The following is a 288,358-nucleotide window of genomic DNA, read 5'->3' on the forward strand; positions in this document are numbered from 1 at the left end:
GACAAAAAGGTGTGAGCCCTTGCTGCACCAACTTCAAAGAACCCACACTAATTTCAAAGGGACTCGTATAAATCTCTGGTCACAGGCTGAGCCCAGGGGAACAGATGGCTGTGGGGGATGAAGCAGCCATCCCATTTGCTGACAGAAACACTCCTCATTACGATAAAAGACTATATTCATTTTAGGCATTTTGCGCAGCCATTAGACTGAGGATTGATCTCAATTTGATTCCATTGTTCATGCAATTTCCAGGCGGTTTTGGTGATATTAATTGCATTTACTTGGGATTCTGGGAACGGTAGTGGCCAGTTAGACTAGGTTTCTGGCTGATCTGGACATGTGACAAATGTAAAAGTGGATGAAAAGATTGAGAATGAAATTTGGAATATGCTTGATGACTTACATATTCATAACTGTTGTACATTTTAGGAAAATGACAAAAATGTGGCACATGGCCATGCTACATCGTACAGAGTTGCTGATCAGTTTATCCAATTCCCCATGATCAACTAAAACCAAATATATATTTCATATGGCCTTGGCTAGTACAATTATGAAGTTATGATACATAACTAGTTTTTGCCAAAAAGTTGTAATGAGAACAAAGCATGGTAATAAAGGAGAAAAGACAGATGTTACTCCAAAATCCCTAAACCAATCCTAACAGGGGGTGGAGAGAAAGAGTGAAACGGGCCAATCCTGGTGGCAGGGATTATTGAAGGGTACTTGCCCCTAGATTGTAATATTAGTGATATCATTTATACTATATAAGGGAGACTGTACTAGGACTCAGGACACACACAAAGAAACCGGGAAAGACAGAAAAAGGAGAACTGAGAGAAGGCTGCTGAAAATTACCATCTTTGAGAGTGCAGTGACCAGACCCTTGCCCTTTATTTCCAGAGAGTCCTAAGATCCAGCTGGCTTTCCTGAATCTTAAACAAAGGCTTGCTATGTAAGTAGCAAAAATCCAGCCCTAAAATTGCATAAGCCCTTCATTTTCGTAGCAGTGCATCCAATATTCCCTATTGAAAACCAAAATTGCCTTTGTAGTTCAGTCATCTCCCATATAAGAATCTCTTGTTTGACTGTGTATGTTAGCATATCTCCTTTGAAAAAACCCTCATTTGACTGTGTAAATCCTTAGTATTTTTGTAAGTAAAATAAATGAATTCCCACATTGAATTTCACGGATCGGGATTGTTTAAATTCGAAACCAACCATCCATGTGTAGTGTTTTTATATAATGGTTACAGTCATTAAAGTGTTGCCTCAAAATAATTATTCCCATTGTGAGCTGAAACACGAATTTGTCCCTGTGTCTAAATTATGCCCTGCTAAGTGAATTTTCATTTGCCAGTGTAATTCCTGTTTGCATTTGTCCTATTAAACCCAAACCGTGTTCCGATTGTGAGTAATCCCTGGGCCCAAAGCCTATCTGTTAGTTGCCCCTATCATTTTCACTAAAAAAAACGTTTTCCTATGTGCCTTTCTGATTGTTGAAAGCGTGTGTGTCATTTTCAAGCCCCAGTAAAATTAAGGTGATTCTGCTTTTCTAAAAACTTCTTTTCATCCTTTAAAAAGTATTTTTCCTAGAGTATTTCCCTTCCTCTGTCAGATTCTAAGCGTGGATTTCGAATTGCATTTCCTTCATTTTTCAATGCTCAGAGCTTGCCTGTCACTACACAGCCCCAGCAAATTTAGTGTGATTTGCCTTTTCGTGTATCTAAAACATTCTTTTAACCTATGAAAACTCATTTTTCATAGTTTATATCTCTTCCTCTACTGTACCTTGCTCACTGATTTTGAATTGCATTCCTTTTATTTTATTTTTAATTTCTTTCTCATGTGCTGCCTGTGTTCAAATCGAATTTCCTAAGTGTGCTAGCTAGTAGCTAGTCTGTTTTGAAGCCCAGTTTGTCCTCTAATGTAAGCAGCCTGAAGTCCCCTTGTGTGCTGTCTCATAGCAGTAGTATTGAATCATTGAAAACCCATTATTCCATTGTTGCAGGGAGTAGTGCTTAACTGTTGGTGCTATCACGTTGTGGTAAATTGTTCTTTTTCTGTTCTGTCATTAAAAAACAGGAATTAACGGTGATAATATATCTTAACCTGGTTGTTTTGTAGAGATTATTGCATTGTGTGGTGCCACAACTTTGGTGGCTGCTTAACCTGATGCTACCCAACTTAAACAGTTCCGCTCACTACTACAAAATAGCTGCCACTATAACTGCGCTTTCACCATAATGCACTTATTCTGTATTTTTTTACGAACAGGATATATTTTGATTTAAATTGTTTAAAAAGATAGTTAAATCATGATTCGAATTATGATTACAATCAATTATATTTTATGATTGCAATCCATTGTATTTAAATCAAATCCACCCCGTAGAGGGTTTTGAATAAATGCTTCAAAAATGACTGCTGCTCTGTTCTGCACACCCTTAAATTAAAGCACTGCCCCAGTATCAAATATTCCCTGTAAGGATTTTACCCAGTTAACATTTTGCGATAACACTGCAAAACGTTTTAAGAACACAGGTAAAGTGCCATTGAATCAAAGTACCGATCCAACAGACATTTTGTAAGCAGTTTGTCAATAAGAGCACCAGTAATGACACTACCTTCTGAAAGACAAGTATTGATAAGGTGAATCATGTCTGCATGTATACCATGAAGCGTATGTGAAATGGGGTTCTTCAATTTGCAGATATGGGACGCGAGCAATAGAAGGACAGCTCCCACAACCTCTGCCGGGAAAGGAGATTCATACAAATGTCAATATAGACACAAAGTCAGGAAAAATCTGATCCCTTTAAATGTGATGACGTAAATAATCCACTTTAAAAACCTCTGAATAAATATGAGCACTTGTAGAATTGGGTCTTGAATGAGTGGCAGAAGGTAAACAGCACGTTTCATAGCGGTCGAAGTGGGCAGGAGCTGTTGGGAGCGGTGCTCCTCTTCTTTTTTAAATTAAGTTTGACTTTTCCTATGCTTTTATTTTAAAAAGAAACAGTTCCGGAATGGTTTCATTTTAAAATAAAAGTTTAGGAAGAAGTTAAAAGTTGCACTTAAGTGCACTGCACTGAACGTTCCCTTAAATAAAAGGAGTGTTTGTTTGCGGGGTTATATTACACATGGGAGGGGGCGTCGTGATGGGGTTTGTGGGGTAAGGAAGGGGGCCAGCATGGAACATAGTTCCACTACTTCTTTAAATATACTTCGATTTAGTTTCACCAATGTATCCAGAATAAACTATCAATTTCTTACCTTCAAGTGGCACAATTAACGTTTTTAAACTCCACTGAAGTGCACTATTCCTAGTTTTAAAGACACTGCTCCTGCCTGCACTCTTCTCATCGTCAATGACTTCATCGTAGATGCCTCCTCTTCTTGTGATGTTGAATCTATATGTGATGATCATTTAGCGTGATCATCACTTTGCGATTTAGATGCTGAATCTTCACTGTTCTTTCTTAAATATAATGTTACAGTAGTAGATATCTCTGCCACAAATGGCAGTGCCATGCATCAAAATATATAACATCATGTAATGCCATTCTTCTGTAATGCAGTGTAAACGCACTGTAGAGTCTAATATATAATAGCAGAGCCTTCAACTGCAATCAGTTGCTCTAGGGATAGTTATTCACATATGTACATGCTGCTTGCACCACTTTTTAGAGCGGCACATGGTTGTGACATAGCATATTACACATCACCCTACATCCAACATGTAAATTATTATTTTTTTAATTTTAATAATTTTTATTATTTTGATTAAGATATGATAACATATGTGTTTGCAGGTTACAGATATTTAGAAGAACTACATAATACAAATGAACATAGAAGAACCATAATAACAAGTGAAGAAGTTAATGAAGCATAGAATATTAATAAACCATGTGTATGATTTTGCAAAGTTCACAAAGCTTATGTTATTGAAACAATAGCAAAAAAATGGAACATAAGTTATTTTATCAAATCTGCAATGAGAATAAATTGAGGAGAGTTGGAAACTGAATGCTGGGGAAACATACTGGTAGACAGACAACTAACAAACACGAAACAAAAGGGAGGAGAGTATGGGGGAAGATGGGTATAAAGTTATATTTGTTCAAACTATTTATGCAGTAATAATAAATATTATATTGCAAACATATGGATGCGATTATCCACTCATAACAAATGAATTCAAAATAGGTAAGTAGATTCAGGTACCATGAGCAGTAACATTGAAATAGTGAAGGTGTCGGATGAAAAGGGACCATTTAGCATTGAATTTAGGGATTATATTCAACTCTTTAGCCATACATAGTTCCATTTTATGTAAATTACAAACAGAGTTCCACCATCCTTTGGTGGAGAGAGATCGAGAATCTTTCCAATTGGCTGCTATGTATTTCAAGGCTGTGCAGATCAATAAATCATAACGTTTGGCTGAGTCGGGGAGATATTAGTAGTTAAGGGAATGCTTCCTAGGAAAATATTTAAAAAGGACAGCTGAATATTAACAGAGAAAAGGCACTTAATAATGCTCCAAATGTTTTTCCAAAATCTGCAACTGAATGAACATTCAAAGAACATATGCATATATGAAGCAGGAGTTATACCACATGTCCAACATTTAGCATCATAGTTTGAATTAGCCTTTGCAAGTTTGGCAGGGGTCATGAATGCTCTGTGAATGAAGAAGAGATAGGGCCTCATTACGACCCTGGCGGAAAGTGACTGACCGGACCGCAAAAGCGTAAATAGCGTTTCCGCCATTGCACGAAGGAGCAAAGTGCGGCTAATTACGACCCATCGGGCACGAGCATTACGCCATGGCGGAATCCGAAAGGCTGCGATGGCGGAAATGACCCCAAAACGGCCCTTACCGCCGCCGTACGCTGCACCAGGTGCAATACCGCCACCCATCTTAGCGGTCACCGTAATGAGCGGTCACCGTAACGAGCGGGCACCGCAAATTACGGGCACCGTAAATATACGGAAACGGAAGTAAAAGCATGTGGCCGGAACGGGAAACAGCACGCCGCACAACTATAAAATCCGAATCCCAACACAACCATTAAAAATCCGACCCTGACACACATCCCAACCCGTTAGCAACCCCAGTTAAAAAAATAAATATGGGAAAGGTAGCCAAGAAAGCGTGTGATCGCAAGCGGCAGGTACACTTCTCCCGAGAGGAACTGACCGTGCTCACCGAGACCCTCCAGGAAAATGCCGCCGTCGTCTTCTCCAGTCAAATGACCAGGACGGCCCTTGCCAACAAGAAGGCCATATGGGCCCTGGTGGCACAGCGCGTAAGTGCGGTGGGGACAACACCCCGCACGCCACAGCAATGTCGCAAGCGGTGGGACGACCTGCGGATCCGCGTACGCAGCATACTTTCGCCGAACAGGAACATCGCCACAGCTACCGGGGGGGGTTCAGAGTCGCCCATCAAGTTGACCCCCTGGGAGGATATCTGCGCCTCCACCATAGGAATGGAGAGCATAGAGGGAGTCGGAGGGATGGAGAAAGGAGTGCCGACATCCGGAGAATCAGGTAGGTTGGCCAAGAGAAACAATGCGAAATCCACAAAACACGAACATGTGCAGTACCATGTGACCCCATAGTGCAATACATACTTTGCCCTGACAGCGCCCTCTAAAAGTCAGAATGAATAAACAAATCAATCAAGATGCCATAAACAACCCCTACATGTGCAGCATGCACCCCCTAACTGCAGGCAGCCAAATGAATGCATCCTCAATCCACACGAAAATGAGACCACCTCCAAGGCCCAGTCCCAAATCAGCCTCATGTACCACCCCAATGCATTTGATACGTTGCCATTCCAAATCCGACAGACCCATAACTAACGCTCGCCCCTCTTTACTCCACCACAGGGTCCGATACCAACGACGAGCTGCAGGACACCCCTACCAGCACGCCTGCAAAGAGGGCCAGGACCAACGTCCCAAGAGCCTCCACCTCAGGTGCAAGGATCAAGACACGGCAGCAGCAGGAATCAAGTGGCAGCACACTGGAGGGGACTGCAACAGGCACCCCAGCAGCCAGCAAGTCCACAACCCCAGCACCACAGGTCCCCCCAAAGAACGCATCTGATGGCACTGCCTCTGGTGGTAGCAGCACCATAGGTGACACAGCTGTCATGCCAGCATGCTCCGACACGGAAAACAGTGCTGGCGACGTAGGTACCATCCATGACCTTTCCCAATCCCCCTGCATGTTCCATCCCCTACACCATGACGAAACCACGCAGGGGCACCCTGAAGACGACGACTGGCCAACCCCCACAAGTCCTGTGCCAAGGCAACATGTGTTGAGCAGCCCCCCTGTCACACCACCGCAAATGTCCATGGCCCAGCAGAGGCAACAGTCCCTCGACCTGCTGATCGAGCAACAGCAGGAAGTGTCCACGCTACTCAAGGACCATGCAAATGAATGCGGGGGTTCCAGGGCAGCCATGGAAACATCCACCGAGACACTCAGGGCACAAATAGAGAAAAGTAGTGAGAGCCTGAGAGCACAAATGGAGAAAAGCACCGAGAGCCTGAGAGCACAAATGGAGAAAAGCACTGAGAGCCTGAGAGCACAAATGGAGAAAAGCACCGAGAGCCTGAGGGGGGAACTGCATGCGACGTCCAAAGACGTTTGTGCTGAACTTGCTGCTGTGCGCCGTGTGCTCTCGGAGCTCTCACAAACCCTCAGAGACATGCATGGACGCGAGCAGGCAGAGACATCATCCGTGGCAAGTTCCGTCCAGGGCAGCCCCCAACGCAGATCTGGCAGGAACCTGCGCTCCACGGGCAGGGGTGCCCCTGATACCCGTAGAGGGGGCTTGCAATAGCGTCCAACCACGGACAGCATGCATATTTGGACACTGGTGTTGGGGGGGGAGGTAGTAGGGTGGAGGGGGTGTGTTGGGCTTCACTGGGTGGCGGGTCCATAGGGTGTATAAATCAAATCACATTAACAATACAGCACCTCATTATCATCCAATGACATGTGTGGACATTGATATTTGCGTACGAGGCCTTCATAGGCGTACAGTCCACAATGTGCCTGTACTACACACACACAGTGCCACAGGTCCCCTTTCCGTGTAATAGGCACCATGCGTGGTTGCTAGAAGCATGCATCTATGATGCTCTGTCGGATTGCACGTGCATCCTGTGCCTCATGGACTCCTTGAGGTGCCTCCACATCCCCACCCTCATCATCATCATCATCTTCAGGTGCATGCAGTACAGCGTCAGGGGGCATGGGCACATTCCTACGTATGCACATGTTGTGCAGCATGACACATGCCATGACCATCTTAGAAACCTTCTCATGGCTGTACATGAGGGCCCCGCCAGACCTGCTGAGGCTGCGGAAACGAGCCTTCAGTAGGCCGAATGCCTGTTCAATGACCACACGGGTACGTGAGTGGGCATGGTTGTAGTCCTCCTCATGCTCGTTCTGTGGGTTCCGGATTGGTGTAAGGAGCCATCTCTTCAGTGGATACCCGGCATCACCTGTATGAGACGAATAAAGGGTGTCAGTGGAATGATAGTGCTAAGTAGCCCCCCCCCCTCCTGCAAGGTCATTGACGCATCAAATGGGCCACGATGTCATGCATGGAATGAGACTCACCGAGTAGCCAGGATCTGTGCCCTGCGTGTCGCTCCATGTAGCGTGGTATTCTTGTGTTCCTCAGGACCATAGAATCATGGGTAGATCCTGGAAATCTGGCACAACAATGCGTAAATATCTTGTTGGAGTCACACACCATTTGCACATTGATTGAATGAAATTGTTTCCGGTTGCGGTACTGGACCTCCATGGCATGTGGGACAACCAATTCAACATGGGTGCAGTCGATGGCACCAATGCAACCCGGGATGCCGCCAAGTGCATGGAATCCCACTTTTGCGTTGGTAATCTCCTGGTACGTGCGTGGTAGTGTGATGTGGTCGTCGGCGTGCTTCAGGAGGGCATCGTGCACTTGGAAGAGTGTCCGTGAGAACAGTGGCTGTGAAATGCCATGCAACTGTCCCACTGTGTGCTGGTAGGTGCCTGTGGCCAGGAAGTGGAGTGCAGACACCACCTTCAGTAGGGGTGGGATGGCGGTTGGGCTATCTATCATGCTCACGAGGTCAGCATGTGTCATGTCCACAATGGCGATTATGGTGTCCCGGTCCAAACGGTAGAGGGTGTGGATCTGCTCAGCAGTGAGGTTGAACGGATCGGCTCGGAGGCGTGGGATTGCGGGCCGTCTGCGTGGTGGTAGTGGCAGTGCTTGTGGGCCTTGCTGACCCTGCCTTGCCCTCCTCCTCCTCCTTCTCCTCCGTCTCCCCTGTGCGCCCGGTTGTTGTACCTGTTGTTGTTCGTCGTCTTCTTGTAGTTGTAGCACTTGCAGTGCTATCTGGTCCCCCAGGCCCAACATCGCTAGTCCTGCCGGTAGCATTTTGGAGTGGGAGTGGTTGTGGGAGGGGTTTGGGTCTGCTATATATGTGCTGTCGGCCTGTATGGCCTCCACCTGTGCTGATTGAATGAATCTGTGGCAGATGCAATCCCTTCTGGCCGAGCACGTCCCGCACGTAAGGCTGCATTTGGCCGCATGGCATCTTGGGATTGGAATCATGTATCAAATCCCGATGGCAGTGTGATGTACTTTGACTGATTTTCATGCTATGCTCCCATTGTTACACATGCTATGATTGCAGCCGCTTACATACCTGTGAAGAGTCAGTGGTATGTAGGGCTCGATCGATGGCCGACCCTCATGCAGCACAGTAACGTACTTCACCGACGGGCGTGGCGTCCCATTTGTGATTGCAGCCAGTTAGCATTATGACACACAGCCGCACTACATTGATGTAATTGTGAATGCAAGCGTTCACAGAAGCCTTTTCGACGTAATGTTGCAAGTGAGGAATTCGAAGGCCAGCATTTTTGGTTTTGAAGTAGCGGCGAGGATACGCCCACAGGTCTGGCTGGAAATGTAACGTTCTATTGTAGAATGTCCTTGGGACATGGCCCATAACGAGCAAGCAATGAATGATATGAATTGAATGGGATGCGCAATAGCGTAGTGGACGATAAGGCAGGACGTTCCCAAATCCATCTTGCTTCACAACACTACAGATCCGGCCAGGAGCACAGTGGTTTTTGCAGACTGCATTACGCACAGACGCGATGGAAGTTTCACATATTATGTGAGTGAATATTCATGCGTTTTCATTGCGGGATGAGGGAATGATGAATGGATGCATGGACAGATGATTCCGTTTAGGGTCTGCCATGTACATGGGTTTTTTGAATCACTCCCCTTCCCCTGCGCTATGTGATGCAAGGCTGCCATAGTGGGACTTACGTCTATCTGCCCTTGTCGGATCCTCCCTGTCTCGACGCGCCTTCATACACTTGTGTCTAGGCACGTTACTAATCCCATGTCATGGGTTCTATCTTGACGGACGCATGCACAGTAACCGACGTTGCCAATGGTGTATTTACCTCGATTGATTTCGTTATGAATCGATACTGATTTAGGGGTGTGTATATTCCTTTGGAGTGGGCTAGCATGCATATGGGTGTGGATTTGGTGTGTTGAATGAAGATTGTAATGCATCATGAGTCCCGTAATGCAATCGGTTAATTTGTGTTTCTTTTGGGTGACAGGTATCTCCTGCCCTATTGCAGATGCCATCTCTACGCCACTCCTCCAGATGGTTTTTACTCTCGACTCCTGCAGCTTCGGGTGAATCAGTGGAGCACCATTTCGATCTTATGGGACGATCGCCAATGGGCCACATGCCCTTACGCTGTACTGGTGGCTAGGTGCAACATTTCGGCCTTTCAGCTCGACTAGTGCCTGCCTCATGGGACGGACCTGCGGTTCTTGCCGCTTCCATGTTGCCTTTTGGAACGTTGATGTAGGCCCTGTGTGCCATGATGGTACAGGGCGTCACACAAGTGGAAGCTGGTCAATTATTGCAGATGCAGCCCTCGGTGATGATGGTTGTTTTGGTGTTATTTTGCAAATTGCTGTGGGGCCTTTGTCATTTGGATGTGCATTTAAATTGTATTCCGATATTTGTCGTGTTGCGTTGTTCTTTGCAGGTGATGTGGCGATTTTCGATTTGTGGCGGTATGTATTGCGAGATGATCTGCATTGTGTTCCGCCTTCTGAGTTGAGTTGTGTGGTACAGTACTGGCCGCGTTTGCCTACGTAGCACAGTATGGTCACGGATAGGGGCTGCCATTGTGACTGTTTACATGATGTGCTGTTCAGGGGCGGGGGATTGGCTTTTGGCCGACTGGTGCCTGTCAGCCAGGTCGATTGGTGGAATGATGGGATGTTCAGAATGTGGCTGGTCACAGGTGACTGTGTTTGCGTGCGTTTGTTGGAGGGGGACTGGGGTCATGTCCATTGGAATAGCTTCTGTATTGATGCCATCTGTGCCCTGCAGCTCCCATCGGCCCCTCTTGGGATGAGCCTGGCTGCTCAGTCACTCTGCCAACTTGTGTGGTACATGCTTCTGCTGATGGTTGGTTTGTTTACTGGCAAGAGTACAGGGCTGGTGCAATCCCCCTCAGGATGCTGTTTTGGATGTTGCCTTGCGCTGGTGGCAAGCGATGGGGGACTACTGTTGTTTTGTGTCATGTGTTCTTGATTTTCATTTTGATGTATTGTACCTTCACATGCCTGTGCTGCATCAGTACGGCTATGGTGACATGCCGTACATGGATGCCCACTCACGGGGCGCTTTGAGCCCCTGCATGCTTTTCTACGTTGGCATGCATGGGTGAATTGTAGATTTCACTGGTTGCATAGTGTGAGTACATTGCGCCTGCCAGGAGTTGTGCAATGTGGCCAGGGAGTGGAGTACAGGCACTCAGTGGGCCATTTACGGTTGGTTCACGATGCCGTATTTCTCGCCATGGCGGAATGGTACTTTACGACGTGCTTGATGGCGTTCAGTACATGTCCGCTAGGGTCAGAATTCGCGTACCGTTGCGCCATGGCGGTGATTCCGGTTTTGCAAGGCGCGCGTGCGCGTACTTGGTGCAGTTAGCGTTGCCGTTCACTGCGGTGTCGCTAATGGCATCGTACTTTACGGTGACGGGTCATAATCGCAACGAGCGGTGTTCGATGGCGGTATTGCATTTCCGCCATCATTTTTCCATTTCCGCCAGGGTCGTAATGAGGCCCATAATGTTGTGTTATGTTTGCGGAAACAGATATATTTTTGATTTTAGCAAACATACGGCACCATATACGATCATCAAATCTGTAACCCAAGTCCTCTTCCCACTTCAAACAAATAGTGCATACATCAAAAGTTGAGGTGGTGAGCATACTATACAATTTTGAAGCCCTAACATCATTGCACATGGTGAGCTGTAGCAGTCTGAAGGGATCTGGAGAAAGGATCTCATTAGAATATTGATTAAGTGCATCTAAACAGGAGTTAATAAATGTATTATAGTATGGAAGGGCCGCTTTGGGTATGGCAAATTTGGATATCATTAGCTGAATGGTGAGGATTGACTGATCATCTGTGATGTGTTGGATGAATCTGACACCTTTTTTAATCCAAGATTTACGATTTAAGGTCCTACTATTAATAACAATATTCTTGTTGTGGCAGATTAGAGGGGAGAGACACTTGTTGGGGTTTTGAAATGATGGAAGAGAAAGGCTTGTAGAGCTGAAATAGATGCCTTAATGGGATCTAGAACCTTCATAGATGTATGTTTAAATATGTAAATGAGGTATTTGACATTATAAGGGGAGACTGAGTGTTTTTCTAAAGTACACCATGTGGGAATATCATACATTTCGGGATCTGAAAACCAGAGGCATGATTGTTTTAGTAGAAAAGAAGAATGGTACAGCTTGAAGTCGGGGAATTTAACACCAGCTTTCATATGGAGCTTAGAGCTTGGTTAAAGCAATTCTTTTACTCTTTCCTTCTCCCCATAAAAATGTTAGTAAAATAGAGTATATAGATTTGAAAAAGGAAAGAGATAATGGAACTGATAGAAGCTGTAAATAGTATAGTACTTTAGGGACAGCATCATTTTAATATCCGCTGTGGGTTATATCACCCTTGCTCTTTTAAAGTAACCCACGAAGGCCGCACAGCTGTGTTTGATGATCCTACTGATCTTAGATCCTTTATTCAATCCATTAAAGGCGATGGCATGGACACATCGTCTCCGGCAAGTACCTCAACCTCATCCGTAACCGGCAAATATGACCTTGTAACATGTACTGATACTTGTTTTCCCTTGGTTTTCTTCTTGTCTCATATTCTCCTTACTTCATACGATTCACTTAATGCAATCTATATCCAATCACTCTAACAAATTGGGGCGGGCGCCCTTGTAGCGTCCTTCTTCCACTGTTGTCGCTCTTTTTCCCTTTTAGCGATCCAGTAGGTGTTATCTGTTCTCATTTCATTCTCTCCCGTTCATTTTCCTATGTCCTGTTTGATCTCAAAAGCAACTCTTACCCTTCTGTATGTACTTTTTCAGTTTATGATCAAACTCCCTTCCCCTATCCCCTATGTGTTATCCTTCTATATCACTCTATGGGTATATATGGTTTAAGTAACATAACTGTTAACCTGACATTGATATGGTACTACTGCTATTTAATGCATGCCTATCACTTTACATATGATTAAATGATATTCAAGTGTATTACATGGAACATTAAAGGATGTAAGAATCCCATCAAGAGATGTAAAATCCTATCTTACCTAAATAAACTTAAGCCATCGGTAGCGTGTTTACAGGTAACTCACCTGTCAAACAAAGGAACAATGAAGCTCAAATCCCTTTGGGTTAAAGAGGTTATTTCCAGTCCAGCATTATCCAACAAGAATGGTGTAGCCATTTTGATTAGTAAAAAACTACACTTTAAAATTCTAGATCAAGAAGCTGACATAAATGGAAGATGGGTTTGGGTAAAATTACTAATTGATTCAACACAAGTCTCAATTTTAAACATCTATGGCCCCATCTTACCAGATCCCGCATTCTGGACCTCAATCAAACATATCATACTTAAAAAAATAACTTTACCAACTTAATTATGTGTGGAGATGTGAACCAAGTCCTCGACCCATTTTTAGATCGAAAATCCAGGTGTTCATTTAAAACCCATAAGTCCTTTACGAATTGTATAGCCGAAACTGGACTAATTGATACCTGGAGACTTTCCCATCCCACACAAATAGATTATACCTTCCATTCACCACCACACAATACCTTATCACGTCTGGATTATATCTTTGCAATAAAAAGCCTTTCTGGATCCATTGTTGACTCTAAAATCTCCAATGTTATTATATCTGATCATGCTCCGGTATATACATCCTTTTGTTTATCTGATATTAATAAGACTGCTAGCCGATGGAAACTTAACACGTACATTTTAGTTACCTGTTTTGGGGCTGATTATAAGTTTAGGGTCAAATGTGTTTTTTTTTTTTTGCTTAATACAACTAATACTAAATCTGCTAAAAAAGGATGTTACTAGTCATCTCTATAGAAAAAGTAGAATTTGCCTGCAGTCGTAAAAGAAATGTAATGTACCATTTAACATGACATGTTAGCTATGTTAAAATGGAGTGTAAAGCTATGGTTTACCATGTAATGAATATAAAAATCCAGGTATTGTAAACTCCTGTCTAGCATGTACATGCAGAGGAACCAGCTGCAATCAGTTGCTCTAGGGATAGCTATGTGCGTATATTCGCGCTGCGCGCTCCTCCTTCTGGTCAGCGTCCCCATACTAGTTGTCTAAGACACATGCAAAATACTTTTATAATTTTTCTGACGTAGCAAATCACACAGCACCCCGCATTCAATGTTTAAAGCTGATAAAATTTAATATTTCAATATTAGTTATCTCTACCAAAAAGTCTAATTTTCCCGCAGTCATATACTATTATGTAATGTCCGGTTCTTGCAATGCAATGTAATCTTATTATGTATATTCACTCTACAGTCTGCTGAACTCCTCCACTACAATCTGCACAAGATCACACAACATAGCAAAACATATTTTTTGCTTTTTGATTTGATTTGATTTGCAGACACAGCCACTATGTAGTACCTCCGAGGCAAGGGCAAGGATAGAGACGAAAAAACTAAAACGTGCACAGGCCTCGGGTGCATTTAGGTCTGTAAGTGCACGGGCAAAGGAGAAAAGGACAGAGCATGGTAGGTGCTTCAGAAATCTATAAATTACAAAAGTCCATGCACAGGAGTAATGGGGTGTATACAACAAAGTTCTAGGGCCACTGAATTGAAAAGTGGCAGACAGTCTCGTGAATTAGGCAAGCATTGGAAAGGATTTTTGAAGAGGACATTTTGAGGACGATTTTCTTCTAGTGTAAGGCCCTGATTCACAGAGCGTTTTCCAATGGGGTTTTGCCATTGTAAAACGCTTCTGTGAATTAGGCCCTAAGTATTGTGGCAGGCCATATCGGAAATCTGCTTCCATAGAGTCGAGAGCTCTCCTACCCAATTTCTCCTTTTATGGTTTCGGGTTTATGAATGAAATAAAGTGCTTTGAAGCCGACATGAGCACCAACAGGGAGCTTGTGTAGGGGGATAAAGGCAGGAATGAAGTGGCTTTCTGGGTTTTCGGGGAGTCCTGCAAGCATGCTGTTAATGTGCTCCTTCGGGATAGCATTATCACAGTTATAAAGCGTACGCTTTGCGTGAAGTTTATAAACGGTAGAATGCTCATTAGTGCATGCAAACATACATGTAATTTTCTCGCGAGGTCCTGGGCATCTGGAGAGAAGGACAGAAGGCTATCAAGGGCCCCATGAGGGTTGCTTTACTGCACGGCAAAGAGTTGGTGGGTGGGCCAAGGAAGGTGCCCAGGCGAAATTTTTAGCCGTTTTGTAGCAACAACTTGACAACAGGGTCACTTTAATATGTATATTCAATGGCTCTTGCAAAGAGCTAAAGGTTTCTCTCCGCAGACCTAAAAAGGCTACTATTGTTGTCTAGCACAGTCACGATAACGTCCACGCTACTTTTTGAAGGATACTCTAAGAACAGTTATGTTATGCTATAAGAACTTAATAAAGCACACGTACACCATTGGCATCATGGCGCCAAGGCATAAGGAGGTTTTAAACGAGAGCAGAGTTAAAATAGAAGAGTTTTTAGTTTCCATCGAAAACAGAAGTGACCAGTGGTGCTCCGCAGAGCGGGAGGGAGGTTGTTCCAGGCGTTAGCGGCCACAATGGAGAAAGCACAACCCCCTAGTCGAGTCGCCTAAATCGTGAGACTGCTATAAAACGAGCTGACTGGGAACGTAGGGACCGGGTAGGAGAATAGTGCACAAATCTAGCCTGCAAATACTCTTCTCCAATACCGTAGAAGGCCCGATGAACCATGCATAAGGATTTAAACACAATACGAGCCTCCACCGGGAGCCAGTGAAGCTGCCTCAGCAGAGGCGCCATGTGAGTGCCAAAAGGGGGGCGGAGGATGGCTCTTGCTGCTGCATTTTGGAGAAGTTGTAACCACTTGGTTAAGTATAGGGGCTGCCCTAAATTAAGCGAGTTACAATAATCCAGGACGCACAATACTAGAGCGGCCACCACTGGGGCTTGGAGAACTGCAGGAATAAAAGGAATAACCTTCCTCAGGACCCAGAGGTTAAAATGGCCAGTCTTGCAGACTGCCGCCACCTGCTCATACATGGTCAAGGAGGCATTAAGTCTTACCCCCAGATTTCTGATTGATAACACGGGCCGAGTGAGAGGGCCAGGAGAAGGGGGCCAAAAATCGGCCGTCCAGAAGCAATGAGGGGAGATGGTCCCAACAACCAACACCTCTGTTTTGCTGGCATTAAGCTTAAGCTAGTTGGATGTCATCCAGCTCCCCAGTTCCCCAAGACACTTCCTCAAGTCGGGCTGCAGTCTCAGACTGAGTCAGGTCCAGACGGACCAGGATCTGGGTATCATCCGCATAAGAGTAATAGCGAAACCTGTGAGTTTGAAGGAGAAGCAGAAGGAGTCTAATGTAGACATTAAACAGAATAGGAGAGAGTGCCGATACCTGAGGGACCCCACAAGAGAGAGAGAGACAGGTGCAGAACGGAAAGGGGGAAGAGAGACAGACTGCGACCAGTCGGCAAGAAAGGCCGTAAACCAAGCGAGAACTTGGCCGGACAGAGTAGCGGCGGACAAGTGGGAGACCGGGGTGGAGTGATCGACAGCCACCGACAGATCTAACAGCAGGACAGCTCCGACTCCACCCTGATCTGCCAATCGCACCAGGTCATCAAGCCCATAATTAAGGACCGATTCTGTACCTCTTCCTGGCCGGAAACCTGATTGGAAGGTATCAAAGTACTGAGTAGACTCTAGAAAGTTGGACAATAAGGGAGAGCCCAGCGCTTCCAGTACTTTCATCAGAAAAGGCAGGAGAGAGATGGGCCGTTAGTTGGCTAACACCTCAGGGTCTGAAGAGGGTTTTTTCAATGGAGGAATGACTAGGGCATGCTTTAGGGAAGATGGGATAATACCAGTGGCAAAGGAGCGATTGACCGAAGAGGTGATATGAGCAATCAACTTGCCTGAGGATTCCTTCAAAAGGGCTAGTGGAATGGCACCGGCCAGGGAAGCTGACTTAAGGCGCTGAATAGCTGTCAAAATATCAGCGTCAGAGAAAAGGGGAAAAGTGGACCGGGAGCCCAAAGGAGGAGGGGGCTCAATGTGTACCCTTTCACTGGATAGTAGCTCGGCCTCGACTTGTATGTTATCTCTAATAGTAGAGATTTTTTCCACAAAAAAAGACGAAAGGGAGTTACATAGATTCTATGAAGGCGGTACCTGGGGGCAACCTGTCTCTGGGGTAGAGAGCGACTGGACCAGGTCAAATAGGGCCTTTGGTTTATTCAAGGCTATTTCCACCGTGTAGCTAAAGTATGCTTGATGATATCTGTATTTTAGGAGGACAAGAGCATTACGAAAGGTGATTTTGGCTTCAGCAGAATAAGAGATAAGCCATTTCCTTTCTGCCTGTCTACGCTGTAATTTGGTGGATCTGAGCTCCTTCAGGAACCAGGGTTCCGAATGATGGCTTCTTTGTTTGCAATTTGATATTGTAAATTCAGGAGCTCATTCTAAGGGGTTTGGGGGGGCAAGCTTCTCCTCCCTGTTCCTACACCCCGAAGCTCTCGGTCGATGCACCACGCTGTTCACACCTGTACCCTGCAGAACGTCAGCTGAGAAGTGGGTCCCTTTAAAGGGGCGACCAAGTTCAAGCAAAACCATTGACGTCTCATGCCCCCATTGCTGCAGTATGAGCGATGGTGGTGGCGCGCTGAGGTTTGTGACATCATTCACTAGCTCGGCAAATCCTTTAGGCAGCGGCGCTGCAGAATGATTCAACTTCTTTCCAAGGCTCTGTGCAGGAAATGCTTCTGTTCATCCACCTCTGGCCCGGAAGTGCTCCTTCCGGTGGCTTAAGGAGTTTACATTTCCAAACAATGCAGAGTTTATTTTTAACTGCTAGACACTTTGGGCGGATGTGTGTAGTGCTGCCTACTGCGTGCCTGTGCAAATGACAAGCAAACGAGAGAAAAGTAGCGACCCCAGGATTGTGATCCAGAGGGGGTTCACAAATTCCTTCTCTCACAACCGACTTTAGTCTTGAATCGGGTGATATCGGACTTGTCCCTGACTGTACTTCCTATTAGTTTGAGCTATTGAGTGGTGCGTGCGCCACCTACAAGCTGAAACTAATGCATTAGTGTGGAGAGGGATAAATGGCGCATAACAGGGGGAAACACTGCTTGTAGGTGTTGTTTAGTTATTTGCCTACACATGTACTGCCCATGGCCATACTAACCCATATGGCCATTCCCACCCAGTGCTTGCCCATCCCCCCGCCCAAAACACCTCCACATGGGAACTCTTTTACCACGCTTTAATCAAGCCTTACCATAACACTTTGCACTCGAAATGCCTGCCAGTGTTTTTTCAAAGCAGTCTTCTGGGAGTTAATGACTTAATTGGTGTTGTAAACCCACTACTGGTGTAGTAAAACATTTAATCAGATCTGCCTTCAGCCACTAGATTTCTAAGCACTATGGTCCTGATTCATGGAAAAGGGCGCATTGTTCCTGTAAATCCTGAGCAGCGAAAACCACTATGCGCGGCATGTTGCGCAGAAGAAAATCAGTGTGCTCTGCGTATTCATGGAAATATCCACACAGAACTAACCAATGCGCAGGCAGCAAAAGGAGCGTCCACGACACGCCCACACATAACTCCTTACCAGCCATGGAGAGGGGTCATTGTGTACATCCCTGATGTGAAATCAATGCACCCCAACAAGACTGCCTGCGACCCCCCCATAACCAAGCCAGCACCACGGCGGGGGTTTGTGGGATTCCTCGAAACACTTAGGGCCTGATTCATGGAAGTGTTTTATAATGGCGCAATCCCATAGGAAAACGTTCCATGAATCGGGCCCTTAACATAAAAGTCAACATTTGCCAGTAAATATGTGTGTGAACCCTCGCAAAACACTCCTGCACCCCGATATGCTGCTTACGCATCCTACTAAATCTGATCGGAACCCCAATTGGGTGCACGCTCGCCAAAATCTGACTTGCGATCTTACCATTGCGCTGGGAATCCCATGCGCAAGTGCCCGTGCACCTGCCTTGGGGTGGCAGAGAGTATGAGGGCTTTGCATGACCTTTTCCTTGCCGAAAGGTTGCGCGGTTGGGTCCATGAATATGCGTCATTCCGTGCAAATGTGGGCATGAGATGGACTGCCTGCGGGCCATGCGTTGAACCGCCCTCATTTTCACAAGTTCTTCCCCATTTTCTGAATTCCACCCCTTCCCAGCCCTCTGCGCAAGCCACACCCACGGCCTGAGTGGGGTCTCATGCATGGGTGTAATTTTAGGGGGTCACAGGGGTGTTTGTCCCCCCCAACTTTCATGGCACACCATTTTGTCCCCATTCATTTGACTGGGGCACCTTTTCTTCAGATGTCATGTCCCCCCCAACTTTTTAAGAAAAGTTACTCCACTGGTCTCATGAAAGGCACTCGCCACTTGCATAGACGTGCCGGGCCAACGCAAAATCCACGCAAATCCAGGAAAAGTCCTGCACAGTCTATTCCATGAATCGAGAAACAGGGATTTTTGTGCAATAATAATATGCAAAAATAATTCCATGAAATGGCCTTGATGTGTGTCCTTCACTGATGTCCTGTTAAAAACACGCATTGGCAAAGCCAACAGTTATGGCTTGTATATAACTATTTGGCAAGTGTCTTTCCCATGCCTACACAAAAGCCAAAACTGTTGACATTGCCAACGCTTGTTTTATGAGGAGGTAGTCAAAGATGTCCATAAGGGGTTTCCTAATGAAGCGCCTGCTACCCTTGGCAATGCTTCGCTACTCCTGGTCGCAGAGAAACTGTTAGTGGCAGTTAGAAATATGACTTTAGAAGCTTTGACATTCTGAAAAACATGGATAACATTCAGCAAGTTGTTTTGTTTTAGAATATGGTGCATGCATGGTTTGAAATGCTAAAATTCTCCAGAATAGGCTGTGTTCCAGATCTTCTGTGTTCCAGATCTTCTGTGTGACTAGCGATGGAACACATCTTCTTCTCAAACACTTTGACGGAGGAGGAAGAGCATTTATAAATGGGATACGGCTTGATATGCCAGGGATGCAGGCATGATATGCCAGGGGCATACTTAGCAGAAGCATTGCAGGCCAACCCGGCTGCCATTCTATGCCAGTACAGCCTCATGTGGATGGCTACTGGCATCTTTTGCCAGAGGTAGACAGGTCCTATGCCTAGGTGCTGCCATCATATGGCAAGTTCATCTCACCGCCACCTCCTACCCGGCAAAGATGCCACAAAGTTAACATTTATCACATACCTCATATCTTACCAAACATAACATAACGTTTTTAGATAGCAATTCATGACTGAATTCTGATGCTTCTAAGCGTAGCAATAAAAGAGGTTAATAGTAGCCAAACTTAGTAATATACAGTTTGTCGATCTTAGAAGTATGACAGTCTAAGATTCCACCCTTTGACTGCAGGTCACGCAAATAAAAACTCTGCAATGAGTGCTTAACCCATCATGCTATCAGATCTACCGTTATGTCCTCAGAACCCCTTCTTGAATGCAGAATAGTTCTCTTTTTAAACTTTTAGAATGGGTATTGAAATTTGTGATTATGTGCTCTTTAAAATACATTTTTCTTTCTGCAATAGGTGAATGTTTCAGCTGACGTGCTTTCTTACCTGCTGCTGCAGGAAGCATCTCTTTCCTGAGAGCACTGTCCCAGGTACAGAATATAGAATGTGTGTTGAATATGTTTTAATATTAGAACATATTTTCCTTGGGCAGTATGTGCATATAGTAATAATAAAATATATATATATATATATATATATATATATATATATATATATATATATATATATATATATATATATATGTTTATGTGTATGTTTATTGAATTTATATAGCGCTTTAAGCCAAAGCGCTTAACAATATAACAACAGGTACAAAAGTGATGGAAGCATATTTACAAACATGAACAGGTCATTAGAACAATAAGTAGAACTATTTACAAGGGGAGGAGAGGGTGGGGTGAGGGTAGAGGAGGGGGTAGGGGAAGGGAGTCATATATATCAGATTTATCAATGCCAGACATCCTAAGCTTCACCATGTCATGAGTGAGTAGTTCATTTGGTCCTTGTTGTCTTCTTTACACTCTGGCACGCATTATTTTAAATCTAAAACAATGAACTGACCGTCTCGCAGTTATCAATAGTCAGGGGAGCCAGGGCGCTAAGCGAGAAAGGGGTCCATTACCTAAGTGTTAATTAAGGCAGATGCGCTCAATAACGCCCACTGCGCATGTCTGCTGTGTCCTGTTTATTCGGACTTGGGAAAGAAATACCTTTTGGCCAAAATTGAAAAGTTGGGGAGTGAGGCGGGCGCGTGCAGCTTTTGATCACATTGTATTGATTCCGGAACTATAGTCTGCACAGTGGGCCTCATTAGGACCCTAGTGGCCACGTAATGAACGGTGCCGGTAAGGGACCGGCACCGTTCATTACGGGCACCCTAATATGAGGGCTGCTGCTGGTCCTGGTAAGGAACGCCTCGTCAGACCAGGCTTCCTTAGCGGGACCCGCTAGCAGTCCAGGATGCTAACAATGGGCCCGCCATTAACGGTCCCGTTGTTAGCATCCTCCCCATTCCTATTGAGCCCTATGGGGGCTCAAATGGGAATGGGGATGTACCGGGTCCCACGAAAGGGATTTACCGGGACCTCCAAGGTCAGAATGGCCCAGTAAGTCCCCTTTTGCAGGACCACGACCTGGTACCCGGTACGGGGGTATCCATGCCTCTTTTAGCGACATGGCTACCGCCATACTCGTAATGAGGCCCAGTGTCTTTATCCTTACATTCAACAGGCTTTATTATGACGAAGTGCACGGTTACAACTGAATTGCCCCTAATATCATATTATATTTCATCATGTATGCCTTGCACTTTTGTAGCCGTGTATTTGAGGATATGTCATTTTTGTTTGCCTGATGTATTTGCTATTGCTTTGTATTTTTATCTTTTATGTAAATTGTTCATCTTCGAACTCAAGAATCCATATGATCTAACTGTGTGCGACGCATAGTTTTCGTGCGGTGCTGTTTCATTTAGGTGCCAATGTGTTAGAATGCCCAGGCGCTTGTTGCCGCTGCTTTCTGGCCCCCTCTTTCTTTCTGTGGTTAAGATATTTGCAGAAAGTGTATGCTTTCTAAGAAGTACAAATAGGAGATGATGGAAATAAAATTGGCAAAAAAAGAGAAAGGTATGCTCCAAAAAAGAAACAATACAAAATAAATGACTATATATTTTCAAAGTAATGGTAGGCAATGAGGAGATAATAGAAGTTAGGTAAAGCATAAACATAGTTTTATCTTATTGTTAATTTATAATGTGCTTAATACCAGCAAGTGGAGTCTAAGCGCAGGATCGGGATTTGAACCTGTGTTGTGTTGTCTTGCTTCCAAGGCACACGCATTGTCCCTAAGCTATCCTTCCCCCAATAGATAGAAGTATTATTAAACAATGACAATTATGTTAATCTGAAATGAATGATTTACAGGAATTTTCACTATTGTATTTTTGAATTGCAAATTTAGCTATAATTTTGGGGGTATTAGCGACGGGTTGGGTGTGACGGTGAACCCTCCGGTACTGTGAAGCTGACCATAAAGCAGTCCCCTTGTGGCGTAAACTTGTCAGTAGGTCTCGATCGATATTCCACGAAGCTGGGGGGCTGACCAGAAGACAATGCACAGCCCCAAGATTTAGCGCCGATCCGCAATACAAGGCGCGGACATCAAGCAGGTGTTAAAACCTCCATGGCGCTAAGGGACCTCGGAATCAGGCGGTAAGGGTCGGCGCTGTTTACGCCGCCTTAAACCCCTTACCGCCTGGGTCCTAATGATGCCCAGTGTATGGCTTTCATGGATAAACGTAAACCAAGTTGACTTGAGGCATTCCTAATCTCATGTAACATATCAGTTTTTGTACTGTTTCATCTAATAGGTGTGGAGAGATGTCTTGTCCAGCCAATTACCACCCCATTTCTATCACCCCGTTCCTTGGGAAACTCTTGGAGAAGCTGGTCTTCCTCCAACTGACCCAGCACAACAAACTTTTTTCGTTTCCTTTCACGACCATCAATATGGATTCATAGCATCCAGAATCATGGAAACTGCTCTTCTGAACACCTGGAGGAACTGCTCGCATCTCTTGACTTCAACTCTCCAGCTGTTCTCATTCTACTTGATCTCTCTTCTGCATTTGACACAGTCTGCCACTCCATCCTCATAACACTGTTCCACAATATCCTAGAAATCTCAGAGCGGGCACTGGACTGACTGACCTCCTTCCTCAATGACCGTCCGTCTCACGTTATTCTGTGCCCTTTCTCCTCCCCACATCTATCTCCACCTGCAACATCCCCCAGGGCTTCAACCTTTCTCCTTGGTTCTTTAACACCTATCTTGCTCCGCTTGCATATCTCATTTCCACCTTCTCCCCTAACTTCCAGAGCCTATGGAGGATAGCTCAGGGGCAACGTGCTTGCCTTGGAAGCAAGACGACATGAAGCAACACAGGTTTGAGCCCCGGGTCCGCGCTTAGAAACCTGTGGGTATTAAGCACATTAAAAAATAACATACCATATAATATCATCCAGATGACACACAACTCTTCTTCAAACTTCCCTCTGATCCTCTCCTTACTTGCTTCATCTTTCCTGACTGCCTATCGGCCATCTAGTTCTGGTGTGCCTCCAATGATCTCTACCACTGAAATCCTTCCTAGTGGGACACCTGCCCCGTCTTTCTTCCCCTCACTCTGGCCATCTTCGATCACTCCCCCCCTTCATCTGAAGCCAGAAACCTTGGAGGCATCGGTGACTTCACTTTCCTTCCTCCCTCACATCCAGGACCACTTTCAACTCCACCTCCTCAAAGGAATCCTTCCTTTACTCACTTTCCCCCTGAAGCTCACTGTCTCTGGAGCTCTGGTTCTCTCTAGGCTGGACTACTGCAAGAGCCTCTTCCTTAATCTACCCTCTACTTTTCTACGACTCCTCCAGCTAATCCAGAATAGATCTGCAAGACTTATCCTTGTCCTCAAGCCCAGGGAATGCATCTCCCCAACCCTAGAATCTCTCTACTGGCTCCTTGTTGCTGTAAGGGTCACATTCAAATCTCTCTGCATCATCCATAAGGCTTTCTGTGGTGGGAGACCGTGCTATCTACAACTGCCTCTCACCAAATACTCTACTTCCAGATCTGTACGTTCCTCCAGCATCAACTCTCTGTGTGTCAAGCGCTTCGCTAAACAGCGAGCTGGTGGCTGATCTTTTTCCTCGGCAAGCATCCTCCTATGCAACAGCCTCCCCTTTCCTCCTCGTCTTGGGCCGGATCTCCTCACATTCCAGAAGGTCATCAAGGCCTTCCTTTTCACCTCCTCCTTCCCCTCCTCCCTCCTCTGCTAAACCCCGCGGTTGTTGAGACTGGTGACCAGGGCCCTTATGTGTCCTCCGGGGTCCTGGCTTCCTACACCCAAAACACTTGTATTGGCACCCACTGGCCTATGCAACCACATGCCTGCACTTATTTATTGGCAGTTGACCACTCTCACCAAATCACTCAACAGCTGCCTACTCCCTAGCACTTCCCTCTGTGGTTCTCCTAGCACTTACCCCTACTCCTCCATCCATTCTCTCTCTCTCTGCACTTGCACGCTATGAATGCTCACAGGGCCTAGTAGGTTCACCTCTATCTCTCAATGTTAAATTTACTTTTCATTCCCATGTTCCATCCCTGTTGCCCTAGGGGTGCTTTGAAACACAATTTACTTGATGTATAAGCACCTTACAAATGCACAATAAATAAATTAAATATAAAATGCTGCAACTTGGGCAATTCCTCTACTTGAAAATGGCATCCTTACTGAATATCTTTGACAACACTCCTATGATCCCTCAACATTAATTATGTCGCGCTATGACTGATGGGAGCTGTAGTCCAAAATATCTGGAGATCCAAAGTTTGCAGACACTTGATCTAGAAATTTGAAATCTGTCATTTGAACCTTATTCTTAGTGTTAAATAAATGGAAGAAGGTGCTCAGTGCAAGGCATCAATTGAGCACAATAAGGATCGCTACTTTCAGACACATGTGGCTGCATTCAGGCAATTTATCAGAGACATGCCCTGGCACAGAGGTAAAAACCATCGGAGTTGGCTGAAAAGAGTCCAAAAGACGAATTCAAAGTTGTCTCATCTTAGTCCTCTTTAGGCCTTCTACCTAGTGTAACAGGTAGATCGGGGACCTGAAATATGTTTCGGACTACATATCCCATCAGCCCTGGCCTGCATAGCCAACGGATCATTACATTAGTTACCGGTGTACATGTCTCGTTTGAAGTATTTTGTTTGGTACACCAGTCTTAGCCTAATCAGGATGCCCTGTGTTTAAGTAACTGTTTTGTGCAATAGGGACCTTTGAGAATGATGTCGGCTTCTGCTGCTCTTACTAATGTCTTCCAGCCTTCAGTACTAATATGCAAAATGGTTGGATGTTCTTCTTCGGTCCAGGCAGCCCAATGCTGGAATACCCTACAAATAGATTTACCCCTCGTTGTGGACCATTTGGAAATCAGGCAGCGACCAAACACTTGCCTCTTTGCACACTAACTTCCCAACCTCTTGTTGGCATTTAGCTTTCTCATTCAGCGCCAAGATGCCTAATCAAGGCGATACATGCGCTATGCGAGTACTTTTACCATATCCGACTACTTTATGTTTAGGCGTCCACTAGAAGATGGGAAAATCCGATTTATTTTAAGTCTAATTAAGGACAGTTTCCAAGAACACCTGTTTGATACTAAAGCAGGTTCTATTCTCCTAGGACCACGTTACCACTTTGTTAAGAAGCTTAACGGGACACGAATTCCGCGATTAACAGGACACAACCCAACCACTAGCATGCCACATTTAAGGTGGGGTAGAATTGCTATTCAAACCAACACAGACTTATAAAGAAATAAAATTAATAATAAGAAATGACCTGGGTGTGGGTGACCAACTACTCCTCATCAAAGAATGTGCTGCACAATTGTTATACTGGTGGAGGATTGTAAAACCGATTCAAGGAGATAAATGCATTTAAGTTTGATTGATTGTGCATGTATAACAACCAATAATCACCATTGAAAGACCAAAATTGATGCGGAATCAAGGATCCCAGTCATATAGTCATTATTACGGCTGGTTTTTATTTGTTTTCTCTTTTTTCTCATGTGTGTTGTTACTTTGTCTTGTTCTTTATCCTCTTCCCTGCACTCATTACTCGATTCACCTTATAAATGCTCAACTACATTTGATTTAAAAATCGAAAATGATGCCATTAATGGGTTTGATGATTATTGGTACATGTCATTTTTTCAAAATGTTATTTACATTTTATTTTAACCCTACATCAAATGGCATGGTTATGATGACAAATTAGGCTCTCAAAAAATGTTTTTTTGATAAATTAATGCAAACATGTAATTTGATTAAGCGCAGTTGTAAAGCCTTGAAAATGACCAACGGTCGAAACACGTGTCAGCTATTCACAACCATGTTATGAGCAGCTATTGAGAAAATACTACTAATAAACATCTTAGAGTGTTACAAGAATAAGAGTTTGTGTAAGTGATTAAATTAAGATATGCACCTTACCCAGAAAGCAATCCAATTTCAGTTTAACTTTAAGAGGCTGGGGGCTAGTCTCTGCTTCCAAGAGTTTGCAGCTATCTTACAGCTAAGAACTACACACTTGAATAATCAATTCCCAAGCGCGTCAATTACCCAGTCAGCCCCCAACATTCTCTTTACGATGCTGAATATAGATGGCATTAGACATCTTACCCAAGCATAATACTTCTGCTGATCCCTTCAGTATCCAGCAGTGACCTTTGCTGTGAGCAAATGCTTATGCAGAGCACTGCTCCGTAGAAGCAGACAGCTACAGTAGTGATGGGTAGGATTAGGTTGAATAGGTTTAGGTTGTAAATGTGAAGACCTTTTTTATACATGTGGCACTTAATATTTTATAAATGCATATTTTTAAGCAGAGCTCAAATTATTATCCATAACTGTCTTATTAGTAAATCTTTATGATTAGGATATTGGCAAAACAGCTGTTTGGGGTACTGGTAGGTTGATATGCAACTAATTGTATGCACTTGAACTATTAAATTGGTTGAACTCATGTTTGCAATTGCTAGAATTGCTCACAGGTCTGTATATGTTTAAGTGCTGTTTGCAAGACAATTGTCCAAGAAAGGCTTTTAGAATTTGAAAAGGAGAAATGGAGAAAAAAGGGGACAATGGAGCAAGATGGGGTATTTTTTGGGGGGGTTTCCCTGCAAACTGAATAAACTGTGGGGAAATGCCCAGGCAGGAATGTACTTAAGGAGGAGACCACAGGTCCTGATACTAATCCAGGATTCCCTGCGGCCCTCCATATGTTTTGGCCAGTGACTCCCAGGACCCCTCACCCTTGACTATGATGGCTAGGTCTGATGTGAGTTGTAGCGCGAAACATCTGGAGGGCGGCACGTTGCCTACCATTGCACGATTTTATTATGGACCATGTCATTGGCTATTGTCAGCCTTGACGCTCTCCATCATTGAGCTCTCCCCGGAAGATTAAGGGCCCCATCATCGTGGCAGCATTGCTAGATCGCAAAACCAAGGGCCACTTTATGGATCTTGCTTTTGCTCACAAACAAGTGGTGCATTTTTATTGTCCTCACACATTCCCTCCTTACACATTCTAGGCTTTTGGTTGTAGCCCCTGAGCTTCTTTGCTCTAGCTCCCTTAGCCCCCCTCTGCCTTAACAGCGTCTCTGGAATAATTGGTCTTTGCACTACATGCCTGCTTCTTGTGGAATTGGGCACATTATGCACAGGAAAGTCTCACTATTAATGCACTTTCTAGGATACGAAGGGCAGAGGATTTACGGAACATTACCCGTCATTCCCGAAGACGATCCCATTATAGGGTGCTTAACGGACTTTGAGATAGCCGTGCAAAAATTAGACGTTCACTTCAACCATAAAACCAGCACCATACTCGAAAGATATGATTTTTCCCTGCAAACTGAGACAACTGCAGCGTTGGCTGGCACAGTACAGTATGTTTGCATGAATTTCACCACACGCGGGCCTCAGGTGTACACCACGCCAAACCGACACCTATGAGGCGAGATGTACAAAAGTAAGTCTTGCGGCCATTCTTGATCCATCCTTAGCGCGGAAACGCAGAATGAGGTGCCTGGTGGACTCAAAGCGAGTGTCAACACTCTGTGTTCAGGACATTTTTGAAAAAGCATCTGATAGTGTGGACAATTTTCATCTTTACTTTTTCACAGGTACGCCAGGCTTACTAAGTGGCTAAGAGGCCACATGTTGTGGTGAAAGGGGCACTCCATTGGAGCTTTTAAAATAACGAATCAAAGGTGGCAGAAAGCACCGGTAGCAGGAGGAGGCCAGGCCCTCCTTTACCGGTGACCTTTGGATTATGTTGTAAAACCTGGAAGGCGATTTCTGAACCTTGATCTGTGCCCTGTAGGCCTTTCCAACGAACGGCTGCGATACATTTAGGGTCCAAGTACAAGCACGTGGTTGAAGATTCCGCCGTGTGGTGGGTAATCTGTATTATAAGCAGGCAAGAGTATGAATCCTTTCTTCCCGAATCTGAGCACATTTTGTGATCCTGGACAAATCACCACATCCCATTAACTCAGTCCACTTACGCCCAAGTGATATGAGCTCTGTAAAAAAACCTGGAGATTTGTGTACCCTTCAGTAGTCAGAGCAGGCACTTCCAAGAATGAAGAAATGGAGACCGTGAGACTGCACGGAATTGTATTTCGTACTTCTGGGAAGGTAGCCAAGGGTGTGTGTGTGACCTTCGTACCCGAAAACATGGCCTATCCACGTCGAGCGTGGCTGGTCACGCCGCCTCCATCCTCTAGAGGGCCTGCACATCAACATACAGAGCGTTCGTCTCGCCTCCTCCCACAGTGCATCTCTATGGTCTCAATTTTACAAACTTCGTCTGTGCACTTCCCTCGGCCGGTAAAAAGCTCGCAGTTCCTGGAAGGAAGCGGCTGCAAAAAACGCAGCCTAGAGAAGGAACTTGAGACCAACATATTGGCCGGGCCAGCATCAGAAGTACACACTTGGTGAAGTTTGCGAAACTTGTTCAGTTAGTCGCAGAGCCTGAGGGGTGTCGCGAGACGGTAAGTTATAGGCAAGACATGTCTGCTCTGCTTTTCTTTCTTTAAAAAGAAAAAAATGATAACTTAATTGTGCTTGCTGAAACTGTCTTGCAGTCTTGTTGTGCTGTAAATACCAGGTGTTACTATTACATAACTCAGCGATACAATTGTTACCAACCACTGAATGAAAAGGTTGAGTGGGCACTCCGGTGAGTGAAACCCTTGTCCGCGGGTTGCGCCCAGATTTCTGCCGCAGGCACATTAACCCGCCAGACTATCACAACGCCACTCAGGCACATGCATGCAAATATTTGGGAGCGGCCAGGAGAGACATTTTACGGCTCTAAAGACATTAAGTAATGTGGACCCACAAAAGGCTTTCACGAGACAGAGAAAAATCTCTGGAACACGACTTTTGGCTTAAAAAGAGGGTCTTTCCTAATGAGGGAGAGTTTACAAGCATAAGCAGTATTGAAGGTTACAATGTGTGCCTTTGGATGGATGGATTTGCATCCCCCGGGCTATTTGGGGCTGTTGTTATGAAAAACTCAGTATATTGAAGGTATGCTGTCCTTTATGTGGGAAACGTATTGACCAAGCAACGGGCATTGTAGTAATGTAATCTTTTAGATAGAAATTGGGGTGATCAGTGTCCCTGTAGAGAGGGGAGACCTATTTGGTAGGGAGAGGGCTCAGAGAAAAGAATTATTTGGTTTACCCCATTCATTCAACGTCAAAAAGTTGACAACTTTCTAAAGGAAAAGTTTCCATTTAAAGCTGTTGCCCAGAATAGATTTCTGTTCAGAAAAAACGAGGGAACCTGCTCTTTTTAATGGCCAAATTTGGTCCTTTAACTGTAGACTGCTGCTGATTAAGCGCACAAAGGCTTGGGTCATTGATGGCAAAGAGAGGTTATCATTGTTGTGGGCCATTTATTTAGCTCACATCACAAAATGCTGTGCCTCATGGAGCTTTAATGTTAGCCGCTATTAGTAAACAATTCCATGGCACTCATTTCAATAACCGCTGAAGGATAAATACCTGCGGTGAACCTGTGACTTACAAATTAAACCTTGACTGCTGCAGCAGCTGCACTATCCCAATGAGCTATCTTACTTGGGAGCACCAAATACAAAAAGCCGCTAGTAATTGTAATTGTTTATTTATAACGCACTCAATACCCAGAGGTTTCTAAGTGCGGACCCGGGGATTGAATCTGTGTTGCTTCGTGTCGTCTTGCGTCCGCGGCGAGCACGTTGCCCCTGAGCTATCCTCCTGAGACTAGTATCTTCAATGTGCAATTACACATGTATCCTAAAACGTTACCCAAATAAAACATATACTACACTATTACTCACAGCATCTCGTGTGAAAAAACACAGCAAGTTAAAGTAATGTCAAAAAGCTACCTTTCGATTTTGCCAAAGGGTACTTTTTTGGTCCAGCAGGCCTTCCCTCAAGTCTGAGGCAGAGTGATCGAAAACGCCGCCTAGGCTGTGAGGTCTGTCATTGGTCGACTATGGATGGCCATGGTAATGGATCTTGGACCGCACACTCTTGCCACTTGCGTGGTCTCTTGGCGCTCTAGTGGAGCTGCAATGGGGGGCTGTTAGTGGGTTCAAGAGGAAGAAAAGCAAGAGAGCTTTGATGCGCTGTTGGCAGCTTCAGTTCCGAGAAACCGGTCACTGAGCGTAGGTGCGTTTTTGGTTGGTAGCCATAATGTGGTGTTGAGCTTGATGGTGTATGGTATGGTTTCGTGTTGGGTGTTGTGAAGTGCGTGCGGTTGGTGGTGCGGTAGAGGTGAGGTTGTGTTTAGTTCAGAGTTTGAGGGTATGCAGAGTGGTGAGTTCTTAGCACGGTTAGTTAGGAGCAACATATTTCCTACCCCCAGCCATCCATCTAAGTGTGGTACGTTTCCTACCCCAACAATCCATCTAAGTGTGGCACGTTTCTTACCTCCAACAATCCATCTAAATCTGGTTCGTTTCCTACCCCAACAATCCATCTGTGTGGTACATTTCTTACCCACAACAATCCATCTAAGTGTGGTAGGTTTCTTACCTCCAACAATCCATCTAAGTGTGGCACGTTTCTTACCTCCAACAATCCATCTAAATCTGGTTCGTTTCCTACCCCAACAATCCATCTAAGTGTGGTACATTTCTTAAACACAACAATCCATCTAAGTGCAATACATTTCCTACCCCCAACACCCCATCTAAGTGTGGTAAGTTTCCTATCCCCAACAATCCAAGCGTGGTACGTTTCCTACCCCAACAATCCATCCAAGCGTGGTACGTTTCCTACCCCAACAATCCATCTAGTTGTGGTACATTTCCTACCCCAACAATCCATCTAAGTGTGGTACATTTCCTACCTCCAACAATCCATCTAAGAGTGGTACGTTTCCTACCCCAACAAACCATCTAAGTGTGGTACGTTTCCTACCTCCAACAATCCATCTAAGTGTGGTACGTTTCCTATCCCCAACAACACATCTAAGTTTGGTGCATTTCGTACCCACAATACTCCATCTAAGTGCAATACATTTCCTACCCATTAAAATCCATACAATTCAAAACAATGCCATTCGCGACGCCATGAACCTCGCAAAACCGGACCATGTATCAGCCCGGAAAGATCTGCACCCTGGGTACCGGTACAAAAACAAAGTAACTTCAAAAGTCTCTCCATCACACACAGTTGCCTCTCAAATTCTGCTCCCTCCTACCTCTGACAGAGAATGACCAAAACTACCTCCACCAGACGTAAAAGATCCATCCACATCCACTGTCTCACCACACTACGCTCCAAATGCACAAGAGCAGGGGGCTCCAGTTTCCCATCTGCCACTGCCCTTCATTGGAACTCTCAGCCATTACACCTGCGTGCGGAAACATCCTACTGGCCATTCAGGAGGCATCTAAGCCATTACATTTCAATTGACTCTCTTTCTTCCTCCCCTTCACCCCCTTTTTTGCCTACTCCCCTCATCTACCTTTCTGTTGACTGGGTTCTGTAACCAGCGCCTTAATGCCCATGGGTTTTGTGTGCTTTATAAATGCAAAAAAAAAAAACTAAATTCCATCCAAGTGTGATACATTGCCTACCCCCAACAATCCATCCCAGTGTATTGTAGTAGCAGTCATTTATATAGCGCCTTTTCCCATTTGTATGGCTGGCCTCAAAGCACTTTGTGGTAGGAATGGTGGGAAAGTTTTAAGAGGAGGCTTGAGATGCATGTGTGCATTTGGCCAAGATGAGGACTTAGGAGGGCAGGTTAGGCTCCAGTAAGCCGCCCAAGAGGTCAGATACGTGGGCGGGTGCTGAGGGAGGTCACGAGCGCTAGTGTTGGAGACTCAATATGTACCCAGCAAGACCGAAATGTGTCATAGGTTGTCGCTGTATTCTAATGGCAGAGGTGTTGAATCAAGTCTGGTGTTTTAGTGAGAAGCGGTTATGTGACTAGCTAGACCGAATTTGTCATAGTTGCAGCTGCTTTCTAGAGTGTGTGGATGGATAGCCGTGCGTGGATGGATAGCCATGCCTGCAGCAGATGTCTACCGAAGTGGTGTGTTTATTGTTCCCTTAAGCTCAGATGGAGCTTATCTTTGATGTTGCTGTGTCATCCGATCTTCTGTGAGGAAGAAAACGCCAGCTACCTTCGTAGACTTTTCAAGGCTACCCCTAAGTCTACCAAGTGCAATAGATTGGTTGTCCTAGAAAATCTTCTAGGTGGGTCAGACATGATACCATTGAAACTGGGCTAATGGGATTCACTGAGCGCAAAAGACAGGTTACCTTTATAGTCTTACTACCTACCTTACACGTTCTACAAACGCTGACCAAAGCAGTCTAATGAATGCAATAGCAAGGATACCTGCATGTACCCACTGTGCGTTACAATGGCTAACCTACTTAAGCCGTTATAATTGCAATACGGGGTTACCAACATATATATTCGAACCTCATTGGAAGGCTAAACATTGTAGGCGTAAAAGTACTAAGTGTACCACATGTGTTGACCTGCAGGTGCTTTCTTCTATTTGCAATGCCAGGCCACCCGCATATCTAGATACCAGGCCAGGGTTGTCCTTACAGGTATTGTAAGCGGACTAATATCAAACTGTCGGGTACAGTACCAAGGCCCTGGAGAAGTGGCAAGCTATCCTGATGGATCTTTAAGCACAGAAGGGGCAATCCTAATACATCTTCTTGGTGCAATTAACAGTCTGTCCTCAAAGGGCCTTAGGCGCGTTGGGCTCGTTTACCCTATGATCTTCAGAGTGATGGGGTCAGGACATCATCCTAAACATCTACGTGAATGGACAGACCAACTAAAGAGTGCAACACCATTCCTATCCCCCCTGAAAATTCTGCTAGGTGCAACATCCTTCCCACCCCAACAATCCATCCAAGTTCACTCATTTCCTACCCCCAAAATCCAAGTGCAACCCATTTCTTTCCCCCAAATTCCATTGAAGTGCAATTAATTTCCTAGCCCCAAAAGCAATCTAGTTGCAACACCCTTCCCAACCCCAGTAATGCATCTAAGTGTAACACATTTCCTTCGTCCAAAATCCAACTAAGTGCAACTCCTTTCCTACAACACAAACTCCATCTAAGTGCAACTCATTTCCTACCCCCAAAACACATCTAAGTGCACACCAAAAACCATCTAAGTGCAACTCATTTCCTGCCCCCAAAAAACCATCTAAGTGCAACACATTTCCTACCCACAAAATCCACCTAAGTGCAATTAATTTCCTACTCCCAAAGTCCATCTAATTGCAATACACAGATAACTCCCAACACATTTTACTGACTGTCTTATAGACTGCAATGAAAGATACTCCCGATTCAACTTTGGCAGAGTAGTGAAACCCAGTTACTCGAATAGGCTAGATGCCAGTAGCGATCAGATTTTAGGTAATAAGAGTGGTGGGGTTTTACTGGAGTACAGTCATGGCTGTACTCCCTGCCCACAACGCCCTTGGTCAAGCATGGTAGGTGATTGTCAACTATGGTTTGGCGATGGTTGAGTAAAGTTGGCACTGATAAGCCATGGTTGGCAATGGTTGACCCTGCTTGGCAATGGTCAACCATGGCTGGTGATGGCCGATCATGTTTTGGCGGTTGACTATGGTTGGCGATGAACCACCATGGTTGTCAATAGTTGACCGTGCTTGCAAAGGGCAACTATAGTTTGTGATGACTGACTATAGTTTGACAATCGACTAAGGTTTGGACATAGTCGTCCATGTCCTGAGGTGAAGATGGCCGGCCATGGTAGGCCATGCTTGACCATAAACTCCAGTTCCAAAACCAAGAATACCAGATGCATGGACATGAAAGATTTACTAACTGATACACAAAGCAGTGCAGTCAAGGATCCATGTGTTGTTCCAATAGGCCAACCCGCTACACTACAGACCCATAGCATGAATTTTATCTGACATATAGGTTACGCTGAAGTGCCAACTTTGTGAGCTAAAATGCAACTATCTACCGCCCCCAGGAGACGTGTGACTTAGTCCCCAGTAGAAGGGTGACTGTGTCCCCAGGAGACGTGTGACTGTGTCCCCGGGAGACGTGTGACTGTGTCCCCAGGAGATGTGTGACTGTGTCCCCAGTAGAAGTGTGACTGTGTCCCCAGGAGACGTGTGACTGTGTCCCCGGGAGACGTGTGAATGTGTCCCCGGGAGACGTGTGACTGTGTCCCCGGGAGAAGTGTGACTGTGTCCCCAGGAGACGTGTGACTGTGTCCCCGGGAGACGTGTGACTGTGTCCCCGGGAGACGTGTGGCTGTGTCCCCAGGAGACGTGTGACTGTGTCCCCGGGAGACGTGTGACTGTGTCCCCAGGAGACGTGTGACTGTGTCCCCGGGAGAAGTGTGACTGTGTCCCCAGGAGACGTGTGACTGTGTCTACAGGAGACGTGTGACTGTGTCCCCGGGAGACGTGTGACTGTGTCTACAGGAGACGTGTGACTGTGTCCCCGGGAGACGTGTGAATGTGTCCCCGGGAGACGTGTGACTGTGTCCCCGGGAGACGTGTGACTGTGTCCCCGGGAGAAGTGTGACTGTGTCCCCAGGAGACGTGTGACTGTGTCCCCGGGAGACGTGTGACTGTGTCCCCAGGAGACGTGTGACTGTGTCTACAGGAGACGTGTGACTGTGTCCCCGGGAGAAGTGTGACTGTGTCCCCAGGAGAAGTGTGACTGTGTCCCCGGGAGACGTGTGACTGTGTCCCCGGGAGACGTGTGACTGTGTCTACAGGAGACGTGTGACTGTGTCCCCGGGAGACGTGTGACTGTGTCCCCAGGAGACGTGTGACTGTATTTCAAATCATCCTTTGCCATTACCAACCCACTTAAGACTCTTTATTTTTCCAAATCAGGTGAAATCTGTTCTTTTTAACTTGCATTTTTTTTCCCTGTCTGGTGCTTGTAATCCCACCTCAGTAAAGGACTGTGAAAAACGGCAAGGCCCACCAAAAAGACCAGGAGTGGCGGAACATCCCAAATCGGACATGGGACAACTTGAGGGCTCTGCTCCCAGCCCCTCACCCCCCCCCCCACCCCCCTCCACTGCCGTCACATTCTAATCCATGCCCCTGCAGGTTCCCCCCTCGTACCCATGCCCTGTAAGGGGGTGATGTATTTGCCAGGCTTCTACAGTTCAGCAAGAAGCTAAAGACCATCCTGTTCACGGAAGGGCTCCTCCCCAACACCTAGGTCCACTCCCCCCTCACTCCCCACCCTACCTGAGACTGGGAGATCTGCTCCCCTCTGTTTGCTTATAGATCACTTGTTGACAAATGGCCCATTCTCCTCCTCCCCCTTTGCCCCCTTGTTTCTCTGCTTCCCTCGCCATGGTCTCCCCCCTGTGACTGTGCAGCCTCTGTTGCGGTCTGCGAGCAACAAATGGCCCAAAACTAGTCACATTTCTCCAAAAGTCTACACATTCGCTATGTAGCCTTTCTTGTACAATGTTATTCACAAGTGGAAATGTGCATCGTTCTGCCCTCCTCGTGTGTGAGGCGGCCCACCCGAGTTTCTAACAGCAAGCATACAGATCCTAGAAAACTCTTCGCAACAGGCGCGTAACCCGCTGAGCTGTCTCGCATCCAGAGATGAAACATTGGCACGACAGCAGCTGCTCGTCGAGTAGCAACATGCGGTTCTTGGGGGCAGAGGGGCAGGCGGGAGGCACAGCTGAAATAAGACCTTGTTGCAAAAGCTCGGCCATGAGCTCGCTTGAAAAAGCTGCGGATGTCGTTTTAAAAATCGGCAACATTTTTTTTAACTTTCTTGCTAAGTTCCCCCCCCCCCCAAAATGCCTTGTAATTTAAATTAACACTCGAACGACGAAAATAAGGGTAAATGGTGTCATTGTTACAAGCAGAAGGGCACTAATAAAACCAGATAAGGGACCGGGACGAGGCAGCGGTTCTTATGAGAAATAATAAGTGTGAAGAGAAAAGAAAACGAAACTAAAGCATTTCCTGCATGTTCCTGAAAGCGAATATTAAGTGTGGTCTAGTAGCCGAGTTGTTGACCATGAATTTATAATTAGTTGGTTCTAATCCCGGTTTCCCCTCATTGTGTGATCTTGGGCTCATATATTATGTTCCCCATAGTCTTGCACCATACTAATATTCTCAAGTGGTAAATAAGAACCTGGGCACAGAGACCCAGCTTTGGGCAGGTCGCTATGCCGCTGATACTCGTCTGTAGAAATTATATATCATAATGTTATCTAGCTCTTCATATCGGACCCCTGCTGCTTCTGAGAGGTGCTGTGACTATTACATGCGTACATGGAAATCGGAGCCACGCGCCGGTAGTCCACATACCTTGATATGCGACCTCCCGGCTACTGTCGCTAGATCTCATTGTGTTATCCTGGGCAAATCATCTTGCCTACTTTTCCTCCAGAAATTGAGAGGGATTATCGCAGGAATTGAGCGGAACATAAAGAGCCGGGCTTCTATAATGGCCAGAGAAGTGTGTATCTCGTTTTCTCCCTCAGCCCGCGACCCCGTGACCCCATTTAAAAATCTGGCAGGCAGGGTTTCTGCGAGCTGAGCTCGCTATCTGCAAGAGTCAGGGTTTAATGGTCAACTCTCTGCATATCACCAGTGTGACATTGTTATCGAATGTGGTATTTGAATGTTAAGATAATGATTTAAAAAAAAAAACACAAGTCTTATCCAGTAACTTCTAGGAAACAAAACATCCAGTTTTTCATTGACAACAGCCACGTTCCTGAGATACAGTTACAAAATGGAAGAATCAATGTTACTCTGGCTGTGATGATCCTGTGTACTGTGCATTAGGAACAAGCATTGGCAATGCCCACAGTTTGGGCTTGTCTGTTGGCATGGGAAAGGCACTTGTCAGTCACTGCAGTAGTGTTATTAACTGCCAATAGATGGTAGCAGGTGCACAATGGCACGAGTTCCTGGGCACTTAATAGCAGTGCCTGAAAAATGCCTAATACGTATACACAAGCTAAAACTGTTGGCTTTGCCAATGCCTGGTTTTAACAGGAATTCGGTGAAGAACATGTATAGCACTTATAAATCGAGTGGCTGCAGGCAGATCTGTTTAAGACATTTGTATTACTCCAGTAGCTCGTTTGTAACTCCAATTAAGTCATTAACTATCGAAGACTGTTGAGAAAAAAAAGCACTGGCAGGCATTTCAAGTGCAAAGTTTGATTGTAATGTTTGATTAAAGCGTGCTCAAAGAGTTCCCATGAGGAGGTGCTTTGGGCGGGGAGGAGCTGGAACTGGGTAGTAATGGCCATGGGGATTTCCATTGCCTTGGGCAGTCAATGGGTAGGCAAATAACCAAACACCTACAAGCTGTTACCCTCCTCATATGCCATTTCTCCCTATCCCTACTCTAATGCAATAGTTTCAGCTTTATAGGTGTTGCAAGCGACATCTAAAAGCCTAAACTAAAAAATTCACATTTGCATGAGGCTGCACACCGCCCCCACCCTTCACATGCACCAAAGGAGGCGTGATTTGTATTTTCTTAATGATAAACACACCCTTTTTTACTTCAAACACTCATATCTGAAGTTCAACCCATCACACCCGGGAGGATAGCTCAGCGGCAACGTGCGCGCCTTGGAAGCAAGAGGCCACGAAGCAACACAGGTTTGATCCCTGGGTCCGTGCTTAGAAACCTCTGGGTGTTTAAGCGGGTTATAAATACACAACTAAGACAAAAAAAAACAATTACGCAACTAAAAAACAAACAATTCCTGTAACAGCGCCTCGATGCCCACGGGCTGTGTGTGTGCTTTAAAAATGCAAAATAAATAAAGAAATTCCAGTTCCCGGCTTTGAAGAATCTTGGACTACACTCCCATGATCCCTCACCATTGACAGTGCTAGATAGGGCTGATGGGAGTAGTTTGAAATACCCAGAAACCCAAAAGCTGCAGACCTTGGTCTACGTGCTGAGAGGCTGGTGTTATTCACAGCCTTTTCTTGGAATCCCTGAAGCTATAAAATAAAAGTGTCTGGTCTTCTATCAGAGTTGGATTTCTATAGTGTCGGCTTGTATCCTCATTCCAGGGTGAAAACGGGTGAGAGGGCGATGAACTGATAAATCACCTTCAATATCAGCACAATGCCCCCTCTCCCCCTTGCACTGTACTAATGGGGTGCAGGGTCCCGAAATATAAGTAAAGAATTCTACATCCTATCATGTTCTTCTGTTCCTCTCTCCTCCTTGTACCGAACATTGATCAGCCATGTTCACTGTATGTTTACATGCTTGTCCTCAGCGGATTATAATGATTGTTTTTCATTTAATTAGATTCTTTGATACCACAGGGACTGGCATGTCTTTTCCGGGACTCACATTATGGGTGTTTTGCGATGTTTAACTCCTTGCTTGATTTGATGCTGTTTGCAGCCTTAAAAAAAGACATACCATTCGGTCGAAACACGTGTCGGCTGTCTTCGTTATATATTACCCAGCACTTGCAGGCTCACCCTTTATTTATGCGCTTTAAATCACCGTCCAATGGGATTACACATTAAAATAACATATTCTATCGACCTTGTTCCCCAGGGTAATGGTTGCTTCTTTCTAGGGCACATGGTAAGGGCCACCTGGCAGCAGTAGATGTGCAGTGGCTATGCAGTTTACTTGCTCAGATTAAAATGACAATCCCGAACGCCTTGATAGGCCGCATTGTGTGATTCCGGGTAAATAATAATTTTCACTTACATACCCCTCGGGTATCTAAGCACTTCTTATTATTACCCACGGTGTGTGGTGCTTATTTATCGACTTTGGAAGGACGAAAGGCTGAATTGAAGGTTGTATACGAATTGTTCGTTTTACAACTGTTCGAATGACAATTGACCTTTTCACTATTGACCGAATTGTGAAGGTCAATTGTACCATATATGTGGGGGGAAACCCCCCACCCAATGCCAACCCCCCCCAACACCCCTATATATAAATATATATATATATATATATATATATATATATATATATATATATATACACACATATATATTTATATATATTACCAAACCGAGATATATATATATGCTGAAGTGTTATTTGCACATAAATCCAAATTCTTTATTTTTTGCATTTTTGCTCAAATTCCAACTATCGCCCACATGCATTTCGTCCAAGTATTATTCGAGCCTGCTGTATGTTATATGCGATTACAGTATTTAACGGTCGGATATTATACATATAGCAAAACGCATCCAGGCTCGAGCAGGTCAAAAATATATGCGCCTATTTGCACTCTATAAAGGCTACTACAGCCACTGATTATTATTAGGCAGCCAGGAGCTATATTTGACTACTTCTTCCTTTTTTGCCATGTCAACGTATTATGGACACACAAAGGAACGTTTTAAATCATGTCAATACTGTCGAACTTGAAAAACAAATGGTTGCTTTGTGTAATTGCTGTATTTTAAGTGGCATTATATATTGTTTTTTCCCTTTCGACACGTATCTTCAAATTACGAATGTAATCCATGTCGTAAATGTTAGAGGAAGATATCTGTATTCTCTTATGAGTAATAATATACCATCGAATCGTTCCAAGATGGCTGCCTTGCAAAACACGTTGAATGAGTGGCTTCTAGCAGGTACACACTCTCTATGTGTAATAAGAGAGTTGTTTGGTGATAAATTGCAGTCCATCATCTGTGTTGTCTGTAAACCTACGTGATCAAGCGGTCTGTGCACCGCGAAACGTGTCGTTCTTTTCTTGGTTCCCTTTCCTGATGCATTTATACTAATAAAGAAAACGTGCTGCCAGGAATGCTGAGGTGTTTTCTCCACTTACTTGCCGCAAGGACATTGTTCTCCTGTTGTAGCTGCTCTCTGGAGTTCATTCCACTCGCTGCCTTTACTCTGAAAAGCATTCATTTTATATATATATATATATATATATATATATATATATATATATATTCAGTCAATTGTGAAATGGTCAATTGTGACCCTTTAAATTTGGTCAAATGTTCATTCGAACAATTGTAAACAAACAATTTGGTAATACCGAATTGAACCCGGCCGAGATTCAAACCTGCGTCCTCAGGCTCTGTACAGATGTCAAAGCAGGCGCTCAACTCGCAGTGCTATGTGACCGGCTATCTCTTCTGTTTTCTTGTACCTCATCTCGTTTGTTTTTGCTGCTAAAATTTAAAGTGCTTAGAAATTGATAAATGGCAATTTCTTGCAGTACAGTCATTTTATTTTTTGAAAAGTATGGATTTCGTGAGTGACGCAACGCAGGCATCATCGTTCGCTTCCCCGCCTGAGCGAGGGCATTTGCACAAGGACATCCTCCCCAGTGGTGAACCATGTTCACAGCAGCAACCCGTGTGGTTTTCTTAGCCCCGAAATGTTCCTGGGGTGGTGGTTAAGCCATGACATAAAGGCCTGGCATGTTGCAGCGGGGAGAGGGGTGTCATTTAGGGGTTGAAACTGATATCCCTGTAATCTGCCTGTTACTTGTATGCCAGCCTTTCTCCCCACTTGTGGGAATTTAGAAGTTATTTTATTATTTTTTACACTTTTGTAGGATTTTTTGCATCCATTTTCGGCAAAGTGATCAGGGCTGGGAATTTGTGCAGTCGCGTCCTTTAATGTCATCAAGGTCGAGGGCATTTAATGTTGATATTTTTAACCATCTTGTATGCCAGGGGACTGAAACTTGTAGTTCTCCAGATATTTTGGACTACAACTCCCATGATCCCTCACCATTATCTATGATGACTAAAGGTGGTGGGAGCTGTAGCCTAAAGTATTAGGAGACCGAAATGATGCAGACTCCTGTTGTATTCACTATGAGGCCTTATAAAACAGCCATAAAATAAGACGTATTCTCCATGCCAATAGTGTAGGCTTTTGTGTAGGCATGGGAAAGGCACTTGCCAGGCCTGCCAGTGTGTTATTGACTGAGCATTGATAGGAGCAGGTCCAAAATCGTGCGAGTACCTGGGCATCTAACATCAGTGCTGGCAAATGCCTAATACATATACGCAAGCCAAAACTGTTGACTTTGCCAATGCTTGTTTTTACAGGACTTCACTGAAAGACATGCAGAGCACTCATAAATCGAGAGGCTGAAGGCAGACCTGGTTAAGACAGTAGCGAATTTAAAGTTCCAATTAAGTCATTAACTCTCAGAAGACTGCTTTGAAAAACACTGACAGGCACTTTGAGTGCAACGTTTGATGGTAATGCTTGATTAAAGCGAGCTCAGAGTTTCCATAAGGAGATGTTTTGGGTAGGAACTGTGTGGGAATGGCCATAAGGATTAGCAAATGGGTGGACAAATAAGCAAAGGATACTTACAAGCTGTGTGTCCCTCCTCATATGCCATTTCTCCATAATGCAACAGTTTTGGCTTATAGGAGGCACAGCGCCACCAAATGGCCCAAGCTAAAAATACTTATTGGATGTAATCAGCATGTCAAAGAGTGCGTGAAGTCATCTCCTGCACCTGTAGGATTTTGGCAACATGACTAAAGAGTGGGCAATCATATTGCTTTGGAGGGTATTCCATGAGATCCAGAGACCTACTCCTATATGTTCATCAGCAAATTCCTCCACCTCGCCCATTGGTAAGGGTTTGTCATCCGGCGCCCAGGGTCACACAGTGATGACATCAGTCCTCGTCTTCAGGTGCACGTTAATTAGCTGTTGGATGCATATAAAAGTCTTTCTTGGGCTGCTGTGTTACGCCCCAATTGTTTATGGAGGAGATGTTTAATGGCAACTCATTGGTAACGTAAGGTTGTCCTGCAAAGCATCACTTCTGCCATTTTGGTAGCCTCTTGGCACTACGGTAAGAAACATTAACAGGGGACTTGTTTTCCAAGAACAGGAAAAGACTGTCCTGCAAATTGCTCATCACGGCAGAAAGGGTAGGATAATAATGTCCTAGTTTGGAGACACCCCAGAACTTGCCACTAGGTGTTCTGCCCATGTATGTGCCATGCCCTTTGCACATTAGATGCAGAGTGCACCTTGTAATGTTATTAGGATGGGCACCTTGTAGTGCGGCACTTTGCATGGTCTCCAGGCGCTCTGGCAGACTTGGTGAGTTTGGTGAGTTGGGAGGAGAGGGGAAGGCAAGGTTTTAGTGCTGCACTTTGCATGGTCTCCAGGCACTCTGGCACTGGGTGAGTTTGGTGAGTTGGGAGGAGAGGGGAAGGCAAGGTTGTAGTGCTGCACTTTGCATGGTCTTCAGGCCGCTCTGGCACTGGGTGAGTTTGGTGAGTTGGGAGGAGAGGGGAAGGCAAGGTTGTAGTGCTGCACTTTGCATGGTGTCCAGGCGGTCTGGCAGACTGGGTGGGTTTGGTGAGTTGGGAGGAGAGGGGAAGGCAAAGTTGTAGTGCTGCACTTTGCATGGCCTCCAGGTGGTCTGGCAAACTGGGTGGGTTTGGTGAGTTGGGAAGAGAGGGGAAGGCAAGGTTATAGTGCTGCACTTTGCATGGTCTCCAGGCGGTCTGGCACTGGGTGAGTTTGGTGAGTTGGGAGGAGAGGCGAAGGCAAGGTTGTAGTGCTGCACTTTGCATGGTCTCCAGGCGCTCTGGCAGACTTGGTGAGTTTGGTGAGTTGGGAGGAGAGGGGAAGGCAAGGTTTTAGTGCTGCACTTTGCATGGTCTCCAGGTGCTCTGGCAGACTTGGTGAGTTTGGTGAGTTGGGAGGAGAGGGGAAGGCAAGGTTTTAGTGCTGCACTTTGCATGGTCTCCAGGCGGTCTGGCACTGGGTGAGTTTGGTGAGTTGGGAGGAGAGGGGAAGGCAAGGTTGTAGTGCTGCACTTTGCATGGTCTCCAGGCTCTCTGGCACTGGGTGAGTTGGGAGGAGAGGGGGAGGCAAGGTTGTAGTGCTGCACTTTGCATGGTCTCCAGGTTGTCTGGCAGACTGGGTGGGGTTGGTGAGTTGGGAGGATAGGGGAAGGCAAGGTTGTAGTGCTGCACTTTGCATGGTCTCCAGGTGGTCTGGCACTGGGTGAGTTTGGTGAGTTGGGAGGAGAGGGGAAGGCAAGGTTGTAGTGCTGCACTTTGCATGGTCTCCAGGTGGTCTGGCAGACTGGGTGGGGTTGGTGAATTGGGAGGAGAGGGGAAGGCAAGGTTGTAGTGCTGCACTTTGCATGGCCTCCAGGTGGTCTGGCAGACTGGGTGAGTTGGGAGGAGAGGGGAAGGCAAGGTTGTAGTGCTGCACTTTGCATGGTCTCCAGGTGGTCTGGCACTGGGTGAGTTTGGTGAGTTGGGAGGAGAGGCGAAGGCAAGGTTGTAGTGCTGCACTTTGCATGGTCTCCAGGCGGTCTGGCACTGGGTGAGTTTGGTGAGTTGGGAGGAGAGGGGAAGGCAAGGTGGTAGTGCTGCACTTTGCATGGTCTCCAGGCGGTCTGGCAGACTGGGTGAGTTTGGTGAGTTGGGAGGAGAGGCGAAGGCAAGGTTGTAGTGCTGCACTTTGCATGGTCTCCAGGCGGTCTGGCACTGGGTGAGTTTGGTGAGTTGGGAGGAGAGGCCAAGGCAAGGTTGTAGTGCTGCACTTTGCATGGTCTCCAGGCGGTCTGGCACTGGGTGAGTTTGGTGAGTTGGGAGGAGAGGCGAAGGCAAGGTTGTAGTGCTGCACTTTGCATGGCCTCCAGGTGGTCTGGCAAACTGGGTGGGTTTGGTGAGATGGGAGGAGAGGGGAAGGCAAGGTTATAGTGCTGCACTTTGCATGGTCTCCAGGCGGTCTGGCACTGGGTGAGTGTGGTGAGTTGGGAGGAGAGGGGAAGGCAAGGTTTTAGTGCTGCACTTTGCATGGTCTCCAGGTGCTCTGGCAGACTTGGTGAGTTTGGTGAGTTGGGAGGAGAGGGGAAGGCAAGGTTTTAGTGCTGCACTTTGCATGGTCTCCAGGCGGTCTGGCACTGGGTGAGTTTGGTGAGTTGGGAGGAGAGGGGAAGGCAAGGTTGTAGTGCTGCACTTTGCATGGTCTCCAGGCACTCTGGCACTGGGTGAGTTTGGTGAGTTGGGAGGAGAGGGGAAGGCAAGGTTGTAGTGCTGCACTTTGCATGGTGTCCAGGCGGTCTGGCAGACTGGGTGGGTTTGGTGAGTTGGGAGGAGAGGGGAAGGCAAAGTTGTAGTGCTGCACTTTGCATGGCCTCCAGGTGGTCTGGCAAACTGGGTGGGTTTGGTGAGTTGGGAGGAGAGGGGAAGGCAAGGTTATAGTGCTGCACTTTGCATGGTCTCCAGGCGGTCTGGCACTGGGTGAGTTTGGTGAGTTGGGAGGAGAGGCGAAGGCAAGGTTGTAGTGCTGCACTTTGCATGGTCTCCAGGCGGTCTGGCAGACTTGGTGAGTTTGGTGAGTTGGGAGGAGAGGGGAGGGGAAGGCAAGGTTTTAGTGCTGCACTTTGCATGGTCTCCAGGTGCTCTGGCAGACTTGGTGAGTTTGGTGAGTTGGGAGGAGAGGGGAAGGCAAGATTTTAGTGCTGCACTTTGCATGGTCTCCAGGCGGTCTGGCACTGGGTGAGTTTGGTGAGTTGGGAGGAGAGGGGAAGGCAAGGTTGTAGTGCTGCACTTTGCATGGTCTCCAGGCGCTCTGGCACTGGGTGAGTTGGGAGGAGAGGGGGAGGCAATGTTGTAGTGCTGCACTTTGCATGGTCTCCAGGTGGTCTGGCAGACTGTGTGGGGTTGGTGAGTTGGGAGGATAGGGGAAGGCAAGGTTGTAGTGCTGCACTTTGCATGGTCTCCAAGCGTTCTGGCACTGGGTGAGTTTGGTGAGTTGGGAGGAGAGGTGAAGGCAAGGTTGTAGTGCTGCACTTTGCATGGTCTCCAGGCGCTCTGGCAGACTTGGTGAGTTTGGTGAGTTGGGAGGAGAGGGGAAAGCAAGGTTTTAGTGCTACACTTTGCATGGTCTCCAGGTGGTCTGGCACTGGGTGAGTTTGGTGAGTTGGGAGGATAGGGGAAGGCAAGGTTGTAGTGCTGCACTTTGCATGGTCTCCAGGTGGTCTGGCAGACTGGGTGGGGTTGGTGAATTGGGAGGAGAGGGGAAGGCAAGGTTGTAGTGCTGCACTTTGCATGGCCTCCAGGTGGTCTGGCAGACTGGGTGAGTTGGGAGGAGAGGGGAAGGCAAGGTTGTAGTGCTGCACTTTGCATGGTCTCCAGGTGGTCTGGCACTGGGTGAGTTTGGTGAGTTGGGAGGACAGGCGAAGGCAAGGTTGTAGTGCTGCACTTTGCATGGTCTCCAGGCGGTCTGGCACTGGGTGAGTTTGGTGAGTTGGGAGGAGAGGGGAAGGCAAGGTGGTAGTGCTGCACTTTGCATGGTCTCCAAGCGGTCTGGCAGACTGGGTGAGTTTGGTGAGTTGGGAGGAGAGGCCAAGACAAGGTTGTAGTGCTGCACTTTGCATGGTCTCCAGGCGGTCTGGCACTGGGTGAGTTTGGTGAGTTGGGAGGAGAGGCGAAGGCAAGGTTGTAGTGCCGCACTTTGCATGGTCTCCAGGCGGTCTGGCACTGGGTGAGTTTGGTGAGTTGGGAGGAGAGGGGAAGGCAAGGTTGTAGTGCTGCACTTTGCATGGTCTCCAGGCGCTCTGGCACTGGGTGAGTTGGGAGGAGAGGGGGAGGCAAGGTTGTAGTGCTGCACTTTGCATGGTCTCCAGGTGGTCTGGCACTGGGTGAGTTTGGTGAGTTGGGAGGAGAGGTGAAGGCAAGGTTGTAGTGCTGCACTTTGCATGGTCTCCAGGCGTTCTGGCACTGGGTGAGTTTGGTGAGTTGGGAGGAGAGGTGAAGGCAAGGTTGTAGTGCTGCACTTTGCATGGTCTCCAGGCGCTCTGGCAGACTTGGTGAGTTTGGTGAGTTGGGAGGAGAGGGGAAGGCAAGGTTTTAGTGCTGCACTTTGCATGGTCTCCAGGTGGTCTGGCACTGGGTGAGTTTGGTGAGTTGGGAGGAGAGGGGAAGGCAAGGTTGTAGTGCTGCACTTTGCATGGTCTCCAGGTGGTCTGGCAGACTGGGTGGGGTTGGTGAATTGGGAGGAGAGGGGAAGGCAAGGTTGTAGTGCTGCACTTTGCATGGCCTCCAGGTGGTCTGGCAGACTGGGTGAGTTGGGAGGAGAGGGGAAGGCAAGGTTGTAGTGCTGCACTTTGCATGGTCTCCAGGTGGTCTGGCACTGGGTGAGTTTGGTGAGTTGGGAGGACAGGCGAAGGCAAGGTTGTAGTGCTGCACTTTGCATGGTCTCCAGGCGGTCTGGCACTGGGTGAGTTTGGTGAGTTGGGAGGAGAGGGGAAGGCAAGGTGGTAGTGCTGCACTTTGCATGGTCTCCAAGCGGTCTGGCAGACTGGGTGAGTTTGGTGAGTTGGGAGGAGAGGCGAAGGCAAGGTTGTAGTGCTGCACTTTGCATGGTCTCCAGGCGGTCTGGCACTGGGTGAGTTTGGTGAGTTGGGAGGAGAGGCAAAGGCAAGGTTTTAGTGCTGCACTTTGCATCGTCTCCAGGCGGTCTGGCAGACTGGGTGAGTTTGGTGAGTTGGGAGGAGAGGTGAAGGCAAGGTTGTAGTGCTGCACTTTGCATGGTCTCCAGGCGCTCTGGCAGACTTGGTGAGTTTGGTGAGTTGGGAGGAGAGGGGAAGGCAAGGTTTTAGTGCTGCACTTTGCATGGTCTCCAGGTGGTCTGGCACTGGGTGAGTTTGGTGTGTTGGGAGGAGAGGGGAAGGCAAGGTTGTAGTGCTGCACTTTGCATGGTCTCCAGGTGGTCTGGCAGACTGGGTGGGGTTGGTGAATTGGGAGGAGAGGGGAAGGCAAGGTTGTAGTGCTGCACTTTGCATGGCCTCCAGGTGGTCTGGCAGACTGGGTGAGTTGGGAGGAGAGGGGAAGGCAAGGTTGTAGTGCTGCACTTTGCATGGTCTCCAGGTGGTCTGGCACTGGGTGAGTTTGGTGAGTTGGGAGGACAGGCGAAGGCAAGGTTGTAGTGCTGCACTTTGCATGGTCTCCAGGCGGTCTGGCACTGGGTGAGTTTGGTGAGTTGGGAGGAGAGGGGAAGGCAAGGTGGTAGTGCTGCACTTTGCATGGTCTCCAAGCGGTCTGGCAGACTGGGTGAGTTTGGTGAGTTGGGAGGAGAGGCGAAGGCAAGGTTGTAGTGCTGCACTTTGCATGGTCTCCAGGCGGTCTGGCACTGGGTGAGTTTGGTGAGTTGGGAGGAGAGGCAAAGGCAAGGTTTTAGTGCTGCACTTTGCATCGTCTCCAGGCGGTCTGGCAGACTGGGTGAGTTTGGTGAGTTTGGAGGAGAAGGGAAGGCAAGGTTGTAGTGCTGCACTTTGCATGGTCTCCAGGCGGTCTTGCACTGGGTGAGTTTGGTGAGTTGGAAGGAGAGGGGAAGGCAAGGTTGTAGTGCTGCATTTTGCATGGTCTCCAGGTGCTCTGGCAGACTGGGTGAGTTTGGTGAGTTGGGAGAAGAGGCGAAGGCAAGGTTGTAGTGCTGCACTTTGCATGGTCTCCAGGCGGTCTGGCAGACTGGGTGAGTTTGGTGAGTTTGGAGGAGAGGCGAAGGCAAGGTTGTAGTGCGGCACTTTGCATGGTCTCCAGGCGCTCTGGCACCGGGTGAGTTTGGTGAGTTGGGAGGAGAGGGGAAGACAAGGTTGTAGTGCTGCATTTTGCATGGTCTCCAGGCGGTCTGGCAGACTGGGTGAGTTTGGTGAGTTGGGAGGAGAGGGGAAGGCAAGGTTGTAGTGCTGCACTTTGCATGGTCTCCAGGCGGTCTGGCACTGGGTGAGTTTGGTGACTAGGGAGGAGAGGGGAAGGCAAGGTTGTAGTGCTGCACTTTGCATGGTCTCCAGGCGGTCTGGCACTGGGTGAGTTTGGTGAGTTGTGAGGAGAGGGGAAGGCATGGTTGTAGTGCTGCACTTTGCATGGTCTCCAGGCAGTCTGGCACTGGGTGGGTTTGGTGAGTTGGGAGGAGAGGGGTAGGCAAGGTTGTAGTGCTGCACTTTGCATGGTCTCCAGGCAGTCTGGCACTGGGTGGGTTTGGTGAGTTGGGAGGAGAGGGGAAGGCAAGGTTGTAGTACTGCACTTTGCATGGTCTCCAGGCGCTTTTGGCACTGGGTGAGTTTGGTAAGTTGGGAGGAGAGGGGAAGGCACGGTTGTAGTGCTGCACTTTGCATGGTCTCCAGGCGCTCTGGCACGGGGTGAGTTTGGTGAGTTGGGAGGAGAGGGGAAGGCAAGGGTTAGTGCTGCACTTTGCATGGTCTCCAGGCGCTCTGGCACTGGGTGAGTTTGGTGCTTTGGGAGGAGAGGGGAAGGAAAGGTTGTAGTGCTGCACTTTGCATGGTCTCCAGGCGGTCTGGCAGACTGGGTGGGTTTGATGAGTTGGGAGGAGAGGGGAAGGCAAGGTTGTAGTGCTGCACTTTGCATGGTCTCCAGGCGGTCTGGCACTGGGTGAGTTTGGTGAGTTGGGAGGAGAGGGGATGGCAAGCTTGTGGTGCTGCACTTTGCATGGTCTCCAGGCGCTCTGGCAGACTGGGTGAGTTTGGTGAGTTGAGAGCAGAGGGGAAGGCAAGGTTGTAGAGCTGCACTTTGCATGGTCTCCAGGCGGTCTGGCAGACTGGGTGGATTTGGTGAGTTTGGAGGAGAGGGGAAGGCAAGGTTGTAGTGCTGCACTTTGCATGGTCTACAGGCGGTCTGGCACTGGGTGAGTTTGGTGAGTTGGGAGGAGAGGGGAAGGCAAGCTTGTAGTGCTGCACTTCGCATGGTCTCCAGGCGGTCTGGCACTGGGTGAGTTTGGTGAGTTGGGAGGAGAGGGGAAGGCAAGGATGTAGTGCTGCACTTTGCATGGTCTCCAGGCGGTCTGGCAGACTGGCTGAGTTTGGTGAGTTTGGAGGAGAGGGGAAGGCAAGGTTGTAATGCTGCACTTTGCATGGTCTCAAGGCGGTCTGGCACTGGGTGAGTTTGGTGAGTTGGAAGGAGAGGGGAAGGCAAGGTTGTAGTGCTGCATTTTGCATGGTCTCCAGGTGCTCTGGCAAACTGGGTGAGTTTGGTGAGTTGGGAGGAGAGGCGAAGGCAAGGTTGTAGTGCTGCACTTTGCATGGTCTCCAGGCGGTCTGGCAGACTGGGTGAGTTTGGTGAGTTTGGAGGAGAGGCGAAGGCAAGGTTGTAGTGCGGCACTTTGCATGGTCTCCAGGTGCTCTGGCACCGGGTGAGTTTGGTGAGTTGGGAGGAGAGGGGAAGGCGAGGTTGTAGTGCTGCATTTTGCATGGTCTCCAGGCGGTCTGGCAGACTGGGTGAGTTTGGTGAGTTGGGAGGAGAGGGGAAGGCAAGGTTGTAGTGCTGTACTTTGCATGGTCTCCAGGCGGTCTGGCACTGGGTGAGTTTGGTGACTTGGGAGGAGAGGGGAAGGCAAGGTTGTAGTGCTGCACTTTGCATGGTCTCCAGGCGGTCTGGCACTGGGTGAGTTTGGTGAGTTGGGAGGAGAGGGGAAGGCAAGGTTGTAGTGCTGCACTTTGCATGGTCTCCAGGCGGTCTGGCAGAATGGGTGAGTTTGGTGAGTTTGGAGGAGAGGGGAAGGCAAGGTTTTAGTGCTGCACTTTGCATGGTCTCCAGGCGGTCTGGCCCTGGGTGAGTTTGGTGAGTTGGGAGGAGAGGGGAAGGCAAGGTTGTAGTGCTGCACTTTGCATGGTCTACAGGCGGTCTGGCACTGGGTGAGTTTGGTGAGTTGGGAGGAGAGGGGAAGGCAAGGTTGTAGTGCTGCACTTTGCATGGTCTTCAGGCGGTCTGGCACTGGGTGAGTTTTGTGAGTTGGGAGGAGAGGGGAAGGCAAGGTTGTAGTGCTGCACTTTGCATGGTCTCCAGGCACTCTGGCACTGGATGAGTTTGGTGAGTTGGGAGGAGAGGTGAAGGCAAGGTTTTAGTGCTGCACTTTGCATGGTCTCCAGGCGGTCTGGCAGACTGGGTGAGTTTGGTGAGTTTGGAGGAGAGGGGAAGGCAAGGTTGTAGTGCTGCACTTTGCATGGTCTCCAGGCAGTCTGGCAGACTGGGTGAGTTTGTTGAGTTTGGAGGAGAGGGGAAGGCAAGGTTGTAGTGCTGCACTTTGCATGGTCTCCAGGCGGTCTGGCAGACTGGGTGAGTTGGGAGGAGAGGGGAAGGCACGGTTGTAGTGTTGCACTTTGCATGGTCTCCATGCTCTCTGGCACTGGGTGAGTTTGGTGAGTTGGGAGGAGAGTGGAAGGCAAGGTTGTACTGCTGCACTTTGCATGGTCTCCAGGCGGTCTGGCGGACTGGGTGGGTTTGGTGAGTTGGGAGGAGAGCCGAAGGCAAGGTTGTAGTGCTTTTGTGTTGAGGTTGTAGATCGGAAGCACCTTGAGCTCTGTGAGTATGCAAGTTTTTTTTACCAGTGACGTGGAGGAGGCATTGGGGAGCTTTGCATCCAGAGGGGTGGCCTCATGCTTATAGCGTGGGTGCGAATGAAGACTCAGGTTCTGACAAAGAGAGAGAGAATAAGTGGGTCTTGACCGAGAGAGGAGACTCCATCCCAGACAGAGAGCGAGCAAGAGTAAGGCAGAGAAAGTGAAGAACCAGCCCCTGACAGGGAAGAGCTGGGCCTTGATGGAGTGGGAGAGACTCTACAGACCCCGGGAGCGTGGGGGTAGTCTAGCCCTGAGAAGAACAGAGAGAATAAACATGGGCAGAGAGGGGAGAGGGAAGCAGAGATAAACAAAGCGAAGCAGCCAGGCCTGGCAGAGGGAGAAATGATCTGAGCCCCCCCCTGGCAGCCCCCTGGCAGGAGGGAGAGAGAGAATGCGATAATCAGTGCCACACTGAAAGAAGAGAGTGATCGTGAGGACATGAAAGTGAGACCATGAGCAAATGCCCCCCACCCCCGCACCTTCCTGTGAAAATATTCATTCTTTTCTACAAAGAAAACCTCAGTGAGTTAATTTCATGCTCCTCCACTCTTGGAATCTCATTGCAATATGTAGGACAGTGGTAGAGTTCACTCCGCCTTTCATCCTAAATTGGTTGCTACTGCTTTATGAAAGTGTCTCTAGGGCACACACCTAGCCACGCAAGGTGGCTGTAGCAGTGATTTCAAATGGGTTTACAAATAGCAGAAAAATGAGGGGAACTCGGGGGGAAACTGAAAAATAAGACGAATGTTTCCCATCCCGGGGCACAGCAGGGGGAGCCAGGTTACATGGTTTCTAGTTTTGCCCTGGCTGTGCTGAGGTCGCAGTGAGTTCCCGTCTCGCGCTTCCGGTTCCACTTGCAAACGATGTCTCGCCTTTGAAGGAAGAGGGTGGGCCAAGGAATATTTCTCCTCAGTGTTCCGTGGTGGGAGGTGGGCTCAAGTGGGCAAGCAGTTCGCCTTTGGAAGCTCCTGGCAAAGCACAGATGATGGAGAGAATGTAACCCTGGTTCTGGGCTCGCGGGCTTCTTTGGGAAACAGCCAGCTGCCTTTGTGTGGGTTATTGATCTCTGGGTGCACACAAAGCATGGCTTGAGGATCTGTCCTGAGGGACCCAGGCAGGAATACACTCCAGCGAGAATATCCAGGGGGCGTTGGCACCAGTCTGCCCAAGGAGGATATCGCTTCATCGCTTTAAATGAGAAACCCAGCCATCCATTTTGCCAGCGGCACACCAAGGCGTGGTGTAAGCTCAGCTTTTTGATTCTGACCATTCACGTGGTTCATGGAAACGGGAGTGTGGCCTGCGTGCATGTGGATGAAACTGTTAACAGCTGCTCTATGGGCGGCTGGTGCTTCCATGTATATGTTGTGTGCTATTTGTCTAGCACCTACTGACATGGTCATGGCTTCGAAGCGCTGCAGTGGCTGAATGCACTTCAGAAGACCGTAGTCTGTGCAAACTTGTAAATAAATGGAGCAATGCGTGCAGGCAGTAACGGGAATTCGGTGGATAAGAGAGAGGACTGGGTTGAAACATGTTAAACCATACAGTGCATATTGCACAGGCGCAGGGAAGACTGCTATGACTAGGTGACAGCTGGACCGAATCTTTCCTGGGACTCCTGTATCCTATGAGTTGCAGTGCAAGAGGGGGCATGGCTATTATACATAGTCTATCAAGCCCTAGGGCAACTGTCTACAGTTGAGGTCCCTGCTATACTTTACATGCTGAACACACGCACAATGACTAACATGCAGCCACACGTGAATTGCATGCTCCATTGTCAGACAAGACACTAATTCAATCGGCGCATTTCCTCTTGCCTGTACTATTTCGACATTGCAGTGAAAGTATATAATATTGCATTCAAACATGGCAGTGGTCATACACAGTCATAGAGAAAAGACCCGACCACTATGTCGAACAAAGCGCGTGAGCAGATAGATCCAAGTGGGCGCCCACAGCGGCCCCCTGAAAAACCAGACAATGGCAGCTAGTACTAAAGAGAGTGTTCATTTTATTTGATAAGAAGCTGGGGGTGGTAGCAGAACACCTCAAAGGAAGTAGGGTTTCTTGGTAGGCAGTTTCCAGCACACCAGATAACCAGAAGACGGAAGCTGCAAGCTCAGCACACCTGTCATGACTCTTTTAATCCCTCCCACTCTTGTCAACATAACAATGTCTACTGTACATACATGAATATATAAGCATATGTCAGCAAGAGGGTATGCAGTGAGCAGAGAAGGATTCTATTCCAGAAGGCAGCTTGGTGGAACAGGGAATGTTAGGATTTGAAAGGGATGGGTTGGAGGAGGTGGGGAGGCGAGGGGCTGAGAGCTGGGGCTGCTGCTAACGTTTTATTCTGAATAAATAAATATACATCTAAGTGTGTGGAGTGCCGCTTAATACCAGCATTGATCCTCACTGTGGAATACCGTGTGTTTAACAATGTGGCACTTTTGTAAATTAAGAGTTTTAAAAAAAGTCCAATTTACTTTGTATGGAAGCGTCAACAACGATACATTAGCACTGCCCACTGGGAGTGAGTGGCAACTGCTTTCCCTGGAGCGGCAGTCAGTTGTGATACTCCTGCGCACTCCCAAAGGGTGTAACACAAAAGAGCGCCAAGGACCATGCAGGTGGTAACAGTGCGTGTTATAAGACTCTTTAACATACAACAGAATATATAATCAGTGTGCTCCTCGAGCAGTGTGTGGGGGAGGGTCATGGCACAGCTCGGTAGCACCACCGGCACACAGCGAGGTCACCAAACTTCTCAGTACCACCGCCGGGACACTGCTGTTTCCTCAGGAGTAGGGAATGCATAAAATATACCTGCCACCGGAAGTGGCAGAGAAAGGCTGCCTAGAGGCCTGAGGCGGGCATGGAAAACTGTGTGTCCATGCAGCCTTTTGGCATTTATTCTATCCGCAGTCATCCCCATTTATGACAATATGAGGAATGATTATTTCGAAAAAAACATATTCACGAAGGACCTTTATCAATTGAAAATGAGATTGATTGTTATGAAAATCTCGTAATGAAGAATGTATTGATGGAGAGACAAAGATCATGTTTTTGTCCAGGTAATAATTCAGGCAAGTGTCATATATGGGGAAAAAACATAGAAGAGGTTATCATGCCATGTTCCATCTAGAGAAGGGCTCCTGCTACCTTTTCTTGTATTTTTGGAAGGAAGTTGGGGTTGGTCACCCTAAGTTACCTGGAGGAACCCAGACATGGGCTTCCTGCTCACTGTGCTCAGAGAGGCACAGATCCACCTCACTGATGAGGCCCAACAAGGCTCAAACACGTGTCTGGGGTGCCTGTTGGAACTCTTGTTCAAAGGATGTTTGCCTGGCATTTCGGTGCTGGACTGCCCTTGTGGGTGGGACAAAGACTGATATGCAAAAGGATATTCCTCCTTTGTGAAAAGTACAGTGAGCAAAAAGCGATGGCTGCAGACTCTCAAAGTGGGAAAAAAACACAGAACAGGTTATCATGCCTTGTTCATTCTAGAGAGGGGCGCCTGCCGCCTTTTCTTGTTTAATATACGCCTACCCTCATTTCTTTAGAGCATCTCAGCCTTTTTTTTTTAAAGTGTGAAACTCTATTTATTTATATACAGGAGGAAGAATTCTCTTTTGATCACAAAAGAAGGTGCAATAGATAAAAAATTAGATTTGATAGGAAGCAGTGAGATTTTTCCAATGGGGTGAGTTTGAGGGACATTCTGACCAGGCGGTGGAGGGGCATCAATGGAACAGTTACCGGGGACAATACATAAGTGGACATACATAGATTAAGGACAACCCACATCAGACAATTGAAAGTGCAGGTTAGGAGGTACGGGCAGCTGTGCCTGAGATGTGACCATAATGAGTGAAGTGCTAGAGTGGAGGCAGAGCAATGTTTCTGTGATGGCCCTTGGGGCTCACTTAATGGTTGCACTTAAAGACTGGTCACCCTCCACCAAACATGCACAATTCTGAAGTTGGCACGCATGCAAAAGTTACAGACTACTATGCTGACACAAATGCAAGTTATCTCAAATCTAAAGAATTGCCTATACAATTGAAAACTGCAACTAAGAAATCCCTAATTTACGCCACGCTTCCCATTTAACTAATCTGTGTGATGCTGGGAACATCAGTCTGAATGGGTTCCGGCTGTCGAATTGGGATCACCCGGAAGTGTTCCTGTTCAGTGTGCACTGCGTAAAATGCCTGACACTGCATGGTGTGAGAGACCACAGTCTGGGCTCCATATATAACTATAATTCCCGTCAGCCCTATTCAGCATTGTCAAAGGTGAGGAATCATGGGAGTCGTAGTCCAAAACATCGGGAGAGCCGCAGGTTGCAGACCCCTTGTCTGATCATTTATACAATGTACACCACACAGTCAATAACCCCTTAGTTTTTTCATTGCTGAGGGAATCACTGTCACTTGTGAGCGCCAGTTCTCTCTTAACACAAAACTGAAATACACAATGCACTAGAATGTCCGGTCGGTGATGGGGCTTGCCTGGGGCATGACCACTAACTGCAGGGGGACTCTATCAACACAGGTTCATTTACTCTACACCTTCCATAGCCTTAGACCTGTCCCCAATGGGCCTCAGTCTGCTAGCTATGTGTGCGTGGTGTGTAGGGGCGGAGGGGGGGTACACTGGACTTGGTCATGGAGGAGGATTTCCACCTGCCACACACTGAGACAGCTTTTCTGCTCTCTCTGCCACCATTCAGAACATGTGAGTGACTTTGTTGTTCCTGCCCTGGCCTAAAAGAAGGCCGGGAAAAGCTATTCTAGGGCTTAAACCAGTGGTCTTCAAACTTTGTTATGCTGCACTCCCCTCCCCCTTGAGTAAAGAAATTGCTTCTGCCCCACACACAAGCCATAAATTATTCTATTTTCTATTAAATTATTATATTAAATGCTTATTCCCCCCCCCCCCCCCAACCTCCTGGGCTTCCTTGGGGCCACAGTTTGAAGACCACTGGTTTAAACCCACTATTTGCACTATTTGCACTATTTGCACTCCCCTACTCCACTTCTAGAGAGAAGGACATGGAACCCTTTGCGAGCGCACCGCAGATCCAAATCCTAACCTTCAATGTACACACAGGTCTGTGCAGCAGGTGCATTAAGCAAGTGCTGCACATTACATTTAAAATATGTAATCCATGGGATGATCTAATTAAGGATAGGATCAGGGACGTCATTTCACCAAAATGCCTGGGGTAGCAGAAGTGACATCAGCGGAAGTGATTCTGTTTGGCCCCGCCCCAAGTGACATCACAGGAAGTGATGCCATTTAACCCTGACCGCACACGACATCACAGGAAGTGGCATCATAAAGTATTGTCCCTCAGTAAAGTAAGAAAAATATGGTTACGATATCACTGTAATGTGACAAACATTTCGTACAAGAATGGCTCACCATATGTAGCAGTGTGTCAAGGCCCATGTTACCACAGGAAGTGCATGAACCCTATTCCCCTCTTTATGTGGATCCGACCTGTTATTCCAACATGACTACAAAGCAAAATCACATTCTGGGGGGCCAAGGGCTGCGGTGGGGCCGGCTTAACCAGGGTCCAGACTAGCGCTTCACGGGGAGATGCCGAGCCGCTAGAAGTAGCCACCCAGAGGCCAGAGTCTACAGCGCTTCAACGCTCAGGCAAGCTGCCGGGTATTAATCGGGAGGGTTGGCCTGTATGTAGCTCTGATGGCTGAAGCCTGAGCCTGTGGGACATGTGAAAGCTGTACAGTGTCTCTGCTGGCGACTGTCTAAACTATGAAGGCAGTGTGCCCTTTGGAGTAGATCTGCTGCCTAAGGATCAAGCCTTCGAGATATGTGCGGCATAGCTGTGTGGAACCTGTAGGATAGTGCAGCTGTCTAATGCCACTCACTGTACTGCACTACTGGTTTAAGATGCCAGCCCCAACTCTGGCACCCACACACTGTACAGCACTCTGCTGCCCTCAAGTTACGCCTGCACTTTAAACATACAATAAAAATGTCACATCCCCTGAGATCTGTGTCACAGGAAGGATAGCTCTGCGGAACGAACCGGAGCTGGTGAGATATGTGTAGGCTGTGGGATGCCTCGGCTGTCCAAGGTCTTAATCTATGAGATCAATGTGACCTGTGGAATCGATCTACGGCTTCAGGACTGACACTTTGAGATCTGTGTGCGAGGGCTCTGCCACCGAAGGCTTGATCCTGCGAAATACGTAGCCTAGTGCAGCTGTCAACCGCACATGGCATGTTCAATGCAAGAAGCGTGCATTACTTTAATGTTGTAGCCCCGAAATGCCCTGATCCAGAACCCAAAACCAGCAATGCTGCTTAGGCCTAAATCACTTGTACAGGCGCCTGAATGCAGGAGGGAGCGGCAGCTGCCAAAACATTACAGTGACACATTCCCAGAACAAGTTGGTGGTAGGAAGAAACCACAGAGTGTCCTGACTCGGAGCCATCTTTTGAGCCAAGTGTAAAGCCTATAAAATGGCGGTGATTGTGTAAGTGGCTCCTCTGTCTCATAACCAATTTGACTATGGTCCATCGCTGCTTTCCAGCTGCACATTTTAGAGGATTAATGCTTCAATGAGTTATTTTTTCTCTGGTTCTAAATCTAACTATAAAACTAGAAGTCATGTAAATCTCGCCTTCGGATAGAGCATTTCTATCCCCAGCATTAACACCAATTTCTTGAACAAAAGTCCTTTTAGGAATGCAGCTCACAAATCATGGTGGAAAAAATAGCCTGCCCCTGCACCCTCACAAAGATGTCACCGACCAATGGCAATCAAGAGTGCTCCTAACAAAAGCAACAGATCAGCACCAGCGTGTCACTTTCACGTACAAGCCAGCAAACTAGGTTGAGTTTACGTTGTTTAGATGTTTAGAAAACACGTTTACATGTTGCCTACAAAAATGAACAGTACATCTGCACAAAACTGGGCTGATTACCACAGCTTCTCTGCAGAGCTTGTACACCTTACCCGCGATATGATAGGTTGTTTATAACACGCTTAATACCCAGAGGTTTCTAAGCGCGGACCGGGGATCGAACCTGTGGTGCTCTGTGTCATCTCGCTTCCAAGGCGAGCACATTGCGCCTGAGCTGTTCTCTCTAACGTGCATACACACCACACTGGTAGGTGGGCTTCCAGATACATCTTACCTATTTTTCATGCCCAATGCCCATCCCTCTAGCTGTGACCCTGCTCCTGGGCCGTTATGCCTCTGAGAACTTCACTCAGGGCAGCTCGCTGCCCCTCTGATAGCATGAAATCAGGAACAACTGCCAGGAGAAAACAAAAGGCGCAGGGAGGCAGGATACAAGACGGGGACACTGCCTGATTTCAGCCACAAACATCTGTTCGAAAGGCCGATTGCTGAGCGCGGCTGAAAGGGGAGGGGCTTGTAAAAGAAATGTGCCCATGAGTCCAGTCCTGTCTGAAAAGTTCCAAATAAAACAGTAGCAGGGAAGCAATATGGCTGTCGTTGATAAATCTCTTCCGAGGACACCAACAGAGGCGTTGCTCGGGGGGGGGGGGCGGCTTAAGGGGGCTATAGCCCCTGGTCTTTCAGTTGTAGCCCCGGATAGAATCTCAGGAGCTACAACCTAAAGGCTGGCTATCCCCCAGTCCTGACAGTTCCGACATTAGCATAGCCCTGGTTCTTTTCCAGACCTAGCAACACCCCTGGACACCAGCTTGGTATCATGAATTTCAACAATGTTTTTTTCCCGCAAATTAACTTTAATGTGAACTTGAGAAAACAGAGGCGCATTCTTCAGCTCTGTTTCCTGTCAAGAATTTGAATATATTTACTTACTCAGAAAAAAATACTTATGGAGTCCATTTTTTTAGCATGGCTGCCGTTCATCCTCCTATTCGTAGGAACGCATTTGTGCCGACTGTTGCTTGGGGCAGCTTTAAGAATGTAAACAGCCGCGGTGATAGCCATTTTTTTTTTTAATGCGCCAGCTGTGACTTGTGTTATTTATTTTCACTATAATAATCATGGCTCTAAAAGTCAGAGCGGGCTGAAGCAAAGTTCTACTGACTAGAGACGGCACTGCATGAGGATGTCACGCGTCACAAGAATAACCTGAAATAGCGAAGTACCCCCCCCCCCATATGATGTGTGTGCTCACCCTCCGGCTGCAGCAGGAGCTTATACTCTGCTGCTGCCCCTCCCCCACACGCAATAATGCGCTGTAGTGCTTTGAGGCCGTCTCCTCCATCCTTACTCCCAACTTTGTTAGCAACCCTCCGATTGGTGCCCTCACAATGTGGAGGTCGGTAATGAATGTAAGAAGGCTCCTAGCACTTTAAGATCGGTCTTGGAGATTATTTATGAACGTTTCTTTTTTTTTTTTTAGACTAGTTTATTCAATTGACTATTTGTATTTGTATTTATTGTGTTTTATATAGCGCCTTTTTTCAAAGCGCTTTACATAGGACAGTCAACCATATAATGAATCAGAATGCAAATCAGCGTTCATAAACAGTAACATTCAAACTGTGTTCATCAATAGAAACACTCAATCTTACAATGTATCTTAGAATCTATCTTACAAACACATTGTAGGATACCTTTCAACTGAAACATGCTATCCATAAGTAGGACAATACATTGAAAACCAGCGATAATTCTCCCCCCCCCGCCCCCTGAAACGCAATCATAAACCTAGAAGTTAAATGAAGGAATGAGGACATGAGGATGGAGAAAAAGAGAAAGGAAAAAACAAGCAAACCACGCGTACTCCCCTCATCACCCTGAAAGGGAAACTTTCAAATACATTGTTAAATAGACATTTCATGCTATGAACAATACTTATAGACGTTTCATTGGGCAACAAAAAGAGCTTTTATGAATGTAACATGGTATTTGGCATACATATTCGCTATCAATTCAGTACATGTTCTGCCAGTTTCTTAGCTGCATGTTTGAGTGTAGGTTTCCCTAGGTTTGGGACATGCGGGGCCTCATTACAAGTGAGGCAGTAAGGGGTTAACGGCGCCGGTAAAGGTGCTGGCGCCGTTAACTCCGTACCGCCTCATTACGAGGTCCCCCCTCGCGGGACCCGCTCTGGACGTCTGGTCAGGCCAGACGTCCTTTGCGGGTCCCGCGAGGGGACCAGCATGGTAACAACGGGCCCGTCATTAACGGGCCCGTTGTTAGCATGCTCCCCACTCCCAGTGAGCCCTATGGGGGCTCAATGGGAATGGGGATGGACCGGGTCCGGGTTCCCTGAATGGGGAAATACCTGGCCCTCCAAAGTCGAAATGGCTCGATACTTCCCCATTCAGGGACCGTTAAGGGCATGGCTACCTCCAAACTCGTAATGATGCCCACGGTCTCCTAATTCATGTGAACCTTTTCACTTGTTCACAAAATCAGACAATGAAACTTTCATACCTTTTCATCTTCCTCCCAGAGTTGGGCTACGTAGCCTTGCCGTTCCTCCTTCAGGAGATACGAGCCGGGGTTTAACTTGTGTCTGTGGTTTTGCACAGGGGTGTCGCATATTCAACTTTAAAGATTACATTGGCCATATTACTGTGTTAAGTGTTAATGATTGTCAATCTTCTGAAAAAGATCAAAATGGGACACGTGCCGTGCAAACATTGTACGTGGTTGAGTCGAGCTTCGGAAAACATCAAAATGGGACGCGTGCCTTGCACCATTGTACGTGGTTGAGACTAACGCAGCTCTTGGTGTTAGCGCTAAGGAATTGCTGAAACAAAGGAGTTGGGCATATGAACGGAGCGGCTCCATTATGTCTTCTGGCACTTCAATAGTGTAGCTAGGGGATACGTGCTTGTCTTGGAAGCAAGACGACGCAGACCAACACACAGGTTCGAATCCCACGTCTGCGCTTGGAAACCTTTTCAGGTATTAAGCTGTTATAAAAAACGAATTATAATAATAATTCAGTGTGTGAGCCTTTCTACGTTCACTGGGCCCACGGGCTGGACCAATCGGGTACCTACAGTACAAGCTCTGGCTCATCCACATACAGTTCACTTAAGAGCAAATACAATGTTCAAATGAAAAGTTCCATCGAATCTATTGTTTACAAAACAGCCTAATAAAGTGATGACTAGTTCTGATCACTACCGAAGTGCACACATTATCTACCCGCTTTGTCTTGCGAGGAAAGCTCAGCGGCAACGTGCTCGCCTTGGAAGCAAGATGACACGCAGCACCACTGGTTCGATCCCCGGGTCCGCGCTTAGAAACCTCTGGGTATTAAGAGCGTTATAAATAACCTATCATATCATATCAAACACGCTTTTGATGACTAACCAACAGGCCTCCCTCTACAGCAAAGACAGACCTGGCACAAAAGCCCAGGATAAAGAATTGCTAGCATGAAATAGTACAGATGACAGGCAGGACACAGCAGGACGTTGTATGAGGAATGATGGTAGCACAGGGTTAAGATGGGGCTTTAGCCCTGTGGCATCCACTTCCTGGCTAAGAAGGAGGTCGTAAGCATCACAGATGATGGCAATGTTGTGCACTCCTGCTGTGCTTTAAACATCTTCCAGGAGTGTCACAATCATTCTTTCTATACATTCGTTCCCAGGGATTTTGCGCAGCAACCGCTTAGTGGTGTGAATGCAATGGGGGCGGAGGGGCAGTTGGGGAGGGAGGAATACACATGGATGTGGAGTGTCTATTGGACGCATCTTAGCTACACGATCAGAAAGGTGCGGGGGCGAGACTTATTTGCATCAATATATTGCATTCTGTGTACCTGCGTTCACTATAGATGTCTGGAAGCATCTTCTGAGTGTGTATAAGAGTGATAGAAGTGTACTGAAGAAAGTAGGGGCTCTGTGGTCTCGGCAGGAGAGGCTAGACGGAAGCATAGTGCAACATGTGATAAGGTGTCGCGGCCGGGGCATTGCAGTAATGTGACTAGAAACTAAGGTTCCTATTACAACTTCACACTTGCACAGGGACGTGAACGGACAAATCCTCCACATAGAATGGCGAATATTGGCATAAAAAGTATTGAAATGGTAAACAGAAAGAAATAAAAGTAGTGGAACACCGCTCCCGACCGTGCCCGCTCACTTCGCTCAGTGTGCATAAGGCACCTGAAGTCAGGGGAAGGCAGTATTTATACAGGACCAGGGTGGGGCTCGGATTTCAGAGAGGGCTGCAACCAAGGAAGCCCTCAACGTGGCGTTATTAAACCCAGAAAGTCGCGAGCCTAGCCAGGCAGGCCTGTGCTCGGTAAGCATCTAAAGTCCAAGGAAGCGATTGGCAGACTTCCAGGTGCTTACGGCAAGGATAAGCACGCCTGTTTCCAATGCTTGCATCCTTTTTTAATCCTGTTTTATTATATCGACCGTCGTGCTTTTGTCATATCGCAGAACACCATCGGTGCCCAGGCTTATGGAAAGTAGGCAGCAGGCACCAGAGAACACAAACACACTAAACACAGCCAACAGTTTCAGCTTGTTTCGCCGCAGATTGCTGCCTATCCTTCCAAGGATAGGCAGCAATTATCGGCACCAGTCGCATTCGCAAACCACCAACGCAGGTGAGGTTGGTAACGGTGCGACTCCGGTCCCGGAGCCAGATGCGCCGTAGTGCCTTCTGCAGTCTAGTTGGAACACAAGAACACACACACACACACACACACACACACCACACACCACACACCACACACTCTCTCTCTCTCTCTCTCTCTCTCTCTCTCTCTGTCTCTCTCTCTCTGTCTCTCTCTCTCTCTCTCTCTCTCTCTCTCCCCCTCCCCAACGGCCAACCTGCACTATGTGTCATGCATCTGCAAGATCTGGTGCAAACCTATTGCTAGCATTAGACACACACAAACTCATGGGGCTGCATTCCACCACAATCAGGCGGGCTACACAACCCAGAAGGAGCACACGGGCCGTTCAAAATTCCATCTGGATGGAGGCATTTTACTTTAATGGTTGAAAACGAGCGTCAACATCTTGTTTTGGTCCTGAAACTATTTTAAAACCATAAACCTATCACTTGCTGGGATTTGTATATGATTTCAGATCGCATTAAACTCTTAAGCCCAATGCGTTGCAACATACTCTTGCGCACAGTGCCGCATGCCCAGGCAAAACCTGGGTAAGGCCGGGGGAGCTTCTTCCACGGCCCAGGCTTTGAGTGACTTGCCCTCAACAGTCGTCATCCCCTGGTCCCCTCACAGTCAGGACCTCTGAAGAGCGAAGGGAGGGTCCCAGGGGGGGGGCCTGGGACCGGCAAAGTTGCTATGAGGAGAGCTGGCTGAAACAAAATGGAGCCCAGCAGCGTGCGTGCCTCGGCGTGGAAATGAATGAGCCACGCCCCCGGACAATTTCCAGGCTTCTTATTGGTGGATAGACCCTGAGGTCGCAGGCAGTATTGGCTCAGGGGTTGCAAACGATCTAAAAGGGGTCGCTCTGGCGACCCCTGGTGACTCCTAAATGACATCCAAGGATAGGAGGTAAAAATAAGATTGGTGCATTCAAAATGTAATTCTGGAGTGGAAAGAGGAGTAAAATCAATATTGCGAAGGATGCAGGGCTCTCATCTAATCATCACTTGGTATATCATTGCTCTACGCAGCCTTCCATGCCACCGTTGTGTAGCCATCACATAAAGGGACCAGCAATATATATGCAAATGAGCCTTCGTCCTGTCACTAAACAGTGCTGTTAAGTCTGATCTCCTATGCCGCGTTCCCTCTGCATGGAAACGCAAGCAACCCCACGCTGGTTTGTAACCGTGTGGTCTGGTAGTTGACGCCAGGCTGGCCACTCTGAAAAAGACTGACTTGCCTATGATGGAGTGGAAGGCTGCCCAGAGCAATGGCACTCATTTTTTTTGATTGAAAGCATCTCTTCTATCCATTTGTGGCGTAAGTGTGTCTCCCTAGGTGAGCAAGTACATAGTCAGAGCTGGGGACTTGCTCTCGATGCCTAGGGAGTCAAGCAGCACCGCATCGATTACATCCAACCCGGCTGACCTGAAAAGGTCAAGTCTAGGATGATGACAAAGGACCTCTTCCAGCACTTCCTGTCGAATGTACATGCCTGCCTGGATCAGCGAGAACACACATCCTCTGCCCGCAGTCCCAGCCGCCCGAGGCCTTCCCCAGGTGGCGCCATTTTTTGGTTTGTTTGTTAATGTGGGGAGGCAACAGGGACCCTCTCTTACAGTCAACCTGAAAAGAGAAGCAGAATATCACGGTGGCCTGAGGCCTTCTATTACAGTCCAGGCACTTGCATGCCTGCAACTCACTTCCTCATTTTTAGAATCGAAAGCAAGGCCTTTCAGGTGGAGACTAGCCTTTGTCACATGCACACGCACGCTACTGTGCGGCTGCTCTTGACTTGAACGTGATTTTTCGAGCAATATGCCACACCCTGGAGAGGAAGATAACACGTTTTCCCAATGAGCGGGCAAGTACACACACGCACTTCTCTTTATCCACCCAGAAGGAGAATTTAGGAAAAGAAGAAACAAAAAACGTCTTTCAGAAGCGAGGCTTTCAAAATAAAATTCAGATTGAAAGAGTTTGAGGAGAAATCTGTGACATTTAGGGCCTCATTACGAGTATGGAGGTAGCCCTGGTGCTATTAGCGCCATGGCTACCCCCATACCGCATACCGGGTCCGGGTTCCTTGTATGATGAATTACCGGGTCATTCCGACCTTGGAGGACCCGGTAATTCCTCATTCAAAATACCCATCCCCATTCCCATTCGACCCCCCCATAGATCTCAATGGGAATGGGGAGGGAGCTAATAACGGGCCCGTTAATAACGGGCCCGTAATTAGCTCCCTGGTCCTTTAGTGGCTCCCACTAAGGGCGCCTGGTAAAACCAGCCGCCCTTAGCAGGACCCGCTAAAGGACCTCGTAATGCGGCGGTAAGGGGTTAACAGCACCGGCATCGGTACCGGCGCCGTTAACCCCTTACCGCCGACCTCGTAATGAGGCCCTTAGTGAACTTAAACTTTATTTGAGTTATTTATTGATTTGTAAAGTTGAAAGAAAATGGAAGGAGCAATACAGGATAGTTTTGGATCAGGAAGCAACACGGAGCGGACGAGTGCCCGGTCCCTATCTGACCTCCATGCGGCCAGGTGGGAGTCAAAGATGGAGTCGCGATGGGCTCCCGGATAGGGACCAGAAATGATTTTGGGATCTACGCACAGAACCTGCCCCTTTCTGGAGGTGTACCACTAGCAGGCTATAGGGAGCCGACCATAAACACCAAATGGTGCCCAAAGCCATCTTTTTAGAGTCCTTTCTCCAATAGTAATATCTCTTTCTTATACAACAAGATTTTGGCAGGTGCTGCAGCTGTCAGTACTGTGACCCTTGAATTGTTTACCCGGTGTAACAAGGGTTTGTCGTTTTTGCGACTCGAGGTTTCAATACATCATGCAGGCCCTCTTTCGATGTTTGTGGTCTCTGCTGAAAACAAATCCACGCCCTATTGGCGGAGAGCTACTTGTTACTGCACGGTTAGAGGACAATACCTTATTTGGGCCGTAACACAAACTGTTGCAACGCTGTAATGTAGTCCAGGAGGTTTTCTACCCTGGCCCATCTGCTATGGGGCTAGTTACCCACCCACTATTTGCTTTCCATGGGACTATTCTGTCATAATCAGTCCCAATGCCCAACCAAACATAACGAAAGGGCCATTCCAGAATCCTGATTATAGGTGATTGTGTGTAATGGGGCGATGGATAGAGCGTATTCGAGTTGCTTCTTTTCACTATATTGCCTCTTTAGGGGATATCGGACACGGGCGAGTTAAACCTTCCCTGACCTTCTGGAGGGAAGCCTGGAAGGATGGAGAAAATGCTGGATGGATGCATGGATGGATGTATGGATAAATAGATGATGGATGGATGGATGGATGGATGGATGGATTGATGGATGGATGGATAAATGATTAATAAATAAATAGATGCATAGATGCATAGATGCATAGATGCATGGATGGATGGATGGATGGATGGATGGATGGATGGATGAGTGCTGGATAGATACATGATGAATAAATATATGGATGTATAGATACTGGACGGATGGACGGACGGATGGACAGATGGATGAATAGATGTATACATGATGAATACATAAATGGATGTATTGATGTTATGTTATGATAAAGGTACTTATATAGCACACCGTCACCAACGGAATTGGGCCCCAGGCGCTCTGGCGGATCTGTAAACTGGAAGAACGGATAGGGTTAGTCTGGAGGAGTGGAGCAGGAGAGTGGGAGAAGTGATGTGCTGTTGGCAGCTTCGGCTCGGTGTACACCAAGTGCTGGGCTTTGGTGCTAGTATCGGATCGGGCGAAGGCCTCGAGTGCTGTAGGTGATCTTTATGTGTTGTTGATGCAGTGTGGTAAAGTGTGTGCGGATTGCTGGGAGCTAGATGGTTGTGTGGCTTTGTGTGGTTTAAGTATGCAGAAGATTGAGGGTTGGGTTAGTAGGGCCTGTGTCCTGAGTCAGGTATTTTCTGATTCCGTTAGAGTTGTATCCCTGTCAGTTTGGTTGATGCCGGTTCCTCATGGGCCGGCTCGCTTTGTTGGTGCTGCGCTGACCCTGCTGCATCATAGTGAGTATTGTTTGGATTGATAGGTGCGTCTGAACCTTCCTTCAGGTGTGTGACTGGGTTGGTAATATCTCTATTCTCTTGTTATCTGGTGTGACATTGGTCAGTTGGGGTTTTGAATGGTTGAGGGTAGGAGTAGTGTTGATGTGGCTTTCTAGTGCTCCCGTCTTGGTGAGCCTGTGTATTCAGTCATTTGTTTCCTCCTGTCATGAATGTCTTTCCGTTGGTTCATTGGTTTCTGTGGGGTGGACATCCTTGGGGATGTTGTTAGTTGTAGTTTTTGTGTGATGGGGCATTGTGCTTCCTGCTGTGTGCTAGGTGGACAGTGTGTAATGATGAAACATTCTGTTTCTCACCCACTGGATTGGGGCTTGTGGTGAAGTCCTTCCTTTCCCTCTCTGTCTGTTGTCCTTAGGTCTGTTGGGAATGGCTATAGTTTAAGGTCATAGTCCTCTTGATATTTCATCCTAGTGTTTCTGTCTTTGTCTTGCTATGTATATGGTCTTTGGTCGTATTGTGGCTGTCTCCCGTTTAGTCGTTTAGTATGTTGTGGGATATTTTCCTGAGGCTTTTTCCCTATTGATTGCTTGGTGTGGATCCGGGTCTCTCTCTACGTTCATAGATGTTTTGGTTGTGTGCCTGCCCCTGTGGCTGGTCTTAGTTACAACGTGAAGAGCCAGGTGTTGAGTAGTTTCCTAAATAGTAGGTGGTTTCTTGTGTTACGTATGTACTTTGGAAGGTTGTTCCAGGTTTTCGAGAGAAGGAGGATCCTCCAAGTTTTCTTTTGTTTTAGGGTTTCGGTCCCAGGCGGATGTCAATGCTTGATCTGAACATTCTTGTTGGTTGATGTAGACGCAGTTTGTCTCTCAGGAACTCAGTGCCTTCGTTGTGTACCGCTCTGTGCATGATGCACATTGTTTTGAATTTTATTTGTTGTTTTATCGGTAGCCAATGTTGTGTTTTCAGCGCCGGTGTGGTGTGTTCTCCTTGGGGATTAGTTTTGAATGCGTTGTAGTTTTTTAAATAATCGTTCCGGCATGCCTAAGTAAAGGCTGTTGGCGTAGTCTACTCGGGACATAACTAGGGCGATGATGGTGGTTGTTTTGATGGCGAACGATAGGAATGGTAGGATCCTCTTTGCTGCTCGCAGGAGGAAGAAGCTTTTCTTGAGAAGGGCATTTACTTGTGGCTCTAACGTGAGATTATTGTCTATCAGGACCCCCAGTTTTTTTACAATCGGCGAGGGTGCTGGGGTTGTCCCGAGTTCCCATGGCCAAGGGATGAAATGGTTTACTCCTCCATTTTTTGTGACGATCATGATTTCTGTTTTGTCTGGGTTGATTTTGAGGCAGTTGGAGTTCATCCAGAGGAATACATCCCGGAGGCAGTTTTCTAGCGTCGAGTTTATTAACGGGTTTGTCTTGTATTTTAAAGATTATTTGTGTATCCTTCAGCATAGTTGTAGCAGGTGAGGATGTGGCTTTTGATGATTCTGATAAGTAGATACAGGTAGATGTTGAATAGTAGCGGGTAGAAGGAGGATCCTGTGGTACTCCACAGGTCGAAACTCTCGGGCTAGATTTGAAGGATTTCATCCATACGGTTTCCGTTCTGTTTTTTAGGAAAGATTTGATCCATAGTAAGGCGGTGTCTGTTATTCCCAGTTGTTCTAATCTTGTTAATAGGGTGATGTGGTTAACTGTGTCGAATGCTGATGATAGGTCTAGGAGTATCAAGGCAGTGCTGTTGTCGAAGTCTGCGTTCATTTTTAGATCGTCCCATATTGAGAGTAGAGCTGGTTCCGTTCCTCTCATTGGTCTGAAGCCAACTTGTGCTTGGTCTAGTAGGCCGTGCTCTTCTATGAATTCTTGGGTCGTTTTGTATATGTATGTTTTGAGCTGTTTGGCTGTGTACGGGATGTTGGAGATTGGTCTGTAGTTGGAGAGGTCCTCTACGTTTCCCGCCATATCTTTGAGTAGTGGCCTGATGTATGCAGTTTTGAAGACTTGTGGCACTTTCCCAGTTGCGATGGAAAGGTTGGGGACATTTCTGTGATATTCCAGGGGCGTTCCTTGTTTAAGAATCAATTTGTATATATCTGGTGGGAAGGGGTCTTCGGGAGACCCTGAGTTATTGCTTTCATTCACCAGTTTAACGAATGTCTCAACTGATATTTCTGGAAAGCCTCATAGTTGGTTTGGATGTTCCTCCTGGGTGTAGGTGGGGATTGTGGTGAGATCAGGCAGTCTGCTTTGTATGGTTTGTTGGATGCTGGTGATTTTGTTTTTGAAGTGGTCAGCAAGGTCATTGCATAGTTTCGTGGGTGGAGTTAGTGTGTTGTTAGATCCCGGAGGGTTTTTGATTTCGTTTATGATTTTGAAGAGTTCTTTTTGGGTGTTTGGTGCTTCGAAGATTTGGTTGTCATAGTGTTTCCTCTTTGCTTTTTGTATTTCTTTTTTGTTTGCGCGGTTGTGTTGTAGGAATTTCTGTTTTTTTGCATCATCGTTTTGTTTTCTCCAATCAAGTTCTAGTCTTCGGTTTTTCCTTTTCATGGTGCTAAGTAGTGGGGTGAACCATTTTGCCATTGCCCGTTTATGAGAATGAGTGAAGGGTTTTTCTTTGGCGTTGTTGTCTATAGTAGTTATAATCCAGGAATGCAGCAGGGCTACTTTTTTGTCCAGGTCATCTTCTTCCATGAATGTTTGGTGTGGTTTGCTAAGCTACAGGAGTTCAATTAAGTTGGAGTTTTTGATGGCTCTCCAATTTCTTTTCATGGTGTTCAGTGTTTTGGCCGGTTGACTGTTTGTTTGTTGGGGTGGTCATTTTGATTACGAAGGGGATGACGAGATGGTCGCTCCAGGGTATTTGAATTGGGGGTGCCGTGGTGAGGAGTAGTTTGTTTGCGAAGATTGCGTCAAGTGTGTGCCCTGCCGAGTGGGTAGCTTCTTTGACTAGTTGTTGCAGATGCATTGCTGCTGGTTGGCTGGTTAGCGATTTTTGTATGGTCATGGTTTCTTCTTCAAACCAGATGTTGAAATCTCTGAGGACTATCAGGTGATTGTGTTTGATGGCTAGGACGGTGATTGCTAATGGATGGGTGTATGGATGAATATATGATGAATGGATGGATACATGATGAATAAATATATGGATGGATAGATGCTTAATGGATGTACGGATAGATGGATAGATGGATAGATGGATAGATGGATGGATGGATGGATGCATGGGTGGATGCATGGGTATATATAGATGTATAGATGCCTACTGGATGTATAGATAGATAGATGGACGGACAGATGTATGGATGGATGGATGGATGGATGGATGAATAGATGATGGATATATGCATGATGAATACATAAATGATGTATAGATGCATAATGGATGGATGGATGCCAGATGTATGGATGAATAGATGATAAATGGATGGATACATGATGAATAACTAAATGGGTGTATAGATGGATGGATGGATGGATGGATGGATGGATGGATGGACAGATGGATGGATGGATGGATGGATGATTGGATAGACAGATGTATGGATAAATAGATGATGGATGGATAAATGATGAATACATAAATGGATGTATAGATGCATAATGGATGGATGGATGTATGTATGGATAGATGATGAATGGATGGATACACAATGAATACATAAATGGATGTATAGATGCATAATGGACGGCTGGATGAGTAGATGAATAGATGAATAGATGGATGGATGGATGAATATAATTGATGGATACATGATGAATAAATACATTGATGGATGGATGGATGGATGGATGGATGGACAGATGTATGGATACATAGATGATGGATGGATACATTATTAATAAATAAATGGTTGCATAGATGCATAATGGATGTGTGGATGTATGGATGAATAGATGATGGATGCATGATCAATACATAAATGGATGTATAGATGCATAATAGATGGATGGATTGATCCCTTTGTGGCTTAGAATTTCCTGTATGGGCTGGCGCATAAGTTGCCTCCTCATCCTCAGGTTTGCACAGTTATTGAAGGGCAGTGGGTTAGTACAATTATTATTCACCGTCCTTTTAGGGGGTCATTCCTGGAACTTGCGAGGGAAGTAGTTCCACTTCTTCTGGTGCTAATCTCGACTCACTTTGCCTCTCTTGGTAGCTTTTCTGGCAGACGGTCGGTCATACGATGTGTTTGTGTTTTCTGGGCATCGTGTTGTTTAGGCCGTGCCTTAACATTTGGTGAAGAATACGTTTAGGATTGTGAACTAGGGAAAGGGCCAGCATTCTTCGGATCCATGAGACGTCATTGGGAGCCCCCCCACCTCTAGCCCAGCTTGCTGCAGCCGTTTGTTGGCACGCCAGTCCATCGAAATTGCTTCTTGTGGACATTTCACCTCTAGCCACCTTGTCAAAGTGTGGGGACTACATTTCTTTTTTTGTAGTTGTATTCCTCCTGTCTTTATTGCAAATTGAGGGGAAATAGTGTTTGCCCCCAAACTCTAACGATCCTGAATGTTGACTGTTCTGGCTGGGGCTGATGGGAGCTGTAATCCAAAACATCTTTATTGCCGTAGGTTGCACACCAGCATGCTAAGGGTTCTGGTAAGGATTGACATTTAGAGTGTTCTGATGCCCCCTACAGCCATGCGCAGGTGCTGCACACAATGCCGTCTATCAAGTCTTCGCCCAGCAAGGCCATTACCTATGCAATGTGGGCTGGGTTTAACCACTGGCCATTGGCCCTTTGAGTCTTCCCAGTGATTCCCCATAAGAATATATGAAGGATCAGGCCTTAACCTACTGTTGCTTCTATGTGATTATTTCGAAAACCTTTTCAGAGAATGTTTTTTAACTAAACTTTTATAATGAAAAAACACCTTTTAATTTTTTGATTTTGGGTGGTCCGCCCCCCAAACCTGCCGGTTCCTTATGCTTCTAACCCCACCTTAAACCCCTGAAGATGTCTGTGAGGAATCTGGCTCGGTTCACTGTTTTACAACATACCACATGAATGTTTGGCCTTGAGATGATGATCTCATAGGCAGTGGCCCTTTGGGTGGTGAGTGTGGACTTTGCTCAAGTATGGCAAACAGAGAGTGTTCAATAAACAATGTTACTGAGCATCCCATCACAACTGTGGAGCTTTTTTCAATCGCGAAGGCACCTGCAGCAAGAGCCTGTTCGCACGCGAATTGGTCTTTCATCACTGAATCGAGGGTACCGCTGTAGTAGGCCAGTGGTTTATGGCCCAATGATGTTTTTTGTGTCAATACCACGGTCATCAGTGTTCCATTTGAATGTGAGCACAAGAAAAATCCTCGTTCATAATCAGGTGTGGCGAGGACGGGTGGGGTACATATCAGTTCCTTTAATGTCATGAAAGCAGTATGAATTTCAGGGGTCCATGTTATGGCTGTGTTTTCTTTCTGTGCTTCCTTTAAAGCTTGCACTAGGGGTCGTGTGTATGTGGCATATTCTAGGATCCATGCCCTAAAATAATTACATATGCCATGGAACATTTGCATATCCTTCACTGTGTGGACTCTGGCGGTTGCTCGTACTGTCACTGCTCTTTCGAGAATTGTTCTCTTACCATCTTTGGATATTAATTGGCCCAGATATAACCCTTCTGTTAAACACTATTGGAGTTTGTTCTTATCTACCTTGTACCCTTTGTGGGCCAGTAACGTTAGGAAGGTGACTGAGTCTTTCCTGCATATCTCCTCCCCTTCACTGCACACTAGGAGGCCATCAACGTATTGAATGATGGTGCTTTGAACAGCAATATTGCTGAGATCTTCATGCAATATTCTTTTGAAAATGCTTGGGCTTTCACAGTATCCCTGGGGCAATCAGAAATGCTCGTATCTTTTCCCCCCCTAAGGTAAAGGCTGTCAGGTATTGAGAGACTGGATCGGGGGGCACTGAGAAAAAGGCATTTTTCGGGTCCACCACTGTAAAGTACGTGGCCTGCTTTGGGACGCTACACAAAATGGACACAGGTTTCGGGACAATAGGGAACTCCTTTTGGACAATATCGTTAAGTGGGCGGAGGTCCTGCACCATCCTCCATGATCCCCCTTCGCTTTCTTAATCGGATAAATTGTGGTATTGCATGGGTAATTCAAAGGTACAGTGATGCCCTGTTGTAATAGTGCATATATAGTGTCTTTTATGCCCTCCTCTGCTTCTTTTGATAGGGGGGTACTGTCTTACTCTGGGCAACACTGCTCCTGGTTTGATCTTTATTTTTATTGGGGTCACTTCCTTCAGTAACCCTACATCATGGGGGTTCGTAGTCCATAAATTGGGTGGCACTAATTGTAAGTCTTTGTCACAGAAAGACGGCGGTGCACTGACAATGGCCATGAGGGGGCTTGTCACTCGTCCGATTTGTACCATTATGTCACAAGGCATACATACTTCCAATATTATTTCGCCATCAGTGTCACTGTCAGTGAACAGCTCGTCATCAGTTAATTTGTGCAATGCTATGTTTGGGCCAATACTCAACACTGCCCTCCACTCACAGCCATGCATGTCCAGTCCAATTGCCACAATACGTTTTGAAGAAACTTGAACCGTCTGCAGATCAAGAGACAAACTATCTCGGGGTCGCTTCTGGGTGAAAAACAGTCAGAGGGCACTCTCCAATCCTTGCATGTAATGTCTGGCACCATACTTGCTAGCACCTGTGTGCCATAAACAAACACGCCTGCATTGGTTGGTACCCCCCGGACAGCCGTCTCGTTTGCTATTGTTTGTATTGGAAGCATCGCTCGCATGGAGCACATACCCGGGGTGGAACACACTACCCCTCGGTCCGTGAATGCAACGGTCATGTTGAGTCTGCTTAGTAAGTCTCGTCCCGGTAAATTCACAGTTGAGTCCTCATGATACAGTAGGGGTACTCGTACTGTCCTTCCTCCTATTTTGACGTCTAGCTCTTCTGTGTAAGGAACCATTATTACAGCCCTAGAAAACGCTTGCCTCTCGAGATTCTTCCCAGATAACGGAAAATCACCTTCACATAAGCATGATTTCTCCACCCCTGAGTCCACCATAGAGATGAACTGTTTGTTTCACATCTCTGCCCCCACCTGTGGCTCCTCGTCTGGACATTAGGTAGTGGATAGGACAAGACACGCAAGGGCTCTCTGTGGGCTGTCCTAATCTGGGTGTGTGTTCGTTCCTGGGTAAGAAAAAACATTTTCACTTAACACACACGTTCCTTGATAAGGTGCTGGAGCACCGTTAGCTGTGGTGGCGAATGGGTTTGCATGTGTGTGTGCAATGCGATTTTGCTGTGTTGGACGGGTTTGTGCAGTATACCCCGGTGTGGGTCTATTGTTGTGCTGCCCATCGTGTGTGAAGCGGCCCATGGGGAGTCCATACGGGCTACCAGGGTGGGGGTGCCCATACTGCTGTTCGCTGCTGCACCTCTGAGTATTTTGGTAATTAGCTACATGTCGGATATGACATAGCCTGGCAAAGTGTCCCCATCTCCCAAACGACCAACATGGTCCAGGTCCATCCACACCCCTTGTTCCTTTCCCTCTATAGGCATATCCACCCCCTCCTCCTCACGGTCCTCGAAACCTACCTCTTCCTCTTGCCGGACTTCCCTACCACTGAGGTCCCGTGTACCGTTCCTCTCCACCCCATTGCTCCTGACCGTTGTCTACCGATGTAGCTGCCATCCTAGCCTGTAGCACAAGCGGCTTCTCCCCTTCTTCTCCCTGCTGTTCCGCGGGGGCCTGTTCTGGTCTCACACAGTGCAGTGAGCTAATCTGTTCTGGGACGGCAGTAAAGGTTGCAACAATGAATAGCTGAACTTCTGTGAGAACAGGGTTTAAGCGAATATGGCAGGAGGCGGTGGGGTGGGGGCTTGGGCTGTTGGTCTGAAGCGTGGGGCAGAGGGAGAGACAGGCTTTTAGAGATCATTTTTAGGCCTAGTAGAAGATGGCGCTTGGTAGATTACCTAAAATTGAGTCTTTCCATGCTAATACGGTTTTAGTTACATGCTTTCCGTGTTAGTAATTAGTAGGTAGTCGTTTGGGACCGGTTGGGACTTGGGCAGGTGTTGAACACAGTCTGAAGACAGATATATATATATATAACACCATATAACCTAATCTGGGCCTAAGTCTCCTCCCCGCCATCCTGTACAGCTGTACCCCTCCTCTGTGTCCTCTGTATCCTGCCCCCGCTTTTATCAGTTCTGTTGTATACCTCTGTAAAGTACTCCGTTGCTGCTTTAAGATAGGTCCGCGCTCAATAAATACCAGTAGGGTGTGCAACCTTTGCCTTTTTTAGATTTTCGATCTACAATCCGCCCTAGCCAGAATACTCGATATCCAGGGATATGGGAGTCGCAGTCCAACACATCTGTATTCCGCAGGTTGCAGATGCCTTTCCAATAGAGTTCAAGTGCCAGAAGATGACAGAGGCTGTTATGTTTGACACAAGGCCTAGTAAGATCGTTTGTCTCTTCCTCTCTCAGTACCCTCCCTTGTCTTGACTTGTCGCGCCGCGAAACACATCTGTACAGGCGCGTTATAAATGACGTATCATATATCATATCAAGCAGTACTCCGCATATCCTATACTGTAAGAAGACTGCACTCAGAGGTTACATCTGCATGGCAAGTTATGTGTAGAGCTTGGCATCTGCTGGCTTCAGCATCACTATACTTTGGGGCATTCATGAAGGACTAGTGACTGCGATTGCACAGTCTCAGTGAGGAAGGATTGACAAGCAGGGCAATGGGGTGATGTGCAGGCTATGTAAGAGTCCCCTTCCGCATGACAGTCCACACTCTTAGCTAACTCCATCCAAATATGTGTACATTGTCCCTGCTTTTTGTTGTCACTGCTGCGGTATGTGAAACGGGAAGTAGTTGCTGTTGGCGAGAGTGGGAACGCACAAACACACACACAGGCAGGATGAATGTTCTCCCAAACATGAACCCATCCTCATTGAGTCAGGCTGGTGTGGTGGAAGAGTTTCACTTGTGCAATTAGGAGTACAGGTAACTAACCAGTCATTCCTTGTGTTGAGGAATTCGACCCATTTGTTGTGCATCAGAGGGACTCCCGGCATTGTCTAGCTTGTAATTGGTTATTTATAACGCGCTTAATACCCAGAGGTTTCTAAGCGCAGACCCAGGGATCGAACCTGTGTTGCTCCGCATCGTCTTGCTTCCAAGCCAAGCACGTTGGCCCTGATCTATCCTCCCAACACTTGGGCACATTGAACGCTCAATACCTCTGATGTCAAAGTCAAGATGTTTCTGATGTATGTGATTCGTCTGCTATAACTGGGCATCGCTGGCACAAAATACATTTTAAAATGGTGAGTGACCAGTTCTCAATTGGCATGGGGTGATAAAAAGGAGCAAGGTGGGAGTAGGGATAGCTTGGAGCAGGGGTCAGCAAAGTAAGGGTCTCCAATTGTTTTGGAGTACGACTCCGATGGGGCCTCATGGTTGACTTTTCTGGCTAGGACTGATGGGAGTTGTAGTCCAAAACCTCTGGGAGTCCAAAGATTGCAGACCCCTAGTTGTTATGATCTCAGCACAGGAAGTTTGGTCTGTGTTGGGAAGCGCTGGGCAAGCACAGGATTGTTCAATACAGATTTAATAAAGGGTTTTATAAAGCTCAACATGCACACCTCTTTAGGCATTGAAAAAAAGATTTGAAGAGCATCTCCTTGGTATCGGACATCAACCTGTAAGCTCGTGTTGCCACTTGTGAAAGAGGAGCTCGTAAGTACATAGCGCACTGCAACCGTAACCTCCACATGAGATGTAAACTATAACTTTGTGTCAATTACATATGACCGATTGCTGGGTGGTGAGCCTGGTTGGGCGGGTTTTTGGGGATGGTGGGTGGGTCTTTTGTTCAGTGATCGAAGTGAGCGGGAACGGTCGGGAGCCGTGTTTCACTATTATTTTTTTCTGTTTACCATTCCTCTAATTTTTATACCAATATTCGCCATTCTATGTGGAGGATTTGTCCGTTCACGTCCCTGTGCAAGTGTGAAGTTGTAATAGGAGCCTTAGTTACTAGTCACTTAGACTATTGCAATGCCCCGGCCGCGACGCCTTGTCACATGCTGCACTATGCTTCCACCTACCCTCTGCCCTGCCGAGAGCACAGTTCCACTACTTTTTTAGGTACACTTCTACCACTGCTTTTGGTTGTAGCCCCCGGAAGGAAGCTCATGTGCTACAACCAAAAGGCTAGCTAGCCCCGAGTCCTTAGCGTAGCCCCAGATCCTTTCCAGACCTAGGAACACCCCTGATTTAAATCTAGGCATCATTTATATGTCATGCTCTTTTGCTAGTTCCGGACGATGTTTCGTTCTAGCCCGCACCACCACCAGGTCCTTTGAAAACTACCCACCAACTCAAAAGTGTTTGCAACGCACCTGCGTATTACTCTGGGTTTCTGTTCAAAACGCTGTCTCCTCAACAAATACAAACACAAATTAAGATGATCAGTAAATTCCACGTGCAGGAGTCAGGAGGAAGATGTTGAGGGCCCATGCTGTGACCAAACAGCCGCCCTTATTGGGCTGGTGCTTGGGCTCTCTGGGGTAAGCTCTTCTGCTCAGGTAGACAATGAGGCGACAAGTGTTGCTCTCTCAGCTACATGGCAAACCACCACCTGAGGACCCACGTATGTATCTGTAAGCAAATGTGGGGACACTGGGGTCCAGACTGGTTTGGTCGGGAGCTTTGGAGAGGCTTGTTTTGGGCCGTGTGCCAGTGACTGGGTTGCGCTACTTTTTCTGGTGGGCCATCAGCAGAGGTGGCACAACCGTGGTCCTTTGCAATGGTGGAAGCTATCCACAGTGACCTGCTGTCCTGCAGAGCTGCAGACTTCTCTGTTAGTGATCATCCAAGGCCTGGCTGCAATATCGTGCACCCAACAATGAGGTTCGGGGATTGGAAATTGCTTGGCTCCTAACTTGGCTGCTAAGCAGGAGAAGAGGCCATGCTTATAGCATGTCTTTGGCTGCACCCACCTTTCCTTTAGTTTTGGCTCTGACTGGCGTGGACAGCTGTGTGAAAGGGCTGCCAGCGGGGGTCAGAGCCTATGATTAAGAAACAGGCGACACGTTGGGTGCAGCAAAATGTATGATACCGGTCTGTCCGCCTCTCCTTTTTGTTTCTTAATCAGAGGCATATACACTGTCAAGCAGACCTTTCACCCAGCAGAGATCTGTGGTGAAAGGGCTACGTGTGGAAGTCAGTGCCCTGATTAAGAAACCAAAGGAGAAGGAGGTGCACTACCATCATAGCTTTTGGTACACCTGCCTCTCCTTTTTTTTCTTAATCAGAAGCACCAACTCCTGTAGGTATCCCATTGCCCTTTTGGCCCTGTTGAGTGAAAGGGCTGCTTGAGGGGGTTGGTACCTCGACAGCTAGTTGAGGAGCCCAGCAGAGCCCCAGCTCAGGAGCACTTTTTGGAGACTGCCCGGCCCACTTAAAGCCCTGGGTACTCCCACCCCCACACTATGAGAAATCTGTCACTGGCTGGACATGTACATTTTGTTTGTGCCCTTTCGCCTCCCTAACCCACCATTGTCGGCGAACAGGTGAGTGTTGAGCCCCTCACGAATAGTTCCAACTCTTTTGGCCTCAGAGAGAGGTAGAATGCCTGGGATGGATCGTCCTCTTGTCGGTGACCGGTTTGGTTTTTGGAAAGAGGAAGCGAAAGCACAAGGCGTGCTATAGAAACCCGACAGATCCGTGACTCAAAGGCATAAGGACAACTCGAAACCGAGGATAGATAACACGGCCCATACAGCAGGATCTTGTTTGCAGGTAGCCGGGCAGAGTTCCCGCCAATTGCGAGTCACTACCTGCATCTTGCTGAGTCATCAAGCTCAAAGCTCTCCAGGGGGGGAACCGAGACAGACGGTGCTCGGAATAAACCAGTCTTGGTGGGGAGGTTGATATCATAGAGTCGATATTCCCAAGTGGTCAATATATTCAGCATGACTTTGAAAAAAGGTGGGAAAACATAGCTCTACCCCCCCATGCTTTGTTATGTCTGCTGCGTGTGCCCCTTTGCCCATCGTCTCATCTCTCATGTGCTCTCCCCTCATGCTTGCCAACATTTGAGAACATTCAAGAAGGCTCTTTTTCAGAAGGAAAGACACATTTTATTTTCTCATTGACTTTCATTGAGGCGAAGGACTTCACAGTAGATTAACAAAATAAAAAAAAGTTGAAAAGTATGTACATTTCTAGCAAAAAAACAAGAGAAGATCCTTTTTCCTGATCCAGGGGAGGTGGCATTGTCACGTGCAGCCTCTTTATCCTTCAGAGTTCCCGCCTTTCCAAGATATTACTCTTTTGATTCCCTTATGTTTTATGCACTGGGATGCCCCCCTTTTTTTTAGAGAAGATTATCAGCAAATTGTTCATAGCTTGAAATTGGGAAGGATCAGTTGCTGGACCTTCTACAGGAACGGGTCTTGCTGTTCACGTGCCTTCGCTGCCCTTTGATGCAGCTGCAAGCGGGTCTAGGAATCAAGAGTTCCGAGAAACCGGAGGACGAATGAGGAGGGTGTGTTATCTTTGCGCCATCACTGATAACAAAGGGAAAAAACTAGACAGGGGAATGATTGGTCATGGTTTATCGGCCGTCTATCAATAAAAAGAAAACATAACATCATAGTTGATTAAATTTGGATTCTTCCAATAAATTAAATGAATTATACATTCGAGATAAAAAAAGGTACAACAATTCCAAACACAAAGATTGTAAAACATTGTGTGAACTCTATGCCAGACCGAGCATTTAATTAAGCAATATAAACTGAGCGGGGGGCATTACAGGTCAGGTGATGCTGCAGGGAATAAGTTACAAGTATGAGCGAAGTTTGGGCTTTAACTTTTAGCCCCTTGTTATTACCTAACTGGTAATGCCCCCCTGGAAGGGTTATATTGCTATGAGTACCCCAGCATGTTGTACCGGGGTACTAATAGTGTTTTTATCTCAAGTTGAGAAACAACGTGTTTGCCGTTTCTCAACTTGAGATAATACTACAAATCAAGATGGCTGCCATGGATTGGGGAGAAGGGAACTACATGTAAACCCTTCTCCCTTTCCATGGCAGCCATTGACGTGATGGAGAAATGCCAGGAACACTAGTGCTCCCAGCGCCGGCGAGGGACAAGGCAGCGCAAGGTAAGTGGAGCAGGGGTGGGGAAGGATTGGTTATGTGGAAAGGGAGGTCGGGTGGGAGGAAGGAGAAAGGGACGCAGGAGAGTGCACTTACCTGATTCCCGTCAAGGAACGATGGTGGAGTCCCGCTCTGAGGAGGCTTGAGCGGGATCTTTACTGTGTGGTAAAGAGCCCGTTCTGAGCCTCCTCATTGGCTGGGATGCCGGCACACTCCCTTCGCTGGGTACTAATACATTTTATAACATTCTGCCTAAAATCAATACAAAATCTAACATTTTAAATACCCTGCTCGATCAATTAGTGCACACTAACATTTTCGTTCAAAATAAAAGTCTGCATTATTGCAATTCGTAATAATAATGTATTTCTTATATAGCGCTACACAACCATAGGTCTGAGAGCGCTGAAATAACAGAAGACATTATTATCCTGTAGAGTGATAATCAATTTATCGACCTTGGAAGGATGAACGGCTGAGTTGACCCTGCCGGTTATTCGAACCTGCCACAGCAGGCTGCGCACAGATATTAGGAGTGAGTGCTTCACTCCCCACACGGATTAATATTATTCTGGATAAAATACGGTTTCAGCCATTTCTTACGCAGGTCATCAAAGCAATTACAGATCAGTAAGAAATTACACAGGTCCTCCGGAGCACCCATAGTCATTAGGGAACTACACGGGTGCTATTGGCGAAATGCCCCTCAGTGGCAGGCCAACCCTTTTTGTAACCGCACCGCCACCCTCACTAAGGGGCCTTTGCTGCACTCGGGCCCTTAACTTGTGCCTCGGGTCGTTACCTACAGGTTTGGCCCGCCACCTGGCGGCATATAATTTTTATAGTAGCTGTGGCAGATTCCCAGTTTGCTATTCGCATAACCCCGAAAAACCACATATTACAGATCTGAACGTGCCATCTAAATGTAGGGCCATTTTAGGCCACTCAACCTTTTTCTTCTGCGCCATGTGCCCCTCGAGGCAAATTCCGGTAAAGAGAGTTCCTTGCACTTACGTATTTCGTATGGTATCCGGTCATTGCATCGACAACTAAAGCATCGACAGCCATACCATCTAAAAAAAAAGCATCTAATGCATTTTTTAAGATGGTAAAGGGTTTAGTTTAATAAACATGGGTTTTAAAGGTTAAAAAAGGGGGGGTTACAGGGTCAGCCCCATAAAAAAAGATGCTTTGTTTTAGATGCTTTTTTTTAGTTGGTATGGCATTAGATGCTTTGGCTGTCGATGGAATGACTATAAACCATTTTGTATACTACTTGAGCTCGAACGATATAGACTATGTTCCAATTTTTGTTACATATTGTTAATTAATATTATTTTGGGCAGCAGGTTGGGTTTGTTTCCACCCCTCCGCTTGTGCTTTCTCTTCCCTGGTCCTGCTCGTCTTCCACACAGCAAAACTTTTGCTTTGATAAATCCGAGATCTCTGGACCAAACTGTTGATCAATGTTTTTCGTAGCATGTTGTCTCATTCATTTCTGTTATATTTATTAATTTCTTTTTTTCTAGTCCCGAGTACCACAACTGTGTACCCTTCCATGTTGCTTCCTTAGTTTTAAATCGCCAGCTTCCATCAATATGTTATGTTATGGTATTTTGGGGGATTTGATAACGCGCAACGCTACCACCCAAGGGCAGTCTCCAGGCGCTCAATAATACTTGACCTCAACACAATCTTTAGTTTAGTTTATTATTTATAGAGCACAGCACCCTTTAAACTGAAACATGTGGTCCTACTTCATCTGCAGTCTTGTTTAGCACAGCAATGCTCCCAGTTTTGTTTGACATCCTTTAAGTAGCTCTGAGCACACTAACGTTCTTGGGGGATTCTGGCGCGTGAACCCCGATTTGCATCCTATAATAAGAAGAGGGGATTCCTGGAGAGAGACCCTGGAAATAAGTTGCTTGTTTGAAGATGGGATGAATTGGTATAGAACAGGTGGGAAAGTGTTACGGGAGGGATCTGGGGGGCGTTGGTCAGTACCATGCCACCCTTTGATGGTTTCATGTAATAATGTCCCTGCAAAAATGTCTCCTGACAAAAAAGTAGCCGTTCTTTCGAGAGACTGTATTACATTGAACATGAGGGGGGCACCCTTGCTACCCCCATTTTTTTTGTTTTTTTACATGGTGGGCAGGGGCCATCCCCACAACCTGTCCCAATGCACAATGTCACTATTTATATTATCGCCAATGGCTGTCCCCAACGACATTATGTTTGAGGACATAATTACCTGATACTCCTTTGATGTCTTGGGTGGAATTGAAGGGACATCTTTGCTTCCTCTCTCGTAGCAAAAGAAGGCAAAGTAAGGGATTGCTGGTTCACAGCCAGGGACTCCACAGGGCCGGGAGGAAGGTCAGATGCTTTGAGGGGAGTGCGTGCATTTATTATATGTTTCTAAATGCTACCCTGTAGTGCAGGGGTCTGCAACCTTCTGCTCTAAGTGTGTTTTGTGTTCCAATTTCCATGATCCCTTGCCATTGACTATGATGCTTAGGAGTGATGGGAGTCGTAGTCCAAAACATCTGGAGAGAGACAAAAGCTGCACACCCCTGCTGTAGAGGTTAGAATTTGACAAACCGTGGACTAAGTCCACCAATTCACTCCCTAACAGCCAAACCCATCCTGTAACTCACTACATTCCCTGTCTCTCCATATCCTAACTGCATGCTTCTGCCATTCACCGACACAGCCTTGCTGTACAGTGCTCTGCTGGTCCCCAGATCCATTCTGCCATCTAAACCTCAATGCAGAAATGTGTTCCAAAAGGGAAAAACTGGGCCTCATTACAAGTTTGGCGGTGCTGAAAAAAAGTGCCACTAATTCTGTTACTGCCAATTTTCCCGCACTGCCAAATAATAATTTTTTGGTGGATTTACCACAGACGGAATTACCACATGGTAATTCCACTGATTTCAGAGGAAAGGTGGTGAATTTACCTCCAGCGTGTTACTGGGGGTCAATCGATTAATTTACAGTGTGGTATTTCTGCCGTCAGTATATCCCCATGGAGTCCTATGGACCCCAGAAATGGGACACTACTACCACTTATATAATCCCTTGGTAACTACACAGGGCCAAGTGGCGGTAACTGAAATTGAGTTTGTCTGTATTTCGCTGGATTTACTGCCAAACTCGCAATGAGGGCCTCTTTTGATGTTTATTGTTTGTTTTTTTTTTTAAATGTTTTGTAACTAATCTGCACATAATGCTGAGAATGCCTTGGAGCCATCAACAAACAGTTGTTCCATGCCTGCCTCTCCTCCAGTCAGACACCCGTCATTCACTCTTGAATCTCGGGGCTCCCACAGCTCCGTCCAGAATCATTTCAGCTCTTCCTGCCAGGGATGTCATTTAGGCATCGCCAGGGATCGCAACTGCAACCCCTGGGGTCTCCCTTGCTACCCCTAAAATAAAATAAAAATCTTGAAAAAAAAAAGAAATTTTAATTGAAGCTCCTGGGATGTGGCCAGCACCATGAGGCTCTTTGCTTCCGGAGAGGCTTGCTTTCTTTTCCAGGCCACTTAAAAAAAAAACAGGTTCCACAAGTGTAACACTTTGAGTGCGCGGTGACTCTAAATAAGAAAGAATAGGAATAACAAAGTATTTTTGGAATTCTATACAATAATTGCTAGACTCAATAAAAAGATTTATTTTAGGCACACTTCAGGGGGTGAGTCACTGATTAAGTCTGATTTAGTCTGTTCTTAAACACCTCCAATTCACAATGCATACAAAAACTATATGGCCCTCATTAGGACCCTGGCGGAGAGGGTTTTACGCCGGCGTAGTGCATGGCGTACCTCTCCGCCAGACTACGAGTTCCCGTAGCGCCATGGATGATTTTTACGCCTGCTTTTTGCAGGCGGAAAAATCCATGGCGCTACGGGACTTGTTGTTAATTACGCCACCGTAATTTACGGTGGCGTAATTAACGCCTTCCCCACTCCCATTATATCCTATGGGGCAGGAATGGGAATGGGGAAGGGTAAAATGGGGATTGGGGACTTACCGCCCCGCCAAGGTCGGCATGGGGCGGTAAGTCCGCCAACCACCTTGGCGGAGTTGGCAGCTTAGCGCCATGGACCAAATTGCACCATGGTCCTCCGCCAGGGTCCTAATGAGGGCCTATGTATTTTGTTTTTCGCAAGTTGCGGTTATAGCATGTTTTTTTCTGCCGTTATCTCTGTTACGATCATCACAAGACATTCCATCTCAGTGTCCTCAGTCACTTGACAACATCCTTGTGCCTAAAAGCTTGGGCACAGTGTAGAAATGTTTGACCATAGTACATAAAGTGGCCCTTGATTTAATTGTGCCACAATTAATGATTTGTTGCAATCTGTCTATCTTTCCTGTCTCCCTGGCATGCTGTTCAGGATGTTTGTTTGCATGTATGTGGTAACGAGTGCCCAGAGTATTGGATGCCGCGTGAGTCCGCTGCTTTCCCTGCGCTACTCTAAATTATTTAATTCATACTTATGAACCCTCTCAATGGTATGTATTTGCGAATGTCTGAAGCCCGAAAAGTAGATCCTTTGCACCAGACCTGCAGATGAACTGGCCTGCTGTTAAATCTCAGTTACCAGTTTAATGGTATCCACTACACAGTGTAATTTGCTTTCTGACTTTGAGAACATCCAGACATGTAATTGCTCATTTTACTATAGCTGGTAGGATAGCTGTAGCTGGTAAGAAAGCTCAGTGGGTTGAGCGCTCGCTGATACGATGTGTTTGTGATCTGCCTTTTGCGCTCGCTGCTGCGATGTGTGTGTGATCTGCATGTTGCAGGTTGGAATCTCGGCAAGACCAACTCAGCCTTTTGTCCTTTTGTGGTCTATAAATGAGTACCAACACAGGTTGGGTGATATTGTATGTATATTTGTTCTATATAAAGTGCTTAAGTGGAAGTGGTATAAAATTACACATCATTATCATTTGGCCTTGGACGTCTGCTTGCATTCACAGTCATTTGGTTATATGGGCCTATACACACTGATCTTAATGATACATATGGTGATTCATTCTTGTATAAAATGTATATCAAATTACAGTGATATCGTAACCATATTTATCGCAGTGTACTTAGGAACAATATGTGATGCCACTTCCTGTTTTGTCAAGGGGTAAAAGGTTGTATTCCATCACTTCCCGTGAAGTCACTTCAGGGTGGGGTCAAATGACATCACTTCCTGTTATGTCATTAGAGGTCAAGGGTCAAATGATGTCACTTCCGCTACCCCTGGCATTTTGGTGAAATGGTGTTGCTGCTTCCTGCCCCAACCAATTTTCTGTTCAGCAATTCGGTGCACCTCTTTTGACCTGTTGTCATAATTCCCTAAGCATTGCTTTGTGCAACGCAGTGCACTCTGGAAGATGTATTCCTGCTTCATTCCTATTGGACCAGCAGGCTACAAGGGTTTTTTCTATATCGCCTTCAAACAGTGCAGTCAGCAAGTCCTCCTTTCCTCAGCAGTTCCTGCATACTAGGACTTTCCTTAATGCCCTCCCAGTGTGCACACTTTCCTCAGAGGTTCCTGCATCAGAAGTTCCTACATACTCCTTTTCTTACTGCCTTTCTTTCTAAAGTATACTCAGGCATTCCTGTTATCCTGCCACTTATCTCTCTTTAGTGGTTCCTGCATTGCCTGATTTCCCTACGCAAACCCTTTCCTCTGTAGTTCCTGCATTCCAGCATTTCCTCGTTGCAATTGTTTCCCCAATGCACGGTCTGCTTTTCCATTATACTAACCTTCCTAGGCAGTTCATACATGCCCTGCATTTCCCACCTGCAGTTCTTTACTAAGTAGTTCCTGCATGCCCTTCTTTTCACACCTGCCGTTCTTTACTAAGTAGTTCCTGCATGCCCTTCTTTTCCTACCTGCCGTTCTTTACTAAGTAGTTCCTGTATGCACTTCTTTTCTCATCTGCTGTTCTTTACTTAGAAGTTCCCGCATGTCCTTCTTTTCTCACCTGCTGTTCTTTATCAAGTAGTTCCTGCATGTCCTTCTTTTCTCACCTGCCGTTCTTTACTAAGTAGTTCCTGCATGCCCTTCTTTTCTCCTCTGCTGTTCTTTACTTAGAAGTTCCTGCATGCCCTTCTTTTCTCACCTGCTGTTCTTTATCAAATATTTCCTGCATGCTCTTCTTTTCTCACCTGCCGTTCTTTACTAAGTAATTCCTGCATGCCCTTCTTTTCTCAACTGCTGTTCTTTACTTAGTAGTTCCTGCATGCCCTTCTTTTCTCAAATGCTGTTCTTTACTTAGTAGTTCCTGCATGCCCTTCTTTTCCCACCTGACGTTCTTTACTAAGTAGTTCCTGCATGCCCGTCTTTTTTCACCTGCCATTGTTTACTAAGTAGTTCCTGCATGCCCTTCTTTTCTCACCTGCTGTTCTTTACTAAGTAGTTCCTGCATGCCCTTCTTTTCTCAACTGCTGTTCTTTACTAAGAAGTTCATGCATGCTCTTCTTTTCTCACCTGCCGTTCTTTACTAAGTAGTTCCTGCATGCCCGTCTTTTTTCATCTGCCATTGTTTACTAAGTAGTTCCTGCATGCCCTTCTTTTCCCACCTGACGTTCTTTACTAAGTAGTTCCTGCATGCCCTTCTTTTCTCACCTGCTGCTCTTTACTAAGTAATTCCTGCATGCTTTTTTCGCATCTGCCGTTCTTTACTAAGTAGTTCCTGCATGCCCTTCTTTTCTCAACTGCTGTTCTTTACTTAATAGTTCCTGCATGCCCTTCTTTTCTCAACTGCTGTTCTTTACTTAGTAGTTCCTGCATGCCCTTCTTTTCCCACCTGACGTTCTTTACTAAGTAGTTCCTGCATGCCCGTCTTTTTTCACCTGCCATTGTTTACTAAGTAGTTACTGCATGCCCGTCTTTTACCTGCCGCTCTTTACTAAGTAATTCCTGCATGCTTTTTTCGCATCTGCCGTTCTTTACTAAGTAGTTCCTGCATGCCCTTCTTTTCTCAACTGCTGTTCTTTACTTAGTAGTTCCTGCATGCCCTTCTTTTCCCACCTGACGTTCTTTACTAAGTAGTTCCTGCAAGCCCGTCTTTTTTCACCTGCCATTGTTTACTAAGTAGTTCCTGCATGCCCGTCTTTTACCTGCCATTGTTTACTAAGTAGTTCCTGCATGCCCGTCTTTTACCTGCCGTTCTTTACTAAGTAGTTCCTGCATGCCCTTCTTTTACCACCTGACGTTCTTTACTAAGTAGTTCCTGCATGCTTTTTTCGCACCTGCCGTTCTTTACTAGGTAGTTCCTGCATGCCCTTCTTTTCTCAACTGCTGTTCTTTACTAAGTAGTTCCTGCATGCCCTTCTTTTCTCAACTGCTGTTCTTTACTAAGAAGTTCATGCATGCTCTTCTTTTCTCACCTGCCGTTCTTTACTAAGTAGTTCCTGCATGCCCGTCTTTTTTCATCTGCCATTGTTTACTAAGTAGTTCCTGCATGCCCGTCTTTTACCTGCCGTTCTTTTCCTAAATAGTTCCTGCATGGCCTTCTTTTCTCACCTGCCGTTCTTTACTAAGTAGTTCCTGCATGCCTGTCTTTTTTCACCTGCTATCCTTTACTAAGTAGTTCCTGCATGCCCGTCTTTTTTACCTGCCATTGTTTACTAAGTAGTTTCTGCATGTCCTTCTTTTCTCATCTGCCGTTCTTTACTAAGTAGTTCCTGCATGCTTTTTTCGCACCTGCCGTTCTTTACTAAGTAGTTCCTGCATGCCCTTCTTTTCTCAACTGCTGTTCTTTACTAAGTCGTTCCTGCATGCCCTTCTTTTCTCAACTGCTGTTCTTTACTAAGAAGTTCATGCATGCTCTTCTTTTCTCACCTGACATTCTTTACTAAGTAGTTCCTGCATGCTTTTTTCGCACCTGCTGTTCTTTACTGAGTAGTTCCTGCATGCCCTTCTTTTCTCAACTGCTGTTCTTCACTAAGTAGTTCCTGCATGCCCTTCTTTTCGCAACTGCTGTTCTTTACTAAGAAGTTCATGCATGCTCTTCTTTTCTCACCTGCCGTTCTTTACTAAGTAGTTCCTGCATGCCTGTCTTTTTTCACCTGCTGTCCTTTACTAAGTAGTTCCTGCATGCCCGTCTTTTTTACCCGCCGTTCTTTACGAAGTAGTTCCTGAATGTCCTTCTTTTCTAACCTGCCGTTCTTTACTAAGTAGTTCCTGCATGCCCTGATTTCCCCCCTGACGTTCTTTATTAAGTAGTTCCTGCATGCCCTTCTTTTCTCACCTGCCGTTCTTTACTAAGTAGTTCCTGCATGCCCTTATTTTCTTACCTGCGGATCTTTACTAAGTAGTTCCTGCATGTCCTTATTTTCTCACCTGCTGCTCTTTACTAAGTAGTTCCTGCATGCCCGTCTTTTTTACCTGCCATTGTTTACTAAGTAGTTTCTGCATGTCCTTCTTTTCTCACCTGCCGTTCTTTACTAAGTAGTTCCTGCATGCTTTTTTCGCACCTGCCGTTCTTTACTAAGTAGTTCCTGCATGCCCTTCTTTTCTCAACTGCTGTTCTTTACTAAGTAGTTCCTGCATGCCCTTCTTTTCTCAACTGCTGTTCTTTACTAAGAAGTTCATGCATGTTCTTCTTTTCTCACCTGCCGTTCTTTACTAAGTAGTTCCTGCATGCTTTTTTCCCACCTGCCGTTCTTTACTAAGTAGTTCCTGCATGCCCTTCTTTTCTCAACTGCTGTTCTTTACTAAGTAGTTCCTGCATGCCCTTCCTTTCTCAACTGCTGTTCTTCACTAAGTAGTTCCTGCATGCCTGTCTTTTCTCAACTGCCATTCTTTACTAAGTAGTTCCTGCATGCTTTTTTCGCACCTGCCGTTCTTTACTAAGTAGTTCCTGCATGCCCTTCTTTTCTCAACTGCTGTTCTTTACTGAGTAGTTCCTGCATGCCCTTCTTTTCTCAACTGCTGTTCTTCACTAAGTAGTTCCTGCATGCCCTTCTTTTCTCAACTGCTGTTCTTTACTAAGAAGTTCATGCATGCTCTTCTTTTCTCACCTGCCGTTCTTTACTAAGTAGTTCCTGCATGCCTGTCTTTTTTCACCTGCTGTCCTTTACTAAGTAGTTCCTGCATGCCCGTCTTTTTTACCCGCCGTTCTTTACGAAGTAGTTCCTGAATGTCCTTCTTTTCTCAACTGCCGTTCTTTACTAAGTAGTTCCTGCATGCCCTGATTTCCCCCTGACGTTCTTTATTAAGTAGTTCCTGCATGCCCTTCTTTTCCCACCTGACGTTCTTTACTAAGTAGTTCCTGCAAGCCCGTCTTTTTTCACCTGCCATTGTTTACTAAGTAGTTCCTGCATGCCCGTCTTTTACCTGCCATTGTTTACTAAGTAGTTCCTGCATGCCCGTCTTTTACCTGCCGTTCTTTACTAAGTAGTTCCTGCATGCCCTTCTTTTACCACCTGACGTTCTTTACTAAGTAGTTCCTGCATGCTTTTTTCGCACCTGCCGTTCTTTACTAGGTAGTTCCTGCATGCCCTTCTTTTCTCAACTGCTGTTCTTTACTAAGTAGTTCCTGCATGCCCTTCTTTTCTCAACTGCTGTTCTTTACTAAGAAGTTCATGCATGCTCTTCTTTTCTCACCTGCCGTTCTTTACTAAGTAGTTCCTGCATGCCCGTCCTTTTTCATCTGCCATTGTTTACTAAGTAGTTCCTGCATGCCCGTCTTTTACCTGCCGTTCTTTTCCTAAATAGTTCCTGCATGCCCTTCTTTTCTCACCTGCCGTTCTTTACTAAGTAGTTCCTGCATGCCTGTCTTTTTTCACCTGCTATCCTTTACTAAGTAGTTCCTGCATGCCCGTCTTTTTTACCTGCCATTGTTTACTAAGTAGTTTCTGCATGTCCTTCTTTTCTCATCTGCCGTTCTTTACTAAGTAGTTCCTGCATGCTTTTTTCGCACCTGCCGTTCTTTACTAAGTAGTTCCTGCATGCCCTTCTTTTCTCAACTGCTGTTCTTTACTAAGTCGTTCCTGCATGCCCTTCTTTTCTCAACTGCTGTTCTTTACTAAGAAGTTCATGCATGCTCTTCTTTTCTCACCTGACATTCTTTACTAAGTAGTTCCTGCATGCTTTTTTCGCACCTGCTGTTCTTTACTGAGTAGTTCCTGCATGCCCTTCTTTTCTCAACTGCTGTTCTTCACTAAGTAGTTCCTGCATGCCCTTCTTTTCGCAACTGCTGTTCTTTACTAAGAAGTTCATGCATGCTCTTCTTTTCTCACCTGCCGTTCTTTACTAAGTAGTTCCTGCATGCCTGTCTTTTTTCACCTGCTGTCCTTTACTAAGTAGTTCCTGCATGCCCGTCTTTTTTACCCGCCGTTCTTTACGAAGTAGTTCCTGAATGTCCTTCTTTTCTAACCTGCCGTTCTTTACTAAGTAGTTCCTGCATGCCCTGATTTCCCCCCTGACGTTCTTTATTAAGTAGTTCCTGCATGCCCTTCTTTTCTCACCTGCCGTTCTTTACTAAGTAGTTCCTGCATGCCCTTATTTTCTTACCTGCGGATCTTTACTAAGTAGTTCCTGCATGTCCTTATTTTCTCACCTGCTGCTCTTTACTAAGTAGTTCCTGCATGCCCGTCTTTTTTACCTGCCATTGTTTACTAAGTAGTTTCTGCATGTCCTTCTTTTCTCACCTGCCGTTCTTTACTAAGTAGTTCCTGCATGCTTTTTTCGCACCTGCCGTTCTTTACTAAGTAGTTCCTGCATGCCCTTCTTTTCTCAACTGCTGTTCTTTACTAAGTAGTTCCTGCATGCCCTTCTTTTCTCAACTGCTGTTCTTTACTAAGAAGTTCATGCATGTTCTTCTTTTCTCACCTGCCGTTCTTTACTAAGTAGTTCCTGCATGCTTTTTTCCCACCTGCCGTTCTTTACTAAGTAGTTCCTGCATGCCCTTCTTTTCTCAACTGCTGTTCTTTACTAAGTAGTTCCTGCATGCCCTTCTTTTCTCAACTGCTGTTCTTCACTAAGTAGTTCCTGCATGCCTGTCTTTTCTCAACTGCCATTCTTTACTAAGTAGTTCCTGCATGCTTTTTTCGCACCTGCCGTTCTTTACTAAGTAGTTCCTGCATGCCCTTCTTTTCTCAACTGCTGTTCTTTACTGAGTAGTTCCTGCATGCCCTTCTTTTCTCAACTGCTGTTCTTCACTAAGTAGTTCCTGCATGCCCTTCTTTTCTCAACTGCTGTTCTTTACTAAGAAGTTCATGCATGCTCTTCTTTTCTCACCTGCCGTTCTTTACTAAGTAGTTCCTGCATGCCTGTCTTTTTTCACCTGCTGTCCTTTACTAAGTAGTTCCTGCATGCCCGTCTTTTTTACCCGCCGTTCTTTACGAAGTAGTTCCTGAATGTCCTTCTTTTCTCAACTGCCGTTCTTTACTAAGTAGTTCCTGCATGCCCTGATTTCCCCCTGACGTTCTTTATTAAGTAGTTCCTGCATTCCCTTCTTTTCTCACCTGCCGTTCTTTACTAAGTAGTTCCTGCATGCCCTTATTTTCTTACCTGCGGATCTTTACTAAGTAGTTCCTGCATGTCCTTATTTTCTCACCTGCTGCTCTTTACTAAGTAGTTCCTGCATGCCCGTCTTTTTTACCTGCCATTGTTTACTAAGTAGTTTCTGCATGTCCTTCTTTTCTCACCTGCCGTTCTTTACTAAGTAGTTCCTGCATGCTTTTTTCGCACCTGCCGTTCTTTACTAAGTAGTTCCTGCATGCCCTTCTTTTCTCAACTGCTGTTCTTTACTAAGTAGTTCCTGCATGCCCTTCTTTTCTCAACTGCTGTTCTTCACTAAGTAGTTCCTGCATGCCCTTCTTTTCTCAACTGCTGTCCTTTACTAAGTAGTTCCTGCATGCCCGTCTTTTTTACCCGCCGTTCTTTACGAAGTAGTTCCTGAATGTCCTTCTTTTCTCACCTGCCGTTCTTTACTAAGTAGTTCCTGCATGCCCTGATTTCCCCCCTGACGTTCTTTATTAAGTAGTTCCTGCATGCCCTTCTTTTCTCACCTGCCGTTCTTTACTAAGTAGTTCCTGCATGCCCTTATTTTCTTACCTGCGGATCTTTACTAAGTAGTTCCTGCATGTCCTTATTTTCTCACCTGCTGCTCTTTACTAAGTAGTTCCTGCATGCCCGTCTTTTTTACCTGCCATTGTTTACTAAGTAGTTTCTGCATGTCCTTCTTTTCTCACCTGCCGTTCTTTACTAAGTAGTTCCTGCAGGCTTTTTTCGCACCTGCCGTTCTTTACTAAGTAGTTCCTGCATGCCCTTCTTTTCTCAACTGCTGTTCTTTACTAAGTAGTTCCTGCATGCCCTTCTTTTCTCAACTGCTGTTCTTTACTAAGAAGTTCATGCATGTTCTTCTTTTCTCACCTGCCGTTCTTTACTAAGTAGTTCCTGCATGCTTTTTTCGCACCTGCCGTTCTTTACTAAGTAGTTCCTGCATGCCCTTCTTTTCTCAACTGCTGTTCTTTACTAAGTAGTTCCTGCACGCCCTTCTTTTCTCAACTGCTGTTCTTCACTAAGTAGTTCCTGCATGCCTGTCTTTTCTCAACTGCCATTCTTTACTAAGTAGTTCCTGCATGCTTTTTTCGCACCTGCCGTTCTTTACTAAGTAGTTCCTGCATGCCCTTCTTTTCTCAACTGCTGTTCTTTACTGAGTAGTTCCTGCATGCCCTTCTTTTCTCAACTGCTGTTCTTCACTAAGTAGTTCCTGCATGCCCTTCTTTTCTCAACTGCTGTTCTTTACTAAGAAGTTCATGCATGCTCTTCTTTTCTCACCTGCTGTCCTTTACTAAGTAGTTCCTGCATGCCCGTCTTTTTTACCCGCCGTTCTTTACGAAGTAGTTCCTGAATGTCCTTCTTTTCTCACCTGCCGTTCTTTACTAAGTAGTTCCTGCATGCCCTGATTTCCCCCCTGACGTTCTTTATTAAGTAGTTCCTGCATTCCCTTCTTTTCTCACCTGCCGTTCTTTACTGAGTAGTTCCTGCATGCCCTTATTTTCTTACCTGCGGATCTTTACTAAGTAGTTCCTGCATGTCCTTATTTTCTCACCTGCTGCTCTTTACTAAGTAGTTCCTGCATGCCCGTCTTTTTTCCCTGCCATTGTTTACTAAGTAGTTTCTGCATGTCCTTCTTTTCTCACCTGCCGTTCTTTACTAAGTAGTTCCTGCATGCTTTTTTCGCACCTGCCGTTCTTTACTAAGTAGTTCCTGCATGCCCTTCTTTTCTCAACTGCTGTTCTTTACTAAGTAGTTCCTGCATGCCCTTCTTTTCTCAACTGCTGTTCTTTACTAAGAAGTTCATGCATGTTCTTCTTTTCTCACCTGCCGTTCTTTACTAAGTAGTTCCTGCATGCTTTTTTCGCACCTGCCGTTCTTTACTAAGTAGTTCCTGCATGCCCTTCTTTTCTCAACTGCTGTTCTTTACTAAGTAGTTCCTGCATGCCCTTCTTTTCTCAACTGCTGTTCTTCACTAAGTAGTTCCTGCATGCCTGTCTTTTCTCAACTGCTGTTCTTTACTAAGAAGTTCATGCATGCTCTTCTTTTCTCACCTGCCGTTCTTTACTAAGTAGTTCCTGCATGCCTGTCTTTTTTACCCGCCGTTCTTTACGAATTAGTTCTTGAATGTCCTTCTTTTCTCACCTGCCGTTCTTTACTAAGTAGTTCCTGCATGCCCTGATTTCCCCCCTGACGTTCTTTATTAAGTAGTTCCTGCATGCACTTCTTTTCTCACCTGCCGTTCTTCACTAAGTAGTTCCTGCATGCCCTTATTTTCTTACCTGCGGATCTTTACTAAGTAGTTCCTGCATGCCCTTATTTTCTCACCTGCTGCTCTTTACTAAGTAGTTCCTGCATTCCCTGCTTTTCCCACATGCTGTTCTTTACTAAGTAGTTCCTGCATGCTCTTTTCGCACCTGCTACTCTTTACTAAGTAGTTCCTGCATGCCCTTCTTTTCCCACATGCCGTTCTTTACTAAGTAGTTCCTGCATGCTCTTTTCGCACCTGCTACTCTTTACTAATAGTTCCTGGATGCCCTTCTTTTCCCACATGCCGTTCTTTACTAAGTAGTTCCTGCATGCCCTTATTTTCTGACCTGACATTCTTTACTATGTAGTTCCTGCATGCCCTTTTTTCTCACCTGCCGTTCTTTACTAAGTAGTTCCTGCATTCCCTGCTTTTCCCAAATGCTGTTCTTTACTAAGTAGTTCCTGCATGCCCTTCTTTTCTCACCTGCTGTTCTTTACTAAGTAGTTCCTGCATGCTCTTCTTTTCTCACCTGCTGTTCCTTACTAAGTAGTTCCTGCATGCTCTTTTCGCACCTGCTACTCTTTACTAAGTAGTTCCTGCATGCCCTTCTTTTCTCAACTGCTGTTCTTTACTAAGTAGTTCCTGCATGCCCTTCTTTTCTCAACTGCTGTTCTTTACTAAGAAGTTCATGCATGTTCTTCTTTTCTCACCTGTCATTCTTTACTAAGTAGTTCCTGCATGCTTTTTTCGCACCTGCCGTTCTTTACTAAGTAGTTCCTGCATGCCCTTCTTTTCTCAACTGCTGTTCTTTACTAAGTAGTTCCTGCATGCCCTTCTTTTCTCAACTGCTGTTCTTCACTAAGTAGTTCCTGCATGCCTGTCTTTTCTCAACTGCTGTTCTTTACTAAGAAGTTCATGCATGCTCTTCTTTTCTCACCTGCCGTTCTTTACTAAGTAGTTCCTGCATGCCTGTCTTTTTTACCCGCCGTTCTTTACGAATTAGTTCTTGAATGTCCTTCTTTTCTCACCTGCCGTTCTTTACTAAGTAGTTCCTGCATGCCCTGATTTCCCCCCTGACGTTCTTTATTAAGTAGTTCCTGCATGCCCTTCTTTTCTCACCTGCCGTTCTTTACTAAGTAGTTCCTGCATGCCCTTATTTTCTTACCTGCGGATCTTTACTAAGTAGTTCCTGCATGCCCTTATTTTCTCACCTGCTGCTCTTTACTAAGTAGTTCCTGCATTCCCTGCTTTTCCCACATGCTGTTCTTTACTAAGTAGTTCCTGCATGCTCTCTTCGCACCTGCTACTCTTTACTAAGTAGTTCCTGCATGCCCTTCTTTTCCCACATGCCGTTCTTTACTAAGTAGTTCCTGCATGCTCTTTTCGCACCTGCTACTCTTTACTAATAGTTCCTGGATGCCCTTCTTTTCCCACATGCCGTTCTTTACTAAGTAGTTCCTGCATGCCCTTATTTTCTGACCTGACATTCTTTACTATGTAGTTCCTGCATGCCCTTTTTTCTCACCTGCCGTTCTTTACTAAGTAGTTCCTGCATTCCCTGCTTTTCCCAAATGCTGTTCTTTACTAAGTAGTTCCTGCATGCCCTTCTTTTCTCACCTGCTGTTCTTTACTAAGTAGTTCCTGCATGCTCTTCTTTTCTCACCTGCTGTTCCTTACTAAGTAGTTCCTGCATGCTCTTTTCGCACCTGCTACTCTTTACTAAGTAGTTCCTGCATGCCCTTCTTTTCCCACATGCCGTTCTTTACTAAGTAGTTCCTGCATGCCCTTCTTTTCTCACCTGCTGTTCTTTATTAAGTAGTTCCTGCATGCTCTTCTTTTCTCACCTGCTGTTCCTTACTAAGTAGTTCCTGCATGCCCTTCTTTTCTCACCTGTTGTTCCTTACTAAGTAGTTCCCGCATGCCCTTATTTTCTCACTTGCTGCTCTTTATTAAGTAGTTCCCGCATGCCCTGATTTTCTCCCTGAGGTTCTTTACTAAGTAGTTCCTGCATGCCCTTCTTTTCTCACCTACTGTTACTAAGTTGTTCCTGCATGCTTTTTTCGCACCTTCTGCTCTTTACTAAGTAGTTTATGCATACCCTTCTTTTCTCACCTGCTGTTCTTTACTAAGTAGTTCCTGCATGCCATTCTTTTCAAACCTGCTTTGATTTACTAAGTAGTTCCTGCATGCCCTTATTTTCTTACCTGCTGATCTTTACTAAGTAGTTCCTGCATGCCCTTCTTTTCTCACCTGCTGTTTTTTACTAAGTAGTTCCTGCATGCCCTTATTTTCTCACCTGCCGTTCTTTTCTAAGTAGTTCCTGCATGCCCTTATTTTCTCACCTGACGTTTTTTACTATGTATTTCCTGCATGCTCTATTTTTCTCACCTGCTGTTCTTTACTAAGTAGTTCCTGCATGCCCTTTTTTCTCCCCTGCCGTTCTTTACTAAGTAGTTCCTGCATTCCCTGCTTTTCCCACATGCTGTTCTTTACTAAGTAGTTCCTGCATGCTCTTTTCGCACCTGCTACTCTTTACTAAGTAGTTCCTGCATGCCCTTCTTTTCCCACATGCCGTTCTTTACTAAGTAGTTCCCGCATGCTCTTTTCACACCTGCTACGCTTTACTAAGTAGTTCCTGCATGCCCTTCTTTTCTCACCTGCCGTTCTTTCCTCAGTAGTTCATGCATGCCCTTCTTTTCCAACCTGCTCTTCTTTAATTAATAGTTCCTGCATGCCCTTCTTTTCAAACCTGCTTTGCTTTACTAAGTAGTTCCTGCATGCCCTTCTTTTCTCACCTGCCGTTCTTTCCTCGGTAGTTCCTGCATGCCCTGCTTTTCTCAACTTCTGTTCTTTACTAAGTAGTTCCTGCATGCCCTTCTTTTCTCAACTGCTGTTCTTTACTAAGAAGTTCATGCATGCTCTTCTTTTCTCACCTGCCGTTCTTTACTAAGTAGTTCCTGCATGCCTGTCTTTTTTCACCTGCTGTCCTTTACTAAGTAGTTCCTCAATGCCCGTCTTTTTTACCCGCCGTTCTTTACGAAGTAGTTCCTGAATGTCCTTCTTTTCTCACCTGCCGTTCTTTACTAAGTAGTTCCTGCATGCCCTGATTTCCCCCTGACGTTCTTTATTAAGTAGTTCCTGCATGCCCTTCTTTTCTCACCTTCCGTTCTTTACTAAGTAGTTCCTGCATGCCCTTATTTTCTTACCTGCGGATCTTTACTAAGTAGTTCCTGCATGCCCTTATTTTCTCACCTGCTGCTCTTTACTAAGTAGTTCCTGCATGCCCGTCTTTTTTACCTGCCATTGTTTACTAAGTAGTTTCTGCATGTCCTTCTTTTCTCACCTGCCGTTCTTTACTAAGTAGTTCCTGCATGCTTTTTTCGCACCTGCCGTTCTTTACTAAGTAGTTCCTGCATGCCCTTCTTTTCCCAACTGCTGTTCTTTACTAAGTAGTTCCTGCATGCCCTTCTTTTCTCAACTGCTGTTCTTTACTAAGAAGTTCATGCATGCTCTTCTTTTCTCACCTGACGTTCTTTACTAAGTAGTTCCTGCATGCTTTTTTCGCACCTGCCGTTCTTTACTAAGTAGTTCCTGCATGCCCTTCTTTTCTCAACTGCTGTTCTTTACTGAGTAGTTCCTGCATGCCCTTCTTTTCTCTACTGCTGTTCTTCACTAAGTAGTTCCTGCATGCCCTTCTTTTCTCAACTGCTGTTCTTTACTAAGAAGTTCATGCATGCTCTTCTTTTCTCACCTGCCGTTCTTTACTAAGTAGTTCCTGCATGCCTGTCTTTTTTCACCTGCTGTCCTTTACTAAGTAGTTCCTGCATGTCCGTCTTTTTTACCCGCCGTTCTTTACGAAGTAGTTCCTGAATGTCCTTCTTTTCTCACCTGCCGTTCTTTACTAAGTAGTTCCTGCATGCTCTGATTTCCCCCCTGACGTTCTTTATTAAGTAGTTCCTGCATGCCCTTCTTTTCTCACCTGCTGTTCTTTACTAAATAGTTCCTGCATGCCCTTATTTTCTCACCTGCTGTTCTTTACTAAGTAGTTCCTGCATGCTCTTTTCGCACCTGCTACTCTTTACTAAGTAGTTCCTGCATGCCCTTCTTTTCCCACATGCCGTTCTTTACTAAGTAGTTCCTGCATGCTCTTTTCGCACCTGCTACTCTTTACTAAGTAGTTCCTGCATGCCCTTCTTTTCCCACATGCCGTTCTTTACTAAGTAGTTCCTGCATGCCCTTATTTTCTCACCTGACGTTCTTTACTAAGTAGTTCCTGCATGCCCTTTTTTCTCACCTGCCGTTCTTTACTAAGTAGTTCCTGCATTCCCTGCTTTTCCCAAATGCTGTTCTTTACTAAGTAGTTCCTGCATGCCCTTCTTTTCTCACCTGCTGTTCTTTACTAAGTAGTTCCTGAATGCTCTTCTTTTCTCACCTGCTGTTCCTTACTAAGTAGTTCCTGCATGCTCTTTTCGCACTTGCTACTCTTTACTAAGTAGTTCCTGCATGCCCTTCTTTTCCCACATGCCGTTCTTTACTAAGTAGTTCCTGCATGCCCTTCTTTTCTCACCTGCTGTTCTTTATTAAGTAGTTCCTGCATGCTCTTCTTTTCTCACCTGCTGTTCCTTACTAAGTAGTTCCTGCATGCCTTTCTTTCTCACCTGCTGCTCTTTACTAAGTAGTTCCTGCATGCCCTTCTTTTCTCACCTGTTGTTCCTTACTTAGTAGTTCCTGCATGCCCTTCTTTTCTCACTTGCTGCTCTTTATTAAGTAGTTCCTGCATGCCCTGATTTTCTCCCTGAGGTTCTTTACTAAGTAGTTCCTGCATGCCCTTCTTTTCTCACCTGCTGTTACTAAGTTGTTCCTGCATGCTTTTTTCGCACCTTCTGCTCTTTACTAAGTAGTTTATGCATACCCTTCTTTTCTCACCTGCTGTTCTTTACTAAGTAGTTCCTGCATGCCATTCTTTTCAAACCTGCTTTGATTTACTAAGTAGTTCCTGCATGCCCTTATTTACTCGCCTGCTGTTTTTTTACTAAGTAGTTCCTGCATGCCCTTATTTACTCGCCTGCTGTTTTTTACTAAGTAGTCCCTGCATGCCCTTATTTTCTCACCTGCCATTTTTTTCTAAGTAGTTCCTGCATGCCCTTATTTTCTCACCTGACGTTCTTTACTATGTATTTCCTGCATGCTCTATTTTTCTCACCTGCTGTTCTTTACTAAGTAGTTCCTGCATGCCCTTTTTTCTCCCCTGCCGTTCTTTACTAAGTAGTTCCTGCATTCCCTGCTTTTCCCACATGCTGTTCTTTACTAAGTAGTTCCTGCATTCCCTGCTTTTCCCACATGCTGTTCTTTACTAAGTAGTTCCTGCATGCTCTTTTTGCACCTGGTACTCTTTACTAAGTAGTTCCTGCATGCCCTTATTTTCCCACATGCCATTCTTTACTAAGTAGTTCCCGCATGCTCTTTTCGCACCTGCTACGCTTTACTAAGTAGTTCCTGCATGCCCTTCTTTTCTCACCTGCCGTTCTTTCCTCAGTAGTTCATGCATGCCCTTCTTTTCCAACCTGCTCTTCTTTAATTAATAGTTCCTGCATGCCCTTCTTTTCAAACCTGCTTTGCTTTACTAAGTAGGTCCTGCATGCCCTTCTTTTCTCACCTGCCGTTCTTTCCTCAGTAGTTCCTGCATGCCCTGCTTTGCCACCTGCTCTTCTTTAATTAATAGTTCCTGAATGCCCTTCTTTTCCCACCTACCATTCTTTTTGCAGTAGTTCCTGCATGCCCTTCTTTTCCCACCTACCATTCTTTCTGCAGTAGTTCCTGCATGCCCTGCTTTCTCACCTGTCAGTGTTTCCTCAGTAGTTCTGCTTTCCCCACCTGTCCATTTTTCAACGTGAGTTCCCACTGCCTGGCCAGCTTTTCCCACATGGTATTTTTCCTCATCAGCGCCTAAACAAATCTCCTGCCTTTTTCCACCTGTTGTTCTTTACTTAGTGGTTCCTGTGTGCCCTGCTTTTCCCACCTCCTATGCTGCCCAGAGTTGTTTTTCCCACCTAACATTCTTTCAGCAGTAGTTCCTGCATGCCATGTTTCCCACCTGCCGCTATTTCCCCTGTAGGCACTGCATGTCCTGCTTTCCCACCTACCATTCTTTTTGCAGTAGTTCCTGCATGTCCTGCTTTCCCACCTACCATTCTTTCTGCAGTAGTTTGTGCATGCCCTGTTTTTTCCACCTGCCGTTCTTTCCTCTGTAGGTACTGCATGCACTGCTTTTCCCACCTACCATTCTTTCTGCAGTACTTCCTGCATGCCATGTTTCCCACCTGCCACTATTTCCTCTGTACGCACTGCAAGCCCTGCTTTTCCCACCTACCATTCTTTCTGCAGTACTTCCTGCATGCCATGTATCCCACCTGCCACTATTTCCTCTGTATGCACTGCAAGCCCTGCTTTTCCCACCTACCATTCTTTCTGCAGTACTTCCTGCATGCCATGAGTCCCACCTGCCACTATTTCCTCCGTAGGCACTGCATGCCCTGATTTTCCCACCTGCCATTCTTTCGTGCATGCCCTGTTTTTCCACCTGCCATTCTTTCCTCCGCAGGCACTGCATGCCCTGCTTTTCCCACCTACCATGCTTTCTGCAGTAGTTCGTGCATGCCCTGTTTTGTCCACCTGCCATTCTTTCCTCGGTAGGCACTGCGTGCCCTGCTTAGCATTCTTTCCGCAGTAGTTTGTGCATGCCATGTTTCCCACCTGCCACTATTTCCTCTGTACGCACTGCATGCCATGCTTTTCCCACCTACCATGCTTTCTGCAGTACTTCCTGCATGCCGTGTGTCCCACCTGCCACTATTTCCTCCGTAGGCACTGCATACCCTGCTTTTCACAGCTGCCAGGCTATCCTCAGCGGCTCCTGCATACTCTGCTTTCCCACTTGACGATCGTTCCTTTGTAGTTCCTGCATGGCCTGTTTTTCCATCTGGCTCCCCTTTTGCTGATTTATTCCTGCTCCAGGCCTCCCAACGGGCATCTGTATTAGAGAGATTGCATAGAAAAATCGAACTGGCTTTTCGAGTCTCTTTTTCCTATGCCCTCTTAAAGGTTGTTTATATGAGCAGTGAGAACTTGTTGTTCTCTCTGTGTCACAGAATGTTGCAAATTCTTTTTTAAAAAAAATCTTGTATGTTCATCTTTGCAAAACATGTTGCATATTCTAATGTTGCAGGCGTGATGCTCTCCAAGCGTTCATGCTGCTTTTAAAACGAATCTCTCTTTATCCTGCCAGCCCTTCTAGGTGTTTCTGCTCTGTGCCCTACACCTTCCCAGCATGGCGGAGTGGAATGACCGGCCCCCAGACCACCCTCGGGAGGCTGCCGGGCAACGGCGGCGGCGATCTACCATGACACTGAACACTGGTGAGTACACAAGCGTGCACCTAAACATCACACACCCTAAAATGCTTTATATTTTGGGCTGGTAGCATTCTGTGCACCAGTTTGACCGAGTTTCCCCACTCTGTTTCTTTGCTCAAGAGCGTGTAAATGGTCAAGTTGGGGAATCTACCATCCTGCCTCTGCTGTCTAGCCTTAGTGCAGGTGTCTGTAACGTGTCACTCTCCAGATGTCTTGGACTACAACTCCCATCAGCACTAGCCAGCACTGTCAATGTTAAGGATCGTTGGATTTGGAGTCAGAAACCTCTGGGGAGCCACAGGTTGCAGACCCCTGCCTTAGTGCCTCAGTCTCCTGTAGTCTTGGAAGGATAGCTAAGGGTCAACGTGCTTGCCTTGGAAGCAAGAAGTCACGGAGCAACACAGGTTCGATCCCCGGGTCCGTGCTTAGAAACCTCTCGGTATTAAGTGCATTATAAATAACCTAACATATCATATCAACATGCGATAAAAGCCTAGGAATCCAGCTCCGTCTGCTCACCATGCAATTGCATGCCAGTATCCATGAGCTTTATGCTAATGGTGTCATGGCAAGCCACAATTTACCCCTGTCTTCACCCCCAATGATCAAAATTGCAGATCCTTCACTCTGTCTGCTCTTCGTGTAATGACATTCTGTATCCACGAGCTGCATGTTAAATGTGTCATGAAACCTCAGGATTCGCCCCCTGTCTGTTCTCCATATGAAGAAGGCCCTGGACCCTTTGCTCCATCTGCTGGTCTTGTAATGGCAGCCCAGTATCTATGAACCGCCTGCTAAGCATGTCACGACATCCCAGAATTCCTTCTAGAAATGCTCTCCCTATTGTAATTGGTTATTTATAACATACTTAATACCCAGAGGTTTCTTGTAATTGGTTATTAACGTGCTGAATACCCAGAGGTTTCCAAGTGCGGACCAAGGGTTCAACCTGTGTTTGTCTGCGTTGTCTTCCTTCCAAGGTGAGTGCATTGCCCCTGAGCTATCTATCCGAGAGACCATATGAGGAATCTCCTGATACTTTGCCCTGTCTGCTCCTCATCTAATGAAAGATCAGGATCCTAGCTCTGTCTGCTCTTCATGAGATCAAAGACTGATGTGTGTCTGCTTATCGTTTGAAGAAAGGCCTGGATTAATGACTCCGTCTGCTCTTCATGAGATGAGGTCTAAGATTCCGTCATCTGTCTGTGACGACAGCCTCAGATTGCAAACTCCGTCTGTTCTTCATGGAATTACTGTACTCGAATATTAGCTCTGTCAATGCCTGAGATGAAAACCAAAGCACACTCCGCTCTTCATGTAATGGCAGAGCTAGAATATTAGCTCTATTTGTTCCTGAGATGAAAAACCAAGGCCCTGTCAGTTATACATGTAATGACAGAGCTGGATCCGTGGCTCTGTCTGTTCTTGAGATGAAAAATCAAGGCTCTCTCGGCTCTTCGTCTAATGACAGAGCTGGATCCGTGGCTTCTCAGCTCTTCGTGTAATGACAGAGCTGGATCCGTGGCTCTGTCTGTTCTTGAGATGTAAAACCAAGGCTCTCTCAGCTCTTCGTGTAATGACCGAGCTGGATCTGTGGCTCTGTGTGTTCTTGAGATGTAAAACGAAGGCTCTCTCACCTCTTCTTCTAATGACCAAGCTGGATCCGTGGCTCTGTCTGTTCTTGAGATGAAAAATCAAGGCTCTCTCAGCTCTTCGTGTAATGACAGAGCTGGATCCGTGGCTCTGTCTGTTCTTGAGATGAAAAATCAAGGCTCTCTCAGCTCTTCGTCTAATGACAGAGCTGGATCCGTGGCTCTGTCTATTCCTGCGATCAAAAATCAAGGCACTCTCAGCTCTTCATGGAATGACAGAGCTGGATCCGTGGCTCTGTCTGTTCTTGAGATGAAAAACCAAGGCTCTCTCAGCTCTTCTTCTAATGACAGAGCTGGATCCATGGTTCTGTCTACTCTTCATGGGAGGAAAGTCGAATACTCCAGCAATATTTTACTTATTATTTGATGAAAGCTGAGTATTCCTCCCATTGTCTACTTTCCGTGTGGCGATACTTCTGGAATCCTGGCTCTGTCTGTTCCTGCGATAAAGGCCCTGACTTCCTGGCTCTCTCACTCTTCATGTGACGAAGGTCCAAGATATCTTGTTCTAGGAAACCATCATATGAAGAAGGTCCAGGAAGCTGGACATGGTCTGTTCCTCATTTAGCAAAACCACGGGGTGCCTGATGTGCTGTCAAATATCCTGGATTCCAGGCCGTCCACACAGTTTAGGTTAGAAAAAGCTTTGACATGTTCTCAATACTGCTATTTTATAATGGAGCCTCTATTATTAGTTCCTGTCTCCAGGAACTTCCAAGGCAGGGGCTGAGCACAGCGAGTTCGTGAAGAGTGGCTCTTTCCCACATCTGAAGAACAACTGAACTTTCTCCAGAAATGGCTGCTATCAATATTACCAGTGAACAATGCTCTACAACAGACAGGGGGGCTTGTGCTGGGGCATGTGGCAGAGCCTAAGATGCTTTTGCCTCATTCCTCAGTCCTTTCTGGATATACAGACTATCCGCCATTCTCAGTGACGAAACCTGGTGCGAATCTCAAGACAAGGCTCAAAGTGGGGATTGTGATGAGACTTGTGCGTCAGTTCATCCAAGTAACGCAGAGAGCTGGTTAACACTGTAGGAGGCGGTAGTTAGTGGTCACATCACCTGCCATTATCTTGTGATACAGAAGCAGTGGTTTGCAATAGATCAGGCAAGGTTTTAAGTCAGTGCAGAACACCCAACAGGGTAACACCCAACAGGGTAAGGAGGGGGGGGGATTTAGACTGCTTAGTGCCCAATGTTCAATGTTATGTTAGAAGGTGTTTGAAAGTCAGAGTGAAGCAATCATCTGCTCTCTGCGTACTTCCATGCCAACATGAGCTTCATGTAGGTCCCTTATCGATGAGACCGACAAAATCAAGCTTTCCCCAATGCCTATTCTTAAGATTGTTGCACACATTTCTGCTGGCTTCTGTGTTTTGTCAATTGCGAACGAGTGGAAGTCCAAAACATCTGGAAACTGGCAGGTTGCAAACTCCACCATTGGAAGACATGCGCCCCTGTTTACTGGGCCCCTGCTTGTTCGTTGGCAACATGGTTGGCCATCTAGTTGCTCCTTGGCCTTGGATTGGCTATGCTCAATCTACTAGCATCAACTTGGATGTTGGACCAATCAGCCAGAGGGAGGAGGTGATGCAACCAGAAAGCATATCTTTACTATGGTACCAACCCAAGTTATTCAAACAGAATTCTCCGATTGCGGGCCTTGCTCAGTGGGACGGTTGTGAGTTTGAAGGGAGCAAGCACCTGAGCACAGTCTCCCTAAAATGAAAAATCTATTCCATCCTAGTGTGATCTGAGTTTATTTGGCACTGAGATGACCTGAGGTTTTGAAAACAGTACTTTTTGAATATTTGAGAGTAAATACAGGGCTCAAAATATAGATTTGATGAGCAGGAGTTGAAAACGGTTCATGGGTATCGGCCATCGCCTGTATCTAGGCGCTAGGACTTAGCATGACACAAAGCTAATTCCACAAGATGGAAAGTATGGCTTTTTATACATCATATGTATCATATGTATAACATATTAAGATCATGGAGTGCATAATCTTGCTTCATCACTATGTGCAAGGGGCAAGAAGATGGAAAGAAAACTCCATGGAAATGCAGACTCCCTCCAACCCTCAACCCTGACACCCCTTTATCTAATCACCCACTTAACGACTACAGCCCATGGGTCTACAGCCTTTGGGTCTGCAGATATTTAGCACTACAAATCCTACCAGCCCTAGCCAGCAACAACAATTGTGAGGGAGTCGTGGGGGTCATTCCGAGTTGGGCGGTAGCCATGGTGCTATTAGCACCATGGCTGCCTCCCATACCGGGTCCGGGTCCGGTCTGGTTGAATGGGGACTTACAGGGTTATTCCGAACCTGGAGTACCCGGTAAGTCCCCATTCAACCAACCATTCCCCATTTCCATTTGAGCCCCCATAGGGCTCAATGGGTATGGGGAAGGCGCTAATAACGGTTCCCGCTAAGGGGCCTCGGAATTGGGTAGTAAGGGATTACCGGCACCTGTCTCCTTACCGGTGCCTGGTATCCCTTTCCGCCCAACTCGGAATGACACCCAGAGTCAAAACATCTGGAAATTGACAGGTTGCAAACCCCACTATCGGAAGACATATACCCATGTTTCAGGAAACCTCAGGCACAACAACTACTCACTAGCAGCAGTCTAAAGCAGCACAACAATAAACAGAGAACTATCAATGACATATAGGATTGTTTAAAATAGATGTGGGGAACGTGATATATGTAATGTACGTATTTGCTGGTGAGATAGCCCAGTGAGCTAACCAATTGCCCGAGGCATCAGCCTCCAGTTCACAGGTTTGAATCCCAGCAGGGCTCTCCCCGTCTTTTATCCCTCCAACATCAAAACACTGAGTACCAATAAACTGGTTAATGAAGATACCTCTTATTGCAGCACTTAAAAGTGGGTAGTGTGACAAACCCTTTGATATTGTAGAGAAGGAGAGAAGTACCCTTACCTCAATCAACTCGCCCATCTTGCCTATATGTTGGGAATCAGAGCGTGAGACACGTGCGGCACCAGTGTAAATACTGATACCAAGGAGAATCCTGGAAGCAAGGTTCCCATTGAGAAAACCATACCTGCATACAAGACAGTATAATGGCCATTTGAATGAAATTCCGGAAGAAGCAGGACCAATAAATGACCAAGACGAATGGTGACATCACACACAGTTGAGCTGACGTACATAGAAGAGATGCAGAGACTAGAGAATGCAGATATTCTATAAGGCATCAAGAAAGTATCGAAGTTAAGTAGCATCTTGGGATCAAGGTGAAGAAATGTATGCTACAGAAAGGATGAAGATGTCAAGCTGTGTTACACGTGTACAGATGCAAAGAACACAAGCAGACAAAGTATTCTTGAGGCTAGCTTTATAGTGAATAGATTGCAGCATGCGCCAATATATATATATATATATATATATATATATATATATATATATATATATATATATATATATATATATATATGTAAAGAATGGATTTTTCCACTATGTGTAAGAAGGAAGGCATAGATTCCAGTGTGTCGCAGTTAGAAAACAAGTGAATTACAAAGTGAATCTCAGAAAGGCGAGACTGGATGAGCCAAGAAGCCAAGGCTGTATCAGGCTCGGGTGAGCAGACATTGGTTACAAATCGTGTGAACAAAACAAGGAGGACATCAGAGGTCTATTAGAAAATAGTATTTTAAATACATGAGAGGCTCGATTTTGTGGTCTTTAGTCACGTGGAAGGATGAAGTTGGACGAACATGATGGTCACACCTACGCATAAGGGCAGAGCGTGCCTTCACTCCCCTGAATTCTCCAGAGCAAAGAACACTCCGAAGGACAAGTTCAAAGCCCTAATTGACAGCAGACCACTGAGGTGATGATGGATGATTATGCTAATTGGTGGGAAGCTATGGTCAAAGATTAGCTCACCAAGCACCTGGAAGCCCAATCTGTGTGCTGCTAGACGTAGTTGGAAAAGTACTGACGGAGGTTAGAGTGCCAACCAATGGCATGATTAAGGGCCCTATAGTTTGTGTAGACAATCGGACGTCATGTATTTAGTGACATTCATAGTGTCTGTTTTAGAGGGGGGCTTAGTTGCCCCACCTGATGTCAAGAAACAAATCACTTTCTTTCACGCCTTAGACGAGTATGGATACTTAGATATTCCCTTAGACCCTATCACACTTGCCACTAGGTTTTTGTAGTTTGCCACGTAGGATGTCGTTAGTAATACGTAGGTTGACGTCAACTATGATGATTTTTTGCTATAAAAGAATGCTTTTTTAAAGATTCATTGAGAGTTCTTACACTGAGACGTCCGTTGATGTGCCTTGTACTCTCTGTTTTAGATCATTGATATTAAAACAGTTATCCTTTTGCCAACTACCTGAGTCGTTTTGATTATTGATGTTTGAGTAACTTCTGCATCGCCATCTATCTCAAGGGTATTTCTACCTCATCTTTATGGGCTGGAAGCCACCAGTTCAGTGTTGTCAATTCTCCCCCAGAGGGGGACCCTTCCATGGGGCCAGGGAGGTGAGGCCACTACCCGATTGTCCCCCTGGTGGTGCTGCTTAGCGGGAGGATCCAATGGAAGGGGATTCCCTCTGTAGCAGAAGGGAAGACTATCAAGGGAGAATGTGGTATGTCGACCACCGTGCTGCCCTACATTATGCACCCCACAACACGGATAGGGCCCAAGCTCCCCCTCCCTCTATGTCTCCTATTTCTTCTGTTAGTTACTTCATGCATAGTAACACTGTCTATCAAATAGACAATACTGGGACGAAGAAGAGTGAGGAAAGAATGGGAGTTGGTGGCTCCAGAAGTACTGACACGAAGAACAGCAGGGTAATGAAGAGCCCTACGCGGTACCAAGACAAACATACCAGCTAATTGAGATTCAAAAGATGACTTACCATAAAAACAGACAAAGGACTTGCCTCAGGGTCGGTCTTGCCCCAGAGGAGCTTCAAATTGGGGAGTGAAGCCGCGCAGAGAGGTCACACTGCAAACTCGGATGCCTGAGAAGTAAGTCGGCCAAGGCACCCTTGAAGGCTGGGAAACCCAGCGTCCGGGGCAGGAAGGAAGCCATCTGAGTGGTTCAGGCGAGGACCGATGTGCAGGGAGAAAACAGACTGGCTGAGCTTCTGAAAGCCGAGAGCAGACTGCGGGAATCCAGGGTAAGCCAGAAAAGTTTTCTGGTGGAAAAGTTTACTGGAACCCTCGTGGATCAAGTTAGAAGGTATGCAGAGGGGGACCGGGAAGACACTGGGAAACCTGAGAGGCTGTGGTTGGGAGTAGGTGCAGAACCATCTTCCTCGTTCCAGTGGGACCAAACCAAAACACAAAACATACTGAGTGAGAGAGCACCCCAAAGAAACCTGAAGAGAGATGTGGGTCTGGGACCCGAATGTTGAGACAATTGGAGAACTGTACATGCGAGACCCTGCCTGCCAGGATAGTGAACCGGGCTTGAGTAAAAGACATTATAAGCCTGAGAAAGAAGTCTGAGACCCACATAATCGCAAGAGAAGGCCAAGGAAGGAGAGAGAGAGATATCCTTTGGCAAAGGTCAGAAGACGGCCAAAAGAAAAGATTAAACATTCTTTAGTCAAAGTCAAGAGAAGGCCGGGGAAAGTGAAAAATATCCTTAGGCAATATTCAAGAGAAGACCAGACGAGGTAAAATATATCCTTTGGTACAAATCCATACATCATTGCGACTATTGAAAGAGAGCCCGAGAAAGGCTTGGGGAAGGGGGGCATGTTCTTCAACTTGTAAAGAGTTGCCTACTTTTTGGGGTGTCTGTCTTTCGGTAATTGAATGAGGCAGGAGTGATTTTGGGGTCGCTGTCTTGGGGTAATTGAATGAGGAGGGAGTGCCTGGGGAATGGAGACCTCCTCCGCACTACGTGTGTGGAACTATACAGAAAATCCTACTGATGGCCATGGGGCAAAGGATAGCGCCCCATTATTCACGAACCGCATAAAACCACCCAAAGGTGGCAGCCACATTTCTGGAGACAGTCTGAAACCTATCATATAGTTGCTCTTTTGAAGTGTATGGGACAGAAATAGCGTTGGGACACAGGACAGTGGACTATTTGGGTTTTCTGGACGTTCTGACATCATCCTTAGTTATGTTTGAGGCTGGGAAACCCCCTCTTAGTTATAGGGACAGGTAGGGCCCTTCCTTATTTTCTGTTAAATAAACATGTATGTGTGTGTAGTGCTTCAAAACAAAGGCTGCGTTTAAAGTTACTCCCTTCCCCTTGAGGCTTAGAGAGATTACTTTGGGCCCAAATCACCTTGATTTCCCATCTCACTAGTGGAACCGCCTTTTGGAAATGCTACTAAAATGTTTCTGTAAAGATTTTAGTAGATTTAAGGAAGTTAGGTGGATGAAGTATTCAGTGCAGGAAACAGATCTTCTAGGTCTGATGTAATATCGCCAGACTGAATTTTGTCTTCCGGGTTAATTTTAAGGTGTGACTTCCATAAATGCCAGCACGCCCCATTCCATTTGGAAAATCCCAGCCCACTCTTGGTTCTAACTATGCATTCTGGGCCTTGTATGTCTGGATTTCCCCATTACAGACCTAGGGCTCAAAATCCCTGAAAGCAAATGTAATACCAGGACTGGAATAGCATCTCCCGACTGGAATGGGGCCTGTTGGCATGTATGGACTCCCGTGCGTTTCTTATAAGATCCTAATAGGAAAGGCTTGAAAAAACATTATTCACGGTATATGAGCACAAAACGCATGGGCTCTGATGTAAATTAGTGATGCAAGTCATGGTGGTTGGAATATGCCAGTTTAAGGACCTAGAAGTGTCTGATGCAGGCTGGCAAAGCAGCTGGTAGTTGGTCCAATCTTCTGCCCGGTGTTAGAAATGCTTGAGCAATGCTTTTACATCTCTCTGCCATTTGTTTGTTTATTTATTTAAAGAGTGCTCCAAACCTGGGGGTATCTAGGTGCATTACAAGAATGCATTTCGAGGTTACATTAAATACACAGGTTACATAATGGGTTTGCGTCACATAATGCGTCAGTGCATAATCAGACATAGAATGTATACAAAAAGTGAATTCTAAGTATACAGATGCAGCACAGGTGCTCTTTACAAGGGCATGGTGTCAGGAAAGTAGGGTTGTGGTAAGTCTTTGGAGGTAAGCCAATGTTGTACTGCTGCTTACATTTCCTGCAGTGGTTTGTATTTGTATTTGTTGAATTTTATATAGCGCTTTAAGCCAAAGCGCTTTACATGAAACAACAGGAACTGCATAAGAAGCAAGTTAATACAAATCATGATTCAAATAACTGAGAACAACATACGGAACAATTTACCAAGATCCTTAGAATAAACACGTGGAGGATAGGGCAGTTGTCAGTAACAGCAGAGGACTGTCTGGTAGGATTTTGGAGTAGGTGGGATTTTAAAGAGGTGCAGAAACAGGAGTATGAGGTGATGGAGCGGACAGGGAGAGGGAGACGGCTCCAGTGGAGTGTGGCAACTCTCTGCTATAAGGTGGCAAGCAGTGTTTCAATAATCCAGAAAAACAGACCACAAGACAGGTGGCTGTAGTTAAGGAGGCCGTGTTTTGCATTGAGAGTGCCCTGACGTCACCGGCTGGTTATCTCACACTCTGGAGTTTCTTGGGTGAGACACCAGGGGTGACTCAGCGGGCTTCTATGTCATAAGAACCTGGCGATCTTTACAGACATAGGCCGGGTCACTTTTTGTACATTGGTTTCGCCTCTGGTAACCCCTCCTCTTTGTTTATGTAATGGCCTGTGTCATGTTTAACCTTGTCCAAATATCAGCCTGCTTTCTTTGGCAAGACTCCCCGGTACTAAGTGATTTTTTACAAACATATGTTTTGTTCTCAGCTTCCTGTGACACAAATGTTTGCCTCTGTTAATATCCAACCTTACCACAGGTGGCGGGAGGGCCACAAGACAGGGACCCCCTTCAAGCACTTCCGCCTCATTCAATTACCACAAGGCAAAGACCGCAGAAGCACTCCTGCCTCATTGTATTACCACAGACACCAAACACGCTCCCACCACATTCAATTACCCCAAGGCAGAGACCCCAAAAGCACTCTAGCCTTATTTAATTACTTCAGGATAGACGCCCCCAAAGCACTCATGCCTCATTCAATGACCTCACGGCTGGGACCCCAACAGCACTACTGCTTCATTCAATTACTTCAGGTCAGAGACCCCAAAAGCACTCCCACCTCATTCAGTTACTCCAAAACAGGGACCCCAAAAGCACCCCATCTCATTAAATTACTACTCATCAGATACCCCCAAATCCCTCTCGCCTTAATAATTTACAACAAAACAGACACCCAAAAGCACTCCCACAGTATTCAATTACCACAAGACAAAGACCCCAGAAGCACTCCTGTCTCATTCAATTACCCCAAAACAGAGACCCCGAAAGTACTCTCATCTTATTCAATTATCACTAGACAAAGACCCGAGAGGTACTCCCACAACATTCAATTGCCCCCAAACAGAGACCCCAAAAGCACAGCCACTTCAGGAAAGAGTCTCCAAAAGCACTCGGACCTCATTCAATTACCACAAGACAGACTCCAAAAGCACTCCCACCTCATTAAACTACATCAAGGCAAAGACGCAAAAGCTCTCCTACCTCATTCATTCATTTACCTCACGTCAGAGACCCTAAAAGCACTCCTGACCATTCAATTACCACAAGACAGAGACCCCATAAACACTCCTGCCTTACTCAATTACCACAAAGCTGAGACACCAAAAGCACTCCCGCCTCATTCAATTACCACCATAAAGAGACCTCATAAGCACTCCTGCCTTACTCAATTACCACAAAGCTGAGACACCAAAAGCACTCCCACCTCATTCAATTACCACCATAAAGAGACCTCATAAGCACTCCTGCCTTGCTCAATCACCTCAAAGCTGAGACACCAAAAGCACTCCCGCCTCATTCAATTACCACCATAAAGAGACCTCATAAGCACTCCTGCCTTGCTCAATTACCACAAAGCTGAGACACCAAAAGCACTGCCGCCTCATTCAATTACCACAAGACAGAGACCCAATAAACACTCCTGCCTTACTCAATTACCACAAAGCTGAGACACCAAAAGCACTCCCGCCTCATTCAATTACCACCATAAAGAGACCTCATAAGCACTCCTGCCTTGCTCAATTACCTCAAAGCTGAGACATCAAAAGCACTCCCGCTTCATTCAATTACCACCATAAAGAGACCTCATAAGCACTCCTGCCTTGCTCAATTACCTCAGAGCTGAGACACCAAAAGCACTCCCGCCTCATTCAATTACCACCATAAAGAGACCTCATAAGCACTCCTGCCTTGCTCAATTACCTCAAAGCTGAGACATCAAAAGCACTCCCGCCTCATTCAATTACCACCATAAAGAGACCTCATAAGCACTCCTGCCTTGCTCAATTACCACAAAGCTGAGACACCAAAAGCACTCCCGCCTCATTCAATTACCACCATAAAGAGACCTCATAAGCACTCCTGCCTTGCTCAATTACCTCAAAGCTGAGACATCAAAAGCACTCCCGCCTCATTCAATTACCACCATAAAGAGACCTCATAAGCACTCCTGCCTTGCTCAATTACCACAAAGCTGAGACACCAAAAGCACTCCCGCCTCATTCAATTACCACCATAAAGAGACCTCATAAGCACTCCTGCCTTGCTCAATTACCTCAAAGCTGAGACATCAAAAGCACTCCCACCTCATTCAATTACCACCGTAAAGAGACCTCATAAGCACTCCTGCCTTGCTCAATTACCTCAAAGCTGAGACATCAAAAGCACTCCCGCCTCATTTAATTACCACCATAAAGAGACCTCATAAGCACTCCTGCCTTGCTCAATTACCTCAAAGCTGAGACATCAAAAGCACTCCCGCCTCATTCAATTACCACCATAAAGAGACCTCATAAGCACTCCTGCCTTGCTCAATTACCACAAAGCTGAGACACCAAAAGCACTTCCGCCTCATTCAATTACCACAAGACAGAGACCCCCAAAGCACTGCAGCCTCACCAGCTGGCAAACAAGGCATACGTGCTATGAGTTGACATGAGGCCCATCAGAGCCTCATCCCACAGACTGGGAGATGCCCCAAAGGCAGATCCAGTTTCTCCTGAAAGACGTAGGTTGAGAGGAGTACGCATTTTCAGCCTGGAATGGCAGTGGCCACCCGGAACTAATCATGCGCCATCTGGGCGCGGCTGCAAGAACACACAGTAGCAAAGGCAGCCCTGCAGGTACGCAGTGTTCAAGCCCCTTACTCCGTAAAACGGGCAAATACTTCCAACATAAAACCATAGGTAGTGAAAATCCTACAATAAAATAAAGATAGAAAACAGTGAACAGTAAGGATGCTGTCCCTTGCTTCCACACATACAGCTCCATGGATACGTTCGGATCAGCGGTACCAAAAGGCAGCGCACCAGGGAGGATACCACATACTATTACTGACTGATCACAAGAGGGACTCACAGGTCAAAGCACATCATTTATTTTTAAATTATCTACGTGGTGCAAATAAGTATGGATTTCAAAAGGGTACATCTTTAGAGATAATTTAGTTGTTCTCACATGAACAAGTTCCCTTTACTCCCTAAAACATAATTTTAGTACCAAATTCAAAAGGTAGGTTGCAAAGTATTTCCAAAGTATCTGGCTCACTGGATAATGGAGCACAGCCCTCATCACTTAATGACATTTGTGAAAGCAGACTTGGCCCATGTAGCATGATGAGACCGGCCACAACTCGCAACAGGCTCATTAGGAGTTCCCCGGTGCGGAACAAATGCCAGTATTTCCTGCATAGTGTCTGTATAGATCTGGCTCCTATCGGCACATAAATGCAGGAATCACTGGTACTACCGGTGCCAGTAATTTCCACAATCCATTCCCAAGCAGTCCTATGAGACTCCATGGAATGAGAACTTACTGGCATCTCTCCCGGCCGTAATATCTTGGTAATACCAGGATATCAGGCGGCGGAGACACTACGGGCCATTTCCCGTTATCCCACCGGAATTACTAGCGGTATACTGGAAAACTTGTAATGAGACATTGGGGCTCATTCCGAGATTGGCGGTAAGGGGTTAACGGCGCCGGTAAAGGTGCCAGAGCTGTCAACCCCTTACCGCCCCATTACGAGTCTGCTCGTTGGACCCGCAAAGGGCACCTGTTACAACCAGGCACTCTTAGCGGGTCCCGCTAGCAGACCGGGGTGCTAACAACCGGCCCGTTATTAGCACCCTCCCCATTCCCATTGAGTCCTATGGGGGCGCAAATGGGAATGGGGATGGACTCCAAGGTTGGAATGGCCTGGTACTTCCCCATTCGGGGAACCCAGACCCGGTACCTGGAATGGAGGTAACCATGCCGCAAATTGCGGAATGCTTACCTCCAAGGTCGTAATAACCCCATTGTCTTAGATGTCGAAATACAGTCATTTGTGACATGGGGAGACTCTCCAGAAACACAAAGAGAGGTACAGACATTAATTCACCAACTAAAGGATGGGATTTGGCCATCCAAACTCCTCACTCTAAAGTTGCTGTGGCAGATCAATATTGGGGGTTCGGACACAGTTCTGGAGATACCAGACTCATTCCTCCAGAGCTATAGCCCTCTACTCGCTGTCTGTGTTAGAGACACACAAACAGAAATGGCTCAATTATCTAGCAATTTAAGGGATCCCTGATCGCTTGTATTTCTGGTCGGTGGAGGTTTCTGCCCTTCCGGTCCTATGATCTGGCATTGAGCAGGCTGCACGGCGATGTCAGTGCTACACCCTGTAATTATCATTAACAATAGGAAGGGCTGGCATAATCCCCTCTACCCGCTTGCCAACGTTTCTCTCGCTCCTCCTTCCACCTGCATTACCAGTTTCACTGGTGGCACACCGGCCGCAACTACCGGAAACAAGTTCTTCTGAGTTTTAATGCATTGAACTGGGCCATCAAACTAACCAATAGCAAAGGAGAATATGGGTGCGGATGCACAGGCAGCAATGTCTACACACTCCAGGCTTCCTGGTGAAAATATTGCTTTCTGGTAATTTGAGCTTCTGTGACTGCTCTATCCAAAATTTCCCCTATAATATCATCCCCCTTGCAGTGAACACCTTGTGCCCAAGAGAGAGCCCACGATAATGATCTGCAGAATGTAAGCCATGTCCTTAATCATGGCTATGTAGCAGATATCACTGTTGCATCGGTTTCTGGCAGCCGCCAATCCATACGAGATAAGAGCAGGTCTAATTTCCCTTTGAACCTCATTGGCTCAATTCTAAGTGGGGCACGGCTCAGGGTACTTTATGCAGTAGTTAATTACTAGCGATGATGAATGATATAGAATTTTAACAACTAGCGTTAGGCCTCGCGCATAATCGCCAGAGGCTCGGATTATGCTTTTTCAAAGCTTACTCACCACTAACGATGTCGCACTTTCTATAGGTTTGAAATAGAACGTTTTAAAAGTCGATTTATTCGACCAATCTGCAGATCTCATAATGTCCTCTACTCTGGCTCCTATGTTAAAGGCTTAGGTAGTCATCGCTCCTCTAGTTGAATGGACGCCATATTTCACTATATCAATGCCCGCTTATACCATCACCCATCTAAGCCATCTGGCTATGGTAGCCGGTGTAATGGCTTTAAATAGTTTACAAATTGCTATCAATAATTGTGACACTCCTGGAGGTCTTACTTCCCTTGTCATATCTTCATATGCTGCTAAACATCTGACCGGACATAATTTCGGTTGTCCCGGGAAGGCTTCATAAGAAATGGATCTCAAACCTGTTTTGGTCCTTCTTGTTATGAGAAAAGTCACTCCACTCGGAGATGCACTTTTCCTGTTGACCTCCAGTGCTCTAACGTCTGAGAATCTCTTACAGGGTAAAAGACATAAGAGCATGGATAACTTGCCTGAAATCGCTTTGCTGGATAGATCTTGATTATCTGGCCATGATAGAAATACACGCGGCACGCCAGAACGCATGGGTGAATCCATACAGGACACCCTGAGGAGGAATATTTAAGGAGTGTAACTAACCACTTTATAAGAGGATGACTTGTCTAACTTCAAGAGGACCTTAATAACCTATTTATGAATGGAAGATGTGATAGCACACAGCTAACAGAGGGTTAACATTGGAGGAACATATACATTAGGCAATACTGACGAAAGAATCAAGTAGGTCTGTTTAGGCCTAAGAAGAAGAGGCGTCCATCCTCGAAACGTGTCGCCAATTGAAAGCAGACTACTGGCAACATTTCCTCAATTTATTTTCTTTCTCTGTAACAACGTTGTGATTATTTTTTTCTTTGTATCCAATGCACAATCTAATCCAAAACAAAATATATACACTTCTGTGTTTTTACAAAATTGGTTTTGTTTGAATTTCATTATTTATTCATGGACATTATTACCTTAATGTTATAGTAGTTGGTTTAGCCAACACATAATAGTGTGCAGGGGACGGGAGGGTTCAAAAGCTTGAATCTTCTCTTTCTTTATTTTTGTTATGTGTGGAGGTCTTGTGCCAGGATCTCATTTCCTCCCCCGCACCTGAAAACTTAATTGAGATCTCCATTTATTACCTTCTAAAGTCTAACACATTAGGTGTGCACCTATTTCGGTATTCTTGTCATGATAGAAATAATCTCAAAACTCTGTCTACATCCCATAATTGGTTATACTTTTCGCTAGGGGGTCTGATAATCTTTACTCCCTTTACTAATCAAAAGATCAATGGGTGTTCCCCTATCGCTAAGCCTTCTACTCTAGGGTGTCCTGCTAATATCGCGGACCTGGCCGTGTTGATAGTTCTGTATGCCTTTCCTTGAGCTGCCAGCTGTGCTAAGAAATTAGCTACGTGTACTACATCAGTTCCATCGGGATGAATATTCCTCTCCAGACACCAGCTACTCCATCTAGCCCATGCTGATTTATAAGCCCTGTGTGTCCCTGGAGGCCAGGATTCGCTAGTCCTGGCCTAACCCAAGATCTCCTGAAATCGCCCAAGCTATCAGGTTGAGCCTTCCTGACCTCACTAGTGGATGGCTGAGATCTCTGGGGTCTCGAACAATTAATTTGTTGTTGGGTAATGCCACTGGATTGTGGTGTGATAATTCCAGTAGGCTGGGAAACCACACCTGCCCCCTCCAGTCCAGCGTAACTAGTACTAGGGATGCTCTCTGGCGTCTCACCTGGGTTAGCCTCCTCGCTATCGTGGAGAATAGAGGGAACACGTAGTTCGTCTGGTGGCCCCATGATTGCAGGAAGGCATTTGTCGCGTCTGCTTCTGGGTCCGGTCTCCAGCTGAAGAACCGGGGTAATTGTTTGTTTAGTCTTGATGCAAATAAGTCGACCTGGCATGGTGCCCATCGAGTCATCAGTTCTTGAAACACTACCTCGTCCAGCTTCCAATCGCTGGCCTCCCTGAGGTATCTGGAGTTCCAATCGGCTACTCCGTTTTGATGGCCCGGCAGATATTCCGCTGTCACTGAGATGCTCCTCTGAAGACAGAGTTCCCAGAAGTCTTTTGCCAGTTCTGCCAGTAGTTTGGATCTTGTCCCGCCCAGTCTGTTGATGTACCTGACCACCGAGACGTTGTCCATTTTTAGCAGGACACAACATTGTGCTCTCTCTTGAGTCCAGCATTTCACTGCAAAGGACCCTGCTAGCAAATCCAGGCGGTTGATATAGAGAGTCGGCTCTTGATCCGACCACCTGCCCCCTGTCGACAGGTTCCTGCATTGGATTAGCCACCATTCCAACTCTTCCCTCACTTCTTGGGAGATGGCCACCTTTGACTCGTAAGAAGCGGCCCTCCTGAGGTGATAGATCTTCAGCCTCTGGAGTGCTCTGTAATGTAGTGGTCCTGGGAATATTGCTTGGATTGATGCCGCTAGTCGGGCCACTAATCTTGCAATGCCCCTCAGCGACAGTTCTCCCCTCGCTAGTGTGTGTGTTAGCTGTTTTTTGATATCGTTCACCTTGGGAATGGGTAGACTGAGTGTTCCTTGAATAGAGTCCACTATGAACCCCAGGAATACCATTGACTGTTCTGGTACCATGCTGGATTTCTCCCAATTTAGTAGAAACCCCAGACTCTCTAACAATTCTATTGTTGTCCGTACCTGCTCTAATAGTGTTTCTCTCTCTTGGCACATCAGACGTATGTCGTCTAGATAGATTATAAGTCTTGACCTCTGAGGTGTGTCACAACTGGTTTCATCATCTTGGTAAAACACCATGGTGGTGATGATAGGCCGAAGGGCAGGAATCGAAATTCCCATGTTGTTTCCTCCCAGACGAATCTCAGAAATCTGCAGTGTTCCTCTGCTATGGGAATGGTCAGGTATGCTTCTTTTAAATCTATCCTGGCTAGCCAGTCTCCCTGAATTAAGGTATCTCTGAGCAGGTGTATCCCTTCCATCTGGAAGTGTCTGTATACCACGTATTCGTTTAGGCCTTTCAGGTTTATAATTGGTCTTGTCTTGTGCTTCCCTTTTACTAGGAACATATTGCTTATGTAACCCTTTGATTGAACTGTTACGGGTCTTATAGCTCTTTTGCTTTCTAGCCCTCGCAATTCTCCTTCCAGTAATACTTTGTCTTCTCTGTTCATTTCTAGACCCCTTGGTGGGTTTCCCTGATGTGGTGTCTCTAGAAAGTCTATGTAAAAACCTTGTGTGGTTTGTATTACCCAGGAATTTCCCGATATAGCCAACCAATTTTGTAAAAACTGAGCTGTCCTCCCCCTACTTCTGGGGTACTTAGGTGTGGGTAGACTGTTCTCATCTGGGTTGTTTTCTGACGTTCCCCTTGTCACCAGTTTCTGCCTCTTCCTCTACTCCTTGATGGAAATAAATGCATTTGTCTACGATCCTCTTGCTCTCGCCACTGTGCTCTGTCTTGATAGGATCGATTATAGTGGAAACGGCCAGCTGAGCGACCCATGCCTCTGCTAGCCAGTCCAAAAAATGTGCCTGCCGAACACTCTTTTGAGAGAGGCTTGTGCCTTGTCCAAAGCCGCATAGGAATTCACAAATTTGGTTAGCTCCTTGATAAAGGAGTCCCCAAACAGTTCACCTTTCGCGGTTGACGCTGATTCCGAGGAGGCCAACTCGCTCAGTTTAGGATCAATCTTCACCAATAAAGATCTCCTTCTTTCTGTAGTGATGACATGGTTGGCGTTTCCCAACATACATATCGCCCACTGGGCCCACCCGATTAGAATTGATGGGTCTATTGGTTCTCCTTTCACTTTAGTCTCTTCCGATCTGGAGAATTTTTGTGAGGGGTCCTGTCATGTCTAGCATCTTGTCTTGGCATGACCGCCAGGATCTATCCAGACTCTTCCTCACGTCTTTCGTGTATTTGCTCATAAATGTAATCATCTTTTCGTCTATTTCGGGTGTATCCACTGCACCCTCTGGGAGGTGAGGTCTGGGGCATCCTGCCCTCATCTTACTCCTAGCCTCTTTGGCTAGTGGTGCTCTCAAGCGCTTCTTTAGATAGGCCACTATTCTTTTTGGCGGCTCCCATTCTGAAGACCTAGGGTGAATTAGTGCTTCCGGATCGAAGTCATCGTCCCCTAGACCATCCTCCTCTGTCTCCTCTGTTTTTCTTTTTCTTAGGAGTTTTGTGGCCTTCTTCCTCGAAGAGGATATAGAAAGTACTTCTTCCTCTTCTGAGTATTCTTCCTCCCAGTCATCCTCACCCTCCTCCGAGGTAACTGAGGATCTTTCCTGTCCCCTGCTAGGCCCCACTTTTCCTCTTATACTTCTCCTTTTACCACCCTTCTTCCTTGGTGGTGTGCCCAGGGGGTGGTGTGGGCTTCCTCTGCCCTGCGGGCTGCTTTTCTGCCCCCTTTAGATTTTTCATGTGCCTTAAGCCCTTTGATTTCCTCCAGGCCCTGTGAGAATTTGAGCCAGTCCTCCATCAGAGCTATCTGCTGTGGTCCATGTCCCAGCGAGGCCCCCAGGGCTTTTTGGAGGACCCGAGTCATCTCTGTATGGCTCCTCTTTTGGCTAATGCTAGCCTTCCCCTCATCACTCGAGGAGCTCATGTTTACACAGAAACACTGGGGAATTCAATAGTATATATGTATACCTACCAGGGTTTAAGATCTTTTCTGTATTCCCTCTGTAGGGAGAGATATAAATATATATATATATATATATATATTTGTATATATTTGTATTGATCGCCTGGTTTGTTAGTACATATATTATATATGGCAATTATCAGGTTTTACCTGGGACTGTGCCCGTATTATAGTGCAGTACCTTAGAATGGCCTGCAGGGGTGCTGTCGTGTTCCTAACAGAACACTGCGCTCTGACAGAACGTTGCGCTCTGAAGTGGAACTAAATACGATTAATAGATCTCTCCGATCTGTGAACAAAGCTAATGCTTGTAGATTCGCATTTCAATCACTCCGTAACGTCTCAGAAATGAGATAGAGAGAAAGAGAGAAAGCACCAGAACTAGGTGGTCCCGTCGCGCTCTCTCTTCCGGGCATGCAGTGCCCTCTATGTCGGGTCTTTGAAGTTGCGGTCACCGGAGCACCGGCCCCGTCGCAGCCGCAACTTCAAAGAAACCGATAAAACTAATGTGGATATGCTCCGCCGCCTGTCAGCAGTGTGCGCGTGTCTGTGCGCATTAATAATATAAACAAACACTCTTCACAACTCTCACACGAATGTAAGGAAATTAAAAGGCACTTAACTCACTGCCGAGCAGCAAAGAAAGAGGATGAATGGAAAGAGGACAGGAGGTTTTAAGGACTAAGGACTTGTTGATTGGTTAGAGATATCACATGGTCAGTTTGAGGACCAATAAGAAATGAACTACAAAGACTCAAAAAACATGGTTATGGTAGTTTTTTATGAGTTTTGTGTTACATGTTTATTGGTTATTTTCTTTGCTGCTGATCTGTAAGTTTGAAGAGAAAGAAAAATCCGAGCCTCCAGTCTTGACATGGGGCCTCATTACGGCTCTGGTGGTAGCCATGCCGCTATTGGCGGCATGGCTAACACCAAAACCGGGTCCGAGTCCGGGTCCGGGTTCCTTGAATGGGAAATTACCATGCCATTCCGAGTTTGGAGGGCCCGGTAATTCCCCCTACAGGGAACCCGGGCCCGGGCCTTCCCCATTCCCATTTGAGCCCCCATAGGGCTCAATGGGTATGGGTGCAGGGAGCTAACAACGGGCCGATTAAGACCGGCCTGTTGTTAGCTCCCTGGTCCTCTCGCGGGACCCGGTAATGACGCCTGGTTTTACCGGGCGTCCTTACTGGGTCCCGCAAGAGAACCTCGTAATTTTGCGGAATGGGTTTAACGGATCCGCCTCCATTAGCGGAGCCTGTTAACTCATTCCGCAAATCTTGTAATGAGGCCCATAGAATTCATACACTGTGCTGAAAATGGCAGAAATCAAGAAAGACTGAGGATAAAGATTAGCTTAAACACGGTCTTCAGCGCTATAGAATGAACATCTTAAAAGTTAAATGGTTGCACCATATACTGAAAACATTGTCTCAGCAACGAACAACAAAGTCTTGCCGCCAACAAGCGCTCGGGAGGATAGCTCAGGAGCAACGTGCTCGCCTTGGAAGCAAGACAACGCAGAGTACCACAGGTTGGATCCCCGGGTCCTCACTTAGAAACCTCTGGGTATTAAGCGCATTATAAATAACCTATCATAACATCTCAAAAACGATATTCTCAGTTTTAAATATGCTCAAAATCTTGACACCATTGAAACCTCATCAAGATTCAACAAGGAGCTATGACAATAGAGGTGATTTCTATTCCTAACAGCATGGACACGTTTTGCTTACAGATGTCTCCTTGGCCCCACTTCCCACGTGCAGGGGTAGTGGCACCTGTGAAGGGTAAACATGCCCAGCCAAACTTTTCCCTGAGATCCCTACTTCTGGCTCACAAACATTTTGGGGAGCTCTTGGGTGAAACCAAATCATTAGGGGCCACCCTAAAGACTCTTGTCTTGCTCATGTTTCCGAGAAAGACAAATAAGACCATCACAAAAGCCAAATTGCCAAATGGTCATTAACTCTTCCTTTGTGACCGGAAGGATCCCAGCAGATTTAGAAGCAACTATCACCCAACCTCACACCTGTCCTTTATTGGTAAGAATTAAAATCAGCTGCTGCTCTGCTTCCCACCTACAACTTTGTTCACAATAATTCTGTACTCGACTACCATCAAACCGGCTTCAATCCTAGGATGGAGGAAGAGCCTGAAATGATGGACGATATCAGGAAGATGGCGGGTGGTGCATAGAGTCTTGGGAGGATAGCTCAGGGGTAACATGCTCGCCTTGGAATCAAGCCGACACAGAGCAGCACAGGTTTGATCCCCTGGTCCGCGCTTAGAAACCCCTGGGTGTTAAGCGTGTTAAAAATAATCTATCATATCATAGAGGTGGCACCCTCATTTGATCAGACTTATCAACGACTTTCAACAGTATTGGCCGCCCCATCGTACTGGGTTGTCTCCAGCAGTGAGGTGTTGGCTCTAGCTTTAAAGAGGTCATGGTCCTTTCTTAATAACAGCTTCCAATGTGTTTTGTCAATTCCAGTGAATCAGGCAATATTAAATAATTATTTTGTACAACCTATATGTTCAACCCCTGGCCAACTTGCTTCATTCACAAGGTACAATGTTCTATTCATACGATGACGATACTCACATACCTCTCCGCGTATACAGAGATATAGGGGCCATTACAGAGATATAGGGGCCATTAAAACATTGTTTGCATCTTGTATTGTAGCAGTTGACCTATGGATGAATCAAAAGTGTGCAAAGCTCAACGTCAACAAGATAGAAATCATGTGCCCAGGGCAAGCATCCAACACATGCCTTTCAAATTTCTGGGCCCAAATATTGTGAGGAAGTCCTTCACCAGTTTGAAACATGGGTATTATCTTAGCTCAACATTTTCTGTTTTCTCACCAAATAACACTAGCCTTCCTCAGTTCACGGCTCGATAATTGCAATTCAGACTATTTGCGTATTTACCAAATATGCAATGTTAATCCGGCATATCTCACTAGGAATAATTGTTTTAGAAACTCTACTATTGATTGCCTAATTAGATATGCCTGTGGTTGGTGTCGGCTTCTCGCAATTGATCAAACAGGTGCAAACATTAACCTGTTTAAAATGTTGATCAAGAGAGGGATTACTGAATATACTAATGTACAGTTATTGGTAGATTCTCAAATGTACGTCCACTCCCGGCTATTTGTATACAATTACGAATAATGTGGTAATACGTGATCCCGGCTATTTGTATACAATTACGAATAATGTGGTAATACGTGATTACACGAGGATTAAATTCAATATTGCAGAATCCATTAGAATCACCGGAGTGAGGAAATAAATATGCAGAAGTTTAAGAACCTGTAGACTTTGTCTAATCTTGTAGAACCTACCAAGCACCTATTTTTGAAGTGGGAAAGCCTTTTTCCATCCTTAGCAGTTGTCTGTGAGCCTATGGCAACACTGAGGTGATATCTGGCCCCTACGAAGCAATATGGGAACTTTTTCTAATGGCTAACAATATCGGCTTGATGTGTCCTCTCACAAAATGCTGGGCGTTTATTAAGCATATTCTTGATGAAATTTACATAGATTAATTTTTGCTATTTTTTAAGAGTATATTTGGCTTTTGTGTTAGGTGCAATTGGCTTGGATTTCATGTATTAAAACTCTAATTGTATTATACAAAATAAAAAGAAATGCACTAAAGCAAATTAAACAAATTACAACCTCTGCCACAAATTATAAACTCCCTTCACAGGCGTACATCACCCCTAATCTTCAGCAACTACATTGGCTTCCCACCGAGCAACATATAGCTTTCACATCCCACTGCTTCGCCCCCTTAATCCTTTTTTTCCCACTGGTCCATTCCTGCTTAAACACATTTTCCTTCCTCAAATCCCAGTCTAAAACACTCATCAGATTACAGCCTTGTCAAGATACCCCCCCACCGACTACTACTCAAATGGGGGAGTGGGCGCCTTCTCCTTCCAAGCCTCCAAGCCCTCTTTTTCCCACACAAGCATCGTTTTCCCTCTGTATACTTTTCCCCTTTGGCATTGTGTTTTTACCTATGAGATATACAACTCTGCCCTGAAGCACTCTTCTTCCTGAGCTTGCAAATAGGTTCCTGCGCTGAGTGTTGTGCGCGATACAGCACCTCATGCATGCAAGCCTGGGCGGAGGCAGTAGGGGGTGAATCAGAGATTCATGGCCTGGAAGGGATGCCAGCGGTATACATACAGCTCTGGCTCTGAGAGGTGGCACATGCGCGTAACCAATAGAGCACCTGACCTTTAGTTGTCTTGTACATTGCAGTGCCTTCTTGTGTACGTCTTTAGTGTGGTCCTTTCCTTTCTACCACCGCTCCTCTACCTTCCAAGAGGAATCTTGCCATGCCTTTGTAACCTGACCTTCCTCCTCCTTTCAGCTGAACAGGTGGCTCAGCAGACGGCCGATGTGTTCCGGAGCTATGCCTTCTACCGGTACCAGCATGAGCAGGCTGAGAACATGGTGGAGATACCCGTGGACCCCGAGATATCAGAGCTTCCACAGAGCGAGAGCACGTACGTATGACACCTCCCCTCCAGCCATAACAGAACTTCCTTAGAGCCAGACCATCCTTGCATTACACCTCCCCTCCATCCATAACAGAATTTCCTTAGAGCAAGGCCATCCTTGCATTAGACCTCCCCATCATCCATAACAGAACCTCCTAAGAGCAAGACCATCCTTGCATTAGACCTCCCCATCATCCATAACATAACCTACTTAGAGGCAGACCATCCTTGCATTAGACCTCCCCTTTACCCATAACAGAACTCTGTTGAGCCTTACCATCCTTACATTACACGTCCCTTCCATCATAACACAATGTCCTTAGAGCCTTACCATCCTTGCATTACACCTCCCATCCACCCATAACTGAACTTCTTTTGAGCCAGACCATCCTTGCATTGCAACTTCCATCCATCCATAACAGAACTTCCTTTGAGCCTTACCATCCATGCATTAAACCTCCCATCCTTCCATAACAGACCTTCCTTTGAGCCAGACCATCCTTGCATTGCACCTCCCCATCATCAATAACAGAACTTCCCAAGAGCTAGATCATCCTTGCATTACACCTCCTCTCCATCCATAACAGAACCTCCTAAGAGCAAGACCATCCTTGCATTACACCTCCTCTCCATCCATAACAGAACCTCCTAAGAGCAAGACCATCCTTGCATTACACCTCCTCTCCATCCATAACAGAACCTCCTTTTTTGAGCCTTACCATCCTTGCATTACACCTCCCATCCATCCATAACAGAACTTCCTTAGAGCCAGACCATCCTTGGATTGCAACTCCCATCCATCCATAACAGAACTTCCTTTGAGCCTTACCATCCATGCATTAAACCTCCCATCCATCCATAACAGACCTTCCTTTGAGCCAGACCATCCTTGCATTACACCTCCCCATCATCCATAACAGAACCTCCTTAGAGCCAGACCATCCTTGCATTACACCTCCTCTCCATCCATAACAGAACCTCCTTTGAGCCTTACCATCCTTGCATTACACCTGCCATCCATCCATAACAGACCTTCCTTTGAGCCAGACCATCCTTGCATTACACCTCCCATCCATAACAGAACTTCCCTTGAGCCTCACCATCCTTGCATTACACCTCCCATCCATCCATAACAGAGATTCCTTTGAACCCTACCATCCATGCATTACACCCCACATCCATCCATAACAGAACTTCTTAGATCCAGACCATCCTTGCATTACATGTCCCCTCCATCCATAACAGAACCTCCTTTGAGCCTTACCATCCTTGCATTACACCTGCCATCCATCCATAACAGAACTTCCTTAGAGCCAGACCATCCTTGCATTACACCTCCTCTCCATCCATAACAGACCTTCCTTTGAGCCAGGCCATCCTTGCATTGCACCTCCCCATCATCAATAACAGAACTTCCCAAGAGCCAGACCATCCTTTCATTACACCACGTCATCATCCATAACAGAACTTCCTATGAGCAAGACCATCCTTGCACTACACCTCCCATCCATCCATAACAGAGCTTCCTTTGAACCCTACCATCCATGCATTACACCCCACATCCATCCATAACAGAACTTCTTAGATCCAGACCATCCTTGCATTACATGTCCCCTCCATTCATAACAGAACCTCCTTTGAGCCAGGCCATCCTTGCATTACACCTGCCATCCATCCATAACAGAACTTCCTTAGAGCCAGACCATCCTTGCATTACACCTCCTCTCCATCCATAACAGAACTTCCTTTGAGCCAGGCCATCCTTGCATTACACCTCCCCTCCATCCATAACAGACCTTCCTTTGAGCCAGACCATCCTTGCATTGCACCTCCCCATCATCAATAACAGAACTTCCCAAGAGCCAGACCATCCTTTCATTACACCTCCTCTCCATCCATAACAGAACTTCCCAAGAGCCAGACCATCCTTGCATTACACCTCCCATCCATAACAGACCTTCCCTTGAGCCTTACCATCCTTGCATTACACCTCCCATCATCCATAACAGAGCTTCCTTTGAACCCTACCATCCATGCATTACACCCCACATCCATTCATAACAGAACTTCTTAGATCCAGACCATCCTTGCATTACATGCCCCCTCCATCCCCTCCATCCATAACAGGACCTCCTTAGAACCAAGCCATCCTTGCATTATACCTCGCATCCCAGATTTTAGAACTTCTTTAGACAGTTCACTATTTGATTACACCTATCTTCCTTCAAATTAGGATTATCCACAAAACCGCAATACATTTGCCATCCCACAAAATGCCTATGTAAGTACACAGGTATTGTACCTCCACCCAAAAGCTGAATTCCCTTGAACCAGATCCTTTACTACCACACCTACCTAATCCCAACAACAGCGCCAAGCACAAGCCATGTTGGATGCATGATAGCATCAGAGATGCTAAACTAGAGAAAATAAGTACTACAGCGCCCTTCCCTTGATAGCCGCCCTTCCATAGGCCAGGAATGCATTACACCTCCATTACCATAAAGGCATGCATATACTACAGCTCCCTTGCCATACTGGCAGCAGTCCCAGAACAGAATCATGTACTACGAGTTACTTTTCCCAATAAACCAAGCACATATGCAAAGTACCCTGTCATCCTCTAAAACAAGGGTCTGAAACTTGTGACTCTCCAGATGTTTTGTACTACAACTCTCATGAACTCTCACCTTTGAACATGCCGGCTAGCGCTGATTGGAATTGTAGCCCGGAGTGCTTAAGGTTTCAGACCTCTTCTCGAAAGCATTGCATACACCATAGCGCATTAGTGCAAGGCCTCCCACCTTGCCCAGTGGATCTAATCTGTTAGGGCTTCCTTTTCTAAGCAAACCTTTCTCTTTCCCTCTGTTGAGGCAGTGAGCCTGGATTTTCTGTAATCACATGGTTTCAGTCTAATCGCACTTATTTTGTATCCTCGGCTGGTGTTTGCTCTGATCACCTTCCTCTTTCGGACACTGTTCCACAGGGTCTGTTCTTGGCCCATTGTTTTTCTCTCTCTATACCTCCTTCATGGCTAATATTATCTCTTCTTTTGGGTTGTCTCATCATTTCTATGCCGATGACACCTAACTAATTATTTTTCTTCTTTTACACCTACTATACACACGAATCTCTCTGTGTGTCTCTCTGCTATTAGAAACTGGATGTTGGACCACTTTCTTGTCCTTAATCTGTCTAAGACCGAAGTTCTCTTTTTTCCTGTTAATACTATTACTCTGTCTGTTTCTCCTCCCTTTATCCTGTTTTCGCCTCCTGATCTGCCTTTTTCTCTCACTGCCCACAACCTCTGCTTTCATCTTGACACTAATCTTTCATTCGATTCGCTCATCACATTTCGATCACATCCCGTTCCTGTTGTTTCCATCTTTTCAATATTCAGAAAGTTAGACCTTTTCTCACTTTCAGTGCCATAAGCTTCTAATCGCTTTGTTGATCTTTTCTTGATGATTCTATTGTTCTGTACTCCTCTTTGGTCTTCCTGTCTCTCCTCTAGCTCCTCTTAAATCTGTTTTTAATTCCTCTATTTGTCTCCTGTACTCCTTACCTATTTGTGACTCTATCTCTACCTCTTTGGCCTCTTTTCGATGGCTACCCTTCCACTCTCAGCTTAAATTCAACTTTCTCTGCATGGTATTCAAATCCCTGGATGGACTTGCTCCTATTTATCTTAGCTCTTTTGATTCTTTTCATGTTCCTTCTCGTACTCTTCTCTTCTTTCTCAACCCCACTGTCTTTTAACTGTACCTCGCCCTCCATGTGTTTCCTTTCGCTTCCGTTCTTTTTCTTCATTGGCTCTTCTTCACTGTAATGCTCTCCCTCACGCTCTGCGGTCTATTCACTCTTATTATAGCTTCTGTGCAGCCCTAATAACTGTTTTACTTCAATCTTAATTGTATTTTAAGTCTCATTGTAAGTTCATGTTTGATTGTACTCCCTTGTTCATTTCAATGTTACTGTACATTGGTTTTGTACAGCGCCTTGGCGTAAGGCTCTATATAAATAGCAAATAAAAAGGAGCTCTACTGCAGCACAATAAATATGATGCTTATTTTAAGTGTCTTGCAGTCTGGTCAGTTGTCCATCCCTTACACACCCCTCTCTTCTACACCTCTCAAAAATTAGCTAATATTCTATGTGCCTGCAGGCATGACCACCGCTCCCAAGAATCATGGGTGCTTCCTTGTTGGGAAGAGAAACGGAAACTCAATTCACGTGTATTGACTCACACATTTTCATTAAAAGTGCTACAGTTCCATGAAACACCATTGTAACTCGCCATCACCTGAGAAGAGCGGCTGCGAGTGAGTTGGCATGCAGACCCACCTTGATAGCACCCTTATCTGGCATGCTTGCCCCCCATCCCTCCCACATAGTGCTGCTTTCATTCTCGATTGCAGAGCAAAATACCTTTAGTTTTACCCGCCAATTAATATTGTTGTTTAATAATCTGCTTTCTCTTTAGAAAGCTATTCCACCTGTGACATAGCGGGCACAGTAACTATTAAGTGTTCAGCACTGTATGCCAATAGGGACCGTTCTTCACAGTGTGCTAAGCAAGTTGTGATGCATCATGGACCTTCTTCTACGTGTTCAAGCCTGAATTGATTGGCAAGCAGCTGTCGCAGAAGGCTAGCAGGCTGTGACGTGTCATGCACTATGAACATGTGCATAACTGCAGAGCATGCATTTGTTAACCGGGAAGCATATTTACAGACTGCTAAGCAAGCTGTGACATAGCAGACATATTAGGGCTAAGGGTAATCTGCACAGCATCGATCTAGGGAGCACCTTTACAGAATGCTAAGCAAGCTGTGACATAGCAGGCATATTAGGGCTAAGGGTAATCCCCCCAGCATCGATCTAGGGAGCACCTTTACAGAATGCTAAGCAAGCTGTGACATAGCAGACATATTAGGACAAAGGGTAATCCGCACTGCATCGATCTAGGGAGCACCTTTACAGAATGCTAAGCAAGCTGTGACATAGCAGGCATATTAGGACAAAGGGTAATCCACACAGCATCGATCTAGGGAGCACCTTTACAGAATGCTAAGCAAACTGTGACATAGCAGACATATTAGGACAAAGGGTAATCCGCACTGCATCGATCTAGGGACCCCCTTTACAGAATGCTAAGCAAGCTGTGACAAAGCAGGCATATTAGGACAAAGGGTAATCCGCACAGTATCGATCTGAGGACCACCTTTACAGAATGCTAAGCAAGCTGTGACATAGCAGGCATGTTAGGACAAATGGTAATCCGCACAGCATCGATCTAGGGAGCACCTTTAGAGAATGCTTAGCAAGCTGTGACATAGCAGGCATATTAGGACAAAGGGTAATCCGCACAGCATCGATCTAGGGAGCACCTTTACAGAATGCTAAGCCAGCTGTGACATAGCAGACATATTAGGACAAAGGGTAATCCGCACAGCATCGATCTAGGGAGCACCTTCACAGAATGCTAAGCAAGCTGTGACATAGCACGCATATTAGGGCAAAGGGTAATCCGCACAGTATCGATCTAAGGACCACCTTTACAGAATGCTAAGCAAGCTGTGACATAGCAGGCATATTAGGACAAATGGTAATCCGCACAGCATCGATCTAGGGAGCACCTTTAGAGAATGCTAAGCAAGCTGTGACAAAGCAGGCATATTAGGACAAAGGGTAATCCGCACAGCATCGATCTAGGGAGCACCTTTACAGAATGCTAAGCAATCTGTGACATAACAGACATATTAGGGTTAAGGGTAATCCGCACAGCATCGATCTAGGGAGCACCTTTACAGAATGCTAAGCAAGCTGTGACATAGCAGGCATATTAGGACAAACAGTAATCGGCACAGCATCGATCTAGGGAGCACCTTTACAGAATGCTAAGCAAACTGTGACATAGCAGGCATATTAGGACAAAGGGTAATCTGCACAGCATCGATCTAGGGAGCACCTTTACAGACTGCTAAGCAAACTTTGACATAGCAGGCATATTGGGACAAAGGGTAATCCGCACAGCATCGATCTAGGGAGCACCTTTACAGAATGCTAAGCAAACGACATAAAAGGTCTCTCCCAAACGGACATTATCTGAATACTGAATGGGAATCTGAGCTTCATCTGCAGGTCTCACACATGAGAATCGAGAGAGTAGGGTGTCCATAGGGGAGATTTATCGCTGCATGGAAAGTACAGATCTCACATTGACCATGGTTCCAACATGGTGTCCAGAAACCTGCTTATCTGTCATTATTAAATGACCAGACCACAATTACAAGGAGTCGGGTGTTGTGGGACCTGCACAAGAGCCTACCGGGAAGGCATTTTTTCATTTTTATGGGTTGGGCAAGTGGGGGGTCGAGGAGGTCCAGACATTCTTCTGGAGGGTGCTTTCTGAGAAAAAGAGGTGTGTATCTAGAGCAAATACTGCATATTTCAGGAAACAGAAATGACTAGGGCATGGTTTGTCTTGAAAGGGCCGGGTGCTGCACCCTGCCTAGGGGTTCCAGGCAGATTGTGCGCTACAGGTTGGAAGCCCAAAAACGCATTTACATTTCACTGCCTGATTGATCACATGAGTGCTACGTTATTGCGTTTTCAGTGCGCTTCTCATTTTAAAAATAGTGGGATTTCCCCCTGCTTCCACTTCCTCTCCGCAGCACGACCACCGACGTGGGCAGGCGACTGGCCGTCATCGGGGACGATATCAACAATCGCTATGACAGCGATTTCCGAGAAATGCTGATCTCCCTGCAGCCGGACATGCACAACGCGTACAAGTACTTCACAAAGATCGCTTCCAGGTAACCAAGCACTGGGGGGGTCACCGGTTATCACCACAAATTCTCGTAAATCAATGCAAAAGCTTGGAACGCAGGCTGTATTAACCAAGAAAAGCCTGCGCTCAGAACATTTTCATTGGTTTAGGGTGCTTCCTTTCCAGTCCCCGCTCCCCCGTCACCACTTAGTACCCGTGTAGTTTCCTACACGGGTATTAATGGTGTGAAAAAGAAACATACCTTTGTTTCACGGCGCTGAGCTGCGCAGTGCTGCTGTCAGCAAAAGTAAATTTTCATGTTGATGACGTCATATGTTATCGCTCGGGCCGATAACTTGGGCTGCGGGCCGTTATCTCCCGTTCCAGCCCCTGGAACGGGGTATGAACGCCACATTATTCCTTCATGCTTTCATGTCGATTTTGTGTCTTGTTTTTATGCCTGTTGCTTTTTTGTTTTATGCTTATAAAAAAAGTGTGTATTGATTGTGATTGCTTATTGTTTGCTAGTGCGCCGTTTGCCTTTGGGCCTAAGGCGCCTTATAAACGTGCATCAACATATGCCTCAACTTTACCTCTCTGTTGCCGCATATCTCTTTATACCACTCTGTTTCAGAAGCCACCACCAATCAACAACAACAGCATAGTTTCCTAAATAGCATCCATACACTAGTTAGGATCATGTGAAAAGGTGTGTGACTCAGTAGCTACTTTGCGCACTGTAGAATCAGGCAACCTGCGTCCTAATCCCAGTTTACCACTAGACCGCATTGTGTGATCCCTGGAAATATGCGTGTCCCCAAATATATAATTGTCATATCTCTCTGCTTTTTATGGGAGTGCGCAGAAATTGCCATAATGGCAATGAAATTACTCCTTTGGACAGCCCCACTAAAGAAAACGTTTTTTCTTCACTTACGAATAGTCCGCTGGCGAGCTGTGGGGCAGGAGTGCCACCAAGTGGCCAAAAAGCAGATGACAATTCACGATTTCAATTAATTCTAAGCGACATCCAACCCATTTCAGGAAGTGCATTGCTTAAGTTGAAAATAGTTATCTGAAAATAGCTCAAGATACTATGGCCATTCATCGGGCGTCTGAAGAAGGGAACCCCACAGAGGCCATCGAAACATCAAGGGAGGAGGGCTCCCCTTTTGAAGAAATGGGTCAGAGGATAAAATATGTCTGCACTTCAGAAAAACCTGTGTTCGGGGCCTAGCAGGAGGCTTTCACAAATCATAGGAGCCGCCGGGACGCTGCTTATTATAACTTACTTGCCAACATTCTGTGACCAAAAAGATGTAGGATTTTTCAAGTTTGAAAAATAATAATTCCCATAACAGTGACCTCACAGGAAAATACAAAACATACAAACAGCACAACATGCAAAGATGTTGAAATGTAAAAAATGTATAATTCTGAATGCTAACACCAAATTGTCGGTAGATGCTGTGTGATGGTGTTACACTCTGCCACTTGCTTTCCCTGCTGGTTGACCTAAGGGTTGTGCCAGCAAGAGTGCAGGACACAGTCATGCAGCTGTCGGGTCAGTGGATTAGTCTGAGTGCAATCAAAGTAATTACCTACCAGTCCACTGTACAGACAGACTAGTTAATGTGTTGCATGCTCTGAGCTGGAGCCTGCCTTAGAATCACATACATTACTTGCCACTGTAAAAAAGCAGTAGGATCTGTCACTGAAATCTGTAGGCGGTAGGGCTGCTTCAAAAGCAGTAGCCTACTGCCTAATAGGGTGGTCTGTTACTGATATTCAACATGACAGCTCCCGGTAGATGCCACATGGCCTAAATCCAATCCATTCAGTGCTAAAATGAAAACATATGATATGATATGATATGATATGATATGGCATTTGTAACGCGCCTATACACAAGTGTTTCAAGGCGCGACGAGGCAGGGAGGGGGAACAAGGGGAAGACAGACAACGATCCTACTAGGCCAGGTGTCATTCAGACCGCGCAAGTGCAGGGGTAGGGGGAAGGGAAAAGTGCAGGGGATGGATTTATTCTGAGGCAAGGTCTGTGTGGCCTGCAGGAGTTGGAGGTCTCTTCACTGAAGAGTGACTAGGAATACATCACAACCAGAGTGGCCCCAAGCTTTGCCAGTGTTTTTGATTCATTCAAAACCTTTCAGCCACCATTCTTCTGTGATTCATTCATCACCCCGAGTGGGATGTGCACGCAGTGCTTTAAATGGAGAAAAATGAAGTGCAGGTACTCACCAATCTAGGCTTCAAGTGACACTCATCAATCACCGACTGATTCTTTGCCTGTTTTGACGCCAGTGTTTTTAAGTATAAGAGAGGGAATGCTTTGAGAACTTCCAATGTCTGCAGGCAATGCACAGTGAGATAAAATTATGAGTTATTGATCACACACTTTGGTTAAGGGGTGTATCTGGGATAAGGTGGGGGTTGTATTATTTACGCGTGTTTAATTGTGTAATAGGGAATTTGGTGGGAGCTGGAGCTGTGTGTGGCTTTTCAGTACAAAACCTTCCATCACAACTCCAAATACTTCAACATTTACATATTGGAAAAGGCACTGCTAATGACTAAGAAACATTTTTAAAAATGTGTTGCCCAGGCTAAACCAAATCAATCCATGCTCTAAGTGCAAACTCTCAAGGGGTAACAGGTGAATCCAGCTTCTAGGGAATAGGTAGAAAAAAACTGGGAAGGGGATGTGGGAACCCCACCAAATAAAAAGAAAAAGCCATGAGTTTTTCCGGTCAAAAATCAGCAGGAAAAAAGACCCTGTTCCAAAAAACCTGCCGATGGAAGGACATAGAACCCTTTTAAACACCCCTTATACCTGAAACCAAGGAGTAGGTACCCCCAATTACACTACGCTGATGCTTGAAAATACAGATTGCCACCGCTTGGCCTCAAAGGTTCCTCCTTCATTTCTTCTGAATGCTTGCTTTTGGGAATAGGCACACATGGTTCATTCAGTGATTCCTTTCATTGACATCTTTAAACCTGCAATACACATACAGGAACACAATAGTGTGCTAGTGCAGCGTAATCCTGAAAGCATGGACTGCTGTCTATTTCATACCATACATAAGGAAATCAGACCTTTCTGTAAACTGCCCTGGAGGCTTCACATCACTCAAGTGATCCCTGCACAGAGAAAAAAGCTTGCTAAACATATCCCACACACTTATCAACAAAATCCAAACCCGGATGCACCTTGTCAACATAAACACAAACACAAATTAGATGGTGGTCAAATACACAATGTATTCTCAGTTACAAACAGCACAAAGTTACTGAGTCTCTTTTGTATCTTCAAGAGACTTGACACTGAAAACTTGTTTGTAAACAAAGATTTGGGACAAACAATAGCTCTGTATTATTCAAACTCAAAAGATAACACAGCAATCTCTGATCAGTGATTGTACAACATATGTTTTTTCTGGTCGCCGACACGTGTTTCGCTTAGTATCCACTTGCAATCTTGTGGAGACTTGTGAGCTTCTTCAGGGATAAATAGACCCATTCTGGTCTTGATCACTCATTACTTTCAAAATGCTGTTTTCCCAACTTTCTGAATTAGTGGACTAGCTTCAGTCATAATTTGTTCTAGTTTACTCGTCTTTGCTGTATTGATTACAATCAAGCACTACGTTGTATCATCGCATTAGCTTCACTGGTTATAATAGTTAATCATTGTCGGACGTATCCTGTCTGCGTTCTGTTCTTTCACAAAATGTGCCAAAAAGGTATGCAAGTGTAGGGGGGGAAATTTTCCCGGGGCCGGCTGGGCCGTCCGCGGACCTCCGGGCAGGGAGGCCCCAACTCCTCCTGTGTATCCCAGAAATGAGTATGAGGCACACGCAAGAAGCAAGGTGATTCTGCTGTTTATTAAACAAAATGGCAGGGATAGGTCAAGGATCGTACGCGTCCGTCCTGAAACTCTCTCTCCATTCGTGGGGCTCGTAGGCCCTTTTTACCTTAGTATGACGCGCTACTTGCGTCACCTAGGAAAGTTAGCAAAAAACCTATCGCCACTCTGGATTGGTTCCTCGAGTGGTAGGGTTAGTATAGCATACGTATAGAGAACGCTGTTAGTGGTTGAGGGTCAGTCAGGTGGTATACTTGGGTTGTCCCTTCAATTAGATACATGAAAATTGTTATATGACGACCCCTGAGGATTGGCTAATGTTAATGGCGTCAGTGATAAGAGCCCCATGTTCTGATTGGTCCACTCGCGAGCCCCCCAGTCTGGGACCATTGCTGTTCCCAGCTCGCGGTGCACCTGTCATTTGAAACAATGTATAACTATGGGTATGTGCAGACAATGCGAGGATTTGTTCATATGCTGGAGGGCAGACTACTCCCACTGCCGCAGATGTCCATTGAGTCGCTTAATTGTTGCTGCCTGTGTCTCAAAACGTGGGATCCAGGCGCCTCCCTCCTCCTGGGCCTGGCACCCTGTCAGGTTCGGCTTGGTCACGTGAGGAGAGACCGTGGTTGAAGCAGAATTCTGCACATTTAATATTGCATCTTCCATTGTGTGCCTGGCTTAGTTTGCAGGTGTGACCTTGGCTTCGGCTTGTGGCATGCGAGTTTGCAGCATTGTGCCCTTGACTGTCTGCTCTTGCCGGGCGCATTCTGCAGGGTCAGCAATTGTACTCTTGCGTGTTCAATGTTCATGGAGGCTCTTGCTTGCGGCCTACTTGGTCCTGGTGCATAGGTGGGGACGTTTGATGCACGGCGCTTTAGGTTATGGTATCATATTGTTTTATCCCCAGTATCATATCTTCGTTATATTTCTCATTGCAATGCATGGGGTAGGAGAAGCGTCAGCAAGCATTTTAGATGAGTTCGTTGTGCGCCTTGCGTTTCTGCATTTTGAAAAAAGCTATGTGAAAATAATAAAGATGCGCGTCAGTGGGTGTGCCCGTCACCTACGTCATAGCACTGGATATGTTCTTCGTGTGGATTGGTGTGGGAGTGTCCAGTGTGCATGTTTGCACGGGTGTGCTGACCGTTGGCTAGGTCGTCATGGCATCTCTAACGATGTGTTCATTTATTGTTGAATGGTTCAGTCGAGTTCATCCATGCCGCAGGCGTCGGCATGAGCAGGGCAGGCTGGCGGGCAGGCTGGTGGGCACATCCGTATGTTCCTGTACCAGGGTATTTGGTCATCTGGTAGATAGGCAAACTCCTCTCGTGGAGGATGTCTGGGCCGCGATCCTCTAGGCCAGGGGCGTGAGGGGATTGGTGGGAGTCTTTTGTTCCATTCTCCCACTTCAGTCCCCCCTCTGGTCGACCACAAACATATCTTTTTCCTTATCTCCTCTTACTCTCCATATTTTAGTTACTCCTCCCAAATGCCCATAGTGGTTGACATGGTCTTCAAATGACCAATACATATATACACAGGTTCCTCCAGGTGTGCAGTATACCCATTTCCCTATGTAGCTCCTTGGGTTTCTTGGGTTTTCGAGCTTCACAGATGGTGGGTCCAGGTGGTTGGTGATGATCTGTTTGCGCAGTGTTTCTCTCTCTTTTATTATTATGCCTGTGTGCTGGTCATCGTCTGCCGGCATCAAGGGGTGCATACCAACCATTTCGATCATTTCGTCTGTGGTGCGTGCCTTCCGGGCCTTCCAAAATCTTATTATGATCAGTACAGCTCCAGCCAGTATTATGCATCCAACTATAATCTTAAGTCCGTCCGACAGCCAAAATGGCATCCACGACAATAACAGTGAAAACCAGCTGTCATCCTTCTTCACTCCTTTACTTTCATTCATCAATTTGGAGTGCATCTGGGCCAGTTGTGATACTGCTTCTGTCAGTGTGCCATTGTCAGCATCGTTAGCAGGAATGAATGTGCAGCATGATTGTCCTATCTTTGCGCACACTCCTCCTTCCATTGCTGTAAGGAGATCCAATACATATCTGTTCTGTAGTGCTACCATCCTCACTGCTCGCAGTTCCTCTTTTATTGCGTTGAATCCATTTACTGTAGAATTAATTGTCATCATTAGCTCCCATCGAGTTATCTGGAGCCATTTTGCGTTTGCGTAAGCTTGTAGTCCCGGATGTATTATTGACGAGAAGAACATTGCTGCTCTGCTGAATAGTCTGTGTTCTGGTGGGATTGAAGTGAGTGCTGTTTCCGACCTTCCCCATAGGTAATTTCCTATCAAAGGTTCTCCTTGTCTTTTCTTTCTATTCAGGACATTGTTGTTGTTGTTGTCTTCGTTCTCTGGCCCCTTCTGAGGTTTTGCAGATCTCTTCTTCCTCTTGTTTCCTTCATCCATTTTAGGGAAGTTTGCCATGTTCACATGTTTCTGGGGCACCACTTGTGATGGTACATTAACGTGTACCATTGTGCATATACCATTCCACAGAGGGGGTAGTGTGTGGTATGCCTTTTCTCCGCAGGCCCAGTAATGGTCCATTAATACTGCTGTTCCTGCTCCCCCCTCAGGTAACTCCACCACGCTTGCACAGTTGGTGTTGTATCCCACGTCCACTTCTCCTCTATGTTGGTAGCATACCTTAGGTGCAGACAGCGGCAGTATGGTTATTGGGTCTTCATCCTTCTCTATCCACGTTAGCATGGGTACATACTTGACCCAAATCGTCCAACATCTGTCATTGTGTTCATTAATAGTTGTGATATTTTCTCTTGTTACCATGTTGCTGCCAACCACTCCTATGTCCCATTTGTTGTCCATGTACACCTTCCCTGTTATTGTTACCAGTGGTCTTTCCCAACATCCTTGTTTACCAGGAACTTCAGTGGCGTACCAGTCACATGGTAGGTATTGTAGTGTTACTTTCTTTGTTTCTCCCTTTTCAGGGCCACTTGTCATGTATCTGAATGCCTCAGCATGCAAACTGCTCTTGTGGAAACTCAAATAAATCTTGAGGAAGTTGTTTTCGTATGGATATGTGTCTCGCGTTTTCCACACCAGGTTCACCACCGTCCCTTGAAATCTCCCTTTCGTTTGGAACAGTGCCAAGTATATTATACATCGTGCTGTCTTTTCATCTATTTCCGTGGCAACGAATGTTCGAGAAGCGCTCATGGCGTATGGGATCAATGAGCAGACGTAGCAGCTGTCTTCTGTTGTCTGCTTACCTATTTGGGTCATGTGTTGGTACCACATGTTGTTCGAGACGTGTGCTGAATCTGTTATGTAGTTATCAATACCTTTATTATCTGAGTATGTGCTGCGTTTAACTCTATTTCCGTTATGTGGAATCTTGCTAGTACCACCTGACGTGACACCTGTTGCAGCCGTGGGTGGGGGGTATATTAGGTTTGGGTACAGCCAAAATATTGATAGCATAACTTTTCTGCCATACAGAGGCAGCCAAAAATCCGGTGATCATCAAAATCCCTATCATCTTTATTACAAAAGCTAGTCTCACCGGCATTTTGCTCTTACCTTGCTACAGTCCGGCAGCTTATTCTTGCGACGTTAAAGTTGCCCGCCTGAAAATTCTCAATAGGCTTGTTATTAGTGTTAGTTGTTGTTTTCAAGCTCTCCCTATCAAGTAGTCATTCAGTGCCCAGGCAAAGAGCTGTTCCCACGCCAATCTAAGCGATCTGTCTCTTAGGGCAGGCAAGTGTTGGTGAAGATGGGGCATTGATTGTTCTATGGCCAAGATAAATGCTGTATAGTAGACACGTACCCTCCTTCCTTTCAGGTACTTTGGCCTTTTTATGTGGTAGACAAATTGGTGTGATAGCTCTTCAGGGTAGTTATCGTCTGAGGGTAGCATCTACTCCTGGGCAATGAACTTTGTTAGTTATCTGTTTTCTTAGCAATACAGTAATACGCGGTACCTGCATGTGCGAGAAAGAGAAAAAAAAAAGAGAACATTCTAGTGTTTACATGTGTATATGTGCAAGACAATGTCCTTCAATTGGGTGGTTACTGTAGTGGGTAGGGGGTCGATGGGCAGAGGGTTTGGGCTCAGCTGGCGGAAGTCTCTTTACTCTTTGATCGTGTGACCATGGGGTGGGTGGTATAGGGATTACCAGTTTCAGTAGTTGTCTCTGGGGAATCTGGGGGGTGGCAGGGTATGGAGACACTTAGGTCGTCAGCTGTGGTAGAAGTCTCTTCCTCCGTGGGTGACGCTGTCGTTGTTCTTCCAATGGCCCTGTCGGTGACGCTAGGGCGGGTCTGGAGTTTGCAGATCTTTACATCGTGTAGGTGATTCCAAGCACGTTTGTTCTGCAACTTTACTGCTCTCGTAGATACCTCCTCTACCAGGTGGGGGCCAGTGAAGCGTGGGCTGTTCCACTTTCTATTGAAATTGCGGAGTAGTGATCACCTTTAGCAATTTTGCACAGTTTTTCCTTTTCCAATTCTTTATCCGCGTCTTCTTGTTGATCACTCTTAGACCCGCCCCGCATGCGCTCGAGCTGTTGAGACACAAACACTACACTAGTAACCAAAGAAGACACATATTGGTACATTTCATCACCAAGAACAGTTGCAGTGTTTTCATAGTCTGTGAATGCCCTTGATGTTGGCGTTAGAGGAAGGCGCATTTGTCCTCTGGTCACCACCTCATGAGGAGTGAGGTGGTGGTCGGAGGCTGGTCTATTCCTCAGCTCAAATAGAGCTAGCGGAAGGCAATACAACAAACTCTTCTTTGTTGTTTGCTGTATCTTTGCAATTGCCTCCTTCAGTAGGCCATTCAGGCGTTCGCATATACCGTTGGCCTGTGGGTGATAATCACATGCAAATTTATGCTTGATGTTCAGTCAGGATGTGATGTGCTGGAACATTTCATTAGCGAAATGCGGGCCATTATCCGACCGCAGTACCTCGCACACTCCCCACCTGGGGAAAACCTCCCTCACTAGAAATTTAGCTGCTCTAAATGCGTCTGGATGTGAGAAGGGTCCTGCCTCAATCCACCTGGAGAATGGGCATACTACTACAATCATATACCTATTTCCTTGACATACGTTGATCATATCAACATAGTCAATATGGATGTGCAGGAATGGTCCCTCTGGCCGGGGTATAGTACCTTTTATCACGTTCAGCGTGTGACCGGCCGTAAACTGTTGACATGTGGGACAATTGCTGATAAAATTTGTCACATGGGAATTTAACTCGGGACAGAACCAATCTTCCCTAATTCGTGCTGCAATAACTTCCTTGCCTGTGTGGGCTGGGTGGTGGAGTTGGCTCAGGGCGGTGTTCAATAGTGCCAATGGCATTACCATCTTTCCAGTGTTACCCTGGCGCCACAGTCGTCAGTTGGTGACATTGTACATTCTCTTTTTACCCATATTTCTTTCTCTGCCATTGGTGCAGCCGCTTGTAACTCCATTATCTGTGTGGCTGGGAGATGGTTGTACCCTTCTCTTATCAACATCTCTTTAGCTATCCCCCTCCCTCTCACTCTCTCTGACTCTGGGGGGTTCCATATCTCACCAAAATATGCAGCATACTTCGCATGTGCGTCTGCTGCTGCATTTCCTTTTGAGATATGATCTTCTCCATTAGTGTGTGCGGTACATTTAACCAAAGCTAATTCTTGTGGGTCATTTATTACTTCAATTCGTTCAGCTAATAAGAGAGCATGTTGCACTGGGGTGCCTTCAGCTCTCCTAAACCCTCTTCTCCTCCATTTGGACAAACCTGAGTGGACAGTAGACGTGACATATGCGCTGTCAGAATATATAGTCACTCTTTTGTCAAAGCTTTCCTTTAACGCCAAGATCAGTGCAACCAATTCTGCTGCTTGAGCAGAGTAATGTTGTGGTAATTGTACGCATTTCACAGCCACACACACCGGTTCCTCTGTCATTTTTACCACTGCTCCCCCAGTTCTCCTTATCCCATCACTTTGGTCTATTGTTGATGACCCATCAATGAACAAGAGCTCTCCTCCATCTAGTGCGTTCTCTTCAACTTTCCTAGTACATGAGTACATTTCGGTAGTCTGTGTACAATCATGTGCATAGTCTCCTTCCCCAATTATTTCCGCTATAAACCTTGCAGGATTAACTGTGCTGCATCTAACAATTGATAATTCTGGTCTAGATAAGTTGATCTCATAACCTGACGCCCTCTGCGTGGTTAGTGTGGACTTAGGCTTGTTCAATATTGCAAATAGTGCATGTTCCACAAATAGTGTTGTTGGGCACCCCATTGTGATTGATGATGCTTTCTCTACCGCAAAGGCAGCTGCGGCGAGACCTTGTTCGCAAGGGAAATGTCCTAACATCACAGGATCCAAGTGACCACTGTAAAATGCTACTGGTTTGTAACCCATGCTTGTTTTTTGAGCCAACACTGCTTTCATTACTGCTGAGTCGCAATGTGAAAATATAAAGAATTGTCGTTCATAATCTGGGGTGGCCAGTACCGGAGCAGTTGATATTGCATCTTTCAGTTCATCAAAGGCCTCTTTCATCTCCATTGTCCACCCCAATTTTTTCTCCCCTTTGTTAGCTTCTTTTAATGCCTCAAGTAGGGGTCCTATGTATGAGCTGTAATCAAACACCCATGCTCTACAGTAGTTGCACAGCCCCAGGAACTGCTGCAGTTCCCTCACTATTTGGGGCAACAGTGTTTTTGATATGGCCTGTGCTCTTTGTGGTGCAATCTTTCTTCCGTATTGGGATATGAGATGACCAATGTAAAGTACCTGTTCCTAACAGTACTGTAACTTTTCTTTGTCTACCTTGTAACCTTTTTCAGCCAATATTGTCAGCATCTTTAATGAGTCCTCTCTGCATCTTTTTTCGCTTGTGCTGCAAATTATTATGTCATCGACATACTGCAACACTGTGATTTCCACTTCAATGTTACCCAAGTCCATCTTTATTACTCTGTTGAAAATTGAGGGTGACTCGCAGTACCCTTGTGGCAATCTGGTGTGTTTCCATTTTGTGTTTCTGTACGTGAAGCTTGTTAGATCCTGTGAGTCTGGGTGCAGGGGTATTGAGAAAAAGGCATTTTTGAGGTCAATCACTGTAAATCGTGATGCCTCTGCTGGAATGCCACACAATATTGTGGCCGGGTTGGCTGCTATGGGGTATTTTGCTTCCACTATGTTGTTCAAGGGCCTGAGGTCCTGGATGAAACGCCAAGACCCTCCTTTAGCTTTGCGCACTGGGTGTACAGCTGTGTTACATGGTGATTCTGATGGTACCAATATGGCATTATTTATAAGGGCCGTTATTGTTTTATATATGCCTTCATCTGCCTCTTTTGATAGTGGGTATTGCTTCACTCTAGGGAGTATTGCACCTTTTTTCAATTTTATTCTTACTCCCCCTATGCTCTTTATGCACCCCACGTCATAGGGACTAGTAGTCCATAATGATGTTGGTACTTTTGCCATATCCTCCTCAAAGAAGGGAACTGGGGTGGATGTGGGTGCTTCCAGTGCCATTGCAATTTTCTGTGCCACTTGTTTGTATGTTACTCTTAGCCATATGTCTACACTCATCATAAATACCATTTCACCTTCTTCCTTTTCTTCTGAAAAGAGCTCCTCGTCTGACACCTGGGTGAGCCTGCATCCCTCTGCTAGGGCTATCACTGCCCTCCATGCTCTTCCTTCTCTTTCTTGGGCATGTACTGCGATGTAATCAGCAGTTGCTATAATGCTCTCTATGCTCACTGAAATCACCTTTCCTTCTGGTTCATTGGCTGGTGTTTCTGGTCTGAACAAATAGGCTGTTGGCCTAATCCAGATTTTTCCTTCTATTCCTGGCATCAATGCAAATGCCATTTCTGTTCCGTACTGGAATAGTTCGCCATCTACTGGCTCAGCCCTAATCACTGTCTGTCCACAATATGCTTGCATAATTTGTCGTGCAGTGAGCATGTTTATTCCTGGAGTGGAGCAAATTATGCCGTCCTCCGTAAAGGAGATCGTCATATTCAACCTTCTCATTATGTCTCTCCCTAGTATGTTTACTGGTGAGGCCCTAGAATATAAAAGCGGGACGGACATGTCATAATCCCCTATTGATAAGGGAATGTTATCAGTAAAGGGAACCAACCCCCTAGCCCCAGAGAATCCTTGGGTGTTCATGGCTTCACCTGACATCTTAAATTTACCTTCCCTTATGCAAGACCGGGTCGCCCCGGTGTCAACAAGGAATGACAATTTTTTGTCACCTATCGTTACCTCTATGCGTGGTTCCTCCGCACTATTAGGTGTTACCGACAGGATGGGACACACCAAGGCCGTCTGTGGGCTGTCCTATTGTGGGTATAATGATTGACCACTTCCTGTGTAAGGGTTGTGTCCCAGGACCGTCACCCTTCCCAGTTGTGTTTGCTGTAGTTGTGTATTGGTGGAGGTTATGTTATGGTCTTGAATTTGGGCAGGTTGCTGTACTGCCTGCACTTGGGGTTGTTGTGTTATCGCTACCTGTTGTTGTGGCAGTGAATATGTCTGTGGCTGTTGTTGTGTTACTAGTTGTTGCTGCCCATTTCCCGGTTGCAATGCCTGCTGTTGCTGGATGCCCTGCTGTTCCTGTGTTGGTCCTTGTTGGCCCTTGTTGTCCCCGTTCTCCCCATGATGGTGTGCCTGGTCTCATTCTACATGTGCGTGACATGTGCCCTAGTAATCCACAAATCCAACATACCGGTGGTTCCCTGTTCTGCCATGGAAAGCTCCCTGAATTGTCCTGGTATACTAGTTGTCCGGTGGGGTAGAAATTTCTGAATTCACCCCCTTGCTGTTGTGTGTTATAGCCGTATCTCCTCCCCCTCATCATTCCTCCCCTTCTCCTGTTATAATTATAATATCCAGCTCCTGGCGTTGAGTAACCTCCTCCCATGTTAGTCGTGTATGGTTGGGGTGGTGGCAGCTGTTGTGCTACAATCTGTGATGATTGTATTTGGGAGGGATCTTGTGCAGCCACTACTTGTGTGGGGTTTTGAGTCATTGTTGCAGGTGTAGTTATTAGTGCACCTTCCATCGTGTATTTAGTAAGTTTTTTCTGTACCAATTTAGCCTCTTCTGCTTTTCTATCCTCTTCCTTTTGTTTCATCTTCTCTTGCCATGTCCTACAATGATGTACTATCGTCAGTTTTATTTCTGGCCATGCTTTTGCTTCCATCCCTACTAACTTCTTCAGTTGTTTCTGAACTGCTTCTGGGAGCCCTTGTATTAGTATATGATAGAATATTGCTGGTGTTTTGTCCCATTGTTCTTTAGTTTCCATACGCCACTTCTCTTGAATTTCCTGGATATAATCAACAGGATCTTCGTTGTCACGCATCTTGCGTGAGGTAATTGCTCCTATGTCTGATGTGTCTGGGTACTGTACCCTGAGCGCTTGCCATAATGCATGTCTACAGTTTGCGAATGGTGCCCCATCGTGTGATGTGTTTGTTATTGTAACCCCGGGGAAGCCTGCTCTATTCCAGATGTCATCTGCTGCATCCCCCAATATTGATATTAGAAGGCCCTTTACATCCCCCACTGTCAGTTTCTGTCCTGCGGTGTGTTTTTCCATTTCATATATCCATTTTCCCGCACCTCCACTTAATGATGGGAGCCTGCACTTTATATTTTCCTTGTCTGCATGCTTCCAAGGGACGTATTGTGGCCTAACCCCTCCCCTCTCCAGAAGTGGCATTAAGTTGTGTTCTGTTTGACCCCTGGGTTCCACAAAATCGAGTCCGCGCACCCCTCTTCTTCTTCTGTGTCTCCTACATCGTCAATTGCGTCCATATTTCCCCTGCTTGTAACTGTTTCTCCTCCATCTCTTCCCCTTCTTTCATCATTTCCTTTATTTAATGTGGGCGTGTGTATTCGTTCTCCCTGCCTGCGTCCAGGGAGGTCTCTAAGCCTGCTTGCATAGGGTGTCAGTTCGTGGGAGAAGGGTGCGAGTTTAGGTGGGGATGTTGCACGTAATGAGTGTGGGGTGGTGGAGCATGTTGGACGGGATGATGAGGGTGTAGCTGCACGTGTCTGCCTTCCCGCCATTCCTTGCTCTTCCCCCTCACTTCCTTCCAGTTCTTCCTTTCTCCTACAGGCCCATGGTGAGTCTCTATTTGTCCGGGTGATGTATAATTTATCTAGGCTTTCCCTTTCACTATTTCTTCCTTCCTTCTCCATTCCTTCTTCTTCCTCACTACAAAAGTCATTCATGAATGGCAACCCCCAATCTGTCTTTTTCCCCCTAATCGTTACTGTTTTTAAGTCTATTAGATCCGTTCCTCCCTTTTCTTCTTTACCAATCGCTCCCCTTTGTGCTGATGTTGTTGCTACTTCTGTGTCTCTGTATACATATCTCCTTACTCCACTCTCCCCTCTCCTATCTTCTCTTTCCCCTTCATTTCTCTCCGCTATTTCTCTACCAATTTCCTCTCTTTTCTTTTTTAATTCCTCCATTACTTCACTACGCATCTTTTCCATTATCCTTTCATCTTCTTTCTTCCTTTCCCATCTCGCCCTTTCGCGTTCTAATATACTCTCTATCATCCTCCCTTCTTCGTATTTCCTTGTCGTTTCTGATAGTAATCTCCTCTTCCATATTGCCATTTCTTTTTCTTTCTCTTCTTCCTCTCTTTTCCTGTCACGCAGTGCTGCTCTGGATACCCTTTCTGCTACTGCCTTTACCCTTTCGGCTTCTCTCTTTTGCTCCTCAGTTCGTTCCCTCATTTTTTCCAACTCATTCTTACCTTCTTTTCTTTCCCGGGCTCTCTCTCTTTCCTCCCTCTCGAGCTGCTTGATCAATGCATTCTGCTCATCCCTTAATTCTGCTAATCGTTTCTCCAAAATCTCTTCCTTTTGTAGTAACAGCTCTTCCCACTTTTTTTTCCCCTCTTCCCCTTTCATTTCACTCTCCCTGGTATTATCCTCGTCCATTTTCCTTACTACCTCCTTCTCTTCTCCTGTTAATGAACCTCGTAATTTTAATAGTACCTGCGCAGCTACCCACTCATCATGTCCTATTTCCGCGATCTGCTCTTCTCCAGTCCTCCCCTCCCCTGCTGGCATCTTCCTATGAGCTGATCCCGTCGTACTAGTCCGCTCCCCTCCCGTGTGGCCACCTGTAGCTGTATATGGTGGCGGGCTGTATGCCGGGTTCGAGTACCCCTCAGCCGCCCTTAATTGTTCTCTTGCTATTTCTCCTAGTTCTCTTAAAGGATACAACCCCCCTCCCTCCGTTTTCACTACCTTCGCTAGGGGTATATCGTCGCTCTGTTCCTTTTTTATTTCATTTTCGTTTGAGTTGTTACTCTTTTCTCCTCCCTCTTGTCCGTTCCCCGTGTTCTGTGTGCCTTCACTCTCTTTTTCCCCATTCTCTCCTTCCTCCTTAATCTCCTTTTCTTCCGTTGTTTCCCCCACAGTGAACATTCCGTTTGGTCCTGGTCGGGACCCTTGGAACATCCTCCATAAATTAAACACCTCCACGTGGTGTGTCAATTCTTCCCCTTGTATGTGTTATGCAGATGGGTTAATAGTGAATGTTGGGTATATGGGTCGAAACTGCCATTAGGCGGCCATGGTGTCGTCATTTTGTTGTCCGTCCCCTGTGTCCATTCTATGCTGTATTTGATCAGTTTCTCCCTATGGGGTGACAGTGTTTTACATATGTGCTGTAGCGGGGTAGTGAGGGTGTTCCCCCACCCTCCCGATCCTGTCCCGTATGACATAGTAGCACTCCACTTGTTATTCTACCCCTATCTGGTAGCGGTTATCTTGCTAACAGTGTACGCTATACAATCTTAGATCTTTACCTGGCCCCGTAATTTTGGGGACTTGCGATTGCCCGCTAAGGAAAAATAGTAAAATATAGCATTTGCATTTGTATACTCTTTTCTTTCTTTTCGTCCTTTACCGAACACCTTTACGGCCCCCTGCGGTCGAGGCGCACGTAGCCCCCTGCGGCTGCGTGCCCCGTGTGACGTTCTTGTACAGCCGTCCCACTTTCTTATACCCCTCCTCCTCTTTCTTCACTTGCCATGGTCGGCGTTCTCCATGCTCATCCACGTCCCCCTTTTCACCCTCCCCCAATTTACTCGTTACCCTTTTATCTCCGTCTCCACTCCCTTACCATAATTCTCTTCCCCACCACTCTCCGAAAGAAAAAATGCCTCGTGTTCGAGATGTCCTATGAAAGCCCTACTGGTGACGTCACCGATCTCTTCCAAAACTACTGGTAAGTTCTTCACATGTTTTTAAAAGTTCAAAATACGCTTGTAATCTACCCCCGTTAACCCCACAGCTGTCTTCCTCTCACGCCTGGAACAAGGGAATCAACAATATAATCGGACTGCGCACGCTGCGTCGCCTCGCGTGTGATACGCCCCTCGACAGGAGGGCTGAACCAGCCAATTATCTTCCGTATTAGGCAACCAGCTAGCTACCGCCTACAGGGAAACGTCATCTATCTATCGAGTTTTCTGCTCGATCAATAGGGATCCTCATCTACTCATTTATCAATAATCACCAAATCGTAGGAAACCGCACACACCCTTACACGTGGTCGCGACCTAGGCCAATCAGTGTCTACGGGCGGCCGCATGTGATGTTTTCGTGCTCCGCCCCCTGCTCTTCCGTAATGTAGCGGACTGCTCTCGCATTTGTCCAGCTACCATTCATTTCACCGTCAACACTAATTTATCAAACCTTCGCCGCGCACCTGTGTAACACCTCCCGCCTCCCGGATTCTATTCCTCCCCCCTCCCTCACAATTTCACATTGCTTTTTGGGCGTGGCATATTCACCAAGTTCTCTTGATGCAGGGCCGCTCGACTGCGTGCACCCCTCCAAGCGGCTCGCCACCTCCCCTCGTCTGGACCACATCTGGACACTCGCCAACCGCGGGCGGGATACTTCTCAACCGGCTCCCGAAGGCCAATATCCGGATTGTGCTGTCCGGTCGTCTCGCAGTTCCGCGATGGTCCTGTAATCCTCAAAAGGGGGCCGCGCCGCCGGGCCTCCTCGCAACGGGATCACTCGGAAAAATAAAATAAAAGCAGATCTTAAACAGATCTCAGCAGTGCCTCCAACTTGTCGGGGGGAAATTTTCCCGGGGCCGGCTGGGCCGTCCGCGGACCTCCGGGCAGGGAGGCCCCAACTCCTCCCGTGTATCCCAGAAATGAGTATGAGGCACACGCAAGAAGTAAGGTGATTCTGCTGTTTATTAAACAAAATGGCAGGAATGGGTCAAGGATCGTACGCGTCCGTCCTGACACTCTCTCTCCATTCGTGGGGCTCGCAGGCCCTTTTTACCTTAATATGACGCGCTACTTGCGTCACCTGGGAAAGTTAGCAAAAAACCTATCGCCACTCTGGATTGGTTCCTCGAGTGGTAGGGTTAGTATAGCATACGTATAGAGAACGCTGTTAGTGGATGAGGGTCAGTCAGGTGGTATACTTGGGTTGTCCCTTCAATTAGATACATGAAAATTGTTACATGAAGACCCCTGAGGATTGGCTAATGTTAATGGCGTCAGTGATAAGAGCCCCATGTTCTGATTGGTCCACTCGCGAGCCCCCCAGTCTCGGACCATCGCTGTTCCCAGCTCGCGGTGCACCTGTCATTTGCAACAATGTATAACTATGGGTATGTGCAGACAATGCGAGGATTTGTTCATATGCTGGAGGGCAGACTACTCCCACAGCCGCAGATGTCCATTGAGTCGCTTAATTGTTGCTGCCTGTGTCTCAAAACGTGGGATCCAGGCGCCTCCCTCCTCCTGGGCCTGGCACCCTGTCAGGTTCGGCTTGGTCACGTGAGGAGAGACCGTGGTTGAAGCAGAATTCTGCACATTTAATATTGCATCTTCCATTGTGTGCCTGACTTAGTTTGCAGGTGTGACCTTGGCTTCGGCTTGTGGCATGCGAGTTTGCAACATTGTGCCCTTGACTGTCTGCTCTTGCCGGGCGCATTCTGCAGGGTCAGCAATTGTACTCTTGCTCGTTCAATGTTCATGGAGGCTCTTGCTTGCGGCCTACTTGGGCCTGGTGCATAGGTGGGGACGTTTGATGCACGGTGCTTTAGATTATGGTATCATATTGTTTTATCCCCAGTATCATATCTTCGTTATATTTCTCATTGCAATGCATGGGGTAGGAGAAGCGTCAGCAAGCATTTTAGATGAGTTCGTTGTGCGCCTTGCGTTTCTGCATTTTGAAAAAAGCTATGTGAAAATAATAAAGATGCGCGTCAGTGGGTGTGCCCGTCACCTACGTCATAGCACTGGATATGTTCTTCGTGTGGATTGGTGTGGGAGTGTCCAGTGTGCATGTTTGCACGGGTGTGCTGACCGTTGGCTAGGTCGTCATGGCATCTCTAACGATGTGTTCATTTATTGTTGAATGGTTCAGTCGAGTTCATCCATGCCGCAGGCGTCGGCATGAGCAGGGCAGGCTGGCGGGCAGGCTGGTGGGCACATCCGTATGTTCCTGTACCAGGGTATTTGATCGTCTGGTAGATAGGCAAACTCCTCTCGTGGCGGATGTCTGGGCCGCGATCCTCTAGGCCAGGGGCGTGAGGGGATTGGTGGGAGTCTTTTGTTCCATTCTCCCACTTCACAAGTTTGCAGCTTTTATGCACAAAATGCAACAAAACAAGATGCATGCTTGTGTGGAACAATCAGTCTCCCCCCGCCTCATCACGGCCATTTCACCTCATTTGCTGAAACAGCGGTTTTGCCACAATTTTTGCTGACATTTTTTAGAGGGGTTAGGAAAGATTGCATTTAATATTAAAGTAGTGGAGAGGTGGAGATATTAAGGGGTTGTATGGGGGCTTGACCCATATAAAAATGCTGTAAAAACACTGTGCAACAGGCTATGTAATCAAATGTACCTGACCCAAATAGTGCCTAGACAAAATTAAAAAAAAAACGACTAAACTAGTAAACAGAACCCAAAATACCTTACTTAATCATTTCCTAAGCACTGCCCAGGCATCTATAAGGCCCACACCATGTAAATGTGCCAAATAAGAAGCCAGTGTGGATTTATTAAGTAGTATACTCAGTGCTTAGAGAAAAAAATAAGTACTTCTAAAAGGAAATGAAGTTAAGTGCTTGTGAACTAGAATGGAAGCATTCCAGCTGCTTGATAAGTGTGTGGGATATGACACGCAACATGCCTATCAAGAAATTAGAGACACCACAAACTTGTCAGCATTGGTAATTAAAGAAACAGGCGTAACTGGTGCATGTATTTACTACAAGTGTGCACAGATTAGGGGGATTCAGTTTGCTAATGGCCACTTCCCAGTGAGCTGTGACTTGATGTGTCTCTCCAAACTGGAAATAAAAGATGAGAGTTCAAACAAACAGAATTGGGGGAGAATCACTTGGGGGGGGCAGCTTGCGAAGCCTGTAATGTCTTTACCAGAACATTATGTCAAATCCCTTGATAAGTGCCAGCCCACAGCAAACAAAAAACAAACCTTTAATAGGATTTCACGAGTCAGACCGCTGCGATTTCTGGTTCAAAATATCACCAATTTCTGCATTTCCGTGGGCACTGGTGGGTACCACACAATACACTTGAGTGCCACCACCGGCTAGAAACCCAAGCTACATCTCACTGATTGGACCCAATGAGGCCGAAACATATCTGGGGTTGTGTGTGGTCTAATGCAAAAAGGATGTGACTTAGAAGTTTGTTCTCTTACTGCCCATTTTGGGGTGGGGCCATGCTTTATTTGCACGTGGTCTTCCCCTTTTTTAATGGCATGGCCAGCAGAAAAATGCTGGTGTGGCGAGTTTCCCAGACCTTTGCCAGTTTTTTTCTGATTCTCTGAAAATGTTACAGCCATTGCTCTTTGGAGACAGTTCTGTCCATCAAGCACAGTGCTTCCCATCTTCCCCAGAATGTGGGCTCAGGAAGGGGGCAGAAGATTTCTGGGCACAATATTCCCTTCCACGCTACTAAAGAAAAAAAAGCTAGAGAAGGGCACACTACGCTAATGAGCGGAAGGCCTCCAGAAAGACCCTTCGAATGGATTGTATCCTCCCATGTATTCCTCATTTTATGATAGCTCCATATCCAGCACTAGCTGCTCCGGAATTTTATTTCCAGCAGGGGACCCTGCACTTCAATGCCTCTCGACTCGATGTCCCTCAAGGGCCTCCGTCTCAGTGTCAACGTCATCGATGGTATATAGCGCATGCAGCGACTGTTGTATTCAGTTCCATTTTTTGGCGAGGGCTATCGCTTCAGAATATCGGCGTGCTGCAATTCCTTATCAAGAAACCTTTTGAATTTAGTAAAAAAGATGGAATTGTCATTGGCATCTTCAACACTGCGATCAGGGTTCAATCGTCAAGTTCCTCCCCGGAACAGGTCTCTTGCCTGACCAAATCGGCCTCACTGGCTGAGCGGGAGAAGTTCAGACTAAAGATGCTCAAAGTATTCAAGAATGCAGCCTTGACCCCCTCGAAGAAAGATAAGAGCCATGCCCATGTCGACAAACACGACAAAACCTCTGCTCCTTAGGGCCTGAATGTCGAGGAGAAAACTCCTTGGGAGCACTTGAAGGTTTCCTCGAGTAGAGAAAAGACTCCTTCGAAGTCAAATATCAACGGCGCCTTTGGAGTCGCAAGACTCCAAGTCAATGCCTAAAATAGCCTCGATGCCACAACCGCCGAATGCCTCGACGTCGATGGCATTGAAATCTTTGACGCCATTGTTGACAAATTGGCTAAACCCTCGAATGTGTCGAGAAAACCTTCACCCCAATGCCTAAGAGAGACTTTTTAAAGTATCTTTCCTCTATTTATGAGGAGGATGAACCATCTTTGGATGAATCACATCCCTTTGGGTTACAGTATGGGACACTAAATGTTCCAGAGTCCTTAATCTCAGAGCACTCAAGAATAAAAGACCTTCATGAAACCCTGCAATCTGCAAGTGGGTTGGACACTTCCACAGAGATAGAGTTTGGCAGACCGGATGCTTCAGACCATGGCGATGGATCTTACAGACAGCTGATGCCTAGGGTCATAGAATATTTGGGATGGAAAAGGCCAGCACCACGTTTTGAGCAGGATGACCTGACTGATATTTTAGATAAGGGACCCCAGGAGGACCCTATTCTTCCTTTTTCATTTAGCTTTACAAATGAGAGTTGATGTCAATTGGGAGATGCCGGAATTAATTCCAGCAGTGAACAAAAAGCTGACAAGGAAGTTCAGAGTGTCAAGCAGTGGACCTTGCTATCTAACTAAGCATCCAACTGCAGAATGTTTGGTAGTTCAGGCTGCCACTTCGACATCCAAACAAAATGCATACCCAACTACCCCCCTAGACAGAGAAGGCGATGGTTATGACACTTTGGCTAGAAAGGTTTTCTCTGGGTGGAGTATGGCCCTTAAATCGGCAAATGCCACGTGTGCACTGGCCAAGTTCACTTTCACCTTAAGGGATTGCATGACGATGGCAGCTGCATAATGATCTCCCATCATTATGCAAGGTGAAGAACGAGATGGCTTCTTAAACATTGTTAAGGATGGGAAAGATGCACTGTGCAAATCCCCCCAGACTGGTCTCAACTCTGCTGACAGTATCAGCATGGCTATGGCGGTTAGCACTGTAATGCAGTGATGTGTCTGGTTGAGAGTCTGGTTTTGCTCCAGATGTGCAGTCTAGAACTCTTAACATGCCCTTTGACGGCACACATTTGTCTGGCAGCAAGGCTGACTAGAGCCTGGAGAAGCTGCAGATCTCCAAAGCACCAGCCAAATCCCTTGGACTACAATCAGACAGCCACAACCATCTCACCCCAGTGGTACATCTTGGGGGACAGGTCCTTTCGCTATTACTCCTCAGATGGAAGAGAGTGTGGACTGTCGAATCAAAGAGGTCAGTGAAGATTCCCCTGTGGTGGACGGAGAAGAGGTGCTAAGACCGTCCAAGCAACGGCTGCTTTACCCTCAGCCGCTGCATCAACCTCCTCAAAATCTCCCTGAGGCCTTACTCCACAAGACCCTGGTAGGAATCAGACTCTCACAGCATCTGAAAGAATGGTGGAGTATTACTTCAGATGCATAGGCAGTGGAAACAGTTGCCCAGTGTTTCTGCCTTCCCTTCCTAAAAAGGCCTCGGGACCATTCACCAGGGAACTGCTCTTTCAAAGTTCCAGATCCGCTCCTTATGCAGGACATTTGGACTCTGCTACAGAAAGGTGCTATCGAACCGGTACCTGTAGCGAAGAGGAACAAGGGTTGGTACGCCCCTTACTTTCTAATACCCAAGAAGGAAGGAGGATTGAGACCCATCTTGCACTTAGGAAACTTGAACAAGTTCCTCAGGAAGGAGAAGTTCAAGATGGTTACCCTTTCTCAGATCCTTCAGGCCCGCCAGCTTCAGGACTGAATGGTATCATTGGACCTTCAGGATGCTTCCTTTCATGTGCCAATCCATCACAAGCACAGAAAGTACCTGAGGTTCGCCTTTGGCGGTTCTCATTATCAGTTTCGAGTTCTGCCATTTGGGCTGACCTTGGCCTGAGGGATTTCACCAAGTTAATGGCGGTGGTGGCAACGAGTCTCAGGAGAGGTGGGATTCATGTCTACCCCTACCTGGACGATTGGCTGATCAGGGCACATTCGCCTGAACAGGCCCTGGAACATCTCAGCCTGGGCTTCTCTGTCAACCTCAAGAAGTCCCACATGAAACCTTCTCAAAGGCTTCAATTCATCTGAGCTATCCTAGAGCCTCCTTGGGAAAAGCCCAGCCACCCGAGGTGAGGCCTGGTCACGAAATTCCAGAATGTCCAGCATCTGCCAACCTTTTTTGAGGTTGCTCGGCCTCATGGCATCCTGCATTTTCTTGGTGCCAGAGGCCCGCCTGAGAATGAGATCCCTTCAATGGGCCCTCAGCACTCAATGGTCCCAATTTTCAGGGAGGATTTCAGACCTCCTTCAGTTTCCGAGCAGAGTTGCACAGGACCCTCTGTGGTGGTCCTACGAGGATAGCAGTTTCACAGGAGAACCTTTTTGGCAACCATGGCCAGAGATAATATTAGTGATGGACGCTTCACTCATGGGGTGGGGAGCCCACGTCAACGATCTGACTTTCAGTGGTCGTTGGTTTCCATCAGTGTACAAACTACACTTCAACCTGTTGGAGCTGAGGGTAATCAGACTAGCGCTGAAGGCCTTTCTACCTTCTGTACAGGGAAAGAATGTCCTGATAATGACGGAAAACACAATGGCCATGTACTACCTCAACAGGAGAGAAGGCATGGGGTCACTACCACTGTGTAGAGGAGCAATGCAGCGCTGGTTCTGGGCAATTCAAGAAGGAATCTCTCTATAGGCAGTTCCCCTACCCGTAAAGGAGAATATGGCATCGGACACTCTGAGCAGAGAGAGCACAGTCTCCCATGAGTGGGAACTAGCTCAGGAAGTCCTTTGAGAGATCTTCATACTTTGGGGAACCCCTCAAGTGGATCTGTTCACGACCAGTGTCAACTGGAAGTGTGAACTGTTTTGCTCTAGGGAATTTACTCCAAAAGGAGCTCTAGGGAACGCGTTCATTGTGGACTGGGAGTTTTCACTCCTGTACGCGCTTTCTCCAGTCCCCATCATTCCTCACATGATAAGGAGGTTGAGAAAGTTTGGGAAATCCATGATCCTGATTGCCCCCAATTGGGTCAGGAGGACGTGGTACCCGGACCTTCTGGACATGTCCAACTACCCTCCAATGCATCTTCAACAAAGAGAGGACCTTCTCTTGCAAGAGGAGGGTCTTGTTCTACATCCAGAGGTCAAGACACTCAGCCTTCATGCATGGTCTCTGAGAGGCTGAGGTACAAGGATTGGGACCTCCCGGATGATGTAATGGAGATTTTGCTTTCAGCCAGAACGCCAGCAACCAAATCCTTATACCGCTATTATTGTAACAAATTCTGGAACTGGTTCAGGGATAAGAATGTGGACCCTTTTGCATGCAGTACACCTATGGTGTTATCATTCTTATTACACCTGGCCAATCTGGGGCTCCAGGTTGGTACAATTAAAGGGTATCTAATATTGCTCTCTATTTTCAATCGCTCCTCTGCAGAGGTATCTTTCTACAAGATTCCACTGGTTATACAGTTTTTGAAAGGATTGACTAATGTTTTTCCTCCGGTCTCTTTTCAAGTCCCGGTTTAGGATCTCAACCTAGTTCTGAAATTCCTAATGTGTGCCCCATTCGAACCTATCCACTCCAGTCCTTTAAGATTATTAACCTTAAAGACCATCCTTTTAGTGGCTCTTAGATCAGCCCTTAGGGTGAGCGAACATCAAGCCTTATCCTGCAAGCTTCCTTGCACAGTCTTCTTTAGGGATAGAGTGGCCCTTAAGGTTAAACCTAGCTTTCTACCAAAATTGTGTCCGAGTTTCATTTTAACTACAAAAATCATTCAACCTTCTTTCTATCCCCCACCTCATCCAGGAAAGGAAGAAAGGCGGCTACACAGGCTTGACCCAAGATGTGCACTTAGTTTCTACATATCCAGAATGCCTACATTAAGACAAGACTATCAACTTTTTGTTGGTTTCACAGGCCATACGTTGATTGTGGCGGTCTCGAAAGAACCTTTACCTAGGTGGATCATCCTAGGAATCTCGAAATGCTACAGATTAGCCTGAAAATATCCTCCACAGGGTCTCAGAGTACATTCAACCAGGGGCATGTCTACTTCCTCTGCTCTACAGAGGGGAGTCCCAATTAAGGATATTTGTGCTGCTGCAACATGGTCCTCAGTCCACACTTTCACCAAATATTATAGTCTGGACTCTTCCTCAGGCCGGGAAGGTGTTTTTGGAAAGGCAGTGTTACATTCTGTACATACAGACCAATAAGTAACCCCAATATTCTAATCGGAAACTGTACATTCTGACTCCCTCCTCCATAAATGCAAATACTGCTTTGGGAGTCTATCATAAGATGAGGAATACATGGGAGGACACAATCCATTCGAAGAACAGGTTACTTACCCATGGTAACGTTCTTTCGACTGGATGTTTCTCCCACGTATTCCTCATCGCCCTCCCAATCTACCCCCAGTAGAATTTCCATGTCATTGCAGCTTACGTTCTTTCAGGGTGAGTAGCTGTCGGGCTTAGGATAAACAAATACATGTAAAAACTGAACTGAAACCAGCGGTCGCTGCGTGTGCTATATACAATCGATGTGGTCGACACCGAGACAGAAGCCCTTGAGCGATATCGAGTCAACAGGCATCGATGTGCAGCGCCCCCTGCTGGATATGCAGATATTATAAGATGAGGAATACGTGGGAGGAACATCCAGTCGAAAGAATGTTACCATGGGTAAGTAACTTGTTCATCTCACCTAAAGTGTGCAAGCAAACGTGCTTTGTTGGCGAGAGCATGGTGAGACCATAAGTATCAAGACGGTCTTTGACCCACCGGGTACATGCAAAGTTGTAATACAACATGTTCAATTGGCATTTGCTGATCCACAGCACTGCGCTCATTTGGGTAGTTTTGGATAACCTTTTCAAGAAGCCAGACCTGAAATGCACTAAAAGTACACCAAACATTGTGCCACAGGTCTTAGTGTCATCCTTCCTGGTACTGATTGATTGGCAGTCTTTAGAGCAACTCCCATCTTTCTCTCTCTCTCTCTCTCTCTCTCTCTCTCTCTCTCTCTCTCTCACTCACCATCTTTCACTCCATGTTCTCTCTACCTCTATCACAATAACCCTAACCAGCGGTTGACAGGCCACTCAGCCATTCAGCATTGCGCACAAGGAAACACAGTAGATGACTTATTTTATTTGGCCAAAGCGTTACAAGAAGATCATACGTTTGTTCAACACATTAAAAAAAGAAAAGATTCTTTTGTGTCCTGGCCCTTGGCATTTCTGTAATTTCACTGCTTTCACGCTGGTAGAATCCTAATAATGTGGTCTTGCCTAGTTGCATGGGTGGCTTGCAGGTGTGTATCTGTGTGCTTGCGACTGGAGGGTGTGGGTGTCCATGTGTGTCTGAAGTGGGGCAAATGTGGTTAATGTCCGATAGTGCCATGGATGTGCGCTCATCATGTCTAGGCACGTTAGCAGTGTGTCAGCGAGGTTGTCATGCACCTAGTAGAAGTACCGCTGTCAGTGCCAATTCCACTAGGAAACATAATGGAAATGTCTGCGGAACAACAGGGATGCCTGCAATAATTTCTTTATTTTGGCAATGGTTGTTATTTGTGTTGGTCAGGGATTGTGCTGTGACTGTGACAGTGACCAGTGAGATAATGTGAGTTGCCTTGGTCGAGCACTGCACACATTCTAAGTGGCACAAAACTAGGATTTGATTTGAGACCAGTCTGCAAACTTAGAATGTCTTCATCATGACCTACTTTCCTTCTCCCCATCACCATGTTTGGCTTTCATTAATAGTCAGTTTTACAGAGAGATGACTTGAAAAACTACACACATAATAATAAACCACAGACAAATATATACATTCTTAGAGAATTATGTTTAGAAACTAAAGATGAGTGTTGCGTTTTGTTCCCCCATCTTGAATGAAAAACTACAAATACCAGAATGCAATTCAGCACTGGGCTAAGAATAAACCTGTGTGTTTTGTAAATGTACTTTCAAGATATAAAGAATCACAACAAAATGTGGGTTGGAAATGTAGCCTGGTTGTTTTAAATGTTTGAAAAAAAAATAAACGTTTTGATTTGCCATAAAAATGTCTTATTTCTGTGACATAGGGTTGGGAGGTTATAGCGGAGCCTCCTCAATGACCTCTCTACATTATCTCTCCTGGGCATCAGAGCTAAGGCCTTTGCTTGGTTTGCTTCATACCTTGCCCCGAGATGCTTTCAGGTGTCCTGGAACAGCCTTACCTTCTCACTCAACCCCACTCAACCCCACCCAAACCCCACTGTCGGAGTTCTGCAAGGGTCTGCCCTTGGTCCACTTCTGCTCATATTCTATACTTTCGATCTTTGCACCCAATCTCATCTTACAGCTTCTTCCATCAACTCTTTGCTGACGACCCTCAACTCTTCTTCTCCTTTCCCTCCTTATCTGACAAAATGTTGGCAACAATTTCAAACTGTTTGTTCGCCATCAAATATTGGATGGTGTCTCACTTGCTCATGCTCAACTCCCATTAAGACTGAAGTTCTCTACTTGCCAGCCAAACAGGCTTTCTCTTCCTTTCCCTCTCTTCTTCTCTTCACTCCTGACTAACTTCCTTGCTCTGCTTCCACTCATAACTTTGGTGTCATCTTTGAACCATCTCACAACTTCTCGCTGTTCAACCCCAAATCTGCCGTTGCAGCCAAACTCAACCTCCTCAATATCAGGAGAAGTGATCATCTTCTTCCTTTCAATATTGCTAAACAGCTAATCTCCTCTATATCAGACTACTCTGCCAGTTTTCTCTATGCATTTTTACTTCTAGAGAAAGTCCTCAACTTCACGGTCTGCACCCTTTTCAACCTTTCTCTCTTTACGTCTACCTCCTCTGCCCGTCAGCTGATTGGCTAGCTATGTATGAAACAAAAAGCTAAGCATAAACGTATTCTCATCATCTTCAAAACGTTCCATGCACCCTACCTAGTTGCCCATCTCATTCCCTACTCTCCCCCTCACTCATTCCTCGGACATCTCCTTGCCACTACTCAAGCCCCCTGTCCTCCCTATTGTTTCTGCTCTCTCCTTATCCTCACTCCCCTACTCTGGAACAGCCATCCTCTCCCTCTCTGTATTACTCAAACTCTACCACTATTTAAATCCAAGCGTAAAGCCCACCTCCTATCTGAAGACCTGTTTCCCCTAGCACCCTGTTTGTTACTCCATCACCCTTCTTCCCTCTCTCCCTACCCTTAATGGACAACCCTACACCACTTTTCTGTCACCCCTCAATCCTTCCTTTAGCACTTCCTCCACCAACTCGTTCCTATTTTATTATGTCCTGTTCTCGGCCCTGGTTTAGGTTTCCAGCTTCCCCTGCAACATCTGGTCTGCAAGTCATATTCTCTCACCCCATTGGTAAGGACACAAATCCTTCGCTCTATCATCAATGTTACATTTTGCAAGCATTCTTGTGCCAAAAATGCATTTCTTTCCTGTGATTTCTATAAATAAATGCATTTTTTAAGGTTATGAATTGCTGAACTTTCTTTGGGGGTGGCCAGACCTATTTCTTGTCCCAGTCTGACCCCGTGCCTAACCCTTTAGATGCCATTACAAGTCACTCTCTGCCTCTCTCTCCTCCTTACTACATATCCCAACAAAAGCCATAAATCTCGCTCTACAAAACCCACTCCAAACCCCTCTCTTGATTCCCCTTTTCTATCACTCTCAAAATTGCTCGCTCTCTCTCTCTCTCTCTCTCTCTCTCTCTTTTTTTCTCTCTCTTTCTCTTTCTCTCTCTCGCTCGATCTATCTCTCCCTCTCTTCATGTATGCTGTCTCTCGATTTCACTTCTCTCCGTCCCTTTCTAACTATTTCTCTGCTTCCCTCGAGCTCACTATCCCTAACCTTATTGATGTCATTAGTTGTCCCTATCTGATCCTCACCTCTCTTGCACTCTGGAGGTTTTCCCACTCTGGCGTGTTGTAATCTGGGTGTGGTGCAAAAGAACGGGGCATCACATACTGCATCTTTGGAACTGTGGTCTTAAACTAGACACAACTACTTTTTGGGGGGAGCAGGTGGAAAACACTACAAAAACAATTGTATTATTTATTTATTGTTTTCATTTGTTGATAGCGCCCAGACCCGGAGGTATCACAGTGCCAGGGGTGGACTGGCCTATAGTGAACTCTGGAGATTTCCCGGTAGACCTCTGCACCCTGGGCCTCTTTTGTGAGTTATTTCCACATTTTCCCATATGAAAATGGCTGGGTTTGCTGAAAATGTGGAATATGGGGCTACTTTGAAAACAATTTGCAGGGCCTCTTTTGGTTCCCAGTCCACCCCTGCACAGCGCCAGGCAAATAAGAAATGCATAAAAAGAACCTGTATCCACTTCTACATGGTTAATACCTATTCTTTTAAACTGGTATGGTTTCTCAAAGTGAATGACAGGTGAAGATTTGCATAAGGTCATGAGAAGTTTTTAGCAAAAGCGCCATATTAAGTGGGTTCCAGGCTGAGTCAATGTCTATGGATAGGAATTCACTTTTGGCTTTGGAAAACTGGACAGAGCGGGCGTTTTCCCCTGTCATAGAGAGATGGTCCAAGAATCAGTAGGCAGTGAGGCTGCACCCATCCCACCATATAGGTGATCGTGTAGGTTATCGGGCAATAATAAATAGTCTCTCATCTCTGCAAAAGCCGAGAGTGGAGCTGCCATGCCTGGTCTCCTCAGCAAGGCTGCAAGAAGGGTGCTCCATCAGTTACCACAGCCTAGTATCGGTGGCTTGTATAATCTACAAGTCCAAATTGTACAACAAAAACCCTTCCTTCAACTGCATTCAAAGTATCCTTCCCTGTGACCTGGAACACAATCCACCCTGTCCTTCTCATTTATGGTTGGTTGGCTTAATCTGTTTCCTGTTGTATTGCCTAACTGTCTTGTTCTGTCCTTTGTTTCCTGTCTTCCTACCTCTTTGGGATTCAAGGTTCTGTCCGCTAAGCATAAAGCGCCTCTGGATGGTGAGGCCAACAGGTAATGGATGAGTGGGTCACATCCTTCCCCCTTCTACCCCTCCTGCAGTGCTTCCATATTTGCTGTATTTGCAATGGTTTTAAGACAATGACGTCATCAGGAGGGGCAGCTTGCCCTGTGATGTCATCTGCTATGCGACTCTGCTCTGGCATAGATATAGATATAGGGTGCTGCTGCTTTGCTGGGGATGTTTGTTCTACACCACTAATAACATTTCTCCTAGGTTACCAAAGCATTGCGACTCAATCATTTTTTAGTTTGTTTATCTAAACACTACCAGAAAAACTGCATGCTCTATCGTAAGCCAACATCTCATTGGTCCGTGCAATACAGTTTGTTATACGCTTGTGTATAAACATAAAATAGTTGTTTCATACAAATACACACACTCTGTCCGGCCAGTTTCGCTCCTCCCGCCTGCTTCCTCAGGGATTATTTAAGAAACCACATACAGAACTTCTAAGTACATAAAGTCAAGGGGCAAAATGATGTTACTTGCAGTCTCCCTGTTCACTGACGGACATTGTACAGGACCACAGTATACTCTTCCTCTCAAAAACGCCTCTATGGCAGTTGACCAGTTTCACGCAACCAAGGAGAGACTAAAAATCTTCACATCGATAAGAGGCTTAAAAAAAATAGGACATTTAAAAGGAGACAGTCATACTCAAGGAAACATAGAAAACATTTGTAAATGTTTTAGTAAAGGAATCGTGGTAATGGAGGCCCCTGTAACCATAAAAGACATGATAAAGATTCAAAAATATTAACTGCATTCATTTCTGTTTGGCCATTTGCTCTTGCCTTCCAGACTGAAACCGGCATGTGCCATTAGCAATGACCTCGGTTTCCTATCATACTATATAATAAAAGGCCACGTGTATGTTTGTCCGAAGCCGCCATGCTCCTGCTTCGCCCGTTACCACCGCTAGAGGGAACTGTTGCCTTACGCATACAACTATGAGACTTCAAGTTCATCTTCCAAGCGAACAAAATCTGTGCATCAACAATGATGACATACAATTAGCTGCAGAAAAGGCTCAAAACAGGGATGCGCCTTTGACCGCATATTTCAAGTGGCACACACTAAGAAAATACATACATTTAAAACAAAAACATATAAGCAGAATTTCCTTTGATTAAGCCGCTCAATGGAAATTTAACAAAAACAATGATGAGGAGACCTCCACACAACACAAATGTGGCCTGTGTACACAGGCCTTTGCACTAGTAGTTTAATATTCAAACTTCTTAACCATAGGGAGCCATTGGTGGTGAAGTGGGCGTTGAAGAAAACCCCCTCCTAGGACACATGTATTTTAGCCCAACAATGATATCTGCAGTCCATGCATAGCACATAGGTCACTGAAAGACGTCCATCATCAGATAATGTATATGTTGGGCAGGGATGCCCGCTCTGCATCTTTGGACTGGCATGGATGCCCGAATACAATAGTAAAGTGGAGTCGTCATATGAAAGCAAATAATGCACACAAAAACTAGTGCAGTTCTCATTGATGAAAGGGCCCACCAACTTCATGAGGTCACAATACAAGTGGAAACCAGCCAAGGCATCACTAGACGGAAGGATATTCTGGACCCATTATGGTTTATGATGCAGGATTCGGAAAGGAACACTGGATTCTACTTTAAAGCCCTGTCTTGGGGGGATAGCTCAGTGGCAACATACTCATCTTAGAAGCAAAATGACACGGAGCAACACAGGTTCGATCCCTGGGTCCGCTCTTAGAAAGCTCTGGGTATTAAGCGCGTTATAAATAACCTATCCTATCCTATCATATCAAAATGCCTCATTTTCGAGGGCCGTGTCCATGTCCCTTGATTCAAACTAATATGCCTGAGCAAAGAGAAAGCCTTTAATAAGGGACAAGGGAGGTTACCACTTGGTAATGGCCCAAGCAGTGGATTTTATTTGTAGTCCAACACTCCACAATGAAGGTGGAATGTTCGGGTTGATGTGGTTTCCTCGAGATTTGTTAATCACGGAAGAATTCATCTCATTTGTTTGTAGGACTTTTTACTGCAAATGTATGCAGGGGAGACCCTGCCCCCCGCCCGCATCCCTCTCATCCCCTCTACATTGCCCTGCCACCCCCCGCACCCCACCACATGCATTTGCATTACATTTTGTGGAAAACAATTCAATGATTTCTCCCTCGATGGAAAAACCTGCGATGGAATCTACCGATCTGGAATGTTCTACTTACAGCAAGGATAGACTAAGGAGAACAATGAAATGTTGGGACAGAAGATGTATGCTTCCATTATTGCCCTCTGCCACTGTATTGTCTGCAATAGGACTGCCAACATTCCAGTGGTCAACTATAGGTTTATAGCCCTAACCATTGGGCTGGCAGATAATGGCCCAGAAGCTCAAGCTAACTTGTGCTTAGGCATATCTTAGCTGATGTAGCCCATTGGTAGGGAGTGGGCTAAGGAGCAATTACTGCTCCAGTACAGGCTGCCTTTAGCTCTGATGACCTTGGGGAACTACTCTTGAGGGGAGCAGGTAGACTGGTCGATGGCGCCTCAACAGGCAGGGCTGCGGAGGCACTACGTGTCACCAGGGAATGTTAGTGAACTCTTGGAGCGGTGAGGCCAGAAATGGCTGTTGGGATGACCGTGCAGGAGGGGGAAGGTGGTGGTAGTGTGGAGACCCAGCGGCATGGTGAGTGCAGACCCCGGGAGGCTGGTGATGTGGCAGAATCTCTCGGCTATATCAGCACAACAGGACAGAGTTTAGCCAATCGGGAAATGTCCTGCCACTACCCACAGTACAAATAAGTGTTAGAAATGATTGTAGTGTCAAACCAGTTGGTTTACATAAAATGCAGTGACAACGCTGAAACAGAGAATAAACTAGGGAAAAACACAGGATGTGGAGCAAATCAAAAAAGGACTTACACTAGATTTACCCAAACTAAGGTTATGTTCCCTGAAATCAATCCAGAAAGTAAAATGGCGTCTGTAGATCTAAGTCTGAACCAAGCCAATGAAAGGGATTTACTCAGTGGTGCTGGAAGATATAGCGATTCCAGAAATGAAATACCAAAGCCAGCGGGCATCCACTGCAACAGCAAAAATCAAAACGGAGGTAGAAACTGCAACCTCCTGATGCCAAGCAGCATTGCACCCAAGATGTGGTGCGCAACGGAACACTTCCCGGACTGATGTCACTGGTGGGACTCTACAGATCTTCTACGTCTGCGGTTGCTACGCCAATCGCATTGTGAGACTCAACTATTTGGGTGCATGTTATGATGTCAGTGTTTTTTATTCCCCACTCGTCCGTTGTGACGTCAGTAAAGATGGCCATTTGTCGCTCTTCACCTGCTTCTCCAGCTACCAATGTCCATTTCAGTCTCGGTTGACATTGCTGTCCTGTAGAGCTTCCATTGCGTGTCCCTACTGGTCACCAAAAACAGGAACCATGGCTCCCAGTGAGTCTCATGACAGAGGTGTGCAGGACCGGCTCCTGTGTTGCTGGTAGTTACCCACTGCCAGCTGCTACTTTAAATCAATACACACACCCACCTCTTTCTTCCTATGAACCTACATGTCACGTGATCAGGATAACCATGACACAAGGTACCAGGTTTCCTGTCCAGGGTTTTCGGTTGACAACAGACTATTGCATTGGGGGAGTTCACCTTAATATATGGTGACAGATGACTTTGTCACAGGGACACTGACTTGGCATCCTTGACCTCTTGTGTAACAAGTTGCTGGGAGTTGCCACGTGGTTTGCGTTCAAGTGAACAATTGGACCTAGGCAACTGATACCATAGAGGTGTAAAGGGAAATTCCAGGACTGGAAGAGTGACGTCATAATGACATGGAGTCATCTCATCAGCTTATGTAAGTGATCGTTCCTTGCCCGTTTTCTGGCACAAGTACCCAGACCGCTCTGGACATTGGTGACCGTGGACAGCTTGGCTGGCATAAGTAAAATCCTGCTCCTTGCCACTGGGACATCAGTGATCAATGCTTTCTTGCTTCTCTACCGTGGCATCAGTGGCAACTACCACTTATCTTGTGACATCCGGTCATCATCCAAGCAAAGACCAAAGTAACCATGAAGTTTAATGTAATATTTGCATTTCTGTACCCGTAATGGGTAGAAACACATCCACCAACACCAAGCGATAAAGGGTCTCTGTGGAAAATCTCCCCAGATTTATGCAATTAGCATGCGTGCCTGTCAGGTAGTCAGATCTTTGAGCAATTTTATTTAATTGAGTACTTGATTTAAAAATAGTATATATAGGCAATAGAAATACAAGCCAAAAAGGCATCCAATGAACATGGAGGAAGAAAATTATTTGTTGTGTTACCTTTCAGAGGAAGCTGTTGTGGAGGCCTCCCAGAAGCAACAGGAAAACCATCTCACTTCTATTCTTCACTCTTTTGCCTTCTAGAAACCTTAATTCGCTGGCAGAGCATTCCATTTCCACTCAGAGCATTCCATTTCCAGTCAGAGCATTCCATTTCCAGTCAGAGCATTCCATTTCCAGGCAGAGCATTCCATTTCCATTCATTGCTTCTCAACTCTTACCATCTTTTTTAGAGAGATATTTTGGAAGCTGCTTGTCCTTTGAAACCTTTTCAAGGCCTAGTGTCTCGAGGAGTCTCATGTCTTCTGCATTCAACTGGATCTAAGCATCGGAAGCCGCTCTCTGGAGTGTTGCCATGTCCTGGTGGTAGCCAGTAAAAGATGCAAGCTGGCTTGTCTAAGACAGACTATCTGGGTTTTGCCCTGTGATGGTACCAGTGAGCAAAATGTCATCCCCAAAAGCAAAATTTGTATGATATCATTGCTCCAATCGCAGAAAGATTGTTTATGAGGAGGGAAGGATAGCTCATGGGCAACGGGTTTGTCTTGTGAGCAAGACAACGTAGCACAACGCAGGTTTGAATCCCGATCCCGTGCTTAGAAACCACTCGCTGGTATTAAGTGTGTTATAAAAGAAGAGTGATAATTATGATTATTTTGTGAACATCGATGCCCCGTTTGATTTTGGGCATAGTGGCACAGGTATTGTGGACTGGCAGCAGCAGAGCTCCTTTGCCAGGTAGGAAGGTACCGCACCTCCAAATGCAAAAGCCAAACCTCCAGCATAGAAGTAATAGCAGGGCAGTGGGTAGGATGGCAGGTGTTAGTGGGGGAAGTGGAGTAGTGAGGGGAGCACAAGCTTTTCCCACAATTTAGGAGCATCTTAATGTTTGGAGGACAGTCTTTCTATTCCGTGTCAGGCTCGTAGCACGCGTGTGTACAAACTGCAATAAAAGCTATTGACAAGGTTTAGTCCTTGTTACTGTGTGCGTCAGGCCTTTCAGTATCAGCGATGATGGAACTCTTGACAGGTGCATTGTATTTCCGGGACCGTGCCTTACCGCTTTGCATGAATATGATGGTATGCCGATTTTTTTTATCTGGCTCTGGAACAGGCTTCCAATGGGAATCCGAGCACAAAAACACATACTGCCTTTCGGAAGGCCCTGAAGACTCATCTCTTCTGTTAATCTTGGGATATTGGCGAAATAGCCGGTTGCTTGGGCATCGGTGTTTGTGGCATTGACGAGGTTCTTTTGGGTGGCAGATTTTGGTCTACCATTAGGTTCCACCTGTGCCCAGATACAATTGGTTTCGTCAGGTGCATGATATAAATGAATTCAAATTCTAATGAAAGGAAGCAAGATCTTTTCACTGTTGTGTATTTTCGATAAATGGTGTTTTATCACTGATATGATAAACAATCAGCAGTGAACACTGGATTTGCCCTTGTCATGCTTTTCTGTTTTTGAGGGGACTTTCAGATGTGAAACCAATGAAAGCGGGCGCTCAGATGGTTAATTCAGGTGGTCTCAAATGAAGAAGTCAGCAGCAGCGTTAATACAGGGGGTCGTATACCCAGAAGTGTTAGCAGACCCCAGGCGGGCAGTAATACATCATAATGTACCCACGGCAATAGCACCACCATCTTCAAACCATGCTCACTTGGTGCCAGTGGGAGTGTGGACCTGTTCCTGTCTAGGGAAATGACCCATTTCAAAAGCTATTTGAAATAAAGATTGTGAGTCAGTAATAATAATAATAATGTATTTCTTATATAGCGCGGCACGCCCATAGGCCTCGGAGCTCTGAAATAACAGAAGACATTACAGTAGTACAGAAATGAAGCTTTTTCCTTCTTCAGTTATAGCAGGGGTCTGCAACCTTTAGCTCTCTAGATGCTTTGGACTACAACTTCCATCAGCCCTTCCATCAGCCCTATCCAGCATAGCCAATGAGTGTGGGTTCATGGGAGTCGCACTCCAAAACATCAGAGAGCCAAAGGTTGCAGACCCCTGAGTTATAGGGTCCAAGTTACAGACACCAAGAAACAGAGACACCCACCAACACCAAGCATGGTTGTGGATGGCAGACCTGGAGTACCACTCTCAGAACATTCATTCATCACATGTATCCAGAATTTCAGGTACTGGCCTCACATCTGGACCGGCACGCGATCAGCCTTGACTCAACATGGCTTTATTCTATCAAGAGCGAAGATGCAACACATCTCCTTCCTTTGAATCACAACAACTAACACACTAACCATGATGCAGGACAAAGCACACCAGAGTAGACCTCTCCAGATAAATCAAACAAGGGCTCTGTGCCACAATGTTCATTTATGTGTACAGGCTTTACCCTCAACTCGGCAGTGGCTTGCAAAGGTCAGTGTCTGTTGAGGCATGAGACGGGGAAACCCTTTTCAGAACGGAGAGAGATACAGATAATACAATGCGTCGCATAAAACTGCAGAGAACCGTGCACTCTTCCGGCTACAGGAAAACATCGAGACAAGACCAAAACAATTCCCATTCACAGCCTGGCACGATTAAGCAACTTCATTCGCAGAGTGCGCGGAAACATGGCAACCTCGTGGCCCATTTCCAAGACTGAAATGTGAAATCAAGGGTTTTTACCAAGTAGCTTTTGGCAGCATGTTTACAAAGAGTCAAAGCTCAAGAGAGGGGTCATATTTAAGGCTTCCAGTTTTCCGTTTTTACTGGTTTCTACACATAAATACAGACGGAAATCAATCTGCTTTCTGTCTGTATTTATTTATAAAAATGGAAAAAAACAGAAAAACAGGTCTTTCTGTATGATTCTCTATGATGTCAATAATACATCAGTAGGCCTATCACATTGCAGATTGGCAGCATGGAGACTGCAAAGGTTGTATAAAAATAGCATTTGTTGTTCTTTAAATTGCTGACAGCATATATCTTAAGGAAAAAAATTGAGCTAGCGTTTCTTTCCTATATGGCTGCATGTGTGCTTTAACAAATGTATTTTTTATTAGAATAAATGTAGAAAAATAATGGTTGTGAATTATCATTTTATATGACAAAAAATAAATGTGGATAAATACAGAAAAAAGGAAAAAAATAAATATGGATAAATACAGATGGAAATAGCAAAAAAATAAATACCATTAAACCAGAAGCTTTAGTCATTATTGCGAGATAAAGACACGCCTACAAGTTAATGTCTGAGGTGAAACGGATGGCTTTATATTGGGGAAGGCTCACAATCCTGAACATTTGTGAGTTCTATCAGGTTATTAGCACGTTATTGAGTATTTATACAGCAGGTTGGATATAAAAGAATGATGTTCCAAACTAAAAAGGAAAGCTAATGTTTGTAGGCTGCTGCTCAAATGAGAAGGATTGATGCCTATGCCAGAGATTATAGACTGTGAACTGGCCTCCTCTTCCCATCCCATGAAGCATCGGCCATCTATGAACTCTCCCCAGAGACAAAGACCGGAGAAAATCAGGTGCCCAGGAGTTTTGTAAGCAGTCTTTATTAGTTGTAGTTATGAGACACTCTCTGGAAAAAAACTCTAAAACATTTTGCCTTCAACATGTTTGTATTAGCTAGATGGATGATGCAACATCCTTATGCAAATGACTCCCTTGGTCAGAGCATGTTTCTGATAGGTCCTCTTAGTTAGAGAAAAACAGCACTTTAATATATTTGGATGGCTTATCTGGTGTACTGCAAGCCCACATTAGCATATTCTATCTGACACATAAAACTGATAAGCTTATTTTAGACTTAGCTGGACACATTTATGACAGTTCTCAACTTCTGCCAATAACAACTTCATTACATCAATGTCAATTCTTTATCTAATTTTCCTGCCAAATTAGTTAGTGTCTTATAGTGTGGAAAATAAATAAACTCTATTAAATGGTGCCAAATAATACAGCTGGTCTGTCAAATTGGTCTGCATGAAGCACATTGTGTCCTCCTCATTAAAAACATAGATAAATGTATCCAAGTTTCCCTTTCATTATCTAACTTCATCATTAATCTTGTCTGCTTTTCTTGCCAAGTTCCATTTTTAACATAACTCACCCAATTATCTCACTACGAGAGGCTGCCAAAGACTATTTCTAATGTATCAGCCTCTGTTGCTTTCTGGAAACCTTTGGCATGAGTCATGGTTTTTCCACACCTGCCTTAGAACTGGACAACATTTTGTCCTTGAGTTATCCATTTTGAAATATATCTCTGTCTGACACTGTATTCATTCTTCAGGAAGCTATTATATGTGTGGGATATTTAAAGCACCCTTCACCTCATGGATCATTCTTACCCAAATATGTGCAGTGCCATATGCACTTTTAACCTTGAATAAAGTCACTATAATCCTGATTTCTTCAAAAATAGAACCATTTGATCTGCCTATCATGTAATCTATACTGAGTTGAGGGGGGAGGGCTTGGCACCCCCTATACAACTGCATTCTGATTGGCTCACAGAAGGTCTATATTGGAATCCATGTGCTAATATCATTATACACCCATATATTATTGGTGCATGCAGTGTCCATCAAACTGAGAAGAAAATAGCAATCAGGGGAGATTTCTTGACTGATTAAGGCAAGTCGAAACATTTTCCTCTGACCCAAAGTCCTCTCTGTAGGAACAACAATGCATCAGATTAAGCATTTCATTTATCTGAGGAGATTACATTTTGCAAAAAATGATTTGTACTTCTTTAAATAAAAGACAATTATAAGACTTCAAAAAAGAATTCCAAGATGAGGTCTGGTGGGAGAGAAATATGCTACACTGTGTTGGTGTCCAATTAGAGTTAGAGGTCTGAGGGTCTTTACAGTCATGGCTGTACCCATTTGGCAATGCAGTGGAGTACTGCACACCCTTCTTTTTGAGTGTGTCATTTTCAGAATGGGGGGGGGTGCAACATCTACAGGGCCCTGCAATCCATTATTCAAGAAGAATCATACATTACAAAGCCCTGAGCTTTAATTCAGATGCTTTAGCAGAATATAAAAACAGGGTCTATGCACAAAACCACTCCAAGTTCCTAGTTTCTCCTCTAGGCCCTGAATGACCCCTATATATTCCAGCACCTCATCTACACGCTTGGTTCCACTAAACATTCCAGATGTCTGTTATAAATGGGAATGACCTGTAAACCACTGCTTTGCAGTTTGGTGTCTGTTGCATTACCTTGACTTCCCTTATTCAAATCTGGAATCGTCTCTAGCGTTTATTTAAAAAGTACATTTGTGGGTGCCACCCATGAGGTGGTCCTACACAGTCATCCATGTCACTGCCACCTTTGAGAGTATTTTCCAAACAAGAGGCAACTCTTAAAATCGGTGGGGGTATTTACCCATTGTGGGTTCTATCTCTGTATACTGGGTCTCCCCTCTATGGGAAATGCACCTAAATTTCACCCTCAGAAATTACCTCAGAATTCTGACTCCCAAAACTCATATTTTTATTTTCTCGACACCTCCTTACAACTCATATATATGTGGGGGTATGGGATATAATGGTAATATGTGGGAATGCGGGGGGTCTATCTATGTGTAAAGGAGGTTGGAAAAAAAGTCATCTTTTTCGGCCGTCGGAATTCAGAGGGTCTTCATGATAACATATGCCATGGCACTCTCATTGATTCTGTGTTTTTGGCTAGATAAATACCACATGCAGCGTCTATGCCTAGTTATGATATGATGTGTCATTTATAACGTGCCTGTACACAAGGGTTTACATGGGATGTGTCAATACCATTTCAGCGAAGCCACACAAAGACTTATGGAACTTGTACTTTTTCTTACTTTGTGGTTTCAGTTGGTCCACCTGCTGTCAAGTTAAAAGGCATAATTAACCATAGCAAAGTTGGGTATGACATTCATTCATCGCCAGGTTTTTTCTTCGCAGAGTTTTTTGCTGCTGATTTTTGGATGAAGAATTTATAAAAAAATATGGGGAGTGGGTCAAGGGATATAAGGGGTAAGGGTAGCTCCCCCTTCCTAAAAAACTAGGAAGGAGGGCTAGGCGAATGCACCAAAGTAAAAAAAATGTTACTGAGTTTTTGGGTAAAAAAATTGCCAGCAAAAACTCAGAGAATAAAAACCCAGGCGATGGAAAGACATAGAACCAGCAAAGGGCATAGTGTAGGCTTTGTGCATTATTACCATATAGTGTAGTCTGACATCACTAGGTGCCCTTTCTAACAGATGCCTCCTTTGCCGTCTTCCAGCCTGTTTGAGGACGGCATCAACTGGGGCCGGGTGATCGCCCTGCTTGGGTTTGGCTACCGAATGGCCCTCCATGTCTACCACCACCACGGCATCCGGGGCTTCCTGACCAGCATCGCCGAGTACATCGCGAGGTTTGTGCTGCAGAATAAGATCGCAGAGTGGATCATGAACCAAGGCGGATGGGTAAGTGACCTCGATTCTATTCTGTGGCACCATATTGGGTGATTGCTAGTAAGCACATCAAGGTGGGGGAAAGGGTCACTTGGAGGTCACCCATGTTATTTATGACATTGGACTTGTTAATTCCAGAGGAGTTCATTTTATAGAATACCCAAGTTCATATCATTCATAAAAGTTATTGACGCATGCATAATGTTTTACTTATTGGGTTATTATTGGAAATGTATACACAAGTACCACAAGATTGCATATATATTCATCAAGACATGGTGAATATAGAGTCAATTATAACAAACGTCTCTGCTTCAAAAAATTGTGCTAAGTAACATTTTCAAAACTAGTCACCAAAGTAAAGCCTTGAATTTGTAGACAAAATAACTCACCCACCATACATACAATCCATAAGAAGATTTTAGTAACATTTTGTAAAAACAATTACAATAAATATGCATACTCTCATAATTGCTACTATGCAAACTCTCATAAATGCTGTTTTTTGAACCCTCAAAATCACTGCTATGCAAACTCTCATAAATGCTGTCATGGGCACTCTCATAATCACTACTATGCTAACTCTCAAAATCACTACTATGCAAACTCTCATGCTGCTACTATGCAATCTCTTATTAAATAATATGCAAACTCTCATAAATGCTGTTTTATGTACTCTTAAAATCACTTTTATGCAAACTCTCATACTTGCTACTATGCAAACTCATTAAATAATATGAAAACTTGTATAAATACTGTTTTGTGCTCTTGAAATTACTGCTATGCAAACTCTTATATTTTCTACTATGCAAACTCTCAGAAATGCTCTGTGCACTCTCAAAATCACTACTATGCAAACTCTCAAAATCACTACTATGCAAACTCTTAATATGCCAACTCTCATAAATGCTGTTTTAGGAACTTTAAAAATCGCTACAATGCAAACTCTCATACTTGCTGCTATGCAAATTCTCATATTCCTTAATATGCAAACTCTCATAAATACTGTTTTAATGAACTCTCAAAATCGCTACTGTGCAAACTCTCATAATCGCTAAACGTCATCAGGGTAGTTATCACCCACCCTACAAGGTTATGGTGTGCTGAAATGAGGTTGACCCTAAAATGACATAGAGCTCATATCAGGTTCGCAGTTTGTGTCCAAACAGGGTTTTAAGCCTCAAACTAATTTAAATTAAAAGTAAGGGGACACAGAGGAAAGTTGCTTGTTGCTTTCGTGCGTCAAAGCCTTCCCCAGTTATCCCAGTTATAATGGACGGATGGTCCATATTAATAGAATTCTACGTCTGTTCGAGAGTAACATCAACCAGGGCTGGATGGGGTGTCCATTGATTACCCCTCTATGTGTACAATTGTTTCCGGGGCTTCCTCCCTCACGCCGTCTGATGTGTACCAGTTTGTGTTGCACCGTCCATTGGGTAGGAAGACTGATGATGATGTTGGATGGATATTCAATATTTGATCAATTTAGTGTCCCTGAAGGGCATGCCTTCTAGCAAACACGCCATAGGGCAGAAGAAGCAACGTGATGGCAACAATATGATCCCCTTGCAAGTACGACATACGGCATATTCTCTTGCCGAATGTGTATGGAAAATGTTGAAGACGTTGATTCATAGGTGGACCGCCATAAATCTATTACAGGGACGTCATTTCACCAAAATGCCAGGGGTAGTGGAAGTGACATCACATGATCCTTGACCTCTGATGACATCAATGGAAGTGATGTCATTTCACCCCACCAACCCTGAAGTGACATTAGAGGAAGCGATGAAACACGACCTTTCACCCCTTGAAAAAACAGGAAGTGGCATCACATAGCATTGTTTCTAAGTACACAAACAAAAAATATGGTTAAGATATCACTATTGTGATATACATTTCATACAAGAATGGATCACCATATCGAATGCAAGCAGACGTCCAAGGTCAAATGATAATGATGTGTTATTATATAGCACTTATGCTTAAGCGGTTTATATAGAACAAATATACATACAATATCACCCAACATGTGTTGGTACTCATTTATTGACTTCAGAAGGATACAAGGCTGAGTTGGTCTTGACAGCATTCGAACCTGCAACCTGCAGATTACACACACATCGCAACAGCGACCGCTCAACCCACTAAGCTATTTTACCATCTAGAGCTATCTTACCGGCTATAGTAAAATAAGCAATTACATGTCTGAATGTTCTCAAAGTCAGAAAGCAAATTACACTCTGTAGTGCATACCATTAAGCTGGTAACAGATTTAACAGCAGGTCAGTTCATCTGCAGGTCTGGTGCAAATTTGACAACATGTGGATCTACTTTTCAGGCTTCAGAGGTTGGGAAAATAGGGAAAATGGGGTACTGCTCAAAGTGTTACACTTGCGGAACTCCCTGTGTTCTTAAGAGGCCGGAACAAGAATTCCAGCCACTCCAGAAACAAGAGCCACATGGCGCTGGCCATAGCCCAGCTTCCATTAAAAAATGTAAACAAATTTAAAAAATATATATATTTAGGTGTAGCAAGGGTGACCAGAGGGGTAGCAATGGATACCTCAGGGGTCGCAGCTGCGGCAGCTCGCGACCCCAAATGAGATTCCTAAGCTAATGCTTATTTAAGATAAATAAACGTATGTATACGTTAAAGAGTCAATCATAGGGATTCCCCAGATGACGTAACAACCAGAATCCTATTTCTGAAGCAAGATTGACCACCTACAATTTGGCCACACCCCCTACCTATCAATCAGAGTGCATTGAATATATAACCAAAATATGTTTGTCCCATTGGATGTTTTTGGTAAACTTGGGCAAAATTCCGGTCAAGTTGACGGGACTGGTGTGGATTTCCAAAAGGGGAGTTCTCTGTCAACACTCAGCTGGAAACCTTGAATGCCACTTGCTTGGGGTGGATTGAGCTGTCGCGGTTGTAAACCTTGTATGGAGCTGATGGTCGTTTGACGGTTTGAAGTACCTGTGAAGCCCTTGTGCATTGCCCTTTGTGTCATATGTAATCACTGTGCTAAACATGTGCATGTTTATCTATTTCCATGTTTTATTAAACAAAAATACAGCCACGGGCATACAAAAGCAGAAGAAACATACATTCCCACAAATATAAACAGAAAAAAGGAAGAAAAACTTTCAAAATGGCTCCACACTCACAGAATGTTCAACCGCTTCCACGGCAGTGACGACGCGGCAGCCTCGTCTCTCTCGCCACCAAATGTGCTTACATTTATTAATGCTGCCATACAACTGGCGTATAAACGTTTGACGTCATCAGTTTCGCCCCACAGGCTTCCTCAGAGCTGAAGCAACACAAACTCAGCTGATACATAGCTCTCAACTCACACGCTTTTGGCGGGTGTCACTTGCCTTGTAAACAGCTGTCTCACCCGCCAAGCCTCCTGCACGCCCATTTGTTTCAATGGGCCTCTCACCCGCCCAAAATAAAATCGGTTGTTTTCACCCGCCATTGCGACATAAATGGTTGAGAGCTATGGCTGATATGATATGTCATTTATAACGCGCCTGCACCCAAGAGTTTCTAGGCGCGACACCTTCATCTAAACACATTATCGTGTATGTGCGTCAGATTTAAAAAGCGTATCTATATACACATTGAAACACTAGTACGTACCTAAAGAAACATAGAAAGTCATGTGTGTTCTTATGCAGCACTTCAGGCCGGATATTTCCTGCTTATTAGCACTGTAATATCGGGGGTTATTGCCCAATATAAACCCGTTACGTATACATACGTATGTGTTAACACGTAGACACGGTCTGTTCCTGCCCCAAACAGCTTCACGTGGCGCTCTGTGCCGTTTGGCGCTTCCTGGGCAGAGAGAGAGAGACATTTACCTTGATACATCGCTGGGTGTTGCCATGTAATCCGAGTTCACAGGGCCATGAGGCTGGGGGGCAGTCGGCTTATCACAGACTCCCCATTGATGGGGCAGACTGATCCCCAGACATGGCGCCTGGGCAGGGTCCCGACAGGAAGAGCCCCACCTTGTGAAGCTGTCCCACTGGGGGGAGAAGCGTTGACAATCTAATCTGCACAATGTTCTCCTTGAGACTCCCAAAGAAAAGGCCAGAGAAGAATAAGGGAAAATGTCATGGGCGTATATATCCAAATTCACTACGAAACAATGCTTACATATTTGTTTTTATTGTGTTTTAGTTTATATAGAAACTTTGTACACATTTAAAACAAGTTACGAAGTACATGGTACATAATACTTATACATATCCAATAAGTAAACAACGAGTTTTAAAAAATAAAAAAAGTTACTAAAATCGAGGCAGTCCCATCCTAAAGTGCTTGTGCATATCGAGATCTTAATCATGAATCTTCTTAGTCTCACTTTAAAACAATTGAGTTAATGGCATTTAAAAACCTCCGTAACAAAAGCGAGGGGAGGAAATGTTTAGCGGGAAAGCGGCCATTAAAGATTCCCGTTAAGATCCCACAACCTGATTCCTTATTGTCAGAATTTAGGCTTGATGAATGTTTTTTGGCGTTGTGGCTGGGGAATCTGGCGCGGTGTGGCTGGGGAATCTGGCGCGGTGTGGCTGGGGAATCTGGCGCGGTGTGGCTGGGGAATCTGGCGCGGTGTGGCTGGGGAATCTGGCGCGGTGTGGCTGGGGAATCTGGCGCGGTGTGGCTGGGGAATCTGGCGCGGTGTGGCTGGGGAATCTGGCACGGTGTGGCTGAGGAATCTGGCGCGGTGTGGCTGGGGAATCTGGCTCAACTCTGCCCCCCACACGCCTTTGCCACAGTTGCACTGTTCCGCCTAATTTGACCCACGTCATGCCCGGGAGACTCTTGAACCATCCTTCTCTCCTCCGCTTGCATCCCACAACTCCTGCTCCACTCGCCCTTGGACCCACCACCCCCACTCGCTGATCATCCCCCATTTAGCATACGCTTTACACGTTCTGCAGGGGAAACCCCAACAATCCCCTCTCTCCCAGGCAAGTTTCCTCCTTTTCCTGCTTCACTTCTGCTCCCCCTGACTACCTCTGTCCTCCGCAATGTCTCTCCATTACCCTTGATCGCATACAATGTCCACCAACCTCAATCAATTCCGCGACACGATATGAGCACACACACACACCCACACCCCCACACCCACAACCACACACACACACCCACACCCACCCACACACATACAGAACAGAACATACGGCAAACATACTAATAGCCTGTCATTCATGAAATATGGGCATTCGAATTTGAAGAGTGGCAAAAGAAGTGGCGGGGGGGGGCAGTTTCCAAAAATGAGAAGTTCTTATAAATGGAATAACCTCAAATAGTGTATGATTTCTTGGAACACAAACCCTTGTCATTTACATGATCTTGTTTACCCACAGGTTGCCGCATTGACGCTGGACAACGTTTACTTCAAGTACGTGGTGGCCGCACTGGCCATTGTTCTCATTGGACAGTTTGTAGTGTGCCGTTTCCTGGGCCGTTGATGGCGAAGTTTCTGGGAGAGGGGGCAATGGAAAGGATTTGAAATCCAAGGGGCAGGACGGAAGCACCGCTCTGTGCCCCTCCTCCTTTCCACCATCTGCCATCTCCATTATCCTCCCAACATTGCAATATGCCCATGGCCGTCTGGTCCACCTGACCAAGAGCTGCGGCTGGGGCTTGGAAAGATGTCGGTCATCATGGCGACAAGACCTTTAAATCAATGAAATCGATGACCTGGGAGGACTTTTATTTTAATAACACTGTAAATATTCATCAAAACCTGGTCCTATCAAAGTTCTAGGAGGCATATTGTTAATACGGATGGTCCCGTCACCTTATTCTTGGTGTGATCCCACTTGATCACAAACTCAACGGTTGCACAAACATGCCCCAGCTCCTTGGTTCCATGCTCAAGAGTTCAGAAACCACTCCTGGGTTTTCGAATGCCTCTTTATGGAGGGGTCCACCAGTTTTACTGTTGGTATGAATTGCAGAGCCAAGGGATATACCTCACAGATGGCTGCGGGAGAGCTCAGCCAAATTGACAGAAGGATGCGGTGAGCACCTGTGTCCAAGAGATGCGATGACCTAGACAGACACAACTTATGGCTGCGAGTGTGCCTTGGCAGAGAGCTGCAGGTGCTCTGTTAGTCTCATAGCTGTGATTGAGCCTTGGCGGAGAGCTGCAGGTGCTCTTAGTCTCATAGCTGTGATTGTGCCCTGGCAGAGAGCTGCAGGTGCTCTCTTAGGCTCAAGATTGTGAGTGTGCCTTGGCAGAGAGCTGCAGGTGCTCTTAGTCTCATAGCTGTGATTGTGCCTTGGCGGAGAGCTGCAGGTGCTCTTAGTCTCATAACTGTGATTGTGCCTTGGCAGAGAGCTGCAGGTGCTCTCTTACGCTCAAGGTTGTGAGTGTGCCTTGGCAGAGAGCAGCAGGTGCTCTGTTAGTCTCATAGCTGTGATTGTGCCTTGGCAGAGAGCTGCAGGTGCTCTCTTAGGCTCAAGGTTATGAGTGTGCCTTGGCAGAGAGCAGCAGGTGCTCTGTTAGTCTCATAGCTGTGATTGTGCCTTGGCAGAGAGCTGCAGGTGCTCTTAGTCTCATAGCTGTGATTGTGCCTTGGCAGAGAGCTGCAGGTACTCTGTTAGTCTCAAGGTTATGAGTGTTTCTTGGCAGAAAGCTACAAGTGCTATTTTAGGCTCAAGGTTGTGAGTGTGACTTGGCAGAGAGCTGCAGGTGGTCTGTTCGTCTCATAGCTGTGATTGTGCCTTGGCAGAGAGCTGCAAGTGCTCTTTTAGTCTCAAGGTTGTGAGTGTGTCTTGGCAGAGAGCTGCAGGTGCTCTTTTAGGCTCAAGGTTGTGTGTGTGTCTTGGCAGAGAGCTGCAGGGGCTCTGTTAGGCTCAAGGTTGTGAGTGTGCCTTGGCAGAGAGCTGCAGGTACTGTATTAGGCTCAACGTTGTGAGCGTGTCCTGGCAGAGAGCTGCAGGTGCTATTTTAGGCTGGCTCAAGGGTATGAGTGTGCCTTGGCAGAGAGCTGGAGGTGCTCTTTTAGGCTCAAGGTTGTGAGTGTTCCTTGGCAGAGAGCTGCAGGGGCTCTGTTAGGCTCAAGTTTGTGATTGTGTCCTGACAGAGAGCTGTAGGTGCTCTTTTAGGCTCAAGGTTGTGATTGTGCTTTGACGGAGAGCTGCAGGTGCTGTATTATATTCAAGGTTGTGGCTGTGCCTTGACAGAGCGCTGCAGGTGCTCTTTTAGGCTCAAGGTTGTGAGTGTGCCTTGGCAGAGAGCTGCATGTGCTGTATTAGGCTCAAGGTTGTGAGTGTGCCTTGGTGGAGAGCTGCAGGTGCTCTGTTAGGCTCCGGTTTGTGAGTGTGCCTTGGCAGAATGCTGCAGGTGGTCTTTTAGGCTCAAGGTTGTGAGTGTGCCTTGGCAGAGTGCTGCAGGTGCTCTGTTAGGCTCCGGTTTGTGAGTGTGTCTTGGCAGAGAGCTGCAGGTGCTCTGTTAGGCTCACAGTTGTGAGTGTGCCTTGGCAGAGAGCTACAGGGGCTCTTTTAGGCTCAAGGTTGTGAGTGTGCCTTGGCAGAGAGCTGCAGGTGCTGTATTAGGCTCAAGGTTGTGATTGTGCTTTGGCAAAGAGCTGCAAGTGTTCTTTTAGGCTCAAGGTTGTGATTGTGCTTTGGCGGAGAGTTGCAGGTGCTGTATTGTATTCAAGGTTGTGGCTGTGCCTTGACAGAGAGCTGCAGGTGCTCTTTTAGGCTCAAGGTTGTGAGTGTGCCTTGGCAGAGAGCTGCAGGTGCTCTTTTAGGCTCAAGGTTGTGAGTGTGCCTTGGTGGAGAGCTGCAGGTGCTCTTTTAGGCTCAAGGTTGTGAGTGTGCCTTGGCAGAGAGCTGCAGGTGCTGTATTAGGCTCAAGGTTGTGAGTGTGCCTTGGTGGAGAGCTGCAGGTGCTCTTTTAGGCTCAAGTGTGTGAGTGTGCCTTGGCAGAGAGCTGCAGGTGCTGTGTTATAAAGGGCTGTTAGAACCCAGGGAGATCAAGAACTTGAGAGGAGCATTTACAGAGACTTAAGATCTGTGAGAATAGAAAAACACGAAAGAAATCAGGATTGCACCAAACTGTAACTTAAACACTCAGAGTGAAACATGTTAGGGGACCATCCACAATTCCAGGCATTAAAACCCGAAACTGAGCAGCAAGCGGTTAAAAGCATCAATTTGATCATAGTTTGAAGAGGAGCACTGGTGTGGACCGATATACAGGAGAGGTCAAGATTCTCTCTCATGTCCGTTAGAACGTTTTTTATTATTATTAATTTAAAAAAAAACTTGAATTATGTGAATTGCTGCCTGTGGAATGCAAAAGCCATACTGTACATTGGATACTGTGCTTTGGAGGCTGGTGATACTGCACAGTGAGTTAACCGTTTTTTTTGTAAACCAGAGGTGTTCGACGGGTGACCCTAATGTAGCCTCAAGCAAAGACTGTGAAGAAAAGACAACGCGGGAACACCTCGAGCCCACGTGGAGTCTATGCAGCACGCGACTGGAGGATGCACTATTGATCTGCAACTTTAGATTCATGGACCAAGAACTAAATCCACTTCACACACACTCCAGGGATCAAGCAGCCACCGCACGCCAGACTACGCGGACAGCTCCTTGAACAGCAAGTGGGCCCGCGTATTGGCACCTACCAACACGAGGTTGACACATGGGGCCTCATTACGACTGAGGCGGAACGGGTTAACGGGCTCCGCTAAAGGAGGCGGACCCGTTAAACCTATTCCGCCTCATTACAAGCTCCCCTCTCGGGACCCGGTAAGTAACGCCTGGTCAAACCAGGCGTCCTTACGGGTCCCGCGAGGGGAAGAGGGAGCAAACAACGGGCCACTCGTAATCGGCCCGTTGTTTGCACCCTCTCCCATTCCCTTTGAGCCCTATGGGGGCTCAGATGGGAATGGGGAAGGTCTGGGCCTGGGTTCCTGGAGGGAGGAATTACCAGGCCCTCCGAACTCGGAATGGCCCGGTAATTCCCCATTCTGGGACCCGGACCCGATTTCGGCGGCAGCCATGCCGCCAATAGCGGCATGGCTACCGCTGAAGTTGTAATGAGGCCCATGGTGTCATTACTTCCAGCTCCACCACACGTGACTCTGTAAGGAGAGAGTGGCACGTAATGGTTTAGATATCCCCTCATGCACAGTGAGCACTACACGTACTGGTTGCGTTGCATGCACCGCACCACGTGGTCAGCATCACTAGTGGTTGGTGACGAAGAACAGGCGTACATGTAACAAGAGGGAAAATAGGATCTGGGTCCAATTCTTATTTTTACTGTTCACAAATGGGGACATGCTTCATAACTCACAAGGGTGCAGAGGAAGTGAGTTATGAAACGTGTACTAACCTCATGAGGGACCAGCAGGAATAAAACCTCAATTTCAGAAATAGTTTCCCAGCATTTATATTTTATGTGCCTCCACCCGATAGATTGCATTGCAAGATATCAGTGCTTTCTTTGCTAATTGCACTGCATTTGTTATTCAGATACTGGAAATCGTGATGCATTCTGGGACACATAACGAGTCTCTTACACTTGCGCACTCTTGTGACCTCCGTCAGCACCCATCCACATGCCTGACCTCTTGGGTTGCTTACTAGAGCCCAGCCAGCCCACCTAATCCCTAATCTTGGCCCAATGCACACACACATTATAAGCCTTTTCTGGGAATTTTCCCATACATGGACTTCGGTCGCCAGGGCGTTCCCACCACAAGCGCGTTGAGACCTCACAAATGGGAAAGGCAGTATTTACATAGTGACTACTGGTACTTAAGTTGTCGTCGATCTGAACTTAAATCTTTTTAATGTTGAAAGGTTAAGGCGCACTTGCGACCAAACATTTCCTGTGCTGTCTGGGAATTTCAAAATGGACTCCGCAGGCAATGAGACGAGCAATCATTTAGCATGGCGAGGACATGGCCGTAGAGCCTTCTGCAGAGAAGTTAGGCCATGGGTTATCTACCCTACTTTTACTCACCATTGGAAAGCCACAGTTGTTTATGGTTGGTCCCTATTTAACCCTGGGCTGTCATATCTACCATAGAGTTTCTCCTGAAAATGCAAGCGTCCTATTTAACTTCAATAATATGGACATTGGAATGGAGCCTTCACGGATAAAACTCAAACTATTCCCAAACTCCGTTTATTAACCATTAAAAGAGGTATATAACCTTCTCAAATTTCTGGGTTCTGGGTATTTCCCAGGAGGCAGTATACTTTGGGAACAGCTCATCTCCCCCAGCCCCACAACTAATGTCTCCCACAATACATACAATCCTGAGCACCCCAGACACAGCCTCACCCACAAACAAGCGCTGTCTTCTCCAAGTTATTAGTTCCTACCTCTAGAAAGCTCCATCAAGGGCCGGCAGAAGATGTCATTGGAAAATCACGTTTGGGGCCCCCCTTGTCTACAGGTTAGAAAACCTGTCTGCAAATGTTAAAAATAAAAACGCATTCTTTTTTTTTTGGTAGGTTAATGTTTTCAAATGCAAAAGACAGTGGAAAATGGTGACTATGTTTTGTTGGCGGTCAAGCGCTTTCAGTTGGTGCAGTTTTCTATCCCCAGAACCTATATCTGCTCAGCCAATCAGTGCATTATAATGAACAGGAAGCAGGAAGTCGCTGTAACACAGGTAAAGCACTCCCTTTGGGGAGGCAGCTGTGCGGTGCATAGATTATAATGGAAAACATGTTTCTTAAAGCAAAAGCAACCAGCACTGGGGGGGGTTCCGTGAAGTTCACCAGCATAAACCCCTCCGGTTCATGACTTTCCAGGCGCATTCACTGTTCCACACCCAAGACGTGAAAAGGTGGATAACACATGTGTGTGATTGTGAACTTCTTTGGAAGGTCTGTCTGTGACGAGCAAAAGAGCATTTAAAGCAGTGGTCGAAGTGTACGAAAAGAAGTAGTGGAACTAAGTTCCAACTGCCTGCACCCATTCCCCACAAACCCCATCACCACGTCCCACCCACACACAATACAAACCCCCAAACACATGCACCTGCTGTTTAAGGGAACGTTCAGTGCAGTGCACAAAGTGCAAGTTTCAACTTCGTCCTACACTTTTATCTTAAAACGAAACCGTTCCGGAACAGTTTCTTTTTTAAATAAAAGTATAGGAAAAGTAAAACTTAATTAAAAAAAGTAGAGGAGAAAGGATGCCGACCACTCCCGCTCACTCCGACCTTTACCTGGTGAAGCCTGATGCTGTCTTGGGGCATACGGGCATGCCATCAACCCCGCTTTGTGGCACCTTTTGGGGGCAACATCCTTGATAAAGTTTGTAGTGCCCGCCTAAAATCGTTCAGACTGGAACGTGAGTAAGACTCTTCTGCTATTCCAAGAGGTTAACTTGTCTTACGCCTGACAAAGTGATCGGAAGATTGCGAAAGCTTGCAAATACATACCTTTGTTAGCCTAACCTGAGGTATTATCCTGTTTAGAGCTACATACATGAATTGCAGGACACAGCAACCTATTTGTGCATGGAGAATGCACTTACTGGACAGCTCCATGTACAGAGTTGCAAACCTAAATATCTCGGAGCGCAGGGCCCCGCGCCCGGCTCACAGCGGCCAACAGGGCCTGCCTAAAAGGGACCTGTGCCCGAGCCACACTGCCAAAAGCTCTGTGCTGGAAGGCCAGCTTCATGTGAATCCGGAGCAGGACATTTCCGCGCCGCCAGCACGCATGGGCCGATTTGGGCTGCACGTTTCGCCACAGCAGCCATTTTGGCGCGGCCTGTTCCGCACTGACACTTCGCCACAATTTATATTAACATTGCACTTTTTATAAAATCAAAAAATAAATATTCTATACGGTGCTGTTGGGAACCCTGGCCTGCAGGGGGGTGGGGTGATTGAAGAGTTAACCACAAGGCCATAGAGCTCTCACTGATTTTTTTTTCTGCACAAGTTACTAATACGAGCTTTCTTAATGACCCACGTTAATATAAGTAACTTGTGCACATAGAACTGGTAAGATCTCAATAGCCCAGTGGTTAGCTCTTCAATCTCGCATTCCTGCAAGCCAGGGTTCAAGACAGCCTCAATCTTCCATTTTTAAATTTTATTTAAAAATGGTGCTGCCGCGCCGAAACATTCTGGCGCCAAAAGATCCCAGCGCCGACCCGGTCGCGTCAAACATACCACACCAACCAGCCTGCGCCGAACTAACGAAAGGTTAGAATAGGACTGCCATCTAGTGGTTAGTCTGGACTAATACAACTTGTTTCATAGAATGGAAAGTCAGGCGCCTACAGGGGCATTCCTGTAACATTACCCCTGTACTATGCAGATAGACTACCCACAACACTCCTTACAGTCGACCCTCTCATAGGTCAGCTGCGTAATTACAGTATTGCTCCTGTTAACGGTATGTACTGCTAACCAATCAGTCATCCATTCTCCTGTCTCCTAGTGGACGGTTGGGCGGGGAAGGCGGGATAACGGTTGATGATGGAGAAGAGAGAAAAAGGTTCACATATTCCTCTGCTAGACATGTGCTGCATAGCCTTATCTTCCGAAATGGCTTCTTCAGGCACCAAAGAACGTCCATTGACTGCATAGGGGCCCAAAGGGATTTTTTGTTTGTTTTTAAATAAGAGGGCATTTTTTGTGTCAATTAAAAGAATGTAAAAATTGTCGCTTAACGTGGTGGTTTTTAATGTGTTCAACGCCGATGAATGGATCTTGAAGAACATCATGTGGGGCTTTCACTAGGAGGGGATATAGCCTCGTGCTTAATGTGCTCAATTAAGGAACTCCTGGATTTAAATTCTAATCCTGCCTCCGAGCTGGACCAAAAGGTGAGTGATTCTAAGCAAATCACTATTTCTCATTTTGGTCAGATCCCACCACCACCCCAAAACCTTGGCATGAGTATCAAACTGTGCACTATACAATCTGGACCATTCACTTCTTATCTGAAGCGCCTCGAAGTAACTATGTTTACAGCTTTGCACTACAAAGGTTTGGTGGTTCCATGTGTTAATATCCCTGCAAAAATATCGCCATACAAAAATATGGGCATAAAAATATTATGGCGATAATATTACCTGATACAGGTTTGGTCATTCTCTTACATGTTGGGTTTTTGTGGTGTGCCGCACTGCAAGCACTGTTGATTCAGTCGCCACTCAGGATTCATGCAAAGTGCTCCTCTGTGTATCGTGGCACCCGTTGGCTTACAGTGGCATACGTAAACAGTGCATGCAGAATTCTCATTTTCAGACAACACAGTCTGCACCTGCATCTCATTCTTCAATTGTGATATCCTTCCTTCCACCTGCTCTTTCAGTGACGTGATCACGCCGGACGTGTGACTGGTTCTGCTACAGCCAACTTGCTTTCATATACCAGTGGAAGACTAGTGCATGCGCCAGGCCAGTGTAAGATGCCTGCCCCTATAGATAAGGTGTCATTACAGTGACTCACTTTTCCTACGTCATGAATACATTTGATATACTTGGAGACAAAATGGCGCCCCATAGTTTACTCTTGCAGCTAGTACCTTGGCAGGTGCCTGGAATTGCTTTGCTCTAGTACTAGCCTTGTGGAAGTTGGTAAGTTGTTCTCCCTTGTTCCACTCCCTTGCCTCGTCGCGCTCTGAAACACTTGTGTATGAGCGCGATACAAATAAAATATCAATATCAATAAGATGGGGATTAGCGCATCCTATTTGCTCGAATTCGATTTGATTGCAGGTTTTTTGAGAATTTGACTGCAAATATTTTTTGGGGGGGGCATAAATACAAACATAGAGGGGGGGTGCAGGGTGTTCTCCCCCCGTATACATTTGAGGCCAAATCGAGTTAAAGAAAAAAAAAAACTCGACCAAATTGGATGCGAGCAAATAGATTGGATATAATCTACCGAAACCGGTAAAATGCCAGAGCGGAGTTGCCAGAGTGAAGGAAGCCCGGCAATGGACGTCATGAGAGTGGAGGTATTTGAAGAGATTGGAAATGAAGGTTTGGTCCTTCGGTGGCACAGATTTATCAAAGAGTGCACCAGAGAGACAGATTTCTGGTGTTCACCCATTAACCTGATTCCTCTCTCACAATGTACTCCCTCCCCTCTTCCTCGCAGCTCTCAGTCTCTTCTATTCCATTGGCTAACACACCAACATAATTACATGGCTGTGTAGTTCAGGCGCCCACCTCACGCCTAATGCAATTGTTAGCCTCGGGCGGTTTGACGAATACGAGAGTTTGCCACCTCTCTCCAGGAGGGTACTACCCCCTTTTCAACTAGGGAGGTGAGCCTCCTACGCTAAACACGCCCTAGTGAACAAGGTGAGCGTGACCCCTCTAGAGTTGACTCCCCCGAAGGGGACAGGAATAGCCCAGAGGAGCGCCTCAAACAAAGGGACCCAAATCTGCTGTTCTCTTACACCGGGATTAATCCCATATCAAGAAACATTGCACCGACGAGTAGCATCGCCATCTCATCGTTGGTTAGCATGTTACATTCCTGTACTCTCGGGGGGGGGGGGCATTTATCCGTTTATCCTCAATAATTCAACACTCATTTCTAGCCATCGTGACTTTTATTATGTACACATCCTATATAAACCATGTATATATTTTTTTTGGGGTGGGGGGTATATGTAAAATGTGTAAATGATCTGACTGCATAGTTTTCATAATATCGTGTACATGTGTAAACTTTATGTTTTGATATATGGATTTGTGTTAAAGTTTTATAACTATATACACAATAAAAACATTTTATATAAAAAAAACATTAACAGCAAGTACTTCATAAACCTCAGCCAGTAAACCTCCCACTTAGGCAATTATTTAACAAATATTTCTCATCACGTCACAGATTAATTGTGCCCATCGGGTAAGTGCAAAATCTAGTACAAATAATTGGTTGTTACAAAGTTTAAACATTTTTTTTTTAAAAACAGGAGTCCGTTCTGCCCTATTCTGTTTGACATCTTGTACAGCAGATAACATCTGTCCCATCACTTCCTCTAACTGCCTTCATCAGGACAAGCACATTTCTTCAATATCCAATCTGCTCCCTTCTGGCTTGCATTATGCTCGTGATTGTTGACATACTGAACAAAGGTGAGATGAAAATGCAATGCTCCTCTTGGGCGCAATGTATTTTGGTACCCGAGAGAGGTACATAAGTCACCTTTCCTGCCCCAGACACTAACACCTTCATGGGGTATGCAGGAAATAAGGTGCATGTTAACCTTATGACCACTTTAATGTCTGGCTGTGCTTCTGGCCCAAACGTTATTCAGTCCTTATGGGAAACAGCAGAAAGATGGAAATATCAGCCTCTTGGAGGCACGTCATCCAAAACGCCAATCAGAATGGAGCATCCGCTAAGCCTGCAGAGTTCAAGAACAACTCAGAGCACGCGCAGTGTGCGGCCTGCAGGAGCGAGAGAACGCCAGAAGAGGCGTGGGCTCAGGGAGTGTACCGGTTACCCAGGTCTGTGCGGTACCACAACGCAGACAGGAGCAGAGAACCTCGGCAGGCCCATGGAGGAGCCGGTCTCCTGTTTTCAGGCGGAGAGAATGGGAAAGATGGGAGGCCGCCAAACGAAGCAGAGTCTAGTTGAGCTGCTATTTAAGCAGCTCTACATAGAAAGGAATGCTGGGCCGACTGCACAAGCTTCCTGGTGAGCTCTACATATCACGAGCAGGTACACGGTGGCCCCAGGAACACGGGCAGTAAGTAGCATGGCAAGACAGAGAAACCTCAGGGTGGGGAGAAGAACAGAGACAAGCACCACAGCTTGAAGAGATCAGAGAAACTCCAGAGTGGTGAAAGAGAGATCAACAAGACCTATTGCTGTTAAAGATCCTAGAAACCCCAGGGTGGGGAGACAGACAGAGAGAACCCCCATAGTGAGGAGAGAGAAAGAGGAAGCCGTCAGAGCTGGGAAAACAACACAGCAAGCCCCAAGAGTGTAGAGAGACAACTGTTTGTGTGGGAAAGAAAGAAGGAGACTGAGTGAGACAAGCCTTGGAATGGGAAGAATACCAAGAAGCCCCAGAGTGGGGAGAGAGACTGAGGCAAGCCTCAGTGTGGGGAGAGAACCGAGAATAACCAGAGTGGGAGAAAGACACTGAAAGGACATAGCTTGGGGGAGATGCAAAGCAGAGATAAGTCTCCCCAAATGGAGGAAGACTGTGAAAAGCACCAGTAGAAAGAGAAACCATAGAGACCTTGCTGAAGCCTATGGTTGGAACGTCAGCAGTACCAAACTATGTGTTTGGGACCCATGAACATAGATAGGAGCCTATGGTAAATAGCCGCAGCGGTGGGTTCCGAAGCCAGCAGCCATCTTTTAATTGGGCAAGGCCCAAAAGTATGTCTTTGTTCGTTTGTTTTCTTTTGAGTAGTCCAGAAAGTAGGGTAGGGTAGGATTTCTAGACAGAGGGTTTCATTTGTGTTTCACCATCTTGACACCCTGCCGAGCACCTGTTTCGACCTTCATTTATATAGAGTAGGGCTTAGTATCAAAGATTAGGCAGTTCAAGTCTGAAGAGAGAAAATGATGCCTCCTTGTCCGTCTCCTGATTCTGACTTACCACAGCTGTTATTGCATTTGCACTCAGCAGTGGTATTTGTATAAGTCACAGTTTATGTCACAGGGTCTTGTATAGCACATGAATTAGCGCCCAAACCCCACTCCATCCCCACACATCCCCTCTCCCTCCCACCCCCGTGCTCCTGCCCCAAAATCAGCTCCTCTGCCCAGAAATACCTACTCTTCCTCATCCCAGTATTTATGTATGAGACACCTTGGGACTAGGAGTAATGAAGAGTACAGGTAGCTAAGGCAGGCATTACCTCCACATCCCTCTACCTCATCTGAGTACTTGCGTATGAGGCAAGGTGCCTCATACACAGTACTGGGATTGAGGAAGAGTAGGGCTACAAGCAATGAAGGTTACCAGTCAGTAATGCTGTCACTAAACGTAAGCACACACACACACGTTCCCACACCATTCGCCATATACTCACAAACCCACACACCCAGCCACCCATACGTTTACATGTGCACCCATTAACCATACACTCACACACGCACACCCAGTCAGCCACCCATATATCATGCACTGACTCATTAACACACATTACAATATATATATATTTTTTTATTTTGGTTGGCTGAATGATCAATCTTTCAAAATTACAACATATTATTATACAAATGCCAATAAAACAGATAAAAAAAATTAATAAAAGATTTCATCAATACATAAAACAATCATATACAGTCTTGAACATTGTTGCAGAATTCTCAGAACATAGGCATCAAATTAAGAAGACACACAGAATGAAACAGGGGAAAAGGAGTACAATAAGCTACAAACATAAAACCTTCATGAGTCCATAAAGGGATGATTACCTCTCTCTTCCACCATACTCAAAATCCCATTCAGTGTCAGCTCCCAGAGCCTCTTCAATAAGTATTACATTAATTACTCTGGAATTACCACATTAACAAATTGGACCAGTGCTATCTTTATCGAGCTTTTGGAACTAGACAAAAGATGAGCCCAAATTTCCTCCCTAGTCCGAGGTAAAAGGGAGTGGCAGCATTTATCAAACAATTTATGCCGAAGCATACTCAAGACGGGACAATCAATTATCAAGTGAGACAGTGATTCGCTTTGGGCAGGATCCTTACAATATCGACAATATGTCTCTTCCTTAGAGATAAGATGTCTCCTTCCTAGAATCTGCCTAGTGGCACATAAGTTTAATCGAATGCGCAGCATTTGAGATCTCACGTTACCACAGGGAGATTTCACTAAGTAAGGTTCCATACAACGCATTGTTTTATGCCTTAGCAGCGTGATAAAACCGTCCACATAGGCCATACATTGGTTACGAGTATGAATCCAATCTACACGAAACAATTTAAATTTTGCTTTAGTTGGATTCAAGATTAATAGTTCAAGTGAGATGTCCGCCTCAATTAGCGCCTCCAGCACGTACTCAGTCCATTTTTTGGAGAAAGCAAGACATGGTGAAAGCAGATGATTTGCGAGAAAAAACCCAATGTGTTCAAAGAAGAGGCGCCCAATATACATTTTCTATATAGAGAACAACATTTCCATACTACTTGAATGTACAAAGAAATGCTGCCCAGTTTGTGCCGAAGTAATGGTAAAGGTGTTGATTGGGGGAGCCTTAGTACATTTTTCCAAAAGGATGCTTCATAGTGGTCCAAATACGATCTTAAGTTTGGGAGTCCTGTTTCCGCTCCACAATAAATAATAGGCACACACACACACACACACGCACACGCACACACGCACACGCACACGCACGCACACACGCACATGCACACACACACATTTACACAAAATGCATTTTCTTACCTTTTTGAATCTGTTGGTCCGAGGAACTAGGCCTCCAACTGCCTGCAGCAGGAACGCTTGTTCCCGTCATGCGCAGAGGAGCTGGAGGCCTCCATGTCATGAGGTGGCGGGAGAGCCCTATGACTTCAAAAGTAAATCATTTATTTTTTAAGTCACTCGAATTTTAGAAAATAAATGTTTTTGCTACGGGTCCGAACCATAACGAAAATCATTTCTTTATAAAGTCAGAGTGACGTCAAAAATAAACTATTTATTTGTTAAGTTCAAGAGCCTTTCCCCCACCCCGGACATGTCTGGGTGGGGCACCGCACTTCACGAGGGCTCTGGAGGACCCCGCTTGGCCAATGCCTGTGCAATTTCAAACATATTGGAAATGTCCAAAGGTGGAGAACACTAGGACAAGGAAAACTCGAAGGAAAAAAAAACAGAGGGCCTCATTACAAGTTTGGCATTATTACCTCTGGTAATACCACAACACTCAATTACCTTTATCACATGCAGCAATGAAATAGGAACAGTAATGGTACTGATCCACATGCTTTTGAGCTACCAGAGGCATACTGTGTTACTGCATGTGGTAAGATCACATGGATGATGCTTCACTTATTACTGCATTTTGAGGGAGGTAATTACTGCAGAAATGTTTCCTGTTTTGGTAGTGAATTCCATAATCGGGGTGAGCAGTAAAACAGGTGGTATTTCTAAATAACATCTGTTTTACCAGTACTGCCAAACTCATACTGAGGCCTATAATCTGAAAATAATTCCACCATGTAAAGCCCAACCACACACAATTCATTTCCACACCATGGCACAACACGCTCAACCAGACCACAAAAAGAATTGGGTTCTTATATCGTGCTTCATGGACCGGATATCAGACCTGTGCGGCACAGCGTTTTCTTACTTCCAAGACAAGTGCTATGTCCCTGAGGTATCCTCCCGGCAAACGTTGATGATGAATAAGCAGCCAACCATTGAGAAAGGATAATCTCCCAGACTACCTTACCACACCACAAGGACCGTCAAACACAACACAATATTCACAAGTAACACACCAGTCCACAACATGGCACGGGTAGTGTAGCACGATGACGCAGAGCAACACGGGTTTGAATCCTGGGTCTGTGCTTAAAAACCTCTTCCGTATTAAGTGCTGTACAAAGAAAATATAATTATAATAACATACACTAAAGCAGAGGTCTTCAAACTGTGGGGCACGCCCCCCCAGGGGAGAGCACAGCAAGAAATGTGTAAAAAAAAAAAAAAACTTTTTTTTTTCTTCACTTTGCAGGTTATGGGCAGGGGCGGCTCACATGGTCGGACTGGACCATAAAACAGCGCAAGCACCAATGAAAAAGTGTCCCGCAGTTGCAAATGGATTTTCTTTCCTTTAGGCACAGAATGTTTGAATAGTAGTAACCAAGGGGTTGTTTTTTGTTCAAATGTAAGCAAACTGTGATATTAAATAAAATTTATTCAGCAACAATGGTCAAAACTACTAGCTGCATAGTGAAGTAACTCATCAGACTGGCCCACATTTGCCAAAAAGAGTGACCCATTTTGACTGGCCTACACTAGCATTTTGTATTTTTGGTATGGTGTTGCCCTATTAACCTATAGGCCAGTCCAAGCCTGGCGGCTCATCCATAATGGGCTAGGGGGCGTCCACCCAGTGGCCCCCTCACCCATTATGGAGGAGCCAACGAGCCAGACCAGTGGAACACTGAGTACTCCCTCAGCTGCTTTTTCCAGCTGAGGGAGTGCTCCTGGGCTGGCTGAACTGTCAAAGGGAAACACTGTTTCCCTTTGACAGTTCAGTACCCCAGCCACACATGCTCACTGAGCTATGCAAGGCTGGGGGCATTTTGCTTCGCCAGCCTTACGTAGCTCATTGGAAATGCTGGCTGAGGCACTGCGTGTCTGTATGTGTGAGGGAGTGTTCCTGCACCTCCTCGCACATACGGACAGAGCAACCTGGAGTGGGGCATTTCAGCACCCACGTGCAGGTCCCTGCAGAAGGTATGTTTATGTTTATTTATTTTTTTATTTAAATATGTGTATGGATGCATTTATACTTGTGTTATGAGTGAGTGTGTGGTGGTGGGTGCTCGCATGAATGATAGTGATTGCTGCGTGAAGGTGTGTGTGTTTGTTTGGTCCGTTGAGCTGATTTTGGCGAGTGTGAGGTAAGGGAGAAGAAGGGTTGTACAACAAAGGCATTTTAAAAATGCCTTTGTTGCATAATGCCCCTACCCACCTGCCAAAATCAGCTCTCCTTCTGAGGCGATGTGGAGCCCAGGGGACAGGGATGGTATTTTTTATATCTATCATAGATGTCCAGTCAAAAATACCATGCTATCCCCTTGGCCCCGCAGCGCCAATTGTAAACTGCTTGGCTTTTTACACATTTGTTTTTAAAACGTATGCTAAAAAAATGCAACATTTTAACCCATTATTTAAAAAAAATTCACGGGGGAAAACCCTCCGAACCCCCTTGATTGGTTCGGGCTCCCTCGCTGCGCGCGGTCGCTATGGCTTTTTTGTGGGAAATATTTATGCCCCTCCACTTAAAAAAATCACCAGCTCCCACTGGCCCTTGGGAAGCCCAGGGACTATACTGGGGGTAGGGTGCGGTGACAGCGCACAATAGTTTATAGCCATTTGTACATACTATCCATTTGGCATTTTGGGGGGGGGGGGCAGTTTGCCTAAATATTGCGCAGGGGGGGCCCAGGCCAAAAAGGTTTGAAGACCACTGCACTAAAGGGAAACAGTGCCTTATGTGTTCATTCTAAGTAACCACAAATGGGGGTAATAATCCTTATGGGTTTTTCTGCTTCTGAGATCTTATAATCTAAAAATATCCTGTATCCATCTGCTTCATATCCTGTATATGTTCCTCCGTGGGGATGTTTGGTGTCCCCTTGCCTCCCCCTGCCCCCTGTGAGCTTATTTATTGTCCTCTTTTCTCCCCCTGCCGCAGTTAGCATGTATGGTTTCCTCTTGCCTACCCCCGCCCCCGTTAGCATATATGGTGTCCCCTGCCCTCTCCTTTCCTCCCCTGTGATTTTGTTTCCAACCCCCAGCCCCCTCTTTCTGTTTTGGCTGCCCTCCCTCCAATTTCCTCCTTTCCTACTTCTCCCTCCCTTTTCCTCTTCCCCCTCTCCTTCAACGGTCTGGCACTACCGTCAATTGCTGTTATGCATAGTAATCGTAGCTACCTATTTTACGCAAACCCCTCCCCCTCGCCTTCGCCTTCCTCCCACTGTCTATCCTTCTGCCCTCTCCCTTCTCACACCCCCTATTCCTATGTTCATTAGCACTTACTCCTATCATTTGTCTCTCAACCTCTAATAGCAGCTTGTCTTTCCCTTCCTTGTTTTCTCCTCCCTCCCCTCTGTACTACTCTGAACCGTCTCCGAACCTATTATGAGAGTCACCTGTCTGTTCCACTCCTCTGCCCTCTCTCCATTTCCCGTCCCTCTTCCCTCCCCACTCCTCTTGTTACTCATGCACTACATCAATTGTCGACAGACATAGTAATGTTACTTCTCGTTTGTCTCTTCTCTCCCCCCTTCTCTATCTAATTGTTTTTCTTGCACTTGCACTATCAGAAATGTCATCAGACCTATTATGATAGTTATTTGTTTACATTCCATATTGTTTTAAGGACTCTTATGAATGTATCTGTATTTTCCCATGCTCCCTTCCTCCTTGAAGCGCTTTGAAACAAGCTTTGTATAGGCGCTATACAAATAAACAACCAATCAATCAATCCTCAGCATTTATGGAACTTCAAAAAGAGGCAACAGACATGTTATGGATGGACCACTATAAAAAAAAATTGAAACAAAACGTTTAGTATACTTGATGAAGTTTGATAAATGCCAAAAGCGGAAAGAAACATGTTAGGTACATGATTTGAAATTTTCTTGGAGATATCCCTGTGCCTTTTTTAAGAAATAAAAAAAGAAAAAACGATTTATTTCGGGATAGTGTTCACTAAGTACAGAAATGAAGATAAAAGTGTATTCTTAATTACAAAGACCGGTTTGATACTTATTAAGTGCCCCAAGAATGGGATATAATTATGTTAGATGGCTAAATAATGCATTTTTAAAATGTAATTTAACCCAAGCCTTACGTTTATTTTGTTTATTTTCATTAGATTATTTTACCATCTAAAATGCAGATAGCACCAATCCATCTCCAGGGTTTCTGGAAATACATCTAAAAACTTTAGTTTAAAAGGTAAATGTTTTACAAATCTAAATAACCTGCTTGATAAAAAAAAAATTACATAATAATCAAGAGAAATGAATCATTGGATTTCAGGGTCCATCGTGGAGTGATTCTCTATTTAAAATAAAAATAAAACAAACTTGAGAGCAACAAGGCCACTTGTCTCCAGGTAAAAGAAGGGTTGAGAAGGAGTAACCGGGGACAAGGGATTTCCCTCTCAGTATTATTTTTAAGTAAAGAGTTTACTGAAGGTGGAGGTGGAATCCTCTACTAAAGGATAAAAGGGTGTGAAAAATTGAAAAAGTTTGAAAAAAATCACAAACTTTACATTTTAAACCTTACCTTACATGTTATATCAAAATTGCAAGGATTTCTTCACAGCAATATAATGTGGGCATGCGATTTTAAATATGGTATGCCCATAACATATTTTGCAGCTTCATTTTTCAAAATTCAAATCTATACACCCTGTCCCGCCCACCATCTATTGTCGAACTGGGACAAAGAAAATGTATCAAAAAGCACAAAAAGAAAAAAGGTGACCCACACTCACAGCTTGCAATTTTTTGACTGTTCACAACTAAGCCTGAGCGGATCTCCAGAAAACTGATCTGTGAATTCCCCGCGCCAAACGCTGGATTCGAGTCAATTAGTAGGAGAATCGGAGTGAGTTTGGACACCTAGCTGAGGAACGTGAACCTCCTCTTTCGTTTGTAGGTTGAGTTTGGATGTTTGAAGAGGACTGATCCATCTCCAATCATAGGAGGAACTCAAAAGCTTTTGGAGCGATATTGGGCAGCAATTTGTTTTCGTGCCATGGACGAGTGCTGTGTGTTTTATGAAATCTTGGTTATTTTTGCAGGGAGATCTTATATTTTTCTTAGTTTTAAAAACTATTTTGTTTTGTGGTGCTCCTTTCATTTGGAAAGAGATTTTTTGAAATTGCTTAGGTTAAACCTTTAGAAAAAATTTTTTTTGAACAATTCCTACACAACATAGCCTGAGCTGCATCCATAATATGGAGCTATCCTACTTCATATTGATAAATACTACTAAACCAGCAACATGAGGACCTGGAGCTCTCCTGGATGTCCACCTTATGATTTTGTAGAGTGGCAACTTCTGGGATTCAAAGAAACCAAAAGCTGATCAATGTGTTACGGTTTGTCGTGGGTTTGCCTGGCCCTATCTGGACATGGTCAGGTGACCTCCAAATCAAGCTTGCTACAGGCACCGCAACGTCTGGCGTCCTTGATGCAGACAATCATTGCGAATCCAGGAAGTCATCCCGCAGCACTGAAGATCGGCTGGTCCTTCTCAATGCTCCAATACCCTGCAGAGCAGACGATTTGTTCCCAGTCTAAAGTTACTTTTCTTGCTTCCCTCCTCATTCTCCCTTCTTCCTTTTAGCCCTCTCCTTGTCTCCTTTCTAGCCATTCCTGCTTCCTGGATTCTTGTGCTGCCACCTGAATCCTCTTGCTGTGCGGTCTTCTCTCCATACATTCCTGGAATTCCTCGGCAGCCCCAGTTACACTGGAAGGACTTACTTGGAAGAGATCATTGGAAACCACTCGGAGGTTTTTTCTACATTACCTTTTTCCTCCATCTTGTAGACCGCTCTTTGTTGTTCACGTGCCCCCAATCGCTGCTGTGACACCGTGGATGCACAGAGGGATCGGCCTTACGCTGGAGTAACCAATGTTCCAGAGAGCAGGTAAGGCCGGTGGGTGACACTATGTGCTATGCCGACAGCTATCGCAGGCACATTTCTTTGGTTAGAGAAACCTTCTAGCAGGTTGGGAGGACAAGACACTGTGTTACCCATCTGTCAGGACAATAACACTGACTCCGGGATGCAGGTGGACGTGGAACTGCTGTCCTCCTACCTTGAATCAGAAGAGCAGTGGTGGCACATTTGTATGACAGAATTGGTTTCCTGAGGGACATGGACAAACTGCTTCCTTCTCTAACTATTGCTGCTCCTGTGGTTAATGGTGGTGGGATTGGTCTTGATGATAGGTTTCTGAATGAAGGTGGAAGATGATGATCAGGAAATTGAGGTAGTGGAGGAGGAAGAGAGCATGCAGGCGAGAGAGTGTGGGAGGAGTCGAGGAGGAAAGGCAGTAGTAGCATGCAGGAGTGGAGGAGAAAAGGAAGGAGGAGATTTCGGGATTAATGGAGGAGGAAAAGGAGATGAGGAATGCGGGTCGGAGGGGGTGAAGGTGCAAAGGGAAGATGGGGTGGCATATCCAGCAGCACAGGCGCAGGGGCCAGAAGCCAAAGGGAGTAAGGCCAATAAGGTTGCAAGACAAGTCTAGAAGTTCCTTCAGGGGCACACAAAGGGCAAGAGGAATGCCCCCTGGGCACCATCCCCTGGGGCCTGGGATCATTTTAAGGTGCCTCAAGCAGTTGCAAAGCAACATCAGAAGATGGAATATGGCGAGTGCACGTGTGTCAGAAGTCGATTAGGAGGGATACGGTCTTGGCCAGCCATTCACTTGGTACAATAGCCCCCATGATCCATCTGTGGTACTAGAACAAGTAAGTGCATGGTTTTTGATCAACGAAACCACAAACATGTGAGGGAAAGGGGGCTTGATACTCACAGGATACTTGTAACTAACGTCACTATTGAAAGCAAGTGTGTGTCCCTCAAGCGAGTGAGCACATTTTTCACAGCCACATGGTGGTACACACACACAAACAAAACACCAAACCCCATTGCAGGCATCTTCCCAGGGTTTGTGAGTTCTAGAGTTCGTAGCACAGGGAGCTGGGACATGAACAACATTATCCGCCATTTCGGATAATGCCGCGTGGGAGCCATTGGGAGGAGGTGAGATTGCCTAGTGGGCTTCAGGATCTTTTGAAGCATCGCCCTGATGGCATTTGAAAAAGCTGATGTGTTGTTGTGACGGCTATTTATTTTGTTTTCGTTTTAGCCTTCAAATCCCTCATTCTAAAAAATTAAAAACATACAAAAGCATAAAAATGCAAATAAAAACACATTTAAAAAATACAAAAAAATAAAAACAACCCAAAAAGAAGAAATGTAAAAAAAAAAAATCTCTGTTGTTTGCTTTGATGTTCTGGGTGTTGAAGAATACAGATTCAACTGATGAGAGTTGAAAATGTGAAGATCCGGGGTACAACTTCAAGGTGCCGAAAGCTTTTTGTTTAGAAGAAGAATGCCGTTCACTGTGGATTTTCATAGTCTCTCAATCTTCTTTTATGATAGGTGGTGTCCATTCTCATGTCTAGGGTAGAGCCTATGAATATGATAGGTTATTTATAACACGCTTAATACCTCGAGGATTCTGAGGGAGGTCCCGGGCATCAAACCTGTGGTGCTCTATGTCATCTTGCTTCCAAGGTGATCACATTGCCCCTGAGCTATCCTCCCGAGACAGGAATAGGGACAATTATCTTTACAAACACAAGAAAGTCCCAGAAATAATGCATATGATCCATGTTGTGGGAGTCAAATGGGGACAGTTTCTGAATTAGGGGCTAAATATGTGTCAGCCACCCCATGGGTATTATCATCAATGCCTACAACAGCTTAGTGGTCCTACAACAGCTTAGTGGTCCTACAACAGCTTAGTGGTCCTACAACAGCTTAGTGGTCCTTTCCACGTCTATCGTTTGGAAGAGCCTGGGAACACGCTTAGGTGCCTAAGGGTTCCTGACAGCAGAGGGTGGTCTCCACGGCAGTCCAGGTAACTGTGGGGCAAGATGTCTGCTTCTCAATAACTGGATGGTGTGATCCTGCCCACTAGTCAAGAACCATGCCAATTTCCACTCCACCCCCCTCCCCCCTCCCCCACCTTGACTCCTATGACGTGACATCAGTAACTAGAAGGATGAGGAGACTGTTGTTGCTGTGACCTGAAAGTATAATGAGAAACAACATTGCGCCATCATAAGCTAAGTTCTAAATTGTGTGTTGACTGAGGGAACTCTATGGCAGCTTTCCTTCTCCCTCTGCCCTCCATCCCAAGCCTGTGGATGTTGATCCCAGTGTCAGTGTCACAGAAAGAAAAGGCTTGAGAACTTTGACCTGCATGATCCTAAAATGATTACCTGATGCAGAGATCGGCCCTCAAACTCCTGTGGATGTCGGCTCCGATGGGCCCTAGCAAGCATAGTTAACGGTGAAGCACGGGAGCTGTAGCCCAAAGCATTGGGCGAGCCACAGGCTGCAGACCCCTAACCTAATAAAAGTGGGAAACAAGAGAAGTTGTTCAAGTGCTGTTGTAACTTGCGCTGCACCTATGACTCTAACGGTTAGACCTCTGGCAACAGTGTATGATGCCTTGCTGAGCGTCTTAATGGTGTTTAGCAACAAGTTCCACTCTGCTCAGTCTTGAAAATGGTTTCATCAAGAAAGCCCCCTGTATATGTGGGCTAATGTCTCTTGAGAGTGTGTGTGTGTATGTGTGTCACTTTCTCTGCCAGAATGCAGACAAGAATAGGTGTATGAAGTGACCACGCCCTTCCCTGTGGGAGAGCAAAGGTAGGTGTGTGTTTACCTATTCCCTGTGGGAGAGCAACAGAAATTAGGTGTAAGCAACTCTTCCCTGCACATCTATGGCACAAATTACCGTGGGTGCCATCTTCGCAGCTGGAGTGCGGCACATACACACCCTTCCCTGTGGGAGTGCGACAAACATTAGGTGTATGTGACCCTACCTGCGGGAGTGCTTCAAAAAAATCACTGTGTGCAACCACTTCCCTGCATGAGTGAGTGGGGGTGGGGGGGGGGTGTGTGTGTGTGTGTGTGTGTGTGTGTGTGTGCGTGTGCGTGTGCGTGTGCGTGTGCGTGTGCGTGTGCGTGTGTGTGTGTGTGTGTGTGTGTGTTGGAGAACTGGTGCTACCACACATTTTGCTGAATGTCAATTGTTCAACATGAGGTCCAGAGACACTTGTCCTGTTGTCAGAGCCATTTTTAGCCGCAACAGCATTGTGAGCACATTCTGTCTGGAGAGTGTACGTGAGACAGTTTAGGATGTCAATGGTCACATGGACGAGGGCTGCTGGACACACAGACCACTTGCAGAATCAATGCTGGAGTGAGCGATCACCCTTTCTGATCTTGCATGTGTTACTCAAATATGCAACTACCATATTTGAATCAGGGGGCTACTGCCACTGCCAGCTGTTTTACAGCCAGGCCCAGACATATTGAAGAAACTGAACCAGGAAGTCCCACAGGGATGTGTATTTGAGAATTGCACACCATAAATGAGCTTTATTTGTGCCTGACACAGTTGCACTTGATAAGTGAGAAGTGCCAGATTAAAGACCACTCACTGGCTGTTGTGGATGCTCACATGCTGTCTAAGCATCCTGCCTCTTTTCTAATAAAATGTTCTTGAAAACATCTCTCACATGGAATTTTGCACATTTCAGCTCCGGCTTCCTGAGGTGACGTCCCTCTCTCTGCATTCTGGAATGCAAACTATGTGCCATTAGAGCCTGTGTCAAGTAAAGATGTCAAAGGATATTGCATTTTTTTCAAGCATATATTTCGGAATCATCATGAAATATTGCCATTACTTGTCCATCAATCGCACCATGTCTGACTCACCAGAGGTGTCCTGTTAATTTCCAACAAGTTGTATTCTGTGAATGAGTGACCCTGTAACTTTGTGTAGGCCTGCATGGATCTTAGCTCTATTTTGAGGGTGCTGCCTGGGTGTTGTATGGTTGTTGGTTGGTGTCAGGAAGCTGAATGTGATCGTGTGTGCTTTGGGTGTTCGTCTCTATGTATCATGTAACTTGGGCTTTAACTAAGCAGAAAAATAAACCAAAATGAAACTTTATCTGAGGCTCCTAAATCATCCTTCCAATCTGCTACCTTTTGACAAAAGGGAGTGAAATAACACAGAAGAACCACAAGTAAAAAGGGCCGACCATGAACACCAACCAGGGAGATATTGGATTATTGATATATATTCCTCATGACTACAGATCATTTTTAGCCTGGTGGATGAATATACTATGTACATTGTTTGCACTGTGTGGTCTAGTTCAGCTGGTAGTGGTACTCATCCCAACACCCTCCGCAATGGCACCTCATAGTGTCTTCCTCTTCATCTTAGAAAATTCTCTTACAGCTTTCGCTCTGAACTCTTTTCATGACAAGAGAAATCACCTTCAGAAGATCAACCTTTCTTTCCCATCCCTGCCCCATAAGATTTGAGTGTATGTGGCCTTCTGGGGGTGCCTTCCTTATCCATGTGTGTGAATGAGTGTGATGGAGGGAGGTATTGTATCCTGTGAATGGGTGCCCCTGTAATGTCTGTCAGGGCTACATGCAACTGGGTGGAATGTTGAGAGAGTTGCCAGGGTGAGTGATCCATGAGAGTCCGCTGGTGCCTGGGAGCTCAATGTGATGGAGTGTCTGGTGGGTGTGCTTCCCTCTGTGCCCTGTAACTTAAGCTGCACCTAAGAAGAGGTAGAAATCAATGGGAACGTTTATACGAGGCATCATCTATCCAACAACCCACTACTACCCACCTTTTCCAATGGAAGTACTTTGCAACGTGGCACAAAGCTATATCTTGCACATTGACTTTCTCAAAGGGCCATAGCACAAGACAGATATTGCACATGGGCTGCCATTGGGTCTGTGTGAAGAAGGCCCCATCCAATGGTCAACTCTGTGTGTAGCTGTAGTCACTTACAGCACTGCTTCGCTCGCACAGGTCGTGAAGCGCATGCCAGGTTGCATTCTAGTGCATAGCCACAGACGGTGTCTGCTGTTAGTGTAAGAGTGTGTGCTTCTGCAACACTCGCAAATCATTTCTGTTGAATGTATGTTGAATGTTGCAGTGTGGATGGCTAAAATTAGAACAGATCTTATGTCCTGCATTATACGGACAGAAGAGCATTCACTGACAAAAGGTATCACGACAATTTTGAGAATACATGCATAGCATGGGACATGCATTGTGTTCCTGTGCCTTATGGCAGAAATGACATAGAAGAAATTGCCCACTTGCACAAAGGCAGCTGCTGGAAACGTTGTCGTTCTGCATCCCTTACTTCGCTTTATCTAAGATGCCTGTAACTTTGTGGCTCCTGACATCAAAGCTTTGCATGCACAAAGTAGCTTGTTGGTGGCAGGGCTCAAGTCGAGGGTACACACGGGGGACGGAGTACCCCCACTTTATGCAGAGGGTGGACTCAGTCCCACCCCCCCAGCTAAAATGATAAACATTTAATGTCCTCTTTGGATTTATGAATTGAATCCAACCTCTGGGATCGAACCACAGTCCTCAGGGATGTAGGCCAGACACTTCACCACTACACTATATAACCGATGACAAATAAACTAAAGGTGAAATGTCCCATTTCCGTACTGCCAGTCCCAGGGAAAACATGTGTATTTGTCGTTGGAGTTTAAAACATGCACAACTTTTAAAGTTTTCAAAAACATTATTAGAAGAAAATATCCGCTCTTGGTTTTGTGTGTGTGTTGATTTTATGAAAGGCAAAAATGCGATTCGTCCTCCTCAATTTGGGTGGTTATGCAAAGCCAATTTAATGAAATGTGCAAATTTCACCTGCATATGCTAATTTCTGGCAACGTCACATCCCATTGTGTTTGTTGATGAGTCCCCCCACTTGAATTTTTAGGACTTGACCCCTGGTTGGTGGATGGCACACCACTGCTTCTGCTGTGATGGCCCCTCTTGCTCACAATTGTCACCACTGGAGGGAAGGTGAATTGGTGCGCCATTGCAGTCATGCAATCTGTGCTTCATCGGCTCCTCCACATAACCAAGTGAATTGCACTTTCCTCCTCAGTGAACGGTCCCATACCTTTCTTACCACAAGAATGACTGTCTCATACAACTAAGATGCGCCTTTAAATGCAAAGAAATGTCATCTGAGAATTTGACAGCAGGCATCAGCTCTTTCCATCAGCTCTCTTTTGCCTCTGTTGTCAACAAAAGGTGAAGGCAGAATGTCTACTACCCGCATAAGCAGCAGTTGTCCATTTAGCAGCAGTACTTGTGGATAGCTACTATAATATTTGTGGCAACGCTCAAATGAATCACTGAGACTGGGCTGGCACATACTTGTTTTTTCCCTGCCACTACTATCATTTTCTATGCTGCTGGGAGAACTGTTGTGCAGGCTTGAAGTATCTCCCACTATTGAGGTGACAGTGCAAAGCAGAGCAGTGCCAGCATGCGGGTGGGTATTTTCTGATTCATCTGCCCCTGTCGCTACGTATGTTCACATTCCTGTGCATGATGTTGCTGAGTATGGCTATGCATCGATGAGGCACCGAGAATGGTCGATGCCTTCCCATGGGACATGTTTGGCAGCTCTTGACCCTGAAACAAGTAATTCCACACAGAAGATACGTGCCTAGGCAGCAGTAAATTCCATTGGCCGTCCGCCTAAAGCAGCAGTTAGTTCCATTGGCTGTCAGCCTAAAGCAGCACTTAGTTCCATTGGCTGTTGGGCTGAGGCAGCAGTTAGTTCCATTGGCCGTCAGCCTAAAGCAGCAGTTAGTTCTATTGGCTGTCAGCTTAAAGCAGCAGTTAGTTCCATTGGCTGTTGGGCTGAAGCAGCAGTTAGTTCCATTGGCTGTCAGCCTAAAGCAGCAGTTAGTTCCATTGGCTGTTGGGCTGAAGCAGCAGTTAGTTCCATGGCTGCCAGCCTAAAGCAGCATTTAGTTCCATTGGCTGTCAGCCTAAAGCAGCAGTTAGTTCCATTGGCTGTCAGCCTAAAGCAGCAGTTAGTTCCATTGGCTGTTGGGCTGAAGCAGCAGTTAGTTCCATTGGTTGTCAGCCTAAAGCAGCAGTTAGTTCCATTGGCTGCTGGGCTGAAGCAGCAGTTAGTTCCATTGGCTGTCAGCCTACAGCAGCTGTTAGTTCCATTGGCTGTCAGCCTACAGCAGCAGTTAGTTCCATTGGCTGTTGGGCTGAAGCAACAGTTATTTCCATTCGCTGTCAGCCTGAAGCAGCATGAAGCTCCATTGGCTGTCGGGCTGAAGCAGCAGTTAGTTCCATTGGCTGTCAGCCTAAAGCAGCAGTTAGTTCCATTGGCTGTTGGGCTGAGGCAGCAGTTAGTTCCATTGGCTGTCAGCCTGAATCAGCAGTTAGTTCCATTGGCTGTCAGCCTGAAGCAGCAGTTAGTTCCATTGGCTGTTGGGCTGAGGCAGCAGTTAGTTCCATTGGCTGTCAGCCTGAAGCAGCAGTTAGTTCCATTGGCTGTTGGGCTGAAGCAGCAGTTAGTTCCATTGGCTGTCAGCCTAAAGCAGCAGTTAGTTCCATTGGCTGTTGGGCTGAGGCAGCAGTTAGTTCCATTGGCTGTTAGCCTGAAGCAGCAGTTAGTTCCATTGGCTGACAGCCTAAAGCAGTTGTTAGTTCCATTGGCTGTTGGGCTGAGGCAGCAGTTAGTTGCATTGGTTGTCAGCATGAAGCAGCAGTTAGTTCCATTCTCTGTCAGCCTGAAGCAGCAGTTAGTTCCACTGGCTGTCAGCTTGAAGCAGCAGTTAGTTCCATTGGCTGTTGGGCTGAGGCAGCAGGCTCCCTTTCTTGCACTGCAACAAAGCCATGCAACACCTGGTTGTGTATCCTGGTCTGTTGCAACATTGGAGGATAGGATACATTTCCACTGACCCTACTTAGATACATGGGGAGGTGAGTTTTGGTCTGTCAGTAGTGAACGGCAACTAATGACAATAAAAGCACTAGTCGCCACCTCAACTGATGTTTCAATGCTTGGAGTACTGGCATCTGTGCTTGACTTGCTACCTTTGGTTGTTACCTCGTGCACTATGCTGTCATCCACATCCCAAAAAACTGCAGTTGCGTTTTTCTGCTACAAACCTTGCACCATTTCCAAGCCTTCCTTTCCTTGGACACTTGGTTGCGGGTCTTGAGGACATCTCATTTGGAGTTGCTCCTATATCTCAGACACTGACAGCCCCAATAGTGCTGCTTTCCAACATTGGCAGTGCTATTCTATGTGACATTGCATCTGCCCTCAACTGTTGAGGCCAGCTGAAATCATTCGATAATGAAGCTGCCTGAGCGTAAATTGTCCCTGATCTAAGGGGTTAGGGGTGTTGCATCACACACCTATTCACCTCGTCAGTAATGCCACTGTAATCAGCAAGATCATGCTAACATTGTTTCCTAGCACACCCCAAACATTTTCCACTTCCTTTAAAGCGTGCTAACAAATTTAAAAGAAATTCGAGGGAATGTGTCAGATATTGTGTTAAATTAGCAAGGGGAGTCCTGGGACTCCCTCAGCCAGACATTAGTCCTGGTTACGAGAGACTTGCCCAGAGTCTTTAGCTCACTATCTTTCACAGAGAAGAAATATCCCAAACATATCAGTCTTTGTCCTGCCCTGGGGCAGTCCAGCACCGAAATGCTAGGCAATTCTCCTCTGAACAAGAGTAACAACAGCAACCCCAGACACGTGTTTCGGTCTGGTTGGACCTCATCAGTAGGGAGGAGCTGTGCCTCTCTAAGTATAGTGAGCAAGGGGTCCACGTCTGGATTCCCCTAGTAACTTAGGGTGAGACCCAGAGTTACTTAAATACGCAAATTGACAAGGGGGGTTCTGGGAGTCTCTCTGCCAGACATTAGTCCTGATTACGAGAGACTTACCCAGAGTCTTTAGCTCACTATCTTTCACAAAGAAGAAATATCCCAAACATATCAGTCTTTGTCCTGCCCTGGGGCAGTCCAGCACCGAAATGCTAGGCAATTCTCCTCTGAACAAGAGTACCAACAGCATCCCCAGACACGTGTTTTGGTCTGGTTGGACCTCATCAGCAGGGTGGAGCTGTGCCTCTCTAAGAATAGTGAGCAGGGGGTCCACGTCTGGATTTCCATAGTAATTTTGGGTGAGACCCAAAGTTACTTAAATATGCAAATTAACAAGGGGGGTCCTGGGAGTCCCTCTGCCAGACATTAGTCCTGGTTATGAGAGACTTGCCCAGAGTCTATAGCTCACTATCTTTCACAGAGAAGAAATGTCCCTGCATATCAGTCTTTGTCCTGCCCTGGGGCAGTCCAGCACGGAAATGCTAGGCAATTCTCCTCTGAACTTGTAGATATTGTGTTAAAGCAAGACATGTGTGAGCGTGAATCTAATCAGTGCAGATCCCTCCTCTATCTGAGCCGGTGGTGTGTTGACTCAGACAGTCGACCGGCCTACCAAGAATCAGCAAGACCGTGCAATTCTTTTTTTCCCCATCACCACCTCAAATAGTTTTCCCCTTCTCTCAAATGGCACTAGTCTATTTAAAAGTAATTCACTTGCTCGTGTCACATATTGTCGCGGCTGGCGTGTGCAGGTGTGTGTGTGAGGGCTCTCAATCAAGCCACCCCAGCAAAGACTATGCAAACAAGTTCATAATGAACCATGCAGACAACAAAACTCTCTCTATCAGAACCCCAAAGCACTAGCAAGGCTTAAACCTGGATGAACTTCCACAAAACAGCCATGTGGACAACTAGGATCTTTTTGTTGGCATAATTCATCTAATCCCACAAGAGTATGAAGGCTTTTTGTCATAGACCATTCCCTGTTTAACCTCAAGGTGTTCTTCTGGGTCTCTCACAATGATAGTCTTCCATTCAGGAGCCTCGGGTATAGGGTAGAAACTGGGGATTATTCCTTTAATTCATCCAGCCAACCAGAGCCCTCTTGGGCAGAGTCACTGTTTTTTGTTCAGCCAATCGGCGATCTCAAATCTCCTAATGTTAGTTTGACCCTCTATAAAAGTCCTAACTTACTTCCTGTGTGTAGGCTGGATGGGTGCAGGTTTTTTTTTGCATGTCATGCCCAGTGTCACTGTCATGCTGCACCCTAGGGCAGGGATATAGTAGGACGTGTGCCCTCTTTACCAGCGCTGGAGGGAACATGGTATTAGCCAGTTCGCTAGTTGGCTCTGCAGAGGCAGGGAAATCATTCAAATGGTAACATGTATGAGCCTCGGGTCAATCTGTCTCCTCAAGGCAACCTCTCAAGGGTGCTGCCGTGGACATTACCTTCCTGCTCACACTTCTCTTCCCATATCCCTCCACCTTCCAGAAGACCACAGACTGGTCCCTCCTGACGGTCTTCCCCAGTGGCAGGACATCAAATTCCCATACTCAAGACCATGTGGGGGCCAGGGGGGTGGGTCTGTATTTTCCTCCTCCTCCTCAGGTAGGTTCATCAACTGCTGCATCACCTCTCGACACTGGTTCTCCCGGCGATCGTCCCGACAGGAGTGTTGCTAGGTCTGGAAAAGATCCGGGAATACACTAATGTCAGCACTGTCGGGACTCGGGGATACCTAGCTTTTAGGTTGTAACCCCTGAGCTTCTGTCCGGGGCTGCAACCAAATGACAATGGGCCCTAGCCTCCCCACCAGGCCCTCCCAGCAATGCCTCTGCCTCCTGACAGACTACTCGCTCGGCCTCGATAAACCCCACCCTGGTGGGCTGAGATCACTTCCTCCCAACTGCCCCTCACTTAGACAGGAGCAATCCCATATTCCTCCTCAAGGGTGCTTGCTGCAGCCACCCTCTTCCCTCACGAGGGACACTTGCTGCTGCTACCCTCTTCCTTCCCAACAAAAAGAGACCCTACATCTGGCTGCTTCTGTAAAAGCCTCCACCAGTGACCTTATCTCTGTGCTAGTCGGGGACCTCTTTTGAGGACCCAGCCTACTCTCAAATCCTGCTTCAGAGGCCTCCTCCAGTGCAATAGGAGACTATCTGCTGATTTGAAGGACCAGCAATGCTGCCTGTCCAGGCCTCTGAACTGGTACCACAAACAGAACGAGGTTCACCCCTCCTCATTAATCCTCACATCCCCTCTCAAAACCACAGGCACGTCATGAGAGAACTACAAATCACAAATGAGATGAGAGGGAGAAGTCAAATACACCCTGAGAATCCAGAAGTGTGAAAACAGACAATGGGCCTCATTACAACCCTAGCGTTAAGGGGTTAACGGCGCCGTAAAAGGCTGCGGCGCCGTTAAACCCTTAACGCCAGATTCCCACTTTAACGCCTGCTTTTTGCAGGCGTTAAAGTCCATCCCGCTAAGAGACCTTGGTGCTAATTACGGCACTGTAATTTACGGTGCCGTAATTAGCGCCTTCCTCATTCCCATTGAGCCCTATGGGCCAAAAATGGGAATGGGGAAGAGGCCATGGTGAATGGGGATTTACCGCCCCGCCAACCTTGGAATGGGGCGGTGAATCCGCCATCCACCATGGCGGAATCCGGCATGGACCATGGTGCTAATAGCACCATGGTCCAACGCCAGGGTTGTAATGAGGCCCAATTGCTGGTGCATCACAAACGTCACGAAGTGTGAAAACAGACAATTGCTGGTGCATCACAAACGTCCCTGAATCTCTGCAGCTTGAATTGCGGCTGCGTTTTCCCACCAAAATGACATGACTGTGACTCTTCAATAAGCTGCCTTCAGGGATCCCAGCTTCCGTCTCCACGTCCAACACGTCACCCGATTTAACGTGGCTCGTCCAGACACTACAAGAGATGGTCACTGATTAGTGTATCACCTGCCTCCCTGAATTCTCACAACAAAATGATGTGACTGTGACTCTCCCACCAGCTTCCTCAGGGCTTCCCCAGTCCTACTTTCCCCCTCCCAGTTTTCCCCCAATGACACGCCTCATCCACTTTCTTCAAGAGACAGACACTAGCTATTATACCTGCATCCCAGAATCTCGGTTGCTTCCTCCCAAAATAATTGACATACGAGTAACCCTCCCATGAGCTGGCCTCAGTGCTTCCTGGCTCTTTCTGCTCCTTCTCCAATGTGCCACCCAATGGTGCAGGCCTCAACTACTCACTTCAGGAAACAGACACTGCCTACTCGATCACCCACCTCCCTGAATCACTGCGGCTTCCTCGCGCCAAAATGAAATAAGCGGGACTCTCCCACTAGCATCCTTTTAGGCATTCCCTGATCTGCCTTAGTATGAAGCATCAGCTGGATGGAGGTTTTACCCCTGACATTTGTCTCTTTTACAGTCCCTTATACATAGAATGTTTGGCTTATCAAGCGTCTCTTGCAGTGGCTAGCATTTGCCAAAGCTACTCTTCCTCACACGGATTCCCTTTCTCCTAACACACAAAGGATTGGACTTGTTAGTCGTACTCTTCATATCATAGAATGAGCCACAAAGCACGGTGTAACCAAAACCATTAACTAAGCCAAATTCTTACTCTCTGAGTCCCTTGTCACTTAGTACCTCTCCCCTACCCTTCTTCCCACTCAACTACTCTAGTTCACTCCAGTGTATTATCCCTTCCCTAAATTTCCTAAGTCTACCTCCAGCAATGACATCTTGTCTTGCTGAAAGTGGCCTAAGACCACAAACATATTCCCGCTATGGGTGCCCCTTTATATATACCACCCGGTTGAACTAAGGCGAACTTCTTAAAAAGTTCACCAGACATTTGCCCTGGTTAAATGTTCCAAAAAACGGTTTGGGAATTTAGCGAGTAAGTTCATCCAGGCCTAAACAAAGCTGGCCCCACTTATCGTGTCGATGAAGTAGAGATAATTCCTTTTAAAGGTGTTTGCAAAAATGAAAAGTCACGTTATGTTCTGTTCAGCACTTCCTAAAAACAAGCAACAGTAAGTGTTACACAAGTAACCAATATAACCGAATGCTCACCTCTCAACTCACACGCTTTTGCTGGGTGCCACGCGTGCTGTAAACAGCTCTCTCACACGCCAAGCTCCCTAACTGACCGTATGGGCTTTCACCCGCCAAAAACCAAATTGGGTGTTCCCCCCCCCCCCCCCGCTCTGAGGCCACACAGCATGGAGCGAAGAGGTGATGGTTCTATTGTTTTTCACCGAGTTTCAAATGTTCCAATGTTTTTTTACTGCATTTCTTTCTCAGTTATTTTACTGTCAAGACCCCTCGCAATGCCCTCATCCGCTCCCTTCCATTATTGCCTGACCCCAACCCACTATCTACATATTGCTGGTAAAAAAAAAAGTGGTAAAAACTATGTGAGAACATTATTTGAACTTTAGAAATTTCACAAAAACAAGTTAACCCATAATTTCACCTCTTTACGTAGTCAGACACTGGCAAGTTATATCGATTGTGTGATCGCAAAAAAGTACGGCGAAAATTACCATTTAAAAAAACGCTAAAATAGCAATTTTTCCTAAACACCCACAATGATGGCTGTTTTCAAAATACATTTCTTTTGGGGTATTTTTTAACACAAAGGGCCTGTGACGGTTTGCCATTTGGCAAGGGTGTAGAAGCTCTTGCGTTGTTGATTTGTATTAATTTAATAAAATGATGTGTGCAATTCCATCTCTTTAAGGGTAATCTGCTGATCAGATTCCTGTTTCTTAAGCTTCAGGCCAAAAGCATAGAGTACACCTGGGCACTGCTGCATCATTAGCCTGATTGCAGTGCCTGCCTACAGTGGCACAGAGAGGGTTCGGGCCACAGGTACGCTCTTGACAGTTGAGGCGAAAGTCAAAGTCATGACAGCACAGATGAGGCATTAAGATATGCACACCTGTTCCACAATATCATGACGAGCGGCCCATGCTGGTGGTAGGGTAAACTGTAAATATAAACCATGCATGAGATTGGGCATGGTGCATGAACTGTTCAGAATGATTGCAGTCGCGTCAAATTGATATCGCACAGTTGTCAGCCCTGTACGCCGAGTTCAGCTGTCGAATGGTTATGTGTATTCTCCCCAGACAGGCTTGATCTTACCCTAACAGCAGGAATGTAGCCTGGGGGGATTGCCTCTCTTTGTTCATTTGTAAGGGCAGGTAGCATAATTTCCGAGGGACAGTCACCCCTCAAGAAGCTGACCTGGGAACAGGAATCAAAGGGCACACCCATTAACAAAAGGCTTGGTTTCACACCAGATTGCTGCATATCTAAATGCCTTTGACCCTATTGATAAAGGAAGGGGCAGGATTAGTGTAGACAGGGAGAGCTATGTACAGTTGAGGAAGGTTTCCAATATCTTTGCTCTCTCTACTTCTGTCTCTAATTCCTGTCCCTCCACTTCTTCAAGCAGAGAGCACTTAGGGTGTGATGGCAGGGCAAAAATCACTTCTTTCAAGAACAGGGATTGGACCCCTAAAGCAGGCTATCTTTAGTCCAATCACCTGAGGACTTTTACTGTTAAAAGAAGGGATCTCACATAATTATATCATTATAATTGTTCTTCAATAACATGCTTAATACCAGCAAGTGGTTTCTAAGCACGGGATCAGGATTCAAATCTGTATTGTGATGCGTTGTCTTGCTTCCAAGACAAATGCATTGCCTCTGAGCTATCTTCCTCCCCACTTCTTGGAATCATCTTTTTGACTACAACCTTTCAAGAAGATTTCACTGGACTTCTGTTACGAGAGTTGATCCCTCCAAAGTCCTCTGCCGGTGCAGTGAAGACTTTGATCCCAAAGCAGAGGCGAGCTATGTCCCCTACCCATCCCCAGGGACCATTAGGAATGACATGCTGTTGGGACAAGACCTGCCTCTCTGCCAGCCACAGCCATACCCAGGGCTTCGCTGTGTTTTAGGACACATACAGTTGTGAACCAGCCTCTCTATTGTTTGGGAGAAAGAGGCCCAAAACGTATCCATGAACCCCTGAAGTGGGTCTCACAGCATCTGGAGGACCAGATTGGCAACGGCTCCCAGTTCTGCTGCCTCGACACTGGTCGAAATGACGATAAGCCAAGAGGTCTCCCGGTATGAATGCATTCAAGGTGGCAGGCAAGCACATCATTTGCGCGAAGATAAGCCACCTGAAAATGTGCTGGCCACCTTTGAGAATAAGGTAACCTGCTCATTTCCAAAAATGGTTTAGTGAGGGGAGCAGTCAGAGACATTTTTATGGGAGGTTAAAAGGGGCACTTGCCCCGGGCCACCCCCTTGGAAGGCTACCCAAACGGCTACCTGATATAAAGAAGTAAGATTCCATTGTTCACTAGACTTAAATAGCACATGTCAGGATATTTTATGGCGTGCTGCTGAGGCTCTAAACCACTGCTCTGTCAGTTGTTGACAAGTACATTCGGCCTTGATCAATTCATAATGTAATGCCTTTTGTGTTCACTGCGGTATACTGGTCTGTGTGCTCACTGCTGCACAACTCCTGCAGCATTCTAGTCTTCCTGTGAGAAATATGTTGATCATGTAAGCTAGCCAAAGCTGAAATGCAAATTGTTAAAATGAGTGCCAGAATGGTTCATAAATTATCTCACTGTTTTAAGCACTCATTGTAGAGGTATGTGTTCATATGCAAGATTAGAATATCACATAACAACAAGGCTGGCTGAGCCTTTCCTATGATTGACGTTTATAAACCTGCCTGCATATGCACTTAGTTTTGCAGCACAACAGGTGCTAGTATCATTAATGTACATGCACCAGATAGGGGTTGGTATAAAAACCAACATGGCATCCATATGGTGATGGTCTAGAAATTGGTTTGTTCGGATGGGGTGTTGTAAAACCTAGGCAATCACCTCCAATAATGAGCATAAACCATTAGTCAAAGAGGTGAAAACGTGTCAAAATTCAAGACTGTGGAACCAAAGCATTCATGCTTGTATCCTGGATTTGCCAGCAGACTACAGTGATCCTGGTCAAATCATCTAACATGTCTTACATTGCTCTGCTGTCTTCTGTGAAGTTTGCCTTCTCTCATGCTGGGGGCATCGTTTAGCCCATTATTAGATCTTTATTCTTATATAGGCCATTTAAGTGGAAGGGGTGGTAGACAGAAGAGAGCGGACCAGATGTTGTAGACCTTGGGCAAGCATATTTTAAGGTGTGCTCATTTGACACAAAAAACGGTTTGCTTTTTTGTGACAGTCAAAGGTTTTTCTGCACATTTATAAATGACAATTTCACAAGCCATTTTTCTTTAAGTATTTAAAGCTTTAAAATACAAAAGACAACCGCAGATTAAATCTGTTAATTCACATTGATGTGTATGCTGATAATTATATACTTCCATTGATTATGGAGAGAATGAAGCTAGAATCATTCCCAGTTTGCATAACACCCTTCTATTATATTTTGTTTTAAAAATTGTCACGTTTCATAATGTGATGTGTGTACTTTCCAAGCCAGTTATATAAAATGAGATTATTTTAGTTCATGGTAAGAAGTGGAAAAGAAAGTGTTTAAATGAAGGAATTGCAGAGTTGGCACAAATCCAGGCTTCACCCATTGACCAATGTGTGATCCTGGGCATCTCATTTAATCTTGTATTGCCTAACCTCTGAAAAATGTCAGTTCCTAAACCTTTTAAAATAGTCAGCCCTTCAGGGTGATTTCCTTCTCACGGTATGATCTTCAAAATAGCCTAATTCATTGTTTCACTGGCTACATTGTTGCTTCCACTATAATAGTGAACATTGATATACTGCACACCACAGGTACTTGTTCCTTGGATCTCTAATGCCAGCACTATTTGAAAACCATGTCCCACTTCTAATTTCAGGCTGTCTGGATATAGACACCTTCCTTGTAGCTGCTAATCCGCATCCTCTATCCATGATATGCCAAGTGTAGCTTTCTACTTCCTTCCAATTGGTCTCCTCTATCCATGCTTGAGCACTTTTGAATTCTGTGAGGCAGCTAATGCGAGTTCTCTGTCTATTGTACTCCGAGACCCGGGCTTGCCCATAGAGTCGGGGTTTGCTCAGAAGCGCTTTAAGACAAGATAGCAGCACTCGTGAGATTGATGGGGGTGCAGATATATAGTTCAACACCAATCAATAAGGACAACTCGATGGTTTGGCAAAGGGAGTCCATTTAATGACAAGTACAAAGAACAGGGAGTCATGAATATCAACAAATGGTGCAATCTTCCTTCTCGCTTCAACTCCAATCAACTTCATAAAAATCATAGCATTTATACGGAAAACTCATCATCATTGACGTGTAACACTCAAAAGTTGACATGCAATTGTATTGGTTCAGAAAAGGTAACTTTACTACAGGTACTAGATCTGTATATGGTAATGGAGTGAGGGGATTGGGTGAACACTGTCAGGTGGGCATCTAAGCCCTTCCTTCAAGAATGACTACTGCCTTGAAAGTGTGTGAGGAAGCTATGGACAGAGGCGCCCTCCCGGAGTCAATGCGTGAAGCATGGTCCTCCTGAAACCCCGCAGCCAGCACAAGACATGGCCTCTTATAGGCCCCTATCCTTAATAAACACTGACGCGAAGATCTTCGCTAAAGTACTGGCCACCAGACTTCTCCCGTATATGCCAACCCTGGTACACCCTGATCAGGCCGGCTTCATCCCAACCAGATCCAGGGCCCTAAACCTAAGACGTTTATTTGGCATAATGGCACAGATTGACCCTGGGGTGGGGGTGGCTATAGTGGCTCTGGACGCCAAAAAGGCCTTCGACTCGGTTTCTTGGGCGTATCTTTTTTTGGTGGTGGAGCGGTTCGGTCTTGGTCAATATTTTGTCAAATGTGTTTGGTTATTATATACACAGCCATCGGCCAGAGTTCTGACCAATAACACCTTGTCCCCCACATTCCTGTTACACAGAGGATCCCGACAGGGCTGCCCCTTTTCTCCCATCCTATTTGCACTTACCATCGAACCAATGGCCGAATATATCCATAAGAACCACTGGCGCAGAGGACTCAGAATGACCGGTCCCCCACAGATCATATCACTATACACGGACGACACCCTACTGTATGTCCGAAACCCACAGGAGAATGTGCAACATATAATGACAGATATACCCACATTTTCGGATTACTCTGGATACAAAATCAACGTCCCAAAGTCCAAAATATTCCCACTGACCCCGAACACTGGAGACCTTTCTGGGATAAGGGGGTTTAAGCCCGCTCCTATTCAGGTATGCTATTTGGGAATCATGGTAACCAGGGATAAACAAACACTATACACACAAAACCACGGGGAGCTACTACTAAACCTGACAACCAAGTTCCAGTTGTGGACCAACCTTCCGCTCTCCTTATACGGTCCAGTGGCACTACTTAAAATGGTGGTACTTCACAAACTCCTATACTACTTTAACAACATCCCGATTTGGCCCGGCAAGACCTTCTTTACAAAAATCCAGTCACTTGCCTCTTCCTTTATTTGAAATGGAAAGACAGCTAGGCCAGGGTGGGCGAAGATGGTGGAACCATTTTCGCAGGGCGGTATCTCCGCCCCTGACTTTGAACTATACTATTTAACAGCACAGGCACAATTTGCGAAACACTGGTTCGACCCGGAGGACACAGCTACCCACATATTCCTGGAAAAACATGCAGCCCGTCCCAAAGACATACGCTCTGTTATTTTCAACTCTACCTACAAAGACACCTGCCCATTTGACCCGGTATGTACCACCAAACACGCCTGGTCCAGGATATATAAGAGAATTGGCCTAGAGACCACATACGACCCAGAGGTCCCCTTATGGAATTTCCCCAGCATCGCCCCTACTTTCGACAGGGCTCTCCAGCACTCATGGGATCCAGATAAACTCTTCAAAATGCGGGACATGTTCCCGGGTGGCACATTCTGTGAACTTACAGACTTTATCAATGCGGTGGGCAGGGCCCAGCTTAAACACTTTCAATTCCACCGAATGAGGGCTGCGTTTGCTGCTAGATGTCCAACATTCCCACTGGAACCCCCAACGCATGAATGTATCAGAGCTGTGGTGTCCGCAGATGGTCATGGCAAGGGGGTCTCAATGTTATACTCCCTGGTGCAGGCACACTCCACTTCACGCAACACAATTAAAGAGACCTGGGAACGCGATACGGGCACAGTGATCAACGACACCAAGTGGTCCTACTATTGTCAACTCACCAAAACTGTCTTGATGAACTCTGGGCTGCGACTGATACAATTCAAAATTTTAAATCAACTGCACTACTCCCCAGCCAGGATCCTGCCCAAAATGCGACACCCCAGACACTGGAACGTACCACATGTATTGGTCATGCCCTTTGAAAGTAGAGTTCTGGCAGGAGGTGGTGGAGCTCCTTGAGGAAATCACTTTGATGCCAACGACCCCATCCCCCCTAAAATACTTGTTTGGGGATATTAACAAGGTGAAAGAAACCACAAGGTGACTGTTTAATATCTCATGCGTAATTGCCAAGCGATGTATCCTGAAATGTTGGAAATCCTTAGCGAGACCAACCCGAACCGACTTCCTGAAAGACTTATGTATGATAAATGATAATGAGGAACTTTTTGTACTGTCGGTCCCAACACCCTGCCACCCCAAGGACATATGGACACTACTGCGGCTCTATCTATGTGATCTGCTACCCGAGGCTGATATAACGCCTCCAGCCCCCCCATGATTTAATGTATTTACCCGTTTGCCTTGTGCATATATGTGACAGAATTATGCCTGAGCCTTAATGCAATGTTTGTTTAATGGCCCTGCCGTGAAGCAGCTCTCTTAATAAATAAAAGTAAAATTAAAAAAAAGAATGACTACTGCGAACGTCACTAAAAGTATGACATCCCATTGGTTCTACTAATTAAAGGACCTTAGATTATTTGGTCCATTGTGATTGTGTTGGCACCAACCCCATGCATACTTTTCCATTTTGCTTAGCAGCACGCAGAATGGTCGGCCAGGTGCAGGGTGCCCCTTAGTTACCCGGCCTTCCTCCGATTATGGTTACAATCAATCATCACTTTAGTAGCCATGTGTTAATTATTTTACTGTGGTTGGCCATGAGACTGCATCTTCTGTCTGGAAAAGTCCTGATATCTTTGTCTGGCCTTGTGCCATGCGTAGGTGTGAGTCCGAGCTTTTTCTTGCTCAGCTGGTCACGTGATTCGGGGACCGTGAATTTGCCTCTTTTGCATCAATTTGTGTATTTGATTTTCGTTTCACCCACCACCTGCCTTCGCCTTCTTATCCCGACCTTTCAGAGGCAGGATATTCTGTTCTTGGCTTCAATTAATTGTAGCTACTGTTCGTCTCTTCTATTGGTACGACCTTGGCTCTCCTGGCACAAGTTGCTTCTGCTGAGTTTCATTTCTGCCGCTTATTTCAGATTTTGGCAAATATGAAGCTTTCATCGTGTGACCTTTAGTAGCCTGGGTTGATTCTGCTTCTCGTGCAAAGTGGAAATACACTTACATAATGTGCTTCATCTGAGGTAGATTATGTATAATGGCAGTTGCTGCACTATCTTTCTACTAAGCATAGCAAGCCGCACAGTTTTCTTAGCTTTCTTGCGGTGACAAGCATATGTACAAGTGTAAACTGGTCGACCATCTGCATTATGCTTGTGGATTAAGTTTCTGCATTTGACATCGTCCTTTTACTTTAGCTTCACGATATCCTTGTTCATGGCGTTTCGTCTCTTTGTGTCATTCTCTGGTCATCTCTGGTCATCATTTCTTCTGTTTGTGTGGGTCAGTCTGAGTTCTCGTGACGTCACCATTCGTTTTCCATTAAAACCTTTTTGGTTTCTTCCGGGACTGTATTTAGGCGATCTTCATTTCGTTTCATTTGTTTATAGGGTTTTCTTAATGGATACCTTACTGTCCATGGTTTTCTGGGTATGGGTACTTCAATAGGTGCTGTTCTTCTGATAGGTACTGGACAGAGCGCCACTGTGGCTCTCTGCTGGTTTATTTGCTCATCAAATGTCACATATGTCGGTGTGAACGTTCCTGGTACTTCAAAATGGACGGTTAGAGTGCGGCCTGTATTTGGAACCTTCTCTACACTATCCTGGGTTACATGTACGTATTACACACAGTCCTGCATTAATACTTCAGACTGCATACCTTCCTGGATGCTATTGATTAAAAAGTTTCCTGTATCTATACTAGAACAGAAGTAACCTCTTCGTAGACTCCTAATGTTGGTCTTTAAATGCTTCTGGTTAATTATTCTGATCAGAGCAAGAATACAGAGGGTAAGGGGACTTAAAGGGAGTAAACATGCTTATTTTGAATGCCGCGAGGCAGCATATCAACCTATTGGTTGTGATCGCAACAAGAGGGCCAGGGGAGGCGGGCAGGGTGCGCCTCAATATTCTTGATCACTTAATTCCTTTGGTTTAATGGAGGGGGGCCCCAAAGATGTTCGTGCCCAGGGACCCAAAACTGCTTAAGATGGCCCTGGGAGCAGTGAGGAAGATAGCAACGAGGGAGCTGTGGGCTAGAGGCAGAGCGATAGGCAGGAAAGCAGAGAGGGAGCAGTGGGCAAGAAAACAAGGAGGGGGCGGTGGACTAGAGTGGGAGCGATGGGGGAAAAAAAACATGGGTGAGGTGGTAGAGAAAGTAGAGAGGGAGAAATGGGGCAGTGGGGTGGCGGTGGGCCAGAAGTTAGAGAGGGAGCATTGGGACAGAGAGCAGAGATGTAGTGGTGGGCCAGACGGGAAGAGGTGGCCAACAAAGAGGGAGTGAGCAATATCAAGCTTGGGAGCAAGTATGGCGGAAGAGCACTATAGACTGGAAGAAAGGATGCGGGATCTAGAAGGAGCAAGACAGAATGAAGGACTGTAGACTGCAGCAGGAACTGAAGAGATGAAGATGTGAGTTGGCCAATGCTTGTGAGCGTGTCAGGGACTGGGGAATGCGAGTTGTGACTTTGCAGTGTGACTGAGAAAGTGAGTGTGCGCATGACTGACAGAGAAAGAGGTTTGGGAGTGTAAGTTGTGATGGAGAATTGGTGTGGGTGTGTGGAGTGTTGGTGAGTGGGATGACTTTTTGTCGATCTTTGCGAGGACAAAAGATGAACTGGCCTAACCTAGGGATCGCCAAAGGCTCAAAAATACCGCATATTCAAAATAACCATTGCGGTGTGTAAATAACTGTCATTTAGGTTATCTGTGCTTAAAGGGTTGTGGTAATATGGCACTTGAGTACTGGGCTTGGGGATCCCTGGTATAATGGAATTGGAAACTGCAACCAGCCCGCTGCCCATAGGTACCTGCAGCCGATGCATTAACCCGCTGAGCTATCTCGCATGGCTGGAAGTTTAGGGAGAATACTGTGGTTTTCTAAAGGGCGCGAGCCCGCACAGGAGACCTCCTCCTCTTAGTCTGGCATGGCAGATAGGGGCGCCGGAAGGCACGCCCTCCGCACCCTGCTGTACAAAGGCTGATGACACCTCCAGGGGGCCCCCGCTCCCGCCCTGCTGCGCCGACTGGGTCCGTTTGTTCCTCTGCCTTTTCCTCGCAGCCACCACTATCATATCACCAGAGGAGTGAACCAGTCTTCAACCGAACACCAGCGCGGCTGAAAGGAGGAGCGAGTGTAAAGCAGCAGCCGAAGAGGTAGCTACGATTGGTGTTTATATAAAGCGGCAGGTGGGGAACTAGAGACTTGATATCACCCAAGCACTGCGAGGGGCCACCAAGATATGCGACGGGCCTTTCCGTAGCATCATGGTGCCTTAATGGGGGACACCGGGGATGGAACAAGTCCCCATTAAACAGCTGAGAAACCCCCATTTACGATTCATATGATCATTCTGGGCGCTTTGGTGAGCACAACAATGGATGGCGCGTTGGGTCATAGTGTTGTTAACTCACTGCTAGATATTGGGGAAGTGCTATTCTACAATAAGATCACCTATAGCGCTTCCATGTCGCGTTATCCAGATCTAGGAGCTATACTTATAGGTGTTATAACCAGCAAATGAAACGACCGTGGAATGGTCAAGGTGTGTGTGTTGGTCCCGGTGGAACGCAAACATGTATTGTGCCGGCTAAACACATATGTCAGAGGCGAGCACTTAACTCACTGAGCTATCTTGCAGGCAGTGTTCGGGTGGGCGCCACAATGTCACACAACAGGCAAGTATTTTAACAACGTGTTTGAAATGTGCATGTGTGTTGCTTGTACGGCGCTTAGGTCACCGCTGGGAAGCTTCGAGGCGCATCCGTGGAAAGGAGGGAGGAGTATATGACAAGGGTACAGGAAGGAGGGAAGGCTGGTGCAGTGGGGACGGAAGAGGGAGCATGATGTAATGCCACGTGTTTGCATACTGGGGCGAACTGGCCTATGGGAAACTCTGGAGTTTTCCCTGTAGGCCTCTGTGCCATGACTGGGCCTCTTGTGTGTGGTATTTCCACATTTTCTCATAGGGAAAGCATTGGGCTTTCTGAACATGTGTAATATGGGGCCACTTTGAACATTGTTTTCACTGCCTCTTTTCCCTCTCGGGTCACCCCTGTTTGCATAGAGCTTATGCTGGCCTAAATCCACTTAAGGGAGCAACAGGGGCACTGAGTTCTCTCGCCCCATCTCCCGTTTCCAGTCAACAATCAAAGCACTGCAAGGGGCCTCAGTCTGTATCCATAAGCACGGTCTCCAGCTTCTCTTTAACGTAACAAAGATGGCGCTGTGCGCTTCAGACCACGCTCCTGTGTCCATTTTCCACATTCTATTGGCAGCTGTAGTCTCCGGCTTTACCCTTCCTCGTTCCAGATCCCAGACCTTCCCCTGCACTGTGACTGTGGATGGCATTGGCAGGAGGTCTGATTGGATTCTCACAGTTCTGGCCTTTCCCACGGTTCTTCCTTCCCATCGCTCCCCTTTCACAATGGGTTCAGGGCCCCCATCCACAGGCAGGCGTTGAACTTCTAGGGCAGGATTGTCCAACTTCAGGCCTCAAAGGCTGGACTCCTGATGAGTTTTCAGGATATCCCTCCTTAATATTCATGAGAAAACGTGCATACATTTAGAATCATTGTATGTAAATGTTCTCATGAATATTAACGAAGGGTATCATGAAAATCCGTCTGCTTTTACCCTAGCTGATGCTCTTCTAGCAGTCTGTCTCTCCATGCTTTTACCTAGGCTGATAATGTCCAAGGCATCCTTCTCTCCTTGCTTTTACCTTGGCCGATGCTTCTCTAGTAGTACTACTTGCCACGATTTTACCTTGCTTGTTGACCTCTTAGTAGCCCTTCTCAACATGATTTTTCATTGACTTATGCTTCCCTAGAGATTTTTCTCACCACGATTTTACATTGACTGATGCTCACTTATAAGTTCTACTCTCGCTGCTTTTACCGTATCTGATTCTGTCATAGCAGTCATTCGGCCCTGCTTTTACCTTGGCTGACGCTGTCCTAGCAGTCCGATTCGCCATGCTTTTACCTTGGATCCTGATCTTCTAGCAGTCCTACCTACCATGATTGTACCTTGGCTCCTACTCTTCTGGCAGTCCTATACCTACCATGATTGTACCTTAGCTCCTGCTCTTCTGACAGTCCTATGCCTACCATGATTGTACCTTGGCTCCTGCTCTTCTGGCAGTCTTACCTACCATGATTGTACCTTGGCTCCTGCTCTTCTAGCAGTCTTACCTACCATGATTGTACCTTGGCTCCTGCTCTTCTGGCAGTCCTATACCTACCATGATTGTACCTTGGCTCCTGCTCTTCTGGCAGTCCTACCTACCATGATTGTACCTTGGCTCCTGCTCTTCTAGCAGTCTTACCTACCATGATTGTACCTTGGCTCCTGCTCTTCTAGCAGTCCTACCCACCATGATTATACCTTTGCGAGTGCTCTTCTAGCAGCCTCTCCCATCGTGCACTGCATTCACTGCGGCTTCTGTCATTTCTGCGTGCTGCACGCTATGCCCAGAGACTCCCAAACCCCGTCTTTGCTCACGACAAGAAGGTTGTGTTGAGCGTGCAAAGCAAAGTCGGAGAGGTCCGTCCAGTGTGGTGATCCATTTACACTTTTTCAAATGTTTGCTTTTCAGACCATGCTCAAAGCGCACCAATGTGTTCAAACGGTCTGGGCTGATTTGGTCGAAAACATTTCCTCGTGGTGATTTTTTTGTGAGGTTAATTTTGACGCATATGTGTGTAAGGGGAGACCTTCGCACCCCGCTATTAAGCATTCTTACCTTAATGATACCCCTAAACCCACCCCCTGCATGCATATGTATGCGTCAATAGGCGTTGCGAAAAACGCAACAAATTCGCCTGCCAGGAAATGTAGTGCATACTAATCTACAAATCCCGTGCAAACATTCACTGGGGTACGGTAGGGAAGCCCCACATTAAGACCCTGCTTTTACAGACCACCTTAGCAGTGCAGTGTGTGTTGAAGTGGCACTACACAGCCGCCACTTGTATCCTTGTTTTCCCTGTAATGCTGCCTCTTAGAGAGTCTTTTTTAATGCATTCACTGTTACTTCAGCGGGTGGGTGCCTTTTTTCCGTAGGCGCCCTTCTCTTTTGTAACTTCTGAGCCTACGCACCGTCTCCAGTTCCATATCCCAACTTTAGGAGAAAGCGCCCCTTGGTAAGTGCTTACCTCGTGTCCAATAGCAGCCGGTAAGAAGCCTCAGCGTGTTAAGCGCTCGCTCGTTGCTGTGATCTGTGTTTGATCTGCAGGTCACAGGTTCAAGTCCTGGCACCGTCAACGAGGCATTTTATCTTTCCTAGGTCAACAAAGTGAGTACCAATTTCGATTCGGTAATCATGTGTGTAAATATGTGCTATGTAAAGTGCTTTGGATCAAAGCGCTATACAGCTATCATATTAGTAGCCATTCCATTGAAAAAAGTACATTTTAGTAAACAAACTCCCTCTCACGCCTGCCCTGCGCTGCCTGGGCCACCATTACACACCCGTTGATGTGCTATTTTGCACGGTATTAGCAAACGCGCAAAAACGCATTGAAGTAATGCCAATTTGGAGAATGGCAATTTTTGAGCAAGTCCAAAAATAGAAAAAAATGCATAGTGCACCAGTGCGGTAACACCGCCCCCCCCCCCTCACCCCCCACCAACAGATATCAAAGATCAGCACGTGACACCTCTCCAGCCAACTTGCTTATCACTGTGCCAGGCACTCTGGTGCCAGGGGCACGAGAGTCTACTCTCTGGGCACAGATCGCCCAAGCGCACCAGATACGCTCTAGAGAAACCTGCACACAGTGTACAGGGTAGGGCCTGAGCGGGCAAAGCTCGACCAACATCTGTAAATGCCCACTGAGCAGCGCCCAACTACATCAGCTTCAGGCCCCACTTCTTAGACAATCCTTGCTAAGCCTATTGCACACAGCACCTGGGCACTCCAAAATATTCATCAACAAAACGGCACAGCTATTTCCCCCCTCCCCCCTCCAGTGGTCAGAGAAGCCATGCAAGTGGCAGCGGAGCAAGGATTACACACCTGTGTTTGTTCGGGTAAAATTGAGGCCAATTTGTTCTCAATTTGTTTAAAAAAAGAAGAAAGAAACATGTTCTCGCAAATATAATGTAGGTGGAGACTCCCCACAATACCGCCACATCCTCCTCACCAGAATTAAATACATAAACCCCCAGACCCCCCCATAAATGTTTGCGACGAAGTATGTGTAACAGAATTGCGAACAAGTGTGCCTCGGGAAAATAGGCCCGCAATGAAATGGGGTTATTCCCCAAACATATTGAGGCTCCTCCCTCGAACATCCTGGGCCAGTACAATGATTTATGCTTTCCGGAGCTAAGTGACATTTTGCCACTCACACCCCCTTACTATAAGGTCAGAATGGATGTTTTTAGGGCCAAAATTGCAGACCCGGTGTCCATTTTCCGGTGGCTTTTATTTGACTCATTATCCTCCCCTTATGATTTTCGGGAATGAATTAAAGACTTTCCTGTTTCCTCTCCGAACCATTTTTCATCCATTGTACGAATCAGATTGTGTTGTCTCAGCTTCTTTTTGTTCAGCCCTTTGACACTCACTGGGTTTGGGCCCCGTTTCTGGAGTGTAGTTTGTGAGACTTATCCAATCGGGTCCGGCGTGGCACGCACGCTCACATCATACTATGTCGTTTACCGCAGTTTGTTGACACTCTGACTCTAAGGGTCTTTCTGACAGTCACGTGGTCTTGCAAGGTGCAGAGACGCCTGGGAACGGAGGTCCACAAGTTGGTGGCCAAGAATGGGAAGCACACCACCCTTGGCGTTTCCAGTTGAAATGCTGGTCAGATATCGGAGCCGCGTTGCTGGATCAGTGCATTAGCACAGAAGCGTACGGCAAGATCTTATTTGGTGCGGTTCCTGGGCACCTTCGGTGGGTGCCTAGACTTTTACAATGTATTCCGTGTTTGACAGGTAAGTAATGCGGTGTCGGCAATGCTGGGGTGACGCAATCCCACCTTTTCAGTCTTAGAACGACTATCAGTAGACAGTTCACATCTCTTTGTAGATGTTAAAGCGGGTATTCTGGTTTCCCATGGGCTATGCTATTGGCATAATTTAGTCTTGAGACTGCTATAGTGATGCCTGCCATGGTCCTGTGGGGAATTGACAAGGGGGGTCCTTGGAGTCTCTCTGCCAGACATTAGTTCTGGTTACGAGGGACTTACCCAGAGTCTTTAGCTCACTATCTTTCACAGAGAAGAAATATCCTAAACATATCAGTCTTTGTCCTGCCCTGGGGCAGTCCAGCACCGAAATGCTAGGCAATTCTCCTCTAAACAAGAGTACCAACAGCAACCCCATACACGTGTTTCGGTCTGGTTGGGCCTCATCAGTAGGGAGGAGCTGTTGGGAACACCAGATGTGGCAATGTGACATATGGCCTTAGCGGAAAGAAGAATCTTTCAACTATAGTTTGAACATGTGGTTTGAGGGTGAGATAGTTATCCAGGAAAATTTGAGGTTTTTGGCTGTTGGGGTTGACTGGGGGGCAGGTTCCAATCTCTGTGGAAATAATGTTTGTGTGGGGGGAGTCTTTGGACCTGCAGATCATGGGTTGAGTTTTAGTCAGCTGGTGGTCATCCATGCATCTATTCCTGAGTGGCACTTGATGAGGTGCGGCTGATTTTTACGTGTAGGATCGCGTGATCTTGGAGGCAATTTGTGTATTATCCAAATAATTGTAGCAGGTGATCCCTGAGTTGCTGCTGATATCTTATGCTGGGGTCATGCTGATGTTTAAGAGTATTGGTCACAGGCTGGGGCTTGGGGACCACAGAGGTGATACTGTCGGGTGCGCTGATTTGAATGTGGTTTTTTGGTGCTCTTCATCCTGTTCAAGAGGACTAAGGTCATCCAGCATGGCAATGTTCCCTTCAAACTGATGTCCACAAACCTTTCTAGAGAGATTTCCTAGCTGATGGTGTTGAAGGCCATCGAGACAACCAGAATGATTAATGTACTAGGGCTGTAAGTGTTATTTTTCAGGTGGGTTAGAGCTGATTCTGTTCCCCTCACAGGACTCTATCCGTGTCATGATTCACCCCCACCCTCCTGATATGCTCCATTTGTTGGTCATCTTTCTAGAGCTTGTTGAGGCTGATGGTTTATTTACTGGAATCATGCTTTTTTTTGTGAGTGCTTGAAGAGCCTATTTGAGGCCAGCTTATCAAGGGGTTGTTACCCATTCATGGGCAATGTAGAGTCCTTTGTCTGGAGTTCTAGGGTACCTTGGGGAAGTTGTGTGGAGTTTTGAGGATTCAAGAGCTGCGAGGGACTTGTCAAGCTCAATGTTTTTTCATGGTCTATTAGCTGTTAGAAGGGCATTGGTGGTTTTGAGTAGCACAACAGTTGAGGCGAGTAAGTTTCATGGAATAGCAAGTACATCGCCCCAGGTTAGAAGGAAGTAAGGGGGAGCCGTTGTTGTGGGAATATTCTTGTATACAACTCAATCCAAACTGTGTTCCACCGAATGAATGGGATCCCTCACTAATTGCTAATGGAGGCAGTCAGGTTTTCCGAGAGGGCTTTGGTTGCAGTGATTACCTTATCTTCGAGGTTGAAGTCTCCAAGGATGGTAAGGTATCGGCAGTCGGCTATGAGGTTTTCTACCACCTCCACAAAATTCTATGCAATCAAAATGTTGATTGTGCTCTGTAGAGTTAAAGAAAAGTACTTGCATACATTGGGACACATTGCAATGCAATAGCAGGGATTCACCGTCCAGGATGGTGTCCAAGGGTGATCATTTGGCATTGACGAAGCCCAGGCGTACAAGTGTCCTTCCTCTTCCTCACCTGTAGTTGTAATTTGATGCAGTGGGATACCTAGTTTGATTTTGCCAACTAAAGATTTATACAACAATACAATAGATGTAGGTATTGCCAGTCTGTTGCCCAGCCATGTGTATATCCATCATATGTTGCTTTTTTCAGATACTCGGTGGCTTCAGGTTATCGCAGGGTTCATATCACCATCAGATGTTGGGTGGCAAAGGTTGAGAACACACATGCCCGAGTGTACACGGAATTCCGCTCCATGAATTAACAATCATAAATATAATTAGAACATTAAATCTTGTGCAGAGGATTTCTGAGAGGTGTGTGTGTGTTTGTGAGTGTGAAGTAGCTCTTCCCATTGTATACACATTCCAAGTGCAATCATTGCCAATGTAAAGTAGTGGCATGTTATTGAATTATTGGATAATGTAGGAAATACGTGTTATTTTCCAACAGACTAGAACAACATATGTACCAACATGTTTCACCTGAATTACTATGAAATGCTCTTCTTCAGAACAAACGTAATCTTAGCAGATTCCAGAACTCTTTCTCTCTTCTACTAGAATAGATGGCCTTCCCTATCTTTATTATGGATTCCAAATGATGCATGTTGCAGATCTTGTGTACCTCGGTTGCCTAAACAAACATGGTTTACCTAAACTCATATCTGTCTGAGACACAAACACAAAAAGTTCAAGTCAACTGAGTATTTTGAGGAAACGCCCAGTCTCTGGGACAGCATATATGAAATACTGAATTTAACTTGCAGGCAGGTCACCTATGCCAGATTCACTAAGCATATGTATTTAACTGATGGTTTGTATTTCGATATGATATTTCATTGTAAGTATCATGTATGTTCTCTTTTTGCCCTGAAGGTTAATGTTTCAGAATAAATCAACAGCTCCCTGGACTCACCTGATGATACCGGATTGGGGCCCTTTAACAAACGTGGGGGCCTAGGGGGTGCTGGCAATTATGTATTTGTTTGAAAATCCTCTCTACTGCTCATCTTTTCCCTTTTCTCTTTCTGCCATCATATGGTTGTCTCCTCACCTCGAAATTCTGTTCTGATTCCGATCTTTGTCTCCAAGTGGCTCACCCCCCACTTTCTCTTCTGACTCTTCCCCTCATCCTCTCGTTATTTCTCTACCTCCTCCTTTCCCTTCTTTTCTCCTCTCCTTGTCCCACTGCTGATCTGTCCTCCTCTCGTTTTCTTAACCCGCCTTTGAACTTCTCCATCTATTGATGTTGCTCCTCTTTTCTCAATTCCTCTTTCATTGCATCCTCCAGTCATACTATTGGTGCTGCCCCCTCCTTACTACTCTTTCACCTCCTCGCCTTGTCTCCACTCCTGTTTCAGACAATCTCCTTCTTCTTTACCTCTTTGCCGCACCTCCATGCACCAAACTCCTCTGCCCATCTTAAACTCCTGACTCCCTCACTATTTGGGGCAATGCACCTCATTTTATAGTTAAGTGGGCTGGTCCATTGACAGGATAATTGTTTTGCTGCATGTAGCCAGTGTTGTATTACCAATGTTACCAATGTCCAGTTTCTACATAATGGCGGCTTCGCCTGTGTTCTATTTACTACGTATAGCCAGCTTCTATGATGATTTCGTCTACCTTGCATTTTATAATCTGTACAACTATTGAATGGTTGATTTTCAGCACTTCGTGCACGTGTAATCTTCTTTTCACATTTAAAAGTTCACTTGATTCTTCACTTCATCCTTAGTCTCTTTAGGATCTATACATCTTCTTCAGTCAGTATCTCAGGGTGGCGTATATGCCTCTTGTGTCGTCACTAGCTCCTTCCTTTGCTCTTTCTCATATTCCTTCTGGGAGTTCCTCCCTTAGGTTGTCATCACTTAGGGGATACATTCGGTAGGGTTGTCTCAATGGGTGTCTTTTTTTGACCACACACTGCGGTATTGGCACAATGGCAGGTGTCAAACATGGCACAATCTCAGGTCTCCAACATAAGGGAGCAAGGGGGCAGGGTTTCCTGAAGAGGCATGCAGCTGCTCCTCTACATTCCCCCTCTGGTCAATTCCTCAACCATCTCCTCAATTGTTTCTTCATCCTGATATTTTCTCTTGAAGAAGTGCTTCTTTGATGTCCATATTTTCATCACCCCCACTCAGGTTTCCTGCTGTGTTGACATGTTCATCTACACTCCTGGTCATGTAGTTACATTGTCCTTTTCAGCGTACAATAGACCATCATCCCACATGCTTCTTGTGATGCTTTGGATACAGAAATGCTGTTCCCTCAGGTGCCACGATGCTGGCCTCTATCTATTTTCAGTCAGCTCCTAGGTGTTTGTTACATCAGTGGCATCAATCATAATCTTCATTCTTACCACCTTTTTTGCCATGTTCTTGCATTGGGCTATCACTATTCTTACTATGCAGAATCCAAACATTACTAGCACCAGTATTACTCTAAGAACCTTGAATAGATTTGCCATCCACTGAGGAATCCACGAAAAGAATGTGGTAAACCAACTTTCATCTTCAATGTCATATATCTTGTCTTCCATCTTTGTGTGCCGGTCTTTCAACATTGTTATGGCCTCTGTCAAGGTCCCATTCTAGCCATCGTGAGAAGGTGTAAATGTGCAACATGAAGGCCTGATTTTGGTGCAAACTCCTCCTTCCATCGATGTGATCATATCAAGGGCATACCTATTCTGGAGTATCACCAATCGTATGGCCCTCAGCTCTTTTTTAATGGTGTTGAATCCCTTTATGGTAGCATTGATTGTCTGCAGGAGCTCCCATCTGGTGATCTGCAACCATTTGGCGTTTGCCACTGTTTGAATTCCAGGCATAAATATTGTCCTTATTATGATTGAAGTCTTGCTGAACAGCTTGTTCTCATCAGGAATAGTTTCATATGCTGATATTGATTTGGCTGAGAAATAATTTTCCCTTTTTGTCCGTATGAGTTCAAGTGATCTTCTTTTTCTCAAGTGATAATCCACTTTTTTAAATTCATAAATGTTTAGATCGTTCTGAGGAATTACTAATGCTGGAACATGGATGAGCACCAGTGAACACACACCGCCCCAATCCTTGGGCAACTTCATAAAAGCTCTAGATCCACAAGCCCAATATCAATCCATAAGGACGGCTGTCCCTTCTTCCGTCCTGGGAACATCAATTGTGGTTTTGCATTCTTTGTTATATCCCACATCGTTCTTTCCATGTGTTCAGAAGCAAAGTGTCACATTATTCAATAGGATTGCAACTACTGGGCCTGGTTCGTCTTCTACCCATGTCAGTAACTTGGAGTTATTGGTCCACGACTTTAAGCATCCATCATTCACTTTCTGCACTTCTTGTACGTAATCTGTTTTCAGCAGATGAGCTGTATAGGACAACATTCCTTCATCCCATCCCTTCTTGGTATGCACTCGTCCATAGATCAACAGTTGTATTTGTTCCCAACATCCAGGTGATACTGCTATTTTCATCACATCGGGGTAATTCATTTTCTTCATTTCTTCAATGATCACCTCATCCTGTCCTGCAGCAGGATACACAAGAATCTTGATTTTCCATCCAAGCTCCTTCCGCATTTGTAGGGTCTTGATATAGGAATCTTGGTATGGAAATGACCTTCCTGATCTCCATCGCAAGGTCAACCAACTTCCTTAGAACTGTTCTCGAGTAGTGCATGCTGCAAGATGGCGGAGGCATTTCGCATCACGTGCTGAAACCTCCTTTGAAATGAAAGTTCTTACTGTATTCATGGCATAGGGGATGAGAGAGCAGACATAGCAACTATCATCAGATGCTCTTTCCCTCACTTCTTTCATGGCTTGGTACCACATGTTATTTCCCAGGTGAGCTGTATTATCTAGATAGGTATTTATACCTTCATTATCTTCCTCTACATCTCTCTTATGTCTCCTAACATATTTATAAAGATCAAGGAAATTGTCATCATTCATACTTATAGTGGGGAGGATCATAGGAACTCTTTCTTCTGCAGAACCATTAAGATGATGAAGACTGTGAAAATTAAGGAACAAAAAGACAATGAGAACAATCATGCAAATATAGACCATGCATAGAAATCTGGGCATTCATTTCTCGCGCCATCCTACTGCTTGCTGAACTTGTTCACTCTCTATGATTATACCATTTTCTTCATTAATAATTTTTAATACAATCATTGAGTTCCTTTTTTATCTTTGTAATTGTACAATTTGCTCAATTATAGCAATTAGGAGTCTTCTTATCACCAGACCATTTTTAAGATCCTGTAAGAAAGTGTAAATATTAACATCTCTACTAACAAGAGCAGGGTGATATTGGAATATAAACACAAAGACAGCAACCACAAACTGATGAACACCACTATTGACAGGTATCATGTGTTTTTATCACTTAAAACAGATGTTCTCCGCGATATGAATCTGGATATTGGTCTCTTTTCCAATTCTGATCAATAACTGATGTTTGGGCATAATTCTGAAGCATAAGTCACTATTTCAATATATTTCTAAAAGTTCATTTCAAATTCTGGAATTCCTCTGCAAGTCCTTGCACTCTCTACTAAACCATATATAAGGAGTGTCTATTGAATTCCAGTCCAATAAAGTACATTTTAGTCACTCAATGCTTTATCGTCCTTCTCCTTAGTCATTGATCAGGTCTTCACATTCAGAAATTATTCTTTTTGTCTTGCTTCTAGAACGGCAACAGTGGGAGGGAGGGTCTCGTCTTCATAAATCTTCATGTCCTTCAGATGTAACCATGCTCGTCTTCTTGATATTCTAACAGCAAAAAGGGGACACTTCCTCAACACAGAATGGGCCATTAAAGCATGGCTTGTGCCAATTCCGTGGTTCATTTCTAATCAGGATCACATCCCCAACATATAACTTAGGTGGTGGTAATAGTTCACTTGGATTGGTTATAAATTATCTTCTATCGTGTTCCTTCGACCTTCCCCGATGCTTGACTTGCTCTGAAATGAAAGAAATACTGGTTGTCCCACATGTCAAATAATCATGCATCTCATCACCTACACTTTTCGCTATACTCTGGACATCACTCCTGTTCCTAGACGGAGGTGTAAGAGGCATTCTCATCCAAGGCCCTGTGACTAGTTCATGCGGGTGAGGTGGTGGTCCGAACCTGGCTGTTTCCAAAGGGAATATAAGGTCAGGGGAGGGCAATATAGCCATCTCTATTTCAAAGTCAATTTAATCTCAGCAATCCTTTCTTTGAGAAGGCCTTTGAGTCTCTCACATATCCCGTTCACTTGTGGCTGATAATCAGAAGAAAACATGTGTTTTATGCTTAAAGTTAGGACTATCTTTTCAAATAGCTCATTGACAAAATGCGGCCTATTTTCGTATCTTAATACCTCGCACAAACCCCACCTCGTGAAGACTTCATGTACTAAAAACTTTGCTGCGCAAGTGGCATCAGGGTGTGTACACAGACCCGCTTTGATCCACCTACAGAAGGGACACACCACCACTAATAGATACCCATATCCATTACATATCTGCAGGATATCAACTTAGTCGATATGTAAATGCTGAAACTGATCGTTCAGTTGACGTATTACTCCTCTAATCATTCTCAGGGTATGCCCAGCAGTGAACTTTTGACACACGATGCAATTCACCATAATCAATGCAACGTGTTCAACAAATTAGGAATGAACCAGTCTTCTGCGATATTGGCAGTAAGACATTCTCTAGTTACATGTGCGGGATAACGCAGCTGTTTAAGAGCGAATTTTAATAAAGTTACTGGCATCACTGGCTTTGCAGTGCAATCCTGTCGCCATAAAGATTCCATGGGGGATAAAGAACACCCCCTCCACTTCCATAGTTCTTGCTCTTCCTCTGGTGCACTTCCCTGAACCTCTATTAATTGGGCTATTGACAACGTATTAAACCCCTCCTTTACTAACATGGTTTTAGCTGAATTTTCTTTAACATTCTCAGTCTCAAAACTCGAGATTGTTGGGGAATATGCAACCCGCTTGGCTTCTACATCAGTGGCTTTGTTTCCGCAAGAGATATAGTCTGCTTGTTTAGTATGCGCTGTGCATTTAACGACCGCTATGGCCACTGGGAGTTGTAGTGCCTTAATGAGCCTGTCCAATAAAGACGCATGCTGCAGTGGAGAGCCGTCTGCGTAGAGATAGCCCCTCCTTTTCCAATGTGACACTCCTGCGTGTACGGTTGATGTCACATAGGCGGAGTCACTGTACACTATCACTTCCTGCCCTTCGTGGTTCTCAAGCACCACAATAAGTGCTACTAATTCTGCTGTTTGCGCAAAAAATGACACGGTAGCCTTTACCTCGCCACCACCTCCAATTCTCCATTTAATCAGCCTTTCCCCGATAGTCTGATCAATTTTTGAAGAGCCACCAATAAACATAATCTGCCATCCCACCAAATCATTCTCCTTTACATGGGGTATATCATCATAACATTCAACATAATTGGCACAGTCATGCACATGATCACCTTTTTCTACGGGTTCAGCTATGAATGTGGCTGGGTTCAATATTTTACAACTTAGACTTTTAATTATTGTGATAGAAATCATTACCTCATAAGCTGATGCTCTTTGGGATGCCAATGTGCCCTTGGGTTTCTCTAAAATGGCAAACAAGGCATGCTCCAATTAAAGGGTCATAGAGCAGTCCATGACAATACTTGTGGCCTTCTCTACTGTGAACGTGGCAGCTGCCGAAGATTGTTCGCAAGGGAAGTGTCCTCTCATAACTGGGTCTAAAATCCCACTGTAATACGCCAGAGGTTTATACCCCAATGTGTATCTTTGTGTAAGCACTGCTGTCATGACTGTCCCATTTGTGTGCGAAAACAAATAAAATTACTCAGCATAATTGCGAATACCTAAAACTGGGGCTGTACAAATTGCTCTTTTCAACTCCTCAAACAACTTCTTCATTTCTTCGGTCCTTTCTATTTTTGTCTTACCAGCTTGTGCTTTATATAATGCTTGGAGAAGTGGCTTTGTGCATGTGCTATAAACACCCCATCTCATATCCTGAATAAATCTCCATGACCCCCTTCAGATTTTTTAATTGGATACACCGTGGTATTGCATGATGATTCTGATGGCACCAGAATCCCCTGATTCATCACTGCTGAAATAGTCTTAAATATACCTTCATCTGCTTCTCGAGACATGGGGTACTGTTTTGCTCAGGGGAAAATTACTCCTGGCTTAAGCTTCATTTTAACCTCCCCTATCCCCTATTCAACAAACCTACATCATAGGGGCCTGTGGTCCATAGGGCATTACGCACCTTTTCTAGATCCTCCTGAAAAAATGCTGGTCATTACCGCATTATCGCCATTCTCTGTGGGATTTTCCTTTTTTCTATCTTTATCCCGTATGTAATGCTTATGAAGAACAACACTTCGTCATCTGTTCGGTAGTCCCTGGACATATCATCATTGGTTATGTCAGTCAATCTGTACCCCTCCTCAAGAGCTATCACTGTTCTCCATGATCTACCCTCATTGTCTATCTCTTCGAGCATTGCCATCTCTCTTTCTATTATGGCTGCTACCAATTCTATAGGAATAGTTTGTCCACCTTCCTCATCCATAGTTATTTGCAGTATGAATAAAAACTCATCAAGTATCCTAACAATCTTTCCTACCAGGCCGGGCAGATATGTCAGCAGAATGTGTAATCCATATAGAAATATCTCTGCATCTACTGTAAGGCCTCGCAGAGCCACTTGCCCTGTGAACGCCAGTATGAACTCTCCCACATTTAAATAGTGTATTCCTGGAGTGGTGCACACTATTCCTTGATCAGGAAATTTAATTGTCATGTTCAGTTTCATCATTAAATCTCTTCCTAAAATGTTAACTGGTGTCTGTCCTATGGAGACCGGGAATTTATCAGTAAAAGGAACAAGACTTGTAGCTCCAGAGAACCCTTCAGCATTCATGGCAATACCTGACATTGGATACTTTCCCTCTCATATACTTAAACGAGTTGCCCCAGTGTCTACAAGAAAAGAAAAAGATGTGCCTCCTATCGTCACATTGACCCTTGGTTCCTCTTGGGGCTCTGGTGTCACAGATAGTGCTGAACCCATCAAGTTACCCTGTGAGCCGACCTATTGAGGGTACAAATTCATCCCTGTCCCCGTAAAAGGATTCCCTCCTACCACAGTGAGCCCCGCCTATCCTAGGTGTTAGTATTTGGGAAAACAATGTTTGAGGGAGAAAAGACAGAAGATTATTTTTCTGAATTAACCTTCGGTCTTTTCTCCCCTGAAACTTTCCAACTTTGCCCCAGCCCCCACCCCCACCACCACCACCACCCTACTTACATTGAGCTGACTCGCAGTGTCCCTGCAATACCTGTCCCTTTCACTTCCGTGATCGGGAACCAGTGCTGCACGGTCCTTTCGAACGGCTGAAATTTGGCCAAATCACACATTCTGTCATTTCTTTGGGTCATTTTGGGTGATTCCAGTATTTGCCCTGTGTTCTCATTCTGTTGTGGCTGCATAGGTGCTTGTTGAGATTGCCCTTGCAATGGGTGCATTTGCACTGACCCCTGCTGCTCTGCCTGCTGTGCTTGTGGCGCCTGTGTCTGATAGCCCTCTTGTGTTTGTATGCTCTATGTTGGTGGATGACCTGTCCTACCTCTTGAATTATGTCCATTCTGTTGCATGTATCCTTAGCTTCTACATACACGCGCAATATGCCCTCTTATCCCACAATTCTAACACACTGTCCTATTGCGGGCACAAACTCATCCCCATTCCTGTAAAAGGATTTCCTCCTACCACAGTGACACCTCCTCTTCCAGGTGTTAGTATGTATCCTGTATTCGCATAATGCAGTGTCTGCATAGGGGCCTGTTGTGACTGCCCCTGGTGTGGATTAATTTGTGCCTGTCCCTGCTGTGGCACCTGCTGTACTTGCTGTGCTTGTGCATGATAAGACATGTAATCCTGGGCAACGCCTTCTCTGGTCTGTGTGCTGTATGGTGGGGGATAAACTGCCCCCCTCTTGAAAACTGTCCATTCTGTACAGTCCCTCAACTTTCACATATGCACGTAATATGCCATGTCATCCCTTAATTCCAACATACTGGGGTGCCCTTCTGGTAAACCCTCCTTGGTTATATCCTCCCTGAGCACTCTGGTTCTTATTCTGTGTTGTGAAACCCACCCTGGATGTTCTGAACTCTGCCTCCTATTTCCATGTAACCCATACCTCTGCTTCGTGGCGTAAACCCACACCCACCTTGGTACATCAGGCATGGATTATTTGCTCCGCTTGTCAATACCACCCCTTCTATGGCAAATTTTGACAGTTTTCTCTGAACTATCTTGACTTCCCTGATTTTCCTATGTTTGTGTTTTGTTCAGTCACACTTGAATATCCTGCTCTCCTCCATTTGTCATCAGCCCTCTCTCTAAGAATGGCTGCCAGGAGACCCTCTATGTCTCCTATGGCCATCCTTTTTCCTCCTGTCATTTTCTATAATTCGTATAGCCATTTCCCAAACCCCTGAAGTCAAACTAGGGAGCGTACACTGTAAATTATCCTTGTCCAACCTTGTCCATCTGTGGCCATGGAATGTATTGCGGTCTTGCTCCCCCCTTCTCTAACAAGGGGAATAAGGGGAACTGCGTGAACCCCATCCCATACTCGGCTCCCACTATTAGTCTATCCATGGCAGGGATGATTGTGCCTGTCTGTCTCCTTGTCCGTAATGACCTTAACCTGCTTACATATGGTGGAGACTCTCTCATCTCACTGTATGATCGTCCTCGGGGAGGCTCAGGTCTGACTATCTCACTTCCTTATCCATTTGTAGGCTCCCTTCAGGGGCGCACCCGCTTCCTCCTTCTGTCCCCAGACCAAATTCTCTTTCTTCGTCTGACATGTCTAGGGCCCAACTAGTAGGACTATCATCCACTTCACCTTTATCCAGGTTCAGTCTGCTCATAGATAATGCTCACCGTCCATTACTAAACAGGTTTCCCTCCTCACTTTGTGATTGCGGTACAGGGGATCAATCATCATTCCCTCGAGTTTCATACTCGCTACTCCGTCTTGACTGTTGATAGACCCTATCGATCCTTTCTCCAACGCTTTCCGCATCATCTCCTTCTTCTTCTAGTGCTACTCTAGATGCTGCTGGCACTACTTCTTTCATCGGGGAATCTCTTGCACTCTGCCCCATAGTATTTCTGGGCTCGGCCTCATTTGATCCTTGCGGATGAGGCTGACATCGAAATCTTGCTGCCTTCTGCTTTGTTATGTTTCTTCATCTACTTCCCTTCGCTTTCTCGCATTTCTCGTAACTATTTCTTCCTCTTGCCTTTGTTCTTCTATCCTTACTCCTTCCCTTCTTTCCTCTTCTTCCCTTTGTCTTTGTAATCTTTTGTCCTTAATCTTTGCGCTTCCTCCTCCTCTCTCTTTCTTTCCTTTCTGTCCTTTTCTTCTATGGCTCTTTGTCTATTAACATACTTTCTCTGTTCTTCTGCCTGTTCTTCAACTTTCTCTTGCTCCTCTTGATATATCTGTTCTTGTTGCTTCCTACTTTTCCTTGTCTGTTCATCCTCGTTTAATATCTGCTCTCGTTCCTTGTCCTTCCTTTCTTGTTTGCCATTATCTTCTCTTTGCCCTATTTCCTCAATGCTTTTCCCATCTTTCTTGAGTAATATCTGTCCTCCCATCCATTTGTTTTGTACGAGCGCTACCTCGTCAGCCTTATCTTTTTCTCATTTCCATCTCTTGATTTCTCTGACTATATTTGTCGACAAGTTCGATCATTTGCTCTTTTCTTCTTTATCTTGTATAAACGTATACATATCTTCCTTTCTTTTATTCTCTTCTGGACTATCATCACTACTGTAAGCAGGGGGTTCAAATATCATACTACTATTCCCTGTCGCTGCTCTTAATTCTTTTAAAGGATACACTCCTATCTCTTCCGCAGTAGCAATCTTTGATTCAGAGATGGTAATTGGAGCTGAGGGCTCAACGCCTTCCTCCTAATGCTAATAAGGCATCCACTCCTCAGGTGGCGGGTCTTCTCTTTCCTCTTGGCACAACTTCCAAAGCTCTAGAATCGCTAGTCACTCCTCTAATTTCTTCCCTGTGTAACACAGCATGCAAGTATGTGGTCATGTGTTGCAATCCCGCTTTTGACAAGGAAACTCCTTCTAGCCACAGCATGAACATTTTATCTGCTGTGCCGTTTACCCATTCTGCACTGTGCTGTTTGAGCTTGAGCATATGTTTTGGCAGTGTCTTGCATAGGTGCATGAGAGGAGTATCCCCCATAATGACAAGTCTCAATTGACTGTCGAAACTTACCGGATTGTTAAATAAACCTTTTACCTTGGCTTAAATTACCACTTCTAATGTTTTAAAACAACAAATATGCACGAGCACCATCAATCGCTGCTCAATCCTCATATTTCAATGCCCTATCTATTGTTTTGATCAGTGCCAATCGTTTTGCTACACTTTACCTTTAACCACTATTACTTTTTCAAATCGTCACAGTTTTAATTGCTCCTCGCTACCTCATTCAACAAACAACATTTAGACTAGTCGCACATTTGTATATTATATAACACGCAGGCCAATATCAACAAACTAGGCAAGGACTACTCCACGTTTAACATAGATGGCAATAGCATCAAGGTTTCCAGTGAAGTAAAAACTCTAGGTTTCTATCTTGACTCCACCATGTCTTTTGCAAAACAAGTTAACTCCTTAGCTTCCACGACAGCCTATACCTGCAAATTAATAAGAGCAGGTAAACCTTTCTTCTCTAATAACAGCTGCATGATCCTAGCGAGAGCCTTAATACTATCACAACTCGATTATTGCAATGCCCTTTACAGTGGCGCTAACAAAGCTATCACCAAAAGGCTACAAATCCTACAAAACAACGCCCTTAGAGCTGCTTTAGGCATAAACAAAAGGGAACATATCTCCTCCACTAGACAATAATACAAATGGCTCTCCAGCGACAATAAAATCCACCTAAAAAATGCTCTCCTTGACGCACAAAGCCCTCACTAATGCTGCCCCCACTTACCTGATGGACAAAATAAGAAGAAAAATCTCTAGTAGACCTACAAGAACTCCCAACTCCAACGGTCTGGAAATTCCAAGATTTAAACTTGCCAAAATTGGCGGCACAAGCTTCCCTGTGCTAGCCGCTAAATGGTGGAATGCCCTACCACACAACCTTAGATCAGACCAACCTTTCCCTCACTTTAGAACGAATCTTATCAAACACTTCAATGACAACAACATGTAAGGTTTGAAAGACTTAATCTGTGTTATGTTACTTATTTGAATGTATATATGTACCATCAAATATTTATCACTATTGTAAATTTTAATTATGCAACATTGTAATTTGCTGTAACACTGTAATTTCTATGCAACATTGTAAGCTTCGTATATTCTGTTCACTGCGCCCGGTTAGCATTGGGTCTGTCGCGCAATACAAATAAATAAACAAACAAACAAACAAACAAACAAACTGTGATCGCCTTCGCACTATTTATTTCTTATTTATAAATACAGAGTATTCTTCTCTCGCCTTTACTTTACCCTGTACAGGGTTTGAGACATCACCTTACATGGTCCTGACCAGTGCGTGTTATATTTCACCTGACTCCCATAGGAGTTTGAGATGTCTCCTTCTAATTCCCTTGAATTAGTGATTCTAGGCAGTCTCTCTTTTCTTCACAATATTTCGCTCTTACTCAAAATTATTACAATCGCGTCCATTTTACTTAGTCTACTCACCATTCGTTAATCAACTCCTCCTCCAATCCGACCACTTCGCCTTCCATCCACAGAGTGCCCATGGAAACCGAGCAGGGATTGCTTCAAAGGGTGACCTGCCCAACGTCTCGGTTCTTCTTGCAAGTTTATGCCTACTCGGCTGCTCTCCACCGGAAACTCTGCAATCTTCCATCTAATGGCGGTGGATGCCTGATCGTCTGAAAAATCTGGAGCAGAACTAGTTTGGATCTTGAACCATCCGCACTGCTACCACGTGAGCTTAGGGCCTTTTAGGAATGAGCATGTAATGGATGGGATCTCACAGAATAGCTCTGAGTCCAAATAACCAAACCAACTCAGGAAGATGGCAAAATACTGTTTTATTAACAATTATCAAAAACAGTGAGTTTACAATGTACATGAACGGACGTACGCTCAGGTTCTCTCTGCGATTTTTTCACAAAAAATGGCTTTTATATCAAAAATATGTCATACTACGTGGCAATAATGAAAACCCTATCAAGGATCGGGATTGGCTTAAAGGGAACATCTAAATATATCTTCTAATAGGGATTAGGATTGTGATTGGCTGTCCACTATCTGGTGGATAACATATGCCTACCTCTAAAACATGTAATGTTTAGAAACATTAAATACACAGTTTCTCATTGGTCTTCAAACTATAAGGTCCTTCGATATATGGACTGATATAATTGGTTGGTATTTACGCTTCTGCCATGTCTGGAACATTTGGTTCACTTAGCAGCATGTAAGCCCAGGCCCAGGTGCAAGGAGATGGGGCATGATACTTCCTCCCCACCCAATTAGCCCAGCATCTCTCACTGCCCATGCCTTCTGCCATGAAGATTGTCTTTGTACTTGGCCTTGCAAAGGTATCCTTGTCTCTGAAAATTCAACTTGGCACTCTTGGTGTTCTTTCCTTGCACCATAGCAAAGGATGATTCATCCTCTTCACATTCGTTCCTTTCCAGAATAGATAGCAGACCATGGCTGCTTCTGTCCTGACCTCAGGCCAGACAGCCTTGCTATGCATCTCTATTATTCTTCCTAGTCTTGCTGCAAAACAGTTTTCCCTTCCTGCTCCATGGCCCTGGCTTACTAAATTCATAATACAGATGTCCAGCTTCTGTATAATGGTGGCTTCGCCTGTGTCTGGTTTACTACGTATAGCGAGATTCTATGATGACTTAGTCTACCTTGCGTTTCAGCCTCTGTACAATTATTGAATGGTTGATTTTCAGCACTTCGAGCATGTGTAATCTTCTTTTTGCATTTAAAAGTTCACTTGATTCTTTTACTTCATCTCTTTAGGATCTATGCATCTTCTTCAGTCAGTATCTCAGAACGTCGTATATGCCTCTTATGACATCACTAGCTTCTTCCTTTGCTCTTTCTCATATTCCTTCAGGTAGTTCCTCCCTTAGGTTATCATCACTTCAGTAATACATTTGGTAGGGTTGTCTCAACGGGTATCTTCTTTCGAACACACGCTGTGGTATTGGCAGACCGGCAGGTGACAAACACGGCACAATCTCAGGTTACCAACATAAGGGAGGAAGGGGGGCAGAGTTTCCTGCAGAGGCATGCCGTTGCCCCTCTACATAGGGTGTCAGAGTCCACAGACTAGTTGGGAGCCCAGTATGGCTTGCATGAAGTAGGGGTGCCAGAGTACACAGACCACCATGGAGGCCTCTATGCCTTGCATGAGGTAGGGGCCCCAGAGTACATAGACCATTGTGGAGCACTGTATGCCTTGCATGAGGTAGGGGTGCCAGAGTACATAGACCACTATGGAGCCCTGATGCCGTGCATGAAGGAGGGGTGCCAGAGTACATAGACCACCATGGAGCCCGCTTTGCCTTGCATGAAATAAGGGTGCCAGAATGTATAGACCACCGTGGAGCCCTCTATGCCTTGCATGAAGGGGGGCTAGAGTACATAGACCATTTTGGCACCCTGTATGCCTTGCATGAAGTAGGGGTGCCAGAGTCCACAGACTAGTGGGGAGCCCTGTATGCCTTGCAATGAAGTAGGGGTGCCAGAGTAAATAGACCACTAGGAAGCCCTGTATGCCTTGCATGAAGTAGGGGTCCCAGCATGCCTAGACCACTGTGGAGCCCTGCAACCCTTGCAGGAAGTAGGGGTCCCAAAGTACATAGACCACTGTGGAGCCCTGTATGCCTTGCATGAAATAGGGGTCCTAGAGTACATAGACCACCATGGAGCCCTGCATGCCTTGCATGAAATAGGGGTGCCAGAGTCCATACACTAGTGGGGAGCCCTGTATGCCTTGCATGAAGTAGGGGCCCCAGAGTACATAGACCACCGTGGACCCCTGTATGCCTTCCATGAAGTAGGGGTCCCAGAGTACATAGATCACCATGGAGCCCTGTATGCCTTGCATGAAGTAGGGGTCCTAGAGTATATAGACCACCATGGAGCCCTGTATGCCTTGCATGAGGTAGGTGCCCCAGAGTACATAGACCACCGTGGAGCCCTCTATGCCTTGCATGAGGTAGGGGCCCCAGAGTACATAGACCACCGTGGAGCCCTGTATGCCTTGCATGAGGTAGGTGCCCCAGAGTACATAGACCACCGCGGAGCCCTGTATGCCTTGCATGAAGTAGGGGTCCCAGAGTATATAGACCACCATGGAGCCCTGTATGCCTTGCATGAAGTAGGGGCCCCAGAGTACATAGACCACCATGGACCCCTGTATGCCTTGCATGAAGTAGGGGTGCCAGAGTATATAGGCCACCATGAAGCGCTGTATGCCTTGCATGAGGTAGGGTCCCAGAGTACATAGACCACTGTGGATCCCTGTATCTCTTGCATGAAGTAGGGGTGCCAGAGTACATAGACCACTGTGGAGCCCTGTATCTCTTGCATGAAGTAGGGGTGCCAGAGTACATAGGCCACCATGGAGCCCTGTATGCCCTGCATGAAGTAGGGGTGCCATAATACATAGACCATCATGGAGCCCTGTGTACCTTGCATGAAGTAGGGGTGCCAGAGACCGCAGATCAGTGTGGAGCCTCGTATGCTTACATGGGTTCCACAGTACATAGAAGGCTCAACCCGCAGAACACAACAGATAATAGAGGTGAGAATTTGTTGACAGTAATCAGGTTTCTGGCTCTATCATAAGACCCCAAGTTTAATTCTCTAATCCGCCGAAGAGAACATTGCAAGTAGCCAAGTGGCTCGGAAGGAACTGATGAGGTTCCCCTTTACAAGACCAAAGTAATAACTAGGTCAACACCTAGTGCCTTAATCACTCAGTGTAGGCCAGCCCTGCATCAGAGTTTTTTGCATAGTACAGTAGCCCCGGTCACACCTTTTGACGCTATTCTCTCCACATGGGTGACTAGGTTTAGGCTGTGTCTCAGAGTTTGTTGATTAGCAGATTAAGGTTTGGGTCGCCCCAGGCAATGCTGCACGGCCAAGCGTCAGATGCTCTGAAACTACTACGGTGGTGTTTTGGCGCAGTATAAAAGCAGAGTAACATAACATAACATACTGGTAAAGGGCCTGCCGGGAGGGCGTGCACTGCTGGCTGCTCCTGACATGGTTCACTGGTAGCTCCACCACATTTCATGGCCTCTGTAAGGCAAACCAAGATATTTTTAGGGTGACCCCCTTATCACTTTCGGTTGTCAATGACAAATATACATTGGCTTTAGGATGTGGTTGATGGGACACGGGTTGGTCTACATGGTTAAGCATGTGCCACTTCTCTGTCAAAGCTGAGTTTCCAAAGGCGAGGCGTGAACTCTTTTCTTTGGGGGGTGGGTGTGATTGGGTACAATTCACAGACAGCGTATTGGCAATGATGTGGAAAGCGAGCTTCGGCTTGCTCTGACGTCATAGGACTTCCCCTCACCCTATTCATGCCCTGATTATTAAGATACATATTTACATTGGAAAAACAACACATTTATTAAAATTATGTTTTATTGGGATCGCTTTCCAATGGTGACCCAACTGCACAACATGAAGATTTTGGGCGTGAACGAATTGTCATTAGCCGCACGCGTGGATAATATGCAGTAGGAGTTGGGTGCCCGCCGGCTACCGTACCTTCGTCATTTTCCCATGACAAAACCCATAGGACATCTCCAGATATTTTGCACTACAGCTCCCATCAGCACTAGCTAACATAGTCAATGGTGTGGGATCATGGGAGTGGAAGTGCAAAACCAGACCACTACTACCAACTGTGTGTTATTGTACAGCATCAGGTTAACATTTAATTCAATCATTTGTAACATTGCAGAAAATGACGTGGGTAGAAAAGATGAACCAAAGCTGCATTGGGTTTGTTTTAGCTGAGGGCCACTAGGTAACTGAGAAGTAACCTTTCATCTACTGTTGCTCTTACAGAAAGCCTCAGGTCCAGTCGCAAGCCGGTAAGGATGTGGGCTGCCATTGCGAGCTTCACGGCCCTTCCACACATCGGGGGCTTCTTTGGCTGGCTCTGCACTCGCAAGAATGTCCCCACCTGGTACGAGGGGCTGAATAAACCCTCTTGGCGCCCACCCAACAAGATGTTCCCGATTGCCTGGACAACTTTATACACAACGATGGGGTAAGTAAACAAATGGGTAACTTCTTTTGTGAGAGGCGTGAGGGGAAGTACAGACTATGGGGCGCGCTTCTTCTTCTTCTTGCTGATAGATTTTATCCATCAGCTGTGATTTTTGGACACCGAGGCTTGAGCCTCATTACTCCATCTTCTCGGTTGAGTATGTAGTCGTCGGTTAGGATTCTTCTTGGTCTGTGTGGACCTGTCACAGTAGGGCTGGTTTCACAGGGTCTTTGCCAAGACTATGGGGGGGCCCCTTATTTGCCTTTTAGACAGATACGTCACAGGCTGACACCCCCACCCCCCACCACCACTGTGCAGGTACTGCAGTAGCCGTGCAAGCTTCATTCCCAACAGACGCAAGCAGCATCTGCTCTCCCGTTTTTTGTTCCAAACACAGACCTAACGTAGACCTGTCTGAAGCAGGAGCTTACTTCACACTCAGCAGAAGCAAAACAGCAAAGGAAACACACCCAATGCACATAAAAGATGTATCTCAGTGGCAGCGAGAACGTCCCTTACACACACAGACACACAATAAGAAGAGAGACAGCAGAAGAAACAGCAGCATACGCTTCCCTCACTTACGGAGGAGGAGGCACCTACAGAGGCATATGGGTTGTTTGACCGAGGTCAATACATTTGCGGCGGAATTGACCATAGTGGATTGCGCCGCAAATCTATTTGACCTTCGGCCAAACAAGCCGAATCCCTGGCCTGCCAGCAGCCCTATATCCACCCACCCCTTCTTACCTTATTGGCGTCCGCCGGAAGTCCCCTGCTTCCAATGTCCCGGAAGGGGGGGGACACCCCTGCAATCCCTGTTCCCATTATAGCAAGCAAGGGCAGTGGGGGAAACTCCCGCACCCTCCATTCCCCCTGTTTGCTATAATGTAACCGTGTGGCCTAGTTGTACACATTTTTGGTTGTACGATCATTTCGTACAGCCTAAATTCGGTCAAGTAGGCCATACAGTAATTTTTTTTCAGTCAAATTGGATAATTCCCTTACATATCAGGTATAGGACTAACAGCAGCACTGGGAGCATTCGCGTACAAAACAGGTAAACAAGCATTGTATACGTTGCACACACACACAAACACACAGTACAGTCAGCAGCAATGCACAGGGCTGAGTTCCAAGACACAAAGAACCAATGCATCACAAAGTTACCCTGTTGACTTGTCCACTGGATCTAGGGGACATGTACAGTGGAAGCAACAATAGTATAAGATCCGTGCACAACCCTCTCACTTCCCGACACCACTTTTGATGCCCCCTGCACTTGGTTCTTGCACCTAAATGATAACGTCTGTTGCATCTAAAGTGCCAAATACACGGAGCCTACCTATCCACAATTTAGGGCTAGTGGGATATTGATGAGATATGGAAAGAACATGGAAAGGGAGGCACCACAGATGTCGTGTGATGTAAATAGTAAATAAGGAGTACAATCCTCCTCCTTCTTTATTCCATATGTATATTATTTAAACTTCAGGTGCAGCTGGGTAAACCTCGAGGCCACTCGAGACCTACAAACAAAAAGTGAACAACATACATCGGCCGTCCCCAACCGATAACCCAGAGTTGCACTCTAACTGGTGTTTTTAAGGCCAGTTGTGATAGCAACACCCCCAATTGGAGGTCGCAATCCAAACTAGTCAACGTAACAATTTTAGATGCATGAATATTCAATACTTACATTTCTTCTGTGTAACCTTTAATGTACTGACGTGCATTAAATAATGCTGTCACCCTGATTCAGCACAGTCAAGAGCCAACAAGACGGTAAATGATACAAGGCAGACAGGAAATATGTTCATAACAAAAATTCTTAACAGACACACGGTACTGGTGTGTATGAATTAATCACAAATCAATACAAAAATACAATCAGCAAGTTCATCAAAAACGGTGTTAAATACAAACTGATAGTCAACTGAGATAAACCAGGTTTGGTTTTAAACATTCAATATAAAACCAGAGAACAAATAGCAAACAAATACTTCATCAAATTAATGATTGTGCATTATATACAAATGAGCAGCAACATCCCTTCTGCTCAGTCATTCATCGTATACACTCCTAAAAGTGCCAACGCGTTTCGGATTTCAACAAATCCATCTTCAGGGCAGGAAGTGTAAAGTTTCAAGGTATTTTTGGGATCTCCCGAAAAAAAACGAAGATACACTAATTAGTTCTATATATAATTTATTTATGGACTTAGAAAGTGTGTAGCATTCAAAGTCACTAACCTTATAGTTGGGGTAAACGGAAAAACACCTTAACCTGTTTTAAGAGCAGAAAACCAATTCTCGGCTTCCATGAACATAGTTTTTTTTTTATAAAAAGAAGCTCGGAGATAACTCCAATCTATACACTCACCCGTCCAAAGGAATACTCCTCGCCTCGGGTATGTATGAACTGATGGACGGTAAGTCCCAAGTTGCATAAACTAGAGGATTCAATAAAAAGATGTGGTTTTTGCAAAAATCTAGTACTGAAAAAATGACACAACAGATTTGAGTACAAAAAAATCAGAGTTAATATGCTATTGCAGCTGATTCAATCTAGCAGCGCATCAATGAGTTGTGCATATCTCGTGTGTTTCGGTATATACAAGCGCCAGGAAGCGAACCGGCTTATATGAGCGCTCCGAATGAGCAGATTCTTAAAAGAGTGGATCAGTAGGGTCGGCAGGCAGTACTGCTGTAGTACTTATAAACTCCTACCTGCAGTTTGCAAGCAGACGCAGACCTCTAGCCGCCCGTCAAGAAGATGCGCTGCTCGGCTCTGCGATCTGTTAGTAGGTTTCCATGGAAGCGACACGCACGCGCGCCGCCTCCATGGACGCCATGTTAGTGTGGGCACACATTCTAACTCATAGGGCCTCATTATACGGTAGGTGGTAAGGGTTTACCGATACCAGTATTTTACCGGTACCGGTAAATCCTTACCGCCTTACTACGAGGTCCCTTTGCGGGTTGGGGATTTTAACGCCTGCTTTTTGCAGGCGTTAAAAACCAACCCGCAAAGGGACCCAGGGAGCTAATTACGGTACCGCAATTTGCGGTGCCGTAATTAGCGCCTTCACCATTCCCATTATGCCCTATCGGGCAAAAATGGGAATGGTGAAGGGCAATGGTGGAAGGGGGAATTACCGCCCCGCCAACCTTGGAATGGGGCGGTAATTACCCTTTCCTACAAGGCGGTGCCGGTATTTTACCGGCATGAACCATGGCGCTAATTGCACCATGGTTCATCGCCTACCGTGTAATGAGGCCCATAGTCTATACTTAGTTCAATATAGATCCATTCGATCTGTATTAACCATAGTGTCCCTATGTAATCTGCATTCTACACCGTGTGGGTATAACATGAAGAATTTCATATAATCACCCACATCGTGTAAATCCAGGCGATTCAGCCAATCATAGCCCGTAACTATGGGTAACATAAAAATGGTTGTCAGGGAGATAAAACGTCCGCTCGTTAATCACCACGGCAACCCCGCACAGTTGTGTACAGATTGCCCAGCATGGTTGCACTTTTCAACAAAAGGTGGGGAATAAAAGTATTCTAGATCTTAAGGGTCATGATCCACCTCATGAACTACAGTCGGAATTGTTGATCAAAATAAAAATAAAAATAAACAGGGGCATAAAGCAGCGCGAGGAGGGGCACCACCACAGTCAGAGGCTGCGTGATGCCCCACCTCTCGCTAACACTTAGTGATTACACGGAAGCCAGTCAATGGACCACATAAGAACAAAATCTCACGTCCCACCAGTCTCCGTGTAATGTGAAACAATAAATTGGTATTTAGTAGGCTGAACCCTCCATTCTCACAACATGGTCTATACAATGTATGGTACACAAAATGGTTAGTGGATGAACAAAAGCATCATTAATACATATGATTGCAAATACATAATTCCTATTTCCATAAATCTAGATACATGAATCCTAATGGTCATAGCCCTACAGAATCATACATCAGTTTCTATATCAATCTTTGCTGATTGAGCAGCGGAAAGCACCTGTTAGATCAACCTTCAGTGATTAGACAACTATTTCAACAACGGAAAGCACATATTATTAAACAAAGCACATCAGATCAAATTCAAAGTTCATGCCCCTTGGGCTGAGACAGTCCAATAAGTTTTTCCAAAAAATCTCCCTCTGTAGCAGCCGTTTGTGTACATCTCCCCCTTGTGGGCCCACTTGTACTTGTTCTAAGATAATGCATCTCAACTGGGCAATAGAGTGTCTTGCTTCAACAAAATACATTGACACTGGTGATCTTTGGTTTTTGGTCCTGATATTAGACTTGTGTTCAATCCACCTCAATTTAGCCTTCCTCATAGTGATCCCCACGTAGTAGAAACCACAGGGACATTTGAGTGCATAAACCACATTTGTTGAATCGCAAGTACAAGAGTGTTTTAATGTGATTGGTTTGCCCGTGTGTGGATGTGAAATCGTATTCCCCAGCAGGATGTTACTGCAGTGCTGGCAGTTATAGCAAGGTTGTGTACCTCTGTATTGGGTTGATCCTGTCTGGTCCATTGAAGTCGCTGCTCGAATCAGGCTATTCCTGAGCGCCCTACTATTCCTGTATGCAAAAATAGGAGGTCGTGAAAAGAGTGATTGCGTCAGGGGATCCATTTGTAACATTGGCCAGTTCCTCTGGATAATACTTCTAATTCTTTTGCTTTGGATGGAGTGTGTTGTCACATACACAATGTTGTCATCCATGTCCTTAGCTCTAGATGTGAACAGAGTCTCTCTCTCGATATTAGCCACCTTTTCTTCAATTTTGGAAATAGATGTCGATTTGTATCCCCTCTTCATGAACTTTTGCCGCAGAGTAACTGACTGTCAGAATCAGAATACTCTGATTCCTCTGAGATGTTCCTCCAGTAGCGCAAAAACAGACTTAAGGGTACACTTTCAATTGTCCTGTGTGGGTGGAAGCTTGTTGCCAACAGGAAGCTATTTCTGTCTGTTGATTTAGTGAAGATCCTGATCATCCGGGCCAGACCAGATACCAAAAACATTGTCTACGTATCTCACATAGACGGTTAGGTGTCGTAACCACCTTGCCGAGGTCAATACATGCTCAGTTTCCAAGTAATAGATATAGGTGTTCGCATAGGCCGGAGCCATAGATGCCCCCATACTGGTGCCAGAAAGTTGCAGATAATATCTGTCCTGGAATCTAAAGAAGTTATTCATGAGTACCAGCTTGAGTAATGTAAGTACAAAGATCTTGTCCCCTTGGCAATTATTGGATCTCAATAGTAGCCATTCCACAGCTTCAAGGCCTGCTTCGTGTGAGATGTTAGTATACAGTGATGTAACATCCATTGTGAATAGGGTATCCCTTTCATTCACAAAGTCAACTTCCTTACGTTTTTTCAGGAAATGTGTAGTATCTCGCCAGCGGTTCCAGAAGACTGTAGCTGCTATAATGGGACTCCCAGGTGGGTCCACTAACCTCTTATGGATCTTCGGCAGGATGTATATTACTGGTATAATCGGATGTGTCTTCAGGAATTTGCAGGTCTTATCAGAGATAACCTCTCTATTTTCTGCCTCATCCAAAATGTCCTTGATCAAGTCCTTGACTTTCTCTGTCGGGTTGTAATTAATCTCTTTGTAGGTTTCTTGATCAGACAGTTGCCATTTCACCTCTGCAATGTGCTTCTACTTATCCATTAGGACAAGTGCACCACCTTTATCTGCTGGATTAAATATGATCTCCTTGTTGTCCAACAGGTTTGTTGTTCGCTCACCATGAAATTCCCCCGTCCCTTAGATTGGAAAGAGATTTTCTTAAATTGATCCAGTACTGTTTTTTCAAAGACTGTCAACACATGGTTGCTAATCGGAGGATTGAATGTACTCTTGGGTGCAAGTTCAAGGAACTTGGAAGGCTCCTTATTATCTTCCTCATCTCCAAGGGTGCTAAAAAAGACTTTGAGTTTAAGTTTCCACATTAGCTTAAAGAAGTCAATTTTCTCTCTAAGCAAGCTGGTGTTATACTGAGGTACAAAGGATAGACCCTTGCGTAGAACTTGTAATTCCATCTTGGACAGATTGTATGACGAGATGTTGACTACTATGTCTTCTTCCCCGCCACTTTCTTCCTTTATGATTCTTTTCTTCCCCTTTCCTAGTCTGGTTTGTCCTTTTCTAAAAAATCAGCCAGGCCCAATAGGGTCTTGGTCTACTGCTGAAGTGGGTGGTGTTACCGTTGTTGTGCAAGACGTTCCTTCAAGCTCAGTACTCGAAGCTTCTGATGAAGTAGTGTCTGTATTCAGGGGTCCCGTTTTAGAAGGGCGTGGTTGAGATAGTCTTAGCACTCGTTGGCCGTAATATTCTTGCCAACTGTATACGATGTCCAATTTATAATCTTGGGGTGTCCCTTCTGAATTTTCTAATTTTCTTAGTTTCTAATTCTTGTTTATACTTAGCTATTTTTTCATAAGTTTCCTCTAAGATTTGTTTTAGTTGGTCTGCCGTGAAACTCTTACTTAATATGCTTTTGATAGTGTTGATTTCCCCATCTAATGTTGTCAAATTGTGTGCGAGTTCTTCGATCGTCAGTAGAATTAGGTCAAGCGAACACTTATTGAGGATTTGCCTCCATCTCTTCACAAAATTGAGATTTTCTTTACACAGGGTCTGTTCTAAGTTCACTCTAACCCTCAGGGAATTCTCTGTGCCTTGTAATAATGCACTAATGTCATTGCGTGCAGTTTTAGATTAATTTCTCTCCATATCTTCCACTCTAGCTGCTTAATTAGAGCTTCTGGTTTATCGGAGGTAATCAGCTCATCACCTGTTGTTTTAATGAGGCCTAATATCCTCTTAACTTCCTCTTCACTGAACCCAAGGGATTCAGCCCTGTTATTTGTGGTTGCATCAATCTTTGAACACGACATAGTCCAGTAGTATGGCTATTATTCAGCATACATGTCAGACTGAAGTTGTATGTGTTGTGTGCACTCCCTAAATGTGGCCACTATCAAGTAAGGAGAAAAGGAAAGAACATGGAAAGGGAGGTACCACAGATGTCGCGTGATGTTGTATTTAGTAAATAGTAAATAAGGAGTACAAGCCTCCTCCTTGTTTATTCCATATGTATATTATTTAAACTTCAGGTGCAGCTGGGTAACAAATTGTCATTAGCCGCAAGCGTGGATAATATGCAGTAGGAGTTGGGTGCTCGCCGGCTACCGTACCTTCATCATTTTTCCATGACAAAACCCATAGAACATCTCTAGATATTTTGCACTACAACTCCCATCAGCACTAGCTAACATAGTCAATGGTGTGGGATCATGGGAGTGGTAGTGCAAAAACACTTGGAGAAGAGCAGGTTGCAGGCCACGACTACCACCTGTGGGTTATTGCACAACATCAGGTTTCCCTTTAAGTCAATCATTTGTAACATTGCAGAAAATGACGTGTGTAGGAAGGATGAACCAAAGCTGCATTGGGTTTGTTTTAGCTGAGTGCCACTAGGTAACTGAGAAGTAACCTTTCATCTACTGCCCTCTCACTTCCCGACACCCCTTTTGATGCACTTGGTTCTTGCACCTAAATGATAATGTCTGTTGCATCTAAATTGACAAATGCACTTTTCTCGGAGCCTACCTAGCCACAATTTAGGGCTAGTGGGAAATTGATGAGATATTCCACAATCGGCATGCGTCAGGCTAGGTATTAGCATAATTGACCTTAAAACATTTGACCTAAAACATTTAATCTATTTTTTTCTGTCAAATTTAATAAATATATATATGGGGTGGGTAAGGGTATCGATCAGGTTGAGATGAAGTGCAGGGGTTGTGGGGGGTCTCCCACTGCATTTTAGACCGAATAAAGGTCAAATAAATTAGATCAAATGTGGTTAGGTCAAATGTTTTAGGTCAAATAGACCCACACCTTAAGCTATTGGGGAGTTTTATAGCAGTCAGATCACCATTCTGTGTGTACATTGCTAATAATCATACACCTTCAAATGATGCCCTTCTTGTTCCTCCCTAAGCTATGCTTCGTACCTGGTCTGGAAGGACCTCGGCGGTTTCAACAGCCAAGCAATGGTGCCCCTTGGTCTTTACGGAGCTCAGATGGTGCTGAACTGGGGCTGGATGCCCATATTCTTTGGTGCCCATCGTCTGAAACTGGTAAGGTGCTCTTATACTCTGTGGTGGAAATGTTTAATAACTTGCACCAAGCTTACAGGTGTAGTGGCTAATGGAGATGGGTTGTTGGTGTATTACGTTGCCACAGTAGTCACCACATGGATCACCAGCTCACCGTGCATGCTGGGAATAGCTCACCAGTCCTTCTCCTTTCTCTCAACCAAACTCTGACACTCTCTACCCAAATACAGAAGCTGGCCATATGACTTTAGAAAACATCTAAAAACCTGGCTATTCAAGTAACACCAGTGAGAGACCAGCCGCAAAAAGTTCAACCAACACATAACTACTTGAGGTGACTTCCACCCAAGCAGAGACAACACAAATGATATGACCACAACACAAACCTACAGGCAACACGCTGTCAAAGCCACAATAGAGAACAGAACCACTCGCTGCAAGCTCAATGGAACAGACCCACTTCAATATACAAACACACCACAACGCAAAACACGCCCACAAAGGAAGCAAACAAAATGAGAAGGGGCTCTTTCGGGTCAGACTCCATGTAACCAATGGTACTTGCAACATCTCATAGATGGTCCTAATTCTTTCTCATGGAGGGAGCTCAATTATCTCACTCTTTTGTACCACTCAAGACATGTACCCACTGATTGTCTTCTCCCCTCGTTTACGCAACCGACCAATTCACCTCTAATATCTCCTACCACATTACACCACACACACACCTCCCACACCTCCACAAAGGACCTCAAGCCCATTAGTTTATGGGACACCATTGAAAGACCTAAGACGAAGCTCAACTCCTTAGCTCCACTACACACTACCCACTACCCCCACCACCCTCACCAGCGCCTAACCCAGAACCAGAGTTCTGTAACTTTATCAGATGTTGTGTTGGTCTCGCCACATAAACACACACCCAAGTGTGACCACCAAAACTGTAGAACCAGAGCGGCCTTCGGGATGCGGGTGCTTCGTGCTTGCATCCAATCAGCACAACGGGCCAGAACTGCTTCTCAATCTAACTTACTCAGTACACACAACTTCCTCTTTTCGTACAGGGCTATATGCAGCAAGAGGTGAGGAAGGATAGCCCAGGGGCAACAGGTTTGTCTTGGAAGCAAGACAACGCAGCGCCACTGAGATTTGAAACCCTATCCTACACTTAGAAACCACAACGCTGGTATTAAGCGTGTTATAAATTAACAATAAAATAAAATACATAAAGACCACCAAAATGGCAGAACGGTGCTATAGAAGGCCACTCTGTATCTATCCCATTACAAGTGAACACTGTCGGGTTGGTAGGGTGTGTATGTTGGCTAATCTGGTTACATGATCGTCTTTTATAAACATTACAGTTTCAGAATTCCTTGTCTTATCACTCTCCTCTGGCACTACCAAGAGAACCCACCTGATTTAAGACGATTAACCCTTAAAACACGAGCTGGAATATATTCTCAATTGCCTTTGTTTTCTTTGATTCCTTTTGGAATTAAATCATAATTCTCCATTGACACCTCAAAGAGGAAGTCTTGCATAGGGGGCAGTCTCGCCAACCAGAAAGACTGCCACCCACTAACCCCACAGGATTCACTGGCCAAGCAATTGGGGGTCAGGGTTGCAATGGGCCCTGTAGCAAGTCATTGAAATTAGCCTCCACTGCATCCATGGACAGAATATAGACTGGCACACAGGGGCGACAACTTCTGGTTTTCCCGGCGGTGGTGCCGGTGCCCAAAAAAAGAATTCCCATTGAAAGAATAGGGACTCTTACGCAGATGGCCTTTTCCTGTATACAGATGGCATTTCGCGGGGGGCCTAGAAAACCTGCATACTTTGCCCCTCTGCTGGCAAGTTCATTGTACAGTTACACTAGTGGCACCCATGTATTTTTATTTTTTTATTTAGTGCATATTTCTAAAGCACCTAAACAGCAGGAAGTGTTTCCAGGTGCCACAAGACGAAGGGGGAACAGAGGAGGATAAACAACACTACATGGTCTTACTAGGCCTTGTGACATTCGGATTGTGCAAGTACGGCAAACAGGGGCAGGGGGAGGTAAGGGGAAGGGGGATGAAGGAGGTAGGGGGGCGAGGGGCTAGGTAAGTGCTAAGGGGAGCCTGGAGGGCAAGTGCACTGGGGACGAGATAAGGGTCAAAGTGCGAGGAGGGGGGTGAATTACACTCAGTGCTCTAGTCAGGGAGGGTGCCCGAAGGCAAGTGCTGGTAAGGAAGTGCTGGGGCAGACTGGTCGAGGGAGGGCCTGGCCCTTGGGTGACTCAGAAGGGACCATGCAGTCAGTCCCAGCAGCAGAGGGGAATTAGCAAGGGAGAGGGAGAGGGAAGGAGGAGGAGAAAAGGAAGGTCTTGAGACGTTTCCCGAACTTACGGAGATCCGGCTCAAGCCTGAGATTGGCGGGGAGGCCATTCCAGAGGGAGGCTCCTGCTGAAGAAAGAGATCTACCCCCACTCTCTAATTGGAGAAAAGTCTAACCTGCAGAGAGTTGGAGCTAGAGGACCAAAGGACTCTAGCAGGGAGGTATTTAGGGAGAGAAAGTGGGATGTAGAGAGGACCCAGGCCCCACAAAGCCTTGTGGATGATGTAGAGGGTCTTAAATGTGATCCTTGCAGCCACTGGGAGCCAGTGAGAGATTTTAGTGCTGGAGAGATGCATTCCTTGGGCTTAAGGTCAAAGATAAGTCTTGCAGTCCTATTCTTGATTAGTTAAAGAGGGTGTGGGGAGAAAGGAGGCAGATTGAGGAAGAGGTTGTTGCAGTAGTCCAGCCTGCAGAGAAACAGAGCTCTAGAGACATTGAGTTTCTGGGGGAAGGTGAGGAAGGGGAGAATGCCTCTGAGGAGGTGGGGCTGAAAGTGAGCCTTCTTGGCAAGGTCATCGATATGAGGTGAGAAAGAGAGAAAGGAGTCGAAAATGACACCCAGGTTTTTTTCCTCACATTTCTTTTTCTTCACAAGAGGGTGAGGGGTGGGAACCCAAGGAGGGCAGCGAGAGAGTAGGAGGGAAGGAAGGGGGGAGAGTTCCAATAAGAAGGATCTCAGTCTTACTGGCCTTAAGACACAGATCGTTGGCAGCACACCATGCCTGAATAGCAGTCAGGCAATCAAGAATGAGAGAGTAAGGGGAGGGAAGCTTAAAGGAGAACTGTCCGTCTCCCTCATAACACTGGAAATGAGAAGAGAAGGTGGAAATCGGGTGGTCAAGAGGGGCAAGGTAAATGTTAAAAGGTCATGGTGAGTGGATATAGCCCTGTGGGACGCCGCAAGCAGAGAGTGAGGTAGAGGAAAGAAAAGGGCCCATTTGAACCTGGGAGGGCCGATTCGAAAGGAAAGAGGTCAGCCGAGCCTGTGCCCGGTCCGTGATGCCCAGAGTATCATGGAGTCGATTTAAGAGGGTGGCATGATTGACAGTGTCAAAGGTAGAGGACAGATCAAGGAGGATGAGAACAGAAGGAGAGTTGGGGCTGAGGTTAGAGAGCAAGTCATCGCATGTGTTCAGCAGAGCAGTTTCCATGCCTCTGGCTGCTCTGAAGACAGACTGATCATTGTGCAGACAGCCAACAGATTCAGAGTGATGGATTAGTTGGGAGATGGCCAACCTCTCCAAAGGTTTGCCCAGGAAGGGGTTAGTGGAGATAGGGAGGTAGTTAGACAGGCGGGAAGGGTCCACAGAGGGCTTTATTATGAGGGGGAGCACAAGGGAGTGCTTGAGAGGTAATAGGAAGGAGCCAGTAGCAAAGGAGGAGAACTCAGCCAAAGAGGGAGCGAGGGCAGCAATATTGTCCTTGATAGTTCTAGAGGAGCAGGGATGCACCTCCCTGGAGGAGACTTTCATAGAGCAAACAGTCTTGGTGACCTCATCCGGTGCTGTGGCTGAGAAGGAGCAGAGTAGGAGGGATTGAGAGAGAGGCCTAGGTGCAGATGGAGGAGGGAGGGGAGTAGAGGAGATTGAGGACAGCCGTGAAGAGGGTCTGGGAAGAAAGAGAAGAAGTAAAGACGTCCATTCAGGCAGTGGGCTGTGAAGCAGAATTGTCTCAACCCTCAATCTTATGAAAGCTGGTATGCACTGCTGCCATCATCCTGCCCTTACTGTTCCGGGCTGTATGGCTCCCATAGTTAGCATTGCCTGCAGGCACCCTGAGACATTCAGACTCGCAAAAAACAGTGTTTGGGACCCACGTAGCAATGATCCCTGGCTAGTGTGGCAGTTTACAGAATTATGATGGGAGCTCTTAAATCTACTCCTGGGCATTGGATTAGCATGTCTTCTTAATAGGAGTCTTACACAACCACCTTCATGGAAACATCCACCAAGAGCACCTTCAGAGTTACACACAGCTCCATTCTGTCTCCCGCCATCTTCAACCACTACATGGATCCTCTCTGGTCACTCCTCGCCAACACTAACATAAAGATACACCAATATGCATGCAGTGTTACCTAAAGGTCAATTGCATCAACAACATCCATGGTCTTAAGCACTATTTGACCAACTCTCATCCAAGCCTGGATGTCAAATGTTTACCCAAAGCTCAATCCTACAGTGATCGAATTAACTTCTTTTGAAAATACCACCAACCATTCCCAAGTCCAGAATTGGCTCGGGGACATGGCGCTCAATGATTCACGTCTCAACTGTCACTCAGTGAAAAATATCTTGGCTTTGCTATTGACTGTGACCTTTAAATCAAAACACACATTTCCAAAGAGACCTAAGCGGGATGGTCCTTGCTTGTGCTCCTCCATGAAGCCAAGCCTTTCCTCCCTTACCCAAGTTTCAGAAAAGGTGTACCAGTCGTGGTCAACTCATAGCTGGACAGGCAACACTTAGACGCAGGAGTCCCAGAGGTCACCTTGACCCCTCTAAGAGCTGTCCAGCACACTGAAGCACGTCTCTTCACAGGTCTGATACAATTTAATCAATCAGACCCATCTTCAAGGAGCTGCACTCGCTACTGCTTCAGGCACAAATCATGTGCAAAGCTGCCTGCATCATCTCAAAGGCAGTCGCAACCAAAACACCACTCTACTTGGCCAGGAAACTCGCCATCTCTGGAAGCCAGAGCACCACCAAACGCCACAACATTGCCAGAGTGGAAAAAGAGATCTGCAAGAGGGAATATATGGGATTTCTGCGATGCACCCTGTCTCTGGAACAAGTTACCAATGCAAATAAGGCTTGCCCCTCCATCCTACACTTCAGGAAGGTCATGAGACCCTAAAATGTAAAGTACATCTCTCCAATCACTAATCAATCCACTCTTCTCCACCTCCTGAGTTCCCCCGCCCTCCTCTGCTCCCCTACAAATCCAATCTGCTCTGCTACATCGGCTCCCTACTTGTAACTCCAGTGTGTATCCCCTTAATAGAGCTTTCAGTTACTTCCCATGTAGCTTTGGGCTTTTTAAATCCCATATATGCAAACATACAAACAAAATACTAAATCATTGGACTTCCATTTTTTGTAGCTGTCGGGAGACTGAATATAAACCTCTGGAGTAAGAGCTGTTGTCTGGCAATGCAAAACGCTCTGCTAACGATAAGAATAAATCGATACCCGACCTGACATAATGGTGTTTTTATGACCTGATACGCATGAACAAATATTCTTAGTCCTGAAGAAGGCTGCCCATAAATCCTGGGCTCGGTAGCCGAAACTTAAGTAAACCGTACTTTTCAAATGTGTCTTTGGAAGGGTCTGTTGACAAACTTTAGTGGCAGAAATTGTTTACAGCCCTATTGGTGGAATTCAAATGCTGCATATTTCATGGGCTGATCTAGGCTTTTGTTATGTATGTGATGCCCGAAAGCACTCAGTGTTGTGTTAACCCTTTGAATGTGTGTTTTTGGTACATATTGGTTTGTTTATGTAATTATGTCCATGCAAAAAAATCTTTTTTGTATATATGAAATATCTTTTGATCAAAAACACCTCGGGCCCGATTCATGGAATTTATTGCATGATCCAAAGTGACTTTGCACTGCCAACAAACAACGTAAATTAGGGTGTTTGGTGGCAGAGCAAAGTCACTTGTCACTGTGCAAAAAATTCCACGGGCCCAAAATGTGTTTGTTCGGGTATTAGTTTACATACATTTGTGCATGTATGTGACTCATATGTAATTTGCACTCATAGTTCTTTGTAATAATTTTGACCTTTGGGAACATCTATTGGTAAAGATGATATTAATCCCCTGTTCCAAATGAGGACAATATTATCTGGGGTAGCACAAATAGTTGGGCCTGCACTCTACCAAATGAAGTACTATTCTGAACGCAAACCGTATTACAGAATTATTTCCTTTCTCTTAAATTTGTTTCATTATTCGTGCCTACGTTTGCAGCAGGCTTGTGATTTACAGCTCCTGATTGGCTCAGCATAGAAAAGTCAGGAGAGCGGCTCATTCTGGGGTTCCATAATGTTTAATTCATTCTGGTCATCCCACAAAGTCAGTGATAGAAGTGTACCAAAAAAGTTATGGAACTGTGACTCCAGCGGGGGACAGAGTAGGAAGGAAAGGAGTAACTTCCAACACATTTTCCAGGGTCGTAGTCCTGCTGGTTGACAGCCAATTGAGTTGAAACAGATTTCAGTTTAGCTGTAACTGACGGTCAAATGGAGAAGCGTGATTTAACTTTCGCAAAGAACAGTTCCGCAATGGTGAAAGTGGTTGCAAAAAGTAGTAGATATGTTAACAGTAAAAAATAAAAAGAGAGTGGAATAACGCTCTGTCTCCCGACAGTTCCCGCTCACTTCGACCTCTGCTCAACAAGCCAATTCTATGTGGCGGCTTTGGCTGCCATGATCATAGTGCCACGATGGGGCACCCGATCGGCTCTTAAACATATGGCTGATTGTAAGAAAGGGTGTGCTAATACGAAACCCAGTATGGGGTTACATTCACAACCGCACAGGCCCTGCTCATCAGAAATCTAGCAGCCATATTGCAGAAAGTAATATGATGATATGTAAAGTGATCTTATAAATGGCCCTTCTGCCATTTTGTTTTTCTGATTGACATTGTGTGCATGTGCCCCTGGGTACTGAGCCTAACTGCAAAGAACATTTTCATAGAGAGTGATGTCATGGGTAACCATTGGTATAACCACAAAAGTGACGGGAGGAAGGTTTTGAATGTACCTAAACCACTGGCATTGCTCTGGGCAACCTTCCACACCACCATATTTTAGCCCGTCTGCGCCATTGCAAAAGGGGTCCAGCCATATGCAAATCAGTCAGGTACTGCCACCAATGGTGGCAGCCCAGCCGGAACTGCTAGGCCAGGTCCCCTCTGCACAGAAAACAGGCAATCCCAGACATGTTTCGGCCTTGTTGGGCCTCCTCAGGGAGGTAACCTTTGGAATGGTATACAATGTTTATATCGAATCCTTTATATTGAATGCACGCCTACTCCCTTCACTCCTCACCAGAATCTTAGCTCATGGCTGTTTCGACTGTGTGTCCTAATGTTTTCCCTTTGCTCACTCCCTTTGTCCAGGCTCTTGCTGAAATCCTGTGCCTCGACTGCATGGTGGTCCTCACAATGATCTCCTGGTACCCCATAAACAAGACGAGCACCTTGCTGATGGTTCCTTACCTGGCGTGGCTGAGCCTGGCCACGGCGCTCACCTACTGCATCTGGAGGGACAACCCTGGGAGCGACAAAGGGAAGAAAGAATGAGAAGACTGTGGGGAGAGACTGTCAAAAAAGGGGGCGACCCGCCAATGCCCTCCCACTGAAAAGACCTCTGCTGACGCGTTGAGGCGGCCCAAACGCCAAACCTACGCGGCAAAGTGAGGAACCACAACTAAGGGAACAAAACCGATGAGCATTGAAGGACCCACATTACCAGGTCATCTTAATAAAATACTAAGCCAACCATGGTCCGTGTTCACATGAATAAAGGTTTTTCTTAACATGTTCATGTTTTTTCTGTAAGAACAATACGCTTAAAAATGTGTTCAAAGGAATCCAGGTTTGTATATATGAGTAACAAAACCGGAAGTTCATATGATCGAAGGAAACCTCATTCCTGTGCATAGATGAACGGAACCCTGGCGTAGCTTTACAAGTGCAGAGAAGAAACCTTGTGTAGGGTTCGGGAGGTCAGCGTAAGTATTTTATTGCTGTACATAAGGGCATAAGAAACCTTTTTTTAGGTATAGAGTATGCCTTTTATTCGTGCATAACGTCGCTAACAACTACATGCCAGTCACTCGCCTCTGCCACATTTCCAAAATCCTGAATGTGGGGTCTCTTCAATCTGAACTGTGCAGCCGTGGGACCACTACAGTGGCATTGATGGCATGTCTCCTTGTGCTCAGTCGCCTTGACTAGCGCTCAACGTTCCTCCTAGGGCCGGCTCTGGATTCCATTGATCGTCTTGACAAAAGCCTCAACTTTGCCACCCGCACCCAGTACAAACTTCCCTGCTCGTTTCCACTTCTCCCCACCACCCTTATTCCATTTGGCACCATCGGTCCAACTACAAAGTCCTACTACTTGTGTTAGATCCATTCATGAACAGGACACCCACATGCTGGCCACCTGCATCCCGGCCACCCGCTTCCGGGCCACCCCTCATCCTGGCAACAGTGCATCTTGGCCACCCGCATCCTGGCCACCCCCATGCTGGCCACCCTCATGCTGGCCACCCTCATGCTGGCCACCCCCATGCTGGCCACCTGCATCCTGGCCACCTTGCTTCCAGGCCACCCCACTTCCAGCCTGCATCCTGGCAACCACGCATCCTGACCACCCACATCCTGTCCACCCGCATCCTGGCCACCCGCATCCTGGCCACCCGCATGCCTACCACCTGCATCCTGGCCACCTGCATCCTGGCCACCGTAATGCTGGCCATCCCCATGCTGGCCAACTGCATTCTGGCCTGCCCGCATCCTGGCCACGCCGCATCTTGGCCACCCCACTGCCTGACCACCCCGCATCCTGGACACCCACATCCTGGCCACCCCGCATCCTGGACACCGGCATCCTGGCCACCCGCATCCTGGATGCCTCCATCCCCAGCTGCTCTCCTTCTTAAACCTTCTTAAACCTTCGAATGAAGCTCTTTCTTCAATCTGCCCGTCCTTCACCCCCCCCCAGAGTGCATCCTCTTGTAGCTGCTCCTTCCCCCCCCTAATCCACTGGAACTGCTCCCCCCCCAGATATCACAAACACATCTGCTCTTTTAAATCAACCCTAAAGCTCTATCTCCTATACGGTGATGATCACAGAGCATTTCTAAAACTTCCATCCCCATCCAATGGTATTTACTTTCCCCTGAATTATAGGTTCTTTAACCCCTATGACTAACTTGGTCATGTGACAACTGTTCACAGGTCGAAACTATTTTTAAGGGAAATACTTCCCAGTCGACTATATATTGCTCTTTTAAATGTTCTGAATGGAAAAACCATGCCCCTTATAACTAAAAAATAAAAATACAAATAGAAGCATAGGGGAAATGAGTCACTAGCTCAGAGTAGAACCAATGTGGGTGTGCAGAAGGTCAGAGAAAACGATGCCTTCCTAAGTTCAAAGGAAACCTCATCACACAGGGGCATGTGGGGTAGATTTACTAGAGTCAGCAAATCTGCATTGCACTTGCGATGGTCAGAAAACCAAGTGCTCCTCAAGTGCATGCACGGTGATGGAAGGAAACCACGTTTAGGCATGTCCAGCAGAGCGAGTCCACGTATGCATGTGCAAGACAGTACAGGAGCCCTTGAGGTGGAACCAACCTTGATGAGCTCTGTTTTAGTATGCTTATTTCTGGGCGTATGGTGGGGCAAGGTCACACGTTTGTGTTGAGGTGAAGCCCACACCTCATTTGTGTAGTAGAGAAAAAGGGGTTAACCTGGATACCTTGCATTTGTTTTTTGAAGAAGAAATAGATTTTCCACGCAGTTTTCTAGCGTTTTTGTGCTTGGTGCAAAAAAAATGTTTTATTTTGTCTTGTTGTTTTGACTTTTTTAGAAAAACTTCTTATAGATACAATGTGGGCTCTGCGTCCTGTTTCGGTGTCTGACACTGAAGTAGGACGCAACGTTGCCGAGCACAACGGATAATTAGGGCCCAACAGGAGCCCAACTGTAATCACAGGACTTATCGCAGCAAACCACTAAGGACCCCATAGGGGGCTCTGGAGCGCATTACATAGCCTTGAAAAGGACCTACGGGTCGAAACACGTGTTGGCTGACCTCATTTGGGACACAAGAGCCCATACTCTACCTATAAGAGGTTTTTCTAAAAAAGAAGTCAAAACAACAAGACAAAATAAAACAAAACATTTTTTTTGCAGCATGCACAAAAACGCTAGAAAACTGCGTGGAAAATCTATTTCTACTTCAAAAAACAAATGTGAGGTATCCAGGTTAACCCCTTTTCTCTACATATGCATGTGAGCAAGCCAAATAAATGTTGCACCTTTACATGTGATATTGGAAAATAAACGTACATGTTTTGAGGGATACTGTATAAATGCAGTACTTATTTTCTCATCAATAAGGACTTCATCTATGGACTCCTCATCTTCAAGATCTCTTCCCCGGGCACAGACTGGATTAGAAAAGTTTTCACCAGCTATAAAGTGGTGCACTTCTGGTCCACATCCCCTTTGCTTGCCAACTGGCATTTGGTTGGCACTGGATAGGATGGAAGAGGTACTTATATGTAGCTACTCAGGCTACATTGCCTCAGATCTGCCAGTTGTCCAGTTGTCTCTGCTTTCAGAGGGTAACTGCAGAAAACCACAGGTGATAAGCAGTCCGAATGAGGGGGAGGCAGAATGGTCGAAGAGCAATCTGTCAGATGGAGGATTTCCTCAACAGAAGAAGTGGAGGGCATCAGGTACAACCTCTGACAAACTGGCCTGTCGCCTGCTCCAAAGGCAATACCGACTCTTTGTCCTGTCCAAGAAGAGAGCCTACATCAAAGCTTGCGTCTCTGCAGCTTCTAACTACACAGCCAAACTATTCAAAATCTGCAAGGAGCTGGCCAATCCTGCTGCAGTCTCCACCTCTCCTTTTCCCTCCCATGCCCTCTGCATGGCACTGGCTTCTCACTTCACCACAAAAACTCTGGCCATCCTGATCTGTATCCTCTTCCTTTCCCTATACCTCTCTCAGACTCTCCCCGGCCACCTCTCCCTCTCCTCCTCCCTTCTCCTCTTTCGCTGTGTTCTCTCCTGACAATGTTTCTAGACAAGTCTGATCTATGAAAGTATCATCCAAGCAGGTGCTCCCCTGCTCCTCTAAAACCATGAAGGACCACATTGACACACTCGCTCCAGCCTGGGCAGAATTTTGCACTCTCTCTTTTGCCACTGGAATGTTCCCATCCCCCTAAAGCATTCCCTTGGTCACCCCGTGTGAAAGAAGCCTTCTGCCGACCCTTCCTCTCCAGCAAACTACCGCCCAATCACTATCACTCCTTTCCAGTACAATCTTCTACAAAAGGTGGCCATCTCCCAGCTTACTCTCCATACCGAATCTGTTGGTTGTCTCCATGACCATCAGCCTGGCTTTAGAGCAGCCAGACGCACGGAAACTGCTCTCCTGATCCCGGAAAAGACCTGCTCTCACATCTTGACTCTTGCGTTCCTCATCCTCCTTGATCTCTCCTCTGCTTTCGACACGGTCAACCATGTCATCCTGATCAATCATCTCTGTGACAACCTGGGCATCACAGAACGGGCCCTAGCATGGTTTGCCTCCTTCCTCTCCTATCGACCCGCCTACGTCCAACTGGGGTCAGTTCTCTCCACCACCTCTCTCCACAAGTGGCCTTCCCCAGGGCTCTAACCTCCAAGCCTGGCTCTTCAAGCTTTATTTGGCACCTCTGGCTAATCTCATCTCTCCATTCTCGTCTAAATTTCAATGTTATGCGGATGACACTCAGCTCTCCTTCAGGCTCCTCTCTGCTTCCTCTCCTCTCTCACTCATTCCTGACTGTCTATCTGCAATTCAGGAATGGTGTGCCTCTAACCATCTATGCCTGCATGCCAGTAAGACTGAGATCCTTCTCACCGGGACCCGTGCTCCTGCTTTCCCTTGTTCACTCTGGCCGCCCTCCTTGGCCCCTCTACCTGCGCCTTGCTGCAAAGCAAAAAACCTTGGTTTCATCTTCGATTCCAACCTCTCCTTCTCTCCTCAGATCACAAACCTCTCTAAGAAGTCCCACTACCAGCTGCACCTCCTCAGAGTTATTCTTCCTTTTCTCACTTTCCCCAGAAGTTCACTGTCTCCAGCGCACTGGTTCTCTCTAGGCTGGATTACTGCAACAGCTTCTTTCTTAATCTGCTTGCCTCTAAGCACATCCCTTCTCAAGCCCTCCACTCATCCACCTCCAACTCTCTGAGGGTCAGAAGCTTCCCCAGGCAGAGAGTGGGTGGTAGTGTTCTCTACTTGGCTGGTACTTCCCTCTGGAACAGCCTCCCTGCCTCTCTCAAACTTGAGCAGGACCACCTCAAGTTCTGGAAGCCACTTCTCCTCTCCCTTCCCCTTGCACTTGCATGATCTGAATGACACAAGGCCTAGTAAGATTGTTTGTTTTTGTCACACTTTGTCTGTCCCTTCCTTGTCTTGTCGGGCCTAGAAACACTTGTGTACAGGCAAGTTATAAATGACTTATCATATCATATAATAACATAACAGAAAGAAGTTCAGTAATTTGCCCCCACGATTCCTCAATTTGGAAAGAAACTTCAAGCTATACAGGGGAAGAAGGGGGAAAGTCCGGAAGAGACAAGCACCTACATCAGAAAACTCAATAGCTGTAATGAGCAAATTTGATGACTCCACCAGTCAAAGAGTCCAAGCAGTAAAGCCTAGGAAGTGCATGCAGTGAGGCCCGTGCAGCTTAACCAATGTCTATAACTGGCTCCTGATAAGGTGGGAGGTATGGGAAGGCAACCACCATTTAACCCAACCAGAGACCTGAACTACCCTACTCATTGGTGTTGGATAAGTGGATAGAAACCCTGATTTAGCGAAAGCTGCCCTGTTTCTTGGCAAGAGTGTTACAGTTGGTGGAAACAGAAGCGGCTGCCCCATAGCACTAGAACTGGCTCCAAAATGGCAAAGCTGGGTGGAAGCAAGGTTTCCGGAACAAGCTCCTTATCCAAATTGTCCCTCAAGGTATTCTATTTTTTGTGACCCACGGGGATACAAAGCCCAGACATTAAAGATCTTTGGTTAGGGTCTAGTGAAAAGGTGCCTTTATGCTCCCAAAATGGACACGGCTCCAAACTCCAAATCTGGGAATATGTCTAACCCTCTGGCCTCATTAAGGTCAGCATTCTGCAATGTCAGTTCGCCCTCTTCCAGACACTCAAGGCCAAAGGGAATACGGTTGACATTCTCAACAAAAGCTTCTTCAATCTTTAAGAAAACTTCAGGATCATTTATGACACCACCACACCACCTCTTCACCCACCCTCCCCTAGCTGTGTCAGAGAAGCGGCAAATGCTGGTACCAAGGCCAGCAGACTCGATGGCAGCATTGCTGTACTAGAAGGAAGTGCTAAAATAAACAGTACTGCGCCACTCTGACCTCTTACGTACCCCCAGACAGAGTTCTTAGGTGAGCAGATCCAGGAGGATGAAGTACCTGCACTATCAAGCTGAGAGCACAGTGGGCCTGATCTTCACCACAGGTGGTAAAGACTTCACCGGCATTGAGGCTGTGGCAAAGACCTACAACATATTCTGCTGAAAGTCATTGCCACTGCTGAGGGGGTGGATGAGGTTGTAGGGGACAGTACCTGTTCTGTGGTGGCCAAGCAGGGGCTGGCTCCTCTGAAAACAATTCTATCGATGTGGGGCAATATTTGCAGCACTGGGCGGAGGAGGAGAAGGAGGAGTGGGAAGAGGAGGAGGAGGAGGAGGAGGAGGAGGAGCAGGAGGAGAAGGAGCAGTAGGAAGAGGAGGAGGAGCAGGAGGAGGAGGAGCAGGAGGAGGAGGAGGAGGAGGAGGAGCAGGAGGAGGAGGAGCAGGAGGAGGAGGAGGAGGAGCAGGAGGAGCAGGAGGAGCAGGACCTGTGGGAGCGAGATCTGTTTCTTCTTGTACTTGGTCTTTGCAGCCTCCCCGAAAAGGCTGCAAACTTTCTCCAGTCGGGAGTTGTAGAAGAGGAGGACAAAGTGGGGGTCAGGTACATCATTTAGGGGATGCCAGAGGTCACACCTGCGAGCCCTGAGGTCTCCCTTGCTACCCCTGTGGCCTCCCTTGCGACCTTTGAATTTTTATAAATTGAATCTCCTGGGCTGTGGCCAGTGCCACGTGGCTCTTTGCTTCTGGAGTGCGTGGCTTTCTTGATCAGGCTTCTTTAAAGAAAGAAAAAAAAAACAGGGGGTTCCACAAGTGTAACACTTTGAGCTGTGACCCTAAATAAGAAAGAATAGGAATGACAAATAATTTGTCTTTCTGAAATTCTATTCAATAATTGCTGGACTCATTAAAGGTTTATTTCACTCACACTTCAGGGAGTGAGTCGCTGATTTAGTCTGTTCTTAAACACCTCAAATTCACAATGGAGACACAATCCTCCAAAATACATCTAGAGAATAAGCATCCATTTCGGACTATGGATTTACCTTTTCGCATTTCGCAAGTTGCAGTTATAGAATGTTTTTTTCTGCCGAGACATTGTCGCTTCCGCTAGCCCTGGCATTTTGGTGGGGGATTACCAGCATATTAACAGACTTTGGTCTTTCTTTCCCTTAGAGCCTGTGTAGGAAGTGCAATCATCAGTGGCCTGAGCCCCAGGCATCAGGCTAGATGCTGGCAGATTCCATGGGAAACAGATGCATTTATGGCAGCTTGAAAACCACATGATGGCAAATGTGGATGGGGAAGGAAGTACAGTTTTGTCACCCTATGCTCCAGCTCCCAGAAGGTTGCAAATTTCACAGAATGCTCAAATCAATTTACTAACATGCGTACAACGTTATCATATGGATTTCCTTCATGTTTTAATGCTACGGAAGTTAGAAAAATGACCCCTTAATCACTGAACTGTCCCACTCTGGCCTCCTTGGACAGACCCTTTAAGCATTGCCCTACAGGCCAGTCTGAGCCGGCCTTACATTCTCTGGTGCGCGTCTGGGATTGGGGATAATGCCCATAAACTGAGTTATTAATTGAAAAGGAGCAAAACTCCCTGAAAACCGAGAAATACATTACAGTAATTACATGGGAAATGAAAACTCAAGCACAATGGTGGTGGGGGGCTTAGGTATACCCCTGGGGGCAGCGTGCGGGGGTGGGGGGTGATCAGGCAAACTAAGCCCAAGGGCAGTATTGGGAAAATAACCCACATAAAAGGGAAGATCAATATTTAAAAACATCCCAAAAGTTCAAAACAATTCTCAAAAGTGAATTTTAGAACCAAAAAAAGACCCCTGGCTTGATGAGTCTTTAAGCAGGTGCATGCAAACTTTGCCTCTCCAGATGCTTTGGGCTACATCTGCCATAAGCCTTAGGCAATGGAAAAGAAACATAGGAGTTGCTCTCCAAAACATCTGGAAAACCACAGCTTGAAGACCACTAAAGAATGGCCATTCACCCCTCAGTCTACAGTAGAGTGGATGAGCAAAGTGGCGTGTCAGAAGCACGTGACATGGGTATTTGTAAAGCAGAAATCCCTGTAAAGAGAGTGGGCTGGATGAGAGCGCTGTAATCAGTCTGGGAGTCCCACGTAAACTTAATCCAGTTCAATAGTTATGTCCATCCCCAGAGGTGCAGAGTTTGCCCCCCCCTCCCTCCCTCACCAAAGGCCATCTGCGTAAGAGTCCCTATACTTTCAATGGACACCACACCCAGGAAAAAAGCAGAAGTGCCCCCCCCCCTCTATCCCCCAGCCAAGCAGCTCCACCCAGAGGGGCAGATAAGGGCGTGCTGGCAGCCACCGATACCATATCTATGGGCACAGACAGAGGGGTCGTGCCTCGCCGACCACACAGGCTGGCAGCCTGGCACATAGGCGGGCCTGATTTAAACAGCCACACCTGATGGGTTCCCGCTAGTTCCATTAAACCGTGCCTCTGAAAAGGAGGAGGGGCACTGAAAAGAGCCGGTACAGTACGCATGAAGCAACAGCGGGCAGCCTTTTTCCAACACAAAACATCACCTGCACCCCGCAGAGCAAGCGTCTCTCATTCGCTCATGGAGGCTGTCAATCAAGCGGGCCTCTAGTCAAGATGAAAGGAATTACTTAAGAATTGACTAAGCAAGCAAACTGCTTCCAAAACGCCTTACTTAAGCTTTACTAAGCCACGCCAAGGCATGTAGAGGGCAGGAAAAATGTAAATTATATAAATACACAGTGTATACTTTCTAAGTGGTTTACTCAATGCTCAGAGAATAAATTAACTGCTTGTGAAAGAGGAATGCTTATCACTGCAAGGGGACTGTTCTGCAAACATTCCAACTGCTTGATAAGTGCTTGAGAAATGCTAAGCAAGCATTCCAGAAGTCTGCGGCAGGTTACCTGGCCACCTTACCCAGTCCTGCCATGATGGCATTAACGAAGAAGCGAAGTTACAGTGCGTGGCAGGGGAATATCACAGCAAGCATATAGGGGATGAGGGTGGCGGGGATGGAGGTTTAAAAGAGTTGGTGATGGCAGCGTCAATTGTGGGATGGAGGAAAAAGTGGATGTCAGCTGCGGGGAGCCCAAGGCACATAGAGGGGTGCTGTGAGAAGGGGAGCTGCAGTAAAAGGACTCTGGGCAAGCTCCACAATCACACGCACAAGACATCTATGATGGTTTGCAACAATGCCCGGCTCCGCTCACAAATAGCACACATATGACATACGTTTCACAGTAGAGTTCTATGAAGCAGAAAACAAGTACAGCTCTTACTGCTGCAGCGCACGTTTCCATAACGCCACATAGACAATGAGCAGTACTCTTCTTATACCATCAGTGCAAGCGTCTCACACGCGCAAAGAACAGGTACAGATGTTACCGCTCCAGCTTCTCTGCACCGTCATTCTGAGGAATCCGAGGGCGCCCTCACTTCTTTCCCCAACATATCGTCCTCCCAAGAGGCCAGGGAAATGCTGTCTCTTTCTGATCCAGACCCTGGGGGTGGATATGCGAGGGAGGATCACCTGGGTGGAGGAGACTTGGGGACTGGAGATGAGGCACCCTTGTGTGAGACACCGTATCCCTCATTTCCCTTTTATAAGGAGTCAAATGTCCCCAATGATTTTATAGATTATTACCAATCTCTTCCCTATTATTACAGAAAACACTCTCCATTACCCACCATTCAGGTACTGAGACGAGGAAGAGAGAACCCAGAGCCATGCATCCATCCTTTATTAACTCAGACAAACACAAACACCACTCTGGTACTGGGGTGAGGAAGAGGGATGCCGAGTACCCAGACCGTTGTACAAAAAAGGAATATTGCCTGCACCTGGGGCCTGGAGGGCAGTATCCTGCATGAGAGGCCGGCGGAGAAGGCAGGGAGACCCATGCCGAAGCGGCAAGGAGCTGCAGAGTCGTTGCAGCAAAAGCAGATTGTGGCGGGAGCATTCAGAAGGTCTCCGGTGGCAGGGTTGGTCTGCCTACCTCCTAGAGTCAAGGAGACTCCCTCTCCATTAACCTGAGGCGGCAGAGACCCTGGAAGCAAAGCGTGCGGTGCCGTGAGCAGCGACAGCCACAGAGATTGTCTGAATGACTCCAGGAAGCTGTGCTGCGAACCGCATGGTTTATGCTGGTGGAAACACTCGTGAGTGAGCGAGGGGCTGTGTAAGCAATCAGAATGTTGGTGCAACTTAAAATACAGATGATTGATTACTATGATAACCTGAAGGCTAAAATAAATGAATGAAAGGATTTTGTGAATATCGAATTGTGAATTAAATGAAACTGATAAGGCCAAAGAAGGGCCAGAGAAACAGTGAACTTAGAAACTGTGAACAAGCCTGTGACCAGCAGGAGAGTAAATTGGGAATTTTAGTTGCTTTATTCAATGCGACTAAATGAAGTGAAATGAAGCGAATTTTGAATACTGAACCAAAAGAAACTAAGTGTGATTGAATGCCAGTGGGATTAAAAGCAGTTGGTGAAGTTCCCTGATAAAAAGGAACAGTGAACTGTTTCATCTGAAGTGAACAAGCATTGGCAAGTGCCAAACGGTTAAGATGATCTGTGTAATTTGAAAGAATAAGCACTGGCAAAAGCTTTGCGAAGATTTGATAATCTAACAAGTGAATTGTGGCAAAACAAGTATTGAGAAAGCTGCAAGTCCAATACCACTGTGCAGCTGAAGCAGTGGCAGTGTAACTGTGAAGTTGAAGCAGTGCCAGTATAACTGTGAAGCTGAAGCAGTGGCGGTGAAGCTGAAACAGTGGCAGTGTAACTGTGAAGCTGAAGCAGTGCCAGTATAACTGTGAAGCTGAAGCAGTGGCAGTGAAGCTGAAACAGTGGCAGTGTAACTGTGAAGCTGAAGCAGTGCCAGTGTAAATGTGAAGAAGCAGCTAAGGTGTGTCAGTTTCATGACCTGTAACTGACACACCTGGACTGTAATGAGTACAGCTGTAAAATGTCTCCCATTCATGTGTGAAATGAGCTTGCACTGGGGGTGTAAGATCTGCACCTGCTCTATGTGCGATTTACTTGTGCACTGCTTGGTTGAGCACTCTGTCTGATTTGTGTTTAATGGAAACTTGGCCTGCTTCTGTGCACACTGTGTTTTGTGTGATGTGAAGGCATCAGAAAGCAGAGACAACTGAGTGAAGTTTGGGCTACAAACTTGTATTCAAATCAAGAGAGGGTCGGAAAAAAGGCCTAACTTGCCCTATGCTAAGGTGGGATTTCCCTACCTAACTGAAATTAATGATAGTATGTGTTAGAAAGTCCAAAGCAAATGTATGTTTGTGTACAAAAAACTATACTTGCCTCACATCTACTTGTACATAATGTGTAGGGAAATCAGCGTCAAAATGAGAAGTGCTAAAAGAAAAGTTCAGAGGTTTTTCCAACTCTCGGTTGGAAAGGGATTCTCCTTTCCGCAAGATTCAGGATACTTCTCAACTTTTCAGGTTTCGGTGCCTTTCACCAGTTTCACCAATATTACAGAGTTCAGTTTCTTAATTTCAGATTACACAAGTTTTCCTTGATATTCAATCACAAACTTATTAGTATGGTATGGTATTGTTTATTTATAAAGTGCCTATACACAGGCAAGAGTTTCAAAGTGCTCAAGCAGGGTGGGAACATGGGAAGAAAACAACAGTCGCTCAGAGCCCTTGACATTCTGAGACGATAATAGCCTGCACAGGTAGAGTAATGTTCATGCACAAACACAATTAGACAAGTATAAGGTGACAAGTTTTCCAGTTTCTTTTTTTGTCTTCGATGCAGACTATAGGTCATCGACAGATGTGATCAACTACTGAGCAGTTGAAGAGCTGATCCTTAACATGATGAATTAATGTTTGCCCAGGTACTGAAGAAGATGACATAAGTAATTGTTAGTCACCGAAACTGGTCAACCCATTGCTGTTAAGGAAACACTTAGAAAGCCAAAGCTGTTTTATGTACCTCCCTTCCAGCCTTTCGGCCCACTGGAGGTGGACAGAAACTAGGTCGCCTGGTACATACTCAGGCGAGGGTCAAATAAAATGATTAAAATCCCTGCCTGACTGTACTGAGATAATTGTTTACTCTAATCCATAGCAGTCCTTCTGACTCTTTGGTTTTTGTGTAATTTTAATATTTAGCTCAGTCTTTTAGGGACATTCTCTTCTCACTAGGCCTTTTAGACAAGCGGCACATCACCAGTGACTGGGGATCGCAGAGGCCTAGGATGAGTTATTTATTCCTGAGGGACAGGAAAAGTTTAGAATTAGGTTCTAGTAAAGTGATATACATATTGTCCGCCCTTATTTGCTGTAATACTGTTCTTTCTTGGAGGACCATGTCCATAAATATGGAAGATTAAGTTATTAGTTGACCTTATGTGTGCTTGTTTTCATGCACAAACACATACAGAAAGCATGTACAGTTCTGACAGATGCAGTGCCAGCTCACAGAGAGCAGCAGGGGCAAACATGGCTTTAAGTGGGCCGGGTCCTTCCCCATCCCACAACCAACTACAAAAAGTCATCCGAGATGGGTCCATCTCACACAGGCCATTGTATTTATTATTCAGCACAGGGCAGCCCCTTCAACTCTTCCCCACATACCGGGCCCTCCTGGCAAGCTCCACTGTTCTACCCACCCATTTTTAATTATGCAAATATTGTAGAGGCTATGGCATTTGTAAACAGGGGGGGAGCACGGCTTCCTCACATCACCAACATTCTGTGATGTTTTGCACATTATTGTAGCTCTCTCTCTGTGCCACAGTCCACTTGGCAACATTTTGGATTTGCACAACATTGACAACTATAAGATCTATGTGCTTTCATGAAAGCCAAAGTGAACTTGACCACTCTTTTCCTCGTTTACATGCAGTCTTGCTAACACAAAGAAAGATTAGTGTCTGGCTCTTCTCTAGATGAACAGTGCTGATCTGCAGTAAACATGCACGTTTAGGGAACAGACCACATTAAGAAGTGATGGAGGTAAAAGAAAAGCAAGAATAAAAGCCATAGAAAAGCATAGACATTGTCTCCATCCAGGGGGCCTTGAATATATTTATTTATTTATATTATATAGCGCGCAAGCAGCCCAAGGGCATTGAGCGTTGTCCATTGATCAGTCCAGCTTCGGAAAGGGCAGGCCTGTTTTACTATATAGGGGAAACATACTTTCAGAGAGAAACCATATGGCACGTTACACAAATGATCTGAATGGGTTAGGGACCTGAGCACTTTGTAGGTAGTAAACTTTAAGACAGAGGAAAGCAGGGATTTAAAAAATGGCTGATTTCTGCACCATGGATTCCCTTACAGACTATATCCTCGTCTGGCAAGTTGCCACAGCAAGAATACTCGTTGAAATTCTTCTACCAATGGGCTAAATTCACAGGGACACTAATAATAATAATAATTAGGCACTTATATAGCACTACTGAGCGCTGCTTATTATTAACCACGGTGCTTGGAAGGATGAAATGCTGAGTTTGGCCCTGCCGGGATTCGAACCTGCATTAACAGGCTCTGCACGGATTTCAAAGCTAGTGCTCTACTCCCTGTGCCACTTGACCCGCTATAAAATATACAATATACAATATACAATAACATATACCTTAAATTGAGAAGTTGAAAGAGGTTTTCAAGTGGCATTGGAGTATTACAATGCACTCTCTGGAGGCAGGAAGATGCAAGGTTGACCCCAGCATTACTTTTCTGGCCATTTTCTTTCCATTTGGGTTATGCTCTGGGTGGGTTTGTGTTTTCTGCTTTGCTGATATACTCAATGCTATGGTGAGTGTTCTACACAACGAGCACATGCGGACCCTCAAAGCCTGGCAATCACAATAACATGGGGCATTCCAATCCCCAGCCAAGCAAGGGGTGGGCCTGTACATGCCAAAATGGATTGCTCTTAGTGTTGCATAAAGCGGGAGGACGCACACAGAATGCCCTCATCACCCATGTATTCTTGCATAGTGTTCTGGAATTTTCCACAAACATTTGTGCTCGGGCAAAAATTGCACTGGTGCACATTTTAAATTGTGCAGGGTCCAGGGCTCCAGATACGATTTTGAAGTGGCAGTATTTTACTGCCTATTTTTTAAAGTTGGAAATAAAATGATTTTTAAGAAGTCAAAAGTAAATCCTATTCCCAATGGGGGTATTTTATGAGCGAGTAAACATGTTTTAACTGGAAAATGAGAATGTTTTATAATAATATTCTTTGCACTCAGTTATCCATACACGTTAAAAGTTAGCGGTTTAGCTCAGGCAGTAATGCTAGTAGTTTCTTTATGTGGTACTATGTCATTACTAGTCCAGCCATATCCATGGAGCTGTGCGGATGAAAACTGGGGCACTAGGTCCTACATGTAGTTTTCCTATTTTTTGTTTGGAGTATTTTTACTCCCTATTGAAAGTTTTGGGAGTTTTGGGCTATTTTCAAGGAGTAAAAGTGGCCGATACACCCCTTATCTGTAGTGCCGGGTGCACCAGCACAATGTGAGCCCTGGAGCAAATATTTACAAAAAGAGTGCAACATTTCTGGAATTCTGGTCCTGCTGTCTAGCTATAAATAGCACCCTTCACTTACTCCTATGCCGGTCCATCCCTACCCTCATAGTCCTCTCCCGCCGCGGGCTCTGGGGCAACTATGCACGCAAGCAGCATGCAAACAAACCCACTAATATATCAATAAAAGACTCTGAAAAGCGGATGTTTTTTGCTTCAAATTTCTGCAATAGGTTACCTGTTAGAAAATATATGGACTGGGAGGTGTGAAGGCATCACGAAGCAGACACAGACAACGGAATACAGTTTGAGCTATGCACTTTTATTAAATCAAAAGGGGGGTTAGAAAAAGGCCTAACTTGCCCTATGCTAAGGTGGGATATCCCTACCTAAAGGAAACTAATGATATTCTGTGTCAGGAAGTCCAAAGTAAATGTCGGTCTGTGTCCAAAACCTATACTTGCCCTCACATCTAATTGTTTACAATGTGTAGGGATGTCAGCATCAAAATGAGAAGTGTTCAAATAAAAGTCCAGAGTTTTTTTTCTCCAGCTTTTGGTTGAAAAAGGGGTTTCCCTTCCCTAAGGTTCAAGATAGTTCACATTACAAAAAAAGAAGGGGTTCCCTTCCACAAGCTTTTCCAAAACAACACTATTCCTTGAGATACTTCCAAGCTCTTCTGGCTTGGTTACTTTTCACCAATTTCATAGAGTTTGGTTCCTTAATTTCAGATCTCACAAGCTTTCCTTTGTATTCAATCACAGTTGTCTCCGACCACAGGGTCCTGCCATTGCAGGTCACGCAGCAGACACACCATACTTGCTTCTTCTTCACAGGCACATTGCCACTGTTTCAGCTTCACAGCGGTGCTGGCCTCATTCTCATTTCACATCCTCTTGATGCTTTACCACGGCTTGCTTTGCCGCCATTCACTTGTTGCACTTTCACGTATTCTCCTGGCTCTTGCCACTGCTTAGCCCTTCAGGTTACACAGTTCTTTATCAGAGAATTGCACAAAACTTCTTTCAATCAGATTGGTATCCAAAATGCTGTCTTTCATTCAAATCAGTCACTTTGTAGTAACTAACGTCAAATTCCCAGTATACTCTCCTGCTGGTAACTTGTACCCTTGTGTCACGGTGTAGTCACAAGTTCAAATATTACAGCTTTCTCTGGCCCTATCTTTGCCTGGCAAAAGCTTGCTAAATTTCACTCTTGCATTTTATTCACCTTGGGGTTTTGTTCGGCTCCAGGTTAGCCTTTCTTTCATCTCTTTCACAGTTCAGTATTCATAAAAACTTCCACTCGGTTTTCATATCAGTGTGATTTTCAAAAGCATTTAGCAATTTCGGTGATTTACAACTTGACTCGCATTCATATCACCCAAACGGTCACTCGCTCACTCACGAGCGACCCAACCTGCAGCAACCACGCAGTCTACACCTCAGCATCCCGGCGTCACTCAAGCTTCTCTGACTCACCAGGTACACCATCTACAGGTGCTCTTCTCTGCTACAGCAGGCTGGCTGTGGCTGTCGCTGCTCCTGCTCGGCGCGCCTCTTCTCCAGGATCTCTGCTGCCTCGACTACATGGAGAGTGAGTTTCTCCGACACAGGGAGGTATGCAGGCCAGCTCTGCTACCAGAAACCTCTCGAATTCTCCTGCCAGAATGCACTTCTGCTGCAACGACTCTGCAGCTTGTAGGTACTTCTGGCACGTGTCTCTCTGGCTTCACCTTCAGCTTCTCCAGCAAGAGTTCCACAGACAATTATATTGGCCTCACCTGAGTGGGATATTTATACCGTCCCCATGGTTTTAGGTGTAGGCAATGTTTATTCATTACCTGACGATCTTGGTACTCGGCATCCCTCTTCCTCGTCCTAGTACCAGAGTGGTGTCTGTTTGTGTGTTTGTGTGTCAATAAAGAGAGGATGTATGGCTCTGGTGTGTCTCTTCCGCATCTCAGTACCTGATTGGTGTTTATTGGGAGTGGATCTACTGGAAAGATAGGGAAGGGACTGGCACAACCTACAAATGCCTGGGGGCATATTGGACTCAATAGAAAAGGAAAATGGGGAATACCATGTCTCACCCATTGGTGCCTCATCCCCACTCCCCAAGTCTCCTCCACTGAGGTGATCCTCCATCGCATATCCACCCCCAGGGTCAGGATCCAATAGCAACAGTCTTGCCATGGCCGCCTCGGGGGGAGGATACATGGGGGAAAGAAGTGAGGATGCCCTCAGAATCCTCACAGAGGATAGCTCAGGGGCAACGCGTATGTCTAAGAAAGCAAGACAAAAGAGAGCAACACAGGTTCCAAACTAGGTCCCACTCCATACGAAAAGATTAAGTAAGATGTTTTGGAATTTTACAACAGAAGAGAAATGACTTTCAGATTTTTACCAATCACTTAATAAACATTTATAATATTTTAGAAATGTTTTCTGGAATTTCGAAAGTTAAAAAATTACTATCATAAAAATATATTTTTGTTTTTTTAATACAGGTGACTGTTGAAAAGTTATAAATTGTTTCTGTAACTTTTCAAACAGTAAAATAATAAATTTAAAAACTCTATTGTGATAATTGAATACATAGCATTTAAAGCAACTTAAAAACATATTTAAGAATGTCTACCAAGCAATGGCAACTTTAAAAAAAGTTATATAAAGTTTTAGCGTTTTTTAAAGTTCAAGTTTTTTATGAAAATCCTTGCAAAGTCGTGTGGGCAGTCTAAAAAAGAAATAATTGTTACTTAAAAAAACGTAGAAAAGTTCAATTGAAATCATTTTCAAACATTTGTAGAAAATGGTGGGAACTTTAAAGAAAAGTTATGACAATGTTTTCACTTTTTAGTTTGCGCTATTAGGTGTCACTTGCGACACACACTAGTGAAAACGATGGCATTAAAGTACAGATAAGGAGAAATGGAACATGAGGAGGGATACAGCTTGCAGATGTTGATTGGTTATTTGCCCACCCATGGACTGACCATGGCCATGCTAATCCCTATGACCATTCCCACCCAGTTCCTACCCCCCACCCCCAAAACACCTCCTCCTCATGGTAACTCTTTCAGCTCACTTTAATCAAGCCTTACCGTTAAACTTTGCAGTCAAAGTGCCTGCCAGTGTTTTTTCAAAGCAGTCTTCTGAGAGTTAATGACTCAACTGGAGTTGAAAACCCACTACTGGTGTAATTAAAATGGCTTAACCTGGTGTGCCTTGCGTCAGCCAATCAATGTATAAACACCATCTTGCCAATCACTGACGTCTTGTTAAAAACAAGCATTGGCAAAGCCACAGCCAAACGTTTGGCTTGTGTATACGTGTTAAGTATGTGCCAGGTACTGCTATTAGATGCCCAGGAACTCGTACAATTTTGCACTTACTACCATCAATGGCCAGTTAATACCACTACTGCCATGCCTGGCAAATGTCTTTCACATGCCAACACAAAAGCCCAAACCGTTGGCATTGCCGTAGTTTGTTTTTAAAGTCGGAGCTTTTTGTGAAAATCTTAACAACATCACCAAGGAATCTAAAACAAAGTCCCACGTAGAAAAGTTAGACTGAAATGAATGTCTTTGCCAGTTGAACATCCCATTTCTTGATGCACACCTTACGTATGTACAACTATCCTTCTTTCATGAGCCAGCTGGCGGCAGACGTTCTGTTTTGAGCGTCTGTTCTATAGCTCTTCCGCCGCCCCCCCCACCCCCCACATCATAAGAGAGGCCAGAGAGAGGCCCGCACACACACCCAACAGTATTTGTTGTACGGCCTGGTTGCTGGGTACATCCTGTCATTTGTAATGTATTTATAACCCAAACAGCATCACAGCTGGATAAAGTGTCAGGGGCCGAGATGCTGGCAGGCGCTGCAAGGGTTATGTTGCTGCGCGACCAGGGAGACTCCACCAGCTGTCGGCCTCTTTAAATAAAGACCATGTCCCATCAATTTCAGCTCTGACTCGTGTCGCCTTACAGCTGATAATCTCGACAGGGCACTCTTTCCAGCACAGGAATAGACCGCTCTTCTCAGGGACGGCATCAGGGCTTTTCACCCCTTTCAAATGAAAGGGGCCTCGAGTCTCTGGGGGCTTGCAGCAACTGCCCACATGTTGCCAGTCAGCAGTCTTGTCGCACGGCAATATATTCATTTCTCTATTTTCATTCTGGAACTTAAAATGTGCGCTTTGCAGCACTCCCATTACAAGCTGTGTTTTCTCTTCCAACAGGATATACATTTTTGTTATCACCTCATGGCCTTCTAACACTAGTTCCTCCACATCAACCCCTTGCTGACAAAGGAGGGTTTAGAGCTCTTCAGTGGTCATTTAATGTTCAAGCTCCCAGCGGGCTGTCCATCTCGTGATAATAACGGTACCCTTATTTTTGTCGCCATTGTAATGTATGCACCCCACGGGTGCCTCACACTGTTTTTGCTCTATGTAAGCGGCCCCCAATCATCATGTTGAAATGGGGCCCCCGCATCTTCAGCTGGGCCTGCCCCATCTACGCCCCTAACCATAAACACACATTGGCCCACTGGATTATTCCCCAAATCTCCCTGTGCAGGGTGCGGCCGGCTTCCGCCCTATTTGGCACTGATGTATCATCTGCTTATGGTAAACTAGCATGCACCCAGGGAAACCACACACCTCACAAAATAAGTTGACATGATTTCCTAATACAAACCCCAACTGGTGATTTCCCTGGTTTTATTGTTGATGGTTCATAATATGAGCCCCACCTTGAACATCATTAACCTCCAAGCACAGTCAGGGCTTCCACACCAAGAAGCTGAAAGCATGACAAACACATCTGTGATAAATTAACTGTCAAAAAAGCAAACTATCTTTGACCGGCAAGTACACAATTTATAGTGACAAAGCCATTTGGTGTATGAAGACTGGTTACTTCTTAGTGAATATGTGCATATCACTATATCAGGTTTTATTTTGTGGCATAATCTTAGATAAAGCAATCGAGGGAGGGGTTGAGAAGCCGCAGATTATGTAGGACCGGTTTATTGAGACTGCACAGCAGAACAAAGAAAGGCAGCCAGCAGGAAGCACAAATGCTAAATGACCCCTCAAAATATATTGAGCGTTCTTTGTCAGAGTCAGAGGGGTCGGCGCAAAGAGTGGAAGCCCAGTTTATTTGAAAAAGTCGAAAGGCCCTCATGCCTAGCCTGCAAGGTTATGGTGGCCTCAAAGAGTTCCAAAACAATACCTGAGGATGGAGATTGGGCGTCATCAGAAGTTGAGCGTTGCGGTAAAAATGCGGCGGTAATAGCGTTACCGCTGCATTAGCGCACCACCCAATCACGAGTTTGGCGGAAAGTCAGAGGATTCACCTCCTGAGCTGGAGGTGAATGCGCCGACTTCCCACCTATTTTTGATGCAATTACAGCAGCGCAATAACCGCCACGGTGATTGCACCAAAACTGCCCTCCTGAGTCCTATAGACTGCAAAAAATTGGAACTTACACCGCCACCATCACTTGTGATCTGGCGGTATTACCGCCGGGCCAAGTGGCGGTAACAGTAATATGATTGGGCGGTATTCCGACAGATTTACCACCGGGGTACCGCCCATCTCCTGATGAGGCCCTTTGTCTTGAAAAGACACAAATTGCGATTTGTGATTGTGGGCCAATTACTTTTGATGCCAAGGTTTATTTTTTGGGTCAGGCCGCCCTGGCGCAGCCTAGGAAGCTTTGATGACTACAGAACCTTTGGAAGCGATAGGGCCAAGGTAACTAAGGGAGTGGCCTAACAGACATCGAGTTTCCGAGCTGGTACAAAATACACCATGCATGAAAAGAAAGAAAAATAGATCAAAACAAGCAGTGCCAATGCCAATAGCTTTGGCATTTGCAGTCATTTACTGCATTTTATATTTATGGGCATAAATGCTGTATATACATATAATTACAAGTAATTACTTTAAAAATGCCACAGCAATGCTGCAAGTCTTTGAAGACAAATAGCATTAGTAATAGACATAGTGAAAATACTTTGTTCATGGAGTTGTGTGAAGTCCTTATGTTGATTGCTGTTGTGTTTAACAATGCTTGTGGTTAATGTCCGCCTAAAAACAAATATTGGGTCACACTGTACAGGTTGTTGGCTCGGAAGGGAGCATGGTAGAGAGTGAAAGGGGGAGAGTCAGTGCCTTCTTTTAAGGAAAAGTGAGTGAAAAAGAAAAATGTCTTCTGTAAAGCTTAATGTGTGTATATGCATGATGTCTGCTATTTTTACACATAAAAAGGTAGCTGAGAAGGCCAGGGAATCCTTTTTTGTTTTGAACTCTGGGACTTGTAGTTGTCCTCAATTTCAAATGGAAAAGAAAAAAACGAAGTCCCAGAATCGAAAGTGTAAAGAAACATTCCTGGATGGCCTTCTAACTCAAGGGCCACGGGAAACCTGAGAGCTCAGAATATTAATATTTTCTTTGCACTATACATAACAGCAAGTTGGATGTTTGTACTGAACAATTTACTATAATGTAACCTTATAGTGATGTAAAACAGAGGAGACTTGTTACACTTGCAATACTTTGCATTCTTCACATTTTAGTGGGTCTTTTTAATTCCCATGTTGATTGCGCCAGAGGGGACTGGCTCCCTTCGCACTATTGTGCAAAACCTCACCTCCGTGAAATGTTCCTCCTTTCCACTAAGTGGTAGAAAAGTGAGGAGTAAACCATGGGTAAAATTACCTTTACTCCTCACTTTTCCACGTATGCTTTGCAGGCCGCATTTACAATGGATTCTTCTAGATGAGCCACCTGCATTCTACCAGGTGTCATTTCAGTCGGATTCCATAGGAATCCATTTCTTTATGGCCAGCATGAAAATCCATGCGTGTGCTAATGCACTCACATTTGTAAGGTGAGGGGGAGGGGGCAGCTATGATCTCCCTGCTCCCCAACTGTCCCATACAAATTTAGCAAAATGAGGTGGATGGGGAAACATTGTATTAACACCTTTACAGCCATTCTTTTCTCTTTTGCATCAGAATGACCCCCTTATCCATCCATTGCGGATGTGAAAAATAAAGCTACAAACATACTCCTCTCGCTTAATATAGGGCTATAAGTAATTATATATTTTTAGGTTGCTTTACTATGTGATGTGTGTACTTTGTAAGCATTCTTTATAAGACAGTATTGTTGTAGGCACTGAAATCCAAAACATCCATATTTGCACTAACTAGCGTTCTGAATGTATTGTGTCAAGTGGTTAAATTGCAGAGCAGAATAACATCTTGGCTTTGCTACTTAATCAAAGTGTGTGATACATGGCAAACTATTGAATGTCACTGGGCCTCATTACACGGAAGGCGGTAAGGGTTAACGGTCACCGGTAATGGTACCGGTGACCGTTGACCCTTACCGCCTGATTACGAGGTCCCTTTGCGGGTTGGTACTTTAACGCCTGCTTTTTAGCAGGCGTTAAAAACCAACCCGCAAAGGGACCAGGGTGCTAATTACGGTACCGCAATTTGCGGTACCGTAATTAGCACCTTCCCCATTCCCATTATGCCCTATGGGGCAAAAATGGGAATGGGGAAGGGCAATGGGGGAATGGGGAAAGGGGGAATTACCGCCCCGCCAACCTTGGAATAGGGCGGTAATTCCCATTTCCTCCAAGGCGGTGCCGGTATTTTACCGGCATGGACCAAGGTGCTAATAGCTGCAACATTGGTGGTAACTAGAATTGATTCATAACATTCCCCCTTACAATGGGGCGTATGTAATGTTTTAGGGGAAATAATGGTTTCTCTTTGTGCTCCCTTTAGTGGTCATAGGCAGTCATCTTGAAGTGTGTAACTGTAACACTGGGCCTGTCTCAGTCGCACATCGCTTGATTTGGCAGGGATATGTAGTCTGGCCAGTGAGTCAGGGCACCCGAGATACTACTACAGTGGATCGGCTGCAGCAGATCCAACATTAACGTCCTCACCTGCTAGTGCCAGTCACTAGAGTATCTTGGACAAGTCAGTGCTCTACCCCCGATAGTAGATGATGCATTGTTTGCAATGTCATTATATTCGTGGGGCTTGTAGAGCGCATCTTTAGCCATTCCAGAGTCTTCTGGCACTTCAGTATCTGCAAGCGCACGTGGTTGAGTAGGGCACTGATGTAGAAGTAGCAGGAACACAGCAGATGTATTGCAGCGTTAATGTGTGCAGATTTGGAAAGGTTGGGTGTGGGAGGAGATTGTGGAGGGTTGTGTTGGTGTATCTGTGGTGTGTTGTTGTGGTGCTTAGTGAAATTTAGTGCAGACACATGTCTCTTGTGGTGGTGTATATTTCACTGTACCATCATGACTAGGGAACGTTCAATTACTACATTGCTCCATCATGCATCCATGCTTAACTAATTCCCTAAATACTTCTCTATGAACTTGTGGAAAACTGCCTTTGTGGGAAAAGGCTACTTTCCACGAGGAAACACATTTTACTATTCTGTCATCACTTCCATTTTTCCAACAGCACACAATGCATATTCAAATACACAGAATGACCCCGCCTCTTCCCCATCCCCATCGTGTTCATTCCTTTCTGCCTCACTTCATCTCTTCACCTTATTATTTCTGTCTCTATTGTTTTGTTTGACTTTACTACTCTTACTTTCTCTGGACCATGGCTTTGGCATCTCTGGCTGGGTTACTCTGCCCCTATTGTTGGACAAGGTCTCAGAAAGACCACTGTGGTGCTGATAGCAGAGTTATCAAATACACTTAACACAACATGTTGTTTCTATGTTGGAGTAATGTGTACAAATGTGTTATCGGGTTAGGGAGGGAGGAAGAACGATTGTCCAGCAGTCTGCCCGATTACTATCGAAACACACGTTTTACTTTGGAAAAATCAAAGCAGGCTACATTTCGTTGTTTATGCCTATATGAATAATTCTTTCTACAGCTTTTATGCCTTGGTAAGCTGTATTATGCAATGTTATGTTACGTCATGCCATGCCAGGTTGTGCTGTGTAATGGCATACATTCAGGGCACACAAATTCAAGTCAGTTGCAAGAGACCATCCTTCTGATAGCTCAATGACACCTCAACGACACTCCAAATATAGCACCAGGTTTACATGGGATTATGGTATAACATATCTTGGCATGCACCATGAACAAGCAACAGGAAGACTTTAGGCATTGTCAACCTTGGTGGGAGGGGTGTTCATAAAAGGGACCACAACATTCACAGCCTCCACCACTTCCATTACTGGTGTGGACTGACTGGAGCCTTGCAGCGTGCGAGAAGTCCGGCAATAACACATTGAAGAGGTGTTTTTTTTTAAAAACAGTGTGTATGTATAAACAAAAGAACCTGAAAGAGTGTGTGTGAGTGAATGTTGTGGCACTGGCACCATAAATTGTGAGAGCCTGGTCATGAATGGGATTTTCCGAGGCAATCTGACATATATTCTGGACACCATCGTGAAAGTGTTTTACAGTGGTAATATTGGCATATGTTTAGGACCATGTACAGCAAAGTGTTTTACACCCCAATGCTGGAATATATCACAGACACAGTTGACATGAACATGCGTTTTACATTTGCAGCGCTAGCAAAAATTATGAACAGAACACTATCGCAAAAGTATTTTACAGTGGCAATACTGCCATGTGTTTCATTGCAGGGAACATGAAAACATGGTTTCAAGGCAATTCTGGCATAGTTCATAGACATTGGCACAATGAACATGAGCTTTACAGTAGCAGTGCTGGCATATGTGTTGGGTACTATTTTCCTTTGCAGATGGGGAGCAGGTGCAAGTGGCTCTAGGTCACTTGCCCTAAGCCCTGCCCACCTGGCGCCTTCCTGGTTGCCTACCTGGTTGCTGCTCTTTTCCCCTACTTAAGGAGCCCTGCTGTCTCTTTTCCTTTGCAGATAGGGAGCAGGTGCAAGTGGCTCTAGGTCACTTCGCTAAGCCCTGCCCACCTGGCACCTTCCTGGTTGCCTTCCTGGTTGCCGCTCTTTTTCCCTACTTAAGGAGCCCTGCTGTCTCTTTTCCTTTGCAGATGGGGAGCAGCTGCAAGTGGATCTAGGTCACCTGGCCTAAGCCACACCCACCTGGCACCTTCCAGGTTGCCGCTCTTTTTTCCCACTTAGCAAGCCCCACCCACCTGGTGCCTTCTTGGTTGCCGCTCTTTTTCCCTACTTAAGGAGCCCTCCAGCCTCTTTTCCTTTGCAGATGGGGAGCAGGTGCAAGTGGATCTAGGTCACCTGGGCTAAGGCCTGCCCGCCTGGTGCCTTCCTGGTTGCTGCTCTTTTTCCCTACGTAAGGAGCCCTCCAGCCTCTTTTCCTTTGCTGATGGGGAGCAGGTGTAAGTGGATCTAGGTCACCTGGCCTAGGCCCCTCCCACTTGGTGCCTTCCAGGTTGCTGCTCTTTTTCCCCACTTAGCAAGCCCCGCCCACCTGGTGCCTTCCTGCTTGCTGCTCTTTTCCCTACTTAAGGAGTCTGCCAGGCTTTTCCTTTTCAGATGGGCAGCAGGTGCAAGTGGATCTAGGTCTCCTGACCTAAGCCCCGCCCACCTGGCGCTTTCCAGGTTGTCACTCTTTTTACCCACTTAGCAAGCCCCACCCACCTGGTGCCTTCCTGCTTGCTGCTCTTTTCCCTACTTAAGGAGCCCTCCAGCATATTTTCCTTTGCAGATGGGGAGCAGGTGTAGAAGTGGATCTAAGTCCCCTGGCCTAACCACCGCCCACCTTCTTAGACCTGCCTCTTCCTTCCTGCTCTTAACTCTTAGATCGAGGCCGTCTCTTGCTTAGGCGTCCAAAGCGAAGGGCTGATGAAGAAACAGGAAATTCCTGTTTGGACCTGTTTGGAGCAGGAGGACCCAGGGCCCGACCCCCTTCACAGACACTGGGTAAGCATGCACCAACATGCGTTTACTCCCTCTGTCCCCACAGGCCATGCCCACAGCCTCTGGTCCCCCTGTGATGTTCCCCTGTGGCACTCTCCCTTTTCGCACAGAGGTGTTGCCTGTTTTGCTTGATTCTTCTACCCTGCTTCCCCTCCCTGCCTCCAGCCTACTTCTGCAGGAGTCTGTCCTGATACATTCTGGTTTCACCATTACCGCCTTGTGGCCAATGCTGGATTTGACTTTTATGGACTTCATTGATTCACGGTGCGTCACCCTTTCTCAACTCTCATGCTGGACTTCCTTTGCATCTTGTACTCATGGTGGCCCTTTATCCTGCTGTTCCCATCTTCATCTTGTATCCTGGCTTGCAACATTATGTGTTACTACTGACTTCTGCAATTGTATTCGCTCTCCCCTCTTGCTTCTCCACTCTTTTTGACTGCTTACTCTCTATTCTCTCCTCGTCTCCCTTTCTCCCTTTTCCTATCTCCTCCCCTCACTTTCTTCTATGCACTTACGCTATCAGAATTGTCCTTGGACCTAGTATGATAGCAACCTCGTCTGACTCCTCTCCCCTCGCCTTACTTGTCCCCCCACTCTCCAGCACTATCTTAAATGTCATCAGGCCTAGTACGATAGTTGCTTGTTTTGTTCCTCCTCTCCCTATCTGCACCCCTCTCCCTCACCTTTTGTTTTTTCCGGCTCTACCAAAAATGTCGTCAGCACTAGTACGGTAGTCGCCTCACTGTTTCCATTTCCTTCCCACTCTCCCCCTCCCTTCCTTATCTATGTATTAGCTCTTGCACTATCTGAAATGTCGTCATGCCGAGTACGATAGTTAATTTCACATCCTTACTGTTCATGGCCTGTATGAATTTAATTGCATTTTCCCTTGTTCCCTCCCTTGCCTTGAAGCGCTTTGAACCACATTGTGTATAGGCGCCATATAAATAGACTATCACATCATACACTCTAGGTATAGGCCTCATAAAGAGGTGCTTTAGAGTGTCAGTGGTGCCATCATTGCACAATGCCATGTGTACACTTTGTGACCTAACATACATCAATAGGATTTTTTCACAGAAGCAGTTGTACATTGTATGGCTTTGTACCAAGTTTTCTATCGAAAATTGCACTGTTAAATTGTGTCATTTTCACCCATTATTTAAATAAATTCTACAGGGGGAGAAACCCACCTCAAACCCTCACACACTGGTTCAGGATCCCTCCCTACGCTCGGTCACTCATGCAAATCCAGGGAAACAGAAATGCACCATCAATGAAAACAATTACAGCTGCCACTAACCTGGTATCATTCGTAATAGAGGTGCCCGCTTATTAACCTTGGTCCACCTGGCACCAAAAGCAGCCTCAACTACCTCCACCACTGCAGAATTGTGGCACCCTGTGCCAGGTTATGTCTGGGAGAAGGGTGAATGAACGTAGAGGGCAAAGGCTACAGACCGGTTGCTGGTTGGTCGGTGAACACTCAATATGCAAACGGTAATGTGCTCCATCGCCGAAAAAAAAGTCCCTGAATTAAAATTAAGAGTAGCAGTATACCCTTAGAAGGCATCCTTTCCCAATTTCCTCCTTCATTTTCTTTCTTTCTCTGTTCTTTTTTTTTCCACTACAATGTAGTTCACCAAATTATTTGGTGAGTAAAAAGAGTGCCCTTTTTTTAAAATACAAACCTAATACTGAAGTTGCCAAACTATGTGTTTTTTTTTCATTATGTTTCCACAAAAGGATGGAGCAAAAACAAAGAGGTGATGGCTGGAAGGTTTAGACTGAATCTTAACCACTGGCGTTGCTCTGGGCATCCCTCCAGACCATCGTTGTTCACCTGCCAAGCCATTACAGAAGGGGAAAATCCATATGCAAATCAGGCTTGGTCCCACCCCAAAAGGGGCAGTCCAGCCCAAACTGCTAGATCACATCCCTTCTACACGAGACCACAAGCATCCCCAAACATGTTTCGGCCTTGTTGGGCCTCATCAGGAGTAGCTTGGGTCTCCAGGCACAAAAGGATGGTACATATGACACACAAGCCCTGGCCATATGTGGCTAAAAACAGAGGAATCGCTAAGAACCACCATGGTGTGTGAACTATCAAAAAACTGAGAAATCACCCAGAGTCTCCTGTGTTCCGGTAGCAATCCTTTAATGCTAAAAGTCCCAGCATGCAATGTTTTGAAGCTAGGACTGTTTGCAAAGTGACATGCATGATATGGGGCCACTTGACAGCTATGCACCTCTTTAAATATATACATATATATTCATAAGGATCCTCAAAAATATGAAAAAGAATATCTAAAGGAATGAAGGCGTAATGGTAGGTATTGGACCTTACAAATGTTAAGCAAGATCTCCATGTTAAGGAAGAATTGGCAATTCTCCAGCCGCAGCAAATACAACATGTGCAATCACTCCACCACTTGCTCACGATCCATCTCTTTATCATTCTTCCGTCTCTGTGACTAACACTCAGCTATATGAACATGTTTAACAGTGGCATACATTGATCACGCAAGCACTATGATGAGCTCTGGGAACAAGCAGCATGACAATGTTTTACAATGGCTTATATTGTTGAGTCAAACCCTTTGATGGTCTTCGGCACAAGCAAATGTTTTACAGTGGCAGTGCTGGCATATATTATTTGGATGGGACTCCCAAATGTCTTTGAGCACTCCGATCTGAAATCTGGGCCTGCCCTAGCATGTAGCCTGAGGATGGTCCATTGTGTGCACAGGCAACATGAACATGTTTTACAGTGGCCATGCCCACATGTATAATTTGGACAGGACTTAGAATTTTCTTTGGGTACAGCTAACTGAAACTGGGGAAATGCTGGCATACATTGGTAAAGAACCTTCCACAATTGACAGCATTCTAGAGCATTGAGACAACTAAAGGGTACAGGTTATTCTAACAATTAGGAGTAAACACGCCATTAATGAAGAGATTTAGAAACTGATTGAATTCTCTACATTTTTTAAGACTGCACTTTGGGGTATTCAGGGAAAGTCTCTATGTGACCTAGGTGCTTCAATTCGAATCTCTGGTTTACTTAGATTGCGTGCTCAGTCGCATATGACGTGCCTGAAGTGAACCACCCACTCTAAATAATTGAAAAATGAGATAGAAGCGGCACTACTCATTATGCGCCATCGGTTTTATTACTAGTTATGTCCCTTGGTTTACACGTGTTTCCACCTAGAGGCCTTTTACTAAACACGACATGAGCTAAATAAACATAAGCAATAGGAAACAATTGGTTGTGTACATGCAAGACAGATAATAGGGGTTGGCGGGGGGGATCCTAGGGTTCAGAGAAATAAGACAATAGAGAAAACAGAGAAACAAGAAGAAAAAACATAGAACAAAACATCGAGGGAGAAAAATGAGAAAAGATTTGCGTGAATATCCTGAGCAATAATTCCATATTGTACATAAAACAAAAATATTATCAAAAAGAGTCCATCTCTAACCAAATGGCTGCTTCCAAACTACTTTCTTATAGGTGGGTAAACTAGTTTTCCAATGTCGCTCAATTTCGGGTTAATCCCTGCGGGATGCTATAAAGATCACATCCTGCAGTGACTCCAGATACTTTGCAATGTTACTTGCACACCATATTCACCAATCCTAATATGGAAACATTCTTAGGTACTGTCACATGACCATATGGTAATAGACTGTGAATTAACCCTGTTGGTTCCTGGAGATTATTTCCAAAATGCCAGTGTATTGATATTACGTTTCTCATGATGTAGATGCCACTCTCAATAGTCATTACAATAAACTTTTGAGTAACTTTCCTCATGCCTTGTGGTTATTCACAATTTTTACAATATAATAGGCTCATCATCGAATCCATATGTACCTTCTAGGTAAGGTAAAAGTAGTTTAAACATGCACTAACAGTTCCAAATTGCATACATCCCCTTTGGCATCGTTATACAGCATTTGTTAATCAGCTTCTTGTCCCCCACAACAAGCATACAACCTGTAAAAATATCGGGAAGCCCACCCATTTACCAAAATTCACGGGGCTAAATACCCACGCGGCCGCGCTCTGTGTGCGAAACGCAGCTGCCATTTTGGATCCGAATAAATACATCACTTGTGGCCTTAAGCCCCGCCCCTCTACCGAGCATTCAATGTTTGATGTATGTTGGCAACATTTCTATAGAAATTAGCTCAATACATGGTCAAAATTCAAACCAATTTCTGTAGCCCTAACATGGCAGATTAATTTCCCAACTAAAGTACATTTAGAAGCCAGAATCACATTGGTAATCCAGTGACTCACACACAAACGCCTGGAGGGATCAGTAATCCACCTACAGGATCCGACAAGAAGCCATGGAGCTAATGCTGCCCAGATCTGCCTCTAGAAGAGGAGGGGGCACAGCTGCTTCTTAAATCATTGCGCTGCGGTCAAGGAACAAACAACCACTTGAGACAAGAAACACACCTGAACGTATTTATTTATTTATTTATTGGCATTTTTAAAGCACTCACACAGCCCGGGAGCATCGAGGCGCTGTTACAGGAATACATGTCTTAGATGTGTATTTATAAGGCGCTTAATACCCAGAGGTTTCTAAGCACGGACCCGGGGATCAAACCTCTGTTGCTTCGTGTTGACTTGTTTCCATGGTGAGCACGTTGCCACTGAGCTATCCTTCCGGGATATGCAATGCAAAGCCAAATTCAAGACACATCTA

General features: G+C 45.7%; 3 protein-coding genes across 3 annotated transcripts; all 3 read left to right on the forward strand.

The window, feature by feature from the left end:
- The first annotated feature begins 28,734 nt into the window (after window positions 1-28,734).
- BAK1 (BCL2 antagonist/killer 1) lies at window positions 28,735-184,052 on the forward strand. The gene is made up of 6 exons (XM_069633525.1): window positions 28,735-28,927; window positions 100,699-100,828; window positions 124,057-124,192; window positions 130,864-131,007; window positions 171,180-171,363; window positions 176,749-184,052. Exons 2-6 carry the CDS (start codon window positions 100,741-100,743, stop codon window positions 176,851-176,853), a joined length of 657 nt encoding a protein of 218 aa, XP_069489626.1. The 5' UTR covers window positions 28,735-28,927; window positions 100,699-100,740; the 3' UTR covers window positions 176,854-184,052.
- An 18,630-nt stretch (window positions 184,053-202,682) lies between these two features.
- On the forward strand, window positions 202,683-203,657 carry LOC138520273 (apolipoprotein A-IV-like). The gene has a single exon (XM_069632725.1). The coding sequence runs from the start codon at window positions 202,683-202,685 to the stop codon at window positions 203,655-203,657; it is 975 nt and encodes a 324-aa protein (XP_069488826.1).
- Window positions 203,658-218,206: 14,549 nt separating this feature from the next.
- On the forward strand, window positions 218,207-258,538 carry LOC138521019 (translocator protein-like). Its single transcript, XM_069633526.1, has 4 exons — window positions 218,207-218,345; window positions 242,217-242,421; window positions 250,478-250,616; window positions 258,114-258,538. Exons 2-4 carry the CDS (start codon window positions 242,249-242,251, stop codon window positions 258,294-258,296), a joined length of 495 nt encoding a protein of 164 aa, XP_069489627.1. The 5' UTR covers window positions 218,207-218,345; window positions 242,217-242,248; the 3' UTR covers window positions 258,297-258,538.
- Window positions 258,539-288,358: the final 29,820 nt, after the last annotated feature.

This window comes from Ambystoma mexicanum, chromosome 13 (assembly GCF_040938575.1).
Source record: "Ambystoma mexicanum isolate Mex_15411 chromosome 13, UKY_AmexF1_1, whole genome shotgun sequence".
NCBI lineage: Eukaryota > Metazoa > Chordata > Amphibia > Caudata > Ambystomatidae > Ambystoma > Ambystoma mexicanum.

Coding starts and splice junctions, on each gene's coding strand:
- BAK1 (XM_069633525.1), top strand. CDS start 100,741: ATGGCGGAGTGGAATGACCGGCCCCCAGACCACCCTCGGGAGGCTGCC. Junction 131,008..171,179: donor TTCACAAAGATCGCTTCCAG/GTAACCAAGCAC, acceptor GCCGTCTTCCAG/CCTGTTTGAGGACGGCATCA. Junction 171,364..176,748: donor TCATGAACCAAGGCGGATGG/GTAAGTGACCTC, acceptor GTTTACCCACAG/GTTGCCGCATTGACGCTGGA.
- LOC138521019 (XM_069633526.1), top strand. CDS start 242,249: ATGTGGGCTGCCATTGCGAGCTTCACGGCCCTTCCACACATCGGGGGC. Junction 242,422..250,477: donor ACTTTATACACAACGATGGG/GTAAGTAAACAA, acceptor TTCCTCCCTAAG/CTATGCTTCGTACCTGGTCT. Junction 250,617..258,113: donor GTGCCCATCGTCTGAAACTG/GTAAGGTGCTCT, acceptor CCCTTTGTCCAG/GCTCTTGCTGAAATCCTGTG.
- LOC138520273 (XM_069632725.1), top strand. CDS start 202,683: ATGGCTGCCAGCCTAAAGCAGCATTTAGTTCCATTGGCTGTCAGCCTA.